Source organism: Stegostoma tigrinum, chromosome 3 (genome assembly GCF_030684315.1).
Source record: "Stegostoma tigrinum isolate sSteTig4 chromosome 3, sSteTig4.hap1, whole genome shotgun sequence".
Lineage (NCBI taxonomy): Eukaryota > Metazoa > Chordata > Chondrichthyes > Orectolobiformes > Stegostomatidae > Stegostoma > Stegostoma tigrinum.
The window spans coordinates 101,046,514-101,334,871 of NC_081356.1; the positions used below are offsets into that span (position 1 = coordinate 101,046,514).

The window sequence follows — 288,358 nt, forward strand, 5'->3', positions numbered from 1 at the left end:
CTTCTAGGAGATAAAATGGAGAAGAATATACCTTTCTGACATAATGAAAGGAATTAAGCAACTATAAATCTGGAAAACTCTTGAAAAATAATTTCGCCAAAGGAGCTCAGGGTATGTTCACACTACTGTTTTTATTTGTCATGACAAGTATTACTGGCAAAGTTAATGTTCAATGTTATCCTTTTTAGCCTGAGGTGATAGCAATGAGCCAAAGTCCATGGTAGGTTCAGTCACAGTGCTGTTGTGGCGGATGTTCTAGGACTTTGACCTAGTGACAGCGAAGGAATGTCAATGTATATTTCAATGTCAGGGTGATGCATGACTTGGAGTGAAACTTGCAGGTGGTGATATTCCATGAGCCTAGTGTTTTTAGTAGAGGTCACAGGTTAGACACTGTCAAAGGATGCTTAATGAGTTGCTCTAGTGCACCTTGAAGATGGTACCCAATGCTGTCATGATGTAATGTTAATAGGTGGGGTGCCAATCAAGAATGCACTTTTGCCCTGTAATGGTGTAGAGCATCCTTTTGGTGTGTTGGAACAACACTCCTGAAGAGAAGCTCTGGGGAATCAGGAAGCAAGATACCACAGCAGAGCCTCCAGTTCCAACCTGCTCTTTTAGTCTCTATTAAGTTTCCAGTCAGTGGCGGTCTTCAGGAGGTTGATCATGGCATTGTCATTTACGGTCAAGTGGAGATGGTTCAATTCTCTCTTAGTGGAGACAATTATGAATTGGTGGATGTAACCACAGACACAGTTTCTTATCTTGTTTTGAGGACAGCTATAATTGTACTACTAGTAAGCAATGCCACTGGGGATCAGCTGATCTATTTTTAAAAGTTCACTTCAGAACTCAATTATACCATGGAATAGTTTGGAAAATAAGGTCTTCCTGCAAGCAAAGTTCCCTCTAAGCAGCATGGTTGCAGCCACTCTAATGTTCTATGCACGGTTATGGGCTTCAGCATGCCAATTGTGGCACTGATTTATCAATTTTGGAAGGTGATGCCATGCATGAGCCTTGGAAGTCAACTCAGCTGCTAAGAAAATTAGAGGGAATGCTGACTGTGAAATGACAGATCACCAAAAATTGTTTTTAAACATAATAAACATCATAGTGGTTGTACCTCTTAAAATCCAACTTGATTCCCTTGTCTGATTGCCGTACTTCACTCAGCCAATTATACAATGTGTTGTCACTGTCAGTTTCAGGAGGATGTGCCATGATTGGCTCTCCTCTATGCGATCCATGGCTCCCAATAAGAATATCGGCTTCAATCATATGTGCACCACCTGGGTGTCAATTAAAAAACATACTTATCTTAATAATGGATGCCCAGAAGAAAATTTTACTCACTACGTTTAAGCTCGAGTCAGCCTTGGACACCACTATAACCATCAAGGTGTTACAAAAAAACTCCTGATTTTTTTTCATTATTCTGTTTGGAGCAATAAATATCAAGAATACCAGACTTCATGTCTGAAATTTACTTTAATGACATATAAGGTGCTTACTGAAAGATTCTGAGATTTAAGACCACAGTTACCTAATATAGGCAAGTGCTTATTAGCAAAGAACTTTTAGATAACTTAGGCTTGTTAAGAAGCAGCAGGTTTTACATGATACCTTAGTTAATTACACACAAAAAAAGGTTCGTTGATCTCTGAGGATGAACTGGCAGTTCCACGACATGTATCAATTTCATTACAGTTGTGAAGGCAGCATCCTGCTCTCCAGTTGCAGTGTTAGGGAAATCTTCCCTTGGGCTTACTTCTCCTATTTTGGACCATCTCATGTTTGAAGGAGACGGCTGCCTGGCAGGCACTGCGTCTTGACTCGGGCTACTGGTTGACATGACTTATTTCAGAAGGTAGGTAATTTACTGTGTCAGTCACGTAGTTGAAATGTCTTGCAAATGGACATGGGATAACTATTCATTATATCAGAAGAGCTCAAGATCAGCTTACATTATGGAAGAGCTGAGCCTTCTGTTTTTCCTAAAGAAATACTGGGCATCACTGGCCTGGGAATCTTTGTAACTATCACCTTTAATCTGCCTTTAGTCCTCGTTTGTTCGAGATTGGGTATCGCTGCCTAAGCAGCGCTAATTACTCATCTCTAAATATTCTGAAGGTGATGGCAAGCTTGAACTAATGCAGTCTTTGGGACGTAGGGACAGCTATTGTGTTGGGAGTTCTAGAATTTTAGTCCAGTGACAGCGAAGACAGTGATTACAGATTTAAGTCAGGGTGGCAAGTGACTTGAAGGGAACTTGTAGATGGTAGTGTTCCATGAAGAGTGCAGGAGGGTTTGCCAGTAGCAGCACCAGGCATACCTAAAATGAGTTGTCAAGTTCAGGAAGCTATCACACAGGACTACATGCATGCCAGAAAGCAAGTAATAGACAGAGCTAAACTATCCCATAGCTAGTAGATCAGATCTAAGCTCTGTTGTTGGAGCTGCACTCATCCAGGTAAGTCGGAGATAGGTGAGTTGCTCATTACAGAATTCCCAGCCTTTGTCTTACACTTGTAGCCACTGTATTTATATATTCGGTTCAATTTAGTTTCCCGTCAATGGTAATCCCAACAATGTTGATAGTTGAAGGTTCAGCAATAATAGTGCCATTAAATGTTAAAGGGTGTTGGTTAGAATGTCAGATCAATTGCATTTATCCAAAAAAAGCAAGACAGCGCAAGATATTGCAATTGTAGCTTGCTATCAATGACTCCAAACACAGGGAAGTGTGTTTCTCAATTATAACAGACTAAAAATAGCATTGAATTGTGACTCTAGGACAAAAATATTTTGTTCATTTTATCACTGACACTATAACAAGAAATTCACCTCCGAAAGGTAAGAGTTCCCTAATGCTATTGCATTAAACAGCAAAATTGAAGCCAAGACAGACTGTCAATTCAATGTGAATATTAAAATTTTACCTTTTCATTCATATTTTTATTTTAGTTTTATTCATACATAGCTGAAAGTCATGGAGTCAATCTAAGTTACCACACAATCTCTTGGTCAAAGGCTTTTGGCATCAATGCTGCTCACCAAGTCTAACTCGCCAAACTATGCACCCCAAATAGTACCTTTACCTTCTGCAACACACTGATTACTTTATACACTGCAAATGTCTTTTCTCTGTATCTCTGATATTATCTTACTTTTCAGTGCCTCTTCCATTTGTGCCTTTCTGTTGGCGGCATGATACCAGATGATTTCCAATGCATCATGAGAGGAGATTCTTCCTTGTTTGCGAAAGTACTCTACTGCATTTTCTCCACCACCATCTGGTCAACAAAATAACTCTACTTCACCACATGACAGTGTAATTAGGAAGAAAGTAAAATTTGCATGTTTCTTTCACATCCCCATGTCATAAACACTGAGCTTTCCAAGATTATGTTCTAAAATACAACTTTAACTCAAAAGTAAAACAGTTCTATAAAATGGGGTGAAATCCTGTAAATACCTTACTTTGGAGTCATGCCATGAGACTTGAGAGGAGTGAAGGAATGGAAAGTCAAACTGAAATCCATTGAGATGTTGGGTTGTGGTTTTCTATCTTTTACAGAGGATCACAGCTCAGAAAACAATAGTTGTCACTGTACGGAAGTACGAAAAAAATCTTACATTAAAGATGAACAGGGATGTTTTTAAGGATTCTGTTTCTGTTTAAAAGGACAGAACAGACATGATTCTTGATGATTAGGGGCAAGTGGTTCATTAGGGTGTGCCCTGTTGTGATGAATATCTGGAAAACTAAGTGGGAGTCGAAAGTTTGGCAAGAGACACTGGAAGATTCAATCTGGCATGGCAATGAGTAATCAAGCCTAGCTGAAAAGATGAATGATGATTTTGTACTGTCCTCTGATATTACATGGGAGCACAAAACACAGCAAAAATTTAACAAAACATGCCTTTCTTGGAGGCTGGCAAATAGGATGAAAGTAAATAGCTATAGGTACAAAGAATGAAAGATTTGTAATTATAAAACACTTTGCACAACAACAGGACATCCCCAACACATTATTCTGACAAAGTGAAGTCTCTGGGCAGCAACCAATTTGTACACAATGAAGTCTTACAAATGACAATGTGATAATGAACAGTTATTCACTTTGCAATGCTGATTGAGGCCACCAGAAACAACTTTTCTTATATCCTAGAAATAGTGTTGTGGCATCTTTTATAACTAACTGACAGTGGTTCTGCTGAAAGGTCAGCCTGAAACATCAACTCTGTTGCTATCTCTAAAGATGTTACCAAACTTGTGTATTACCAGCATTTTCTGTACTTAATTTAGTGCAGATGATGTTGGAGTTGGCATTTCATCCAAAAGTTGGCACATCCTATGTGCAACATTCCCTCAGTACTCCAATGAAGTATCAATCTCAAATTTGGAGTGGTTCATGAAATTATAGCAGTTTTTGGTTCAGAACCAAACATGCTACAGTTACAAACATGCCATCTGATATTGCTGGTTTAAGAAAAACATTAAAACACTTTTTCTGAAAAAGGGTCTGGGCCCAAAACATCAACCTTCTTGCTCTTCTATGCTGCTTGGCCTGCTGTGTTCATCCAGCTCTACAGTTTGTTATCTCAGATTCTCCAGCATCTGCAGTTTCTACTACCATTAAAAAGACACTTCTGTTTTAATAATCCATACACTGGAAATTAAGTTTAAAATAGCCTCTCCAAGATGTAAGGCCCCAGCAGGTCACACCCATTACAATGGAATGTTTCAAAGCCTGGTAAACTATGTTTCAGTCTCAAAGGGAGACTTTTACAATACAGCTAGCCTGGGATAGGTGGGAAGCTGGCTAGGACAGCATTAGAACAATGAAGTGTTAAAGCAACACAGATTAAAGATGATGGTTTCAGAAGCGGGTAAGTTAATACAGGGAGGGATCAGGCAACAATCAGGCTGTGAAAGTTGGCAATCATGGTATCAGGGCAGATATGCTGTGAGAATCTCATCTTGGAGTCAAATACTGTAACAGGAAAGTGAATATTATAGCTCAGCCTCAGACAATGACTAGTACGAGGGACGGAGTTATTGGCAGAAACTGAAGACAATAGCTTTGTTGACTTCTATATTTAACTGGAGAAAATGTCTGCTCACCCAACATTAGAAAGAATGAAAGGGATGAGAAAAGGAGGGGATGAGGTAGCTGTCATCGGTGGATGTGTAGAACTGATAATGTGTCTTAGGCAATTAAAACAGAAATTGCTAGGGAAAAAAATTAGCCCGTCTGTCAGCAGAAAGCATGTTAACGGTTCTGGTCCACTGACCCACTATGCTGCCGCAGAGCAACCCGTGGATGAGAAATTACATTAACACCAAGGACAGATGCCTGGGGGCAATATGGTGGGGCTGGGATGAAGACTCATTACAATGACTGTCTGGCTAGGAATATGGTACATGAAACTGAAACCAAGGAACGGCGCCCCATCCACATGGATGGTAACAGGCCCAGAGATGAATGGGATGGTAGGAACTGCAGATGCTGGAAAATCCGAGATAACAAGATGTAGATCTGGATGAACACAGCAGGCCAAGCAGCATCAGAGGAGCGGGAAAGCTGATGTTTCGGGCCTAGACCCTGCTTCAGGAGAACGTTCATTTCCAAAGAAGGGTCTAGGCCCGAAACGTCAGCTTTCCCGCTCCTACGGTGCTCGTTGGTCTGCTATGTTCATGCAGCTCCATACCTTGTTATCCCAGAGATAAACGGTGTGGTCTCAATCACTGTACACACATTTAGAAGTCAGTCCCCTTCAGCCCCCAGCCCCTCTCCTATACCAAAACCCTCTTTCGGACAGTTAAGCTCACGGCGGCCCCGTCAGGAAGACCACGGGATAAGGATGGACTTCTTCCTCTTTAAAGGTTCAGGGGACCCGGCTCAACCTCGACGAGTAACTATGAAACCATAGCGAGAATTACGGACCGTTTGCCGAGTACCATCTGTCCAGCAACAACACCTACTTTGCTGACGGCCTTCCATCACGACTCGGCCGCACATGCGCACTCACCTCTACCCGGGCCGGCCTCGCGCAAGCCAACGAGCGGTACGGGCCGTTTCGTGCAGTTTGCAATCTGTTGTTTAACCTGCATCGCTCAACGAACTCTCCGTCTTCTCTCCCTTAATCATACATCTGACGTTTTCGTCGTTGTTCAAATTGTCACACAGATTCGTTTCGCCCAAATTGTGCCTTCGACAACATTCTTCTGTGCAGAAACGTCTCCCTGCTCCTAATCTTTACTCTTACTTAACATGCTCCTGGATCACTTTTGCTCAAGGAATAAAGGCCAAGCAGTGTCATTGAATGGTACGTGTGCACCGTTTGAGGCTGGATAGTGTTGTGGTGGAAGTAGTTAAGAGGAGGTTCACTACATTAATTCAAGAGATTCCACTTATGAGGAAGGTCACCGGATCCGAGACGTTAACTTTTATTCCTTAACAGATGCTGCCAGACCTGCTGAGATTTTCCAGCAACTTTGTTTTTGGTTTCTGGTTTACAGCATCAGTTATTCCGGGGATTTATTTTTGTTCCAGAAATGAAGGTGTTTGTTTTATGAAGATAGATTGAGCAGATTAGCCCTAGACCCTAGGGTTTAGAAAAATGAGAGATCCTATTCGGGTACATATGATAGCAAAGGCGCAGCGGAAGACGCTTCCTCAGGTGGATTATTGTAGATGGCGCTGTAGCTCAGCGGATAGCACTGCTACCTCAGCATTAGAGGCCCAGGTTGGATTACACCTTCAAGCGAATGTGTGGAACTCTTGCACATTTTCCCGACACCTGGGTAGATCTCCTGCCACAGTCCAAAAACGTGCATTGATCATGCTAAATTGCCCATAGTGTCAAGGAATGTGCTGGCTCCGTGGATTAGCGATGGGAAATGCAGTGTTATTAGCATAGGGTGCAAGCGTGAGTGGGCTGCTCGTCGGAGGATCAGGGGGGACGCAGAGGGCTGAATTGCCTGCTTCCACACTACAGGGATTCTGTGAATCTAGGAAGAGAGGCTACAAAGCTTTTAAGAACGAGAAGCAATCTACTTATGGTAAAGGGTAATGCATTCACAGCATTCACCACCTTAATGTTTTGGTATCCACCATACTCGGAGTACATTTAAGGAAGAGATAGATTTTTAAATTGTCCGAGGTTCTTGAGATGTGTAGCTCAAGTTGTGAATGCTATGGTTCGTTCACTTACTGAGCTAGTTAGTTTGCCCATGTTTCATTACCCTGCTGGGTATCATCAGTGGTGCGGTTTCTGATGAAGTGCTATTGTGTTTGGTCACCTCTTTAAACTTCTAGCTCAGTGAACTAACCAACCAGATTTTTAATTGGTAATGGGTTAAAGGGTTACCGACAGCAGGGTGATAATACAGAATCAGAGATAACAAGAGCAGGATGCTGCTTGGCCTGCTGTGTTCATCCAACTCTACACCTTGTTATCTCTGATAAACAAAGTTGAGGCTAGGATAAGATCAACATGATTGTATTAAATAGCACAGCAGGCTGAAAGAGCTCAGTTGCCTCCACGTGCTCCTAGTTATGTTCTTATTTAGAACTGTTAAACATAGGCCAGAGGGCCCTTTGAGTCTACGCTATTAGTCATGAAGGTTATGGCTGACTGGATATGATCTCAACCCCAAAGCTTGGCACTCTCTATTAAAAAAGACTAAATTTATTTAAAGATTCAGTTTAAGTGCCAGCCTCCAATAGCGCAAGGGGAAAAGAATGCCACATTCTGATTACCCTGGGAAGGGAAAAGAAAATACACTCATTGCTTTCTGAAGAGGGAGACATCTTGCTCTTAAACTGCATCTCCGAATTTCAATGTCCGCAAAAACTGTAGGTACCCACCCAAACCTGTCCCCTCCATATCTTGATCACCTCTCATTCTTACAAACACAGCAACCCAAGCCTTTCTTCATAAGTTAAGCCGTCTATCGCAAAAAAAAGTCAGGTAAAGCTTCCCTGAACTGCTTCTGAAGCAATTTATCATTCTCCCCCTAAAATAAGGTCAAAATTCAATGCCACAGATTTGGTCTCACCACTGCCCTATATGGTAAGTGTTCCATACACTAAGAAAAAAATGCTGTCAAAGGTCTGTGCCTTGGACTTGTTAGGACTGCATGAATAGGAAGAACAAGTCATACTGCATTAAAAACAAATGTTGTTGATTGATTGGCAAGTCAACTCTGTTGGTCAAAGCATTGTTAAGGCACATGCACCAAGAATTGTCCCACACTTGTTTAATTAATAATAAAAAAAACTCTGTGGTTGGGTATGATCTGTTTACAACAGGTATTTTTAAAAAATTCTCATCTCACATTTCCACCTCTCCAGCCTGGAAATCATCACATACACCACTAGAAAAAGCTTCTCCTTATTTATTACATCAACATCCTTCATTTACTGCTGTCAAATCTGGATAACTTTTTCCATAACCTTTTCTGCTCTCAGAATAACCTCAGGTTATTTTTAAGAGAGGGGAAAAACTAAGTCCTTTCATTCCAGTATCATGATAGTACATCTCCTTTACAGTCTAGGGCTATAGCATTCTTTTTAAAGTGCAGTGCCCACGATTAGCCAAAATACTCTCAACAGGAACTTATCTAGTTTCATATTGATGTTTAGTGTAACTTTGTTGCTTTTGTATTTATAGAAAGCTAAATATCTCTGTAAACCTTTCCAACAACTTCCTTCAAAGACTTATTTAGACTCCCACTTCTCATCCTTTTAAAATTTTGTCTTTTAGTTTATGTTGCCTCTTGTGCCTCCAACTAATTCCATAAGATTACACTTTTCCATCAGATTTAATGTATATCCTCCTAAGGTCTGTCACTGTCATTCAAAATTGCACCATGATCTGTTCATCCATTCATCATGTTCACTGACTCAGGCTCCCCATGCAGTACCACAGATTTTAAAATTCACAGATGTTTTCAAAGTCTTCCTTTATTCCCCCCAGTCTGTCACCATCCTGGCTGTGGGTGTCCTAGTCCCTCAAACCTCCAAGATCTCTGTACTCACCCAATTCTGGGCTCTGGAGCACTCCTAATATAATCATGTCATGTGTGTTCAATTAATTGGCCACAACTTCCAAATTCTCTCTCAAACTATTTTTTGACCAACTACCCCATTATATCTATTTGCGGAATGCAAAATATTGTTTAATTACACATCCATGGAATTTTTTTCCCACGGTGTTGTTTCATTGGGGTTGCACTTTGGAAAGCAAGCACTGCTATTCCCAGAGTCATGACAAAAAATTAAAGATTTCATATATAGAGTATTCTCCAATTTACCTACCTTTCAGACCCAGGTTGACAGTAAACACAGACTCTGTACTCAAAACATGAATGACTATTTATTACAAACAATGACTAATTAATTATACTATTATAGACTATTGACATAAAATTACTAGCTAAAATTCTAACTGTCTAATAAACTCACCCTCTATACACATACAGGGGGAAAAAAAACAGGGATCTTTTCGGGGGGGGGGGGGGGGGGGGAGGCTTGGAAGACAGTTCTTTGATCCCTGTCCACAGGGTTTACTGGGATAATTCTGGTGATCAGAATGCTGCATTTCAATTTTTCAGATATGTTGACATATTTGTAGGGGGCATAGCAACTAGTTTACACTTCTAAAAACTTTTTATTTATAAATTAAAACTCTCAGCTCAAGCTAAGTAAACTGGCTAACTTCAGGCATGAGGTGCTTTTTAACTGCAGAGTAAAAACAGCGACTTCTGTTCAGCAGTCCGATGGTCTCCGCCAAAACATTCACAAGGTCAAAAATCAAATGACACCAGATTATAGTTCTGAAAGCTTGCATTTTCAAATAAACCGGTTGGACTATAACCTGGTGTCATGTGATTTTTGACCTTATCCACCCAGTCCAACACTGGCATCTCCACATCAAAACATTCACACCAAGCTGTTCAGCTTCCTGGCAGCCAGAGTCATTTGCAGGCAGAAGACCTTCATCATTGACAGCTGGTCATGAGTCCACTGGCCAATCTGCAACTTGTTGGCAGACAAAGCTCTGTGCACACCCCTTGACTCTCGCTCATCTGCAAACTAAGCTTCCACTACTGCTGTTTGTTCCAGCAGTACAAACAGTACTCACAATGTGTGTCAGGTTACTTGCTTTTGAGAAGTGCAGCAATCCTTCAACAATCCTTGGCTTTTAAAACAGGATTTTTTTTCCTCCATTTCAGTAAACAATCAAAATGACAAACAAAAATGTCTTTACAACTAATTTTCTTTTTACTGTGTTATATATGCTAAACCAAAGAAAGGTGTTTGGTTAAGAACCATATCATTAATGACATCATTGACTTTGATGTTTTAAAGCTTTCTGCTGTGGCAATAGCAAAAACAGCAAATCATTAGTTGATATATTTTTTAAATGCTGCATTGAGTTTGCATTCATCTACAAATTTAAATTTTGCAGCTTATTTGAAGGTGAAATCCTTCTTCTGGTTTAGATTTGTTGATAATATACAAGTTGTTGCAACAGAAAAGGCTGCCTTTTGCTGTGTACGAATGGTGATAGGAAAAAAAAGGCCATCTTTGATTCAGAGATAATGGGAACTGCAGATGCTGGAGAATCCGAAATAACAAAGTGTGGAGCTGGATGAACACAGCAGAAAGAAGTGTGGATCAGTGGCCTGTCAAATTTACCTGAAGAGAACACTTTTCTGAGAGTTTCATTACAGTTTACACAGAATATTAGTTAACTTTTTCTGTCAGGAAGTGCTTTCAGAAATAACATTTCAAATTGCATTATATTGTATATGTAGACATTTAAATATTATTTTATTAATCAGACATAATTTTGAGGTTTCAACCTTTTCATTTGAATATTGTTTTCCACTGTCCAGGAAATGTTGAATAAAAACTAGAAATACCTTTCGTAATTCATTGTAATTGGTTTCAGGATCACCAGTCAAATGAAATGAAAACCTGTCAGTGATATATTCTTTACCTTTCATTTAACTTTAGAAGCCACAAGGTGGCAGTTGATTCCTGTAAAGCACATATTCCCCAGAAACTCTAGTGACAGGAGAAATTGCACTTCCCACTTCTGATAATTTAGTGAAATAAAGCAAAGAGCCGCGGATGTTGGAGATCAGAAACAAAAACAGGAATAGCTGGTGAAGCTCAGCAGGTCTGGCAGCATCTGTTTGCAGAAAGTACAGTTAACTGTTCATGTTTGATGACTCCTTATCAGAACAATAGCAGCTGGGGCAAACTGGCATTTATGCCGAAGGTATGCGTGTCTGTGTGGGCCTGAGTGTCTGTCAGGATTTGCAATCTAGCCTGCATTTCATCTCCCCAATGTAGAGATCATCATTATGAACATTGAAATGATGTCCAGGATATCAGTTCTGATAAAGAGTCACCGACCTCAGAACATGAACTCTGCTTTCTTCCCATAGATGCTGCCGGACCTGCTGAGTTTCACTAGTAATTTGTGTTTTTATTTCTGATTTATATGGGAAGGATTTTAAAAACACAGATTGATTTGTAAAAAGACCAAATTCACCAGCACCCATCTACACACAACACATTCCAGCAGAATTCTGTCAAAACATCTCTACTTGAAAGAAATATTGCAGGTAGTGGACAATATATAATTCAAAATGGATATCTTTAAAAGGCTTAGAGCCTAACATTAGGTGACTAACAGATAAAACATATAATAGCACATACTTAACTCATATCTAACATGTTGCAACAAGTTCCAATGGATTAATACATTATTTCTATTGACTCTGCAGCAAGTAGGCAATTTTGAAGTGGATGGATGTCTGATGTTTAATCAAAACTCTTTGAATTATGCAAAAAATTAAATGCTAAAAAGAAGCATGCTACTTTAATCTTATTTTAGCAGTCTTGCAAGTTTCAAGAATAAACAGACGGTATATGTAGCTTTTATCATTACAGAGATTTAAAAAGGTGACATCAGGCAATGTCTACTCAAGAACATTAAAAAGTATGTGCACAAAACCAACAAAATAATGGAATTTAAGACAGTCTGATCCCCAAACATGTTACAGCAAACTTCCCCCAGAATAAACTGCTCATGGCAATTGGCAGTCATATAGACATTTCTCTATTTTACTTACTTTCACACATTTAAATACTGCAGAAGCTGGCAACAACTTATTTAAATCACATTAATTTTCTCGTGATTTATTTTTCATCATAAATATACATGGATACATTTAAATAAAAGTATTCAAACAACAAATGATTTACCATTTTACAAAACATAGATCGATGTGTTTAGAACTCAATATTTAAGGACACTAATTTGATTTTGTTTATACATTGAAAAAAACTGTTATGTGATGCACCTGTCACGTGGAGCACATTTTATTACTTGAACCTTTCAAGCATGTGGCATTGAAGAGATTTGAACAACAAGTGCAGACACACCTTTCTGTGCATTGGTAGTTCTTTTCAAAAAAAAGCAAAATATTGCTTGGAAAGTTCGGAATTAGTGATTTTACAGACACTTAACTGGACATGAAAGTCACTATAAAGAAATTAGACAAAGAATATACATTTTAACACTTTTCAGACAAAGGAATATAGGTTTACAAGTTTCATGGTAGGGAAATGGCACATTTCTACCTAGCAAAATACAGACTTAAAAATACAGTAACTGATCAAAAAAGGCTATTATGTCAGTATTATTTTAATTAGCTGTTCTTAAACCTCAAAAAATTAACCCGATTCAATATCCCATAAATGTTCTCAATTTGATTATATTTCATTTGAAACTAAAGTTACCCTATTTTATAAAACTAATAAAAAAGTAATAAAGGTAATTACGCTTGAAAGGCTTTCTCAATCAATTCAAATGTTCCTGAAAATTTAAGCCGCAGTTATAAAGTTACTGCATATTCCCAAATACCAGTGTAAATATTTTGTAAACAAATCTGTGAAAAAATTAAAACTGTTATAGAAAATGTTAGTAACTATACATAAAGGTTATGAACATAATTATTTTGGAGGTTTAAATCCTCACACAGGAATGTCAGATGCATGAAATATGCCAAATCAGAATGTGACTTGGTTCAGAATTCCTGTAATATCTTACTGAATGGATGCTACCCCTCCAGTGGGATCTGTCTGTCTATTTTCAAGTCATATTGGTAAGAAGATTTTTTTTTAAATACCTAAACCGTTAGAATAGTCCTCATTATTTTGTGCTTTTCTGGATTGAAGGAGGCTAAACTCTATGTGATTGCCAACATTTTTCAGATGACAATTGGTAACTTGTCCACACACACTGCTTTATTCTCATATTGAAAATGCTGCCAAGTGTAGCAGGGTTTAGCCATTTCACACATCTGAAGTGCAGTTGCAGCAAGGGGCCTTTTAAAATATGCATCATTTCCAACCAGGACAAGATATTGTGTAAAAAAGCATATACATGTCAGTGTTCCTTACCTCCAGATTTAATATACTAAGCAGCTTTGAAACATCTTTCAACCACCAAATGTCTTGGGAAATTCTGACTATTTCATATTATGATTCACAAATGTCAATGTAAAAAATAAACTGCTGTTCTTTAGCAGAAAGAACTTATTTTTCTTTCTTATTAACTTTTAGTCAGGTGGCATTTATGAACCATTCATATGGAAAAGTCTGTGCATAATGACTTAAATTCCATTTATAGCTTCATATGCTACTGCTCAGTTACAAAACTTCATAGCTTAATAATTATTTATATTTAATTTAAAAATTTTAAGTATTATTTTACCAAGTTATTTTTAAACTTACTGCTTAGCAATCTCCCAACCAGGACCTGGAACCAGATTGTGTTAAGATGACAAATATTAGCCGTATTAAATGAAAAAATATGGACTTGTGGACTTCAGAAAATTGAATTACTACCTTACGTACTTGAATTGAGGTCCAACCATTGACCCAGAATCGAGGGTATAGTCTACCAAGGGGCATCATATCCCAGACCTGTACATAACTAAGCAAGCAGATTTCATGTCTGAGATTCTGAATGAGAATGTAAATATATTCTGAATGGTACTTAACTATGTTGGCACAAAATAGAACCTAGTCTCAGAAGAGAAACAAAGTATCTTAATACAGCACCTGTGAGAAAAGATTAATTCAGAGCAGGGATCACCGAATCCTTTAGTGAAGTCAGTGAAACAGAAAAATATCTTGGAAAGCTTCGATCTGTACTATCTCATTTTTTCCATGGATGAAAGAAATTTCTGTGCTTCCGGGGGCCAAAGAATTTGCAGTTTCTTTTCCCCCCACTCCTCAAACAAGGTTTTCCAAGATGAAGAAAAATAATTCCATCTCTAGGGGACCGCTGCTAGCGTAAGAGCTCCCACTGTGGATCACTGGGATTAAAGCACTGTCCAAGTCATTCATGTAGTGTTGTGGAAGTTGTTGTCCACTTGATCCTGCTTGATATTCAACCTGCAACAGAAATAAAAGAGAATCAAATAGCCTAAAATATGTAGAAACTTGAAGTATTATTTTTAAATTTTCATAATTGATTTCTCTGGTTATTCTTAGAATATTAGGTTGTTTCAGCAAATATTTCAGAACCTCAAACTAGTTAAAACTGGACCAAGAAAATAAATTTAGTAAAATATCCAAGCCAGTCGAACTTCTGCACTCTAACTTCAAAAATCCAAAACTGCTGCCTGTATTTTCATTTGCATGAGTCCTATTGACTCACAATTCAGCAACATCTTCAACTTTAGACTCATGTGTTTGCGTTCAAGTTCCTCAAATGTGATTATCCTTCTTGTCTCAATATGTAAACATCTCCAGCTCTCTAATTCCCAAAGACTGCACTATTCCTCCAATTCTTGTTATTGGCACATCCCAGCTTTCTGACATTGGCGGCTATGTTTTCAGCTATATAGGCTGAAATTTCTATAAAATTCCCCTTCCAAACATCTCTACCTTACTTTAAGACAATTCTTAAAATCTGCCACTCAATAAAAATTTGCTACCTGTCTCTCATGTCTCCTTATGCGGCTTGGTGTCAAATCTTGTTTGATAACTTTCCTGTGAAGCACCATGGATGCCTTAGCAATATTAAAAACACTATACAAATGCAAATTGCTGTCATTGTTGAACATGAGTGATGGTGGTGATATTTAATACAGGCAAGCCTGAAGTACAAAGTACAGACAATAAAATAATTCACATCCATGAATAATTTGAAACAGCTAAGAATCAAATTGGTGCAGATGTGGGGAAATTTGGGCAGATGTAAGATCCAAGGGAGTGGCATAAAATTTGTGTTAACTATTAGAACTATCAAAATATATTGAAAAATCGAATACCCATAAAACAGAAAAAAAAACAGGTAGTGCTCCCTCATTATAACAGTTGAAAAAACTGAAAATGGTTTTACATTAATCTGGGTGGACTAGACCAAGATTTGTAAAACAGAGAAAATAGTTTCTCCCAATCTACCCTGCCAGTTTCCCTTAAATGTATTGAAAACGTGAGTCACATGACCTCTTTATCCTCTAAATTCTAAGGGTGGTGAGCTTCATTTGCTTATTCAATCCTTGTGTCTTAAATGTTTGAGTCCAGGGCAATATTCACTGAATGCAGTGACTCTGTATAGTAACCTGAATATTTCCATGCAAACTACACACATTTTGACTTTTAAGGTTACAAAGAATTACAGCTTGTCATTATATTCGTCCAAATAGCACTGGAGTAAATCTGAACTGTATTTCCTCCTCAGCCAAGGTGAGTAGACAATTCTTATGAGCTGGCATTTTATGCAATTTAATTCTTTCATATTTTACTTTTGGACCCGAATTCTACTTGGCTAAGGGACAACATTAGTCAAATCTATACAGTGGGTCAAGACTTCAATGCTTCAGTAATGGGTAATGATTTAAAATTTTGGGTTGTGAGCTTCAAGGCAGTAAGGATCTTCTCCTCCTTCCCTCACTGCTCATCTAGTGTTTGCAGCAATTTTCAATCTTTGAAGTTGAGTCACAGTGGGATAAGTTCAGGAAGTAAATGTTCTAATGGCACTTTAGGAGGACTCAAAGTAGGCACAATGGGGAAGTGGGGGAAAAAGGAAGAAAATAAGTAAAAAGGGACTAAGGGAAGACATGAATTAGATTTGCCAAGGTGCCTGAACAGTAAAAACTAAAAGAACCATGGATGCTGTAAATCAGAGACAAAAATAGAAATTACTGGAAAAGGTCAACAGGTCCAGCAGCATCTTTGGAGAGAAATCAGAGTTAACATTTTGGGCTGAACGACCCTTCCACTGAACTGTTCTGAGGAAGGGTCACTTGACTCGAAATGTTAACTCTGATTTCTCTCCATGGTTGCTGCCAGACTTGCTGAGCTTTTCCAGAAACTTCTATTTTTGTATTTGAACAGTACGTGCTGGACAAAGTATTTAATTCAATCTCTCATTTTGAAGCAATACCATTTTTTTGCTGAATAAACCTAAAATTGCATCAATAACATATGTGCATTCACAAAACAAACTGAAAGTACTTGTTAAAAACACAGCTGTGAGATGTTTTTGCCTGCCTTACCTTGTCAACTTCTAAAGAGACCCTGAGACTTAGCTTGTTTATTCCAATTTCTTTCAAGGCTTTTAGATGAGGACACAAAGCAACGCAGCAAGCACTGGCAATCTCCTCAGTCAATTCACTCTGCGCAGCTGGAATAGTAGGACTGAGAGGATCATGATTTCTTTGCAAATAGAATACCTGTAATAAAAATAACAATTTAGTTTAAGTTAATGATTATAGCTTCCATGTGCATCAAAACAGATTCTGCAGATTTTAACTTAAGTGGCACCCCAGTTTTCTAAGTACGATGCTCGTACAATATAGTAGTAAGGTGATTGAAAGTCACAGTGAATATTTGCAAATTAATGGATTTTAAAGCACTCTCATACATGAAGATGTAGTAAACAGTGAGAAAGATACTAAGATTTCAACAGGGCATAGACAGGCTTGCAATATTAGATAGAAAACTGGCTGATAGAAGTTAACACAGAAGTATTAGGTGATGCATTTCGACATGTGGGATAGGGAGTGTCATAGAGACTTCATGCTCTTAAATGTGTGTGTGTGCAGGGACACACTTACACATGGCAGAATCTTGGGCATCCATGTGCACAGATGTTTTAAGTTGACAGGGCATACTGACAGTATTGTTCACCAGGTACGTAGGATCTTGAGTTTCATAACGAGTATAAAAGTACGGAAGTTACGCTGAACCTTTATAAAATTATGGAAATTAATTATTTCTAAATGAAATTGGATGGATACAACAACCAGGCCTGCAGGGACTTAGGGGATGGGAAGCTGAGCTGACTGGCACAGGGCTGAGCACTAGCAATGAACTCAGTGGGCTAAGTGGCATCCTTCTGTACTGGAAAAAATCCATAGCTTTAACAAGTCATGTTCAAAAATAGTCTTACATAGAACTTTAATTTGTTCCAATGTGAACTTTAATGCTGTCTCAAAAAATGTACTTTAACTAACTTTTACATCCGTTTATTTCAAGATAACTGTGTTGTGTACACTTAAAACACTCATTTAAAATGAGGAACTGCTAATATTAGACAAAATGCAATTGTCATTATCCTTTTGCATTAATATCAATTCCTGTATCATCAGAGTATTAAATTTTTCACTTATTTGGACTGAAACAGTTAACTAGTTCACAACTTCTTATGCTGCACGGATAACAGTTATGCTGGTTTAATCATGGCTTACTGGTTAGCATTGTTGCCCTATGGTAGATCCTAGTCCCACTCAAGGACTTGAACACAAAATTCGAGGCTGTATTCCAGTGGGGAAGTTATGCTTGATCAGAGATGAGATATTAACTGAGGGCATCTCCGGTGGACACAAAAGATCCCATGGGACTATTTCAATGAGCAGAAAATTCACTGGTTACCTAGCTAATATTTACTCTTCTATCAGCATAACCAAAAGAGATTGTCACATTGAGACAGGATGTGTTCTTGAATGGTACTATATAAATGCAAATCTCTTCTTTTTAAAATAAAGTGCATTTGTGAAATCATTTTGAGCCTTGAAACTGATTCCACATGGTGTAGCTGCTAGTCAGATTGCAACTGAATAAAATGTCACAACAGAATGTTAGCTGTGGTAATAGTGCTTAGCACTACATATTATGTGAGCATTTGAACACAGAACATGGAACATTACAGTACAGTACAGGGCCTTCGGCCCTCGATGTTGTGCCGACCTGTCACCGATCTCAAGCCCATCTAACCTACACTATTCCATGTACGTCCATATGCTTCTCCAATGACAACTTAAATGTACCTAAAGTTGGCGAATCTACTACCGTTGCAGGCAAAACATTCCATTTCCTTACTACTCTCCGAGTAAAGAAACTACCTCTGACATCTATCCTATATCTTTCACCCCTCAATTTAAAGTTATGCCCCCTCGTGCTCGCCGTCACCATCCTAGGAAAAAGACTCTCCCTATCCACCCTATCTAACCCTCTGATTATTTTATATGTTTCAATTAAGTCACCTCTCAACCTCCTTCTCGCTAATGAAAACAGCCTCAAGTCCCTCAGCCTTTCCTCGTAAGACCTTCCCTCCATACCAGACAACATCCTAGTAAATCTCCTCTGCACCCTTTCCAAAGCTTCCACATCCTTCTTATAATGCGGTGACCAGAACTGTATGCAATACTCCAAGAGCGGCCACACCAGAGTTTTGTACAGCTTCACCATAACCTCTTGGTTCCGGAACTCGATCCCTCTAGTAATAAAAGCTAAAACACTGTATGCCTTCTTAACAGCCCTGTCAACCCGGGTGGCAACTTTCAAGGATCTGTGTACATGGACACCGAGATCTCTCTGCTCATCTACACTACTAAGAATCTTACCACTAAGCCCTGTACTTTGCCTTCTGGTTACTCCTACCAAAGTGCATCACCTCACACTTGACTGCATTAAAGTCCATTTGCCACCTCTCAGCCCAGCTCTGCAGCTTATCTATGTCTCTCTGCAACCTACAGCATCCTTCATCACTATCCACAACTCCACCTACCTTAGTGTCGTCTGCAAATTTACTAACCCATCCTTGTACGCCCTCATCCAGGTCATTTATAAAAATGACAAACAGCCTTGGACCCAACACCGACCCTTGCGGTACACCACTAGTAACTGGTCTCCAGGATGAACATTTCCCATCAACTACCACCCTCTGTCTTCTTTCAGCAAGCCAATTTCTGATCCAAACTGCTATATCTCCCACAATTCCATTCCTCCGCATTTTGTACAATAGCCTATTGTGGGGAACCTTATCGAACGCCTTGCTGAAATCCATATGCACCACATAAACCGGTTTACTCTCATTTACCTGTTTGGTCACCTTCTCAAAGAACTCAATAAGGTTTGTGAGGCACGACCTTCCCTTCACAAAACCGTGCTGACTATCCCTAATCAATTTATTCTTTTCTAGATGATTATAAATCCTATCCCTTATAACCTTTTCCAACACTTGACCAACAACTGAGGTAAGGCTCACTGGTCCATAATTACTAGGGTTGTCTCTACTCCCCTTCTTCAACAGGGGAACCACATTTGCTATCCTCCAGTCATCTGGCACTATTCCTGTAGACAATGACGAGTTAAAGATCAATGCCAAAGGCTCGGCAATCTCGTCCCTGGCTTCCCAGAGGATCCGAGGATAAATCCCATCCGGCCCAGGGGACTTATCTATCTTCACCCTCTGAAGGATTTCTAATACCTCTTCCTTCTGAACCTCAATCCCACCTAGTCCAGTAGCCTGTATCTCAGTATTCTCCTCGACAACATTGTTGTTTTCTAGAGTGAATACTGTTGAAAAATATTCATTTAGCGCTTCCCCTGTCTTATCTGACTCCACACAACTTACCACTACTATCCCTGATTGGGCCTAATCTTACTTTTGTCATTCTTTTATTCCTTAAATGCCTATCGAAAGCCTTAGGGTTTACCCTGATCCTATCCGCCAACAACTTCTCATGTCTTCTCCTGGCTCTTCTGAGCTCTCTCTTTAGGTCTTTCCTGGCTACCTTGTAGCCCTCAAGTGCCCTAACTGAGCCTTCACATCTCATCCTAACCTAAGCCTTTTTCTTCCTCTTGAAATATACAGGGAGATTCAAATTGCCCATTATTGTCGCATGTTTAACCTCCTTATTCTTTTCCCAGAACTCAAATCAGCATTCAATCTCGTACAAAACCTTTTGTGCAAAATATCTAATCAAGGAACACTGGCAGTTTCTAACGGATGTGCCTTGACCATCCCACATGGGATGATTAATATGCACCATTACGTGCAATTTTTTTTGAAAGCTAGGAATTATGTATACAAAGGCAAAAAAATTGTAGATGTAAACATGAATTACAAATTGAAAATGAAAGCAATCTAAGCAATATCTGTTCAGATAAAGAATTAACATTTGATGTCAGTGAGGTCCTCATAACTACTTGCTCATTAAAAGTTCTCCTATTGAGTTTTAAACGTCTTTCTGGATATAACCAATGCTAAACACTGTCCAAAGTATGAAATGACTCCATTGCTAGCAGTTATTCACATTTAATTTGCAACCTAGGCTATGCACAGCCACTGGTACAACACTGATTAAGCAGCCACAAAATGATACATTAAAAATTATTGTTTATCAAAAGAAATGCCATTAACTACAATCTAAAATCATTAAAAGCCTCACTTACGAGTATAGAATGGGAAAATACATGAAGGATACAATATGGAATACATGTCAAAATACAGGGATCGGGGTTCATGTTAAATGTTGCTGCTCAATCTCAGGAGAAGCTGACATCTTACAAGACTTCTCGTGAAAAACTGCTTGTGTAAAAATGCATTTTGTAGATACTTTCCACCACAAGAAATGACAGGATGCAAAAGACTGGTGGTACAGTGGGAAATAAAGAGCATTATGTAAGTATGTAAAGTTAGAAACAGCTATTTTAACTGTACATCATTGGTCAAGAACAGTATGCTCATGAGGCATTTGCCATTTTAGTGAAAAGAATTGGGAAGAGGGACAGGTTAAATGCACAACAACCAGGATAACTGAGATTCTGACTCTATCTCCCTGCAGTGGAGAAACCTAGCAAAAAGAAGACAAAGCAGAAAGGACAAGAGACAGCAAGACAGAGAAAGAGAAGAGGAGCTTGAAAACCAAAAATTTCAAGGTAAGTTATCGTGCACTCCCATCCAGTCATAATACAGAAAACACGTTACTTATAATGGATTGTAATTCACTACCAGAAACTTATTGCAACAGTTAATCTGAGGATTTAAACTTCTCCTGACTTTATTTCATGAACCCATCCTCTCAATAACTTTGTGTCAGTCTATTCCCACAGAATTATGAGTTCAAAAAGTTCTTAAAACCAGCACACAAAAAAAAAATCACAACTCAGATACATGACCATTTATCTTAGGAAAAAGGTAAACATTGCCAGAACAATTAATAATGTGATAAATGCAAAAGGGTTAGCAAACACAAACCGTCCAATCATGCATTCAAGACTTTTTCCCCCACTTAGTCCTAAACAAAAAATCCACTGACCTCTGTACACTTTACAACAATTCCATCTGTTTCAAATACATTTTCCTGGAGCATTTTGATGCTAGGAATGTCTTCCATGGATCGTCCATCAATAGGACTTAAAACACTAGAGGCAGAGTTTTAATATTATTATTTTAAAGTTTATAAGTACTATGAAAAAATGTACTTCAAGATTCATACCACAATACAAGTTTAAATAAAAAAATCTCGATGCAGTCTTCAACTACGTATTATCACCAAAGTGAAAAACCTGACTGCAGCATGATTACACCAATGAAAGCAAGTGCAGAACAGAGATCACTGCTGTAACTCTTTTGCACCCGTTAAAACAGCTCATCTTCCTGAATCAGCTCTTGGATAATTATACAACATTGTTTGTAAATTTTGCAGTTTGGGACAATAGCGCAAAGCAAACCACAAAAACTGCTTTAAAGCTCCATCTGATCATTTCTCCTTTTTGCAGCAACTGAGATGAGAAAACACAAAGCCTAAGTATTTCTATCCTCTACTAGAATGTGTAAGCACAGCAGTATTTAATGAGGACATGAAAATTTAAAATAGATTTTTGTTAAATATCCTAATTACAAGTTCTTTGAAGAAAATCAGACTATAAAATGCTTCATCAATTTCCACTGTCAAAGATTGTTTCCATATTTTAGAAGAGCACTATTTTGTGAATGAATTACACATTAAATAGGTTAACAAAATATTATTAAAAATCATACCCTTTATTTACAGGTTCATCACCATCCACCCATTGAATATTTACGAATTCTTTTGTGTCATCTGGGCCCAATTTCCCACAAATGATTTGAAAGTCTCTTTTTTCCCTCAGAGCTCCTCTTAAACCCTCCATGGTTTCTGGAGTAATTTGTACCATAAGTCCATCTGAAATCAGAATCAATCTCTTTAAGGATACTTAAAAAAAAATTTATTATCTATAGAGTAGGAAGCAAAATTTGGACTCCTAAATTTTATGAAATACGAGAGTATTGTTTAAAAAGTGCAGTGGAGAACCTTTCTGGGGAGATAAGTGCCCAGGTGACCAAACCTTTCAGAATAATTTGGATTTGCTGGAAAACCAAAATGATATCACCATGGGCAGATTGTATTAAGACTGTTTTAGCAGATATTTGTTTCCAAGGAGAGAGAAAAGATCTTAACAGCTTAACTTGAAAATTTTGCATAATATTGGGAAGAGGAACTTACCTCAAAACATCACTCATAAAAACATAATTCAGGATTTACTGGCATTCAATTACTCACCAGCAACACAATAAAGTTACACAGATAGAAAAGAATAGTCTTTACCATCGAACTCGGTGGGTTTCAAATTCAACTTCAACTATTTATTTTAAAAAATGTTCACATTGAACACAAGAATCCCAATGTTCCAACCCGAGTAAGGTGAAAGATTGTGCATTGAACATACTTGCGCAAAGTAGGACAAATCCAACCTAGTCGACAACCGCCCTTTCTGTTGACTCTGAATCTTCAACAGAGTGATGAACTGCTATTGACAGTGCTATCAAGCACAAAGGAATACCACTGTTATTAATGCTCAGTTTGGGTTCTGCCTGGGCCACTTGGTTCCTGACCTCATTACAGACTAGGTTGAAGCATGGTCAAAAGAGTTGAATTCTGGAGATGAGGAGAATACAACTGTCTCAATGTCAAGGCCACATTTGACTGAGTTTGCATCAAGGATTCCGAGCAGAATTAGAAAAATTGGTTTGGGGTAATTTCTATGCTGGCTGAAGTCATACCATATAAAAAGACTTATGGTTATTGGCTGGCAGTCACTTCAAATGGGGGTTGGGGGGTAGTGGAATTCTAACCATCTTTGAAATTTAAAGGCACAAGGAATGAATAGTCTGGGGATTACCATTGGTGGACAACTAGACCAATACTGTAGGTACGGAATGAGGTCAGAACCTAGGAATTCTGTAGCATGTAAGTTATCTGTCTTCCCAACGTCCACCATCTACAAGGCAAAAGTCAGGAGTGTGATTAGATACACTCAACTTGCCTAAGTTAGAGTACTCAACAGAACTGAAAAAGCTAGACCAAAAGCTCAAGGACAAAGTAACCCAGTTGATTTTTGTCACTACTTTCAACATTCATTGTCTTCACCACCGACACAGATGGTCTGTACTATCTACAAATGCAGTGCATTAAGCCATCAACACCACTCCAACAACACCTTGCAAACCCACAACCCTGACCATTTAGTAGGACAAGGCATATGTGTGAGAAACTATCATTTCAAAGCTATCCTCCAAGCCACACACTGTATTAACTGGGAACTATATTACTGGTGCAGGGTTAAAATCACTTTCTAACAGCGCCGTGGGTGTTCCTATTCCTCAAGCACTGCAGTGATTCAGGAAATCAGCTCAACAGCACCTTCTGCAGCCCAATTATAAATTTGCAATATAATCGCTAGCCTGGCCAGTAATGCTCACATCACATGAACAAATAACAAAAAAAAGCCTAGAGGGGGGGGAAGGAGGAGGAGGGGGGGAAGGAGGAGGGGGGGGGGGAAAGGAGGAGGGGGGGGAAAGGAGGGGGGGGGGGGAAAGGAGGGGGGGGGGAAGGAGGGGGGGGGGAAGGAGGGGGGGGGGAAGGAGGGGGGGGGGAAGGAGGGGGGGGGGAAGGAGGGGGGGGGGAAGGAGGGGGGGGGGAAGGAGGGGGGGGAAAGGAGGGGGGGGGAAAGGAGGGGGGGGGAGGAGGAGGGGGGGGAGGAGGAGGGGGGGGAGAAGGAGGGGGGGGAGAAGGAGGGGGGGGAGGGAGTCGAGGGGGGGGGAAGGAGTCGGGGAGGGCAGAAAGGGGCAAGTGGGGGGAGGGGGAAGGGAGTCGGGGAGGGCAGAAAGGGGCAAGTGGGGGGGGGGGAAGGAGGAGGGGGGGGAAGGAGGAGGGGGGGAAAGGAGGAGGGGGGGAAAGGAGGAGGGGGGGAAAGGAGGAGGGGGGGAAAGGAGGAGGGGGGGAAAGGAGGAGGGGGAGGAGAGGAGGAGGGGGAGGAGAGGAGGAGGGGGAGGAGAGGAGGAGGGGGAGGAGAGGAGGAGGGGGAGGAGAGGAGGAGGGGGGGGGAAGGAGGGGGGGGAAGGAGGGGGGGGAAGGAGGGGGGGGAAGGAGGGGGGGGGGAAGGAGGGGGGGGGGAAGGAGGGGGGGGGAAGGAGGGGGGGGGAAGGAGGGGGGGGGGAAGGAGGGGGGGGGGGAAGGAGGGGGGGGGGAAGGAGGGGGGGGGGAAGGAGGGGGGGGGAAGGAGGGGGGGGGAAGGAGGGGGGGGGAAGGAGGGGGGGGAAGGAGGGGGGGGGGAAGGAGGGGGGGGGGGAAGGAGGGGGGGGGGGAAGGAGGGGGGGGGGGAAGGAGGGGGGGGAAGGAGGGGGGGGAAGGAGGGGGGGGGGAGAAGGAGGGGGGGGGAGAAGGAGGGGGGGGGAGAAGGAGGGGGGGGAAGGAGGGGGGGGAAGGGGGGGGGGAAGGGGGGGGGAAGGAGGGGGGGGGGAGGAGGGGGGGGGGAGGAGGGGGGGGGAAGGAGGGGGGGGGAAGGAGGGGGGGGGGAAGGAGGGGGGGGGAAGGAGGGGGGGGGGAAGGAGGGGGGGGAGAAGGGGGGGGGGAGAAGGGGGGGGAGAAGGGGGGGGGAGAAGGGGGGGGGAGAAGGGGGGGGGAGAAGGGGGGGGGAGGAAGGAGGGAGGGGGGGAAAGGAGGGGGGGGGAAAGGAGGGGGGGGGAGAAGGGGGGGAAGGAGGGGGGGAAGGAGGGGGGGGGGAAGGAGGGGGGGGAAGGAGGGGCAAGGGAGTCGGGTAGGGCAGAAAGGGGCAAGTGGGGGGAGGGGGAAAGGAGGGGGGAGGGGGAAAGGAGGGGGGAGGGGGAAAGGAGGGGGGAGGGGGAAAGGAGGGGGGGGAGGAAAGGAGGGGGGGGGAGGAAAGGAGGGGGGGGGAAGGAAGGAAAGGGGGGGGAAGGAAGGAAAGGGGGGGGAAGGAAGGAAAGGGGGGGGAAGGAAGGAAAGGAGGGGGGGAAGGAAAGGAGGGGGGGGAAGGAAAGGAGGGGGGGAAGGAAAGGAGGGGGGGAAGGAAAGGAGGGGGGGGAGGAAAGGAGGGGAGGGGGAGGGGAGGGGGAGGGGAGGGGGGGGGAAGGGGGGAGGGGAGGGGGGAAGGGGGGAGGGGAGGGGGGAAGGGGGGAGGGGGGGGAGAGGGGAAGGGGGGGGAAGGGGGGGGAAGGGGGGGGAGAGGGGAAGGGGGGGGAAGGGGGGGGAAGGGGGGGGAGAGGGGAAGGGGGGGGAAGGGGGGGGAAGGAGGGGGGAAGGAGGGGGGAAGGGGGGGGGAAGGGGGGGGAAGGGGGGGGAAGGGGGGGGAAGGGGGGGAGGGGGGGAGGGGGGGGGGAAGGAGGGGAGAGAGGGGAAGGGGGGGAGAGGGGAAGGGGGGGGAGAGGGGAAGGGGGGGAGAGGGGAAGGGGGGGAGAGGGGAAGGGGGGGAGAGGGGAGGGGGGGGGAGAGGGGAGGGGGGGGGAGAGGGGAGGGGGGGGGAGAGGGGAGGGGGGGGGAGAGGGAGGGGGGGGAGAGGGGAGGGGGGGGAGTGGGGTGGGGGGAGTGGGGAGGGGGGGGGGAGTGGGGAGGGGGGGGAGGAGGGGAGGGGGGGGGGTGAGGGGAGGGGGGGGAGAGGGGAGGGGGGGGAGAGGGGTGGGGGGGAGAGGGGAGGGGGGGTGAGGGGAGGGGGGGGTGAGGGGAGGGGGGGGAGGGGGAGGGGGGGGGAGAGGGGAGGGGGGGGGAGAGGGGAGGGGGGGGGGAGGGGGTGGGAGGGGGGGGAGGGGAGGGGGGGGAGGGGAGGGGGGGGAGGGGAGGGGGGGGAAGAGGGGAGGGGAGGGGGGAGGGGAGGGGAGGAGGGAGGGGAGGGGGGGAGGGGAGGGGGGGAGGGGAGGGGGGGAGGGGAGGAGGGGAGGGGGGAGGGGGGGAGGGGGGAGGGGGGGGAGGGGGGGAGGAAGGGAGGTGGGAAGGGGGGGGAAGGGAGGGACGCAGGGAGGGAGGGGCGCATGTCATGAATAACAGTATGGAAATAAAAAAACAAATTATTAGAACATTAGTCACTTTGTTAGACAATAGTCACTTTCAGGGAAGGCATAGGTAGTGACTCAGCATGCTCAGAGGTTCATCAGTGCAGTGCAAGATAACATACTCTCAATAGTGCAGGTGCACATCTCAAAACCTAAATTTTCCAGACGATCAGTCCTTATGGAATCTGACGACCAAGGGTCGTTTCCATGATGGCAGCTCAAATTAATATAGATTAAAGCATGTTCTTATGAACAAAATAGTTTAACTGCCAAGTTAGTGAGTCACTGATGATGTTAAATTTAGTATTCATGACAGTATGCAGTTTCATTATTAATTAAATCAAACTAACAAGTTTCTAAAATAAAGATCAGTCTAAAATCTCAGTATAAACTAACAACAGTACAAGCAAAAAGAACCACAGAAATCAGTGAAAGGCTAGGATTCTAACCATCAATGAGTAGTTAGAATGAGGGATATTAATTACCTTGTATTGACTGGGATAGTGGTTGCGTAAAGACCATTAAGGGAGTGGCATTTCTAGATTGTATCCAGAGAATTTCTTGCAATACCATGTATTGGACAAGAAAGGAAACATTGTTAGACCTGGTTCTTGAGAATGAGGTGTGGTGAATAGATCAAGTGAAGTGGGAGAATAATGGAGAATAGTGATAATTGTATCACAATGTTTAGGATGATAGTTGACAATGATTGTGGACAAACTAGAGTAGGGGGAAAAAAAAAATCAGTCAGAGGACAGCAGACCTCAAAAAGGAAAGAAAGGAGCTGGGCACATGGAGCAAAAGTTGGCAGGAAGAACAATTGCTGCAAAATGGGCTAAATTCAATGAGATGGTGGCTTGGGCACAGTCGAGACATATTGCCTCAAAAGGGAAAGGCAAGGCAAATAAATCTAGAATTTCCTTGACAAAGGATTTAGAAATTAAGTTAAGGAAAATAAAGTATATTATGTGTCTCTGGTAGATAAAACAAGAGCAAGAATAGAAACATAGAAAATAGGAGGTTATTTGGCCCATCCAGCCAACTTCACCATTCAACATGATTTTGGGTGATCTCAAAGCCATGTCCAAACTCACTCCTCTTGACACCTGCAGTTTCTACAAATCTATCCATTTCCTTCTTTTAGTTATTCAGTGATTTGATTTCCCCAGCTTCCTATGGTTGAAAATCCCACAAGTGCACCACCCTCTGCCTGAACAAATTTGTCCTCATCTCAGTCCAAACAATTTATGCCATATTCTGAAACCATGATTGCTTGCTACGGAGCCAAACTCTCTTCCCCTCACAACCCTCCCCCAGGTCAGGTGAAATACTGCCTCCATCCAATCTGTCCAGTCCTGGAGGAATTTGCTGAATTTGTTGAATTTATTGAATCCCCTTTCACTCCTCTGAATCCCACTGAGTACAGATCCAGTAGACCCAATTTCTGCCAATCCCAGAATCAGTCTGGTGAACAAAGCTGAATACAGTCAGTTCAGCAGGGAGGTGGAAAAGCAAATACGAGAAGAAAAAGTGATAATACAAAAAACATACTGGCAGTTACCATAAAGGGAAATTCCTTAGTTTTTTTATAGGCATTACAATGTATAGTGAAAGGACGAGAAGACCTATTAGGGACCCAAAAGGTGGTTTATACATGGAGGCAAGAGACCTGGCAGAGAAGTTAAATGAATGCTTTGTATCCGTCTTTACCTATGAGATGCCTCTGCCTAGACCACTGTGACCAAGGAGGAAACTGTTGCTAGAAAAGTTTAAATTGATAAGCTGTTGATACTTTAAGTTGAAAAGCTCCAGGAGCAGATGAGATGCATCCAATAGTATCGAAGAAAGTGAGAATGGAAATTGCAAGGGTACTGACCATAATCTTTCAGGTCTTCCCTAGACCCAGCAAAGGTGCTAGAAGAAAACTGCAAACATTACATCCTGGTTTTAAAAAAGTTATAAGAATAAGCCCAGCAATTATAGACCAGCTTAACTGCAGTGGAGATGAGAAGTTTCTAGAAACTGTTATTCAGGATAGAAATTATAGTCATATGGAAAAATATGGGTTAACTCAGAGGAGTCAGCATGGATTTGTTAAGGGAAAATTGAGTCTAACTAACTTGCTGGATATTCTTAAGAAGTCACAGAGGCGTTAATGAGGATAAGGCTGTTGATGTGATGTACATGGACTCTCAAAAGACATTCGATACTGGGTCATACAACAGAGACTGACAGGTCATGGAATAAAAGAGACAGTAGCAAAATGGTCCCCCAAAAAAAAACAAATGACAGGGAACAGAGACTAATGGTTAATGAATATTGTTTGAGCTAAAAGGGAGGATCCGGGTACATCGGGGACAATTTTAAAGTTTTTGATGACAATAAACTTGGAAGAATTGTAAACCCTGAAGAGGTCAGTTTAAAACTCCAAAAAAATTAGTAATGTCAGTGAAGAGGCAACATAAAGTTCAATGCACAGAGGCGAAGGTTACAAAAGAAAATTCTAATCAACCTGTTCAGAGATGTTACTACACACCTCTAGGAACTTGAACCTAGGTCTCCTGGCTCAGAGATAGCACAAGTACTCCACACTTTTGTACAAAGAACATGGCAAGATAGTGTAAAATACAAGGTACAATTCAAAAGGGTGTGCAGCAACAGAGAGGCCTAGCTATCTATGAATACAAATCATTAAAAGTGGCAGGTCAAAAACACATCTTTGTTAATACATCAAAATTTCAGTGTACAGAAACTAGGAATAGGAGGACATTTGGCCTTTTAGCCTCCTCAGCATTCAACAGGATCACAGCTGATCCTTCAACTCAATGCCACATTCTCACTTTCTCCCCACACTTTGTTCCCTTTAAAATTTAGAAATTTACAGAGAGTGATAATCACAGTCATAGAAATGTATACCACGAAAATAGACTTGTCGGTCCAACTGGTCCATGCTGTTCTCCAGCTCATTCTTGAATCTATTCAGTGAATTGGTCTCCACAGAGAATTTCACAGGTTCATCTCCTTCTGAGTGAAGAAATTTTTCCTCCTTTCAGTCCGGAATAGTCTATCTACTCCCTATCCAAAGACTGTCCATCTCATTCTGGACTTCACAATCAAGGAGAGCATCATCCTTGCATCTGATATGTCCAACCCTGTTAGAATTTTGTGTTTCTCAATCAGGTCCCCTCATTATTCTCAACCCGAGTGAATGCTTCAACTGGGTGTGTAATCTCTCCACATTGGACAGTGCAGTGTACAATACTCAAGGTGCGGTCTCACCAAGGCCCTGCAATAACTGCAATAAGACATCCTCACTTCTGAACTCAAATGTAGGCCAACATATCATTTGTCTTTCTAATAGCTTGCTGCCTCTACCCATCCACTTTCATTAAATGGTGTACAAGGACATCCAGATTCTTTTCTTACATCCACGCTTCCCCATATATTACCATTTAAATAATACTCTTCCTTTTCACACAGAAATGTATCATGTCATATTTTATTAAGCTGTGCTGCATCAGTCAAGTGTTTGTCCAGTCATGCAACCTTTCTCAATGACGTTCGTTTTGCTTGTTGTCTGTATAGGGTCTTTTAAGTTCGTTAGCTGCTGTTTTAGTGTGCTGGTGGGTTTGTGGGCTACCCTGATGCCAAGAGGTCCGAGTAGTCTGGCAGTCATTTCAGAAATGTCTTTGATGTAGGGGAGAGTGGTTATGGTTTCTGGGCCCATGTTGTCTGTTTGTTTGGGAGGAAAACAACAACAAACTGCCATTCCTAGATGTCACAGTAGACCGAACAGTCAATGGGCAACTTCAAACCAGCGTCTACAGGAAAACAACACATACGGACCAAATACTGAACTACAGGAGCAACCATCCCAACACCCACAAACGAAGCTGCATTAGAACATTATTCCAACAAGCCACCACACACTGCAGCACAGAGGAACTACGAAGAGCAGAAGAAAATCACCTATACAGCGTATTCAAAAAGAATGGGTACCCAATGAACACAGTCCGTTGATTTCTCAGCAACAAACCCAAACAAACAGACAAAACGGGCTCAGAAACCATAACCACTCTCCCCTACATCAAAGACATTTCCGAAATGACTGCCAGACTACTAGACCTCTTGGCATCAGGGTAGCCCACAAACCCACCAGCTAATAAACTTAAAAGACCCTATACAGACAACAAGCAAAACGAATGTCATCTACAAAATACCTTGCAAGAACCGTGACAAACACTACATTGGACAAACTGGCAGAAAGCTAGCCACCAGGGTACATGAACATCAACTAGCCACAAAACGACATGACGCACTATCACTCGTATCCGTACATACAGATAAGGAAGGATACCACTTTGATTGACACCACTCGACACATCCATCCTAGGACAAGCCAAACAGAGACACGCATGAGAATTCCTAGAAGCATGGCATTCCAACCGGAACTCCATCAACAAACACATTGATTTGGAGCCAATCTACCAAGCTCTGAGAAAAAGAACAGGAAATGACATCACCAATGCAGGAAATGACATCACCAACCCAAGGAAACCAAAACAGATAAATAGAAAGCGGGACATAACACCAGCACTTCGTTGGAGGCTCACTGAAGATGTTACCTAGAATGGTGACAAAACGTCTGAAAACTAACCTTCCAGCTCAGCGAGCAAACTCACATCCAGAACCTCAACCTGAGCTACAAGTCTTCTCAAAACTCACTCAACCAATTCTTCATCTGTATTAATGCATAAAGATCTGTATTAATATATACCATATGCTTTAACTTTATCCACTAATCTCTTATCAGGGACCTTATTAAAAATGTTCTGAACATTCAAATACACAACATCTACTGATTCTTCCTTATCTATTCTACTAGTTATATCCTCAAAAGGCTCCAGTAAATATGCTATGCCTTCCATAAACCTATGCTGACTTTGTCGATTCCAATTAATGCTTTCTAAATGTTCTGTTATCATGCCTTTTATATTAGACTCTAGCATTTTCCCCACTATTAATGATAGGCTAACTATTCTGTAATGCTCTGCTGTTTTCTCTTCCTCCACGTTTTAAAAAAAAAAGTGGTGTTACATTTGTCACCTTCTAATCTGTTGGAATTGCTCCAGAGTCTATAGAATGTTGGAAGATGGCCAGTAATGTATCCAATATTTCCTGCACCACTTACTTTAGTACTCTGAGAATCAGATTATCAGGCCTGGTGACTTTTCAGCCTTTAACCCTAACAATTGTCCCTCGCACCATTTTCTTACAAAGGTGACTTCCTTGAATTCGATTCTGTCACTAGCCCTTGGCTTTCCTAACATTCTGCAGGATTATATGCATTCTCTGCTGAGAAGACAGAACCAAAGCATATGCTCAATTTTTCTATCATTTCTCTATTCCCCATTATAAATGCCTCCAGTTCTAACTTTTTGTCTTCACATATTTACAGAAGCTTTTATAGGTAGTTTCCATATCCCGGTCAGTGAGCTCTCACACTTTATTCTACCTCTTGATCAAATGTTTTTCTTTCTTCTGCTCAATTCTAAAATACACCCAAAATCATTAGGCTTTGTTTTTTCTGGCAATTTTACATGCCTCTTCTTTGGCTCTAACAATATCCCTAATTTATATTTTCAAGGCATGATTGAGCTATCTTTCATCTTTTATTTTTGCATTTAACAGGGATGAACATTTGTCATTAAATCATACACACTTTCTTTAAATATGAACCATTGCCTATCCACTGTCAAAACCTTTCATAAAGGTTCCCAAATTGAACATAACCAATTACTGCTTCATACCCTCAAGTTGCTTTATTTAGTTTCAGGACCCTAATTTTAGATTTGACTACTTTACTCTGCATCTTAATGGAGAATTGTATCATTTTATGGTCACTCGTCCCCAAAGGGCCCCAAACAAAAAGATAGTTAATTAACCTTGTCTCATTGCACAGTACCCAGTCTACACTGGCTTGTTCTTTGGCTTATTCCTCAAGCATTGATTAACAAGCCATTGCATATACACTCCAAGAAATCTTCCCACAATACCATGCAAGCTCGATTTGTCTAATCTACATGCAAATTAAAATTATCAATGATCACAGTTGTACCCTTACTCTTGCATCTCTGATTTCTTGTTTAATGCCTTTATTTAAATCTGCCATTTGGGGGCATATGTACAACACCAAACAATGCTTCATGCCCCTTAGTATTTCTTATCTCCACCCAAATAGATTCCACATCATGATTTTCTGAGCTAATATCATCAGGAAAGTATTTTTCTCTTTTACAAATGATGCTACCCCATCGCCTTACCATTCTTTGATATCCTTCCTAAATAATTAATACTCTGGATGTTCAGTTCATATCCTTGTTAATCCCGCAGCTAAGTTTCTGTAATCACAACTATATCATAACCATTTATATCTAATTGTGCTGCTAATTCATTTACCTGAGTGCAACTGCTCCACACATCAAGACACAAAGTCTTTAGACTTCTTTTTTCATCCTTGTAAGTCATCTTATCTTTAATTCAGGAAGGGAAACAGGCACTGACTGCAGGGGCAGACAACTTATGCTGAACTTATATTGAGCCTTGGCAGATCTCAGCCAACTACTATGTACTTTGGGATGCCATATTTGAAGATGTGAATGAAGAGCGCAGAAGAGGTTTACAAGAATGGTTCCAGGGATAAGAAATAATCAGAGAAGTTGGGACTGTTTTCTTGCAGAAAAAAGGTCGACGGGAGTTATGATAAACGTTTCAAAATCGTGAGGTGTTTAGATACAGTAGAAAGAGACAGACTGTTGCTGTTTGTGAAAGGATCAACAATTAGAAGGCACAAATTGAAAGTGCGTTGCAAAACAGTCAAACACAATGGAAGAAAATTCTTCTTCACCGAGTGAGTAGCTCAGGTCTGGAACAGTGTTTTGCAGCGTGTTGGTGAAATTCAGTTGGGGCATACAAAAGGCCATTGGATGACAATTTAACTACAAATGATGCATGGGGTAATGGGGGAAAGACAGGTTGTTTGGAGAAAGTCAAACCACTCAGTGAGCCAATGTAGACATGGTAGGCCAAATTGCTGCCTCCTACACTGTAACAATTTTGAGATATCATGATCAATCAAGTAGCTAGAGCATACAAGATGATCATGTACTCCTTCATGTTTACTTGTTCTCTGCAAGAATCACCTAAAACTAATCGCATAACTATATCTTTTCTTAACACTTTTGAAAAAGAAAACACATTCTTCTCAATAAATGGTACAGACAAATGTTAGGTCATTCAAAAACCGATTAGACAGAAAGGATTAAACATACAAAGGCTGCGAGAAGCAACAATCCAATAATTTCCTAATTGGACTTTTCTTACATCTTGAACTAGACACTAGCTTTCTATCAAACTGTATACTTTCTTACCTTCCACTATGCTGGATTTAGCGGTAAACCCTGATGTTGTTTTAAGAGCTCCATTAAACACCACAAAAGAGGCTCCTGTAACTACAGCACATTGAAAAACAAGTTACTTAACATTGATCTTTATAGTATTCCCCAATTTCCACTAAAGCAGGAATGCAAAATGCAAGCTACCTTTCCTGGACTTCCCAGCAATAGTGTTTGCCTGTGTTTGATGACTTTTATCATCATTCTGTACGCAGACCAGGTGGGAGTCAGCATGCAAACTAAAACATGCTCCCATGGTAATAACATGTTCATTGGAAGACGTCACTACCTTCATGACCTGTGAAACAGGAAGAGGCAATCTTTGAAAGACAAGTATTCTTGGCAAGGCATAAATTACCACCAGCAGTGCACACACTAATCCACACAATTTTCTCCTCTGCAAGTATGTACCACTCTGACAGAGTTCAGTTTGATTCTTATTACCTACCTCATTGTACCTTCGCTTAGGTATTTTAACAGTACTTTGCCCCATCTCAACAAGAAGTACTAATCCCTCGATTGTGGGCAGAGTATATTGGTAATTTCGAAGATCCTGCAAAGGAGTGTAAAATGTGAATATGAATGACAAAAATTCAGCTAAGAAGCACTTAGACAAAGTTTTGACCATAAATACTTAGCAATAAAATCAACAAAAAATCTTGAGACCAAGTTGCTTGATCAGCAGTACATGGTTATGATGCTCGACTGAGTAACCTAGAAGTTGAAATTCCATAATAACATGAAATTGGAAGTGACTTGGTCTGTACCAGTAAAATAACCACAAACACTTATTCAGTCAAGGTGCTCATGGAATATCTTTCATATCCCAGGTTGATGTAGAGCTCTTCTCCCACAGTACACGATAACCTCAATGTCCTTTGAAGTTCACAAGTCACTCAAATGTAACAGAATGAATAAATTGGTAAAGCCCATCAACAAACAGGACAATGCACACAGGTATGCTCAGGTGACTTTAAGGTATTTTAAATCAACCTATCCAAAATTTTATGATATACCATTGGAGTAGGTGGAACTCAAAACCAGGTCCACCAGCTCAGATATATGTGGACAATGCCGCTGTGCCTCCAGTGACCTTAAGTCTTCCACGTTGACTGAACTGCATCATATTAATCAAGCAAAAAACCAGCTGTTGTAGTCTCAAAATCATGCCAACCAAGCACATGCCATATTTGTTGTCGGTATGTCCCATTACATCAGGATAAACCAATAAGAGACGAGATGAAGGCACGATACAACTGGATGAGATTGTCCCGAAATCTTTAAACATTTGTCTGCAATTCCTAAGCTCAGATCAAAGCCAAATACTTTTCATCAAAACCCTTCACAATTCTGAACGCCTTGATAAACTTTCCTAACCTGATTTAATAACTTTACAACTAAAACCTAGCAAGACTCAGCGCATTTCAGTAAATGTCTCCACTGTCTGTCCATTCTAATAACACATAACACTCTGAAGTTACTTGTAATACTCAAAAGTACTGTATACATCCTGATCAGTGTACTTGATAACATACTCCTAATTATCTCTAAAGCAACATATACAATGCTGTCTAATCCTTGGAAGGGATGCACCATTAGTTAGAGAAATAAACAAACAGTCCGAGAACATTTATACAACAGAACTGCATGTCGGCTAAAAAGTTTCTTACCCAGGTTACTGCCCTTCATTAAAATATCAAAATACCAGCAAAAATTGTCTTATGCAGCTTGGTTTGCAAATGCACAATCACAACATCCACTGCATTTCCTTGATGAAGATCCCAATTTCCTCAAAAACCACAATTCAACTTTTTGGAAGGTCTTCCTTTTTACACATCCATCCCAACTACCATTATCTTTCTAAAGCAAATGTTCAATTTTATTCCAAGACGTTTTCCACAAATTTATCCATTATCACATTATGCTAGTGTGGTTCTGGAAAGGTAATAGATTTATACATCACTCTGCAATGTGATCATTCAAGAGTTATACTGGATTACTACATTACAATCTATAACAATGCTGTAGAAATTGTGCTGTTTATTTCACATCTGTCAGGAGATTACTTTCAAAGGCAAAGGTATGAGCATTCCATTTCAGTTAATCCTCACAGTCTTGAGTGGGTCGATCCATTAGTGTTGATTTTGCACAATTTGCATTTTGGAATGCAAAAAGTCAGAAACAGGACTGATGCATTTTACTTTATTTTATAAATGGTTATGTACAAAAGCAAGGGAGGGAGTGGCAAACAAGTACAGAAACTAAGATATAAAGCAAAACACTTACTGCTAGCAAATTCATGATGGTATGACCTGTTTCTCCAAACAGTTCTTTACGGAATCGAACACTCATTAAAGGACAAGGATAAACTATAAATGAAATATGCACCAATTAATAACAACTTTGTGGCAGAAACATTAGAATAATTATTGGAAATAATTATAGATAGGTCTATTATCTGTGCCATTGCTGTCAGATATCTGAAATTTGAATACAGTTTTGAATGCTTTTCATGAACTTCTGGAGACTTAAAGAAAACACAATCGCCTGATCAGTGTCGTAATATTTACACACATCATGACCAACACAAAATAGAACTATTACACATTACATATACTGAAAAAGGACAATTAGTTCAAAGTGGAAGAAATTCTGTTCGCTTGTGAAAATGGGTGAATTTTTGCACCACCCCCCCCACCCACCTCAGGAGTAGTCAGTCAGCCCATCAGATCATAGCTCGTCTAATAATGCTCAACACCACTTTCCTGCCTTTCCCCCCCTAACTCTTGATTCCCTGACTAACAACTTCTTTCTCAACCTTGAATATACATATTGACCCAACCATCTGCAGTGAAAAATTCCACAAACTCACTATCATCTGAGAGATGAAATTCCTTTTCTTCTCTGTCCTAGCTGGACAACTCCTTAGTGAAATTATGCCCTTTGGTTCTAAATCCTCCCACCAGGGGAAACAATCTTTTGTTACCTAGCCTGTCAAACCTTTAACGTATCTTGTATGTTTCAATAAGGATCCTCTCATTCTTCTAAACTGCAATTAGTACAGGCCTAACTGATTTAACTTTTCCTTAAAAGAAAGATCCCTCTGTTGTCTGTTGGACTTAAAGAAGCAAACATGGCAGCCAACTGAAGAAAGCAAGGAGGGTGAGGAAGAAATAAAATCTAATAGAACAGATTTTATCTTGCAAATTTGTGGCTGGATTACAGAAGTTCATATATATAAAACATGGTACCGAAACATTCCTACAATGATTATCATGTTAAAAATAGTCATATTTACATTTTAAATTAACAGTGAGATATTGTAATATTGATTACTGGCATTGCATATGACAGACAATGTAACAATGACCGGTCAAATTCACTAACACCATAAGATGTTACTTTAAACCACAAATCATGAACACAGTTTTCCCATGTTACCTGAAGCCAGATGTTTAGCTCCTTTCATTAAATCAACTTTCTGTTTTCTTTTTCCAATGAACTAAAATTCAAACCAAATCTTTCAATCTTACCCAAGTCATAAACAAGTATAAGCAGAAAAAAGCACAACCTGAATCAATCTACGGAAAAAAAGTCATAAAGACAGCGCACTGCATTCACAAACTATCACTTCAAATAAGATCTAGCCACATTCATAGATACAGAAATAGTTCTAATGTTATGTCCAAACACATGAAAACTTACCATTGTATTCTGCACCCAATCTCAGCATGAGTCGAATAGGGAAGACTTTTGCCCAAGGTACTTCCAGTTTCTGAATGAGGATTCCAAACAAAAATGGACTACTTGGAAGGAGTAAATCTGTCAGTGGCTGGAATGTGGGTGTGACAAATAAGAATCCTCCATGATCTTTACTGCCTAGAAAATTTTCAGTGAAGGTGATGTTTCCTAAATTTCCAACAGTTTTCCCTGTTTGATAAAAAGTGGAATAAATAGCAAGGTATGTTCACAGGAACAAAAGGTAAGCATTATTTAAAACAACCTGTATTTCTGCAGCTTCTAGTTAGAAAATAATAGTCTCACAAGATGTTTTCAAAAGTAAAATATGACTGAACCACATGAACTATTAGGTCTGATGACCCAAAGCTTGATCAAAGAAGTGCTTGTTTAGCAGTTTTTCAAAAGGAAACAAGCAAAGTAATCAGGTAGACAAGTGTAGAGGGGAATTCCAATTTGAGTTTTAGATAACCAAAGGTTCAGTCACCAAATAATATGACAATTAAATTGGGAAACTTAAGGAGGTCAAAATTAGATAAGTGTAAATATTTAAGCACTATGGGTTGGAGAAATTTAGACAGATTGGGGAGTGCAGGGGTAGAAGGGTCAATGGAGGAATTTGAAAACAATCTTGAGAATTTTAAAATCAACATATTGCTAGAACAGGAGTCAATATCAGTCAGCAAATGCAGTTATGGCAGAATGAGACTTGAGCAACAAGTTATGGATGGCCTCAAGTTTGAGGAAGGCAAAATGCAAGAGACTGGCCAGCAATGTTTCAGCATAGTCAAATCTAGAGGTAACGAAGGCACACATGAGGATTTCAGCAGATGAGCAGAGACAGGAGTGAATTTGAACAATGTCACTGAAATGGAAGTAGTTGTCCTTATTGATGATGTAACTGAGCGTTTGTAAGGTTTTCTCAGACTCCCATACAAGAACAAAGTTGTAAACATACTGGTGCAGTCTCAAACTGTAGCAGGGAGAGATGGTGTCAGCAGCTTGGACCCAAACTTCGAAGAGACATCCAGTAAAAATGGCTTAACTCTTTCCAATACCTAGAGGAAACTTTTGTTCATCCAGTATTACATGCTAGATGAACAGTCTGTTAAGGCAGTAACAGTGGAGAAACCAGAAGAGATGGATGACGGTTGTTAAATGATGGTCGCTGAACAGCAGCATGCAGTAGCAGTTGTCTATAAATAAGAATGAAATCAAATGCAAGTAGTTTCAACCAGCTGGATAACAGGGGTTAGCTCTTGTGGCACAGTGGTGTCCCCCCTACCCCTGAACTGGAACACCCAGGTTCAAGTCCCCCATGCTCCAGGGATGTGTTGGAACATCTCTGAACTGGTTGACTAGAAAAACAATACTTTAAAGGGATGCAGCTGAGGGCACAATTCATCATTTAGGTCCTCTGTTGTACACTACTAGTGGTCCTACTCCTTGGACTGAGACAGTCAGGTTCAAGTCCCACCTGCTTCAGAGGTGTGTGCTAACATCTCTGAACAGGCTGATTAGCAAAATAGGTTAAATTAAAATTTAACAGGAGTTCAGCTGCTGAAGGAAATTGGTATGGTCAACTGTGTCAAAGTCTCCAGACAGGTCAAGGCGGCTTAGGAGGGATAGCTACCTTTGTCACAATCAGATTGTATGTTAATTTGAAGTTTAGTTAAGAATGCAGTTTGGAGCCAGGGCAGAAACCTGCTTGGAGAGAAAAGACAGTGGGTCTTAAACCAACAAAAAAATCCTAACCTCTCCTTGAATCTTTCTACCAATTACCTCAAATCTATGCTTTCCTGTTTTTTTTATCCCACAAAATTAAACAGTGGAGTTGGCAGTGGAGGCCAACTCTCTGGATACTTTCAAGAAAGAGATGGATAGAGCTCTTAAAGATAGTGGAATCAAGGGTTATGGGGATAAGGCAGGACCAGGATACTGATTGTGGATGATCAGCCATGATCATAATGAATGGTGGCGCTGGCTGACAGGGCCGAATGGCCTACTCCAGCACCTACTGTCTATTATCTAAACAGACCACCCTTATTTACTCTACCGAGGTTCCTGAATTTTATACACCCAAATTAATTCACCCCTCAAACTACTCTATGCAGAGGACCCCATCCAACCTGACCTTTCCTCCAAAGTTGAATTTTCAACTCCTGACAACTTTATAAGACCGTAAGACATAGGAGTAGAAGTAAGGCCATTCGACCAAAGTCTATCTAATTCTCCTCCACATTCTCCCCTGTGCAATGACAGCATTCTTGTAACATGCTGACCAGAATTCCATACAGCACTCAACCTATGGTCCAACAAGTGTTCCGTTCAGTTCCTGTAAAAACAATGCTGTTCTTATAATCTTTGCCTCAGTTAACAAAGGAAGCATGTCATATGGCTTCTTATTAACTTTATAAACCTATCTGCCACTGTTAATGATTGGAGACATTCATTCCAAGCTCACTCTGTTCCTCCACATGACTCAATATCAACATTCTCTCTAAACTGGGCAGGTGCACAGCTGCTCTAGGATTCCACACTAACTACAGCATTGACTTCTGCTTTCGGAGGTCAACGTTGCATATGGACTTCAGAATCCAGATACAGAAACAAAAAAGAATGAGGGGGAATACTGTGCAGTACCCTCCCCACATGTTCTATTTCCTCGTCTTGATGCAATTCTCAAAATGTATGCATTCATTTTTCTGGATTAGTCCCATTTATATTTTTCTGTTTAATTACCAAGATCATGGATATCTTCTTTAAGTTCTTCCTCTTCACTGTCACCCTCATAGCCATTTTATGTATCATCTGAAAATATCTTTGTCATATTTTCTGCATTTGATTTTGTGGGAGTCAGTTAGCTGGGTGGATGGTGTACGATGCAGATTGATGCCAATTCCCATACAGGCTGAAGTTACTATGAAGGTCTCACCTTTTCACCGTTGACCCTGGCTGAAGGAAGGGTGTGTAACCCTCAGGTTGAAGCACCACCATTCACCTCTCTCCAATGACAGAGCAACCTTACGGTCCTCTTTGACTATAGCAACCTTATCTTTACCTTACCTTTGAGTTTGAATCATTGATATAACTTATTATTGGATGTGAGGGCAGAGGAGTCAGCAAAAAGGAATCTAAGGACTTAGGGGGAGAAAAGAATCCAGGACTTATCCTTACATTTTAGAATGTTCCTAGAATAATTAGCAATTGAGCTTGGATAGCTAAACCAGTTACCTGCCATGTCTTTTCAAATCTTGTATTTAAAGAAATAGATGACAGCCAAATCAACAGCACAAACAGGGTAAGGGGGAAAACAAAAGTATGATTGAAAAGAAGAGACAGTAGGAACTGCAGATACTGGAGAATCTGGAGATAACAAGGTATAGAGCTGGATGAACACAACAGGCCAAGCTGCAGAGGAACAGAAAAGCTGCTCTATCTCTGATAGCTCTCTCTCCTTCTTGGACCCCTCTGTTACCATCTCTGGCAACCGATATCCGTTTCAAGCCCACCGAATCCCACAGCTACCTAGAATACACCTCCTCCCATATATTTGAGACATATAAAATAATCAGAGGGTTAAATAGGGTGGATAGGGAGAGCCTTTTTCCTTGGATGGTGACAGCGAGCATGAGGGGGCATAGCTTTAAATTGAGGGGTGAAAGATGTGGGACAGATGTCAGAGGTAGTTTCTTTACTCAGAGTAGTAAGGGAATGGAACGCTTTGCCTGCAATGGTAGTAGATTCACTAACTTTAGGTACATCTAAGTCATCATTGGATAAGCACATGGACGTACATGAAATAGCGTACGTTAGATGGGCTTGAGATCGGTATGACAGGTCGGCACAACATGGAGGGCCGAAGGGCCTGTACTGTGCTGTAATGTTCTATGTTCACATTCCTGCAAAAAAATGCCATCCCCTATTCCCAATTCCTTCGCCTCCATCGCATCCGCTCCCAGGATGAAGCATTCCACTCCCAAACATCTCAGATGTCCTCATTTTTCAAGGACCGCAACTTCCCCCCCTTCAATGATTGACAATGCCCTTGACCGTGTCTCCTGCAACTCATCCCTCACACCCCCTCCCTGCAATAACCGAAACAGAATTCCCCTTGTCCTCAACCAACACCCCACCAACCTCCGGATGCAAAGCATCACCCTCCAACACTTCCACCATCTGCAATCCGACCCCACCACTTTTTTTCCCTCCATGCCCTTATCTGCTTTCTGGAAGAAACACTCTTTCTGGGACTCCCTTGTCCGCTCCACACTCCCCTCCAGCCCCACCACACCTGGCACTTTTCCCTGCAACCGCAGGAAGTGCTACACCTGCCCCTAGACCTACCTCCTCACCCCTATCCCAGGCCCCAAGACGACTTTCCACATCAAGCAGATGTTCACCTGCACATCTGCCGATGTGGTATACTGTATCCGCTGTTCCCATTGTGGCCTCCTCTACATTGGGAAAACCAAGTGGAGGCTTGGAGACTGCTTTGCAGAATGTCTATGCTTGGTTTGTACTAAACAACTGCAACTCCCAGTCGTGAACCATTTCAACTCCCCATCCCATTCCTCAGATAACATGTCCATCCTGGTCCTCCTGCAGTGCCACAATGATGCACCCATAGGTTGCAGGAGCAGTACCTTATATTCTGCTTGGGAACCCTCCAGCCCAATGGAATCAATGTGGACCTCGTAAGCTTCAAAATCTCCCCTCCCCCTACTGCATACCAAAGCCACCTCCCGCCGCCCACCTCCCTAACCTGTCCTTCCTCCCACCTATCCCCTCCACCCACCTCCTACCTACTAGCTTCATCCTGACACTTGGATCTGTCCATCCTCCCCGGACTGATCTATCCCCTCCGCACCTACACTCATCTTTACTGGCTCCATCCCCGCCTCTATGATCTGTCTGTCTCCTCTCCACTTACCTTCTCCTCTATCATTCTTCTATCTGCCTCCCCCATCTCCCTATTTATTTCAGAATCCTCTTACCCTCTCCCATTTCTGAAGAAGGGACTAGGCCCGAAACGTCAGATTTCCTGCTCGGCCTGCTGTATACATTCAGCTCTACATCTTGTTATCCATGACTGAAAAGAACATGTTTCTTCAAAAGATTTTAACCTGCAACTTTGGGCAGAGTACAATGGTTCACTTACAACAAATTGAATATCTTATTCCTTGAACTAAATTGCTCAATTTAACTTGTCCACACTTGGCAATGCAATTTCAATAAATAATTACATTTTACAAATTAGCTAGAAATATCACTTGTAAAATCCAACAACTAGATTGGAAAAGAGATCAGTTTTATACATTGTAGTTTGGTGCAAGAATTTATGTTATGATTAATTGCATAATGGGGCATTGCAGGCATACCTTTAGTTGCATCCTGATAAAGTGCAATAAAAACATTAAAGATGTCTTTGGGAATTGTATTTTCATTAGGCATACGAAACAACAGAATGACAACTTCTGCCTGGCCCAAACCATGTAATCCATTGGATACAAAGCACCAACATTTATTTGCAGCATCTAGGTATCAGAGATGAGAAGGAAAAATGTAAATGTTTCTGAAAAAAAAAAGTGTTATTAATCAACTAGTAGTCCATTTTTGGTAAACAAATATAAATATATTGCCAATGAAGCAACGTTAAGCCTTAGAAAAATTACTGATGTTGAACAATCTTTACTAAAGCATCTCACTAAGCGATCACATTGAGATCAGACAGAAGCACTGGGAGAAAACTGAGGCAAGGCAAACTACGTCACAGCAGCAGGAAGTGACTCGTGATTACTAGTAATTTTGTTCATTCAGTTGTGAATCAATGATCTGAAATAGGTGGATATAAATTTTCCAAGTTAATTGACAGCAAAACAGAAAAAGAAAATGCAATCAAATGATGAATAATTAGGGATGCAAAGTAATGTTGATTTATTTCTTAGTAAAAAAAAATTTGAATGCAGACAATGCTGGCATTATGGTAATGCACAGTTGTAAATGATTATGCGAGCACAAAAGAAGAGGGGCTGGATTTGGGCAGAGATTAACTCATGTGTGGTCATCTGCAGGGTCAAGAGATGGCAAGATTAGGACTGTGGCCATGCCCATGGAATAAGACAGATAAAGCGAAGATGTTTAGGCAATACTGAGGGACAGACATTTCAGTGCAATTTGCTCATTTGAAAAATCAACACCACTCCAGGCTGTTTAGGTCATATGCCCCGTTTCTGAACTTTATATTTTATATACCTCTACAGAAAAGGAGACTGACGTTACAAGAAAAGCAATTGTTCCATGCAGAAGTTGAGCAAAGCAATGTGTGAAGATATCTTGGGAGAACCTTGAAACACCACTCAACCAATTCACAAGGATCAGCAAAAGTGCTGGAATAATGTAATAAAATGCTCAAAGGAGTCATTCAACGGATTACAAATCGACCTTGGTCTTGTATACACTTAGCAACCCAAGCTCTATAGTCCTCTGGAGTAAACAATTCAAGATATTGACTGCCTCAAAATAAATTTCTTCTTGCCTCTGTCCTAACTGGGTGATCTTTCAGTCGGATTACGTCCTTTGGTCCAAGGCACTTCCACAAGGGCAATCAATCGCTCAGCATTCAACCCGTCAAACCCCTAAGAGTTTTTTTATTTCACTAAGGTCGTCTCTCAATTCTCTAAACGTAAATGAATTAGGTCTCAAATTACTCAGCTTCTCTTCATATGACAATCCCTTCATACCCAGGATCAATGTGGTGAACCTACTCCGGACTGCCTACAAATGTCAATGTATCTTTTATTACATAAGGGAATCTAAACTGTTTACAGTATTCTAGTTTGGTCTAATCAATGCCTTGCATAGTTATAGCAAGATTTCCTATTTTTATTCTCCATTCCCTTTGAAATAAAGACTGTTATTCTATTTGTCTTTCGAGTTACACCGAACTTGTATTTATGCACACGGCTTCCCACATCCCTCTGAAACATAATCTCTCACATATTATATTCCATCTGCCAAGCCTTTACCCACTCACTTAACCTGTCTCCATCCCTCTGCACTGTTATCCTCATTACTTGCCTTCATACCCATTTTTGCGTTATCTGTGAACTCGGCTAATGAAATCACTTTCCTCATCCAAGTAATTAATAACTTGTTAAAATAATTGTGGCCCTAACACTGATCCTGTGGCAATCTGCTAGTTATAAACTGCCATCCCATAAATACGCTTCTTATCCCAACACTCTGGCTAACTAATGGAAGACAATCTATTCAGGCAATAAAGCACCCTAGAACGGAGAAATAAAAGATGGCATGAGGAAAAGATGCCTGATGGGAGTGGGTTTACAAAAACAAAGTAATAGCTTAGGATTCAGACACCTCTACTCAACATACAACTTTCTAAAATGGAGAGCGTACTTACAGTTCACAAGTTTCACATTTACTAGAAGATTGGCATTTAACACAAACGTCAAGGGATTTGACCCTCCATCCTCCAGGAGCAGGATTGCCTGGTTCTGAGATGGATGTTCCTCCACCACCACTGGGCATCCTCAGCAAGTAGAAAGTTAAAAAAATTACAACTGAATGAAGATGATCCTTTGTCCACTTGATTACACCCTTCTGGAATACAGTCTTCCAATGTAAAGCTTTAGCGTTCACAAATTCAGAGAAAGTAGAAATCTGCTACAATATACATCTCAACACCAAGTACAAACTAACACTGAAAAATGTTCAATATTATTCACATATTTCAGTCTAGATTGTGACCCAAAGTTTTCCTCACAATCTTCAGACTCATATGATTTCGATCAGCTAAGCTAAGCAATCAAGTTTAGTTTTACCACATTCAAGACAAATCCTCAAGTTTAGCACTGTCTGCAATGTTATTAAAAAGTCACATGACAGCTACAACCGAAATAGAATATTAACAACTTACAATGTGACAATTTGCAGTGGTTGTGGAAAATTATTTATCTGAATATCAAAAATAAAGACTTCTCAAAATATCAGAGGATGAGGCCCAGGTCAAATTCAAACTGACTGCTATTTTTTGCTTTATTCAGATAATTTCTCAAATCAAGTACAACAATTTATAGTTGAAATCTGTAACAAATTTTAAAATTCAAAAAATCATTTTGATTTATATGGCAAACTCAGACTCGACCAAAGACCAGTCAATAAGTTAACTGGCTATGTACTTCATTACAATTTGTCTGATCTTGCTGTACACATGACTACCACAACCACCTCCATGTCAGTATCTGATCCTTCATTATTGATAAAGCACATTTGGATCTTTGAGAGATGTGACAGGCAAGGTTTTTTAAAAGCTGTCATTTTACAGAGAGGCAAATACATCTACATACAATTTTCATTTCATTTTAAATATGTACAACAAAACTTGATAAAAACTTTGAAGTATCAGTATGAAATACCTTTATCTTTTATTGCCACAATAAGGGGAGGGAGATCATGTGCATTATCTGGAACGAGGCTAATGGCTTTTGCGACAGACTTTCCAATAGTTGCCAGTGCTCTATAGTCTGCTCGATAAGTATCCTTAGGTGTAATGCCCTCTTCAAGACTTGCTAAAACAGTTTTTGTTGAAGTTGAATCAGTCCTCCACGCATCAACTTGACTTACAGCTTCAGAATGTATATTATCTCCTGCATTACAAGACGAAGGCTACAAAGTGGAGAAAGGACTTAAAAGTAACTGAAGATTTTAAAAACATTTTAAAATCCCGCTATATAAATGCTTGTTTGAATGTTTTATCTGAAAAAGTGAGAGGAAAATACAAATTAACCGTGCTTTAAATCAAGCGGTGTCTGCCACTAAACAGCTGAATTTGCTGCAGACTAGGAATTAATTTGATATTTACCCACGCTACTTTTGATTCTTGTGTGATGTGACTTATTTGGTACACATCATCTGGCATTTGCTTGCCTACGCCGACTGTTGAATTTCCTGTCATTCTTGTTGAGTCTGCCATTTCTCCATTTGGCAGGATACCATCTGCAAACCAGACCCTTCTGTGTTCTCTAGAACAGATGCCTGTGTAAGAAATGATGTCCTTTAAAATTAATACGTATCAATAAAATCACAAACATGTCAAGAAAACTGCACTATTTCTATTTTCTTCCACATCACAATTTAAAGGGTTGAAAATTTTAATGCAAGAAACATGCTTTCAAATATCTTATGTAACGAATGATTCCAAACCTAATATAACAATACATAAAAATGTCTTATTCTCAACTGTAAAGTCAGGAAAGACATTCACATATATGTTGACACAAACAAATTGAACAATTTATGGATCAAAAGAGTACTAATATGTACCAACAATTTATTTATTGCCAATTAAGTTATGGTGATTGGTGTCTGATTAGTGGTTTGGCCACTAAGTATTTTGCAGAATTCGGGTCATGATTTTATACAAAGGATCCAGAGATAGAGATGAATTCAATGTTCACATACAAGATAATTCAAAGATTTCCTAAGTGGTCTACTGGGTGAAAACCTATATAATTAATAGTAATGTAGCAAGTATGTAGTACTAAGCAACACAGAAATTTGATTCCCAATCTGCACTGTTTTGCTCTGTAGTTCTGAACCAGTAATCACACTCAAAACATGAACTTTGGTTCTCTCTCCACAGATGCTGAGCTTCTCCAGCATCTTACGCTTTTATTTCAGATTTCAAGCGTCCACAATATTTTGCTTTGTTCTAATTGGGGGTTCCATGTCTTTGGGTAGGGATAAAAGGAACATGCAAGTTAGGGCTCATAGAATTCCTACTATACGGAAGCAGGCCATTCAGCCCATACCAACCTTCCGAAGAGCATCCCAACGAAACAACCCCCTACCCAGTTCACAAAACCCTGCATTTCCTACAGCTAACGGACCTAACCGACAACCATGGACACGATGGGGAAATTTTCGCATCGCCAATTCACCTAACCAGCACATCACTATGGGAAGAAACCAGAGGACCTGGAGGAAAGCCATGCAAACACAGTGAGAATGTGCAAACTCCACACAGACAGTGGCCAGAGTGTGGGATCAATCTCAGGTCCCTGGCGCAGAGGCTAACCTGTGCTAACCAGGGTGTGCTGACCACTTAACCACCGTGCTGCTTGTTCTTCTGAGCTCTGCTCAGTGGCCCTCAAAATGCACATGTAGATATCATGGGGAGACAAATCCTCAACTGACTCAAAGACAACAAAAGACTATTCAACTGTGATATTATCCATCACTTGCCTGTGTCTCATGGATGTTGTAACAGAGGTTTGGAAGGGATGCTTCAACTGTATATTCAATTATGCACTCAAATCAGAACAGTTACACTGGCCTCGGAAGAGACTGGCCAGAATTAAACTATGATTAAAAGAGCTAAATTAAAGGCCAGTAGCATAAAAATAATCTATATTTGCATCAATTTATAAGTCTTGCGGAGGGCTCTTGTGGTGCAATGATAGTGTCTACCTTTGGGCCAGAGGACCAAGTTCAGATCCTACCATCTCCAGAAGTGTATCACAACACATCTGAACAGATGTATTTAAAAAAAATACAAGTTTATGGGGGTGCACTAATCAAATAAGAAATCTCTTGGAGATATTGTGTTTTCACTTAATTTAGCTTAACTTAAAATAGATCATCTAAATATGCTCAAATTAAATCAGTACAACTGAAAGTTAATTAACAAATCTGATAAATAAGGTTAGACTGACATTGGCAGGTGGGAGCTCATGGAGAGTATTTATGCTCCTGTACAACTATAAAATGCCATCATTTTCTGCAACTAATGGAATATCAAGCACTGTTGTTGAGCTGGAATCGGAGCTGTAGGCATATTGGGGCATTAGGGAGTGGGGCAGTTACCTGAACATTTCAGGAGGCAGTCTGTCATATCCGTAGGAGGAGGAAGCAGAAAATATTTCTTCAATTATATTGCAACGTTTGTCAAAGATCAGAAGCTGATAAGAATTTGTGTTTTTTAAAAGGACAACTTTTTATCTCAACACTTTACACATGATTACTTTCAAGTTTGTTTACAAACAGAAAAATTAATTGTTACTTCAGTGCAGTACTGAGGAATTTGGAGGTACTGACTTTTATAAGAATGGTGGTTCTAGCTGCCCTATTATGAAGGCAGTAAAAATGAACTAACAATCCTCTCAAAGGGAGCAAGGGAAGTTATCTTTTGGTGTCGCGGCCAGTGTTTCTCCCTCAATCAATAACACAAAACAAATAAAGATGCTGCTTGGCCTGCTGTGTTCATCCAGCCCCACACTTCGTTATCTCGGAGTTTTAATTATCACTGTTGAACGTTGTTCATCTGTATACAATATTGTCAGCTGCATTTCTCAGGTTAAAACAGTCCTCATCAACTTTCATGTACTTTGGGAGGTCCTGAAGTCACAAAATACAGTGCTTTATCTATAGAGTACAAATTAATAATGTTCATGTACAAGGTAGGCAGCCAAGATGCTCACAACAAGATTCCATAATTAACAATGAATTTTTTGGTGGTGAAAGAACGCACCACTGGTCAGGATAACACAAACTGCCTCTATCAGTTCAAATAGTGCACCAGGACATTGAATGTTCACTTCAAAAGGGAGTTCATTCAACAATCATTGGTTTAATGTTTCATTTAGATCATCACACTTTACAATGCAGTAGTTCCTCAGCAATTCATTGTTAATTTATGTCATCCACTCATGTTTACTTTAATTCTGGCCTCATTTAGCACTGACAAGACATTCAATAAGAACATCAATATAGCCAAATAACACGCGCTTTGGAAGGAGGTACAATGCCCAAAGATGAAGGACCAAAATCAATAATATCAGAACACAGCTCTTGAAAGTGAAGTTAAGAAAAATCATGAACTGATAAAATTCAGAATATTGATTGGACCCTGTTGAAAACGGCCATTTTATTCAAAAGAAAGTACTTATACTGGCACCTTCTCAAGGGCAAAGAGGGATGAGAAATAAACACTTGTCCAGCCAGAGATGTTTATATCCCAGGAATGAATTTTCAAAACAAAAATTCCTTGTTCAATGTCAGTCTGTTCTAAAATGGTACTCCATACACAGATGAACTGTTTATTTTAAAAATAATTTCAGAAGTTAAAGACTAACATTTTATATTAAATTTAAATTCTAATGCTGATTAGTAACTGAAGCATAGTACAGGGGATGTAGATTTCTGCAAGTATTTGAGTACACTTTCAAAGAACATCTGATATCTTATGTTCTTATTTTTACAATACTCTACTAAATGAACTAGGCATTTTAATTTGCAAGAAACTAAGTCACAAGGTTGAACAAAGTCACTCATAAGAAGCAACTCAGTCAGTGTAGAGATGACACGGCGTAGAGCTGGATGAACACAGCAGGCCAAGCAGTATCAGAGGAGCAGGAAAGCTGATATTTCAGGCCTTATCCTGCCTCCCGGACCTGTCCATCCTCCCTGGACTGACCTATCCCCTCCCTAACTCCCCACCTACACTCACCTTTACTGGCTCCACCCTCGCCTGTCTGACCTGTCTGTCTCCTCTCCACCTATCTTCTCCTTTATCCATCTTCTATCTACCTTCCCCTCTCTCCCCATTTATTTCAGAATCCCCTTTCCCTCTCCCATTTCTGAAGAAGGGCCTAGACCTGAAACTTCAGCTTTCCTGCTCCTCTGATATTGCTTGGCCTGTTGTGTTTATCCAACTCTACACCTTGTCGTCTCAGATTCTCCAGTATTGGCAGTTCCTACTATCACCTAAATATTACTTTAAAAATTAGAGTGCAGTAATGCAGGTACACAAGTTATAAAAAGGGACATCACATGGATATGACAGAAATTCAATTTAATAAAAATAATTTACAAACTTCCAACTATTTCATCAATGTCCTACAGTGGAAAAACCTGGCACTGATACACAGTGTGATCTGCCCATAACTCCAGTACTACACAAGACAAAGGGCTCTCCATTACTCTCTCAGGATTTCTAGTTACCCAGAAAACTGAACTGGACAGCCATATACATGCTGTAATTAGAGTCGTGGGTCAGAGACCAGGAATTCTGCAGTAACTCACCTCTTGCCTGTTATGCTTGTTGCGTGTCCAACATCCACTAGGCACACATCAGCAGTGAGATAGAATACTCCACACTTGCCTGGATGGTGCAACTCCAACAATGCTCAGGATGATAACACCATCCACGACAAAGCAGCCAGCCTGATTGTCATCACATCCACTACCTTGAATATGCACTGTTTCAAATGACTGACAGTGACAGTAATGTACAAGATGCCCTGCAGCAACTCACCAAAGGTCCTTTAATCGCATTTTTCAAACCCACAATCGCTACCACCTAGAAGGACAAGGACAGCAGATACTTGAGAACACCACCACCTGCAAGATCCCCTCCAAGGCACACATTATCCAGACTTGTAAATATAGTGCCGTTTCATCAATGTCACTGATTTGAAGTCCAAGAACAACTTCCCTCATAGTCCCTACAGATGCTTCTACACCCCTACTTTCAAGGAGGCAGCTCAACACCATCTTAAATCAGAGTAATGAAGCAGCATAAATGAGGCAATAAATGCTGGCATAGCCAGGAAGCCCACATTCCCAGGAACAAATGAAAAAAGAGTTATTCAATAAAATCAGACTTTTGCTGATGTTGCCCACACCTAGAATTCAAAAAAATAACTCAAAAAAGGATCTTGAAAGTTTGTTCATGAAGGGTCAACCCTCTGCTCAACTTGAACGTGCATTTACCGGGATCACAACATTTTATAATTCCCTGTTAGATTTAAGCTTCATTTTTATGCTCATTAATCAATAATATGAAATTCAGTTGTGGTACAACACACCTTGGATCACTTCCAAACGGACTCATACCTCTGGTGGGGAACGTTATGCACCAGTTTTACTGTGATTTGGTGATCTGCAGCAGAAATATAATCATGCAGCACGATCAACTGAAAGAAAGGGTATTACATCTCCTAATATATGCACCAACTGCAGTACAACTGTGTAATGTGATTCTTGTGAACAAGCAATGTGTACACATTGTTTGCAATCGGCAGAAAATAAAGTACATTGCATCTTTGTCAGCAGAAAAATTCAAAAAGTTGCTGTAAACTTATATTCAGAGACAGAATAGTCCTATCAAAGTCAATTCAGACATTTGAAACCAGACATTGAGCACAGACACATAGTTGTACTGTATGAAACGTGCATAAAGTACCTCTGCTTTCCTAGAAAAGACAGCAGCACAATCTGTTCTGAGCTCAAATGCTCTTCAGAGTCCTCTTTCCTCCTTTTAACCCACCATTTTTAAATAAGTTTTTAGTGTTCAGTCTTAAAATTGTGGCCCAATTGTAAATTTTGCTTGATAACAGAATATATTATCACTGTAATGTACCTAACATTTTGCTACATTGAGGTGCTACATAAATTTGTTCTTGTTTTCTTTCTTCACCAGGTGTTACAGGCTGTTCACTCCCTCCCTCTTCATTATCCAAGGCCCCAACATATCTTCCAGGTGAAGCAGCACTTAACCTGCACTTCACTCAATCTTGTGTTCTGTATTCACTGCTTACAATGTGGTCTCCCTACATTGGAGAAACAAAGTGCAGACTAGGCATTCACTTTGCAGAACACCTCTGTTCTGTCTGCAAAAAGGACCCTGAGCTTCCAGTTGCCTGCCACTTCAACACGCCACCATGATCACTGGTCAACATCTGTCTCAGGCTTGCTGAAGTGCTCCAGCAAAGCTCAGCTCAAACTGGAAGAACATCTCTCATTTTCCACTTGGAGACTCTACAGCCTTCTGGACCTAATACTGAGTTCAGTAGTTTTATGGCCTAAGGCACCTTCTCCCACATTCTTACACTGGGCCTTGTCACCACATACGCTGCTACCACACACAATTTATTGTCAGCCTCTAACAATCCCCATTTAGCAGCTATTCATTCTCCCAAACTGGCCTTTCACCGCTCCTTTTCCTGTGGAACTGTTTTTCTCTCTTTGGGTTCTATCTCTACCTATCCTTCACTCTTTCACCCTTTCCCATTATCTGTGTAAGTAACAACCTTACCCTAGCTACCATCAGTTCTGAAGGAGGGTCACTGGCTCAAACATTGACTATTGTTCTCTGTCTGCAGATGCTGCTAGACCTGCTGACCTTTTCCAGCAACTTCTGTTTTTGTTTCTCATTTCCAGTATCCACCAGTTCTTTTGTTATTTCATTTAAGTAAAAATTAAACACTGGTGCAACAGAGGCACTTGTGAGATACTTCAGAAGAGGTATTAACAAACAACTGACTGTGGTCCCTGATTAGAAGACAAAAGTGATAGCAAAGGTGTTTTATTGGCCAGCAATCCTCACTTCACTGATTGTCAAAGCTTTTAAAAATACATGAACAGCACCATGTTAATGTGGGTGACTTGAAAATGAATTAATATTGGCTTAGATTTGAGACAATAAAACAGTATTTTGTGGAGAGAGCAGTTACTTCCTCCTTTGTATAATGATGGGTGAACTGGATTTAAGACAACTTGATACAATGCCTGAAATGCCACTTGGCCTCCTGGACGGTGTTCCAACTTGTAATTATAAGCACTTAGTATTGGAGTACTAAATTTGGCTTGACCTATGCGTGACACTGCCTTGTATTCTTTAAGTAGACCTAACAGAGATTTGTGGTTTGTTATTATTACAAGGTATTTGTTGAACTTCCTTTCTCCAAATGTGACAGCAAAACCTTACTTCTTTATCTGGGCATTTTTACATTCTGCATTAGCCAGAGTTCTTGATGCACATGCTATTGGGCATTCCTCACCGTTGTGCCATCTATGAGCTAATACTACCCCAATGCTACAGGGATAATCACATGATTCTACCAGATCTCACTTGGGATCACAGGGTGCCATCACCTTCGAGGATAACAGCTGGTTCATCACTTCCCTGAAAGCTATTGCTTGGCTATGCTGCAGACTGACTTACAGTCCCTTTGCTCAGGATACATTGTGAGAGTGAGACTGTATAATTGTATTCACTCAAGTGATGTTCCCCAAACTCAAATGGACTAGCAAGGGTGTCCACTTCCACTGGAATACCCTGTAACTCATATGCTCCACTTGTTGCATTTTCCAATGTTAAAACAAATTGTTGATCTTGTTTGAAAACCAGCTGGGTTTCAGAAAGTTGGTTCTTTTGCATGGTTAACCATCAACTCTTGTCGCCATTGGAATAACTCAAGAGAGGCTGATATCCCTTCACCAATTCACCCTTTATTTGCACGTGGAGAGTCCTTAACACTAAACCAGCTCCCCCAATGCCAGCTGTCAGGATGAACTGGATATCTGATACTGCCATTCTTATCTGTTAGCCAGGGCTCCCTGATTGGTTGAGATTAATAGCCCTAATCAGGGAACTTATTCTACGATGTGCATTTGGCTGACCTCATTATAATCACAATAATGCCTGTATAGACTTTGTAAGTTGATTCAGATGAATGAACTTTCTGACACAATTTTGAAAGCTAACCAATTGTGTAATATGTAGTAGCAAATTGGGAAATATAATTCAAATCCGAAGCAAAGTTTTAAATCTTCATTTTCATCTCATTATTCACATCATTGTTTGTAATGGATAACAGCCGATCAAAGTCTCTAACGCAAAGAGAAAATTGCAAGAGGAAACAAATTGCCCAATTTTTACATTTTCCTCACAACAGCCTCGAGGCACTTTTATGGCTAACTTACGCAAAGCCAGAATTTATTTTTGGGAGATGATGGTAAAGAACACAGGCAATGTGGATACATCTTGCGTTGTTTTGTGACATAACGCAGTAACGAAATCAACTAGATGTAACACCATCCTTCCATGAAAAAAAATGGCGATGCACTCTCTGGATCTAAAGGCAGAATAACTGGTTACGTAGTCAGTCAGTAAGAACATGCCTTTTAAAACAGGGAGCTCCAATGGAACACCATGATTTCTTCTCACAACTCCTTGAACTTTAGTTGACTTCATTCAGATGAAGTTTTCACCTCTTGTTGCTGATTGCAACAATTCTCCACCAGTCATAAATTGAACTGTCTCAACCTAAATAAAACCTTATGAATCTGAACAGAATGGTCACCATAAATTAACAAATAGGTAATGGCTGGTGTATAACATGTATGAATTCATACCACAAGTCAAGAAAATCTTTTGAGGTAGGAATTAAATTAATGTTAGAAAATCAGTGAATTTTTTACTCTGTACTTGCCCTGATTTGTAGTACTTTAACTTGACAGTGATGCAAACAGAAAGAGAAAAGGTGCTTCATACTTAAGCAGTAATAGGCTATGCCCCTCCCAAAGAAAAAATAAAGTTCTTGCAATGAAATGAAAAGTACTCTCAACAGCAAATGAAATGAAAACCAAACATAATTTTTTCACATTATCTGTTTCTACGAGACAAAAGAAGTGAAATCTAATAAAAACTAAAACAAATCAACAAATACCTGTGCTTGCGTTTCTTGGGTGTTTTAGTACTGAGACTGGTACCATGACAGTGGGGGGAGGGGAGTTGAGGGTGCCAGATGCCTGAGCTTGCTGCAGAGGTGGAACTGTGGAACAATATTCTGATGGGATATTAGGGTTAGGGCTTGGACCAGTTGGACTCATCATAGTCTTAAATGCTTGAGCTGCAAAAGACCAAATAAAATGTGCTAGTTTATGAACAGTTGACCTGAAACTATCCAACAGCTCCCAAAAATCACCAAAATGTTTCCAGCAGTCATTCATATTAATACATAGAATCAACAGTAAAGCTGAGGTTTAACTCATTCAACTGATGTTGAATTCAGAACATATACAAAATCAAAAATGATACACATTTAGGTTCCAATGGTAACTTGACTTGCTATACTTGAATAGTACCAAAATCTAACTAAGACTGAAAAAAAACGAAGTGGTCAGCAAAGCAGAAATAAGCTAAAAAGGGTATAAAAGATGCTAGTTGAAAAAGCTCACTTAACATGTTACATAGGCTTCAGCATGTTTCATTCAGCACTTTAGCACCACACTACCATATTTTGGTTACAATGTAGTCATATTATTCGTAATTTACTTTGTACAAGTTAATCCTTTTTATAGTACAGAACTGGACTACTGTTGGAAGGAGATATTTTGTCAAGGCTTTTCATTTTGGACTCATCAGAACATTAACAAGAATGGCAATGTACAAGAACAGCATTTCATACTGCATGAGAAGAAAGTGCTCATCAGTTGGCAAGTGGATTTACAGTCATGCAGCATGGAAACAGACCCTTCAGTTCAACTCTTCCAATACAATCATCTTGGCTAAACTAAACTAGTTCCATTTGCCAGCATTTAGCTCATATCCTTCCAAACCTTTCCTACTGGATTTGATTGGTAGGCAGGTAGGCTAATGGCAGAGATGTTGTCAAGTAAAATGTACCAGCTCATGGTGACTAACAGCTAAATGTCAAGATATATTTAAATTTAAACTCACAACACTGACTTAATTGATCAAGGCACTGCATTGAAAATGAACTAGAGGACGACTATAGCCTATTTTGTTCGGTCAAAACAATACTATGTCCAGTTCTGGTCACCCTGCAAACAGAAGGATATTATTAAACTGTAGCGGGTTCAGAAAAGATTTACCACGATATTGCCAGCACTGGAAGGTGAATTATAAGGAGAGGCTGGATGGGCTGGGACTTTTTCACAGGAGTGTAAGAGGTAGAGGAGAGATCTTCTAGAGGTTTGTAAAATAATGAGGGGCATAAGACCATAAGACATAGGAGTGGAAGTGCGGCCATTCGGCCCATCGATGGATAAGGTGAATCGCAAAGATCCTTTGCTTAGGAAGGGTGGAGTTCAAAACTAGAGGGCATATTTTAAGGTGAGAGTAGAAAGATTTATAAAAAAGGACATGTTAGGCAACTTTTTCACACAGAGGGTGCTTGGATATGGTATGAACTGCCAGACAAAGTGATAAATACAGGTACAGTTACAACATTGGAAAGATATTTGGTTAGGCAGATGAATAGAGAAGGTTTAGAGGGATATGGGCCAAGTATGACTAGTTTAGTTTGGGAAACATGGTCAGCATGGACTTGTTGGATCAAAACAGTCTGTTTCCGTGCTGTATGTCTCTATGACTATATTCTGTACCATAACCTCTCACCCAGTAAAGTGCCTAGTCTGCTACAGAATGCTCTGGAAGAATAACTTGTTCAAACATTTGAGCAACAGGCAAAGCTAGCTATTTCATGTTGCTAATATGCAGTCGCAACATAGCAGCGTTCACCACTAAACAACTGCTGTCAAATCATAAATCCAATCACACAAGCGAATAATGTTGTACATGAATTTCAGAAGAGCACTGATGCTAATAAATGTATGCCTTATGCCCCAAAGAGAGACAGATCATATCAGTTTGGCCCTTCGGCTGTTCGTAACAGGCAAGGCACTGATTATACCCAACCAGCTGTTGCTTGCAAACTTAAAAGGGTGTTCAACACTCGATTTGATTGCACGGCTGGAGAACATTTGCTGAATAATCCTGAGTGTACAAGGATTTAAACAGTCAAACTGATTTTGGATCATCAGCTAGAGTTGCAATGTCATGTACTGGAAGAGACAGAGGTCCCCTGCTCTTTGCAGACATAAAGAACATGTAAACACATTGCACCTGTTCCAATTTAAAATAGGTGACAGTCATTCTCCCACAGGGCAATGCCTTCACCAATCACAAATCATCCTGTCTGGCTGAAATTAAACAAAACCTGGTAGTTGTCTGCTGCTATTTACAAATAGGTGAATTCTCCATGGAAATGTCTCTTCCAATTACATTCCACATGCCAATCAACGCAGTCTCCTTATCTAGTGTAATATGTTGCTCCTCTTTACATTGGTATTCTTGTGAATGTCCTGATAAGTGCAAGACAAAAAGCTTGAATAAAATCTGTCTTTTCTCAGGAACACTTTATAGTATTTTTTGACTAATTGGCAGTGGATTAGTTGAACTAATAAAACATGAACTTGTGAATGATACATGCAACAGAACAGAAACATTTTCAAATTTTTTTTCTCAACTCAATGATTACAAAATGAAAAGCAAAACCTACATACGTACCAACAGGGACAATAAGTATGAGCTCCAACTTTGTCCCAGCTTTTCAGAATTCAGGAAATTTGTGACCATCTGCAGACAATTGAATTTTCTTTGCCACATTTCCTCAATTTCTTCTATCTTCTCAGGAAGGTGACACCTCAGGTCACTTCAGTTTCAACGAGTAAGAATCTATCAGTTGACAGACTACTCAACTGTAGAAGCACTGCAGTAATTAGTTACCATTACCCAGCAACCATGTTGCTGGGCTCTGAAAAAGGTTACCGATCTTAAACATTTACCCCTTTACCACCTCCTTCTACAAATGCTGTTGATCAGTACATTCTTGACATTTTCTGTTTATCATTCATTATGCAAGTCACCAATTACACCAATAATAGAATCATAACTAATTATTTCCTTTGCTTTATGGCAAAACATAATCGGCACTAACGTCATTACTGTCCCATCTGAGATTAGCAAGCAGCAGAGATCCAGGATATATCCATAACATTCCTACAGTGTGGAAACAGGCCCCTTGGCGCAAAAAGTCCACAGCGACCCTGAGCATCCCACCCAGACCCAGACCGTTGTAACCAAATCATCTACACATCCCTAAATACAATAGACAATTTAAGCATGGCCAATCCACCTCGTTGGCACATCTTTGGACTGCGGGACGAAACCCAAGCAGCCGGAGGAAACCTACAGCGACACGGGGTGAATGTCTATGTGGAGTTTGCACAGTCACCTGGGGTTTGGAGGGGGGTGTAAACAGAACCCAGGCCTCCGGTGCTGTGAGACAGCAGTGCTAACCACTGAGCTGCCATACTGCTCAATGAGACATTCCTGGGTCTACCAAAATACTCCGTCAGGTAGTATATTCACCCAGAATCCTCATTAGAGCTTACTTCAAGAAAAATCTTAACACTTCTTCAGGTTTCTGAAAAATAATTAGAAACCCCAACACACTCTCTCATACATACATAAAGACAATATGAAGCATAATTTCCAATCATGGAGGGTATCATAAAGAAATGCAACTTTGATATTCCTTTCTTGCAAGCCTTGATGGACTAACTAGAAAAAGTTTCATTTTTACAGGAGGCTGCAAATATTGAATTAAAAAGTGAAATACTGTTCATGCTAGAAGTCTGAAATAAACACTGAAAATGCTGGGAAAACTCATCAGGTCTGGCAACATGTGAGGAGACAAAGAGTCAATGTTGAGTCTGACATGTCTTCTTCAGAACAGACTGAGGCTTTTGTCTCAAAATTCACTGAAATTCCACTTTCCTGTGACTGGTACCAGCATTTCTAAGCTGAACATCATTTAATCACAAACAATTGTGGCAACTGCTTCAATAATGTGAATTCAAAATAAAAAAAAAACTTATATCTAGGTAGGCCCACTAAGACTAACGTGAAGCATTAAAAATTACTAACTCGTTTACGCTTCCCCTCCCCCACCTCCATTTCCATGGGATCCTAGCAAGGCCAGCATTGAATGTCTGCCCCTAAGTGACCTTTCAGCACCATTTCAGAGGGTAATTAATTAGATTTAGCTACATTTTTATTGGTCTGGAGTCACATATGGAGTAGACCAGACTTTCTTTCCCTATGTTAATGGGCCAGAGGAGTTTTTTTTTAAAAATCAACAATTGATGATCTTGAGGCTAATACTGATTCCAGATTGATTAAATTCATTTAAATTCTACCAGCTGCCATGGTGGAATTTGAACACAATTCCACAGAACACTGACCTGACCTCTGGATTATTCATCCAGTGACATTACACCACACCATTATTTTCCTCATTGTTAAAAATTTGATTCTCACATTAACATTTAAAAAGATTCTCTCCATTTGTTGATTGGCCATGCTGAATTGCCCACTGTATTCAGGGGTACACGGTCTCGGAGGATTAGGCATTGAAAATGCAGAATTACTGGAATAGGGTAAGGTGGTGAGTCTGGGTAGAATGCTATTTAGAAGTTTGGTGTGAACCTGATGGGCTGAGTGGCCTGCTTCCACACTGCAGAGATTCTATGATTCAATGTTCTTTTTCCAAAACTTAATGGTCCAATTTTCACTCTTTATTGTTACTGTTTTTGAAGAAAATTTATTCTGTCATTAGAATACTGATGAACCTCAGCCAAAAATTCTGAAGTTTCAAAGAGGAGTCATACTAGACTCAAAGCAATCACCCTGTTTCTCTTTCCATAGATGCTACCAGACCTGCTGAGTTTTACCAGCACTTCCTTTTTATTTTATATCTTCAATATCCACAGCACTCGCATTAATGTATATTGTGAATAGCCGGGGTTCTAGTAACAATCCCTGCCATGCCCCTACTTGTTAGGGCCTCCCATTCAGGAAAAAAAAAGCACAATTTATTTCTGGTCTTTGTTTCCTATTTGCTAACAAATGTTATATCCATCTCAATACACTGCTCCCAATTCCACGTGCTTTAACTTTACATGTCAATCTTTTATGTTGCGACCACTTATCCCCAAGGGATCTCTCAGAACAATATTACCAATTATACTTTTCTTGGTGCAGAGCAAGATGGGAGTTGCTTGATTGATTAAGGAAAATGCTGTAGTTTCACGAAGAGAGGATATCTTGAAGGGTTCATCCAATGAGGTCAATATAGATAAAATTCTGGAATAAGAAAGGTGCAATTACGATGGAGTTATCCTGTTGGTCTCCAAATAGCCAGTGGGAGATAGTGGAACAGATTATGTAACAATGTAAAAATAACAGGGTTTGTTGAAGCGAGTACTTCCCAACATTGACTAGGACTCCCTTCCAGCTTAGATGGGCCAAAATTTGTTAGGAGCATCCAGGAAGTTTTCTTTAAACAATACATGAATAGTCCAACTGAAGAAGGGTCCATACTAGACTTTGTATTAGGAAATGTGCCTGGCCAGGAGGCTGAAATTTCAGTGGGGAATCGTTTGGAGAACAGGGATCATAGTCTGCAAGTTATCAAGTGTTATGAAAAAGGATAAGACTGGTCCTTGGGTGTAAGTGCTAAATGGGAGGAAGGCGAATTACAAAAGTATTAAGCAAGCTCTGGAGAAATTAAATTGGGAGCAGCTGTTTGAGGGTAAACTCACATCTGACATGACAGTCTTTTAAAGGCCAGTAGATTGGAATTCAGAACCAGTATGTTCCTGTGAGGATGAAAGACAAGGACGGCAAGATTCATGAACCCAGGATGACAAGACCTTGAAGGCTTAGTCAAAAAGAAGGAAGCATATGTAAGGTTTAAGAAACTGAAATCAGAGAAGTCCCTTGAGGAATATAAAGAAAGCAGGAAAGAACTTAAACAAGGAATTAGGAGGGCTAAAAGGAGCCATGTCCTTGGCAAGTAGCAGTAAGAATCCCAAGGCATTTTATACATATATTAGGAGGAAGATAGCTGGGAAATGGTAGATCCACTCAAGGACAAAGGAAGGAATTCACGCATGGAGCCAGACAAAGTGAGTGAGGTCCTTAATGAGCACATTGCATCATTATTCTCCAAGGAAAAGGACATGGATGTTGGTAATATCAGGGAGGAGTATGTTGATATTCTAAGGGATTTCAATATTAAGAAGATGGTGGAGTTGGGTATCTTGAAAAATAGTGAAATAGATGAGTATGTAGGGCCTGATGGAATCCATCCCAGGATACCAAGACAAGCAAGAAAGGAAATTGCTGGGGGCTTGCCAGAGATCTTTGTGCCTTCTTTAGCCTCAGGCAAACATCTAGAAACTGGGCAATAACCAACATTTGTTTAACAACAGCAATAAGGATAATTCAGAAAATCATAGACCTGTGAATCTTACATCAGTGGCAGGGAAATTACAGGAATAGATTCTTAGGGACAGGATTTATTTGTATTTGAAAAAGAATGGACTTATGATGAATTGTCAGCATGGCTGCGTGCACATGCGCGCGCAGTGTGTGTGTGTGTGTGTGGGGGGGGTGCCTTACAAATTTGATTCCATTTTTTTGAGGAAATGATAATGATTGATTTGGATAGGGCCATAGATGTTGTCCAGATGGACTTTACCAAAGCATTTGAAAAAAGGTGCTTCATGGTAGGTTGGTCCACAAGGTTAAAGGACATGGGCTCCATGGTAAGCTGGTACATGTTGGATTTATCTTTTTTTTTAAAAAAATCGGCTTAGTCACAGAATTAGCTGTGGAGAGGTGTTTTACTGGTGATCTGTGACCAGTTGCGTTCTGCAAGGATCAGTGCTGGGACCTCTGTTGTTTGTAATATATGTAAATGACTTGGATGCAAAACTAAGTGGTCTGATCAGTACGTTTGCAGTTGAGAAAATTGGTGGATTTATGGATACTGGGGAAGATTGTCCAAAGGATACAGCACAATACATAGTTGGGAAAGTTGGGTGTAAAAATGGCAGGTGGAGTTTAATCCAGTCAAGTGTGAGGTGATGCATTTTTGGAGGTCATATGCAAGAGGGAAGTACACAGTAAATGCCCTTAGGGGCACTGACACACAGAAGAATCTTGAGTGCAAGTCCAATGCACCCCGAAAGGGTGGTAAAAGGCGGCATACGGTACGCTTGCCTTCACTGCCTCAAAGGATTGGCTATAAACATTGGCAAGTCGTTATGCAGTTAGATAAAACTTTAGTTAGGCCTCTTTTGAAGGATTGTGTACAGTCCTCGTTGTCACACTGCATGAAGGATGTGGGGGCTTTGGCAAAGGTGCAAAAGAGGTTTACCAGAATGTTGCCTGGATTGGAGTATATTAGCTACAAGGAGCCGTTGGACAAACTTGGACAGTTTTCACTCCAGTGTCAGTGGTTGAGGGCTGATCTGATTGAAGGATATAAGATTATGACAGGCGTGCAAAGGGCAAATAGTTGGAGTTTCTTGACCAAAGTGGAAATGTCAAATACTTGGGGGCATAAGTACATGATCAAAGGGGAAAAGTTTAAAGCCCAGAGCATTGGAGGTTGAGGCATGAACTTACAGGTTTATAAAATCATGACAAGCATGGATAGGATGAATACCTAAGGTCTTGTTCCAAGGGTAATGGAGTCCACCACCAGACATTTAAAGATGAGAAGGGGAAAGGTTCAAAAAGGACCCGAGGGGTAACTTCTTCACGCAGTGGGTGGTGTGTGTATGGATGCTCTATTAGGGCAGGTGGTAGAATCAGATATGATAGCAATGTTTTAAGAGGCATCTTAACAGACATATGAAGGTAAGAGGGGGATTAGACCAACTGCAGGCAGATAGGATTAGTTTAGAATGGCACCATGGTTGACACAGACGTGGTGGGCCAAAGATCCTGTTCCTGTGTTGTACTGCTTTACGTTCTAATGCATAATACCCTGTTCTCAAGTTGGTTCCTCAATGTATTCGTCCAGAAAGCCATCCTGAATACACTCTAGGAATCCTTCTATATGGACTGTGACTAATTTTCTTCAAAATTGAGTTTATCTTTGAATGGTAATGCAACTCCACCAGCTGTTCCTTTTAGTCTGCCCCTCCTAAATACTGAATATCGCTGGATGTTTAATTCGCATCTCTGATCACACTGCAGCCGTGTCTCCATTATCTCAACTATATCATATCCATTTAGATCAATTTATGAGATTAATTCATCAACTTCATTTGAATATTCTGTGCATTCAGACAAAACCCTAAGACTTTTCTTTTAGGTTCCTTGCCCCAGTTCCACTATATTTTACAATGGCCTTGTTTGATTCTGGCCTTTGATTTCTGTGCCTATCACTTCTCTTATTCACCTTTCTGTCCTTTGTTCTTGGTTCCCCTTCCTCAGACTCCTTGCAGAGGTTCCCATCCCTCTGCCAATTTAGTTTAAACACTACCCAACCATTCCAGCAAACTCTGTCAACAGTGCCTAAGTCCTGCCCAGGTGTAACTTGTCCAATTTGTAATGATCCTACCTCCCATAGAACTGGTTCCAATACGTCAAGAATTTGAAACTCTTCCCCCTAGCCCCTCCCTCTCTCTTTAGCCACGTCATCTGATACATATTTCTACTCTGACCAGCACATGGCAGTACCCACTGGCTTTTCACCCTCCCACTTCAGGATATCCTGTCACCATTCAGACACCCTTAAGCCTAAAACAAAGGAGACACCATACCATCCGAGAATCTTTCACGCTCACAGAAATTCCGATGCATTTCCCTTACTCGCTCAAAACTCGCTAGCGTTTCCCTTACAATTGAGTCCCCTATGACTTTTGCGTTTCCACACTTTTTGCTCCTCCCCTGTGCAGCAGAGCCAACTACTGTGACATGAATTTGGCTGTTGTTCTTGAGAGACCATTCCCCTGATGAGAAGACAAAGCGGTATATCTGTTTTGCAGGGGAATGGCCAAAAGGGGATTCTTGCTGTGCCTGCCTGAACCTCTTACTTTGCCTGGTGGAGCCTTTGCCTGCGGTGAGACACACCTCTAAGTGTGCTACCTGCCATTTTCTTTGCTCCAGTGTCCAGAGCCACTGCTCCAGCTCTGAAACCTAGGCTTAGAGTAGCTGCAAGTGGAGACACTTCTTGTACACATGCTGGCCTTGGACACTGAAAACGTTTCCAGCTTCCCACATGGAGCAGGAACACAGTGCAGCTGTGATGTCTCCTGTCATGGCCTAAATTTAAACATTTTAATATATGCTTAATATCAATTATCATGGAGCCCTTTGTTCCTGTTCCTTGTTAGTACCTTGTTCAAGAAATTATAGAAAACAAGTTCTTAGACCTTAGAAACTTAAAAACACTAAAAAGACCTTACAGCTATAAAGTCAAGCAAATATTTACCTACATTTTACTAATCAGCTCTCTCTCATTGCCACTACGCCTGTAGCAGAGCAAGATCATTCTGGTTTTCCTGTGTTGTTAACTCTGTTTCTTCTCAAAAAGCAGGACACCCTTCCCAGATTGTTTCATCTTGGCATCAACTGCAAAGACACTCTTGCCCGACTGCTTCGCTGTGATGCCAAGTCAGAGGTCACCTTCCCAAACTTATGGTATACTTTGTATGATTCCAAGGCATGTAAATGACACTGCTCTTGGGTTCTGCTGGAACAGGCATAAGCTGCAGGCAGCCACTGGGAATTATAATTTACATACCTGGCATCACATTGACATGGAAACGCAACACAATACTCATTTATGGTAGGTATAATAGTGCTTGCTTTGTTTAACTTTTATATACAAAAACGTTTGTTTTCATTAAAAAACAAAATTAAAATTTTGTCATTATTTCTATCATTTTGTTGCTGAATGTTTGGATTTCCTTTGCATGTTAACAAACCATAACAGGGCTTCTCAGTATCAGTTTCCTTTTAAGGAGAACTCATGAAGTAAAACAAAGTAGCTACTTTTCTCAGCTTAGTCAAGTAATACTGTGAAATTCAGGCAAGAATCTTTAGAAAATGAAAATAAAACTGTTTCAAGAATCAAGCCATAGTTTAAGTGATTAACATTCCCACATTCAATATTTTCAATATTCCCTTCAAACCCGAAGAGAGTAACGTGTGCTTAGAATCATTACATATTATGAGAAATTCAAGTGCTTTATCCAAACGAGGATAATATGTCGAACTAAAAGGAGACATTCCTCAGGGGAATCACCTGTGGTCGGCATCATAGCTGAACTTTCTAAGTGCCAACATATACAGCTCTAAGAACTGATGCTGGATAACAATCAGGAGGAAACTGCCATGACAATGAATCAGATCCCAGATGCACCATCAACATGGTTAACTTTTAACTCCAATATGAGAGAAAGTCTGCTACAGTCAAAAATTACCTCCAGGTGCAAATTGTCTGACAAAGCCCTGAGAGAGACATATGAAATGTCACAGATATGAGCATCAAGAAAACTTCAAAGAACATAACAGAAACAGACAACAACAGGAATGACTATCTCCCCTCTCTCAGAACAAACCCACCCCTTGGCGATGTATGTTTTAGCCTTCTTGGAATGTACAAAACTTGACTATAACTCTTGTTACTGTGTTAGTGGCCTGATATCCTCTGTGTATTTATGAGCTCAGGGTTACAGCTCTGAGAACAAACAGTCAAACACATCCACGGCAGGTGAAGTGGAAAGATAACTGCATCACCGATTACTACTGCATCAGAAATTAAGGCCAAATAGGTTCAAATCAACCTATAAAGCCAAGAGTCTCAAAACAGACTGTTCAATGACCAACGTCAATACTGTTCATAAAATCCACTCCAATGGCCACAACATTCAACTGTGTCTTCACAACAAGTAAGAAACTTAACTGTATATCTTTTTTATCGGTTATCTTTTGGACTCACCTCCTATTTCTCACCTGTTTATGTATTTTGCATTATTTCTTCTTCTTACGTTTAGCAATGAATATTGCACATGTTTTGTTAAAATCAAGAAATCTTGGTTAAATTGGCCAGTTTGAAACTACAGTTGATTCAGACCTTGGAGAAAGATATCCCTAAGGGAACAGATTCTTTTCAAAAATAATTTTACTATGACTAAACAAGCAAACAGGTGCAAGGCCTATTCAGTTCACCCTCCTCACTTGGGAATAGTCACCAATAAGAAAGATGAAGAAAAACAAAAATCACTTCTTGCAAAGGGTCATGCATCTGAGAAATTTGCTTAGTCCACAGTGGGGTTGATACCAGGATATGGAATAAATTTCAGAAGATAGACAGATTTAAAATTTGCCACTGGCTGAAGGCTATGAGAAGTGTGCAGAAGCTTAGTCTTAATCGTATTGTTATAGGCCAGTCCAAACCCCCTCAAAACATATCAAAGAGATAGTCTAGTCCCTAACTTTTTCTTATTTTCAAGCCAAATGTTGTTCTGAATGGAATTTGATTGGTCAAACTATCAGGCTTGAAGCAAAATACACTTGATTCATAAACCACAGTTCAAATACAGACAATTTTTTAAAAAATTGCTTAAAAAATTTAAAGTAAAAAAGATTAAATTAAAGAAAAACTTAAAGTAATAAACTACTCATAACTGTTCCGATACAGTGACATCCTATAAGCACACCCTTTCGCAAAATTCAGTAAAATAAATTGTCTTACATGCAATTCTAACAGCAGGAAAAGAGCCCCAGCTTTTAGCTACAACAGAGAGAAATAAGAACATCCCTATCCAGCTTCAAGGCACCAGCAACTGATGATAAAAGCTAAACTAAAAATCCTGGTTTTGTGGGAGCTTGAGGCCACGCGTTCTGGCTGCTTCTAACATTCCAACATTAAAAAGAAAAACCCAAGGCCTCACAAGTTATTTACTTTGTTGGCTTTGGAGAAGACCATTCTGCACCTCTATTAATTTCTCTTCATAAAACAAAGGGCAAAATACACCTCAAAGCCAGAGGATCATCGTAGTGTTGAATGGGTTAGAGGGGTGGACTGCCTATTCCTAGTGCTGGGTCTTTTGTTTTTTACGGTCTTATGATGAATCAGACTCCTCTACATCGTGCTTCTGCCAAGTGATGCTCAGAGGGTGGCAAAAGGTGCAGAGTGTATTTTAGTGGGGTCTTCAATATCCACCACCAACAGTGGTTTGGCAACACAACTCCTGACCAAGCTGGTACAGTCAAAAACGACACAGCTCTTAGACTGTTTCTGTGGCAGGTGAAGGGATGAATAAGACGGAAAAACAGACTTGGCTTCATTCTCACTGATCAGCCTGGTGACTAAGGAGACTAAGTCCCTTCTTCACATTAAAAATACCCTTCATTACATTGTGTGGCACCACTGACATGCTGAAATGTAAGATTTCAAACAGATCTAGCATTTCAAGGCAGGACATAGCCCCTATATCTCATGTATCAGCTGTAGAAGAGTTGAGCTCCAACACAATGGGCAACCTCACGGCCTGGTACATCACTCACAATCTACCACTACCATCCACTAATGGATCAACCCTGGTTCAAATAACTTTGCAGGAGGGCACACCTAGAGCAGCATGAAACATGCTTAAAAATGTAAGCCTGGTGAAGCTACAACACAGGACTACTTGCATGCAAAGCATACTAAAACAGCAAAGTGCATACAGGGCTAAAAGATTCCACAAAGAACAGAGCACATCCAGCTGCAAACACTGATGGACAACAACTCAACGGAGGTGGCTTTGCTCAATGGAAAACATCCCAATCTTCAACAGTAGGGACTCAACACATCAGTATGCAAGAAAAGACTCAAGTGTTTGCAATAATATACTGCCAGAAATGTCAAAGGATTGACCCTTTGGAGCATTGTACATGCTTGTCTTCAGTCAATTCAATTCACTGATATGGCTGATGGCAAAGACTAGGTGTCCTAATAATATTCTTACATTTGAACCAGAAGCCCCTGCTCCAGAGCTTCTCACAGCTCCAAGTCAAGGTGTTCCAGTAAAGTTACAACACTGGCATCAACCTGGCAAAGTGGAACACTGCCCAGATATGTCCTCCACAAAAAGAAGGCCAGACAATTACCAGCAATCTACTCTCAATTGTCAATAAATACCATAAGACACTGGAGCAGAGTTAGGCCATTCAGCCAAACGAGTCCGTTCTACCATTTGATCATGACCTGATAAGTTTTTCAATCCCATCCTCACACCTCTTGGAATGGGTCATCAACATGCTTTCAATCAGCACTTGGTTAGCAATTACCTGCTCAATGACACCTAGTCTGGGTTCTACCAGGACCACTCAGCTTTTGACCTCGTTACATCCTTGTTACACAATAATGCAGATGGACTGCAGAGGGGAGGCAAGACGAACTACCTTTGACATCAAGGCTGTGTAACAACAAACAGCCCAGCAGAACTAGATTGAACCTTCCACAGGGCGGAGTCATATTTAGCAAAATGGAAGATGGTTGTGGTTTTAGGACATCAACCAAATTAACTCCAGAGCAGAAGCTCCTCAGAGTAGTTTCCCAAATTCAACCATCTTCAACTGCTTTATCAATGACCTTCCCTCAGTTATAAGGCCAGAAATGAGGATGTAAGCCAATGATTGCAAAATACTCAGCATCAATCTGACCCCTCAGACACTGATGCAGTCCATATCCATATGCACAACACTTACATAACTTGGGGAGGCAATGCCCTAAGTAGTATTATCACTAGCCTATTAATACACAAACTCAATTAATGTTCAGGGGACCCGGGTTTGAATCCTGCCACAGCAGATGGTGAATTTGAATTAAATTTAAAAAGTTCTGAAATTAAAAAAACTACTAAAGATTGTGAGGTCATTGATGATTGTCAGGAAAAGCCTACCTCCCTCAAGTGTCCTCCAGGGAAGAAAACTGGCTATCCACACCTGGTCTGCTCTACATGCAATTCCAGTCCCATATAAATGTGGCTGACACTCAAATGCCCTCTGAAACAGTTTAGCAAGCCACTCAATTCAATTCAAATGCTGACCAGGCAGTGACACCCACGTCCCATAAGTGAATAAAAACATTTGTGCCACACAAGTGGCCAATGACCATCTGCAAAAGAGATAATCTAACCATCAACTTTTGACATTCAATATCACTTAATCACCACCGTCCAGAGTTTACCAGATTACCAAAAATGGAACTGGACCCACCATTTCAATACTGTGGCTACAATGATAGGCCAGAGGATGGGCAAGAAACTCACCTCCAGACTCGTCAAAATCTGCCCACAATCTACAAGGCACAAGTCAGGAGTGTGATGGTGTACTCTTCACTTGCTTGGAGTAAAGCAGCTCCAGCAACACTCAAGAAGATTGACACCATCTAGGGCAAAGCAGCCTGCTTCACTGGCACCACAATCAAAAACACATGCATTCCTCCATCATTGATGCACAAACGCAGCAGCATAGCACGTGCAAGATACACTGCAGAAATTCACCGAAGCTCCTTAGACAGCATCTTCCAAATCCATGATCTCGACAAGACAGAAAGGCAAAAGCAGCAGACACATGAGAATCTCCTGCACATTTCTCTCCAGGCACTGAGTACCTGAACCTACCTTAGCATTACGGGGTCAAAAACCTGGAGTTTCTTCCCTAACAGCATTGTAGCTGTGCCTACGCCAAATGGAGTAGTGGTTTAAGGAAATAGATCACTACCACTTTCTCAAGTGCAATCTGAGATACAGTTCCTGGCCCAATTACAGAAGTCCACATCCCATTAATAAAGCTAGAAAACACCAAAATCATACAGTGCAATTTGGATGCAAGAGTGTTGGAATTGATAACAGGAGTGGGGGAGGATGCAGGGCAAGCAGACAAACTAAAGTAATTCTATTAGCTTATAAAAATCAATTTAGTCTCCATTCATTTCAGTTTTGCTCCAAGTCACTTCATTAAAGCTAGAGATTATTTTAAAATAAAGGACATTGAATTTTTAAAAATGATTAATCAGGGTGTGAAATGCAAAGTAATTTATATTGATCATGACAAAGCCTATAAAACACAATTTAGGAAGATTTGAAAATAACTTTTCTAATTCTATTCCATTGTTATTCTCGATCACAAGACATCATCATGATCATGAGTCAAGTGATCACAGTTAATGAAGTGTTAGTTCAGAGTTGTTCAGTAATTCCCAAGGCTTACCAAAAAACAAAATACACTTAATAAATATGATTGACAGAGTACAGTTTTACACTAGGCAGTATAATTGAGTCGGGCCAAAACGACCAAGCTTTTGGGAAGGGTGGGGGGAGAGGAGGAGAGAAAGAGTCCCATATAGAATAATGTGCGTGAATTAAAGAAAATCTCTTATAAGGAAATGGAATAAAAAAAAGAAAAAAATTCCTTACGTTTAAAATTTATTTGTTATGATAATCATTCAATGCATTAACTAAATGGACAGATAGAGGAAGAAACTCAAGAGATGACGTTGTAATAATTAAATTCAAATGTTGTTATGTCAAGCAGATGTTATGAAATCCTATATAAAGAGGTAGGGGATAGATCAGTCTGGGGAAGACGGACAGGTCAAGGAGGCAGGGTGAGGTTAGTAGGTAGGAAATGGAGGTGCAGCTTGAGGTGGGAGGAAGGGATGGGTGAGAGGAAGAACAGGTTAGGGAGGCGGAGACAGGCTGGGCTGGTTTTGGGATGCAGTCGGGGGAGGGGACAAGCTGGGCTGGTTTTGTGATGCGGTGCGGTTGGCCGGGGGGGGGGGGGCAGATTTTGAAGCTTGTGAATTCCACATTGATACCATTGGGCTGCAGGGTTCCCAAGCAGAATGAGTTGCTGTTCCTGCTTGAGACCACTGCAGCCCAATGGTATCAATGTGTAGTTCACAGGCTTCAAAATCTCTCCTCCCCCCACTGCATCCCAAAGCCAGCCCAGCTTGCCCCCTCCCCCCTTACCCAAATGCTACACTAGCTAAGATCAAGTCACTTAGTATAAAACAGTGACTGAAGTCTGGACTGTGGTACAGTTCAGTAACACACTATCTTTATTAACTTAATCAGGACCCATTACCTTAATACCATTTACAACTGACAATTGAAGTTCAAGCGGCTTCAACATGAAGTACAATGCACAATAGCCAGTTTATTCTCTAAATCTGTATTGTGGGTATCCAGTGGTGGCTTCAAGCTTCAAAGGAAACAAGGTGCCTGCAAAAGAAGCCAGCAGAAGGTATAAAGCACACCCAAAGGTTAGTGCACGATGTCTCTCTTTGGGCATGGAGCTGCAAAGAACAGGTTAGGGAGGCGGGGACGACCTGAGCTGGTCAAATGCCCATGACATTTAATATCTTACCAGCATCAAATCTATGCTTAGCACAGAAACAGCAAAAACATGGGTGCCTTCAAATCAAAGTAGAGTCACTGTACTAATTAAATCATGCTTGTTGTTTAAAAATACAATCTCATGACACTGCTCCTACAGTACTGTGATATCATCCCCTTTCAAGAGTGCTTTTTAAACAAAACCACAGTTGGTATGGGGAGGAAGACTTTGGAAATATTACTTCTCTTATCAAAGTGATCTCCCCTGTAAAAGGAAATAGTTATTTGATGCAATAAAATAATTCTTCTAACTCATGAACAATGTTGAATATTGATGGCAAGATCTTAAAGTGAGACCAAGTTTATACCCTCTAAAATTACTTACCTTTCTGGATGGTGTCATAGCAGACAACACAAACGCGAGCTTCCTTGTTAACCAAATATTGCAGCTTACATTTTTGGTTACAACAGGCAGCACAGAAAACCTAGAAAAGTGACTGCATCAGCATCCAATAGTTTAAAACAAATAGCATAGTAATAAAATCACATTTGTTGTAGAGCACTTAATACATACAACATTAACAATATTAGTGGACTAACACAATAAAGTCCATTGTTACACTCAATACCAATATTCAGCTCCTGGTTATTACAGAAAATGTAGAGAAGGAAAAGTGGGAGAGAAGGGAGGATAAAAAGGCAAAAAGCATGAAAGAACGAACTCTTAAAGTTTCACGATCTTACAAATCTCCCGAAAAAAATAGAAATAGTAAAAACCAGGAGTTCTAGGGAAGGGTCACCGGACCTGAAATGTTAACTTTGATTTTTCTTCAAAGATGCTGCCAGACCTGCTGAGCTTTTCCAGCAACTTATGTTTTTTGTTCCATTGAATGCATATCCTGCATCATGTGAGAACTCCAGACTGCTTCTAGTGTCCTGGGTGAAGGACGTTTGGTCAGCTGGAAATTTCAGGTTTTTGGTTTTGGAGTTTGTACAATGTGAGGTAGAGTGCTCTGTGATTAACACATTGCAGGAGGCAGTCACCCTGCTGCAGGTTATCTAGGCAGAGATGGGTGACCAGCAGACAAGGAAAAGTGGGTCAGGTAAGTAGGACAGGACTCAAGGTTGTTATTGAATCACTGCAAAACCTTTCGGCGGAGTAGGATGACAGCCAAAGATGATAATTGTTTTTATTACTAAAGCAAAGGTAGAAGTGGGATGGTGTTCTACAAGCATTGTTTAGGGAGCAAGGAGAGAATTAAAAGTCAAGGCCTGAATGGCATTAACCTCCAGATTATTCCCAATGCTACATTTTAGGTGTATAGAAAAAAGAAGAGATAGATTGTGCAGGTAACAAGGTGTAGAGGTGGATGAACACAGCAGGCCAAGCAGCATCAGAACAGCAGGAAGGCTGACGTTTCAGGCCTAGATCCTTCATCAGAAAAGGGGGAGGGGAAGGGGGTTCTGAAATAAATAGGGATAGAGGGGGAGGCGTATCAAAGAAGGGAGTCAGTAAAGGTGAGTGTAGGGAGGAGACAGGTCTGTCCAGGGAGGAGGAGGAGAGAGTTGCAGTGGGAGACAGATTCCCTGAGGTTTGTCCAGAAGGAGGGGGGTAGCTTCTTCAGACATGCCCAATTTTAACCCCACTGCGAAGCCTGTTCTAAGGATGCCTACCCTGAAGAAGTTACCCTCCTCCCTCCAGACAAACCTCAGGAGGGAGGCCTCTCTCCCACTGCAACTCTCTTGTCCTCCCTGGACTGGTCTATCTCCTCCCTACCTCCACTCACCTTGACTGGCTCCAACCCCGCCTCTTTGACTTGTCTGTCTCCTCTCCACCAAACTTCTCCTATATCCATCTGTGATCCGGTTCCCCCTCTCTCCCTATTTATTTCAGAACCCCCCTACCCCTCCCCCATTTCTGATGAAGGGTCTAAGCCCGAAACGTCAGCCTTCCTGCTCCTATGATGCTGCTTGGCCTGATGTGTTCATCCAGCTCTACACCTTGTTATCTTGGATTCTCCAGCATCTGCAGTTCCTGTTATCTTAGATTGTACAGATGACTGATTAACTACTAAGACAGTGAAAGAGGGGCAACTTGGGAGATTCAAGAATGGTCCAAGGATAAGTCAGAAACTATACTGGTTGGATAGTTTGCACCTCAACTTGACCAGGACCAATACTATGGCAGGGAAATTTATTAGCATTGTTGAAAAAGAGTTTATACTGGCCTTACAGAGAGAGGTAAATCTAACAATAGATAAGAAGAGATAGAATCAAACTTGAAGTTGGATGACAGAAATTTATAGGAAAGTATAGAATGTAGATGAAACAATACCTACAATGTTCAATAATCATAATCATTAGGGTGGCATGGTGGCTCAGTGGTTAGCACTGCAGCCTCATGGGGACCTAGGTTCAATTCCAACCTTGGGTAACTGTCTGTATGGAGTTTGCACATTCTGCCGAGTCTGCGTGGATTTTCTCCGGGTGCTCCGGTTTCCTCCCACAGTCCAAAGATGTGCAGGCTAGGTGGATTGGCCATGCTAAGTTGCCCATAGTGTTCAGGGGCGTGTGGGTTATAGGGGAATGGGTCTGGGTGGGATGCTCCAAGGGGCGGTGTGAACTTGTTGGGCTGAAGGGCCTGTTTCCACACTGTAGGGTATCTAAGCTAATCTAAAAAAAACACCATTATCCCATAGAAGTCAGTTGTGCAGCCTAGCAAATTCATTCTGGTTTGCTGTAAAAGAATCCAGTCCATCTCATTCCCCTGCAACCTGCAAACTTGTCTGAAAACAAAATGCAATAAAAGGTTTCTGCTTCTGAGTGTATATCCAAGCATCTTTTTTTGAAATAAAGTTCTGCAACCTATAAGGTTATGGGTGAGAATCTGGAAAGAAGGATTAGGCTGCCAAGTTTTGACTTTCAAGGGATGAGAGCATCGCTAGCCTGGCCAGCATTTATTGCCCATCACTAATTTCAGAGTCAACCACTTTGCTGTGGGTCTGGATTCACATGTAGGCCAGGCAAGGTAAGAATGGCGTCTCCTTCCCTGAAGGGCATTAGTGAATCAGGCAGATTTCCCCCCCAACAATCAACAATGGATTCATTGTCATAGCTAACAAAGTGTGTAGCTGGATGAACACAGCAGGCCAAGCAGCATCTCAGGAACACAAAAGCTGACGTTTTGGGCCGACACCCCAGAGCTCTCTGATGAAGGGTCTAGGCCCAAAATGTCAGCTTTTGTGCTCCTGAGATGCTGCTTGGCCTGCTGTGTTCATCCAGTTACACACTTTGTTATCTTGGATTCTCCAGCATCTGCAACTCTCATTATCTCTGATTCACTGTCATCATTAGGTTCTTAGTTCCACATATTTTATTGACTTCAAATTCCAACATCTGCTGTGCTGGGATTCGAACTCGGGTCCTCAGAACGTTACCTGCATCTCTGGATTAACAGTCCAACAACAATACCACTGAGCTACTGCCTCCCCATTTCCCAAAGCAAGAATGATAGGACAAATCATCTCCTTCTGTACAGTTAAAATTATGTGTTTTTGTGACAGGTATGGAGGATGTGAGTTATAAAAAATATGCTGAATAGGCTGGGACGTTTCTCACCTGAGTGTACAAGGTTGAGGGGTGACCTTAAAAAGGTGTATAAAACCACAAGGGGCATCGATAAGGTGAAAAGCAACGGTGTGGGCCGAGTCCTGGAATTGAATTGCGGCCAGAGCGGGAGCAGAGCAAGCACGGGCCAAGTCCTGGAAGTCAGACATGGCTGGAGTGGAAGCACAGCAAGTGTAAAGTGAATCTTGGAAGTGAGTCGCGGGCTAGAGCAGGAGCAAAGTGAGCGCAGGCATGGTCCCAGAGGCGCATCATAGCTGGAGTCAGAGCACAACAACCATGTGCCAAATTCCAGATGCCAGTCGCGGCTGGAGCCTGCAGTAGCAGAGTGCGCACAGGCCGGGTCCTGGAAGCAAGTTGCAACCAGAGAGTGAGAGCACAGTGAGCTGGGAGTCGAGTTGCGACCGGCACATAGAGCAGGACCAAAGCGAGCGAGGCCTGCTGGAAGCCGAATCATGGCCACAGACTGGGGCAAGAACAGGGCAAACCCAAGCTAGCGTTGGAGGGGTGAGGAACACAAGTCCTGGAGGCGAGTCCAGGACAGAGGCCAACGCAGCGAGGCTTCACGTTCTGAAGCCCAGCAGGCATGGGCTCACTAATAAATGGGCCATAACTTGAGTACTTTAAAAGACACTTGGTTCTCATTCTGGAATTTTAAACTCTGTACTCTTACGTTTGTCTTTATTTCAATTCTGTAGCAACACTTAAAGTATATATCATGTACCTAAAATGGCACCAAGAAGCAACATTACAAACTTTTCATTGCGCTCATTCATGTGCACACGACAGTAAAGGCTATTTTATAAAGGCTATTCTTTTCCCCCAGGTGGGGGAGTTGAAAACTAGAGTGCATATTTTTAAGGTGAAAGGAGAATGTTTTACGAGGACATGAAGGGCAATTTCTTTACGCAGAGTGTGGTTTGTGCGTGGAATGAACTGCCAGAGGAAGTGGTGGATTGGTACAGTTACATTCAAAAAGACATTTGGATAAGTGCATGAATTAGAAAAGTTTGGAAAGATATCAGCCAAAGCACACAAATGGGACTCATTTAGTTTGGGAACATAGTCAGCTTGAGCTAGTTGAACCAAAGGGTCTGTTTCTGTGCTGTATAACTCTGTGACCAATGTGCAACCAACTAAATCTGACAAAACTTAAATGTAGCATTTCAGAAAACCCCTATCAACTGACACTATATCAAATTTTCAGGCGAAAATCAAAGTTACTCGAAGTAAGTCATTTTGAATTCTAAGAAATTAAATGACATCATGAGAAATTAAATGACAAACTAAGAAACAAAATAACAACATGAGCTGATTCTACCCCCAAAAACCATGGCTGATCTGCCTCTGCTCCGTTTTCTCCTATGTTCCCCACCCAGATTCCCTGCGAGACACTGCTGCCCATCTCTGCCACAAATATCTTCAAACAATTCTGTCAGAATCTTGAACACATTCACGCTCTTCTCATCTAAGTGTATAGGTGTAATTCACTCAGTTGATCATGTGGAATAGGGATTGGGCAATCTCGTGAAACTTCATTTATCATCTGTAATATAACCCATTCTTAGATACGGAGACCAAAACTCCACATTTGTAGAGTGGTCTGAATAAACCCCTAAACAATTTCAGTAAGGCTTTCTTTTTCTTGTATCCAGGACCCTTACACTTCCTAGCTGAGTATGTTCCAGCATGTTAATACTGTGTCCCTTATAGGATTACATCCAAGTTCTTCTAAACAACAATTGAAAGTTTTCTCAGTCTTAAAATAATATTCTGCTCTTCTATTCTGACTAACCAAAGCCTTAAACGTCCCCAATTTTCTGCCTTGTGTCCTTCTGTCAGCCACTTAATCACTGTATGCATCTCCAAGCAGCTTCTTTGCGCCTTTGTCCCAGTTTAAATTCCTACTTAGCATTATATCAGCACATTTGGATGCGCTACCTTCAAGAAAAGCAGGAACAAATTTTCTACTTAATAAACTGACACTTGGGATGCTTACCTTGCCACACGCTCTGCAGTGATGTCTCCTTTTTGTGAAAGTAAATCTAGCCTGACATTTGGCACACTTTGGTGCTTCAGAATCTGGTATCCATTGTGGTTGGTTCTGTCCCAGTATAGCAGCTTCTTTGATATATTGTTCAGCGAGATCATTATCTGCAGCTGCAACATCTACATCACCATGTGTGATGGAATCATATGATGGTCCAAACACTTCTGTCACATCTTCAGTACCAATACCATGTTGAGGGCTGGAGCTCAAAACGGATGGGCTATTGACTGTTTCAGAAACTGCATCCTTTTTATCAATATATACTGTACATAGAATCACACTGTCAGTGGCATCTTTAGGATTATCATTAACTGGATCATTCAAATCTCTATTTGGAGAAAGTCTGGCTTGAGAATTAAGGATTTTGGGTCTAGCACCTCCAAAGCTAATCTGATTGAGAGTGCAATTAGCTTTTGGTTCAGTGTCAGTTGGGGATAGAGACCGACTATTTTTGGTTTTGTCTGGTTTGTGCGTTATCGCAAACAGTGCTTCGTTTACAGCAGAGTTCATGGAACCATTTTCTGCTGGGGACGAAGAGTCCCCAGTATTTGATGTAAATTCACCATCTTCACATTCAGCTGGTTTACCAGTTTCTTTCCTGTAAGGATCACAATTTGTACCAACAACTCCACCATCTTCAGAAAGATCGAGCGAACCTTCCAGTTTGGGAAAATCAGTAGGCTCTGAAAAATCTTCAATTGAATGGCCAATCATAGATCCTTGCGAACTCTTCTCGGTCTGATCCGTTAAGAATGCATCAAGCTCAGAATCACTAACCAACACATCATTGACATCATATCCGTCCTGATTAATGTCATAAACAAAAGAAAACTCAGCTTTAAATTCTCGATAAGTTGATGCTGTTTCCACGTCACTAATATTGTTCAGTACCTCTTCAAGTGGCTTAGATAAAATTTTTGGAAGAGTATCTGAAGGTACCAGAGTTCTTTCCTGTTGCATCCACTCAGTGCCCAGACATTTGTCTCCAGTCTTCTCTTCATGTTCAAAACATGTAGGTTCCTTTGGCGTGATATCACCATTATGTTCCAAATTCTGATTTTCATCGTCTACAAGAGGTAGATCTTGATCACATGGTTTTGAGTTCAACTCAACAGGACTTCCAACTATGCACATGGCTGAGCAAGAGTCTAAAGCTCGACTATGTTCTTCCTGACAATGGTTCACCTGAGAATTCTGCTCTGGATTCGTTGAGGTTATTGTGGAGTCTGCTATTTCAACTTCTGGGAGCAAAGAATTATTAGGTGTTGTAAAATTGCTCAAATAACCCACTTTATTTACATATTTTGTTAAACCACCATTACATGTGTATCTTACTTTTAAAAATTCCTTTTCAACTTCTAAATTAGTTTCAACATCCTCTGATTCACAAGGCGCAACAGTGGTTATATTGCTTGAATTTACACATACAGGCAACTGCACACTGCAAGGACACTCTACTTGTTCGTTGGTGCAATCATTATATGCAATAGTTTCTTTAAATACAGGACTGATTTCTTTGGTTTGCTTTGAAACAACTGACAACTCTTCACTTTGTTCAGACTGAGACGATTTTTCTCGATGTTCCTCTACCTTTGGAGGTTCATCATCTTTGATTTCATTAGGACTCTTGCACTCGATTGGATATTCCTGGTTACTTATTTCTGCATTAAAATGTCCTGACTGCTGTGGTTCAAGTGCTGTGCTATTATGAAAAGATATATCCAACTCCAACAGGTTTTTAATTCCTAAACTCTCTCCTCCTGAACATTCCAATTCTCCAATATGAACTGGCGGAGAAGGGTGATTGAAGTCTATCAGCAACGAGCCACTGGCCTGGTCCTCAATGGATTTAATTTCAGCTTCATTATCAACGTCATGACCATTTGTTTCATGCGTCACACTTTCAGTGTCACTAATTAAGTCACAGATAGGTCCACTGCCTCTGCTGTGATTGAACTGCTCAGAATCACCTGATACTCTGCTATCCACAGTTGACAACAAGTCCAACTCTGTTAGAGTTTTTTGTGATGGCGGTAATGTTAAAAGGTCTTTAGGATGAGCATCACAAGGCAATGTTGAATCTGATCCAAGCTGACTACCAGATGCATCAAATGAGTGTGTGTTGAATGTAGTCTGTACAGTGGATGCAGGCAATTCTGATAAGTATTTGGAGTTTGCATGAAGTGATGAACAGTCCGAACGTATGGGTTCTCCTACAGTCTGGCAAAAGTCTTTGTCATCTTTAAAACAAAAATCAGAATAAAACTGCCGTTAAATACACAGTATTTATGAAGTTCAAAATTAACAACAGGGAAATTTACAAAACATGTAAACACAGCAAGTAACATTTGTATCAGTCAGAATGAGAACTGCAGATGCTGGAGAATCCAAGATAACAAAGTGTGGAGCTGGATGAACACAGCAGGCCAAGCAGCATCTCAGGAGCACAAAAGCTGACGTTTTGGGCCTAGACCCTTCATCAGAGAGGGGGATGGGGAGAGGGAACTGGAATAAATAGAGAGAGAGGGGGAGGCGGACCGAAGATGGAGAGAAAACAAGGAGAGGAGAGTATAGGTGAGGAGGTAGGGAGGGGATAGGTCAGTCCAGGGAAGATGGACAGGTCAAGGAGGCAGGTTGAGGTGGTAGGTAGGAAATGGAGGTGCAGCTTGAGGTGGGAGGAAGGGATGGGTGAGAAGAACAACAGGCAAGGGAAGTGAAGACAGGCTGGGCTGGTTTTGGGATGCAGCGGGGCGGGGGGGGGGGGGGGATGAGCTGGGCTGGCTTTGTGATGCAGTAGGGGGAGGGGAAAAACTGGGCTGGTTTTGGGATGCAGTGGGGGAAGGGGAGATTTTGAAGCTTGTGAAGTCCACATTGATACCATTGGGCTGCAGGGTTCCCAAGGAATACATTTGGATCCCAGAAATGCCAAGGTGCACTATCTCAAACAAGAGGGAACCTGACCATGACCCACTGACATTCAACAATATAAGTAGTTCTGCTATAATGTGTGTTTTGTTAATGCAAATTGGCTGTAACGTGATTTATTAATAGTGGATGCTGTCTGGATAACCTGAACTTTTTGCTGTACAGGTACAGTGATTTTCTACAATGACATCCCTATAATGCGATTTTCTTTAATATGAGATCACAAAGAATGAAACTATCGCATTATAGGAGAATTACCTGCTAAAATCTCCCACTGCCAAAAATGTGGGAGTTAACATCGATCCAAAGCTGAAACAGACCCAGCCACCTAAATACTGTGGCTGCAAGACCAGATCAGAGGTGAAGAATTCTGCTGTGGCTAACTCACCTCCTGGCCCAAAGCCTGCCTAATACCCACAACGCACAAATCAAGAGTGTTATGGAATACTGTCCATTTGCCTGTATGAGTGCAGCTCCAACACCACTCTACAAACACCAGCACAAGACACCCAGTTTGAAAGACATCCTTTAATACCTAACATTCACTTTCTCCACCACCACGACATAATGGCAGTGTGTACCATTTAGAGGATGCAATTAGGCAATTCCATAGCTCCTTCAACAGCTATGACTACTACCATATGACAGGACAAATGTAATAGTTTTATGAAAACACTACCATCTGCAAGTTCCCCTCCAAGACACAGCCATTCTAAGCTGGGAATACATTGCTGTCCCTGCACTGTGGGTGGGTCAAAAGCTGAAAAATCCCTTCCACTATTGATGTATTCACACCACATGGACTCCAGTGGTTCAAGGAGGCAGCTTCTCAACTGAATAAATGCAGACCTAGCCAGCAACACCATCCAATGAATGTATAAAAATATATGTGAAGGACTGTACAAAATGAAACCTGAACGGCACTTGGGTCCACATGAATTAGGAACTGGAGTCGGCTATTCAGTTTTTGAGTCTGGTCTATTGTTCAGCAAGATCATGACTGAAATTTGCACCCCTTTGCTCAACAAGAATCTATCTACCTCTGCCTTAAAATTATTTAAGGTCAATGCTTCCACCTGCTTTTCAGAACAAGAGTTCTAAAAATTTACAATTCTCAAAGATAAAACAAAACTTTGCTTCACCTACTTTAAGTGGGTGATCCCTGATTTTTAAACAGTGATCATCCTTCCCGATTCTTCTGGAAGAAGAAACATCTTCTCCACATGTATCAAGACTTCAGGATCTTGTAATTTCAAGCAAGTCACTGCAAACCCTTCTAAACTGTAATACTACAAGGTTAACTGCCTAACATTCCGTCTAAGACAAACCCAAATCACAAGTCTTAGTCCAGAAAATGTTCCATGAACTGCCTCCAGAGCATTTACATTCTCCCTTAAATAAGGTGACCAACATTGTGTCTGGAGAACTATGCACAATCTCACTAATGTTGTTGGTAACTGATGCAGAAGTTCCCTACTTTTGCAATACAGAAGAAAATTGCAATCATTTGTAAAAGTACCTGCCAAATGCTACAAAGTTTTTTGAAGCAAGTTTAATTTTTAGCAAATAAAAGACACCACAGATTAGGTAAAAGAACAAATGGCAAGTGGGAGGCTTTCAAAAGTGAGACAAAGTTCAGAGGCAGTATGTTCCTGTTGGAGTGAATGGTAAGGCTGGTAGGAGTAGGGAACATTGGATGAAGAGAGATATTGTGGCTCAGGTCAAAATTAAGGAGGCATATGTCAGGCACAGACAACTGAGATCAAGTGAATCTCTTGAAGGATTATGAGGAAAGGGGAATTCTTAAGAGGGAAATCAGGAGGGCAAAAAGGAAATATTAGATACCCTTGGCAGATAAGGTTAAGGATAATCCAACAAGATTCTTCAAGAGCATGAAGAACAGTAAGTGGAGAGAGAATAGAGCCCTTGAAAGGTCAACGTGATTGTCAATGTGTGGAACCACAGGAGATGAGACAGATACTGAACAGATATTTTGCATCAATATTTACTGTGAGAAAGACATAGCTAGGAAGCTTGGGTAAATAAATATCCAATGTCTTGAAAACATCCAGAACACAGAGGTGGTGGTACTGGAGATGTTAAAAAATTTAAAGGTGAATAAATCTCCAGGACCTGATCAAGCGTATCCCAGAACACTGTGGGAATCTCAGTTAAAAAAACTGCAAGCCCCTAGCAGAGATATTTGTATCAGCTACAGCTATGGGTGAGGTGGCAGAGGAGGACTGGAAGGTGGCTAATATTGCAGCTTTCTTTAAGGAAGGCTGAAAGGAGAAGCCTGGAAACGATAGACTGGTGTGTCCAATGTCAGCTGTGGGCAAGATGTTGGAGGAGATTCTAAGAGATAGGATTTACACATATTTGGAAAGGCAAGAACTGAGTAGAGATAGTTAACATGGCTTCATGTGTGAGAAACCGTGTCTCAGAAACTTGATTGAATTTTGAGGATCTGACCAAGAAGGCAGATGACGGCAAAGCAGTAGACTTTGTCAACATGGAGAGTTGAATGGTTAAGCGTTGTTGGAAATTGATTGGACTTGCCAACAATTACATTAGATGAAGGGACAAATTAGAAATTGTACGAAGTTTTTCACCTTACCAAGTCTCCTTCGAAAACATGTATCAAACCTGCAACTCTACCTCCTAGATGGTCAAGGGCAACAGATGCATTGAGACACCGCCATCTTCACATTCCCACCAAAACACATAGCAACCTAACTTGGAACTATATTACCATTCCTTCACTGTCACTGAAAGTCCAATGAAATCCTGAAATTCCCTTCTTAACATTTTTGTGGTTGTCTCTAACCCCTAAAAACTGCAGTTGAAGGCAACAGCTCATTACAATTTCTTCCTGGGAAATAAGGAATAAGCAATAAACGCTAACCTAATCAGTGATGCCCACACACACGAACAAATTTTAAAATCTCGAAGGAAATTTTGACTGAAAAAGTACTCAAAGACTGACGAGATCACTGAGCAGACATCTTGTTGATCAGTTGATAAGTAGTTTGGTTCAGGCTGAGCATTTGCTTACAAGTGGGCATTAAGAAAAAAGGAAGCTTCCAACTTCAGTCTTCACAGCCAATCATTCAGCTTTACACACTCTTTAGCCAAGACTCACGAGACACTGGCAAATGTTTCTTGAGCTACATTATGTCTAAGGAATGCCAGGTTGAGTCCATTAAATAACAGAGTGGATGTAGTCAATTTGATGACGAAGATTCCAAACTGAAATGACAGCAGTATTCTCCGTTATACCTATTCTGGGAATATTTAATCTATAAACAGGACTAAAACATCACAAAATCCATCCCTCAGCACACTTGTTCTACAAAGTTGGAGGCAACTTTACAGAAGATAAACTCTAACAGTCAGCACAATAGTTTATTCATACCATCCAAGTTAAACTCCTGCATCAGAACAGTAAGCAAGCATCAAAACAGATGTCGAGCTCTAATAGGGGAGATAGAAAAAGAAAACTTCAATATTATATCTCTGCAGCACTCTTGTGTAATTGCAAGCATTAGAGAAATGGCATTCCAAGGCAGCCTGCATTCCAAGGTACTAAAACTGAAAACGATAGAGGTAATCAATTCAAGATGTCTGAAAGAAAAAAACACAACAAACCTGGATTTTGCTCAAATTCATCAAGTAATTTGTCCAGATCACAAACTGCTGACTTAAAATAGTTGTCCATCCTGGGTACTTATTTTTCAAGTATTGAGCTTTCGTGCTCCTGAAAGAAAAAACAGAATTGATTTTTTAAATTCGAAAAAATAAATCAATTCTTTTGTTTGACAATGGTTAAAGTGGGAAGTTATTATATATTACATTCCTGACATAACAATAAACAGTATGAGGGGAGGTAGTAGTGTAGTGGTAATGTCAATCGACTAGTAATCCAGAACACCAGGCTAACGCTCCGAGGACATGGACTCAAACTGTACCAAGATCGATGGTGAAAAGTAAATTCAACAAATATCTGGAATTTAAAAACGACCACAAAGAGAAATATGCTATCACTGCCAATAGTTGCAAAAATCCACATGATTCACAGATGTCTTTGAGGAAGGCTACCATCCTCACCTTGTCTAACCAACATGTGGCTTCAAATCCATTGCAACGAGGTTGATTCTTAAATGACCTCTGGTAATTAAAAACAGGCAATAACTGAATGAACACTCATTCCATGCGCAAACAAAATCAAATTTGAACAACACTTTCCAGCAAAAAAAAATGCAAATGCTGTAGCTGCGAAACAAAAACAGAAATTATGGAGAAACTGAGCAGGTCAGGCTGTCTCTGAGGTGAGAAAACAGAGTTAATGTTTCAAATCCAGTCACTCATCAGAACTGATTCATTAACTCAAAATGTTAACTCTTGTCTCCCCACAGAGGTTGCCAGACCTGTTGAATAATATTTTATTGGTTATAAGGTAGTTTAGGATAACCAGAGATGTCGAAAGGTACTACACAAATGGAAATCTGCTTTTTCAGCGCTCATATGGTCCTCCCAAAAGAACAATTGAGCATAACATAGATAAAGTGTGAAGCTGGAAGAACATAGCAGGCCAAGCAGCATCTCAGGAGCACAAAAGCTGACGTTTCGGGCCTAGACCCTTCATCAGACAGGGGGATGGGGTGAGTGTTCTGGAATAAATGGGGACAGAAGGGGCGGCGGACCAAAGATGGAGAGAAAAGAAGATAGGTGGAGAGGAGAGTATAGGTGGTGAGGTAGGGAGGGGATAGGTCAGTCCAGGGAAGACGGACAGGTCAAGGAGGTGGGATGAGGTAGTAGGTAGGAAATGGAGGTGCAGCTTGAGGTGGGAGGAAGGGATGGGTGAGAGGAAGAACAGGTTAGGGAAGTGGAGACAGGCTGGGCTGGTTTTGGGATGCAGTGGGGGGAGGGGAAATTTTGAAGCTTGTGAGGGCTGTAGGGTTCCCAAGCGGAATATGAGTTGCTGTTCTTGCAACCTTCAGGCGGCATCATTGTGGCACTGCAGGAGGCCCATGATGGACATGTCGTCTGAGGAAGGGGAGGGGGAGTTGAAATGGTTCGCGACTGGGAGGTGCAGTTGTTTATTGCGAACTGAGCGGAGGTGTTCTGCAAAGCGGTCCCCAAGCCTCCGCTTGGTTTCCCCAGTGTAGAGGCAGCCACACCGGGTACAATGGATACAGTATACCACATTGGCAGATGTGCAGGTGAACATGTGCTTAATGTGGGAGGTCATCTTGGGTCTGGGATGGGGGTGAGGGAGGTGGTGTGGGGGCAAGTGTAGCACTTCCTGCAGTTGCAGGGGGAGGTGCTGGGTGTGGTGGGGTTGGAGGAGTGTGGGGAGCGGACAAGGGAGTCACGGAGAGAGTGGTCTCTCCGGAAGGCAGACAAGGGTGGGGATGGAAAAATGGCTTGGGTGGTGGGGTCGGTTTGCAGATGGCGGAAGTGTCGGAGGATGATGTGTTGTATCCAGAGGTTGGTAGGGTGGTGTGTCAGAACGAGGGGGATCCTCCTGGGGCAGTTGTGGTGGGGGCAGGGTGAGAGGGATGTGTTGCGGGGAATGCGGGAGACACGGTCAAGGGCGTTCTCGACGACTGCGGGGGAGTGCTGTGGGAGTCAGTGGGCTTGAAATGGACATCAGTTTCTAGCTGGTTACCTGGAAGCTACAGGAAGTTACCTGGTTACCTACAGCTATCTAGAATACACCTCCTCCCACCTACCCTCCTGCAAAAATTCCATTCCCTATTCCCAATTCCTCCGCCTCCACCGCATCTGCTCCCACGATGAAGCATTCCACTCCCGCACATCCCAGATGTCCACGTTCTTCAGGAACAGCAACTTTGCCCCTGCAGTGGTCGAGAACACCCTTGACTGCGTCTCCCGTGTTTCCCACAACACATCCCTCACACCCCGCCCCCACCACAACTGCCCCAGGAGGATCTCCCTCGTTCTGACACACCACCCCACCAACCTCTGGGTACAACGCATCATCCTCCGACACTTCCGCCATCTACAATCCAACCCCACCACCCAAGCCATTTTTCCATCCCCACCCTTGTCTGCCTTCTGGAGAGACCACTCTCTCCGTGACTTCCTTGCCCGCTCCACACTCTCCTCCAACCCCACCACACCCAGCACCTCCCCCTGCAACTGCAGGAAGTGCTACACTTGTCCCCACACCTCCTTCCTCACCCCCATCCCAGGCCCCAGGATGACTTTCCACATTAAGCACATGTTCACCTGCACATCTGCCAATGTGGTATACTGTATCCATTGTACCCGGTGTGGCTCCCTGTACATTGGGGAAACCAAGCGGAGACTTGGGGACCGCTTTGCAGAACACCTCTGCTCGGTTCGCAATAAACAACTGCACCTCCCAGTCGCGAACCATTTTAACTCCCCCTCCCATTCCTCAGACGACATGTCCATCATGGGCCTCCTGCAGTGCCACAATGATGCCACCCGAAGGTTGCAAGAACAGCAACTCATACTCGGCTTGGGAACCCTACAGCCCAATGCTATCAATGTGGACTTCACAAGCTTCAAAATCTTCCCTTCCACCACTGCATCCCAAAACCAGCCCAGTTCTTCCCCTCCCCCCACTGTATCCCAAAACCAGCCCAGCCTGTCTCCACTTCCCTTACCTGTTGTTCCTCTCTCCCATCCCTTCCTCCTACCTCAAGTCGCACCTCCATTTCCTACCTACTACCTCATCCCGCCTCCTTGACCTGTCCGTCTTCCCCGACTGACCTATCCCCTCCCTACCTCCCCACCTGTACTCTCCTCATCTTCTTTTCTCTCCATCTTCGGTCCACCTCCCCCTCTCTCCCTATTTATTCCAGAACCCTGTCCCCATCCCCCTCTCTGATGAAGGGTCTAGGCCTGAAACATCAGCTTTTGTGCTCTTGAGTTGCTGCTTGGCCTGCTGTGTTCATCCAGCTCCACACTTTGCTATCTTGGATTCCCCAGCATCTGCAGTTCCCATTATCAATTGAGCATAACATGGCTGATTATAGAATCATAGAATCCCTACAATACAGACAAAGACATTTGGCTCATCAAGTCTGCATCAAACAGCATCCCACCCAAACCCACACTATCCCCATAATTTTGCATTTAATACAGCTAATCCACCCAGCCTGCTCATTACTGGACACTTTTGGGCCATTTACGACAGCCAATTCACCATGTATGCCTATCTTTGGACTATGAGAACGAACCTAAGCTACCAGCAGAAACACACACAGACACAGGGAGAACGAACAAACTCCACGCAGACAGTCACCTAAGGTTGGAATTGAACCGGGGCTCTTGGTGCTGAGGCAGCAGTACTAACCACTGCACCACTCCATCTGCAAACTGCCACATTCATCATATTAACAGACTCACAAATAAAGTTCATCAATTAATCCCAAAAAATAAAGTAAAGTAGAGGTGTAGGAAGATAGCTCAAGAACAAGATATTTAGAAATGTGGCTGGAAGTAAATTTGGCAGCATACAAGAAATCTATCATTTTGTAATAGTACCAAAGGGAAGGATGAAAAAGGCACTTGCAAAAAATGCTTAATCAAACCCAGGTAAAAATCTGTGATCATTCAAATAACATATCACTAACTAATCAGCAACTGAATATTACAGAATGGTAAATTCAAGGAAGAACAATTAGTAAAACTAAAAGAAGCAACTGCAAATTGCCTTGCAAAAATTAAGTGAAGTGAAGAGTAAGAATTCTTAATTCTCCCAAAGCAAAACATGGCATGAGCAAAGCTACCAACCTACATAGATGTTAGTACAATAAATTGATGAAATGCAAGCAGAATGCCATTGACAACATCCTGTTAAAGGTACAACAGTTTTTTTCCAGAAAAATTGGTTTCAGAGAGGATGAGAAGTGGTATATTTTAAACATTTTAACATGTTGATTAGACAGATTATGTAACATACATCCAGTAATATTCGCAATATAAGTATTACGCACGAAGGTACTTCCCAAATTTACAGAAACAAAACAATATTAAAACAGTACAGTTAAAAAGGTTAAAGAATGATAATCCAGGCTTGCTCTCGTGAAATGACACATAGTAGCTACTATGTCTCACGTAACGAAGTCAGGAGAATTTCGGTGCAAGTTAACATAACCAAGGCAAAGAATAAATACAGCGGCATTCTTCAATTTCACTAGCAAGAGAACTTAACAGCACAGTGCTCAGCTCTCTGTTCCTAAAACCAGAACCATTCTAACATATTCACTGGGAGCAATGAACTGCAGGGTTACCAGCGGTCAAATAGAAACTATTATGAAGTCCTTGGATAAAGTCTGGAAGGAGAGCGAAGGCCTTCGCTGTCGTCCCCGGTCCCTACTTGAGATCTGGAGACACGGGACGAGTATGTGCCAGCAGCAGGACCGTAATTAACCAGGGGTGGGGGTGGGGGCTTCAGCTATCGGGACGAGATCCGCTTAAGTCCTTCGAGGTGGAGGAAAAAGGGAGGCAGTTATCTCGACCCTGGGGTTGTGGCAGGGGATGCGAGGGAACAGGGCGGTGGAAGGGGCGGTCAGGCCGTCAAGCCCGGATAATTTTGTTTTTGTTTACGCCCCACTGCGTCGACGGTTAAACAAAACCGAATGAGTTCGACCATGATCACTCACCATAGCTGAGTTACGGCTTCCTCTCCCGGGGTTTTCTGTGTGTGTATTGGGGGAGGGGAAAGGCCAGACACAGCGCATGCGCGGCGCTGGGTGACCTGGCGCGGGGCAGGGGGTCAGCGGTCACCACAGGAACCGGGGCGGGGCCTAAGGCTCCAACGGTCACTGCCGAGCCCAGTGTCTACGCTCCGCTAAAACAAAGTAAAGAACTGCGGAGCTGCGGAATCTAAAACAAATAAGAACAGCGATTGCCGAAGGAAACTGTGACAGCAACCTGTGAAGGGAAAAACAAGAGTTAACGTTTCGAGTCCGGTGACCCTTCCTTCACAAACACAAACGAAGTTGCTGGAGAAGCTCAGCAGATCTGGCAGCATCTGTGAAGGTAAAAACAAGAATTAACGTTTCGGGTCCGGTGATCCTTCCTTCAGAACTGTGCTCCGAAACATTACCTCTGTTTCTCTCTTCACGAATGCTGCCGGACCTGCCGAGTTTCCCCAGCCTTTTCTTTTTATATGTCACCGCTGCCGCATTCGTCCGGCTTCACCCTGAAGCGGCGATGCTCAGACGAATGAGCTGAGCATCCCTTACCAGCCAAAACACACCACAGAGAACAAAACCAAAGTTGCTGGAAAAGCTCAGCAGGTGTGGCAGCGTCTGTGAAGGAAAAAAATCAGAATTAACGTTTCGAGTCCGGTGACCCTTCCTCGGAACTGAGGACCACGGAGAATCATCCCGTCGCGTAAAGACTGCCCAATCAAAAAGGTGAGGAACTGAGGTTAAAAAATACCCCCGAGAGAACTGTGGATGCTGTAAATCAGAAACAAAAACAGAAATTGCTGGAAAAGCTCGACAGGTCTGGCAGTCGGAAACGGAGTTAATGTTTCCGGTCCAATTCTGAAGAAGAGTCACCGAATTGGAAACTTTCACTCTTGTTCTTTTCTCTGCACAGATGTTGCCAGACCTGCTGAGCTCCTCCACCAATTTCTGTTTGTTTCAGATCTCTGGCATTCGCAGTATTCTGGTTTTAGAGGATTCACATTGCTATCTTTCCAGAATTGACTGCAAAATTTCCAGCAAAATGAAGATTTATCTCGGGCTGCCAGCAATCCTTGGAGAAAAGTGATAGGGGTGTGAACTTGTATTTTCATTTTTTTGGAATTCTTTGGTTACGACAGCATCAGACATGGGATTTTTTTATTCATTCCTGGAGGAGGTCATTGTTGTATGGGCCAGCATTTATTTCCCATCTTTTCTTGTCCTTGTGATTCTCTGATTATATCGTACCATGGTGGTGAGCTGCCTTGAACTATTGCAGTCCATGCGCTGTGGTTAGACTGTCACTGCCCTGAGGGAGGGAATTCCAGAATCTTGATCCAGTGACTGTGAAAGAATGGTGATATATTTCCAAGTCGGGTTGGTGAGAGAATAGGAGAAGAATTTGCAGATACTGGTGTTCCCATGTACCTGCTGCCTTTGTCCTTTTCGAAATAGTTGTGGGTTTGGAATGTGTTTTCTGAGGATCTTTGGTGAATTTCTGCTGTGCATCTTGTTGAAAATACTGCTCCTGCTGCTGAACATCAGTGGTGGAGGAAGTGGATGTAGTGCCAGTCAAGCAGGCTGCTATGTCTTGGATTTTGTCAAGCTTCTTGAGTGTTTTGGAGCTGCACTCATCCAGATGGTATTGTTCTCATGTATCTGCTACCTTTGTCCTTCCAGATTAGAGGTTTTCAACCAGTATGTGGTGGGACATTGGTGTGCTCCAACACAATGAGAAGTGTATCATGAAATTCTCTGAAAGCAATGCCACTTAGTGTAGCCTTCTGAGTCAGCACGTGTGGAGATTTGGTCACACACAAGTACAGGAGAAGGGAGATCTGCTGGTTATGTTGCCTGCTTGCGTGTGCACAGGATCAAACATTCAGTATGAGCATGCATAATGATCAAGGATCATATCCCCGAGATGAGAAGAAACTGCACATGTGCAGTAAAGAGCACAGTTGAAACCACTGTTCATGTTGCCTGCCTGATTGGACAAATTTTCATACGAGCACACATTATAAAGTTAATACTTCGTGGCTTCTTTTCAGTTATGCCTTGAACTTAATCTTAGAATTGAATAAGTTTCTTATCTAAAGAGGAAATTCCTCTGCTCATTCAATTGATTAACTATCTGAACCTAAAGAAAATAAAGCAAAGAACTGTTCAAAAACAGCATAATGAGAGGATTCTGGGATTTGGATTTTCATGAACAGGAAATGCCACTTGTTCCTACTCTAAATGTCTCTTCTGTGGAGAGAAATTGGCAAACACTGCATCAATCCAAGTAAGTTAAGACAGCATGAAAAACATCCATGATCACGCTGATTTTCCAAATGTATCTGTGCTCACAGTTGAATATGGCATACTTTTCCTGGTGGATTTGAATCATTAATGCTTTTGATCCTTCTTTAGCTTACTGTCTGCACTATGTTGCAAATCTCTCCAGCAAAGCAGTAACCATAATAAATAATAATAATAATAAATAACCATAATAAGCAATCAATTCAATTGAAAGAAGTGTGTGCATCGTGGAACTGCCTGTGTGATTAAAGTGTGCTTAATACTGAAATGGGTGGGAACCATTGTTTTAGACAGTGGTCGTGAGTTTCGAAGGTACTGTCAAAGGAACCTTGATGAATTTCTGCAGTGTATCTTGTAGATGGTGCACACTGCTGCTACTGAATGTCAGTGGTGGAAGAAGGCAGTGCTTATGGGGATGTGATGCCAATCAAGCAGGCTCCTTTGTCCGAGATGGTAGATAGAACATAGAACAGTACAGGACGGTACAGGCCCTTCAGCCCACAATGTTGTGCCGACCTATTATTCCACTAAAATCAATCTACCCTGCATACCCTACATTTTACTATCCTCCATGTGCCTATCCAAGAGTCACTTAAAAGTCTCAAAAGTATCCAACTCCACTACCACAGCTGGCAGCACATTCCACATGCCCACCACTCTCTGAAGAACCTACCTCTGACATCTCCCCCATACATTCCTCCAATCACCTTAAAATTATGCCCCCTCATAATAGTCATTTCCACCCTGGGGAAAAAGTCTCTGACTATCCACTCTATTTATGCCTCTCATCATCTTGTACACCTCTATCAAGTTACCTTTCATTCGATGAAAAAAGCTCAGAGTTTTATTGAGCTGCGACATAACCTCATGGCTCTGAAACTCAATTTCCCTGCCAATGAAAACCAATACACCAAACACCTTCTTTACAATCCTATCAACTTGTGTAGCAACTTAGCGCGATCTGTGGACATGGACCCCGAGATCCTTCTGTTTCTCCAGACTGCAGAGAATCCTGCCATTAACTCTGTATTCTGCATTCAAATTTGACCTTCCAAAATGAATCAAGCTTCATGAATGTTGTTGGTGTTATAATCATTCGGGCAACTGGCAAGTGTTCTATCACACACCTGACTTGTAGATGATTGACAGGCTTTAGGGAGTCAGGAAGTTGGTTACTCACTACAGTATTCCCAGTCTCTGATCTGCTGTTATAGCTGTGATGTTTATTTGGCAAATCCAGTTGGGTTTCTGGTCAATGATAATACCCGAGATATCAATAGTTGTGGATTCAGTGATGATAACACCATTGAATGCCAAGAGGCAGAGGTTGGATTGTTTCTTATTGACATATGTGTGTTGCAAGTATTATTTACCAGTTATCAGCACAAGCCTGGATATTGTTTAGGTCTTCTTGCATTTGGACATGGACTGCGTCAGTATCTGAAAAATCATCAATCGTTCTGAACATTGTGCTGTCATCAGCAAATATCGTCACTTCTGACCTCATGTTGGAGGACGGTCATTGATGAAGCAGCTGAAGATAGTTAGGCCAAGGACACAACCTGAAGAACTCCAGCATAGATGTTCTGGAGCTGAAATGCTACACAACACAATATAAAGTATTCTCAGTATGAAAGCAAGACATCATCTCCACAAGGACTATGCAGTGGTCACTCTAACCAATACTGCCCTGGATGCATCTGCAGATTGAAGCATAGTCTGTTTTCCCCAGTTGTTGGTTTCCTCACCATCTGCCACAGACTCAATGTCGCAGTCATGTTCAGTGACATAGCCAACTCAAACAAGTATGCTGTAGCCAAGCCACCCTTGGTAGCGGACATTGAAATTCCCCCAGTCAGGTTATATTGTTGACCCTTGTTATCCTAATGCTTCTTCCAGTTGTGGGTCAGCATTGAGTTATCAGCCAAAGGAGGACAGTCTGTACAAATCTGCAGGATTGCTCCTGTTTGAGTCTTCATTGCATCCAGAGTCAATGCTGACTATACCTTATCCTCACTAGTCTGACTGCCGCAGATGCATCTGTCCATGACAGTATTGGTATGAGTGACCACTGCATTGCCCTTATGAAGACAAAGTCCTGCTTTCACACTGAGGACTCCCAGTGCAAATCCCTCCTGACTGTATATCACAATGTTGCCACCTCTACTGGGCCTTTCCTGCTGATGGGAAAGGACATATATGGGAAAGAATGATGGTGGTGGTGTCTGGAACATTGTCTATAAGGTGTGATTCCATGAGTATAACTATGTCAGGTTGTTGCTTGATTAATCTGTGAGACAGTTCTCCCAATTTGGCACTAGCATCTAAGTGCTAGTAAGAATGGCTTTGTAGGGTCGACAGGGCCACTGTTTTCAGTACCTAGGTCAATACCAGGTGGTACATCCAATTTCATTTCTTTTTTGAAACTGAGGGTTGCAAGGCCATTTCAGAGGGCAGTTAATAGTCAACAAAATTGCTGCGAGTCTGGAGTCACATGTAGGCCAGACCAGTTGAGGATGGCTGTTTTCCTTCCTGAAAGGACATTAGTGAACCAGTTGGGATTTTTCAACAATCAGCAGTGGTTTTGTGGACATGATTAGACTCTTAGTTCCAATATTTATTTATTTAATTCAAATTCATCACCTGCCATGCCAGGATTTGAACCTGGGTCCCCATACATTACCTTAGTTTCTGAATTAGTAATTTGGTGATAATAACACAAGGCTATTACCTCTCCTAACAGTCAAGAATTGAATAATGGGCTGTGTATTTCCCCACACTGCAGTTTCCAATTGATGTGAAAATTCGTGGTGCACGACATGAGGACGCACATGGCAGCCATGCAAAGGTGGGAGTGTATTGGTATGACGTGCTTGGTCATCTGATCAAAAGTCTCGGATTGCAGGCCACCTGGTAGACACTAGTTGCTGGTAATTTCCCGCTCACAAATGACTCCAAAAGTTTAATTTGTAGTAAATCAGTCCTTGAAGCAATAGCAGGAAACTATTCATCCCATAGGGAGATACGAGGGCAAGAAACATGAACCCAGCGATTCATTCTACAGACAGTTAATAATGATTTTCATTGAGGTGGTCTAGTGGTGTACCGCAAGGGTTGGTGTTGGGTCCACTGCTGTTTGTCATTTTTATAAATGACCTGGATGAGGGCGTAGAAGGATGGGTTAGTAAATTTGTAGACGACACTAAGGTCAGTGGAGTTGTGGATAGTGACGAAGGATGCTGTAGGTTGCAGAGAGACATAGATAAGCTGCGGAGCTGGGCTGAGAGGTGGCAAATGGAGTTTAATGCGGACAAGTGTGAGGTGATGCACTTTGGTAGGAGTAACTGGAAGGCAAAGTACAGGGCTAATGGTAAGATTCTTAGTAGTGTAGATGAGCAGAGAGATCTCGGTGTCTATGTACACAGATCCTTGAAAGTTGTCACCCAGGTTGACAGGGCTGTTAAGAAGGCATACAGTGTTTTAGCTTTTATTACTAGAGGGATCGAGTTCCGGAACCAAGAGGTTATGGTGAAGCTGTACAAAACTCTGGTGCGGCCGCACTTGGAGTATTGCATGCAGTTCTGGTCACCGCATTATAAGAAGGATGTGGAAGCTTTGGAAAGGGTGCAGAGGAGATTTACTAGGATGCTGCCTGGTATGGAGGGAAGGTCTTACGAGGAAAGCTGAGGGTCTTGAGGCTGTTTTCATTAGAGAGAAGGTTGAGAGGTGACTTAATTGAAACATATAAAATAATCAGAGGGTTAGATAGGGTGGATAGGGAGAGCCTTTTTCCTAGGATGGTGACGGCAAGCACGAGGGGGCACAGCTTTAAATTGAGGGGTGAAAGATATAGGACAGATGTCAGAGGTGGTTTCTTCACTCAGAGAGTAGTAAGAGAATGGAACGCTTTGCCTGCAACGGTAGTAGATTCGCCAACATTAGGTACATTTAAGTCGTCATTGGATAAGCACATGGACACACATGGAATAGTGTAGGTTAGATGGGCTTGAGATCGGTATGACAGGTCAGCACAACATCGAGGGCTGAGGGGCCTGTACTGTGCTGTAATGTTCTATGTTCGATGTTCTATGGTCAATTTGCATGCAGGGACTCCACAAACTGCACTGTGACAAAGATCTGTTGGTTGATAGGTAAATGCATGAGCCAGGACATTACAGAAAAATACCCTGTTCTCTTTGAAGAGTTCAATGGATTCCTTTTTAACCACTTGATTTAGGAAAGGAATTCCACACTACAGGGCTAAGACTCCCAAATGCAAGTCCACCAAAAGCAAGTTAAAAGAAGCAACAGAAAAGGTGATCAGAGATGATGGGAACTGCAGATGCTGGAGAATCCGAGATTAAAGTGTGGAGCTGGATCAACACAGCAGGACAAGCAGCATCTTAGGAGCACAAAAGCTGACGTTTCGGTCCTAGACCCTTCAGCAGAAAAAAGGTGAGTCTAAAATGTGGAAAACATGTAGAGATTGAAGAATTTAAGGAGACTTAAATATGATGTTTTATATTTGAGGCTTTGGTGGGTTAGGGTTAGGTCACCAAGGACAGACCTGAATGGACACAACCTTGAGAGATACAGAATAAGAGTACCAGTGTTTAGTTAAGCTGAAGTTATGCAATGTTGTGAATGGGAGACGGGTGAAATGAAAAATCGAACAATCAAGTCCCGAGATTGCAAAATCAGAAATGAGGATTTCTGCAGTAATTCCACTGAGGTAGAGATGGTGGCAGTGATGTTATTAGAAGTTAGAATCAGGAGGGGGCTATTCAGCCTATCAAGCCAGAGGAGTTATTTGAAAGAGCTTGTAGGACTGCAAAACTTTTCTTTCCTTTTCAGTGTTATTGTTGAGTTTGTTTTCACCTTTCTTTTGTTCATTCAGGAGATGTTAAGTTCACTGGCTGTGTCAGCATTTAACTATCTTCCCTAATTTCCCTTGAGAAGGTGGTGGTGAGAAGCTGCCTTCTTCAATCACTGCAACCCACATCTTATAGATTAGGGAAGGATTTTCAGAATGAAGAAACAATGATATATTTCCAGATCAAGACGGTAAATGACTTGAAGGGCAACATTTCTTCCATTATCCTTTGGATACTAATCCTCCTGCCACGAGAAACTATTTATTCCATCAAAACCCTGATATAATATCAATTGTAAGTTTTTCTACTGAAATAAATCAGTCCAGTCATTCCTCAGATGGTGGAGAAGTGATAGTGTTTCTGTTTGAGTAATCCAGACACCAAGCTATTAGTTTAGGGATAATGGGAACTGCAAATGCTGGAGAATCTGAGATAACAAATTGTGTAGCTGGATGAACACAGCAGGCCAAGCAGCATCTCAGGAGCACAAAAGCTGACGTTTCGGGCCTAGACCCTGAAACGTCAGCTTTTGTGCTCCTGAAATGCTGCTTGGCCTGCTGTGTTCATCCAGCTACACACTTTCTTCACTTCTACTGTCTGCTTTCTGCTCCTTAGCCAATGCATTCTGTTGTTCTATTGGACTGGATATTGTTAAATCTATCACATGGCCATGAACAAATTAAGAAAAACTCTTCTCCTTCAATAAAAGGCCAAGAAGAAAATTGATAATAGTTATTCATGAGAGGGCTAAACAGAGTAGACAGGGATAAATTGTTCTTATTCATAATCAAATTAAGATTGAGAGGGCACAGATTCAAAGTGATTCACAAAAGAAGCAAATATGATTGAGCAAAAAGTTATTTTGAATGAGTGGTTCAAGTTTTAAGTGCATTATCTGGAAGTGTGACAGAAGCAGTTTCAATTGAGGCATTCAAGGTGGCATTTGTTTCTATTCAAATAGTCATCTATGCGTATGGGTACAGGGAAATGGAATGAACTGTGCAAAGTCTCATGATACTTGTTCAGAGAACTGGTATGAACCTGATCAGCCAAATACTGCACTCTTGTGCCCTAACATTTCTGCAATTCTGTAAAGTTTATCAAACATGATCTTTGGCAAATCCGCATTAATTGCTCATGATAACTTAAATATTATGTCAATTCATGGTTAACTTTACTAATACTGTTTGCAAAACTTTCCCCACTATTGGTGAAGGGGTGATTAATCTGTTGTTATTGGATTCAGCTTGAGAAGGAAATCTGCCTATGTGTGTCAGAGAGGCAGGTTTATTTGAAACATTCAAAAAAGAATTAGATGGTAACCTGTAAATGGAAGAATGTGCAGAGTTACAGGAAACAAGAAAGACACACTCAGCAAATTCTTATTTAGAAACTTGGGGCAGACATGATAGGCCAAGGTGGGCTCCTGCACAATGATGTGTTTGAAGTTCAGCCCAAGGTCAATTACATAATACCAAGTTTGGAACTAGAAATAACCACGTTCCTCCCTAGTGCTGAAGGGTCCAGACCCGAAACGTTGACTTTCTTGTTCCTCCGATGCTGTCTGACCTCCTGTGCTCCTCCAGTTTCACATTTTATCCAGTTTGATTTCCAGCATCTGCGGTCCTTAATACCTCCTCGTCACTGAAAACCACATTGTGAAGCCTCTCCCAAGGCTGCCTACCTTGAAGAAGTTTTCCTCCTCTCTCCAAAGAGATCACAGTGGTTCTCTCTCTCCCACTGCAACCCCTTGGTTATCTCCTCTGCCCTGACGCTCTTCATAACCACCAACTTCCACCTCCATCCTTCTATTTACTTCTGAGCTCTGTTCCCCCTCCCCAGACCCAAAATGTTGACTTTCCTGCTCCTCCGATGCTGTCTGACCTGCTGTGCTTCTCGAGCTCCACATTTTAATCAACCTTGATTAACATGTTGTTTTACATTCTTCCTCAAATAGACACATTTAAATAGGATAGAGAACATCACCCTAAGTAGTAATAACGACATATGTTCAAACATTTTATTCTTATTCATTTGTTGAAAAGACGACTTATAGTTTCTGTTAAAGGCAGTTGACTCCTTCTTGGATACAATTTATCAGGCCTCTTTCGAAAGAAAACATTTTTCTCATGGCACATTGAACATGTCATGACATAATATTCCTACAAGTATGTTTTGGAGCATAGGTCACGAATTGGGTCAATCAAATTCACAGGTATTGCTAAAGTGGGGACAAGAGTTTGAGTTGAATTGAGACAGCTGAGGAGTTACAGAAAAATGGATGTCAAAATAAGTCAAATTTTAAAAAAAAGCAACAGGAGCAGATAGAGCAGAGGTGAACAATAATCTAAGTGTGATGCAAAGTGGCAGAAAATACAAGGGTGCAGTAAAACTTAGAATAAGTTACAATGGTTAAAAAGTCCAAATCTAAGCCTCTATCTGCATGCATGCAGCATTTCCAACAAGGTAAATAAGTTGATAGCAACTATGCAAATATGGTGGTACGATGACCTGCACCAACAACTCAATATTCAGGGTATTCATGATAATTTAATATTCAGTTCTGAGGAAGGGACACCTGACCCAAAACATTAATTCTGTTTTACCTTCACAGATGCTGCTAGACCTGCTGAACTTTTCCAGCAACTTTGTTTTTGTTACTCAATATTCAGGGTTATTTGGTATTCTGGAAAAATGGGCAAAATGTAAAGGGGCATAAAAGCCAGTATCTGTACTGTGCTGTGGTGACATAGGCACAATAGATCGTGATCTGGAATTGGTTCGGGTGGAAATAAAGAGTAGCAAGGCAAAGAAGCTATGGGTGGGAATCATTTATTGGCAAGAAAGGTTACCAACCCTGAAGGACAAAGTTTAAATCAGGAAATAATGGAGGCATGCAACAATGCACTGCTATTGTGATGAGTGACTTTAATCTGTACATTTGACAGGACCAATCAAATGGGCAAAGATAACAAGGAAGATAAATTTGCAGAGTACATTGGGATTGTTTCATTGTGCAGTGTACTGCTCTATCTACCTGGAAATAGGCTACTTTAGATTGATTAAGTAATGGGTATTTAGATAAGTTTAATCAGAGATCTGTAGTTATAGACCATCTACTAGCTATGAATACCATTATGGCAGAATTTCAATTTAAGTTTGAGGGGGAGTAACTGGAGTCTCAAACCAGTGTCTTCAAAATAAATGAAGGCAGTTAGAGAGGTAAGAAAAGGAGTTGTCTAGAAATAGACAAAGGGCATGGTCTGAAGTGGGAGACATTTAAACAGGTATAACATAGGCTCAGCAAAAAATGTATTCCAGTCAAAAAGGGCCTAATGAGAAGGATGAACTACCCATGGTTGACAAAGACAGTCAAGGAGAGCATCGAATCAAACACCAAGGCCTATGAAAGTAAATATAAAAACAGGAGGTGATAGCCTTGAGGTATTTCACAAGACAATTAATCCAGAAACTCAGCTAATTTTCTGGGGTCCTGGTGTCTTGGTTCTAGTCAGACAGTGGAATGTGAATTCAAAACTAATCTGGAATTAAGAATCTACCAATGATCACAAAACTAATGTCCATTGTCAGAAAATATCCAACTGATTCACTAATGTCCTTTAAAGGAAGAAATCTGTCATCCTTACCCTGTCTGACCTACCTGTGATTCCAGACCCACAGCAATGTGGTTGACTCTCAACTGACCTCTGAAATGGCGTAGTAAGCCACTTAGTTCAAAGGCAACTATGGATGGGCAATAAATGCTCGCTAGCCAGTGACACCCACACCCGATGTCCCACAAGCGAATAAAACAAAAACAAACAGTAAGAGCTTCTATGGGTATATGAAGAGAGCATCTAAACTAATATGTTGAGGGTGTAACAAGAAAACTGAATGGAAACAAGAAAATAGTGGGTGACAAACCAAAAGTTTGCATCAGTCTTCACAGTCTAGGGCATTATAAACATCCCAAAAGAAAATCAGATAAAACAAGATGCTAATGGGACAAAAGATCTTGTAACAAGGAAAAAAAGTATTGGACTGTTACACCTCACTGGCATATTGCATAGGAAAGCATGCTGTTATTATTCCCAGTGTAGCCACAAAATTCAAGATTTTATAACAAGTCCACAAAATTCTCCAGTTGTCTTTTAGAATCAGATTAACAGAAAGCACACAGCAGATTTCTGTACTTAACAAGAATGACTATTTTATAACAAATAAATATAGATTCTAGCTATAGAATCCCCAAAGTGCAGAAATAAGCCATTCAGCCCAACCAAAGAGCATCCCTATAACATCACATTCACCAAGGCCAATCCACTAACCAGTGCATCTTTGGATTCTGGGAGGAAACTGAGCACCTGGAGAAATCTCAAGCACTGGAGGAATCTCAGATAGAGTTTGCACATTGTTTATGAAGTCACTCAAGGTATCGCTCCAAGTATAGGAGGTAATGCATTAGCATGGATTGAGGATTGGTTAACACACATGGCTGAATGAGGATCAAGGAGTCTTTCATGGAAAGCGCCACAAATATCAGTCCTAGCCTTCAAGATGGATGCTGAGAATGTTTTTCTAGTCTTGTCTTCACTGCTCAGACCATTGATTAGAAGTTGGGGCATCATGTTGTGATTGTATGGGATGTCGGTGAGGCCACTTTTGGAGTGCTATGTACAGTTCTGGTGGCCTTGCTAAAGGAATGGTATTATTAAATTGGAGAGGGTGCAGAAAAGATTTGCAAGGATATAACCCAGACAGGAGGATTTGCGTTACAAGGAGAGGCCGAATAAGCTGGCACCTTTTCAGTGAAGCATAGGAGATTGAGGTTTATAAAATCATTAGGGGCATAGATAGGGTGAATAATAAGGGTCTTTCCTCTAATGTAGGGAATTTCAAAACAAGATGGCATATTTTTAAGGTGAGAGGAGAAAGATGTAAAAGGGACCAGAGGGGCAACCTTCTCACACAGGATGGTTGGTATGTGGAATGAACTTCCAAATTAAGTAGTTGATATAGGTTCAGTTACAACATTTAAGAGACATTCGGACAAGTACATGAATAGGAAAGGTTTAGAGGGATATGGTCCAAATGCTGGCACATGGGACTAGTTTAGTTTTGGAAATTTGGTCAGCATGAACGAATTGGACCAAAAGGATCTGTTTCTGGACTATATGACTACGACATATCTAGAGAATAAAGGGGGCACCTGATTAAAAACTGAGATGAGAGATTCTCATGAATGAATACTTTTTTAAAAAAATTGACTACCTTTATTTAATTAGTGACAGCCAAATAAATTTTTAACGATTTGAACTTACGTAGACAAAGTCAAAACCACTATTCTCATGAATTGCATTAGTGATCCCTATGATATAATTGCAATTTGTCTAATTTTGTCCAAATGCAACATGACAACATAAACTTAGCTCCTCTCCAAAAGGTCGGTCGCATTTTCTCAAATCAACATTTGGCAAATAAGATAATGTCAGAAAGACTTAAAATGGACAAGAGGATGTCCTGGCTCAACGGAAGCAAAACAAGGAAAATTCTCCTCAAAACATATCCTTCATCCAATTCGAGTAAAAAAAATGGACTGACTGGTCATTTATTCATTTGCTGTTTACAGGCAGCTGGTGTATACAAACTGCTGTGTTGGCTGCATCATTTTTGTGTCTAATCTACTTGCTTACTTACCAGGACTCTTTTTGGAACTAATAACAAGATGCTGTTTACCATGAAAACTGGTTTATTACCGTTGAAACGCAAGTTACAGCCATATAATTCTATGAAACCCATCTTTCCCTGTGTATTTCCTGAGTAACCTTGCAGTTCTTAAAATTACCATTTTCTCTCACATTTTTATAATGTGCTTTGAACATGCAAGATGGTAAAGAAGTTTATAAACTACCCCAGTTACAGCTGGCCAAGTTGAGGTTGAGGCTGTTCTTCTTGCTCCCAAGGTTCCGGCTTCTTCTGTCACATAGTCTCCAGAGTATCAGCTGCTTGGATTCGAGTGGCCCCTTTAAACATAGTTTTCCTGTTCAGCCCCATGTACAATGACTGACTATCGTTTACTATGTCAGCATGACAACCAACATTCAGATATCTCCGATGTATTTACAACAGTTTGATACAGCAATGTAATCAACATAATTCAGTTCTAAGTTTCTGACCCAGGGAAAAAAAGGTATAACAAAAAAGGTAGTTCTGGATACTGAATTTCCCAACTGAGAGAGTCTGGTTCCAAGTTGGCTATCTTCCAAGACAGTTCTACTGAAACTCCGAGCTGCTGTTCCATCTAAAACTTTGCAGCATTGTCTCACAACACCTATTCTATATAGTCAATCAAGATAGAGGGCTTGCATACTTGACTGGCCTAATCCAATTGGATAGTGAATTCTGCAAGCTTCCTGGCTTATTACCTTCGTTCCCTTCCTGGCATGCCATTCAATTGGCCTGTGTTTTAGTGTCCCAAAGGAGCTGTTACTTAAAAGGGGCATTCAACTACCTACATTGCTTAAATAATACTCAACATACTGAAAAAATTAATTAATTACAAACCACTTTTGGATATAGTATGCTAAGTGCTGTGAAAATGCAAACTACTTATTTCACAGTATGAAAAAGTCCTTTTAATATCAATCCTAAATTTGCTGTTCACCTGTATCATTCACTTGCAATTTAATCTGAAATAATTTTCCAAATGTCTTTTATAAAAAGTACAGTTTTGCAGAAATGTTCTTTCCAAATACCATCTTGCAAGGTTCCAGAGCGTTTTCTCATGACTTTCAAAAGTCAAAATCATCGATTATTTTCATTATCACCTTGGTTGTCTGAATGATCAGAACTGAAGCAGTACTTGACAGTCAATCTGCCACTTTGTTTAGTTTGACCTGTATTCATTATTTAATACATGACCACAATGTATTAATGTTATTTAACAGTCAAGAAATATTTAATTGCTAAGTTGCAATCATAAATATTTGTATCTTAAGTATATTATACAAATATTATTAGATTTGGCAAGTCACACACTAATTTTAAGGCAAATTGAACTGTGTAAACAAATTAGGTTCCAAATAATTGCTTGCTAGTATGGAACTAAAAAGAGTGAGTCTTGGACTCGTCAGGATTAGGATGCAAGAAACAAAACCGTTAAAAAAAAAGGCCAATTTATACAGTTTCAGAGGAAGAATGACCAGTGTTGACTGGTCTGAGAACTGAGATGGGTGGTTAACTGTTCCAACTGTATCACCATGCCAATCATTCAACATCCTTTTCCTCAGCTCTTTAGTGTCCCTTGTCAAATCTCTATCTTGTGTCCCAATCCTGATAAGTGCAAGATGAAAAGCTTTGCCTTTTTGTCTCATTTACTCTGCCATTCCTAATTTGATTACCAAGGAAATCAGATTAGGAATGGCAGAGTGGACTCAATGGGTCGAATGGCCTTACTTCCACTCCTATGTCTTATGGATGTTGCCAGAAACAGGTTGTGTGTTCTAAGAGGAGGCTGGAGTTTTTTTCTCCCACTGGAAGGTAGGAGGCTGAGGGCTGACTTTATAAAACTTTCGAACATGATGAGGCATAGAAAAGGTGAAAGACAATGGTCTTGGTGGGGGGGGGGGGGGGGATGGTGTTCAAAACTAGGGGACATACTTCAAAATGTGACAACATAAAGTTTTAAAAAAGGACATGAGAAGCACTTTTTTAAAAAATAAAAACTGGTTCATGCATGGAATGAGCTGCCAGAGGAAGCAGTGGATGCAGGTACAGTTACATTCAAAAGATATTTGGATAAGTGCATGAATAGAAAAGGTTTGGGAGGGATATGGGTCAAATGCAGGCGGTTTCGTTTGGAAATATGGATGGCATTGACTAATTGGACCAAAGGTCCTGTTTCCATGCTCCATAATACGACTCCATAAATAACTTGAACAATGAAAATTTTTTTAATTTAATGAGTTAATTTTTAAAAAAGTTATCACGTCCATTCTAAAAGAATGCATTCTTGACACATATGAACAAACATGGAATTTCTTAGCTTCAGTAATAATGCTTGTTCCATCAAAGTCTTGCCACACATTGTGTTTTAATGAATTCTCCTGAATTTTCAACTGCCCATGAAGTAACCTGCAGGGGAAGAGTTCGTCCGCAGAACTGTTCTGTGTTCACTTCGGTTTCGATCAGTTGATACAAAAGAATCATGCCATCTTTTTTGACAATGATCATCTTTAGAAATTTCAGTAGCAGGAGTATCCTTCCTCAGGTAATTTTGTTCTAGTTCCTCAACACGTCGGGCCAACATATAGCTAACCTTCCGCTGATGTGCCAGAGCTTCCTCTTTATCATTTAACTAAGAATGGAAAGAAACAAACACATTTAGAATCTTTACAGAGATAGTAGGAACTGCCGATGCTGGAGAATCTGAGATAACATGGTGTGAAGCTAGATGAACACAGCAGGCCAAGCAGCATCAGGGGAGCAGGAAAGCTTGATGTTTCGGGTTGGGACCCTTCTTCAGAGATTCCTCCTGCCATGTTCATCCAACTTCACACATATAGAATCTTAGTTATGGTTAATATAATAAGTGAGCAAATGTCCAATGAATACTTTAAGTCAGTTGGAATAAATTTATGGCAACACATTTCATAACTCAATTATAAACAAGACAGGACATTCATCTTACACGAGATAGAGTTGATACATCCAGAATGACCCTAATGGACACCAAATGACTCTCAATAATACCAGAGTTTTCTGTTCTCTTACGGTACCCAAGAATCCATTTTAATGCACTGAGTTACGTGATCAATTCATGCTCTTCTAGTGGTTTCAGCATAGGTTAATGGTTCAATGCAAGAATAAGGAACCCATGTTTCTTTACTACATTACCAGAACTGGAACTTTTAAAATATTGGGAGCATCCACTATTCTTTGCATTGTCCGCGTGTGTCTCATTTAATCAGAATTGGGCAGTGCTCACGGTGTGATAAGATGAGAATACTATCCAGTTGGACTTACTCTACATTGTATTTTACAGTAGAGAATGTACAGTGCAAAACTTTAAGAAAAATGCAAAGATCCTTGAAAGGTGCAGAGGAGATTTACCAGAATTTTTCCAGAAATGGGGGTTATTAGCTCCAAGGTTAAACTGGAGGATCTGTGCTCCAAGGTGTATAATAAGTATTTTGATAAAGGCTGACAAGGTTACAAAATTGTGGTATAAAAAGGTAGACAAGAAAAAAAAATGATTCCCATTCACAAATGGGAAAAAGAACAGTGGACACAGATTTAGAGTTTTGGGCTGGACATCCAAGTGAGGAAGAAGATTGTTAACACACCAGGTGATAGTGACCTGGAGTACATAACTTCTGAAGCTAGCAGAAGCAAAGATGACCATTAACTTCAAAACTGATGGGTACTTGAAAGAAATAAACTTGCAGGGCTAGCAAGAGAGAGTCAGGAAAATAAAGCTGACTGGATCGCTTCACCAAGAGCCAAAGCAACTCGATAGGTCTGAATGACCTCCTATTAAGCCATGAATGACTAAGTCACTCTCATTACTTTGTTGATCACTGTTTTGCTTTGTCGGATATTGAGCAACAAACCAATAAACGATCCTCGGTCTTTTTAAAAACTTCATTCATTTTACATTCTGATAGATAACACTCAAGACTTATCTTTGTTAAACTTCATTTGTAATTTTTCTCATCACTTTATTGCTACGTAGATAATTTCAGTACAAGAGTGAGCTTCTTGTTATCATATGAATTAATATTATAATAAATCTCTGATGCCAAGTTAAAATCATTGCAGACAAGAATTCTGCTCAAAATAACCATAGCGAAAAGTTAATACTGATTTGTATTTTGTGATTAGAAACATATGATTAGAGAATAGATTTTCTAAAAATATCTTAAGATGGCCCAGTTCCATTTAGTTATGACAGAAAGAAATGAACACTGCAAGTGAGTTATTATTAGGAAACATGTACCGAAGAAAGAAACCAGCATATGATGTCTCTTATTGCTTTGCTTTCTCTTGCATCACCTGTGTAAGTTGCATCAGTTATTTTTAATTACTGTCTGGTAGTATAAACCTTGAGTAGTGAAGAAAAGAAAGATCTTGTCACAGCTTTTTGTCTTAGATTCATCGGGACGATATGTAAGAAATAACAATGTAAAAGGGAAAATAAGATTTATAGTCTATGAGCATATGCTGATTGGTTGGTAAGGACACCTAACTGGTAGGGGCATTGTCTACTTGGTTCATTTTTGGTGGCAATGACTGATACTAACTACAAGCTTTGCTTAAGCAGATTGTCTCTCATTGAGTCAATTCTCAAGGATGTGCCTTGACCGAAGAATGGCTGTCTCCTATTTCATTGAGTTAAACAGGCAGTGTGCACACACCAATGCCTCAACCAACAAGAGTTCATAAGCTAACCAAATCAGCCCTCTCATCTCTCACAATGACTGTTTTTTACTTTACATTGGTACTTCTTGTAAATTGTCCCAATGAGTGCTGATGAAATGCTTTAAAAGACTTGTTTCTCCCCCAGGAGCACAAATTCATTTTATCAGTGATCCTGTATTGGAGTCCTGGTATTTCCTTTCAAATATTGATTAAACAAAATATGTCATTTCACGAACACCAATATGGAACATCAAAGTTTGTTGCAATACTCCACAGAATCCCACCCTCACCACAAAAATTACACAGTATGGAGTTTAAAAACACCACAGACCAAGTCTATAAGTATCTTCAACACTTCCTGCATGTCCTCCAAGACCTCCAAATTCTTTTGGTCTGCTGAAGAATTGAACAGACCCTTCAACTTTTGACCAAGTGGTGTATGAATCACTTTTGTTCTCCGAACAGGATCTGGAATGTTGTATAAAACATAAAAAAAAAAATCAACTTACATTAAACAAAAAGGTATTAATGCCAAATCAGTGCAGTGTTGGGAACAGACTGATCTCATGAAATGCTTAGTGATCATTGATTTTGAACAGATTTATGTCCGAACTCAAAATACACATTTATGCACACTTGAGTTAATATATAAAACAGATGCACAATTTGAGAGAAGTCAAAATTTTAACATCATACATTTGTAAATGATAGTGGTGGTAAATTATAAAAGTACCTGTATAGAATAAATGCGCTTACTGAAAACAAAATTATAATATATTTCTCTTAGATCTGTAGATATAGTACTTAAATACAAAGTACTATCGTACTCAGAAGATGAAAAACAACAGTTGGTAAAGCTACATGACTGTAACAATGCCCTGCATAATGTCCCCAAACATTTGTTTAAACAAAGACATTAATAATGTTTTAAGTGTTAACTGCAATATAATAGTGGCAAGACCAAGACTTATAAAGTGACCATTTACGATTTTACATCCCTAGGATTTACCTTCTTTCATCCGATTCCAAACAAGCCCTTTCTTAGAGCCTTTTCTATGCAGTTTTTCCATTTCACTAATTCGAAGAGTTTGATCATTTGTTCTTTTCAACTGATGTTCAAAAGCAATTCTAAATGCGTCAGCCATTACGTAGGCCTCTTCCTCTCGCTTTCTCTGAAGATCAAACTAATGATTCAAAATTACACAAGGGAAAAAAAATACACCTGACAAGTACTTGTGCTAATTACAAAGGTTACAACACAAAAACAATGTGAAAAACAGTTCAGGTATAGACATGCCATTTAGTTTGTAACTTTCCTATAATTGAAGTATATAGGAAATTTTGGATCTAAAAACACATCCAGCTTCCAGATGGCACTTTTAAGATGTTGTTATCAGAGATAATGGGAACTGCAGATGCTGTACTTTGTGCATCATTAATTTACAGGCACCTGTGTTCCACTTGTAAAATAACACCAGCCAATTTCAAATATGCCAGACATTGTGATGTCAGGACATTCAAGTCCAAAACTGTTGATTTACTGATCACCAACTGTTGAGTGAGCTGCAATGTAATTGTCATTAGAAAAGAAACATGCTGGAAATATGGAGCAACAATACTAGAACTCTTGTTCTGTCACAAATCTACCTCTCAGCTTTGTCCTGAATATTGCATAGAGTCAGAAAGAAACTTGACTGTTGTATCCATGCCAATAGCTATAAACAGTTAACTAATAACATTTGGATACATACCAGTCAAACTGAATTGGGTATTTTCAGATGTTAAACAGAGATACGTGCCTCAAGTGGGGAAAAAACAATTTTTTGGAATTCAGCATGAATACAATTATATTTGGCAAGGTTCCAGGTGCTATCTCCTCAAATCAATCATGTTAAGCCTTAAGTATGTGCAATACACAATGCTTGTTTATGCAACCTTCATAAAGCTGATCATCATCCCTTCTACAGTTCATTGGGTCATATGCCAACTCAGTACCACAGAACTTTAGGATTCCTTTTCAAAAAAGGCAAAAAACCTGCGATATTGATTTATTAAAACCACCTCTTTAATCTGTTACGTTTAAGTTAAAAAGAGTTGAATAAAAGACCACGAATTAACAAATATCCAAATAAAGGACAACGCTATGCCACTCGGTAATTTGATCCTGCTCCAGCATTCAGTAAGATCATGGCTGATCTAATTGGAAACTCAACTCTACATTTTGGCACATTCCCGACAATCTTTCATACTCATGAAAATCACTTGTTTCAAAAACTAAATAGCTCTTCTATGCACTCATTACAGACATAATTTATCCATCTTAGACCAATAGTAACCGAAGGGTGAAATGAAGATTTGCCTTGCTGCCAGCACTTACTTGGCAATGGCTCACTGGTCTCGAGCTATGATTCTCACTTTGGGGATCGTACAGCGTGGAAGTGAGAGAAGTCCCGTGTTTAGATCCCAGATGAACCTAAATTAGGCGTTAGGATGGCACGATGGCTCAATGGTTAGCACTGCTGCTTCACAGCACCAGCAAGCCAGGTTCGATCCCACCCTTGGGCAACTGTTTGTGCAAACTCTACACATTCTCCCCATGTCTGCACAGCTTTTGTCCAGATGCTGCGGTTTCCTCCCTCAGTCCAAAGATGTACAGGTTGGGTGGATTGGCCATGCTAAATTGCTCATAACGTTCAGGGACGTGTAGATTAGGTGGGTTACAGGGGTACGTTTCTGGGTGGGATGCTCCAAGGTTCGGTGTGGACTTATTGGGCCCAATGGCCTGCTTCCACACTGGGATTCGATGATCTATGATGATATTAATTGGATGAAATTCCTCAGGGGCTTGTGCTACTGTAACTTTGCAGAAACCTTGTTTATATCTTTTAAATTTTCAGAGATGAACTTAGCTTCTAAAAGGTATAACAGCACAGTAAGAATGCCAAGGAGATCATTTGCAGATACGTCTTTGTTTACAGAAGATCTGACTCCAACAAGCACTTTATTATAATGTGAAGGATTCTGAATATTTTTAGATTCACGGCCCAACATAGTGAATTCATTACGAATCTGAAGTACTAGTGTCAGAAAGCATTAATTTTAATTGATACATGATGGTCATATTTATCACGTTTTAGGTTATTTAATCCTAGTAATGAAGTTAAAAAGAATGTACCTCTTGCTTCTGTTGCAGCAGCTGTTTCCGTGTGGCAGCTGCTATCCTGGCACAAGTACAGGGCCCTCCTCCAGTACCAGTACAGTGACATGCTCCAAGCACTCCCAGCTGAACAACAATAGAAATCTTGATTAATAGAAACGTTTAGTCAGCTGAAATATATAGACTAGATGTTAATCAACAAAATTCCTCCCGTATTTCTGTAATACTGTATAAACTTCATGACCTAATGCAAGGCTCCCAAATGTGAACAAGATAACAAAGTGTGGAGCTCGATGAACACAGCAGGCCAAGCAGCATCTCAGGAGCACAAAAGCTGACGTTTCGGGCCTAGACCCTTCATCAGAGAGGGGGATAGGGAGAGGGAACTGGAATAAATAGGGAGAGAGGGGGAGGCGGACCGAAGATGGAGAGAAAACAAGGTAGGTAGAGAGGAGAGTAGAGAGGAGGAGGTAGGGAGGGGATAGGTCAGTCCAGGGAAGACGGACAGGTCAAGGAGGCGGGATGAGGTGGTAGATGGGAAATGGAGGTGCGGCTTGAGGTGGGAGGAAGGGATGGGTGAGAGGAAGAACAGGTTAGGGAAGCAGAGACAGGCTGGGCTGGTTTTGGGATGCAATGAGGGGAAGAACTGGGCTGGTTTTGGGATACAGTGCGGGAAGGGGAGATTTTGAAGCTTGTGAAGTCCACATTGATGCCATTGGGCTGCAGGGTTCCCAAGCGGAATATGAGTTGCTGTTCCTACAACCTTCGAGTGGCATCATTGTGGCACTGCAGGAGGCCCATGATGGACATGTCATCTAAGGAATGGGAGGGAGAGTTCACAAGCTTCAAAATCTCCCCTTCCCCCACTGCATCCCAAAATCAGCCCAGTTCTTCCCCTCCTCCCCCCACTGCATCACAAAACAAGCCCAGCTCGTCCCCTCCCCCCACTACATCCCAAAACCAGCCCAGCCTGTCTCTGCTTCCCTAACCTGTTCTTCCTCTCACCCATCTCTTCCTCCCACCTCAAGCCGCACCTCCATTTCCCACCTAATCCCGCCTCCTTGACCTGGCCATCTTCCCTGGACTGACCTATCCCCTCCCTACCTCACCTATACTCTCCTCTCTACCTATCTTGTTTTCTCTCCATCTTCGGTCCGCCTCCCCCTCTCTCCCTATTTATTCCAGTTCCCTCTCCCCATCGCCCCCTCTGATGAAGGGTCAAGGCCCAAAATGTCAGCTTTTGTGCTCCTGAGATGCTGCTTGGCCTGCTGTGTTCATCCAGCTCCACACTTTGTTATCTTGGATTCTCCAGCATCTGCAGTTCCCATTATCTTATCCCAAATGTGAACAGTTTGTTTACTGTGTCAGAACTATTCCCTAGATATTCTAATAATTACTTTTCCAGGTGTATCAGTTTGACTTATCAAGTAATTGATAGCACTCACCCGAGTGAAAAGTTTGTGGATTCAAGCCCCACTGCAGAATATGCACATAATCTAGGCTGCCACAAGGGAGTGAACTATGTCCTGAAACTCTTTCAATATGATACCATTGTGCTGGTGTGATATGCCCAAGTTCATACAGGCTGCAAAATCAGCTGGGCCAAACCACATCATACAAATTCTAACTTGGACTTTCAATGTAGCCATTTCAAAGACCTCGTAAGAAAAAGTTAACAGTTGACTTCTAAGAAAAGTATGATGGTCTCTAAGCCTTTTGCTTTTGGTTCAGTATTACCATAGTAATTACGTTCTGTGGTACTGAAAGACTTCAAGAATCATTTAGGACCTTTCACTTGAAAAGAATGATCAAATCAGGCGGCATTTTATATTCACATGTGAAACATCACTTTTCTAAGGTCTATTACTCCACTGCTTCACGTCTGGAGCTTCCTCCTTCGACACAACCTGGAGATCAGCTTTGCAAAGGAGCCCATTATTGGGCCTATTCTGAGCCTGTGAAGTTATACCCAAATATGTTCCCAAATGCATTCAAGTATGCTTGAACCTTAAAAAGGTGTAAAGTAGCATAAACACTCAGAGCCCAAAGGAAAGCACCAAAGCCAAATAATACTTAAGTATGAAAAATAAATTATTAAAATGATTTGAAAAGTTATGCAGATTCAGCAACTTTCAATTGGAGAAGCCATAAGAATCTATTCAAGGAAATAGAAAGTTCAGATGAGGTACAAACGCAGTTAAGCTCCAGAAGAATATGTGGTTGCAATGGACTGAACTTGATTTGGAGGTACAATCTATTTTGTGGATGAAAATTCATTAGTGTGAAGAGATTGATAAATGTATGTAAAAGTTCACTGAAACTTGTGCTTATTGTGGCCATGTGGCTTAATTTTCAGCAGTTTTCAAACTGCTGTAATTGGGTTGTGACCAAGACACAAAGGACATAAAGGCCAAGGGTTCTCCAGAATCAGAATTTGCCCTTTCAACAAATTTTAACTTTGTCCTTCAACTGATCAATTTTTACACATCACATTTCAGGATTTCTGTGGTACTGATAGACTTTAAAGCATGGCAGAAGTAACAATAAAGGGAAACATTGCCATATTTAAGGGTGGGGGAGGAGGTGAAGTGAAACTGCAAACTTTAATTCAGTGTTTTGTCTGCTGCTACCTGTAAAAAAAAATTTTAAAATTTAAGAAAAGGTTATCAAGAAAACTGACAGTCTTCTCAGGCTGTTTATCATGAAGACTGGTGGAGATAAACCAGGCAAATATTTCAGTTGAAATGGTCCCGATGACAATCAACACATTGAAGGACATCTTGTCCAGAATAGAGTTGTCATTAGACTCCTTTCAACATTAATGGGAGGATAGATTAAAAATGAAATAGAATGCACCTTTTCCATGCACAAGGCATGGAAATTGGGATTATTCCTCTCATTTAAATAATAGTAATTACAAGGAAATGAGCAAGCTGGAGTGGACTGAGGAAGGATTTTATCAGCAATGGTGGTTGAGGAATTATGGCAGACTTTTCTTAAAAAATTAGGTCATGGCTCACAGTAAAGACATATTCCAGTGAAGGAGTTTTCTAGGAATGGGATAAATCAACTATGGTTAATCAGGGAGGTTAAGGATCGCATCAGACGGAAAGAAAATATGAAATATAATACTATTAGAAATAACATACTGTACTACACAGCAATGTTGGAAATATTAGTGGTAAAAAAGAAGATTGGGACACTTCTAAAAACCAAAAGATGACCAACTCAATAAAGAGGAAGAAGATTACTTGCAGGTTCACTGTCAAAGTTGTGTTAAAAGCTGCTTTAAATATATGAATTCTGTCTTCCTTTTCAAAGTGAACATAGGCACCTTTAAGAATGAAGCTGCACTATATAAAAAGGAGACCCAGGAAATGGCAGAGGAGTTGAATAAATATGTTGAATCAGTCTTCACAGTGGAAGACGTTACTAGCAACACAAAATTACTAAATATTCAAGAGGCAAAAGGAGAGTGAATAGACAAGAACTATCACTAGAGAAAAAAGTGCTAGGCAAACTAGGCCCTTAGATCTGATGGGACATATCTTAGGAGATTAAATGATCTTTTGGGGTAGTATAGAACAAGAGGTCATAATTTTGGAATAAGGGGTAACAGGTGAGGATAAATTACTTCTCTGAAGTGTTATGTATCTGTGGCACTCCCTATCCCAGTGTGGTGGATATGGCGACATTGAGTAAGTTTAAAGGACGATAAAGACAGAGTTTTAGTGATGTGTTGAAGGGCAACGGACAGTGCGCAGTAGAGTGGAATTGAGGCGGAGGTGAGATCAGCCATGATTGTATTAAATGGTGGAGCAGACCCCACAGGCTGAATTGCCCACTTCTACTTCAAGTTCTTGCAGCCCTATGTTCCAGCCGCAGAGACAGTGGATGCACTGGAAGTAGTCTTCTGTTAATCCTTAGATTCTGGAAAAGCTACAAAAGGATTGGAAGACTGCCAATGGAACATATTTATTCAAAGTCATGTCTTTTTGCGCTACTGGTTGCTAAGAGTATATATGGAGACAAAGTTTCCTCTTGTTGAAAAATCACATTTAGATAAGAGCCTCAGTATAAGAAAGTCACCAAGAAATCCAAAAGCAAATTCAGATAGTAGATAGCAGGTTTCTTTAACAGCACCTGCCAAGCTAAGTTGTTGTGGCTCAGTGGTTAGCACTGCAGCCTCACAGCGCTAGGGGCCAAGGTTCGATTCCAACCTCAGGCGACTGTCTGTGTGGAGTTTGCACATTCTCCCCGTGTCTGCGTGGGTTTCCTCCCACAGTCCAAAGATGTGCAGGGTAGGTGGACTGTCCATACTAAATTGCCCGTAGTGTTCAGGGGGTAGGTTATAGGGGGATGGGAATGGGTCTGGGTGGGATGCTTCAAGGGACGGTGTGGACTTGTTGGGCCGAAGGGCCTGTTTCCACACTGTAGGGAATCTAATATAATAATGTTGGCAGTACACATTCAACACCATTGTGCTTTTAATCTGATTGCTGTCTTTTTGATGTGAATCATGCAAGGATAACTTTGCAAGTCAAATTAGATTTGTTTCTACGTCCTTGTGAAGATGCTCCAGTGCAGATAATTTTGGAGCAAGTAATACAGGTTGGAATCCCATAACACAGTAAGATGGCAAATTGTTTGTTACAGCAGCAGGGCAGTCCACTCCTCACCACTTCATTTGTTGCTTGATTTGGTGGGGTAAGACTTGAAGGGGAGTTTGTGAAATAAATCCTCAAAAGAGAAAGCAACTTATAAATATCTAGTTATAGTAGGTGGCACGGTGGCTCAGTAGTTAGCAGTGCTGTCCCACGGCACCAGGGTCTTGGGTTTGCTTCTAGCTCAGGCAACTGTGTGGAGTTTGCACATTCTTCCCATGTCTGCAGGGGTTTCCTCCCACTATCCAAAGAAGCGCAGGTTAGGTGGCCATGGTAAATTGCCCAGTGTCCAAGGATATTCAGGCAAGGTTGGTGCGCCATGGAGAATTCAGGGTTATAGGGATAGGGTAGGGAGGGGTGGGTGGCATGCTGTTTGGAAGGTTGTGGTGGACTTAATGGGCTGAACGGTCTGCTTCCACACTGTAGAGATTCTCTGATTGTGTAGCATCTTTAATATAATAAGATGCCCTAAAGCACTTTATTTGAGCTTTATAGTCAGACACTGAGGCACAGAAGGTGCCATTGGGGTAAACGGCTAAAAGCCTGTTCAAAGTTGTGGTCACAAGTAAGCAGGCTGGGGGTAAATGTCTGCTCAGCCAGGACTGAAAGTTGGGGAAATCCTCAGACAGTTTCCCAACAGTGGTGGAATTAAGAGAGGTGGTGGCGAGGTCAGGTCGTGGTGAAAACCTACACGATTTTGGATTATTCCAAAATAATTTCAACCAGCTTCAATGCTTTGAAGCACTCCTGATCAAAGGCTTTGCTGTACCACTCGAACGTCTCTTTTTAAACTGGTAGAGTCTGTTGCCCAGACCATGTAATTAATTAAATTCACATGAATGTTCTGGTAATTATGATAATTTCGCATTCCTTTGTACATATGAATGGAAATCCCATGAATTTGGTGTCTAAGCAACAAGCAGCTATTGTAAAAGAATTAAATGTTTAAAAGCACTTGGGAAGTGGGTTAGAGAAAAATGCTGCAGAGCCGAGAATGTCATGGTGTGCAATATGGCAAAAAACACAGGAAGGTTAAATAAAAAGCATTTTAAAAAAGCACCATTTTTTATAACAGCAATAATGACTAAAGAAAGCAAATGAACTGTAACAGTGGTCACCATGTTGTTGATAAGACTGTGATTAGCCATGAAAAGCTGAAACGTCAAATCCATTTTCAGAGCAGCAGGTTTGAAAAACTAAATCCTTATGGCTTAATGTGGCTATTCAAGCCTGTGCTGAAAGCCAGAGCTCGTAGCTAACCCAAAACTGGGTCTCTGACCTCAATTCAGCAAGAGTAATAAGCTGCAACATATCACCTCTGGAGGCAGCTTGTCCGACACCGAATCAGACTTTGGCCTTCGGCCATTGCTGTCAAGTCTTGGAAGGTTGGTGACGGTAAATGCTGAAGGACTGGGAACAATTTTATGCCCCAGCTCTTTGACCACAGTTCCATCTGAAGCATTGCGCAATCTCTTCAAAAAGCTGCAGTAGAACAGTTCTGCACTAGGCCTCGGCATGACCAACTTGATAGAGATGGTGTACCATCAGCATGGAGTGGTGTGGGGTGTTCTGAAAATTAACTTCAAACCCCATGAAATACTAGAACATCAATACAAACATGGGCAACGTAACATCTGTGGTCTCTTGATGGATGATTCAGTAGTTCTCCATGTTAAACATCACTTGGAAGATGCACTGAAGATACCTCTGGCATAGAATGGAGTCTGGGTGGAGGATTACATTTGTCACTGAGAATGGTATAGCTGTAACACCGTTGACCAAGCTGGCTAACATCTGTAGGCACAGCTGAAAAAGGTCCTTCACAAGAATGTCGCAAAACAAAATATCACACCAAACCACAAAGACATATTAGATCAGACCACTAGCTACGATAGATTTCACACAGTCTGAGAAGCGAAAATTGAGATAGAGAAGAGACAAGGGTTATACAGAAAAAGTCGGAGCTTAAGCTTTTGGCAACTGAAGTTCACCAGTGGTGGAGCAATTAAAATCAGGAATGTGCAAAAGACCAGAATGCGATTAAGAGAACAGCTGTGAGAATGAAGGGATTACATAAATAGTTGTGAGCAAAACCATGAAGTGATTTGAAAAGAAGAATGAGAATTTTAAAATCCAAAATACTGCTTGACTGGGAGCCACCACAGACCATTTAGGCAAGTATCTGGAATACAGGGAGAACTAGCGATTTGGATACAGAACTATTTTGAAAGTAAAAGACAGAAGATGGTGGTGGAGGGTTGCTTTTCAGACTGGAGGTCAATGACCAGTGGCGTGTCACAAAGCTCGGCGCTAACTCCACTGCTTTTTGTCATTTACATAAATGATTGTGGATGCGAACATAGGAGGTATAGTTAGTAAGTGTGCAGATGACACCAAAATTGGAAGTGTAGTGGACAATGAAGGAGGTTACCTCAGAATACAACAGGACTTGATCAGATGGGCCGATGGGCCAATGGGCCGAGGAGTGGCAGATGGAGTTTAATTTAGATAAATGTGAGGTGCTGCATTTTGGAAGGATAATTCAAAGGACTTAAAACATTTCATGATAAGGTCCTGGGCAGCTGAACAAAGAGACTTTGGAGTGCAGGTTCATAATTCCTTCAAGCTGATGTCCTAGGTAGACAAGATAGTGAAGAAGGCATTTGGATTGCTTGCTTCAGTGGTCAGTGCATCGAGTATAAGAGTTGGGAGGTCATATTGCAGCTCTGCAGGACATTGAATGCAGTATTCCAAAAGTGGCCTAATTAATTCTCGTCTCCGTGTTATAGGGAGGATATTGCGAAACTTGGAAGGGTTCAGAAAAGATTTACAAAGGTTGTTGCCAGCATTGGAGGATTTGAGCTATAGGGAGAGGCTGAATAGTCTAGACTATTTTCCCCTGGGGCATTGAAGGCTGAGGGGTGACTTTGCAGAGATTTATAAAATCATAAGAGACATGGGTAGGGTGAAGAGCCAAGGTCTTTTCTCCAGGTTGGGATAATCCAGAACTGGAGAATGTAGGTTTAAAGGTGAGAAGGAAACAATTTAAAAAGGGATCAAAGAGGCAACTTTTTCAAGCAGAGGGTGATGAGTGTATGGAATGAGCTGCTCGAGGAGACTGGTATAATTATAACATTTGAATAGGAAAGGTTTAAGAGGGATATGGACCAAATGCTGGCAAATGGGGCGAGATTAATTTAGGATATCTGGTTGGTGTGGGCAAGTTGGACCAAAGGGGTCTGTTTCTATGCTGTACAGCTCTATTATCCTATTGTCATATTTTTCAGATAAAGTGGTAAATCAAAGCTTTGTCTGCCTGAATGTACTCAAAAGATTCTACAGCATTTTACAGGACAACAGGAAATATTCCTGATGTGAAAATCTGACAGTCCTCGCAAATTATGTTTTTTTAAAATTAGATTCCCTACAGTGTGGGAACAGGCCCTTTGACCCAACAAGCGCACACTGGCCCTTGAAGCATCCCACCCAGACCAATCCCCCTATAATCCACACACCCCTGAACACTATGGGCAATTTAGCATGGCCAATCCACCTAGCCTGCACATCTTTGGACTGTGGGAGGTAACCAGAGCACTCAGAGGAAATCCACGGAGACACGGGGAGAACGTGCAAACTCCACACAGACAGTCGCCCAAGGCTGGAATCGAACCCAGGTCCCTGGTGCTGTGAGACTGCACTGCTAACCACTGAGCCACCGTGTCACCCCACTTATAGCCTCATCCACCTCAGACTGCCAGATTGGGTCCAAAATCTCAGCTAGTGCTGCAGTTAGCACTCCCATTGATTAGTGTTTCAAGAGAACAATTTTGCCTTTGCACTCATTCCTAAATGGCATATCCAAAATTGTGACTGAACCACAAGGAATAAATGGAAGGTTCTTCCAAAACCAGCTCAAGCATCAAGAAATCTGTTTAATGTCTAATTTTTAAAAATGCAATATACTGATCAACCAGAATCTTTTACGATGTAAACGCAGAGTGGAAACAGAGTGTAAACTGTCAGTATGGGGTATTTTAGCATTTTTACCTCCAATGTTGTAATTTCAGTGAAGTCTTTCTTATTTACTGGTAACGTTCTTTCGAAAGTCTGCTGATCCTTTGCATCAAGCATTGCAAGTAGTTCTGAACACTGCTGGTTCAAAACTGGAATGAAAAAACATAAATATAATGGGCCATATCTAACAATTATGTCTGTATCTGAAGTGTCACAGCAAACATGTCAAAACGCGAAAAGATGCCACAGATCAACATTCAAGGTTTGCAAATCCAACCACTGAGACGGACCTTCAGACAGGATTTAATAACTTATAAAACAGTTAGATTATGAACTGAATATAACACAATATTTACATTTCTATTGATATGATTTTAAAGGCACCATTCCAAATAACTAAGTGTGGAGCTGGATGAACACAGCAGGCAAAGCAGCATCTCAGGAGCACAAAAGCTGACGTTTCGGGCCTAGACCCTTCAGAGAGGGGGATGGGGACAGGGTTCTGGACTAAATAGGGAGAGAGGGGTAGGTGGACTGAAGATGGAGAGAAAAGAAGATAGGTAGAGAGGAGAGTATAGGTGAGGAGGTAGGGAGGGGATAGGTCAGTCCAGGGAAGACGGACAGGTCAAGGAGGCGGGATGAGGCAGTAGGTAGGAAATGGAGGTGCGGCTTGAGGTGGGAGGAAGGGATGGCTGAGAAGAAGAATAGGTTAGGGAAGCGGAGACAGGCTGGGCTCGTTTTGGGATGCAGTGGTGGAAGGGGAGATTTTGAAGCTTGTGAAGTCCACATTGATATCATTGGGCTGCAGGGTTCCCAAGCGGAATATGAGTTGCTGTTCTTGCAACCTTCCAGGTAGCATCATTGTGGCACTGCAGGAGGCCCACGATGGACATGTCATCTGAGGAATGGGAGGGGGAGTTAAAATGGTTCGCGACTGGGAAGTGCAGTTGTTTGTTGCAGAACACCTCTGCTCGGTTTGCAAAGTGGTCCCCAAGCCTCCGCTTGGTTTCCCCAACGTAGAGGAAGCCACACCGGGTACAATGGATACATTATGCCACATTGGCAGATGTGCAGGTGAACATCTGCTTAATACGGAAGGTCATCTTGGGGCCTGGGATGGGGGTGAGGGAGGTGGTGTGCGGTTGCAGGGGAAGGTGCTGGGTGTGGTGGGGTTGGAGGGGAGTGTTGAGTGGACAACAGAGTCGCGAAGAGAGTGGTCTCTCCGGAAGGCAAACAAGGGTGGGGATAGAAAAATGGCTTGGGTGGTGAGGTCGGATTGTAGATGGCGGAAGTGTCGGAGGATGATGCATTGTATCCGGAGGTTGGTGGGGTGGTATGTGAGAACGAGGGGGATCCTCTGGGGGCGGTTGTGGCGGGGGCGGGGTGTGAGGGATGTGTTGCGGGAAACGTGGGAGACGCAGTCAAGGGTGTTCTCGACCACTGTGGGGGGAAGTTGCGGACCTGGAAAAACGTGGACATCTGGGATGTGCGGGAGTGGAATGCCTCATCCTGGCAGCAGATGCCGTGGAGGCAGAGGAATTGGGAATAGGGGATGGAATTTGTGCAGGAGGGTGGGTGGGAGGACATGTATTCTAGGTAGCTTTGGGAGTTGGTGGGCTTGAAATGGACATCAGTTTCTAGCTGGTTACCTGAGCTGGAGACTGAGAGGTCCAGCAAGGTGAGGGATGCGTTGGAGATGGCCCAGGTGAACTGAAGGTTGGGGTGGAAGGTGTTGGTGAAGTGGATGAACTGTTCGAGCTCCTCTGGGGAGCAAGAGGCGGCGCCGATACAGTCATCAATGTAATGGAGGAAGAGGTGGGGTTTGGGGCCTGTGTAGGTGCGGAAGAGGCACTGTTCCACGTAATCTACAAAGAGGCAGCCTCCACAGCCGGCAACCCCAGAGAAGACAACCACACTGAGCCCTGTCGCATCTTCACCATCCCCCCAGACCTCCCACTGACTGAGGACGAATGGTCAGTCCTAAGCAAGGGGCTCACCTTTGTCCCCCTCCACCCACACATCAACGAATACCAGTCACGTTTGGACATCGAGCAGTTTTTCCCTTCGCCTCCATGCTTACTTCTTTAACCGGGAGCCTAACCCTCCCTCCACTGACCCCTTCACCCGCCTCCAACACAAGTCCTCTTCCTGGACACCACCCCCAGGCCTCCTACCCTCCCTTGACCTCTTCATCTCCAACTGCCGTCGAGACATCAACTGCCTCAACCTCTCCACCCCTCTCACCCACACCAACCTCTCCCCCGCAGAACAGGCAGCCCTCTGCTCCAACCCCAACCTCACCATCAAACCTGCAGACAAGGGTGGAGCAGTGGTAGTGTGGCACACTGAACTCTACATCGGCAATGCCAAACGCCAACTCTCCGACACCTCCTCCTACTGCCCCCTTGATCATGACCCATCCCCGAGCACCAAACCATCATCTCCAACACCATCCATGACCTCATCACCTCAGGGGACCTCCCATCCACCGCCTCCAACCTCATTGTTCCCCAACCCCGCACAGCCCGTTTCTATCTCCTTCCCAAAATCCACAAACCTGCCTGCCCTGGTTGACCCATTGTCTCAGCCTGTTCCTGCCCCACTGAACTCATCTCCACCTATCTGGACTCCATTTTCTCCCCTTTAGTCCAGGAACTCCCTACCTATGTCTGTGACACGACCCACGCCCTCCACCTCCTCCAGGACTTGCAATTCCCTGGCCCCAACACCACATTTTCACCATGGACATCTAGTCCCTATACACCTGCATTCCTCATGCAGATGGCCTCAAGGCCCTCCGCTTCTTCCTGTCCCGCAGGCCCGACCAATCCCCCTCCACCGACACCCTCATCCACCGAGCCAAACTTGTCCTCACCCTCAACAACTTTTCTTTTGCTCTTCCCACTTCCCACAGACAAAGGGGGTGGCCATGGGTACCCGCATGGGCCCCAGCTATGCCTGCCTCTTTGTAGGTTACGTGGAACAGTCCCTCTTCCGCACCTACACAGGCCCCAAAACCCACCTCTTCCTCCGTTACATTGATGACTGTATCAGCGCCGCCTCTTGCTCCCCAGAGGAGCTCAAACAGTTCATCCATTTCACCAACACCTTCCAACCCAACCTCAAGTTCACCTGGGCCATCTCCAACACATCCCTCACCTTGCTGGACCTCTCAGTCTCCAGCTCAGGTAACCAGCGAGAAACTGATGTCCATTTCAAGCCCACCGACTCCCACAGCTACCTAGAATACACGTCCTCCCACCCACCCTCCTGCAAAAATTCCATCCCCTATTCCCAATTCCTCCGCCTCCGCCGCATCTGCTCCCAGGATGAGGCATTCCACTCCCGCACATCCCAGATGTCCACGTTCTTCCAAGACCGCAACCTTCCCCCAGCGTTGGTCAAGAACGCCCTTGACTGTGTCGCCCGCATTTCCCGCAACACATCCCTCACACCCTGCCCGCCCCTGCCACAACTGCCCCCAGAGGATCCCCCTCGTTCTCACATACCACCCCACCAACCTCTGGATCCAACGCATCATCCTCCAACACTTCCGCCATCTACAATCCGACCCCACCACCCAAGCCATTTTTCCATCCCTACCCTTGTCTGCTTTCCGGAGAGACCACTCTCTCCGCAACTCCCTTGTCCGCTCCACACTCCCCTCCAACCCCACCACACCTGGCACCTTCCCCTGCAACCGCAGGAAGTGCTACACTTGCCCCCACACCTCCTCCCTCACCCCTATCTCAGACCCCAAGATGACCTTCCATATCAAGCAGATGTTCACCTGCACATCTGCCAACGTGGTATATTGTATCCATTGTACCCGGTGTGGCTTCCTCTACATTGGGGAAACCAAGCGGAGGCTTGGGGACCGCTTTGCAGAACACTTCCGCTCCGTTTGCGACAAACAACTGCACTTCCCAGTCGAGAACCATTTTAACTCCTCAGATGATATGTCCATCAATGGCGCTACCGGGAAGGTTGCAAGAACAGCAACTCATATTCCGCTTGGGAACCTGCAGCCCAAATGGTATCAATGTGGATTTCACGAGCTTCAAAATCTCCCCTCCCCCCGACACTGTATCCAAAGCCAGTCCAGTTCTTCCCCTCCCCCCACTGCATCACAAAACCAGCCCAGCCTGTCTCTGCTTCCCTAACCTGTTCTTCCTCTCACCTCAAGCCGCACCTCAATTTCCTACCTACCACCTCATCCCGCCTCCTTGACCTGTCCGTCTTCCCTGGACTGACTTATTCCCTCCCTACCTCCTCACATATACTCTCCTCTCCACCTATCTTCTTTTCTCTCCATCTTCGGTCCACCTCCCCCTCTCTCCCTATTTATTCCAGTTCCCTCTCCCCGTTCCCCTCTCTGATGAAGGGCCTAGGCCCAAAACGTCAGCTTTTGTGCTCCTGAGATGCTGATTGGCCTGCTGTGTTCATCCAGCTCCACTCTGTTATCTTGGATTCTCCAGCATCTGCAGTTCCCATTATCACTGATTCCAAATAACTAATTGACCAGAATGCCATTCTTTAAAATTATAAAGCTGCCATTACCCAATTATTTCCAATGAAAGTAGAAAAGTCAAAAGATTGCTCTGCTAATTCCCAAATCTGATTGGAATAAAATGCTATTGGTTCACTGTGGAATGGTAATCATTGATGCAACATAGCAGCAGTCATGGTACATAAAATCGTTGTTACCTTGAGCTACAGCGTATTGGTTCAAAAAGGAATAGGAAATTTAGAACAAGTGCAGCAAAGTTCGATCTAAGTTTTAAACCTGATCCTTTCTCTGGTGAATTAGATGATTCACCTGAGAATACTGGTGGGGATCAGGAACACGCTTTGCTGGAATACACTACTCAACATCAAGATACAGCAGATCAACCAGGCCAGCCTAATTTCACTACAGCACTGTCGGTGGTTGGGATTCAGTCCAAATGGGCAGAAGAAATTAGAGGAAACTAAGAGAAATACCAAAACAATTGAGAACTATTGTATCAATAATTAGTTAAATAACCATTTCTTTTTCCAAGAATTTTACCTGAATCTATGCCAGACCGATGGTGGGATGAAGAGATATTTTATCTCATCACAGTTCAATAATGCTCTGAAAACTTACTTGTATTTTCTGATTGGAGATCCCGAATCTCACGATCTCTTGCCTCCAAAGCTTTTGAAAGCTGACCATTTTCAATACACATCCTGTAAAGAAATGAAACCTGAAGGATTTTTTTTATGCAAGCACTTGCAAAAATACACTTGAAAACAAGCTGCCTTTAAAAATCATTTATAACTATTTGACACCTGAAAAAGAAAATAACTTATTGAACTAGTGATATTAGTACTGTGATACAATGATTTAGATGACGGAACTAAATGTAATATCTTCAAGCTTGCAGACGACAAAACTGGGTGAGAGGGTGAACTGCAAGGTAGATGCAGAGATGCTTCAGTATGATATGGATAAGTTGACTGAGTGGTCAGTGCATTGCAGATGAAGTATAACATGAATAAATGAGGCTATTCACTTTGGTCGCAAAACCAGGAAGGCAGATTATCTGAATCGCAATAGATTGGGAAAGGGGGTTCTTCAACAAGACCAAGGTGTCCTTATACATCAGGTCACTGAAGGCAAGGACTCAGCAGGTTGTGATAGAGGCAACAAACAATAGGTGCAGGAGTAGGCCATTCGGCCCTTTGAACCAGCACCACCATTCATTATGATCATGGTTGATCATACACAATCAGTATCCTGTTCCTGCCTTACCCCCCAAATAGACAATAAACAATAGGGTATAGAGGCAAATGGTATGTTGGCCTTCATAGCAAGAGGATTTGAGCACAGCAGCATGGATGTCTTGTTGCAATTGTACAGGACCTTGATAAGGCGAAACCTGGAGAATTGTGCATAGTTTTCGTCTCCTTATCCAAGGATGATGTTCTGGCTGTGGAGGGAATGCTTTGCTTTATAAGACTGCTTCCTGGGGAGGACAGGTCTGACAATGGCCTCAACTACTTTCTGTGATGAAGAATGCCAGAGGCTCACCATTCTCTGGGTGAAAAAAAAAAATTGTGTTATCTCGGATTCTCCAGCATCGGCAGTTCCTACTGTCTTCATCTCATCCTAAATGGCCTACCATAAAGTGTGACCCCTGGTTCTAGACTCCCCCATCATTAGGAACATCCTTTTGTGTTTATCCTGACAATTCCTATTAGAATTTCATAGGTTTGAGATCCGACCAGGATATATGAACTGAGACACATTCAGAACTATTCAGGCAGTTACACTTCATATGACTCAGTTGAAAGCACAAGTAATAAAAACCCTCTGACATGAAATTGAAAGTAGCAGAGCAAAACTCAGTGAATGGTTCCTGGTAGTAATAAAAGAGCAAGAATTCAAATTCAGAAAAGCTAAGACAACTCTGCATATTCAGATAAGTTACTTACTATAAGAAGAGTTTAGTAAAATCCATAGATGACTAGATAATCAGGAAAATTATAATATGGTTCTTTGGCATTCCTGGATGTCTTGGGTGTGGTTGGAGATGGCGGGGGGGCGAGGGGGGGGGGGGGTGCGGTGGTGCCGTGGAGTTAACTAAAGCTGATATTTTTCATCAGGAACATCCTCAGATCTTTTTTGTCTTAGACTCAGACCTGACAGGACCCATTCAACACTCATCCACATGCATGCACACTTGTGACATCGAGAAGTTTTGCCAGTGAATGCACAATTTCCAGACAACAGATGCAACTGTTGAGCTGAGGTGAGCGCTTCCACTGACACAAATTTCTCCATTTTTTCAGACCCATCCCTGAACTCCACTGAAAGTGCAAGGCCACTGACAGACCATGCTGTCTATTCAAAATTGGCAATACCAGTACAGAATGATGATCCTCCTAGATTGACAATTCTAGCAGACAGCACCCATTACCCTCTAAGATCTCAGATGCAACCTTATTCTCCCTAAATTGGAAAAACATACCTAGAAATACACCTGCACTATGAATGGAAATCTAGCCATCATCCACACAACAATACCAGCCAGAAGTTAAGAAAAGGAAGGCAAACCTCCAAATGATCCAACCTCAAATCCTCCAAAAATACTGAAGTGCTGGTGGGCTCAAAACAGAATTTGTCATAAAAGGAAAGGGTTGACAATGCAAAGATACTCTTAATACTATACTCAATGAGTGATCAAATCCTGACTCAGCAGAAAGTCAACGGATAGCAAGATACAAGGAAGAGAAAGGGATGCTCAGAACGGAAGCAGCAAAGAGAACTCATTGCTCAACTCAGGAAATGTCATAGAATACTGCAAGTCAAGTGATCGGGATAGCGAGGACCAAAGGTGGTAATTAATCCGCAAGAGAAGATTTAAATCGGCTAGGTCACAACCCAATGTCCGCGAGCAAAGGAACTTAATACACAAAAAAATCCATTCCAGTGGACTTTATAATCATTGCACACCTGACTTAAGGACAATGTTTGTTTCAAAAATACACACAAAATCTGCATGCTTTTATCCGTGGGGAAAGTAAGTATATGCAAAGCTGTAAGACAAATGATAATTGCAAGGATTTTCTAACTCCAATGGACACCTGAAGAATCCGATTTTATGCAATCTTCAGCCAGCTAGTGAGTCAGTTCAAACTTTGGGTTAGACCCACACTGTCTTTATGACGCTACACTACAAGGAATTCACTGTATAGCGTGTCTAACAAGAACTCCAGAGAAATAAGGATTCAAATTAGTGGGAAGAAACCAAACTCAACATTAGGAAGAATGAATGTTCATGGGATTAAATGAATAGAAGCATGGAAAGATCATAGCAGTCAAGAACTCAAAACATCAAATAAGTTGCTTTAAATTTAACCCCCAACCTGTACTTATTGTTTCCATGGGAACCATTTTAATGTGGCAATGTATTCCTCCCAAAAACACTGTACAGTCAGGATACACCAGATAACTAAGCATTATTAACAGTCATAAGGGAAACCAAGACTAGCTGGTTTTAAATTAAAAAAAAGACTGTGTTCCTCAAAAGAAAGATTTTATTACATTGTCCAAAAATGTGCTCAGGTTGATTGGCCATACTAATTTCTCCTTTAGTATCCAGGGATATGCAGGTTAGGTGCACCAACTATGGTAAATGTGGGGTGCCAGGGATAGAGTGGGATGCTCTTCAGCAGGTTAGTGAGACTCCATGGCCTCTATCTGCACTGAGATGATTCAAATGTTGCAGAATACAATAAACTAGCACTGCAAACGTTGTATTTATAATTAATCCACTAACCGATCATATCTTCCAATCCAGAGCTGTTCCAAATTCTTAAATTTATCCTGTTTCAAATCATTTTCCCACTGTAATATATTCACTTCCTGTAAAAAAGGTGAACAATACATCACAAACATTTTCTACTCTCATTGAAAGATAAATTGTGAAAGGCATCTGAAATCTCTTTCAGAATGGTCTAAAGAGATTGACCATATTATTTTACTTTACTGGTTAAAGCCAGTCAAGTACTGATAATAGAAGTTGGGAAAAGATTAGAAAATTTTAAAAATTTCACTGTCAAAGGACAGTATGAATTGTTCTGGCTTAGATTTGCTCTTTTTGCTTTAAAAAAATTACAGACATATTCCCCAACTCTCTCCAACGTGCAAATCTCTCTCCCCTCCCCATCAATAGTTTATTCAACCACCTGTTGAATATTATGACTGAATCTGCGTCCAACACTCAACCAGGCAGCACATTCCAGATCACAACAGATCTCTGTATACAACAATATGCCCTTCACTGGTTCTTTTGCCAATCACCTTAAATCTATTTCTTGTATTTATCAACCATTTGCCAGGCAGAACATTATCCACATACCTGAATCAGCATTCCAGCATTTACATATTCAAAAATCATACACACTTATGATTTAGAACACCTCTATCAAATCTTCCCTAAACTTACTCTGCTCCAAGGAAAGCAGCCCATTTGACTCTGCAGGCCAGACCAGGTAAGGGTGGCAGTTTCCTTCCCTAACGGACATTAGTTAACCAGAGATAATGCGAACTGCAGATGCTGGAGAATCCAAGATAATAAAATGTGAGCCTGGATGAACACAGCAGGCCAAGCAGCATCTCAGGAGCACAAAAGCTGACGTTTCGGGCCTAGACCCTTCATCAGAGAGGGGGATGGGGTGAGGGTTCTGGAATAAATAGGGAGAGAGGGGGAGGCGGACCGAAGATGGAGAGAAAAGAAGATAGGTGGAGAGGAGAGTATAGGTGGGGAGGGGATAGGTCAGTCCAGGGAAGACGGACAGGTCAAGGAGGAGGTGGGATGAGGTTAGTAGGTAGGAGATGGGGGTGCGGCTTGGGGTGGGAGGAAGGGATGGGTGAGAGGAAGAACAAGTTAGGGAGGCAGAGACAGGTTGGACTGGTTTTTGGATGCAGTGGGTGGAGGGGAAGAGCTGGGCTGGTTGTGTGGTGCAGTGGGGGGAGGGGACGAACTGGGCTGGTTTAGGGATGTGGTGGGGGAAGGGGAGATTTTGAAGCTCGAGAAGTCCACATTGATACCATTAGGCTGCAGGGTTCCCAAGCGGAATATGGAGTTGCTGTTCCTGCAACCTTCGGGTGGCATCATTGTGGCACTGCAGGAGGCCCATGATGGACATGTCATCTAAAGAATGGGAGGGGGAGTGGAAATGGTTTGCGACTGGGAGGTGAGTTGTTTGTTGCGAACTGAGCAGAGGTGTTCTGCAAAGCGGTCCCCAAGCCTCCGCTTGGTTTCCCCAATCTAGAGGAAACCACACCGCCTCAACCTCTCCGCCCCTCTCACCCACTCCAACCTCTCCCCTGCAGAACGGGCAGCCCTCCGCTCCCACCTCCACCTCACCATCAAACCCGCAGACAAGGGTGGCGCAGTGGTAGTATGGCGCACTGAGGCCAGACGCCAACTCTCGGACACCACCTCCTACCGCCCCCTCCATCATGACCCCACACCCGAGCACCAAACCATCATCTCCAACACCATTCATGACCTCATCACCTCAGGGGACCTCCCACCCACAGCCTGCAACCTCATTGTTCCCCAACCCCGCACGGCCCGTTTCTATCTCCTTCCCAAAATCCACAAACCTGCCTGCCCTGGTCGACCCATCGTCTCAGCGTGCTCCTGCCCCACCGAACTCATCTCCACCTATCTGGACTCCATTTTCTCCCCTTTGGTCCAGGAACTCCCTACCTACGTCCGTGACACCACCCACGCCCTCCACCTCCTCCAGGACTTCCAATTCCCTGGCCCCCAACACCTCATTTTCACCATGGACGTCCAGTCCCTATACACCTGCATTTCGCATGCAGATGGCCTCAAGGCCCTCCGCTTCTTCCTGTCCCGCAGGCCCGACCAGTCCCCCTCCACCGACACCCTCATCCGCCGAGCCGAACTTGTCCTCACCCTCAACAACTTCTCTTTCGACTCCTCCCACTTCCTACAGACCAAGGGGGTGGCCATGGGCACCCGCATGGGCCCCAACTATGCCTGCCTCTTTGTAGGTTACGTGGAACAGTCCCTCTTCCGCACCTACACAGGCCCCAAACCCCACCTCTTCCTCCGTTACATTGATGACTGTATCGGCACCGCCTCTTGCTCCCCAGAGGAGCTCGAACAGTTCATCCACTTCAACACGTTCCACCCCAATCTTCAGTTCACCTGGGCCATCTCCAGCACATCCCTCACCTTCCCGGATCTCTCAGTCTCCATCTCAGGCAACCAGCTTGTAACTGATGTCCATTTCAAGCCCACCAACTCCCACAGCTACCTAGGATACACCTCCTCCCACCCACCCTCCTGCAAAAATTCCATCCCCTATTCCCAATTCCTCCGTCTCCGCCGCATCTGCTCCCACGATAAGACATTCCACTCCCGCACATCCCAGATGTCCAAGTTCTTCAAGGACCGCAACTTCCCCCCACAGTGATCGAGAACGCCCTTGACCGCGTCTCCCGCAACACATCCCTCACACCCCGCCCCCGCCACAACCGCCCAAAGAGGATCCCCTCGTTCTCACACACCACCCCACCAACCTCCGGATACAACGCATCATCCTCCAACACTTCCGCCATCTACAATCCGACCCCACCACCCCAGACATTTTTCCATCCCTATCCCTGTCAGCTTTCACGGAGTCTCTCCGTGACTCCCTTGTTTGCTCCACACTGCCCTCCAACCCCACCACACCCGGCACCTTCCCCTGCAACCGCAGGAAATGCTACACCTGCCCCCACACCTCCTCCCTCACCCCTATCCCAGGCCCCAAGATGACATTCCACATTAAGCAGAGGTTCACCTGCACATCTGCCAATGTGGTATACTGCATCCACTGTACCCGGTGTGGCTTCCTCTACATTGTGGAAACCAAGCGGAGGCTTGGGGACCGCTTTGCAGAACACTTCCGCTCAGTTCGCAATAAACAACTGCACCTCCCAGTCGCAAACCATTTCCACTCCCCATCCCATTCTTTAGATGACATGTCCATCATGGGCCTCCTGCACTGCCACAATGATGCCACCCGAAAGTTGCAGGAACAGCAACTCCATATTCCGCTTGGGAACCCTGCGGCCTAATGGTATCAATGTGGACTTCTCAAGCTTCAAAATCTCCTCTTCCCCCACCGCATCCCTAAACCAGCCCAGTTCGTCCCGTTCCCCCCACTGCACCACACAACCAGCCCAGCTCTTCCCCTCCACCCACTGCATCCCAAAACCAGTCCAACCTGTCTCTGCCTCCCTAACCTGTTCTTCCTCTCACCCATCCCTTCCTCCCACCCCAAGCCGCACCCCCAGCTACCTACTAACCTCATCCCACCTCCTTGACCTGTCCGTCTTCCCTGGACTGACCTATCCCCTCCCCACCTATACTCTCCTCTCCACCTATCTTCTTTTCTCTCCATCTTCGGTCCGCCTCTCCCTATTTATTCCAGAACCCTCACCCCATCCCCCTCTCTGATGAAGGGTCTAGGCCCGAAACGTCAGCTTTTGTGCTCCTGAGATGCTGCTTGGCCTGCTGTGTTCATCCAGCCTCACATTTTATTAGTTAACCAGATGTGTTTTTTCCAACAATCAACAATGGATTCACAGTCATCGTTAGACTCTTAATTCCAGATTTTTAAAAATTAAATTCAAATTCCACCGTCTGCTGCAGGATTCGAATCCAGGTTCCCAGAACATTATCTGGATCTCTGGACTAACAATTCAGCGATAATAAACTAAGCCATTGCGTTCCCATGTTACTCGTGTCCTCTTACCTTCAAAGCCTTGTACAAATACATGCTCGAAGTCTTGTTACTACTCTCCACAAAACATTCGAGTCCTGTATCATCTCAAAACTTTAAAACTGCAGGCTGCTTAACCAAGTCTGAATCACATTTATTATAAAAAGCAGCAGTACCAACGTCTGCCACTCAATGGCATCACGGCATACTTCCCTCCAGTTTAAAACACAAATCTCAGAGATAGTAGGAACTGCCATTGCTGGAATCTGAGATAACAAGGTGTAGAGCTGGATAAACATAGCAGGCTAAGCAACATCAGGAGGAGCAGGAAAGCTGACGTTTTGGGTCTGGAGTGTTCAATATTGCTCCTTGGTTTTTGACCGTTAGCTAATTTTGTACGTAAGGTGTTACTTTCCTTTTGATTCCAAGGGTTCAATATACATATCAACCTCACAAGCCTCATCAAGCCACTCCAATAAATCAAGGAACTTAACTAAATTCATCAAATGCAATTTGACTTTCATAAAAATCTCTGCTGTTTTTCATTTATTAAGCAATTTTACAAAATGCCAATTAATTTCTCACCGTGTCTGCGTGGGTTTCCTTCGGTTTCCTCCCACAGTCCAAAGGTGTGCAGGCTAGGTGGATTGGCCATGCTAAATTGCCCGTAGTGTTCAGGGGCGTGTGAGTTATAGGGGGATGGGTCTTGGTGGGATATATCAAGGGCCGGTGTGGACTTGTTGGGCCAAAGGGCCTGTTTCCACACTGTAGGGAATCTAAAAGAAAAAATTCATCTTGTACTACTATCTCAAAGTTTCTGTACCACTGAGGTTAGGCTGACTCTCATACAGTTACGAGCACTTTTCCCTTTAGCGAGATGGGAATACAACAAGGAGGTTTGGAAAATTGTAGCCAGAAACTTTCAATATCCTAAAACCAAGATCGCATCTTATGTAGATTTTTGCTTTGATCATTACCAATACTTTTTGACACCTTTTCTTCACTTAGATCTAATTTCTCTGATACCTTGTAATTATTTCTGAGACACTGGCTGCACCCTCTCGTGAAGTCAAATGCAATGTAAACTTATTCAGTAACTCAGCCATGCCCTTTGTGTCTACAGATGAAACTCCTGTTCATAATTGGTCCTACCCTTCTTTCGATTTTCTTCTGGAAATCTGATTTTGTACTTGTTTGTAAATGTACAACGACAACACACTCAGGTCATTTTGATGTTGCTCCCCTAATCAAACTACAATGAAAAAATGCCCTTAATAACTCACATGAGAAAAGGAAGGAAGATTCCAAACAGTTATCCAACTTAGATAAAATTTAGCTGAAACACAGTTTAGAGATGACATTTGGGCTGTTGTGATACTGTCAACAGTCACTAACGTAAATATTATCACGGTGGATAAGTGAAAAAGTGGTTGGGTTACACCAAGTCGAATACATACAGAATGACATACATTAAACATTGTTATATTAATAAATGTATGCACAAGTTGTTATAATTTCAAAAATAATCAGTTGTATATGAAAAAAGAGAGAATTGCAGTGTATATTTTGTTTGCAATCTGTCAAAGTTTCCTTTGTCTAACATGATCAAGTTAGGTACTTTTTAGGACCACTTTACAAAGATTTAAAATTGGAATCTAACTGTTTTGAAATAATTAAGAATAATTGGTGAAAAAATAATGTTTGAATTTACCTTCTCTAAAATCTTGTTTCGTTCACCTGTTTTTTGAAGTAATGTCTTTGTGTGTGCAGTAGCTTTATCAAATACAGCCTGATAAACATTGAATGGTAGAATTGTAAGTACATATAAACAATGTACTGCATCACCAGAGCATCATTATTTACTATAATTGTTAAAACAAAAGCTCATTTTTTTAAAAAAAACTGTCAAATGAACAACATACAACTATATACAAAAGAAATTTTGTCCCTTTAGTTTGTTAAGTTTTTCAACAGTTTGACTCACTTGGCCAGCTGTGGCTCTGGTACACAATTTTGTAATTCCAAAATTTGTCTTCTGAACAGCTGACTCAGATAACTGAGCAATATACATGCTCGGGGCAAAACCTTAAATCTTTATCACCTCATTAAGATTACCTTTCTAGAGCATGGCCATCATTTCATTTCAATGATTTAATCTTCACAACTGGATGGGTGTAGCTTCATCAACACAAAGTGGTTCAAGAACCTTCAAGGCAGAGACTTTTACCCTTGAATTCAACCTGAATGCTGTTGTCACAGCGTAGACAACCTGCAGGGTGCTCTACAAATTTGATTTCAACATACGCTAATTTCTCTACCACGAAAGGAGGGAAGAAATATCATGGGAATACCACATCCAAATAACCATTGCAAGTGACACCATGCCCATTTGGATATATCTTGCCATTCCATCACTGTTGCTTGATCAATATATGTGCATAATCAGGAGCTTCCAAGCACCTGTGAAAAGCAGTCAGTTAGGAGCTCAAGACAGTCCCTGTTGAAGCTTCAATACTCTACTTTAAATCCGTCACTATTTCTTAGGTCTGCCTACACAAGCATTGTTGAAGTTCCTGTACCGCACAAACTACTGTGGTTCAAAGAAGGCAACTCACTACCACCTTCTCAAGGAACGGACAATAAATACTGGTCTGGCTACTGATGCCCACATAATGTTAAAGAAAAAAAAACAATTTACAGCTATCTTCAATGGCATAGCTTTCCTTTGATGCGCAAATTTTGGAATCAGCTATTCAATTAAACAGATACTTTAAAAAGGCTTCCAACGAAATGTAACAAAAGTATTCACTTGAGTGAAAGCTGAATTCGTGCTAATGCTGAATTATCAGTTACGGGTTGAGGACGGCTACACGGATACATCAAGCTTTCCTTTCTACTGCATGCATACTGACTAAGCTGTACTAGTCCATAAAAAGCATTTGACTATGGCATTTGTTTGAAAGTCGTAACATCAGCATGCATCTCACCATACTCTGTAATATCTTTAATGCTTCATATTTTCCCTGAAGTTGCTGTTGTGTTATTTCAAGCTCACATCGTAGAAATTCTGCTTCCTACATAAAAACAAAACTCAAAAGTAATCACCAAGTTACAGTTCCTTGACTAAACTACCAAAATTTTAAAATCAAATTATCAATGCTAGATTGATGGTTAACACTTTGACGCATAATAATCATTCTGCGTACATTCAACCACTAAGCAAAGTTACATGCACTACTACTCTCTCATTCTACAATAGAATGTAAACATTTCATCATGATGTACATCTGAACTTACACTTCAATCAGAATTACAAAATCATTACTGCAACATAATAACCAGCTTATCACTCCCATGTAATGATTCATAAGATACCCATCAGTGGAAAAATATTTTTCTTAAAATTGTCAATTCTAAAGCATTAGTATCGATTTCTGCCCATATTTAAACTAAGAAATAACAACAGTATGAACTAAGTTCAGCAGGATTATCTTCACTCCATCAAATATTAAAAATGCTAATCCGGCCTCAAAGCAGCTTTACAATGTAAATAATTTTAGAACAGATTTTCACGAACTTAGAAAACTTCTAATGAAGTTTCAAATGCAGAGTTGATTTTTCTAATCTAATTTTTGAATTTGCTAAATTTAAATAGAATAAATAAAATACAGCAAGTTACTTTTTTAAAAACTGACTCAAAATGTCAAGTGTTTGTACTTAATCTCATTTTTAGTCTCTCCTCTTCCATACGTTTTACAAGATTGCCTTTATACCTAAGAGATAGTAACAACTTTGGATGCTGGGGTCAGAGATAACACCATGGGGAACTAGAGGAATACAGCAGGCCAGGCAGCAGAGGAGCAGGCAAGTTAACATTTCGGGTCAGGACCCTTCTTCAGAAATTTACAGGTAGAAAGGTCCCCACCCAAAATGTTAACTTGCCTGCTCCTCTGATAATGGGAACTGCAGATGCTGGAGAATCCAAGATAATGAGAGGCTGGATGAACACAGCAGGCCCAAAAGCATCTCAGGAGCACAAAAGCTGACGTTTCGGACCTGATGAAGGGTCCAGGCCCGAAACGTCAGCTTTTGTGGTCCTGAGATGCTGCTGGGCCTGCTGTGTTCATCCAGCCTCACATTTTATTATCTCTGCTCCTCTGATGCTGCCTGGCCTGCTGTGTTCCTCCAGCTCCATATGGTGTTATCTCGGCCATCATACTTAGTTTGTTTGCTACAAAACTCCATAAGTTTTAGAATAAAGAAAAAAAATCTATTCAAAATACAATCAATCAATCATTCCCAACTGAAAAAAAAAGTTACCTTCATAACTTCCTCAAGCTTTACTTTTAACTCTTCATTTGAGATTTCAGCTTGTGAGCCTGCAAGAAAACATAGTACATTGGACTATTTAAGGCAACATATTTCAGATGAAGTTGAGCTTGTCATTTGCTTTCTAACTTTGTCTAGAGGTCAAATGAAACCATGTTATTCAGTGTACTTTCTAAGTTGTTAATTAAGCATCCGTTTTTGCTACTTTGATTCAAGTGCAATTTTGATTGTTTATTCCATAAGTTGTATTTTTGTGAACAACAATGCCTTCCCAATACCTAACTTATTTTTGGGAGTCAGAGAAGCTGTGGGAAAATACAGCAGCACCGCAGGAGCCACCAGCAGTAGCGATGAGGTAGAGTTTGGTGTTGTCAAGATTTCATGGGAGAACACTGTGCTTTTACACACTATTACTTAAAGACACCAGGTAAATCAGAAATAGGAGCTGGTCATCATGTTGGGTAAAATGATGCCAACCGTGGACAGTTCAATCCATGTTCCAGCTGAAGTAGACTTGGGGCCCATCTTCTTAATCTGCCCACTGTTCAGAATCAAGGATGCTACCTGAATAAGGAAGAGGACCGAGCCACAACTGATCATTTGAAACATAATAATTAAAAATGCAGGAGCAGGAACATAAGTTATGCAAGTGATTTTCCAGATCTAATAATAGATATAAGACTTAAACAAGGCAAGAAGAAACCCACACAGACAGACAACAGAAGTGAGGTAGCAGAGGACGATAATGTATTGAATCATGTCAAAGGCTGCGGATATCTGACGTAACTTGTCATTATTCCAAATGTCTCCTTGGGCGAATTATGTTTAATAATGCTGTGGTGAATTTTGAATGCAAGCAGTCTTAATGCTAGTAATGTTAGTGGAGGCTTCCCATTATTTGATAATGTAGTAGTGTCACATTATTCCAAACAATTTTCTGAGACAAAAGGTTGGCAAAGGTGGTGCAACAACACAGGATTGCAAGTGAAACTAAATCAGCCTCACAATTACTGGATTTGCAAGTCAAAGAAACTAAAATATTCAATGACCCTCAAGACTGCCCAATGACTTCCTATCAGACTTGACAAACAACAGGTCACAGACACCAAGTTGGTAATTTCAACAAAAAATTATTTATATTAAGAATGTAAATTCTAGCGGAATCACAAATGAACAAGGCAGCAATCTAATTAAAAGCTACAAAATTGAAACCCATATTTCCTCACCCATAACTCCATTGCCAAACAGGCAGGCACAGTTAAGGCATAAATTAAAAAGAAAAAAATCAAAGAACTATAATTTGACAGTTAAATTAAAGTTTCAAATGATGAATACCAGATCTTCATGAAATCCTTGGACAATGAGTTGTGCGCAGGCAGGCAGAACTGTGTATCTTGTTCAAATTCTGAAGTCATATGTTAATGCAAATAATTACAGCATACTCAGGAATATTTACAGATTTCTTACTGTCTAAGATTCTTTCCTCATAACATTCAACAATTCATAACTGGAGAGAGACCAGAGAATGCAAAACAGAGCAGCTAGTCTGGAAGCTTCTTAAAATCACTCTGTCTCCTGCAATAAAACCCAGTTACTCCTCTCCACCTATCTTCTTTTCTCTCCATCTTCGGTCTGCCTCCCCCTCTCTCCCTATTTATTCCAGAACCCAACACCATCCCCCTCTGTGATGAAGGGTCTAGCCCCGAAACGTCAGCTTTTGTGCTCCTGAGATGCTGCTTGGCCCGCTGTGTTCATCCAGCTTCACACTTGGTTATCTTAGAACTGGCTCTCTCTTCTTCCCTCTTTTTAAAATCAACGTTGCCCCTGTAGTTGGCTGGCTAACATTAGCATCAGTCCCTTGACAGACTAATTCAAGATCCACACAGCTGCCAGCCGAGTACAGAAACAGCTCAGTGCCAATCTGTCTAGTGTCCTTAGTACAGTAATTAATTTGCATTACTTTCCAGACCAGTTCCCAACAGATAACAACAACATTTTCTTTTGTTCTCTTCATTCAAGCAAGTAGCTGTTCAAAGTTCAATTCTTAATCTAAATTAAGCGCCAGTGCTTTAAAAACAAAACAAAAGTAGTGATAGTCCCAAAAGAACATTGTTTGTTCTTCATTCAGTGTGGAATAAAGGAGATCCAAAATCTTAAAAATGTTACTCGAAGGGAAGACAAATATTGCATTTTTTTTTAAAAAATGCAATATTTAAGAGTGTTATGCTCAAGAAAACCCTTAGGTAGGTGAGATGAAGGCAAGTCATGCTCAGGGATATTTAAGAATAAGGTACTTAGCTCCAAGAGTCAAGGCTTTTCATTAAAAAGATTAGTTTTATCCAGTTCTTATCATATCCTTCAATCTCAACACACTCCATTACACCAAATGACTCAAAACACGTAAAAATTTCTGTCTCAACAGCTCATGAATATTATCTTTTTCTGAAAAAGATTTTAATTTCTATCTGACCCCTAAATTTTCACCTAAGGCTGTCATGAACAATTGGATAATCATAAATTTCCTTGAAAATTCTTCAGGAAAAGAATCTTAATTTGTATTCTAACATCTGTTAATTTAAATTGCTTTTCTTTCTGAAGGAAAGAACTATATTGTTTCATAGATCACCTTTATCCTCTTTCTTTCAAAATCAGCAGATCAATTCTATGTGTGTATATAAATGATTTTTTCATCCTTTCATAGTCCATTATCCATTCCCAAGACAGGAGATTTTTACTTGGATCTTTTAGACAAATGACATGTTTTGAGATGTTCAGGAAGTTGAACTTTTCCCCTTAAACAGTACAAATAACTACCAGCCAGAGTTTTAAACCGAAAGAAGTTTAAAAACATTACAAATCACTATATACAAATTAATAAGATGTCACTCAAAAACAGATTTGAAAAAGAGAGACATATTAGATTTGCAGTTTATCAAACCTGATCTTTTATAGTTACGCATAAATTGTTAATGATTACCATTGCTGCTCGACCGCCTGCTCCTACTAGTCCGATCAAAAGTTGTTAGTTTATGAAATGAATTGTACAGGTTGCTGTACTTGGTCCAGTGGGAAAATGTAACGGCATTCTTCTCATCCTCAGTTACACTTCTACTGAAAACAGAGTCGTCAGCATCTGATCCATGTCTTGAACTTCTGGTCTCAGCAGTTGAATTTGGTGCCTGTTCATAAATTCCACCAGGTTTCCTGCAAAGGCCATCACCCAGGTCTCCACAGGACATATCATCCTCCTCTTCTGCTTTCATCTGCGATTCGTGTCTTTCAGACATTAGACGTTTTACACCATTAGCTTCCAAACTAACTGCAGAAAAGAAAAATCTGGAACATGGAGAAAACAAATACATTGTAAAATAATGCAATTTACGAAAATGTTACTTGATATTGTGTTCAGCTGACAATCTGCCTTCAGAGATTCAACAACTCTAACTCCAAAGTAGTAATAAAAGCAAAGTACTACGGGCGCTAGACAACAGAAATAAAAGCAGAAAGCACTGAAACTCAGTGTAGAAACAGAGGTAATGTTTCAATGTCCCCCTCTCAGTAATATTTTAGTCAATCTTAGCTGTTTTTAATATTGTCTCCAATCTCTGCTGCCTGCCATCTGTTTTTGCACAATTATTAGCTCAATAAGAGTTACAGGTGAATGCGAACAATTTTATCATACACCTTTCCATCAAGATGATGTGGATTTGACTTTTCAATGCATTTTTAAATAGAATACTGCAATACACTTGGAATTTAATTCACAATATTTGTATTAAATCAACTTAAGTCTGTATCTGTAACTCCAATTTAGCAGTTAATTAAGATACAAACAAGGTGAGACAAATGGAAAAAGCTTCAAATTAAGCAAAGATTTAAATTAACTATGCTTCCAACACACTCATTTTTACCATGATGAAATTCTACTGTCCCCTTTTATCACTGCCCTCCTCTGACCCTGCTTCACATTCATCTGATCTCAAATCCATGTGTCTTGGATTCAAGTTGACAGTTTCATGGCTCCCCTGCTCAACCAAAACTCTGCTGCCTATATTCTAGTCTTCACAAATCACACATGTCCCTGAGCACGCTGACTGACATCAGTTTCTGATTACTTCATGCTTTTTTACTGCACTTATTTTTTAGTAAATTGTTGGATTTGGATGACAGCAATGTAAAAACTATCCTTCTGCCTTTTAACAGGGGACTGTCAATGATCTAAATAAATTTTTACAAGACAATTCTACTTCACTCGTTCTTTCCAACTCCAACAATGTTCGTCACCAGCTAATATCTAAAAGGTACTAAACTACTGATAACTGCAAGTGATTTTAAAAGCATAGGTGGGGTGAGGAAATAAAGTGGTGTCTTTAACGGAATTATCACCAGTCAACCAGTGAAAATAAAATGAGAATTTTGATTGGCTCAGATACACAACAAAATTCCAGTTTCCGTTGAAATGAGAATCAATACTCTGCTGATGGTCAGGTTTCAAAATAATTGTCAAGTTTGAGTATCACAGCACTTTTGCAAGTTCAAAACCCTTTGAAAATGAAACAAACATTCTGTGTCTACATGCCATCAGTAACAGTACATAACATGTTAAACTCAACTGTTGTATGATTTTATCCATTTCCACGAGTTTGAGAGAAGGCAATGGTCAAGAACTATCATGCATAAACTTCTAAGTGTTTATTACAAACTAAGACTAAATGCTAGATTGTATTCAGAGACATACTAGGCTTGAGTCTTATTGCTGAAAGACTATTCCACAAACTTTTCCACCTAAAGCCTAATCAGTCTAGTCCACATGCTTCTACCATTCACATTATTCAACTTCAGGCTTCTGCTTTATTCTTTATGCTTCTCTTCCTGCCAAACTCAGTGCAAAATGTGCTCTTCATGTTCAGTAAGGACTGCTATTTCACCATCACAAGGTTGCTCCAGGGTCTTCAAGGCCTTGCACAAGAAACCTACTTTTGCATATGATGCAATGCACTAGCAGAATTCATTTGCATGTATTCTCTTGCAAACAGAGGATAACTAGCAAAAATAAACATAATGGCAGCCTTCAAAAGAGAAACATAAAGAACAAAATATTGCCAAAATCTTCCCAACAAGAAAAGCAATGAAAGGAGTTTTGGCTTTCCAATGGAGGTCTAACATATTCCATTATCTTAAGGTCAAGCATTTTTTGAGAAGATTTGTAGCTCAGGTTGTGGATGAGTTTGTAAACTTGCTTGCTGAGCCAGCTCGTTTGATTGCAGATGTTTCATCACCCAGCTAGGTAACATCGTCTATGCACCTCCAGTGAAGTGCTGGTGTTCTGTCCCGCTTGTTATTTACGTGTCTCAGTTTGCTGGGGTTGTTGGCATCACTTCCCAGTTCCATCACTTCAGTTTGGTCTATCAGGTCCAGTTCAACATGTTTGTTGATGAAGTTTCAGTTGAAATGCCAGGCCTCCAGGAATTCCAATGGCATGTCTCTGTTTGGCTTGTGCTATTATGGATGTGTCGTCCCAGTCAAATGTGTGTCCTTCTTTGGCCGTGTGTATTGAGACCAGTGAGAATTGGTCATGTCTCTTGCTGGTGGGGTGGTGTTCGTATTTCCTTCTTGTCAGTTTTCTTCCAGTTTGGCCTGTTATGTTCTTCCACAGTCCTCACATGATATTTTGTATATTACATTAGTGTTATAGATTGTGGGAGTGGGATCCTTTGCATTGATCAATAGCTGGCCATGTTGTGTCATGTCCCGGAGGTAACAGTTGATTGTGTTTTAGAAGTTTTTCAAAAGGAATGGATACCCAAAAGGCACAATCCACTGTTACCTCTGCGACAGACCGCAAAGAGAATACGCAACATGGCCAGATATACCAGACACCCAACTGTACCTCAGAGATACAATAATCTACACACTAAAGAGACTCAAACAGACCAGACAAATCTACAAAATGGACAATCTAAAAGTGAAACCAGAAGGAACAAACACTCCCTAAGTCTACAGTCTCCCAGAAGTACCCCTTAAAACCTACAGTCTCCCCTCCAGGCATACCAACACATAGGTTAGGCAAGGAGTTACAACGAAGACTAAAGCACCTCGTCAGTAGGTCACCCAACTTCATCCACTCAGCCCAGGTGTTCCTCAAAGCCCTCAAGGACATAAGAATAGACAATGTCGAGATCATAGTGTCATTTGACGTTACCACCCTATTCACACTGATTGACATACACAATACACAATGAGCAACAACACAATTTTGCAACCCGGAATGACACCAAAAAGAAGCGTACCTCCACCAAGTATTTGAGGACAATGAATACCCAAACAACTGGATTTGACGATGCCTATCAAACGAACAACAATAGGAAGATACTGCACGCCCTAACACACATCATGCTACCATACGTCAAGAGTATATCCAACTGACCACAAGACTCCTACAACCATTGGGCATTAGAGTAGCACACAAATCCACGTCAACCCTACACCAACTGCTAACTCGAACCAAAGACACTTTACCCACTATGGACAGAACCAACGTAATATACAAAATTCCATACAAGGACTGCGACAAACAGTACATTGGACAGACAGGAAGAAAATTGGCCACAAGAGTTCATGAACAAAAAGACATGACCAATATTCAATCATCTCCATTCACACGCACAATTAAAGGAGAGTCACCAGTTCAATTGGGACAACACCAGGATCCTAGGACAAGACAAACAGAGACAAGATAACAAAGTGTGAAGCTGGATGAACACAGCAGGCCAAGCAGCATCTCAGGAGCACAAAAGCTGACGTTTCGGGCCTAGACCCTTCATCAGAAAAGACCCTTCTGATGAAGGGTCTAGGCCTGAAACGTCAGCTTTTGTGCTCCTAAGATGCTGCTTGGCCTGCTGTGTTCATCCAGTCCCACACTTTGTTATCTTGGATTCTCCAGCATCTGCAGTTCCCATTATCACTGATCACAAATAGAGACAAGCACTGGAATTCCTAGAGGCCTGGTTGTCTGCCAAGAAGGCCATCAACAACTAGACCCTCGATATACACCAGTGTGAAGTAAAACCAGAAATGAGGTAATCAAATCCAACAGATGCCAGAATTTAAATACCAGGCAGGAAAACACAACATTGCTACCCAGCAGGGTAATGAAATGTCTGCAAACTAACAAACCAGCTCAGCAAGAGAACCAACCACAGCAGGCTACAGACAAATAGGAAGCATGATCACATCATGATTTGAGAACAGATTGTTTTAAATAGGAAGTACGTGGGAATCGTAAGCAAGATCAATAAATTAGATATATAATTCTGCATGAACACACTATTTTCCCTCAACACCATGGCTATCTTCTCATTAGAGACTATGTTCCTGTTTCTCTGTGTCCAAGTGAAATAAGAATTATAATAAACTGAAGTTTCACAATGCATTTAATGTGGGAAAAACAATCACAATATACTTATAATTTTTAAAGATGTAGGTTAAGGTTAGCAGATTTTTGGATTTCCCAAATTTTAGACTATAATTAGACAAGAATTAGAATCAAGGTGACAGAATAAAATTTTCAGCAGCAGCTAAAGCTTTAATGGGGATGGGTGATTGCACAAGTTTGGAATTAGACAGTCAAAGTATGAAATTAGAAGGACGGTTGGACACCAAAGTTGTAAATATTACTACAAGTATAGTAGCCAGTTCTTTCTCATAGAAATAGGGCGGGGGAAGAGCAGGAATCTGACAATTCCTAGTTTCAGTTGAGGTTTTTTCCTTTGCTTTCGTCCTAAACTTCTTCGAATATACTTCCTTTATACTCGAGTTCTTTCCTGTTGCAGACTTAGAAATATCTTTCATCAGATAATAATGACAAATTACATTTGTGTTATCAACTGTTACATAGAAGTCCACCTAATTTTCCATTTGGGTACAAACAGCACATTTTAAGTTATCCTAGTTGTAAAATAGATGTTATGAAGCTAAATTGAAAACTTCTTTCAGGGGTAGGAATACCAAGCTAAAAATTCCCTGTGATTAGTTAAATATAAGGTCAAAGTAATTTACATTCTTTTTATCGGTCCAGACAAAGTAGAAAATAGCACTTGCTTTATATATTTGATAACACAAAATGAAGCATCAGATCTCAGAGTCTGCCACTGGAACTACATAAAACAATGTCAGGAGAACATTTAAAACAAAAGCAGTTAATCAGCCCTTCCCAAGCCAACATCACCAACAAAGAACATGACTAATCTACGCCGAGCCTCAACTCTTTCGTGCCAACTCATTACCCTCAACTCCCCGAAACATAAACGGCTGAGCAATTGACAAGTGCGAAGCTGGAGGAACACAGCAGGCCAGACTGCGTCAGAGCAGCAGGAAGGCTGACGTTGCGGGTGGGGACCCTTCTTCGGGGAGAAAAACAAACATCCAGCACTGACAGGATCTTTCTGTCTGAAAGGCCGAGCGATTTACTTGACGATCACAAATCTCACTCCAAACAGTCAGTAACAATTTGGTTACATTACATCATCGACCAATCTGTCTCCATGCCAGAAGTACAGAAATCCGACAGGTCACTTCAAAAATGAGTACTGTAAACTGTGCACGTAGGTATATGATAACAACTGCCTGATTGGACGAATAAAACTTTGTATCTTTGGTGTAACAGGCCGGTGGGGAGAAATGAAGAACCAAGTTGTTGAGCAGTCTACTTACTCCAGACACTTGTGCACATACAGAAACATTACTCCACCGGATCGGAGACTCCCTCAATAAAAACCGCCTGGTATATATATTAAAAAGGAAACAGCTCCCTTCCCTTTGCCGAAATCTCATTGCCGATCGCTCCCTTCTCACCTGCACGACCTGTCAGATTTTTCACCCTCTTCTCCTGAAACACAAATGGCGGAGACCACGTGATCCGGCCCCGCCCCGCCCCATTCGTGATGTTCCACCTGGTAAGTCCCAGACAGCAAGAGCAGTCTCAACAAACACCTTAACTTTCAGCTTCACAATTATTAACAAGTCGGAAATCCACACAACGCGTTACAAAACAACAACTCCCTCTTCACCAATAAGCAACATAGAGTCAGGTTTCTTTTAGATGAGATTCCCAACAGTGTGGGAACAGATCCTTCGGCCCAAGAAATCCACACCGCCACTTGGAGGATCCCACCCAGACCCCTATTCCCCTATAACCCACACACCCCTGAATACTACGGGCAATTTAGCATAGCCAATCCACCTAGCCTGCACATCTTTGGACTGTGGGAGGGAACCCACGCAGACACAGGGAGAACGTGCCAACTCCACACAGCTGCCCGAGGCTGGAATTGAACCCGGGTCACTGTTGCTGTGAGGCTGCAGTGCTAACCACTGAGCTACTGTGCCGCCCCTTTTCCTGTAACAAACTGGAAATGAACTCCAATAATTACCTAAATTCTGCCCCTCCCAGACTATTTCTATTAACAACACTATTTCTGTTAAACTACACAAATTTAGCAATGCGTGTGACGTCCAGTTGGAGTTTCCAAAGCGACGTATACTTTTTTTAAACTAAGAGTCTGGTTGGGCACAGCTCAAACCAAATTCATCCTCACCGAAAATCCCAAACACACTTTGCAGGCAACTTCGCTAACCACTTCTTGGTCCTTCACTCAGCAGCTGAAATTGACTGGTAGGAAGACTATTGTTTTCAGGCTTTCTGAAACTGATTTCACAATCTGCATCGGTGGGATTTGGATTCAAAATTTTTAGTCTACGCCTTGGGATTAGTACATGCAGTAACATAACCGTGGCATTACTGGTACGAAGGTATGAAATCTTAACAAATTGATGGCCTTAGCGACCTTCTAGTCTGACCGAAAGTAACAAAGGGAAACAAATTCTTCTGCATTGGGAAAAAGAATGCTGCCTATAAACTGTCGCTTTTATCTTCCTTTGCAGCTCAGCTAATTGAAGCAATTCACACACTAACCTGATACCTGAAGAGGATCACACCCGAAACAGAGAAGAATATGGGGACCGGGGGGGGGGGGAAAGAGGCTTTTTTTAAAAAAAATCATGCCTGTTGTAATTTTTCTATTGGACATTTTGTTCTGGAAATATCAGTCAGTTTGATATCACTATTCTAAACTTTTAGCTTGACAAGTTTACATTTCTGCTAAATAGAAAATGTCTTTTTGTGTTTTGCATTTCTGTACAATAAGAAATGATAATTGACATTTAAATTTATTTTCAGGAGTCACAATGAAAAGAAATTGGAGGACAATAGACAGTGTTGAAATAGATCAAACTAAACCTATTGAATTAATTCATCAGAACATTCCTTCTGGTTAATGGAAAAACAGTAAAGGAAAAGCCAAATAACACAGTAATATACACTATTGAGGGGTCATGACCAATACTTTTTATTGGAGTTGATAAATTAGAACAGAGAAAATAGAATGAACACTTTATGCATAGAGTACTATTTTGATTTTAATTTAAAATCTAACACCAAGTGAGTAAATTAAAACATATTAAATTTGAGTGAACGGTCACATCCGCTTTGAACAAATATTCAGTCACCTTTTCACGTTGGTGCAGTATTGTATCAAGCTTTCCTGTTCAATTTAAAACCTCAACATTCTTAATTAATCTTGCCTTTCTCCTTTCTAAAGGGAAACACAGAATATGTGAGTTGAATACATCTAGAACTTATTTGTAAGTACAAACATAAATTTGCCAAATTTGGCCAACCAATAATTTACACCACAGGAGAAAAAATTCTGATTTGTTGGCAAGTTTACTCTGGTTAGTCGAGGCACTGCCACGAAGGAAGCATTGGGAATACAATTGGTGTAAATTTTGCTTTCTTGCATTTGTCCTCATGAAAAGCTTCTGCAGCTTGTATCTGTTCTCAAATGCGCAATATTTTATGCATTGATCATTTTTTAAAGCCTTATTTACACAAGTAGTTCATTTAGAATAGGCACTGGATTTATAAATGAAAAAACAGTCTTTGTCTTCATAAATGTTAATCCATAAGCAAAATATATACAATGTGCACCACGGAATTTTGAATGTAAATATCTGATAATTAATTAAATCTCTATATAACCTACAAGTCCTTTGTTTTTTTGCTGCTGAAAATACCACAGTAAAGACAGCTCAAAGAAAACCTGCAATTTTGTCAGATTACATTTGGCATTTATACACAAGTCCATTTTGTTAGCATGTATATTTATTTAATAATTTCCAACATTCAATTGTTATCTTTCATCCACTGTTCAATCCATTGTATGATCTGATCCAAATTTCTTTCCAGGTCCTCAGGTATATTACTTGGTAACTGATGGACAATCTCCTCCCGATACGACTCCATAGCCTCTTCATATATAGTCTGGAAAATCTCACACTGTATATTGTCCTCAAGTTTCTTTCCACTGTAACTCCTGAAAGTAAATTCAAATGTCAATTGTCATTTCCTGCAGTACAAAAATTAAGCCACTGTGTCCAACCTTGCCAATTATCGTCTCAGATTTGATCGAAAGGCTGTGTTGTATTACCTAATTTAAGACAAAAGGAGCAGAAATACTACAATGCAAATCAAAATACCTGACATTGAAAAAAGATGAAAAAGTAACGTCAAGACAGCTTGCATTTATGTGGCCCATTTCACACAGTAAAACATCCCAAACCACATGAAAGGAGCAGTATGAAACAAAATTTGCCAGTCACATTAGGAAATATTAGGATAGACGAACTAAAACTTGGTCAAAGAGTTAGGTTTTATGGAACATGTTAAAAGGTAGGAAGGGGGGTTCAGAAGGGATTTCTACTGTTTATGACCTCAATAGCTGAAAGCATGGCTGCCAATAGTGCAGTGATTAAATTTGGAAATACTTGAAAAACTAGAAGTGGAGGAGTACAACAATTATCTAGGACAATGCTAAAGGAAGTTACAGATACATAGAGGGATAAAGCCATGGTTGATTTGAAAACAAGGATGGAAATTCCAAAATTTAAGAGTTGCTTAAAGAAAGCCAATGAACTTCGGTGAGCTAAAGGTGACAGGACATCAATCATTCTTAGTACAAGTTAAGACACTGATACCAGAGTTTTAGGAGATCTGAAGTTTAAGGAGGGTAGAGCATAAGAAGCCAGCCAGTAAAGCATTGGAACAGACAGGTGTAGATCTAATATAGGTGGACCTGAGGGTTTCAGCAGGTAACCGGAGATAGGACCTAGATCTGGCAAAAGTATGGAGGTGAAAATCTGTGGTCTTGGTGATTGATGTGGTCACAAGTTTATCTCAGGGTCAAATACGGCAGGAAGGCTGCCAGGGAGAGGGTTGGGAATAATTGGTTAGCAGATGGTGGAGAGGGCTGCAGACAATGGCTTCATCATTCTGAATAATTTATCTGGAGGAAATTTCTATTAATCCAGAACTGGATATCAAGTAGTCAGACATTTTAGAGTCAGTGCAGGAATCTAAAGATGTGGCACTGAGGAAGAACCAGGTTTTGTCAGCATATGAATGAGAAACAGGACAGGAACCAATGATATTTTGTTGGTACAAAACTGGGAGTAATGAAGGAGCAGGACGAGAAGCCATTTCAAGTGTTTATGATTAGATGATTAAGAAAGCGAATCAAGAAAGCACACTCCCACCCAGCTTGATAATAACCAAGAGGTATTGGTGAGGTTGGTGCAGTCAACTGTGTCAACCGAAGAAGATAGGTTGAGAAGGGCGAAGACAGTCCCTTCTCCTGACTGGTATCCAGCGCAGCAGAGTCTCCCAAACATGTTTGTGTGAAAACTAGGTTTAAAAACAAGACTGAGCTCAACTGAATTTACTATAGAGTTCATATAGCCTGTTGACCTGCAGGACAAGACCTGAAAAATTATTAGCCACTTGAACAAGGTACAGGAAGATAGCCAATGTCTGGGAAACAATATTATTTACCATTACATACAACTATCTGTTCCATGGCCTCAAGAAAAATACTGAGTCCGTAGGATGATTTTTTTTGTATGCGGCTAAAGAGGAAAAGACCGAGTAAACTGAATTTTAAATGAACATAAATATCATGTTAAATATTTAGTACCTGTTTTCCAATCGGTCGTATAAAATTGAATTATCTGTACGAAGTACAAACACAATGTGGAACCAGCGCTCCGGAAAGAAGTCACAACCATGGTAATCCACAATTATCCCACCTTCACTCATCTTATCATCAAGCTCATCAACTACCTGAAAATCAGATTATTCTAGAAGTTAAAAAGTTGTATGAGTCTTCTATGATAGATTACAAACACAAGCAGGTGCATATACATGTGCAAATTTTTAGATACAGAGATTTTGGCTCAAAATGAAAACAGTAGAATTATCATTGTGCTGTAAAACATGTGTGTCTGGGTGAAACTCAGCTTGTAACAGTATTCACAAAAAAATCCTTCAATGAGTAGAAAAATATTTCACTTCGCAACGTCAACAGGCTCACAAGAACCAGGAGCAGGACTGGGCCATCTGGCCCCTTAAGCCTGCCCTGCCATTTAATAAGGTCATGGCTGATCTTTAAGACTCAGCTCCACTTACTCACCCACTTACCATAACCTTCAATTTCTTTATTGTTCAAAAATTTATCTCGCCTTGCCTTAAAAAGAATCAGGGAGGTAGCTTCAACCGCTTCACTGGGCAGGGAATTCCACAGATGCACAACCCATTGGGTGAAGAAGTTCCTCCTGACCTCAGTCCTACATCTGCTTCCCTTGATTTTGAGGTGATGTCCTCTAGTCCTAGTTTCACCTGCCAGTGGAAACAACCTCCCTTTCTCCACCCTATCTACTCCCTTCATAATCTTATCTGTTTCTCTAAGATCTCCCTTCATTCTTCTGAATTCCAACGAGTATAATCCCAGTCTATTCCACATCTGCACTGAGTTCTGAACACGATGTGGTGTTGAAATTAATCTTAATGTCTTCATGTTTGGTCGATGGGGTGGAACGAGGCAAATTTCTGATCATATTAATGGGTCCTTTTCAAACTGGCAAGCAGTAACTACTGGGGTGCCACAGGGATCGGTGCTGGAACCCCAGCTATCCACAATGTATATTAATGATTTGAATGAAGGAACAAAATGTAACATCTCCACGTTTGCAGATGATACCAAGTCGGGCGGGAGGGTGAATTGTGACAAGGACGCAGAGATCCTTCAGCAGGATTTCGAGAGGATGTGTGAGTGGGTAAATCAATGAGGTTATTCACTTTGGGAGCAAAACCAAGGAGGCACCTGATAGCTGTAAACTGAGAGAGGGGAGTGTGCAGCGGTACCTGGGTGTCCTTGTGCACAAGTTGCTGAAGGTAAGCATGCAGGCGCAGCAGGTGGTATGTTGGCAAACGGTATGTTGGCCTTCATTGTGAGAGGTTTTGAATACAGGAGCAGGGATGTGTTGTTGCAGTTGTACAGGGCCATGGTAAGACCACATCTATAATATTGGGTGCAGTTTTGGTCTCCTTTTCTAAGGAAGGATGCTTTTGTTCTCAAGGAAGTGCAGCAAAGGTTTACCAGGCTGATTCCAGGGGTCTGACATGAGGACAGATTGACTAGGTTGGGATTGTTTTTGCTAGCGTTCAAGCGAACGAGGGAGGATTTCATAGAGACTGACAAAAAATTTTTAACAGAACTGGACACGGTTGATGTTCCTGATGGAGGGTGCATCCAGAACGATGGGTCACAGTCTGAGGATTCAGGATAGATGATTTAGGATGGAGATAAGGAGACATTTCATCACCCAACGAGTGGTAAGCCTGTGGAATTCATTACCACAGGAAGTAGTTGATGCCAAAACATTGAATATATTCAACGGGTGACTGGAGGTAGCATTTGGGGAAAATGGGATCAAAGGTTATGGGGAGAAAGCAGACTTAGGCTACTGAGTTGGACAATCAGCCATGATTGTGAAGAATGGCAGAGCAGGCTTAAAGGGCTGAATGGCCTCTTCCTGCTATCTTCTACATTTCTATGACCACTATCCAGTTACTTGCGCTGTTTGGATATTCAAAGGCACTGAATAGCTTTACTTCAGATGGATAGACCCTGCCAAACTAGCACACAGATGACACAAAATGGCCACTTGGAAGATACACTGAAGTGCTGCTAAAGCCTGTGAAGCCATAGCTGACAAGCAGAAGCACAAACAAAAATAAAATGGGAGAGAGAACAAAAAAAAACAACATACAGACTTGGGGGCCACTACACTAATAAATCATGCAAGGGTTTTTTTTTAAACCAGTAATTCATTTGACTTACTGGTGCATGATCTAAAAATAAACAGGTCAAAAAGTGATCGCAAGACAAGAATATGTTAGGAATTTACTTATTCTTGTGAAAGATTTAAATTTTAACAGCCGACATCATGAGCTGAAATATATTAAAATATGTATTTGGTTGAGGAGGGCAAAAAAGAAAATTTTAGGAATAAGAGTAGATGATTTAGCCCCTTGAGTCTGTTCCGCTATTCAATGAGATCCTGGCTGATCTGTGACCTGGCTCCATAAGCCAAACTTTGTCCCACAGATTTCTATTAAATCGAAGACATTGAATGACATCAATCTCAGAAAAAAAAATTTTAAAACTGACTCAGCTTCAACTGACACTTACGGAGCAGAGGCTAAAACATCTACTACCCTTTACATATAGAGACATTTCCTGACTTTGCTCCTGCAAAGGCCTGACTCTCGTTTTTAGGCTGTCTTTAGATTTCCCAACCAGCAGAAATAGTTTGTCTGTCTCTACTATGTATGTTCCCTGCAATATCTTGAAAGCTTCAATCAAGTCACATCAAAGCCTTCCAAGGAATACATCCCTAATTTGTGCAAAACTTCTTGTTGGAATTTTTTTATAATTCTGGTAATTATACATTATACTAAATCTGAGGCCTGTACACCCGTCACAAGATGTGGTATCCAAACTGAACACCATATTCCAAGTGTAAATGAATGAAGGAAAATAATTTAAATTCCAAATTGAACTTAAGTTGACTCCTATATTTTTAAATATAGTCATAAACCAAGAGACACTCATTAAATATTTAAATATTGAGCTAAGATCAGGTTTAAAAAAAAGTCTGCTTAGGCATTAAGAAGTTCATTTCGCCCCACTCAAACTATTTACAAATAAGAAAAAGGTCGTTAGAAGTTTGTATAGCTGTCTAGACTCTATGAACCCGATCAATTTAATCAGAAACCAAAATTTCAAGGAGATACTATAAAATTAGCAGCAACTACACATCTAATCAACATTTAAACAAAAGCATGGACATGGAAAAATTACTTTGTTCAAATTGATTTTGCATTACAGTATATCGCAACCTCACCCTGTCTTCATCCAGAATGGGACATGAGTATTCCTCATCATAGCCTTCATAAAGATTACCTTTACAAGAACATTAGAAATGCAGCACAGTTTACATCATATTTTCAAGCAGATGAATTACATCAACACACACTTTGCAAATGTTGCGGCAGAAAATATTTAACTGCAGCAGTATGAAAAAATATATAAAACCCTGAAAAAAATGACAGGACTGAGCAGTGATTATTACTTTTCATTGTTTTGCCGAATGCAAAATGTCTATTGATTTACTTGTACAACTACATTGTGTTCAAGTCTTGATAAAAGAAATTTTTATTGATTCATGGGATGAGGGCTTCACTGGCTAGACCAGCATTTATTGCCCATCTCTCAAGGCTATGAGGACACTTAAGAGTCAACCACATTACTGTGGGTCTGCAGTCACAAAGGCTTAACCTGGCAAGGACGGCAGTTTGCTTCCTAAAGGACATTAGTGAACCAGGTGGGTTTTTCTAACAATCAACAATGGATTCATGGTGATCATTAGACTCTTAATTCCAGATTGTTTTTATTGAATTTAAATTTCATCATCTGCCAGGGCTGGATTTGAATCAGGGTCCCAGAACATCAGGATTAATAGTCCAATGATAATACCACTAGGCAGTTGCATTGATCAGATAAACTGATGCAGAGGTGTGAGAATTGCTATGAAAATAGTATCAGCTATGTCCTGTATTATCCAACACAATTTTTTATTTTTAAAAATCACCCTGTGCTTTTACTAATATTTTGCATGCTGGAATGGCACATCTAAAAAAAATCTCTACGCAAACATAAGACCTTTATTAACTCCTACATGTTTTGAAAATGAACAAATGCATTTCTTTTGATAATACTAAGGCAAGAAGAATTCACTTGAATTATGAAAATCCCTTCTGCAACTCTCAAATTCAGTACTGGGTTAACATCTTTTTGGATTCAAAAAGCTCAATCACCTACTGATAAAGAATATTCCACTGTACCTTAATGTGTGGAAAATTGTCTTTTAATTTCTGGACTAGTCATGTTAATCAAGATTAACAGTATATACTATTGAGCAGTATTATCGAGTCCAGCTCTCCAGAATTACCAATCTTTGTTCATGAACAACTAGATTTGTATAAGATCTGACAGCAGGCTATTCCAGTAGCCAAATGAAGTTGAAGAGTAAACTGGTTAGATTATATGATAACTCATTTCATCCAGAAATTACCATATTAATATTTTGAAACAGTTCTTTTTTCCATTCATGTTCACCTTCTTTTGCAAGTTCTCCCACATTAATGTATGTAAATCCAGTTCTTCCAGCTAATTCTTTACCAAGGGTAGTCTTTCCAACACCTGGAGTACCTGTCAAAATAATAAATGTGAACAATATTATGATGTACCATTAAAACTGCAGTGTGAAGATTCAGTACCTGCAATCCAGGCTAAATCTTAAGCAAAATGACTCATGATATTAATGGAACTAACTGTATGGTGATGTCTTCATCTTCTGGGCAAAATGTTAGGCTATAAGAAACAAAACTATTGAATATGGAAGCTCACACTTCTTGAAACTTATATTCCACCATCTCCATCTTTGATGGTCACGTCCTCAGTCCTTACTCTCTCTCACTCCATTATTCGTCCTAACCACATTCCTCAAATTCAACAGGTGCAGACTTCAGCATTAGCTAGTGTTCAAATTGAACTAATTATTCAAAAAAATAGGTCAAGCAGAACCATATCAAATGCTACTAGGCTTCAAACCCATCTGCAAAATCTGCTCACTATTTCAGGATTACTTTGGAGAGCAAAGTTAATAGCCAACCTTTCTCTACCATTATCTCCTGAAACACCTTGTCCTTACGTGAGCAGCTTATCAATTACTTTGTCTAACTGCTCAGCTGCATCTGCTACGTCAGTCAGCCTGTCAAGTCAAACTCCCTTCCTCTACCTCAACCCCAAACCTCCGTCTTGGACACTAGACTTCTAACCTATCTTCTTTGTCCATGAAGCACACCTTCTACTCCCTTGATGACATTCCAATAAACTGTTGACCATCCAAATTCCCTCAATCACCCTATGAGCGGTCATTGCTAATTATATTTGCCTTTCCTCAAGTACTGCTCCCCTTCTTCAACTTCAAGTTCCTGTCCAAAGTCCTTCAAGGTGTTTTTACATCCAAAGCTAGATTAGATTCCCTACAGTGTGGAAACAGGCCCTTCGGCCCAACAAGTCCACAGCGCCCCTTGAAGCAGCCCACCCAGACCCATGCCCCTATAACCCACACACCCCTGAACACTACTGGCAATTTACCATGGCCGATCCACCTAGCCTGCACATCTTTGAACTGTGGGAGGAAACTGGAGCACCCAGAGGAAACCCACGCAGACATGGGGAGATTATGCAAACTCCACACAGACAGTCACCGGAGGCTGGAATCAAACCCGGGTCCCTGGCGCTGTGAGGCTGCAGTGCTAACCACTGAGCCATCGTGCCGCCCATTGATGCAGTTGACCAAACAATTCTTTAACACTTCTCCTCCACTAAAACAAAACTGATCTGATTTGGTTCCACTCTTATCCTCAGAATGGAGCCACAGGATTGCAAGCAAAGACTTCCCCCTCCACTAATACCATTGAAACTTAATGAATTATCCTGAAGCTATTCTCCCTTATTTCTACATGCTCTGATTCATGATAACAAAATTGAGTCAACTTTTACATGTATGCTGATAGCATCCAGACTGATTTCTCCACTCTTCCATGTTCTATTTCCTATGTTCAAAGAGTACAATTCAGTCATAGCTGAATTACAATTCTCTCCAGTTTAAGTTTCCTTCTTGGCCAGTCCCTCAGGGCCAAGGGTGACTTGATTCCTCACGAGGGGAGGTGGGGTGGTTCTGCAGTTGCTGAATTCTCCAATCCAAGGGCTGCAGACTCTGGCACAGATAGGGCAGGTGGTGTTGGAGAATGTGGTTCATGGGACAAACTGGTTCTCTGCACCCTATCCACTGTTTGAGCAGTGTCTTCACGGGCTCCATTCAATGATGCTCGAAGGCATTGGTGCCTTCGCAGATGCTTCTTCTCCAGTATCTGCAATCCAGGCTAAATCTTAAGCAAGATGACTCATGATATTTATGGAACTAACTGTATGGTGATGTCTTAATCTCCTGGGCAAAATGTTAGGCTATAAGAAACAAAACTATTGAATATGGATGCTCACACTTCTTGAAACTTATACGCCACCATCTTGGGCAAGCAAGTCCCATGTGTTAGTGAGGTTAATGCATTTGTTTAAAGAGGTTTTCAGGATGTCCTTGTAGCATTTCTTCTGACCTCCTAGTGATCGCTTACCATTAGAGATCTTGGATTAGGCCACTTATTCAGGGAGCCCTGTGTTGGACATACGGACAAGGTGGTCTACAGCTGGTGGTACATGTCCAGTACCTCAATACTGGGGATATTGGCCTGGGAGAGAGCATTCTTGTTTGTATGTTTCTCCTGCCAGTGGATCTGTAGGATTTTGCAAAGGCAACGCTGCTGACAACTCTCGATGGACTTGAGGTGTTTTCAGTACACAGTCTATGTTTCTGATGATAATCTCCTATTAACACAAGAGCCATTATCATCCAGCCTTCCAACAAACTCCACACCAATGTCACCCTCTTCTGCTTACTATATCAGGCTGAGCAAGATTTAAGGACCCAGGACTTGAGAGCAAAAGCAGGCCTTTCACTCCTTCAAGCTTTTTGCATGATTGAATAAGATCACTGTTAACCTGGTCGTGGTCGCAATTCCAGTTTCTTGCCTGATCCTCCCCCAATTTTTGACTTCCTTTTCTTTTTAACATTTATCTAACTCTGCCCTGTATAAATCCAATAGCCCAGTGTCAACAGCATCTTGGTGAAAATAATTCTACATTTCACAGACCAGCAAAAGAAAACTGTTCTAATCTCAGGGAACAGAATATGATACTACTAGAGTTAGATGAGGAATGATGGACAGCAGGATACAAACATGAACATGGAAACAGTTGAACAGTGATAGTAGGAACTGCCGATACTGGAGAATCTGAGATAACAAGGTGTGAAACTGGATTAACACAGCAGGCCCAGCAGCATCAGAGGAGCAGGAAAGCTGACGTTTCAGGTCAAGACCCTTCTTCAGAATGGTTTGTTTCTGTGCTGTAAATGCTATGCATTCGTGCAAGTTCAGCCTTGTCATGTGTTGTACATGACTAAATCACTGTGTTCAATGAATGAATGAGTTCCCAATACCTCCCTGTTTACAATCCTGATCACATTCAAATTCTGATGAATCTAATTCTCACCATCACAGTGAACTCTCCTAGTCCGAAGACATTCCAAGAAATTTGCATTCCTTAAAATCCAGGCTTACAAACCTTTGCACATCTTAGAAGATGTCCCTTAAAATTTTTCTTTTTGGCCAGGTGTTTGATCACTTGCGTTCAGGCCATCTTCTTGAACTCTGTCAACTTTTGAGTGATAAGCTCCTGGAGTGCAGTTAGTTGCAAATGGGAATTTGTTTTATATTAAAGGTTCTAAAAAAAATTGCAAACATTTTAGAAAAATGCTACACATGGTTTATTAGGAATAACTGACTTTGTAGATCAAAATCTCATTTAAACAGTTTTCATTTTAGGAAAAACTTATTCCATTTGAATGCATTGTGGGAATTAATTGAACTGCATAGAAATGCTGAAAATAAGAGCAGGAGTAGGCTATTCAGACCTTTGAGCATCCTCCACCATTAAATATGGTCATGGCTGATGATCCAACTCACTATCCTGTTGCTATTTTATCTCCATTTCATCTTATCACTTTAGATCTTAAGACTACACACAATTCTTTTTTGAAACAATTCGAAGCTTTGGTCTCAATCACTTTCTGCGGCAGAGCTCTCCACTGGCTCACGACTCTCTGGACATAGAATCCCTACAGCGTGGAAACAGGCCACTCAGTCCAAAAAGTCCACGCCGCCCCTCCCAACAGCATCCCAACCAAACCCATTCCCCTACCCCTGAATTTTACCATGTCTAATCCACATACCCTAAACATCCCTGGGCACTATAGGCGATTTAGCATGGCCAATCCTTTGGACTGTGGGAGGAAACTGGAAAACTCAGAGGAAACCCACACAGACACAGGGAGAATGTGCAAATTCCACGCAGACAGTTGCCTGAGAGTGGAATTGAATCCGGGTCCCTGGTGCTGTAAGGCAGCAGTGCTAACCACTAAGGCACCATGCCTTACCACTTTACATTTTCTGCCATCCGATCACAGCATCACAATGATAAAGACTAGAGTAACACATTACCACCCGTAAATATTTCACTATTTCAGCAAATTGGCTAACCTCACAGAGTAGGTAGTTGAGGCAGTCAGAAAAATTTGCATTTTACAAAAAACGCTGGAAGTGGGTTGGGAGAAGTAAGTCATGATGATAAATAATTATAGAAGATATTGTAAAGTAACGCTGTACAGATATGACGTGTGTCATTCTTTGAAGGAGTAGCATATGCTGTGAATAAAGGTGAGGCTGTAGAAGTACTCAGGTTGATTTCTAGAAGGTATTAACATGAAGCCACATGAATGCTATTGCAGAAAATAAAGCCTTATGGTGTAAATGGTAACACATGAACAAAGATTGGAGATTGGCTAGCTGGCAGAAAACGGGGACTATGTCACTGGATTTTTGTCTGATTTGCAGATGTGATGAGTGCAATCCCACTTGAGCTTGGGGCCTTAATCTTTTACAATTTACATTAATGACTTTGATAAGGGGAGTGAAGCCATGAATGCACAGGTAACACAATGGTAGTTATAAAAGTATGTTGTGAAGATGGTATCTGGAAGCTGCAGATGGATATGAATAAGCTGAGTGAGTGAGCAAAAGTCTGCTAGATGTAGTATAATGTGGGAAATGTGAAATGGCCTATGCTGTATCTTTAAACCGTGACCTCTTTCTGGACTCCCTAGTGATCAGGAACATTCTTTCTGTGCATGCCCTGTCTAGTCCTTTCAAAGTGTTATAGGTTTCTATGATATTTTATCACCTCTCATTCTTCTGAACTCCAAATGAGTATAGTCCTAACTGATCCAGCTCTCTTCATATGTCAATCCTGCCATTCCAGGAATCAATATTGATAAAGAGTAAGAATAAACAGATAAGTCACTAGCTACCACTCAGAAAATTGAGAGATATTACAGGATTCAGTGTTTGGACTCCAACAATTCACAATATAATGATTTGGGCAAGGTAACTAAATGTAATATTTCCAAGTCTGCAGATACACAAAGCTAGGTGGAAAAGTGAACTGTGAGGAGGATGAATAGGTGCTTTAGTGTGATTTGGACAAGTTGAGTGCGCAGGCAAATGTATATCAGGTGACGTATATGTGGATAAATATGAGGTTATTCACTTTAACGGCACTCTCTTGATAGCAAGAAATTAGATAAGGACATCAAAACTGCACAAAGTACTCCAGATGTGGTCACGCCAAGGCCCTATACAATTGCAACAACACAGCCTTACTCCTGTGTTCAAATCTTCTCATTATGAAGGCCAAGATAGAATGTGACTACTTTCTGTTGCATCTGTGTTAACTTTCACGAACTGGAGTACAAGGACGCCGAGGTCTTGTTTTACCTCCTCCTTCCCCAATCTATTCCCATCAAATAATATTTTGCCTTCCTGTTTCTGTTAAAGTGGATAACCTCATATTTATCCACATTATACGTCACCTGATATACATTTGCCTGCTCACTCAACTTGTCCAAATCACACTAAAGCACCTATTCATCCTCCTCACAGTTCACTTTTCCACCTAGCTTTGTGTATCTGCAGACTTGGAAATATTACATTTAGTTACCTTGCCCAAATCATTATATTGTGAATTGTTGGAGTCCAAACACTGAATCCTGTAATATCTCACAATTTTCTGAGTGGTAGCTAGTGACTTATCTGTTTATTCTTACTCTTTAGACCATAAGACTTAAGAGCAGAAGTAGGCCATTCAGCCCATTAAAACTGCTCCACAATTCAATGAGATCACCGCTGATCCGATAATCCTCAACTCACTTTCCTGCCTTTTCCCCATTACTCTTGATTCCCTCACCTGATTAAAAATCTACTCCTCTCAATCTCTGAATATATTTAACGACACAGCCCTCTTCACTAAAAAGAGAGCCACAGATTCACACCTTCTGGGAAATGAAACTGCTCATCTGTTTTAAAAATCTGACACTGTATTCTGAGATTATGTCCTCTGGTCCTGGAAGAGGAAACAATCCTTCCATATCTAAGCTGTCAAGTCATCTAAGAACCTTACATGTTTCAATAAGGGCATCTCTCATTCTTCTGTGTCCCAATGAAAACAAGCCCAATCTACTCAACCTGTCCTCATAAAAAACAGTTTCTCTATACTTGATATCAGCCTTGTCCAGACTGCCTCCAATGTGAGTACTTGTTTTTTCAGGTAAGGGGTCCAAAACTATTCACAGTATTCAAAACGTGGTCTGATGAGTGCTTTGGATAGTTTTAGTAAAACCTTTGTTTCCTGTGTGCCAACCAGTTGGCACATCAGTACACTACACCCAATACCATACAGTTTCACTTTACATAATAATCTCTTCTTATTTGGGACCTTATCAAAAGCCTTCTGAATGTCCAAGTAAACCACATCCACTGGCTCCCCCTTATCAATTCTACTGGTTACATATTTTAAAAAATTCCAGTGGATTTGTCAAGTCATGTTGATTCTGTCTGATCTTGTCACCTGTTTTCCAAGTGCTCTGTTACTACTTCTTTTATAATTGACTCTACCTTACTATAAATATCAGGCGAACTGGCCTATACCTGTTTTTCTCTACCTTCTTTTTTCAAATAGTTGGGTTTCGTTAGCTTACTGTTCAAACTATTCTAACCTGTTCCAGAGTTTTAAAAAATCTTGAACGATGACCACCAATGCATTCCGTTTTTCCTCAGGCCACTTCCTTAGGTACTCTGATGTAGATATTGAGGCCCTGGAGATTTATGGACCTTTAGTCCCATAAATTTCCCTGATATTATTTCCCTACTAGCACATTTCCTTCGATTCCACCCTCTCAGTAGGAGGTTACTGAGTTCTCCTTTATAACACAGAACAAAAATACACATTTAACTGGTTTGTCATTACTCTGTCCACAATTATAACTTACCCTGTTTCTGACTGTAATGGACCAATATTTGTCTCCACCAATCTGTTTCACTTCACATCACAATAAAAGCTTTTACAATCAGTTTGTACATGCCCTTATCTTGTGCTATACTGATAAGAAATAGGAGCCAGGAATTTGCCATTTGGCCCATCAAGCCTGCTCTGCCATTCAATAAGATCCTAACTGATCTTTTTGTGAACTCAGCTCCGCTTACCCATCCACGCCCCATAACCCTTAATTCCTTTGCTGTTCAAAAATCTATTTTTAAAACATTCCACGAACCTGCCCAAACTGCTTCACTAAGCAGGAAATTCCACAGATTCACAACCCTTTGGGTGAAGAAGTTCCTCCTCAACTCAGTCCAAAATCTGCTCCCCCTTATTTTGAGGTTCTAGTTTCTAATTTCACCTGCCAGTGGAAACAACCTGCCCGCTTCTACCTTATCTATTCCCTTCATAATTGTGTGTGTTTGGTAAGATTTCCCCCCCCACCAATTCTTTTAAATTCCTTTGAGCATAGTCCCAGGCTACCAAATCTCTTCATAAGCCAACCCTCAGAATCAACCAAGTGAAATCTCCTCTGCACCACCTCCAGTGCCAACACATCTTTTCTCAAGTAAGGAGACCAAACTGTACACAGTACTCCAGGTGTGACCTTACCAGTACCCTACACAGCTGTTACTTAATCTCCCTGTTTTTAAAGTCCATCTCTTTAGCAAGGAAGGAAAATATTCCATTTCCCTTCTTATTTAACTGGTGCAGCTGTAAACCAACTTTTTGTGATTCAAGCTCAATGACGCTAGGGTCCTTCTGAACAGCAACTTGCTGCAATTTTTCACCATTTAAGTAATAATCCATTTATATAATAATGGTATAATAATACATTTATTTTTGAGGTAAATAGATGACCTCATATTTACAAAAAATATACTCCACCTGCCAGACCCTTGTCCACTCACTTAACCTATCTATATCCCTCTGCAGATTTCCAGTGTCTTGTGCACTTAGCTCTACTACTCATCTTACTGCCATCAGCAAACTTTGACACTCTCCCCCCCGCCCCCCGCCACCGCGTTAAACAACCCCTTTGTGTATATATAGACTGCTCCCAGTCCTCAGGTCTGAGATTTTCAGACAACTTCTGTGCAGTTCCCATGATAACAAAGTGTGAAGCTGGATGAACATAGCAGGCCAAGCAGCATCCCAGGAGCACAAAAGCTGACGTTTCGGGCCTAGACCCTTCATCAGACAGGGGGTTGGGGAGAGGGTTCTAGAATAAATTCCAGCTCCACACTTTATTATCTTGGATTCTCCAGCATCTACAGTTCCCATTATCACTTCTCTGCAGTTCTCTTGGGTCCAATACTATCCCCTTTTTCCCTTACTAGCCATGGTCGGGTCACCTTTCCTTTTTTGTTTGGGTGCCATAACTGGAAACAATAAAAATGGCAAAGAAAACTACTTCGCATGGTATGAAAAAAACATAACTTGTTGGGGAGGTTTGAATTACTCAACCTCCTACCTGTCAGCAAAATGTTGGGTCTCATCTCCATATTCCAATCGCGTGTGATCAGATTCCTGGGGACTTTACCTTGGCCGCGACCTTCTCTATTTACGTCATGGCCTGTCCTTTCTACAACCACCTGAACTGATTCAAGAAATTAAATACGAACGGATTTAATCCGGGCCGATTTGCAATTTATCTGAGGGGAAAACAACGATCCAATATTCCGTCGGTCTGACACTGAAAGAACAACAGGCGCCTCTGAAGAGAGCTAAAAATCTGCGCCGGTGGCAGGAAGGCCCCCGGAGGGCAGTTGGTGTCTTTTAAACAGGACAGAGGGAAGTGAGAGTTGATGGTTTTGCGGTGAAAATTTTGACTTGTTCGGCAGGTATGTGTGGACGGCTGATTTCAGTCCGATAATGCTGTGTCCTGGCGGGTGCACTAACACCCTGTACCGCTTAAAGAGCTTCGATTTTTGTCTCGGCCTCGGGATCATTGTCCGGGAAGTAGCCGGGGTCTGCGCTGCAAGCCTGGGAACTACATTCTAGCTCCGCTCTTCGTTCCTGCTGCTTCAGTAAATTCGGAATCTTGTCAAAACAGTAGGTATTCCCTTCACTATGATTATGGGCAGGACAAACCTTGGCAGAAGCCAAGAATTTCCCACCTGTCTTCCGCGCAGGTCGAATCAGGTTGTGATGTTCTCTTTGCGATGTTTCTGTCTCTTTCCAATTTGCATTTTTATAAAACTCTTTCCCCTGTCGCGCCACTGTTTGTACGCTGAAGGTATTAAAATCCCAAATCACATCTCAGGAATTTATTGCTCAAAGGTTCTGTGCGTCTGATCTATTTTTCACCTTGTCGAACTCCTTCGGTTCGGAATTCTAATGTCTATCGTGTTCCGCATCCGTCCCTTTCATCCCCTGTGCTCCCCCCAAAAAATCTGTTTATCGAACGGAAGCCTTATTTTCAAAACATCGTATTCGACTCTACTAAATTTTCAAATGTTTATGTCCCCAAGAAAAGCGTCACTCCAAACTGTTAGCAATGTAATTGAGTAATAACTCTTTTCTCCATACAATTAAGAATTGGTAACAGATACCGTTCCTGCTAGTGTCAGAGATAATGGGAACTGCAGATGCTGGAGAATCCAAGACAACAAAATGTGAGGCTAGATGAACACAGCAGGCCAAGCAGCATCTCAGGAGCACAAAAGCTGGCCTTTCGGGCCTAGACCCTTCATCAGATGAAGGGTCTAGGCCCGAAACGCCAGTTTTTGTGCTCCTGAGATGCTGCTTGGCCTGCTGTGTTCATCCAGCCTCACATTTTGTTGTCCCCGTTCCTGCTAGTGATGTCCATGTCTTTGAAGAAAATAAAATAAAGATATGGAATCCTTAAAATCTTTACCTGTATCTCCCATCAGTTTCCTTGCTCAATCTTGCTTTGTTGGTTTTTGGTTCCGCAATTTGTATGGGTTTGAGTTCCTGTATAATGGTTTAGCACCACCTGCCAAGTGTTACTCTATAAATATTTGTTTATGCTTAATATTAATGGAGATAACTCAGGCCATTTGTAGTGGTACCATGTGCAAATCAGTTATGAGCCAAATAACAGTACATCATTCCATCGATTCCACTGAGAACAACAAGTAATGTGCATGATGAAGCACCAATATTTTTTGAGTCTTAAGTGTGATTCTGTCTAATCTATGAGATTTAAAAGATACGACATGTGTATGAATAAAAACAGAAATTGTTGGAAAAATTGAGCAAGTCTGGAAGGGTCTCTGGAATTAAATGTTATTTCTGCTTTCTTTCCACAGATTTTGCCAGACCTGCAGAGATTTTCCAGCAATTTCTGTTTTTGTTCCTGATTTCCAGCAGTGTCTAGTTTTTTTTATGTAATGTGTTAATGCACATTACCAATCCATATTCAGGGATAAGAGATTTTCTTTTGGTTGATTTTCAAACGATTTGTTTATAGAATCCTGCCATTTGAAATATTTTGCTGACCTCTCCTTCTCCCTCTCCAGTGTTTTTCCTTGATTTGCATGTACATAATCAGCTCAGATTGATATTACCAAGATGAAAATCTAGTTTTAGGATTTTAAACGAGCAACATTAACTTGCCTATCTGAAAGGGATGTGAATTAGTTGTTTATCCCACCAGCTGCATGTTAATAGTTTTAAAGGGCAAGTCACCTTCAAACTTGGTGTCTCCACCTCTCTTGCTGTAATTTTGACCCTTCTGAAGACTTACCTTTGACCAAGTTCTTAGTCACTTGCTTTAACATTTCTTGTTCTGCATTAGTGTTGATTTTTCTCTGACTATTTTCTATGAAGGCTTTTTTTTTCTGTGTTAAAAGCCCAGATACAAGTTGCTGAACAGTGGTTCAGTGGTCAGCACTGCTATCTTTTACAGTGCCAGGGACTCTGACTCAAATCCAGCCTTCGGTGTCTGTGTGGAGTTTGAACATTCTCCCTCTGTCTGCGTGGGTTTCCTCCAGGTGCTCAGCTTCCTCCCATTGCCCACAGATGTGTCGGTCAGGTAGACTGGCCATGCTGAATTGCCTGAGGTGTTCATGGATATGTTGGTTAGGTGGGTTAGCCATGGGAAATGTGGGGCTATAGGGTAGGGGAGTCGGTTTGAGTGGGATGCTCTTCAGAGAGGTGGTGTGGACTCACCTGCTTCTGTGTTGTAGGGATTCTATGATAAAATAGATTTGAGTCACTTCTTTTGTATTTAGGATCTGACTATATGAAAAATCCAAGCAGTCAGTCAGTGCTGTACAGTGCACTAAATATGTCAATTTTTTGAAATTATGTTCAAGTATTAATATTTAATTCATCCTGTATTACATACACTAGCTGCATGAAATACTGAGGTTGTCTTGCTAAATTTTGTCCAAATGCATTGGTCCACTGCATTGGCAGTGATAAATAAGCAAAGGAAAAACCAATGTCTCCAGCCATTTTGAAATCAATTAATTCCGCAATTTGAATTGGCCTAGAAGCATTGTCATTGACTGCAGATTGTTTAAAAAGTACTACAACTACACAATTCATTCCATGTCAGAAGGTTTCTCTGGTACTTCACGTATGGCATCACAAAGTGATTATCTAGGACATGATGGCACCATCAGTAGTGCCCAAATGTCTTACGATGTATTTCTGCAAGTTTTTAATTAAATTAATTTTCACATGATAGTGTTTCTTGCATTCTGATATAATTTTGCTGAAACGCTTCAGTCAAACCTCAGTTTTCAACTTTGTAACAAGTGGTCACCTTGGAGTGCTTAGTGTGGCCCCCTCATAGTTTTGTGTAGTTGATTGGGTTTGAGTTGCCTCAGTTGTTTGAAACTGAACATTGCAAAATGCAAATTGTAAGCTTTTCTTTAATCATGGTTTGCAATTTTTCTTTATGCATTGTTTTTCTTAAGTAAGGTGTGGGAATCCAAAATAAATCCTTCTGTGTCACATGCAGAATTGCCTTGCCTTTCTCCTGGTACACTCTCTATTGACAAGGAATTCGTTAGTAATTAAAGGAGGACAATGTAGAGAAGTAACTAGCAATATCATGCCATCTCAGTCTGTCATTCTTTTAATGCCTCCTGCCTGCTGATTATTCAGTACCTAGAAATGATCTGATCAAAAACTTCTGTGTGGATATTTTTGTTTATTATTTTATATCAAGAAAACTTCTCAAGGCCTAAAATTTAGGCTTTAGTCTCACTCTGATCTATGTAAGATGCACTACCTTCTGACTAATATTCTAGTTTTTAAGCTGTTTCTCCTTTCTTGTAGCAATGACGTGCTGTGGTACAATTTAATGGGCAAACCTACCCTCTGCTCACAATAAAGAAACATACAATTACTGACTTCAGTATTTCTGAGTTAGGAATGGACTGATGAAAGCATGATGATAGCGTGTTCTGTCTTCACGTGATCGTGGATAGTAATTATTAACCATTCGTTTGTAGATGACCAGGTATGTTCTCACCTACATTCCTTAAACAAGGATAACTGGCTTGTGATCAAGTTCAAAGTGATGGCTGATTTTGCAACCACCACCACCACCACCCCCACCCCCCCACCCAAATTTCCCTTTTCCACCCCCCCCCCCAACCCAAATTTCCCTTTTCCACCTAAAGGATATTGAGGTCAATTGTGTTGTTCCCAATTGTGAAAATCTGTGAATAAATTATAGTTTTCGATTCAATAGTAGACAGTGGGATTGTATTTGTTCTATTTCCGTCTGCTTTACCCAAATTTGCACCCATTTTGATTTTCCTGAGTTTCTGCTCTAATTCGTAACCAAATGCAAAGTCTGCTTATGAACCAGCACAGCTGAACAGTGTCAAAATAAAGAGATAGTGGGATAGAATATTTTTTGAAGAAGGGCCTAGGCCCGAAACATCAGCCTTCCTGCTCCTCTGCTGCTTGGCCTGCTGTGTTCATCCAGCTCTAAACCTTGTTATCTTGTCAAAATAAAGCTTTTTTGAAAAATAACTTTTGTATGGTAGTAAAGATAATAAAATGTGAGGCTGGATGAACACAGCAGGCCAAGCAGCATGGTAGTAGAGTTTTATTGATACACAGATAATAAGGGTCAAATCATTTTAAAAAAAATATTTAAATCCGCGTCGGTAATCTGATCCTATATGACTGAAAGTACTTTTGAAAAACATTCAATATTAGACTATTAGTTAAATTAGGGCACATTGTATCATTCCTTAGTATATTTCAAAGTAAAACTTGCCAAATATACCCAGTACCCAAAAGATCTAGTTTAATTTTTGCAGCTGCCTCAAAAACCTTTGATTGAGTGCAAATACAGAAACCCTCAATAGTGCTTACATTGCAGGGACGAATGTCGCTTTTGTTTATGCACTTCACACATTGAGATTTTTTGCACCACTCTCAAGATCAATTTGAATCATGCAGAGCACCATATCCCCTTAAAGTTCCACAATCCTTTGTATTTATCCTCATAATTTCAGAAATTTACCCAAATAATCCAGTACATTTGAGCAGAAGCTCCATGTCTGAGTTTGCACATTCAGTTTTACCAATGACTTGCAATCAGTTGACAATTTATATTTTGTGTTAATTCTGAGTACTCAGTGAGCATAAACAAAGGTAAATGATTCAAGTTAAAACTTGGTATTTTCTTTTTTTTCCTGAAGCTGAACTTGTGAGGTGACTTTATTATTGATGGTGCAGAACATAGCCAGCTTATGAATAACACCCAAGTTGATGATGTCAAAATCCTCTATCAGCAGAAAGGTTGTTTCTGCTAAGGTAAATGTATTTTGTAACCAATATTTTGGGATTATAACTTGTACATATTCACAGTTACAGTACCTGGATGATAAAATAAACTGTTCCCTTGTTTCTATTTACAATAGTCATGCAACTTCTGTTTCAAACAAATCTAAGCTGCGTTAATGTTGTAAATCATAAATTATTCACATTTAGAGGAGGTACTTTTACTTTTGATGCTCAGAATGCTGCATTTTTGAATATGCTGTTCAAGACATGAACTTCTGCAATTGCTAATGCACAGGAATGTTTGAGACAAATAGCATAGTTTGACAAGTACAAGGAGACCGACAGTTTTCGTAGAGTTAGATGAACTGAAGTGAGAGGACGCTTGTGTGGAAGATTTCAGCTGAATGGCTGGTTTTTGTACAGTGTCTTCAATGCAACTTTAATTAGTTCAGTGATTAAGTAAAGCATTGCAATGTGAGTCAGAAGAGTATGGGATGACCCAAGTTCACTTACTACTCCACGTTATTCTTAGCAAAGCAACAGAAAGTGCCTTAAGATCCTTGAGGTTGAGAGGGGGACGAAATTAGCCACCCTGTTTCTGACTGCTGTCCAGTGACCACTCCTGGAAAAACTGAGATACCCCAGCGCAATCGATGAAATCAAAAGTCAATTTAACAGACTTTTTATGCCCCTAATAAGCCAGAAAATAAATCAAAGAAACATCCAATTAAATAATAATTCTCCAAAGCAAACAACAGCCAGTGCAGGAGAAAATTAGCAGGTCTGCCAGCATCTCTGGACAGAGAAACAGAATTAACAGTTTGAGTTGTGTGTGACTCTCCTTGAAACTCAGTTGTTATAAATGATGATACAACCCCTTCATTGCTCCCTTGTCCCAAAATCCTCAACAGCAGTAATAGACACCAGTTACTCTGCCAGGGACACATGAATGTGGATGTTGCCATGGAGGAGAAGTAGGCATCAGAAACAAATAATACCATTGCTGTGTTTATCCTGCAGCTCTTGACTGCCAAACTCAGGAACAGACCACAAGACAATGCCATGCTTGTCAGACACCCTGTATTTGAGGTGACAAAGAACTAGAAATTGAGATACAGCTGCTCAAATAATTCCTCATTTATAAGTGTCGACAGAGAAAATTTCATTTGTGAGATGTATCAGAGGTACTAAAATATACGCCAGTACAACCAAAATATTTTTCGCAACATGGGGTAAATTGGAAAACAAAGGAAAAAGCTCCAAGTAATGTTTTGTAAATATTGGACTTTGTATTTTTTACTTTTAAAAGAATGTTGTTGTTATTTGTCACCTTGAGGTCCAGGACATTTCAATTTAATCTGAATAAGCTTTCAACATATAAACAATGTTTGTTTATATGAACACCATTTTTGCAGATTGAGTCATGAACAATAGGCTGTATTATTTAACATTATTACCAACTAGTGCATTGCATTGCTCTGAAATACTGTTCTTGGTTCAGGTTGAAATGTCTATTTTTCTGCACCAAGCCTTCCTAAAATGTAATATTGACATTTATTTAAAATAAGTTGTAAAATTGCATATTATTCTTAAATACACATATTGATTCTGCATTTTTCCCTGCAATATTTAATTCTGTTGTTGAAAATCAAGTAGAAATAAATATGACAGCTCCTAAATATCTTGGGTTTTAAGACTACTCCTTTATCTCCTCCTAAGCTAGATGATTTCCTTTTGGAAACGTATTTACACTGTAGTTTTACAATAGTCACTACCTCACGTAACATGTATTTATGTGAACTCAGCATAACTAACGGGTTAAAAAAAAACTTTGTCTTGAAGATATAAAGAAAGCTGCTAGGTTGATGAGGGCTAAATGATATAAGTGACATTGAGGGATGAAAATTGGCTAAGATGTGAGAAACGATTAACATCATTAAGAGAACAAATTACCTGGTCCTCTTATTCTTTCTCGATGTGCATATTCTCTGCCATGTTTTTAGTAGTGTCTTCAAATATACTGTAATGAATTTTGACATGACCTCCAGTCATGAAAGGCATTTTATAACTGAGTCTTTCTTGTCCAACATTTGCTATTTTAGGTGACGTACTGGGTGAATCCGTCTTTTGATGGTATAAGCAACTCTAGCTTACCAATAACCTTGGACAGAAAACCATCTAGCAATTCGGAGTCCACTGCTGGAGTTCAGAAAATTCTTCAGAGAGAGCAAAGCAAAACATTGCAGTCCTCTGTCTTAAATATCACAAAGAGCCGAAAAAGGACAAAGGCATCTGATGCAGAGCAGATCTTAAACTGTTGTAGACCGAATTCAGTTTCAAATTCTGATGAAGCCTGGGTGGATGAATATAAACCTCAAAATCAGGTATGTGCGTCATTTTACAGTAAAACCCTTGAAGTTCAGGCATATATATTTTAAAATCTATTTCAGTTATTGCTCTCAAAGCTTGCCTTTTCTAGTAGTATAATATGCTTATCCATGCAGCTTTGCATATATAATTAATATGGTGTTGCAGCTTTAAGCAGTTTCAGATTCTTATGTTGGATTCATGACGCCAATTTGTGAAGTCACGATGTGAACGTCTAATTGCATATGTATTCACTCATCAAATGTGGGGGTTGCAGGCTGGGCCTAGCTGCCATGAAGAAGATAATGGTAAGCTGCCGCCTTGATCTGCTGCAGGTAGACAAACGCCATTAGTGAGTTAATGACACTGAATGAAAAGTGGTATGTTTCCAAATTAGGATGGTGCATCTCCAGGACGGGAGCTTGGAGGTGGTGGTGTTAACGTGTAGCTAACTGCTGTAGTTGTTCTAGGTGTTACTGGATTTAGATGTTGCCTAAGGAGCCTTAGTGAATTTCTGTAGTGCATCTACCACATTGTACACACTGCTGCTACTGGATGTTTATGGATGTGGTGCCAGTTAAGTGGGCTGCTTTGCCCTGTGTGGTGTCAAGCTCCTTAGGTGTTATTGGAAATACATTCAATCAGGCAGGTGAGGAGCATTCCATCACTGCAGACGTGTGGCTTTGGCAAGTCAGGAGGTGAGTTACTCGCCAATATGAATTTAATGACGTACACGCATGCCTTTCCTTGTATTTGTCAAATTTTATTTGACACTGCTCCTGTGATGCACCTTGTTTTAGTTTGACTTTTGATACTTTCATAAAATGGAAGTTATTTCCATTTTGCAATTAATTCACACACAATTGAACAAGTTCAGTTATAAATCATTACACAGACTCACACCTCAAATAGGAAATGTGATACTTGGGCCCTTTTGGCATACTAATAATCATTATTGTCTTACCCTGGCCCAGTCTTTCTGACTTTAAGTAGCTTTGGCACCTTTTTGGCCAATTCACAGACTTGGTGGAAGTTGACTTTGCCAGTAGTTTTTCAAAAACCATCCTTTTTGTACATGAGCCCTCCATGTTATCACCCATGATTCCTCGCGGCCACTGATTTTATCCTATGATCTTGCAGTTCTTCTTGCTGGTCAAAGACTAGGAGGGATACAGTGTAGCCAGTTAATGCATTCATGTGTCCGTCCTTCCTTCCATCTCTGTACCTTTTCACTTCTTGATGTTGAAGTAACAACTGAAAGACAATTTTTGCTGATAATTTGTAAGTGGACTAGTTTTATTTGCAAGCAATTAGAATTAAGCTACAATTCCTGTTCTTGCCCATGAACTTCGTTCGTTTTACATAGAAGATGTGCTTCTAAATTCAGGATGCATACACTTGGAGGTCAGAAGTATAAATTTGATGACAACCATCGGCAAAAATTGAAAGGTATGTCTTTTTTCCCACAGTCAAAAATATAGAAAATAGACTCCCAAGTCAAGTATAGTTTTAAGACCACAAGATATAGGAGCAAATTTAGGCCTTACGGCCCAATCCAGTCTGCACCACCATTTGATCATAGTTGATATTTCTCAACCCATTCTCTTGCCTTCTGCCCATATCCCTTGATCCTCTTAGTAATCAAGAGACTCTGTCTTAAGTACAGTCAATAACTTAGCCTCCACAGCCCTCTCTGTCGAATGAGTACCAGAGATTCACCACCATTCGGCTGAAGAAATTTTTCCATTTCTGTTCTTAGAGGGGGTCCCTTCACTTGGAGACTGTAGCCTCAGGTCCTACTCCGTCCTACGAATGGAGACCTCTTCACATCAATCAATTCAGACCTCTGTTCTCTATGTTTCCACCCCTTCTACACTCCAAGTACAGACCCAGAGTTCTCAACTGCTCCTCAAATGACAAGCCTTTCATTCCAATAATTATTCTTTTAAACCTCCCGTGGACCCCCTCCAAAAGTGTGGAAGCCAAAACTGCTTAGAATATTCCAAATGTGGTCTGACCAGAGTCCCATACAGCCTCAGCAGTACATCACTGCTGTTGTATTCCAGCCTTCTTGTAATGAATGCCAACATTGCATTTGCATTTTCCTTCCTGCCAATTGAACCTGCATGTTAATCTTAAGAGAAACCTGAACTAGGATTCTCAAGTCCCTTTTGAGTTGGAAGTGGCTGCACTTGACATCAAGGCAGTATTTGACTGAGTGTGGCATAAAGGAGGTCAAATTCCTTTCAACTCAATAGAAATCAGGGAAATAATAGTTCTCTGGCTGGAATCATAGACAATGAAAATAGTTGATGGAAGCCAATCATCTCAGCCCAAAGACATTGCTGAAAGGGTTACTGAAGATAGGGCCCTCTGCCCAAATATCTTTAGCTGCTTCATCACTGATGTTCCATCCAACAGAATGTTAAATCTAGGGTTGTTTGCTTATGATTAAACAGTCTTCAGTTCAATTTGCAATTCATCAGCATCTAAAGCAGTCTGTGCTGAAATCTAACATGATCAGGATAACATGCAGGCTTGGATTGACTATGGCAAATAACATTCGCGACTTGCAAATGCCAGGCAATGACAGATTCTTGCTTGCTGGAGACAAACTATCTTCTCTTGACATTTAAATAGCATTTTGTCACTGTCCTGAGGTTTGCTGTTGACGAGAAGAATTTCTGGACAGCCCATAACCAGATAATCTGCCTAGAGATGGGCCAATGCTAGTCCTAATTGTAGGAAATGAAACTGGTCATGTGATTGAAGATTTCATGATTAAGCATTTTGAGGGCAGTGACCATATATCTGTTAATTTAAAAGTGATAAGTTTTTAGTGCAGAAATTAAGTGCTTAAATTGAGGTAAGGCTGATTTGTTTTTGTTCTTTTATTATTATCACTAGACATGATCTGGTAAACATAGGCTTAGATGCAAGTAGCTATTCCCAGACAATGTTTAGAAAATGGGAAATAAAAACTGAGAGAACTGTGGATGCTGTAAATCAGGAACAAAAACAGAAGTTGCTGGAAGCTCAGCAGGTCTGGCAGCATCTGTGAAGAAAAAGCCAGCGCCAGCGTTTCGGGTCTGGTGACCCTTCCTCAGAACTCGCTGAGGAAGGGTCACCTGACCTGAAATGCTGACGCTGATTTTTTTTTTCTACAGATGCTTCCACCAACTTCTGTGTTTTGTTTAGAAAATAGGGTTTTGTTTATTTTTAGAAATAGTATGGTGAGAATTCAAGGCCAGTGTATTCCTCCAAAGAGTCAAGGGCAAGGGCAGCAAGTCCAGTGAACCCTCAATATCAAGGGATATTGAAAGTTTTTGATGAAGCAAAAAGCATATGTCAGGTATAGCGCACATAAAAGCAAGAGAGGCCCTTGAGGAATATGGAGTGTGTAGGGTTTTATTTTTTTAAAAAAAGGAATTGAGGGGAAAGAAGGGCCACAAAATGTCTTTGGCACATAGGAATAAGGAAAATCCTAGGCATTTTATAACTATATTAAGAGTAAAAGGATCACCAAGGAAAAAGTGTAGCCTGTTAGAGACCGAAGGGCCAATGTATACATGGACCCAGTGCACACAATCAAGAAGGGCAGCAGGGTTAGGCCAGGTGCTTACATATTTGTTGTTTCGATGTCAGTGATCAAGAAATTTATTGGATCAAAGTTTGAGGGACAGGATCGATCAATACCCAGAAAGGCAGGGATTGTTCAGGGATCGTCAGCACAGATTTCTTAGAGGAAAATCCTATCTGACTAATTTAATTTTGTGATATTACTGTGGCTTTCAGAGGTTATTTTGTCCCCTTTTTTTTGACAGGTTTTAAACCAGAGGTTACGAGCAGTCGACCAGAGCTGCTAGAGTAAACAGTTTGTGAGGCCTTGGGTTTTTTTTTGGAAAATTGCAACAATAGAAGCAGGCTGAAATAGGTGTGGTCAAGCTCCCATAGAATCAGGATTTTTAGTTTTAGACGTCAAAATCTTGAAGCGAAAGCTGTTTTCGTTCCCTCTCTTACTATTAAAAGCTACTAGTCTCTTCCTGCTACTGGTGTTGCATATGAGACAATCTGTTGTATGAATTTGCCTTTTGCCAACGCTGTGTTTATAGAATACTACTATATTGGAACAGTTAATCAGCAATAGTTACTATACTTATTATTCTGTTAAGATTTCCAATAGAGCTATGTTATTCCAATTCCTCCTTTGCTTTGTTATATTTTAACTATAGTGGATGAATAAAGTGTGTTTTGCTTTAAATTCGGTAGTTTGATCAATCGAATTGCATCTTGAATTCAACACCTTACGTTTACTTTTTAATATAAGAGAAGGTTAGGGTCTAAACTATCTCCTTAATATTTTGAGGAGTTTTGGTCTGGTCCATACATTTCTTTCTTTCTTTTTGAAGAAGTGACCAAATATCATGATGAGGGTCATGCAGTTACGCAGATTTCATTTAAGCCCTTTAACAAGTTCCACGTAAAAGGCTGGCCCAAATGTTAAGAGCCCATGGGATCCAAGGCAAGTTGGCAGACTGGATCCAAAATTGGCTTACAAGTAGGAGGCAAAGGCTGATGGAGGGATTTTATTTTTTTAAATTAGAAACTTCTGACCAACTGTGTACCACAGATTGATCCTGGGACCCTTTGCTGTTAATTATGTGCATTAAGAATTTGCATGTGAAGAGAGAACATATAATAAGTAAGCTTGCAGATGTTACAGATTGGTGTTGATGGTGAGGGTGTTGGTCTCTGGTGACAATCGGATATTGGGCAGTGCAGTGGCTGATGGAATTTATTCCTTATATGCAAGATGATGCGTTTTGGGAGATCTGATAAGGTAGGTATACACTTAATGAATGGTACGTCCCTGTGGAGTGCTGGGAAAGAGGAACCCATAGATCCTTGAAGGTGTCAGCAGAGACACGGGGATGAAGAAGGCATGCTTGCCTTCATTAGCCAGGTACAGCATATAGGAACAAGGAAGTCTTAGAACATAGAACATAGAACAGTACAGCACAGAACAGGCCCTTCAGCCCACAATGTTGTGCCGACCATTGATCCTCATGTATGCACCCTCAAATTTCTGTGACCATATGCATGTCCAGCAGTCTCTTAAATGACCCCAATGACCTTGCTTCCACAACTACTGCTGGCAACGCATTCCATGCTCTCACAACTCTCTGTGTAAAGAACCCGCCTCTGACATCCCCTCTATACTTTCCTCCAACCAGCTTAAAACTATGACCCCTCGTGCTAGCCATTTCTGCCCTGGGAAATAGTCTCTGGCTATCAACTCTATCTATGCCTCTCGTTATCTTGTATACCTCAATTAGGTCCCCTCTCCTCCTCCTTTTCTCCAATGAAAAAAGACCGAGCTCAGTCAACCTCTCTTCATAAGATAAGCCCTCCAGTCCAGGCAGCATCCTGGTAAACCTCCTCTGAACCCTCTCCAAAGCATCCACATCTTTCCTATAATAGGGTGACCAGAACTGGACGCAGTATTCCGAGTGCGGTCTAACCAAAGTTTTATAGAGCTGCAACAAGATCTCACGACTCTTAAACTCAATCCCCCTGTTAATGAAAGCCAAAACACCATATGCTTTCTTAACAACCCTGTCCACTTGGGTGGCCATTTTAAGGGATCTTTGTATCTGCACACCAAGATCCCTCTGTTCCTCCACACTGCCAAGAATCCTATCCTTAATCCTGTACTCAGCTTTCGTCTTGTTACACCTTCACAAAACAAAGACCACAGGTGGGATACAGTTTACAGTTCTTGTCTGGTTGCCACATTATTGGAAGGATGTGATTCCAATGGAGAGGATGCAGAGGTGATTCACCAGGATGTGGCCATGGATGAAAAGTCTCCATTATGAGGAGAAATGGGATAGGCTGGGTTTGTTTTCCTTGGAGCAGGGGAGACTGAGGGGCGATCTGATTGAGATTTACAATATTACGGGAGACATAGACAGGATAGATCATAAGAATGTTTTTCCCAAGGCTCATGTCTAAGATTAAAGAGCATAAGTTTGTAGGGTAAAAAGTATGTGATTTAGATCAGATCTGGGGGCGAAGTAAAATTACCCAGGCATTGATGGAAATATGCGGTATTCTGCCTGAGTGGGTGTTGAAGACAAGTACTTTCTTAATATTTAAAAAGCAGTTTGATGAGCACTTAAAATGCCAGGGCATAGTAGACTATAGACCAAATGCAGGTACATGGAATTAGTGTAGTACATTGTTTGTTGGTCAGCATAGACATGGTAGGCTGAAGGGCCTGTTTCTCTGCTGTATAACTCTGATTCTGAAATACTGTGGGTACGAGGGCAGATTAAAGTCGGTTTATTCTTCAATATGTGACTTGTCTCCTGATTCCTTAAAGCCTGTCCACCATCTACAAAGTGCAAGTCAGAGTGTGATGGAATACTCTTTATATGCATGAATGTGGATCAGCACTATGAAATACCAAGCAGCAATCCATCCATTACAGATAATCACTTACTACAGTACTGGTGCACCATATTTGTAGTGTGTACTAACAACAAAATGCACTGCTGTAACTCACTCTCGTTTCTGTAGCAGCAAGTTCCAAGCTTCTGACCTCTCCTACCTCAGGAAAGGACATTAGGTGCATTGGAATGTTACCATCTTCAAGCCATACACTATCTTGTTTTGCAAGTCTGTTTGCTGTTCCTTGAGCTCCTTACCTAACAGAAGCATGGACAACCTTCGCCTCCCACTCCATTATAGATAGCTAAGAGGGTGGATTACTACCATTTCTCAAAGGCATTGAGGAATGGGCAATGCATGTAAGCCTTGTCCTGACATTTGGTGAATGTAATAGTAAGGTTACTACAGATAGAAATATGAATTATGATGTTTCTAGAACTACAGAGTGTGAAAATAACATGGTACCTGGTATAAGATCAAAAATTAGATAGGAAAGTATTCTGGAACTTTGATTTGCTTCACTTCAGAAGTAATAGGAGGCTTTTGGCACTCTGAGAAGCATAAGCAGTTTTGTTGAAAGAACTGCAGGTGATCTGTAGAAAGAAGCTGTTCATTTTGGCCAATGACTTTTTTTCACTTCTGGTATAAATGGTGGCTTGGATTCTGCTGCTCTTTTCTGACTACTTTCTATCTGAAGGGGCAGATTGAGTCTTGCATCACTGCCAAAAGGCGGCTCTTCTGACTTTGCAAGCATCCAAAGTACTGAACTGGAGAGTCAACTGACTCAATTTTGTTTTCAGTTTTGTGGATTAGGACTTGAACCTAAAACATTCTGACTGAGCTATTAGAGTACAAAGCTGTTGGCTATTTGTTTTTGTGTGTGTGTTAATTCTCAAAACAATCCATTGGATTCTTGTTTATATTATTAACAATTGTTAACAACTTAGTACTTATTTCGTACTTGAAATGTTCTTTATGGTTTTGGCATTTTCTCAATCAGAGCTCCTCCACACTAGATAACCTATTCTGAAAATATTGCTTATATTCAATTTGACACCCAATGCTAAGATTTTGATCATAGCAGAAACTTCCTAAACTTAAGCTTACTTTTTGTAAGCCCTATATTACCCTAGAAATTATGATATTACAAGATCTCAAAACTTAAACAGAAATAATCAAATCTGTTAACTGAATATTTGGAATCCAAATGGATTTATAAGTTTGTTTTTTTTGGCCCTAATTTCTTGTTACAACCAATTTTACAACTGGTTTTACATTTAGATCGTATTTTGATTGTAGCTCCAATGCTCTTTCTCATAATGGTGTCATTTAATTTCATTTTCTATTTCAGAGTGAACTTGCAGTTCATAAGAAGAAAATTGAAGAGGTTGAAAGTTGGCTAAAAGCCCACACAATCGAGAGATTTCCCCATCAGGTGACACAGTACATTTGTTTTGCTTTTTTTTGTCTTGTGATCTTCAATGGAATTTGAATTATCCCCCAGAATAATGTCAAAATATAACTTTGATTTCTCTCCTCTGCTGCTCAGAGGAGTTGACTGATGTTAGTGATTGCTTCTGTGAAATTAGAGTGTAAAAGGCCATTTCTAGATCAAATTGTGCTCCCAGAAATCCAGATCAGAATATGGCTGAATGGAACCCACCCTCTGGCTTCAAGTGTCACTTTAGCTCACAGTGGAACAGGTCATGGTTTCATTCCTCATTCAGGCATTTGAGCATAATCTTGGCTAAAACACCAGTCCATTGGTGAAGGAGCGCTTGTAATTGTATTTGAAGAATAAGAGGACAGCTCTGGTGTATCGGACAGTATTTATCTTCCAACTGGCATGACTCACATACTTATCTGGTCATTAATTTAGTTGCTGGGTTTTGGCCCTTGCTTGGTAAGAATTAACTGTCATCTTTGCCTATAAAATGAGAAACCATACCTCAAAAATTAATTGAATGTGAAATGCTTTGGGATGCTTTGAAGCACAATAATATGCTTCAGATCTGCAATTGACATGATCCTCTTAGTCAGGCAGTTCCAAGAGAAATGTGAATAACCGAGGAAACTGCGATATTTTGCATCAGTAAGGTTGAGGAAGATACTCAGCCACCTGATCAGAGACTGGATCCCTGGATCCCACCTCCTTGACCTGTCCGTCTTCCCTGGACTGACCTATCCCCTCCCTACCTCCCCACCTATACTCTCTCCACCTATCTTCTTTTCTCTCCATCTTCGGTCCGCCTCCCCCTCTCTCCCTATTTATTCCAGTTCCCTCCCCCCATCCCCCTCTCTGATGAAGGGTCTAGGCCCGAAACGTCAGCTTTTGTGCTCCTGAGATGCTGCTTGGCCTGCTGTGTTCATCCAGCCTCACATTTTATTATCTTGGATTCTCCAGCATCTGCAGTTCCTATTATCTCTGATCAGAGACTGTCTGTTTTTACTGCTGTAGAAAACTGGCTATTCACTGAAGCTGCTCACGGTGACCTCCTTTCTATGACAACATGTTGGATAAGGTTTCATTATCTTGGATTCTCCAGCATCTGCAGTTCCCATTATCACATGTTGGATAAGGTCATGTGTGATGGGGCAATATGGAACACTGAGATCTGCAGGAGGTTATTTTCTTGCATAACAGTCTTTGGTACATTCTTCTTTTTGCTGTTGCCTTGTGCCTACAGGTCATCAGGAAAGGGTGTCGGTTTACATTCCAGCACAGAGCTGCTGAGCCTTGCTTGCATAACTGCCAAGAAAAAGTGAGAGTTGCTGTACGCTGATGATAGAATACTGGCAATCTGTAATGAGAAAGCTCTCCAGAACAAATGAACAAGCTCTCTTGCCTGTCAAGAGTTTATTTGACCAGCATTAGGAAGACAAATGTCATGGTTCTGCACTTTGCCATACAATTATCTAATAGTGTTGATAGCTTTAAATATCTAAGCTGTGAAATTACTACCAGTCTGTCACTGGATGCTGAAATCAACATACGATTGTTATGTCCAAGCTGAGTAGGCAAGTGTAGAACAATGGCAACCTGACTTGAGGGCACCAAACCCAGAGTCTACCAAACTTTGTGTCCATGATACAAACCTCTGAAGTGGTAGGACTGTGCTCCTTCCGAATGGAAATTTGTTTACGTTAGCCTCCAGAGTGATAACTGATGGCTTTGATCCCTGGAATCACTCTTTTAAAAAAAATCTTGTCTGCATTCACTCTCTGAAGTCTTCACATCCATCCTAAAGTGTCCAGAATTGAACATTCTTGTAAGTTGAGAATGAATCAGTGTCTTACGCAGATTGAGTTGCATAGAACAGAAACAGACCCTGAAGTCCAACTTGTCCAAGTCAATCAGATATTCTAAACTAGTCCTATTTGGTCCATATCCTTTTTTTTTAAACCCTTCCTATTCAAAAACCCGCCAGATGCCTGTTAAATGTTGTAATTGTTACCTGCCTCCTCCACTTCCTCTGGTAGCTCGTTCCATACATGCACCACTCTCTGCATGAAACAGTTGCCCTGTCAGTCCTTTTTTTAAATCTTACCTCTCTCACCTCAAACCTGCTTGCCTTTGTTATGGTCTGCTCCACCCTAGGGAAACGACCTTGGCTATTCACCCCAGCCATGCCCCCATGATTTTATAAACTTCTTCCAGGTCACCCCTCCGTCTCCACGCTCCAGAGTAAAAAGCCCCAGCCTATTCAGCCTCTCCCTGTAACTCAAACCCTCCAGTCCTGTCAATATTCTCGTAAAACATTTCTGCACCTTAAGTTGAATTTTTTGCACTCTATATGAAACATAATTGAGATGCTTTCTCAACCTTATCTGTCACCTTCATCAAATTGTGAACATACATCCTGAGGCGCCTCTGTTCCTGAAACTCCTTGACTATTGATGACTGAAATTCACATGGGTATTGTAATTCTGTGTGCAGTGAATGAAAGGAATTTCTGACTGTTATGATCTCAGCTGATGTTATTACAAGGCAAGTAAGATACTAGACTGAAATTTGGCATGATAGATCATTTTTGGTTTTAACAAGATAGCTTCTAATCGACACACATCTAACCATGTAGCACATGTGGTTTTTACAATAAAACAGAAATGTGTTGCTCAAAAGAAATGAAGATAAAATAGAATAGATGAAACTATTCACATATAACAGGCTTAAGTATTTTGAAGCACATGGTAAAAATATAATCTCATTAATCTCAACAGCATCCCATTACAGTATTCAAATGCCAGAAACTATTTATTTCTTTTTCCCGTGTAAGCTTTTACTCAGCTTTGACTTAAATTACCAATCATGAGAATCTGATGGCCTCTGATCCATCATATGTCTAGGATTAGACTTTCTCAGATTTACATAATCCCTTTGGGGTTTTAACCAAACATTTCTGCATTGGAACTATTTAAACTAAACTCCTTCAGACTGAGGTAATCTCATTTTTAAGTCTTGAATACCTCCCTTTCTCAAGTGTTTCTGCACATTTAGTTCAGCCAAGACTTCTGTAAAACTGCCAAACTGAAACCAAAAGGTATTTTTTACAAGCTATGCGTGTGTGTCCCTTCATCCAAACGGGCGAAAAAAACTCTGACCTTCTAAGCAAAAAGAATGATGCTGCTTGGCCTGCTGCGTTCATTAGCTCGACACCTTGTTATCTCAGATTCTCCAGCATTTGCAGTCCCTACTATCTCTGAACTAATTTACCACCACTTACTGTGCTCCTTCCGAATGGAAATTTGTTTATGTTAGCCTCCAGAGCAATGGTTTTTTTTAAAGAAAGACGAATTATGGCTGCAAAAGTACTTGCAAGTTAGTCACTTAACCCTGTTCAGGCACAGAAAATCCATATGCCATTATTTCAAAATTCCAAAATCCAAAACAAATTAAAGACCACATATAAATCATGCAATTGGCATAACATTTCTATAACTTTGCTTGTCCAATCCATTGCAAGCCAATTCCCACGACGTTTTCAACATTTGCTCCTTCAAAGCAGTGCTTACAAAAGTGCGAAGTGATATATTTTTTTCTTTAATCAGTTTTAATTACTTTATTAATAATTTCTTGTGTTACTTTCAAAAGAAGCCAATTAGAGTCTTTATCACCATCCAGCTGAAATCTGCCAGGTCTGCACAACCACACCATCCTGGGACCTGCTGGTCTTTGTGGTGGATGAACTCGCTTCCAAGCCTGTTCAGCCTTTGGGGAGCTGCGGACTAATCACAAATATTTAATATTTATTAAATAAGTGTCAGCCAATCCTTATTACAATGCAGTATGTTGTTTTCTTGCTTCCTTATTTGGAGTATCAAATTTAATAGCTGTAACGTATTGAAAATTTCTCTGACATATGATTGTTTCTCAAGTGTGCATTTTTTTTTGCTATTAAAGGGTGTTTCCATCTTATTACTAACGGGTGCTGCTGGCACTGGCAAGACTGCTACAATACAAGTTCTTGTAAAGGAGCTGGGAATCCACCTGTTGGAATGGACAAATCCTTTATCAGAAAACCAATTTAAAAGCCATGATGAATTTAAAGGCTGCTCTAATACTGGTACGAGCAGATTTCGGCCATTTTGGTGTTCAAGTGCATTGTTCCAAATGATCCAGTTTTTGCAGCAGTGCACGTACTTTCTGTCATCTAAGTTGAGACACAGAATTAAAACTTGTTTCTGTTTGAACTATATAACACAATTATTCTATAAGAAAATTTTATTTTTGAACGAACAAACCTTCAGAAAGCTTTTTGTGATTAGTTACATGGCAAATGGCATCTGTGTAGGGTAAGGATTCATTGTTTCATAGACAACACACTGCCATTTTTTATATTGCACCATATCACTGCTGATTTTTAGATTAGCTAATTTGATCATGCGTACTGTTTTCCTGTGTTCGTGGCGTGTTATGGAAACAGATGTTAAAATAGAAGATTCTGACAACTGGAAGTGCTAAAATGCACTAAGAAACTGTCGACTGTTTCAAGTTAATAATTGGATAAAATTACAATGTTATTTGGAAAAAGTTATTTGTTTCCCAACAGTTCTGATTAGACAATTGATGGGATCTTTTGAACTTTCAGAGATCATGAGTGTGTGATGTATTTGAACAAAGAAATGTTACTCAGTCACCACTTTTTGAGTAAGGTTGTGCTACTTGCTTCCTAAAAAGCAGGATGAAAATAAATAATTGTCATAATTTTAGAACTAACTTTGGTCCTAGTTGCAGCATTTAAACAGAATCCTAAATAGTTTGCTTTTGTCTGGAATGGAGTAGTTTTTAGTTTCTCATTTATTCTTTTTCACTTATGCAAACAAAAGAAATGGTGATAAGTAGTGTTTTCAATTTTGATGGAAGTGAACAAACAGTGGGTGATGGGGTGGGAGTCTTGAAATTTTTTTTTAAAGGGCAGTATTTTTGCTGCTCCTTTTTTTTTCCTTCTTTTGGCTTCCTCTTGAAGACTTGCTAACCTGGTCTCGGAGCTGAAAAGGAGCCCTTCAATTGATCATGCCATTAAGTTATTGATAATTTAGAAACTTGGTGTTGCCATTCATGTTTTGCTGCCTAATCATTCAGCCAAAGTAAAAATCTCTTGTGCAATTCTCCGTACAACACTTCCTTTTTATGTCTATATACCAATTTTACTTCCTGAATTGAATATGAACAGGTTTCTCCAGCCTATTTAAGTTTTAAAAAACATGGTTTTTGATTTTCCTCAGAAGCAGGTCTTCGGATAAATATCAGCAAGTCACAGTCTGTTCTATTTGAAGAATTTTTATTGAGAGCCAACAAGTACAAAAAGCTTCAGATGCTGGGCGATAGAGTGGAGACGGACAAAAAACTGATTCTTGTGGAAGTGAGTATGATCTTTCTGAATTCTTTGTTCACTGTGAAGAATCTTTCCGTAATCAACCTGTTTAATGAAGGGGTGTTAATCTTTTGACTATTATGGTAAGGTAATCGTCAAAACTTCAGGAAATAGTGCATCTTAAATTTTTTGATCATTCCACTCATTTGTGCTTTTCAAATATTGATTTTTGAAATATACAAGATTTTTTAAAGTTGAAAAGTATGTTCTGTGCTCATCAGAAAATAAGAATTCTACAATGGATACAGCAATCACCTTGTATTCTAGAATATCAAAGTATTGATCATTCACAATCATTGAATATATTTGCACTTTTCAAAATATCAGACCTCCCTGTTCACTTAAGAGAAACTAAGTATGTACAGCTTTTGATAACTCTTATTTCTTGATTCACAGGATATTCCGAATCGGTTTTATAGAGAACCTTCCTGTATGCATGATATTTTGAGGTAAGTTTTCAGAAGTATACATGTCAGTGAAAATTACTACTGTTTGTACTACAAACATTTGCAGTTTTCCGATAAACTGTTTTTAAAATTACTAAAGCAGTAGGTGTAGAACTGCCATTGAGCCAACGTTTAATATGTAGAAATTATGAAGACAAGAATAATTTTCTTACTTAACTATCACTTTACCATGAGTACTAATTCCAAAAAGTCAAACATTTCTTCCAAACTGAATATCAATAGAGATTCTTCAATACATGTTAATTTTTTTAGCTTTTTAAAAGCTACTTTGAAGCTTTTTAAGACTTTGTTTTAAGTCAAGTCAATTACTCTTGAGTTCTAATTGTCTAAAATCACTCACATAAACCTAAGCTAGTATCATATTTTTTTTTAAATGCAGCTAGTGTACTATTAAGCACAAAATTCTTCACTGGGGTCACTTCTGTCTGCAAGCAGCTCTGTGAAGGTTGTTTTTTTCTAATTCATGTCTTTGTTCACCAGTTTTCTTTAGGCCTTTACACAAATCACGTCTTTCAATAGAATTATCATTCTTTTTCCCCGGGATCTCGCTCTTGATGGTCACTTCCATCCAGCTGTTCATTTGGTTGAAATATCCATCTAAATTCCCCCAACATTAAAAGCTCTGTGTCCTTTTCTTTGAGATTATGTCTGGTAGTGTCAACGTTTTGTTTTAACTTTTTAAAGATCTCCTGCGGACACAAACTAAGTTTCCCCAACAGGCAATAGTCTGGTCCCTTCTGTGGATGAAAGTCAGGTGATGGGTGTGGGTTTGACAAATTGAGCAATGACAATATCTGGAACTGACTGAGTCGCCAAAGTTGAGATGATGGTTTACAGCATATTCGTTCACCATTCACTCACTGGTCCCTTCCAAACGAGGATGACTCTCTTCCACTCAGTTGAGGTTGGTTGGCTCACCGAGCTGGTTTGTTAATTCGCAGACGGTTCATTACCATGCTTGGTAACATCCTCAGTGCGGCTTCCAATGAAGCGTCGGTGTGTTTTCCTGCCTGGCTTTTAAACTCTGGGGTCCATTGAGACGGATTGCCTCACTTCTGGTTTTCCTTCGTAGTGGAATGTATATGGGGTTGGGTTCAATGTGTTTATTAATAGCCTGAGAGTAGAAGGTCAAGAGAGAGTTAGAGCATATAAGAGTTGTGTTGACTGCAGTTTTGGTGGCTTTGTTGTGCTATGCTGTGAATGGGGATGATTAATTTGCATAATTGGTCATGAGAATGCATGAAACAAAACAGAAACTGCTGAGTTTCTCCAGCGAGTCTGGAAATGTCTGTGGAGAGAAAGCGACATTCATGTTTCAAGTCCAGTGAACCCTCTTCATGTGCTTGCATGACTTTTTCCTTGCTCAAGGAATTAGCCTAAAATGGGGACAGGTGAATTTGACATGGTAAGTTCATATTCTGGCTGAATTAAAACAGATAGAACTGTTTTGACTGTAAATGGCCTTTAATAGGGTTTTTAAAAAACCCTATGTGGTTGTAAACGTGGAGAACAATCAGTGAAGATGCATGCCATGCATAAATGAAAGAGACCCTCTATCAAAGGTGTTTTTAAAAAAAAAAACTGCTGGGTAAGGGACAAAGCAGTGCCGCACTCTACAAACACTCCATAACTGATGAAGTGGTACACCTGCTGCATCAGGTCACAATATTGTCCTTTTATCGTATTCAAGAATATCTCTCCCATTGGACGACACTGCATCATACCTGCCAGGTGTTGTACTGGATAGTATGACAAATTCTGTTATGATCCCTGCTGATGTTACTGCTGGACAGGTCTGATCCCAGATTGAGTTAACATTTCTCTTATGTTTTTTGAACTAGTCCCTTCCTCAAGGAAGAACTATTGTTATATCTGACCCCAGCCAGTCTTCAGTGACCTGCACCTAAAGGATTTCCATAATTGAAGCTATCCTGAAGCAGAAATCAATTCTTGATTTCATGTAAACCAAAAGCAAGCTAATAACTGTCCACATTTTTGCTCCCTGATCATGATATTCTCAGAATATCAAGAAATTCCAATTTCACTCCAGGAGGGCCCCAATTTCTGTTACATACAGGTTTAAAATCATGGCTTGAGAAATGCTGACATTAATTATTTAAGCTTGTTATACACACAGACTAAAACCCACATTACCCCAGACTCTGAAATAGATGATGAAATACATAAATCACACGTATTACACCACAATACATATTACACCACAATACATTATTTATAAGTTCTGTGAACAGATGCAATAAGTAAAATTTATTGATTTGATAGTTCAGATTATTGACAACACTTTGCTTTAAGTTTACTACTTGCCTACACTAAGCCTATAAACAAACTTACATTCCTGTATCAGAGATAATGGGAACTGCAGATGCTGGAGAATTCCAAGATAATAAAATGTGAGGCTGGATGAACACAGCAGGCCAAGCAGCATCTCAGGAGCACAAAAGCTGACGTTTCGGGCCTAGACCCTTCATCAGAGAGCCGGTTGGTCCGGAGGGAGGAGGGTAACTTCTTCAGGTTAGGAAGAGGCTTCGCAGTGAGGTTAAAATAGTATCAGAGATAATGGGAACTGCAGATGCTGGAGAATACCAAGATAATAAAATGTGAGGCTGGATGAACACAGCAGGCCAAGCAGCATCTCAGGAGCACAAAAGTTGACGTTTCGGGCCTAGACCCTTCATCAGAGAGCCTCTCTGATGAAGGGTCTAGGCCTGAAATGTCAGCTTTTGTGCTCCTGAGATGCTGCTTGGCCTGCTGTGTTCATCCAGCCTCACATTTTATTATCTTACATTCCTGTATATCATCTTGTGCACATTCATAGACCAGCATGGCATAAATTCAAGAGAAAATGTACAAGTATCGCACAAGTCCCAAAGTGATTATTCCTCAAATATTTCATTCTGCCATTTAGCTGAATGAGTTGTAATCACTTTTGACCCGTAGTTGGATACGTGCCTGTGATTGTCCTCTCGCTTCATACTGAAAGTCATTTTCACTTAGTTTTCACTGAACCAATAAGATTACACATAATCCAAAGGTACACAACTGACTGGAAAAGTCTACCTATTGAACTATTGTTGGTGAAAGCAAAATTGTAAATGGCCAATTTACAAGCAAATTACTGCAGATACTGGAATTTGTCTGAAAACCACAAATGCTGGAGATCACAGTGGGTCATACAGCATCCACTGAGAGCAAACTAACATTTCAAGTCTAGATGACTCTTCAGAGCTGACACCAATTTACATCTGATGCATTCATGGTTTTGGTTAAGTATATTTCACAATCTTCATTTACAAGTCTTGTTTATAAGGGCAGTAGTTAGCATTGCTGCCTCACTCTCCCAGGGACTTGGGTTCGATTCCACTCTCGGGCGATTGTCTGTGTGGAATTTGTGCATTCTGCCAGTGTCTGTGTAGGTTTCCTCCAGGTGCTCCAGTTTCCACAGTCCAAAGATGTGCAGGTTAGGTTGAATTTTTTTTTAAAAAATGAAAGAAACCAAAACAGAAGTAGCTGGAAAAGCTCAGTAGGTCTGGCAGCATCAATGAAGAGAAGTCAAGTCAACGTTAACATTCTGCCTGCAAAAAAGACCCTAAGCTTCCAGTTGCCTGTCACTTTCATACACCACCCTGTTCCCTGGCCAACATCTGTCTCAGCCTTGTTGCTGTGCTTCAGGACAAGCTAGAAGAACAACGCCTCATTTTTCACTTGGGGACTCTGCAACCTTCTGGATACAATGTTGAGTTACATAGTTTCAGGGCCTGAACTCCCCCCTGTCCTGGCCCCCTACCGTATACACCAGACCGTGTTGTCCCATAGTCTGTCATTGCACACTGGCTTTTATTAGTCACTAGTAGTCTCCATTAGCAGCTATTCACCCTCCCAGCCAGATAGTTATGAACTCCTTTGTCCAACAATTTTCCTCTTTGGGTTCTATCCCTATCTATTGTTTACTCCTTACCTCTTCTCTCCCCCCCACCCTCCTCCCCATCTGCTGCGTATAAACCAACATTTTTCGAACTACCATCAGTTCTGAGGAAGGGCCACCAGATGCAAAATGTTAACTCCATGTTTTCTCCTCGGATACTGCCGAGCTTTTCCAGCAACTTCTGTTTTTGTTGCAGGTTAGGTTGATTGGCCATGCTAAATTGCCCATCGTCTCCAGCATTGTGCAGGTTAGTGGATTAGCCATGGGAAATGCAAGTTTACAGGGATAGGTTCAGCGGGGTGTGAGAGTCTGGTAGCATGCTGTTTGGAAGGTCAGTGTGGACACAATGGGCCAAATGGCCTACTTCCACACTGTAGAGTTTCTGTGAATCTATGCCTTTGACTTAAAATAAAATCAATGTTCTTAAAGGTCTTTAAATTATTCTTTGTGTATAAACTATATAAAATGACTACAGAAGCTTAAAGTAGCACAGCACAGAATAAGATGACTTAAAACATTGTGCTAGCATACTCAACAAACCTGTATTATAAGAATCTTTGGTAATTACAAATACTCCAATGGAAGAAGAGTATTTAAAATCTGTTGTTAGAACATGAAATCTGAGCACAGAAGGAAATATTAAATGCTCTGTTCTTTTAATAGGAGGTTTGTGCAAGTGGCAAGGTGTCCATTGGTGTTTATAATTTCTGATAGTGTTAGTCAAGACAGTGGTCATCGGTTACTCTTCCCTAAAGACATCCAAGAGGAATTGGGTATTGCGAACATAAGGCAAGTACTAACTGTACTGTTAATGACAAATCTATGTTTAGGTGGTGGAGTATGCCTTTTAAACAGGTTCTCCTGATCCTCTTGTTTAGTTTACATAATAAAGCAGTATGATCTGGAATTAAATTATTTCCTGGATTTTTCAAAATGTTATAAATTGCAGTGTTTTTATTGGAAAAGTGAGTAAGTTTTAAGTTTTTTTTTCTTATATTCTATCATGTGTTGTGGGCATCACTGGCTAGGCTAGCATTCATTTCTCTTCCTTAATTAACATTGTGAAATGTGGTGATCAGCTACTTCCTTAAGCTGCTACATTCATTGGCAATAGCAATTCTGTTTGCAAAGGAGTTCTGGGATTATGACCCAGTGACAGTGAAGGAACGCTAATACTGTTCCAAGCCAGGATAGTCCATGGCTTGCAAGGTGTTGTTGCTCCTGTGCATCTGCTATCCTTGTCCTTCTAGGCATTAGAGGGCATGGATTTGGAAGGTACTGTTGGAGAGCCATGGTAAATTGCTGCAGTGCATGCTAGAATGTTCACAAGTAGTAGCAAATTAATGGTAATAAAGTCTGAAGCATTGTGATTATAGGTAACAGGAGTTGATTAGCTCAGTTGGCTGAACGGCTGGTTTTGTAATGTAGAGTTAAGCCAACAGTGTGTTCAATTTCTGCACCAGTTGAGGTTACCATGAAGGACTTTGCTTCTCAGTCTCTTCCCTCACCTGATGCATGCTGACCTCCAGTTAAACCATCAGTTCTCTCAAACGAAAAAACAGCCCTGTGGTCTGCTAAAACAATAGAGACTTTTTTTAAACCTTTTTTTATGGCAGTAACTTTTTCCAGTCCTGATCACAACTGTTTAGATCGTGTCTCATTTTTGCCAGCAGTCTTCCAAGTGCATTTCCCACATATCAATTCTTCTTTTGTGGCCAATACTGCGGGTGTTAATCAATATGAAAAGAGTTACTACCAAGCAAAACCTACTGAGAGATAGGGACAAAAGTAGGTCACACAGCCCTTTGGGCCTGCTCTGCCTTTCAGTATGGTCATGGCTGATCATGTGTCTCTACTCCACTTTTCACCCTTTTCCTTTATCCCTGAATTTACTGAGAGTCTGAAATTTGTAGATTTTCAGCCTTGAGTAAACATCCATAATACTTTCTGGATAGAGAATTCCAACAATTTGCAAGTCTTTGAGTAAAAATAATTTCATCTCTGGTATCTGAAATGACTAACCCTTTTACTGAGTCAGGGCCCCTGTGTTCTAGTTTCCCCAAGTCAGACAGAACAATCTTGTTGTCTGTCTTTCTTTTGAGAAACTTGTATTTCAATGTCATTCCCACTCATTCTTCTAAACTCTAGAGAATATAGATCTAATTTATTCAATCTCTCCTGAATGGACCGTCTTATTGGAACCAGTGTAGTAAACCTGCCTCCATTGTAACTAAATCTTTCCTGAGATATGGTAGCTAAAATTGCAAACGGTACTCCAGGAATGATTTAATCAAGTCAAATACGATTGTAATGAGACTTTTTTTTATTCCTGTATTCCAATCCTCTTGTAATTAAGGCCAGCACCTAATTTTTTTTCTTCCTGATTTGCTCTCTGTACCTGCAAGCTAACTTTCTGTTTGCTTTGTATAAATACATGCAATCTAAGTTGTTAACTTCTTGCTTGTCACATTACATTCCATCTGCCATGTTTTTGCCAATTCACTTTATCTAAATCTCAAGTTTCTCAAGAGCCAACACTTGCTACTGATATGATTGCTTGGGTACACTGGCTTCCATCAGCTCCTACATACTACAACTGCGAAACGTTGGCTGTCCAGTCATTTGTCTTTTGATTTTAATTAAGTAAATTGGATGTTTAATATTTTTAAGGTGAATTTCTAAACTGTACTCTGTAACTATAATAGTTTCCTTTTTTTTAAGCAACTTCACCATTCAAAACAGATACTGAAGGAATACCTACCAATCCCATACCTGTTTTCCTGTGGTATTATTCTTCAGCACTGACAAGTAGAAATAAGCTGAAGGGGCTTGCTGCTGCCAGTTTTTAATCTCCTGCTGTCTTTGTTGCACAGGTCACGCTCCCTGTCTGTTTCATAGTGCTGACTTGCTGCACATTCCTCCCCTGAAAATTATTCAGGACAATATTTATTCAAAGGAAGAGACTTAGAATATTGCAAAGATTTGTAATAGGCCTGAGAATCAAGGGAGATTAGAGATCACCAGAAAGCAACCAAAAATTTGATAAAAAGGGGTAAAATATTATACAAGAAAACACTAGCCAAGTGTTTAAAATAAATTTAGAGTTTATAAAAAGTTAATCCAAGACTATCCTTATTTCCTTAATGAGCTATTTTCCTCTTAGGAGGTTTCATTTTTTAAAAATTAAAATATTTTTGAAATATTACAACATTTTTAGTGCTTTCCATTGTTCACTTACTTATTTGTAAATGCAAGTAGCTAAGGACCCAGTGCTGATCTTTCCAGCACCTCACTAATTAACAGCTAACTTGAAAATACCCTGTTGCAACTCTCTGCTTCTGGCTCATTAATCAATTCTTCATCCATGCCAATGTATTACCCCAACTTCACAAGCACCTACCTTTGCATATTAACCTTTTTAGTACCATCTTATTCAAATGCCTTTTGGAAAGTTATGTACACTACATATTTTAGCTCCTCTTTGTCTACCTGTTGGAATCATGTACAACAAAACAAATTTGTTAAGCTTGACTTTTTTTCTAAATCTTGTTTGCTTTGATTGTACTACAACTTCATTTTTCTAAGAGCTTTGTTGAGACTTCTTTAATAAATTACAGCATTTTCCTAATTAACTAGTATCATATTAATTGACCTGTCGTAACCTGTTTTCTTTTTTGTCTTTCTTCCTTCCAACATTCGCAAATGTTACATTTGCGAACTTACAATCTGAGGTACCATTCCAGGATCTAGGAAAGTCTGTAAAATTATAACCATTACATTCTTCATCTCTACAACTTCCTCTTTTTTAAAATCCTGAATACGGGCCATCGTGCTCTGGTGATTTGTCAGCTTTTAACCCTTCAGTTTCTCCCAAATTTATCTCCGCTGGTATTGAATGCTTTAAGTTACTTGCTCTTCATTGCCCCCTTGTGACTTCTACTGTGAAGACAGAGGAACTGTAGTTTTCAGTGTCTCTGACATTTCCTCACTTCTCTTAGCTTATTCTGTCTCTACCTCTACAGCACTAACATTTACACTAGCTTCTGTACTTTGTTTGTACAAGCTTTTACAAAGAATATAATCTGTTTCTATTCATGGCTAGCTTACTTGATTTTCATAATCTAAGAAAGGCAAAAGTAGATTAACTTTTTGGTCCCATTTTACTGATTTCTAAAACTTCCCCAATCCTCAGGCTAACTTTGTTCTTCAAAACTTTATAAAGTCGTCTTTTACTGAGAGCATAGACGCAAGAGTATGACACTCACCTATTGAGCCTGCTAACCCATTCATCAGATCATTACTGATTATCTACCTCCAAGCCATTTCTGCACTATTCCCATATTCCTGATGTCATTAGTGTTCAGAAATCTATTGATCTCTGTCTTGAACATGCTTAATAATTGAGTTTCTACAGCTTTCCAGTTAGAAAATTCTAAAGATTCATCACCCTCTGAGTAAAGAAATTCCTTTGTCTCATTTTTAAGTGGCTTATCCCTTATCCCGAGACTCTGCTCTGGTTCTTAACTCACCAGCCAGAGGAAACGTCTTACCTGCATTGACTCTTTCATACCCCGTAAGATATTAATATCCAGTACTTGTTCTTCACAAGCCATTAGTGAATCTTTGTCACTAATTTTTGCCTTAAAAGAATATAGTTTTGTTGAAAATTGTGAATAACTTCTTTACTTGTTTCCCATAGTTTAGTTTATTTACTGCTATAACTTCTATTTACCCAAGCAACCATAACTAGCTCTTCCTGCAAGTTTGATCCTGTCCCCATCCGATATATGCATTTTTTTTTAGCAGGGCTAGACATCACAAGTAACAAATTATGGTTTTTTTTGTTATCCTTCTACCTAGTTTGAAATTTGCTGAATTCCATTCTATCATCTCATTCATTCCTGGCTAAAATGAGATTATTTTGGTTTTACCAAAGATTGAACCTTGAATATGCTGGTCTATGCGGTTCAAATCACAGCTAATAAAAGCTATTGTGAGGGCTCATCACGTGTTAATTATTGCATTCCTGATGAATTCTAAATCAAGATTTTCCATTTCTGCCATGTTCCATTATATTGAATATGTTCCCCTGTTTTTTGGCAGTTTTAATCCTGTGGCTCACACAAGCATGTTGAGAGTTTTAAATAGAATAGCTTCTCAAGAGGCTAGTAAGGTAAGTTTTTAACAGTGTTAACTTTTTCCGTATTCACCCCGACTTCATTGAAAGGGTTTGTTTTGGAATTTACTTTAAGTGTCAGTAGCTCCCTGCTGATTTGCTGAATTTATAGTGATGCAATCTGACCTCACTTGAGAGTACTACATTTGATTCTGGGCACTATACCTTGGGTATATACAGAGAAGAACAATGAAGCTGATTCCAAATTTAATGGAGATGACCTTTTAAGAGAAAAGATTATACATGTTTACTTCTATATTATGCTAGTTAAGATACCTCTGCATCTCAGTCCAGAGCTCCTTCAGTAATTACAGGCTGTACCTTCATGTTCAACAGTATCCGGATTGGACTTTTGCAGAGCAGAGAATTTTCCAGACCACAGGAGTCTATATGTCCTGTACAGTCCAGGCTCGTGGCCTGTGCCACACTTGACACACTGAGACCAAAACTCAGTTTGTGGCTTGTGTGGCTGTTCTTTCTGGCCATCTTTACCTTAGCTGTCACTTGTCTTGAGGAAAATGAGGTTGGAGCTGAATTACAAATTTGAGGAGGTACTTCAGATCACCAGCACCTCCTAGTGGAGTTATGAGAGTTACAGGGAGGAAGGAATCTAACCAGCAGTGAAATAGTCAACTCATTCTGTAAGTCAAAACTTGACTTCTTAGAATGAATCTTAAAATTGTAGTGGAGGGAATGAGACAGGTGCTGACTTAAAACTGAAGTATTGTGCGTGCTGGCCCATAATTTACTGGACCAGCGAATATCAGATAACTGAGGTACAAACTGTACTTGAATATTCTTCTTGAATACCTTTTTGTAAATATGTTGTTAGAATTATGTTTTCCATACCCTTTCCAGCTTTGCCTTTATAACCACACTCATATTTGCTAAGTTAATTGTTTTTAAAAATGGATGTCTTGTGCTCAATTAATTGTTGATTTGTGACTGTTATGTTCAGATTGTCTTGCTTGCGGTGAATAATATCAATCAGTTGGGTAGTGAAGTTGATGTTTTTATCCAAATAAAAATCACAGATGAAATAATTTTCTTAATATCCTGCAATGCAGAAGGATGAGAAGATTACTGTTCCTGACACAACTGTACTAGAGTTACTCTGCAGAGGCAGCGCAGGAGATATCAGAAGTGCAATAAACAACCTCCAGTTTACTTCAGTCAAAGGTACCTATTTAAAAGGATAAATTGAAAATAAGTTAACTTCGTAAATAGTTTTAACAATACAGAATTAGCGATTATTTTAAGTTAGTAAAGTAATACTTCAAAATTAAACAACTGAAAACTTGAAAGATGTTTTTTTAAAACCTAGCATGTTGTAGCATTTAAGGGCTGGAATCTCAGAGCACCGTAGTCCTCATCCTCTTGCCAAAAGGTTAGGGTGAGGAGCTGTGCCAAGGAAGGAAACAGCTGCCATGTGGCCAATTAATGATCCATTTGTCATTAATAAACTGGAGGTAGGACTTCCTCCCTTCAGACTGGAAGTCCTGACTCCACTCCTGGCCAGTCTCAGGCCAGCAATCTTCAGCACTGGCAGCAACTATGAGAGTGCTGGCAATTGCTGGTCTGCACTCGGTACTTGAGTTGTGCTGAATCGAGTTCTGCAAGTGGGTAAATGTTAGGGTGGCAGGGGGCAACATTTTGAGGAGATCATGAATGGAGGGGAATTTAGGGGGCACGTGCCTTGACAGGGTGGAGTACCCTCCAAAAGGCCATTCTTAGCTCTAGAAGGAAACTATTCCCTCACCCCTGCCACTAGGTAAGCCTAGGATGGGGCCCCTTGTGATGATTAATTGTCCACCAAAAGACATCAATTTGATCTGCAGTGTGTCAGCCACTTGTGCCACCCCAGCAGTAATAACAATGCAGTGGGAATGGGGAGGGAGAATTGGGTGGTGGACAGATCAACTGATTTTATTTCTCTGCTCCCACCTTCAAAGCCAATGGTATGAAATCGTAAGTGCTAAGTACTCCAGAGTGAACCTGTAAGTTTTAACTGGAGAATGTAAATAAAATAGATACTTTTTGAGTTTTCTCATGGGAATTGCTACCAAATGTATCCTTCAGCTGATGGAGGGTTAGAGAGGAATGTAACCAAGCTGCAGATCACAAGCTTGTTTGATCCTCACTTTAAAGTTGTGCATTCTTTATTTTGCAATGTGCCTCAAGTTTTGCTATTTAGCTATAAACATTGTATGGTTATGAAATGTTGTATGAAAAGAGAAGTAGAATTTTTGGAGCAGAGGTACAAGAGAGTTGGAAGATCTAGAAGATGCAGAAATGAGGCACCACACCACTAAAAGCAAGAGTTGCAATTAAAATATGACCTTTTTTTGTATGGGAATCTTAAATGGGAATTTATGAAGGAAAGACTTACAACTACCCATGTGCACAGACAGATACCACGGCCGACGCCGACGGAACCCCGCCCACGGCCGACCTCATTGCTCCGCCCACAACCTCCACAGCCAGCAACCCCAGAGGAGACAGCCACACTGAGCCCTGCCGCATCTTCACCATCCCCCCAGACCTCCCACTGACTGAGGACGAACGGTCAGTCCTGAGTAAGGGGCTCACCTTTGTCCCCCTACAACCACACATCAACGAATACCAGTCACAATTGGACATAGATCAGTTTTTCCGTCGTCTTCACCTCCATGCCTACTTCTTCAACCAGGAACCTAACCCTCCCTCCACTGACCCCTTCACCCGCTTCCAACACAAGTCCTCCTCCTGGACACCACCCCCAGGCCTCCTACCCTCCCTCGACCTCTTCATCTCCAACTGCCGTCGCGACATTAACCGCCTCAACCTCTCACCCACTCCAACCTCTCCCCTACAGAACGGGAAGCCCTCCGCTCCAACCCCAACCTCACCGTCAAACCCGCAGACAAGGGTGGCGCAGTGGTAGTATGGCGCACTGACCTCTACATCACCGAGGCCAGACGACAACTCTCCGACACCACCTCCTACCGCCCCCTTGATCATGACCCCACACCCGAGCACCAAACCATCATCTCTAACACCATTCATGACCTCATCATCTCAGGGGACCTCCTACCCACAGCCTCCAACCTCATTGTTCCGCAATCCCGCACGGCTCGTTTCTATCTCCTTCCCAAAATCCACAAACCTGTCTGCCCTGGTCGACCCATCGTCTCAACCTGCTCCTGCCCCACCGAACTCATCTCCACCTATCTGGACTCCATTTTCTCCCCTTTGGTCCAGGAACTCCCTACCTACGTCCGTGACACCACCCACGCCCTCCACCTCCTCCAGGACTTCCAATTCCCTGGCCCCCAACACCTCATCTTCACCATGGACGTCCAGTCCCTATACACCTGCATTCCGCATGCAGATGGCCTCAGGGCCCTCCGCTTCTTCCTGTCCCGCAGGCCCGACCAGTCCCCCTCCACCGACACCCTCATCCGCCTAGCCGAACTCGTCCTCACCCTCAACAACTTCTCTTTTGACTCCTCCCACTTCCTACAGACTAAAGGGGTGGCCATGGGCACCCGCATGGGCCCCAGCTAGGCCTGCCTCTTTGTAGGTTACGTGGAACAGTCCCTCTTCCGCACCTACACAGGCCCCAAACCCCACCTCTTCCTCCAGTACATTGATGACTGTATCGGCGCCGCCTCTTGCTCCCCAGAGGAGCTCGAACAGTTCATCCACTTCACCAACACCTTCCACCCCAACCTTCAGTTCCCCTGGGCCATCTCCAGCACATCCCTCACCTTCCTGGACCTCTTAGTCTCCATCTCAGGCAACCAGCTTGTAACTGATGTCCATTTCAGCCCACCGACTCCCACAGCTACCTAGAATACACCTCCCACCCACCCTCCTGCAAAAATTCCATCCCCTATTCCCAATTCCTCCGCCTCCGCTGCATCAGCTCCCACGATAAGACATTCCACTCACGCACATCCCAGATGTCCAAGTTCTTCAAGGACTGCAACTTTCCCCCCACAGTGATCGAGAACGCCCTTGACCGCGTCTCCCGTATTTCCCGCAACACATCCCTCACGCCCTGCCCCCGCCACAACCGCCCTAAGAGGATCCCCCTCGTTCTCACACACCACCCTACCAACCTCCGGATACAACGCATCATCCTCCGACACTTCTGCCATCTACAATCCGACCCCACCACCCAAGACGTTTTTCCATCCCCATCCCTGTCTGCTTTCCGGAGAGACCACTCTCTCCGTGACTCCCTTGTTTGCTCCACACTGCCCTCCAACCCCACCACACCCGGCACCTTCCCCTGCAACCGCAGGAAATGCTACACCTGCCCCCACACCTCCCCCCTCACCCCTATCCCAGGCCCCAAGATGACATTCCACATTAAGCAGAGGTTCACCTACACATCTGCCAATGTGGAATACTGCATCCACTGTACCCGGTGTGGCTTCCTCTACATTGGGGAAACCAAGCGGAGGCTTGGGGACCGCTTTGCAGAACACCTCCGCTCAGTTCGCAACAAACAACTGCACCTCCCAGTCGCAAACCATTTCCACTCCCCCTCCCATTCTTTAGATGACATGTCCAACATGGGCCTCCTGCAGTGCCACAATGATGCCACCCAAAGGTTGCAGGAACAGCAACTCATATTCCGCCTGGGAACCCTGCAGCCTAATGGTACCAATGTGGACTTCACCAGTTTCAAAATCTCCCCTTCCCCCACCGCATCCCACAACCAGCCCAGCTTTTCCCCTCCACCCACTGCATCCCAAAACCAGTCCAACCTGTCTCTGCCTCCCTAACCTGTTCTTCCTCTCACCCATCCCTTCGTCCCACCCCAAGCTGCACCTCCATCTCCTACCTACTAACCTCATCCCACCTCCTTAACCTGTCCGTCTTCCCTGGACTGACCTATCCCCTCCCTACCTCCCCACCTGTACTCTCTCCACCTATCTTCTTTTCTCTCCATCTTCGGTCCGCCTCCCCCTCTCTCCCTATTTATTCCTGAACCCTCACCCCATCCCCCTCTCTGATGAAGGGTCTAGGCCCGAAACGTCAGCTTTTGTGCTCCTGAGATGCTGCTTGGCCTGCTGTGTTCATCCAGCCTCACATTTTATTATCTTGTATTCTCCAGCATCTGCAGTTCCCACTATCTCTGATACCATATTTGAACAGATTGGTTGGGCGAACGTCCATACTTTGTAGGGACGTTCGACGTTCTAGTTAGTTCTCTGCTAGCAAGTGATATAAATAGCAGGTAAATTTGTTTATTCTTTGTTGAACTTGAAAGCATAAGAATAAAACAGCTTTGCTTCTGATTAGTTAACAGTGGCACTTGCAGCAAAGGAATCTGGGAATTGTATGGAAACAGAATCACAATGAGCTACAGTTGCTTCCACAGTAAAAACAGCCTGCCACTGTGAATTGCCTAAGTTAAACTTTGAAAATTAGTGACTTTTTCAGGGCACCGTGGGCTTTTGGTTCTTGTGAAACCATTTTCCAGTATGAACCTCTACTTTAACAGGAAGGAAGAACAAATTAAACTTCTATGCAAGACCTCAATGAACAATGATGTAGTAGTGTCAGTTGTTGTATTTTTGTAATGAGTCATTCCCGTGACGAGCTCACTGAAACTGGTGCTACTCTAAATTGTCCTTGTGCAGTAATCCTAAAATGTAGAATATGCTAAAGGTAATCAACTTTAAAATGATATTCCGTAATTTAACCAATTAGCTTCTACACGCTGGTTTATTCAGATTTCTACTGCAACATATTTCATAATTGCAGTACTTCATCTGCATGTATATCTGCCTGCACATAAACATGGTAATCTTCTGACAACTCAGGCTGCCCATTGGAACTGAATTCAGCACAGAACCATAAAGGAAAAACTTTAGTAAAAGCAGGCATGTCTTCAAGAGGAAAACAGAAAGAAAAATCTTCAAAGGCAAATGAAAAGGGAGGTGGCCTGCACACCATTGGAAGCAAGGACCAATCTCTCTTCCTGTTTCGAGCTCTGGGAAAAATAATTTATTGTAAACGTAAGTAGAACAAATCTTTTGACAGCTTCTTCCAAATCTGTTTGAATTTGTCAATTTGTGCAGGATTCACTGCGTTTGTATATGAGCAGGGCAGTTATCCTATTTTACACAATATATTAATTGCCCAAATTAAATAGGTTTACATTATTTTAAGGCCTCAACATTAATTGATCCAAGTAGACATATCCTGAAGTAAAGTATGACTAACTGGTTTCTTCTTGAATAGGATCAACTAAAGAATATTTTACACTTGTAATGCTACAAAGTATGATGTCAGGTGGTAGGAGATAGAAGGACAAGTATTACAACTTCTGCAGTTGCATGGGAGGTGCCATGGGGGGGAAGAATGAAGTAGTGTTATGAGTGTGGAGGAGAGCACCAGGATGTTAGGGACAGAATGGACACCGCAGAATGCCGACAAGGGAGAGGACGGTGAGAGGTTGCAGAAATAGTGAGGATGATCTTTGAATACAGAGGCTAGTGTGATGTAAAGTGAGAACAAGAGAATGCCTGTTGTTGTTCTGAGAGCAATGGTAAGGGATGAGGCACAAGTGATGGAAATGTCAGAAATGGTTGAAGACATATGTGGGAAATGGGTCAGACAAGGCTGAAGACCCTGTCACTCGGTGGTTGTTGTCCTTGGTTAAGAAAAGAGATGTCAGAAGCACCCCTGTGGCAGGTGGCATTATTGCAGCAGATAATCAAAGAAACTGGTAGAATCGAATGGAACCTTTACAGAAAGAAATTCATGATGATACTTAGTCAAGGTAACTGCGAGTCAGTCGGTTTGTAATGGATATTGGTCCTGCCTCCAGAAATGGAAACAGATCGGTTCTCGTTTCTGGGGTTAGATGAAAATGAGAGAAGAATCAGACTTCGCAAAATTGATACATCTTCCAATTTTGGAGGAGAGGAGGAAGCACCAGCAATGTTATTGTCAGTGATCCTGAGAAAAGTGTTTGGAGGGTAGTGGGCAGAAGGACTGGAGCAAGATCTGCCCTGTATTAACAATTATTTTTAACACATGATCGATTTATTTCCACATAATCTACTACTTAAATCTATTTTAAATGAGATTAAGTGCCTTTTTTTAGGAGGAGGAATGTTTTAATGGCATACCTGAAATGTTCTTGTGTGGTTTTCCTCAACAAGTCATTTTTTTATGACATCATCGATTTATCCTGCATTCATCAGAAGGAAGACTTGACGACATTAATGGGATTCATCACAATGTCTCCTTTTATCTTAGAAAATCGTCATCATAGATGACTAATACTGAACTTTTTTTCTATATCAAGTATGCCCTAATAAACTTAACTTCCCTAATAAAAAATGCTTTCCTGACTGCAGCCAGGAACATCAAAACAAAGTTAAACAGGTTATGCAATTTTGCTTTGCGTTATTTCATTGGCTACAAAATAGAGCAGTGGCTGTACTTCTGAAGTAACTAAACAGAGGTGAAAAGGTTTGAAATGATATGTTATACTAAGTACAATGCAGATCTTCCTCCCTTCCTTCCTCCCTCTCACCTCAAGCCCCACCCTATCTCCTACTGACTGACCTCATCCCACCCCCTTGACCTGTCCATACTCGCTGGACTGACCTATCTACTCCCTACCTCCCCACCTGCACTCACCTTTACTGGCTACATCCCCGCCTCTTTGACTGGTCTATCTCGTCTCCACTTATCTTCTCCTCTATCCATCTCCTATCTGCCTTCCCCTCTCTCCCTATTTATTTCAGAACACCCCTCCCCTCCCCCCACTACTGAAGAAGGGCCTGGACCCGAAACTTCAGCTTTCCTGCTCCTCTGATGCTGCTTGGCCTGCTGTGTTCATACAGCCCTACACCTGAGTGCAAAAAGTTGACGTTGGCAGTCAAGTGAAATTCAGATTGAGTGCTGCACTCTCAAGACACCATCTTTCATTTGAGACATTAAACCGAGGCTTCCGTGTTCAGTTGGCTGCATATAAATGATCTCATGGCACTATTTTGACAGGCTGAGTTATTCCAGTGTCCTGGACAGTTGTTATTGCTCAATCAACATCACACCAGATATTCTAGTCAATATTGTATTGCTGTTTGAAAGGTTTTTTAATGTGCTTCCTACCTTATAACAATGACTATACATCATTTGATTGCAAAGTTCTAGGAGATATTGATCATAAAAAGCACGATCGAAATGCAAGTGTCTTTTTTTAATCAACTCTATAAAACAGGACAGTACAGGCCCTTCGGCCCTCGATGTTGCGTCGATCTGTGAAACCAATCTGAAGCCCATCTAACCTACACTGTTCCATTATTATCCATGTTTATCAGATGACCATTTAAATACCTTAAACTTGGCAAGTCTGCTACTGTTGCAGGCAGGGCATTCCACGCCCTTACTACTCTCTGAGTAAAGAACCTACCTCTGACATCTGTCCTATATCTATCACCCCTCAATTTAAAGCTATGTCCCCTCGTGCTAGCCAACGCCATCTGAGGAAAAAAGCTCTCACTGTCCACCCTATCTAATCCTCTGATCATCTTGTATGTCTCTGTTAGGTCACCTTAACCTTCTTCTCTCTCACGAAAACAGCCTCACATCCCTCAGCCTTTCCTCACAAGATCTTCCCTCCATACCAGGCAACATCCTGGTCAATCTCCTCTGCACCCTTTCCAATGCTTCCACATCCTTCCTATAATGCGGCAACCAGAACTGCACGCAATACTTCTCGTGTGGCCGCACCAGAGTTTTGTACAGTTGCAACATGACCTCGTGGCTCCACAACTCAATCCCTCTACCAATAAAACCTAACACACTGTACGCCTCCTTAACAACCCTATCAACCTGGGTGGCAACTTTCAGGGATCTATGGACGTGGACACTGAATCTCACTGCTCATCCACACTACCAAGAATCTTACCATTGTACTCTTTGTACTCTTTGAATACTTTGTATTCCTGTTACTCCTTCCAAAGTGAATCACCTCACACTTTTCCGCATTAAACTCCATTTGCCACCTCTCAGCCCAGCTCTGCAGCTTATCAATGTCCCTCTGTAACCTGCAATATCCTTCTGCACTATCCACAACTCCACTGACTTTAGTGTCATCTGCAAATTTACCAAAACATTCTTTATTGCCCTCATCCAGGTCATTTATAAAAATGTTCATTTTAAGTACTGTGCTTTTTTTTTGATTTGCTGGTTTAGGTTAAAATATGGTCTAAATTTGAATATTTACACTGTTTGAATTTTAAGCACCAGCTGCTGTGTTGATTTGCTAAACTGGATCAGAAAGTCTTGATTTTAGAGTTCCTTTATTGTGGTAAATCGAGATTTGACCTGTAGAATGAGTCCTGTTTGGTTTCAGTTTATACATTAACTTATTTTATTTTTCCATGTAATTAGCATGAGATGGTAGTGTTTGAGATCAATTGCACATAACTTTTCAATAACAGCATGTGTTAATTTAGTAGAAATGCCTTAAGACACAGAAAGAGACTGTTCAGCGAATCAAGTCTGCTTGGCCGTTCAGTGGTATCATGGCTGACTGCAGCACTCTGTAAAGAATTTCACAGATTCACTAGTCTTAAGGAAAATAAATTATCCTTTGTTTCTGTTTTAAATAGATGATCACTTACTCTGCAATTTATGCCCTCTACTCCTAGACTATCCCATAAGGGGAAGCAAATTCTCCGCATCTACACTATAAATTCCCCTAAGAGCCTTAACTATTTCAACAAGGTCAGCTTTCATTCTTATAAATGGCAATTTCTGCAGACCTAAATCTACTTTAACCTTTCCTGACAAGAAAATTCTAACCAGGATCACTGGTTACTTCACAGTATTGTAAATAGAAATAGAAACTGAACCAAAGAAACAAATACCAAGAGGGGTTGTGAAAGTTTGAACAACGTTTTTTGTTTTTTATTTAAGAAGCCAGGTGAGCTAGAAGCCCGGTGAGAAAATGGGAATGGACAAGACGTTAGAGTTGAAGGATCATTATCAAGACTGTGTTAGTTTTTTTTTAAATTGTGGATTGAAATGGGAAAATGACTGATTTGAAAAGCGAAGATTGTGGAAAGTATAACAGTACTTTTTAAAACCTGTTAGCTAACACACATTTGTAGGATGTAAGTGCTGGTTGTTTGATGGGCTGGAGACAGCAGTTACGTAAGGAGATAATTACATAAGGAATGAGATTTGTCCAACTACATGTTCGTGATGGTTTGTGAAGTGGTGCTCAGTTGTTCAAAACTAAGGCCTTCTGCATGCCCACAACAGTGTTGTTGCCAGGTAGCTGAACAGCTTGTGGTTATGAATGTTTTTGCAAAAGCCATCAGACCTCAAAGAAGCAAAAAGTTTGCCATTCTCTCCTGTAAAAATGACATGTTTTTTTTCTTTTATTCGCTCATTGGATGTGGGTGTCACTGGGGAACCACAAAAGAATCACTTGACCTGCAATGTTAACTCTGATTTCTCTCCACAGATGCTGCCAGACCTGCTGAGCTTTACCAGCAAATTCTGTTTTCATTAACTTTGTTGCAATTTATTCCAAATATACTTCTGTTCAGAAATCCAGCTTTTGAAATAGTTATCTCTCAAATTTGTCTATTTATTTATACTTGGCCAGTTTTCTTTTAATGAACAATTTTATTTTTAAGGAGAGCTGCCGAATGACTTGAATTTGAATCCATTACCAATCCATTTATCTGAGCATGAAAGGGATCCACTTCTGATCAATCCTGAGGTAAGATGAATCCTAGGCAGAAACACTGAAGGTGGGAGTGGGTGGGCCATGTCAAATATTCACATGCTTTGCATTGTTTCTATGTTTGTCAATTCAAATTTTCAGCTTTGCCCAAACTTCCATTTCAGTTTTGTTTTGGGCATTCAGGACAAGATACTATCAAAGGAGACTTGGAATTGTTTGCCAGTTAACAAAATAAATTCCTGGAAGGGCATAGACTTAAAGAATAAATTGTTAAAATTATTAAAATTTATAGCGTCACTTTACATCAGTTTTTAAGCATGTTTTTATGTGATCCATATTTCAGGAGGTGATTGAAAATTCACACATGTCTGAGGAGCTATTCAATCTTTATCTTCACCAAAATTACCTTGATTTCTTCAGCGACATAGAAGACGTTGTACGGGCTAGTGAATATCTTAGTGATGCAGATTTCTTAACGGTAGATTGGAATGTAAGTAACTGATGCATAGCAACACCGTGGTAATTTTCTTAAATCCAATAATTATGTTTGAAATATAAGGGAAGGACTGGATCTCCTCCTGTGTTTTGCTTTTGAGCTAGTTAGTGTACATTGCTTATTAATTTGTTGCCACTAATGATGGAAATAAGTTTGAAATTTCAGAAGGTATGTGTACTAGGGCTGTATACTACCACTTTTTTTTGATTTTCATTTAATAAAAGCTAACAATCTTTTAAAATATTGTGTGATGTTTTCAAACTTTGGGGAAACTGCTTAAATCACAGGCATTGATGCTATAACTCTGGTGCTTTTCAAAAAACGTTTACTTTTTGAGTACGCTTGCTTTAAAAAAACAATTTTATTTAATGGATGTGAATTAAGGAAGCCAAGCAGTGGCCTTTTCTCATAGTATGCCATGTAGCCTGTAATCCTTCATAATGTGCAGCATTATTTGTGTCCCCTCACAAGTGAATAATGGATTTGCACTGAGCAGTGACAGTTGACTGCATGGAGGCCTTGACTGTCCTGAACCTGTTTAACAAGGTTAATTATTAAATTGTAGTTCAAAATCTGCAATTTGATAGATTGGGTTTGTCACAAGGAATTTATTAGTGACTTTCCTTGCTTCTGATTGCTTGATCCAAAAGACTGTGGATTTTGCTCAGGAATCTTGTGCAGGAATAGGCCTTCAACCTTCATGTCTAATCACCATTTTATAATCACTCTAGTTAATAGCCTGTCCCTGCTTTTGACCCATATTCTTTAATCCCTTCAGCCCGAGTGCTGTATTCAACTCCTTCTTGAAATCACACCATGTTTTGGCCTCGAATGCTATCTGTGGTAGCAAATTCCATAGGTGCAGCACTCTCTAGATGAAGAAACTTCTCCTTATCTCAATCCTTTGCCAGTGACCCCTGGTTCTGAACTCTCCCATCATTGGCAATTTTTCTTTTTGCACCAATCCTGTCCAATCCTGTTCGAACTTTATTGTTTTGTAAGAGGTCCCCCTTTCATTCTTTTGAACTCCAGTGAACATAATATCCTAACCAATTTGAACTTCTCATGAAACATCAGTCCTGCCATCGTAGACTGGCAGTGAGGCAATTTCAGAAGCTTGTGGCTTTCATCAGTCAGTGGATATGAGGGGGAATGTTGTTTTGTGAGGAATCAGCAGAGTGAAATTTCTGGTGCACATTGCTGTATTCAATTAAGTGTCAACAAAGTTTGTGAATGGGGCTATGTGTATTTGTGTATGCATGTGTGATTATTAGATTTGTAACAGCAGTGCCCCATGTAAACCCAGTAGTTACCAAGGATCGCTACTGAAAACTGCAAAGTTCTAACCAGAGTCAGTCAGCCATGTTGGGTTGCAGTTGTGCCTTAATCTTTAGCCATCCATATAGAAATGCAATTTTTTTTTGAAACTAGCATTGTGGAGCTGGAATTTACAGGATATGGTTTCAGAGGCTTTGAGAAAACATGATTTTGTGAACTTTTCGAATAAAATTAACAAAAATCCTACAGAAAAATATTAAAAAACACATCACTTTTTGATTGTAAATAAATATCAGACTGGGGTTGAAAAGTGGCCAAAAGAAGCCCTTCCCACAACCATAATACACTCCTGGGCAGGCTTCCCTGTTTTTATACTCTTGATGACACATCAATATTCCTGACAAAGGTATTAGTCCTATGTTGTCCAAACGATCAGACTTAAATTTAATAGGTTTTTGGTATCCAAGTACCTGGTTCAAATTGATTGGCTAAATTCAACAACCTGTTGACTGGGTGAAATCTGCTGCTTGGCCTCCTAACTGATAACTTGGCCTTTTGATACAAATGTTTCAAATGTGGGTGTTGTCTGTGTACTGGCAAACTTTCAAGCTGCTGCTCACAGACATTCTTGTTCAAATTTCCACCACAGAGAAAGCACATAATCTTTTAAAGGGATCCACAATGCTTCTCCCACCCCTCCCGCCCTAGCATTTTAAAACACCAAATTCTGACTTCCTGGCTCACATTCCACATGTACACTCCCAACTTGGCAACGTTTAAAGCTTGGACAGTGTAATATTCCCATTAATTGGCTTTGTAACAAATTCATTTGAGTGTCAACTATTTATTTCACACTCAGTTGGGTAGAATGCTGATGAGCTGGTCACCCCTTGTATTTTACTTGCTCCTGTGCTAGGCAATGGGTCTATAAAATCCAGCCCACTAAATGTGTCTTTTCAACAGAATTTATACATGACTCCTCTCTCCCCAAAAATGTTTTGTTGTTTTCACTTTTCCTAACCAGCTTTCATCATTCTGTCTGCATAACTATCTCCACTTCAAATCTGTTCTTTCAGATGCACTTGGGGAATTACAATTCAGACTTGATTTATCTGTATAAAAACCGAAAGAACTGCGGATGCTGTAAATCAGGAACAAAAACAAAGTTGCCGGAAAAGCTCAGCAGGCCTGGCATCATCTGTGAAGGAGAAAAGAGTTAACATTTCAGGTCCGGTGACCCTTCCTCAGAACTCCCGTTTTCTCCTCCACAGATGCTGTCAGGCCTGCTGAGCTTTTCCGGCAACTTTGTTTTTGTTCCTGATTATTTCTACGTTCGACTTTTTTTTTTGTTCCATGTTTTGTTCACATTAGTTTATTGTGTAATCTGTAGTCTTTATTTATCTGCAGACAGCTTCTGTTGCTTCAGTGATGTTGCTAACAAAGGCATATTTCTAAGGAAATTGGAAGGCAGATGAAGTGTTATGTTCATATTCTTATTCAAATTCTTTGTAAGTGGGAAGAACATTTTTAAAGTAAGGCGGCAAGAACTGTGATTAAAGGCTGTTCGTACACAAGTTTTCAACTCTAGCAGGATAGATGTATTTGTTTTTAATTAACCTAGTTTTGTGTATTGTGATACACCTCTGTTGCCGTAATTCTGAGGTAGGGCGTGAACCCAGACTTTCTGACCCAGAGTCAACACTAGTTTGGCCCTGTCTTGGGTCCAATTCTTGGCACCACAACTTTGGAAATATGTGAAGTCTTTGGCGAAGGTGCAGAGAAATTTACTAAAACGGTTCCAGGAATGAAGTAATAGAGCCACAAAGATTGCCTAAACAAGTTGTCCTCGTACTTTGAAGATAGAAGTCTCAAAGGAGATTTGATAAGTTTAAAGCTGGGATTCTTGTGATTCACAGTGACACAGTGGTAGTTTGCTTATCTCTGAGCCAGGAGAGCTGGGTTCAAGTCCCTTCTACTCCAAAGCTGTGTAATAATATCTCTGAACAAGTTATTTCGAGAATGTTAAAATCAAGAAAAGTTTTTAATTGGAAAAAATGGAGCGTCTCCTGTAATTGGCCGAAGGGCCATTAACCAGTGGACATAAATTCTGAGTGCTTTGCAAAAGGGCCAGAAATAAGAGAAGGAAAAGCATTTGTACATATCAGGCGGTTACAGTTTGGAAAGCAATAACTGAGTATCCACCACCCTTTCATTTGTAGCCTTCACAGGGAAATTGGATAAATTCTTAAATAAAGAGAAAAATCGTTGGACTGTGGAAGGGGGAGTGAAGCAACTTGATTTTGAAAGCGTTGACCAGCCTACTTTATGATTCTACATAACTGGAAAGCAGATATATATTTTGCATTGTATCCTAATTTACAGACAAATTAAACTCTGAGAATTGGTCATGTTTATGGTCCTATCTCGCACCAAATTTTAATATACCTATTTCTCTGTACATTCAATACAACTTCCTTAGAATCGTTCAACTATGCAGAAATATAGTACGTCTGTGGCCGCACGAGGGTTGATTCATGCTAACAAAGCTAGAGCTCGAGCTAATTGTAGAGGAGGAGCTGGCTTCAAACCTTTACACAAACCACAGTGGCTCTCAATAAGTAGAAAGGTATGTACAGAACTTATTTGGCTGATAAATTCTGGTAGTGACTTATCCAGGTGCTGTTCAATCAGATGGGTTAATTCTCTGGAATGTGAATGGTGCAATCCAGCAGCAATGTACTTGTTGCAACAACTCTCATTAATGAATTACTTGGTTATGTTACTTCATGTTAGATTACAATCACAGTTTTTTTTAAAATTAATACTTGTCTTCCTGTTCTTTCAGTATAAAGAAAACTGTCTTGCAGCCCAAGGATTTTTTTCAAATTTCTGTTTGGCCCCCTATTGCCTTCAGACCCAGCTATTACCATATCTTGCTCTGTTAACGAACCCCATGAGAAACCAAGGTAAGCAGTTTAATATTAATAGAATAGCAAAAATTTGTTTTCAGTAACGTATAATTTGATGTAAAGGTAGTACCAACAAGGTATAACAGTTGTTGCATGTGTACTTTTGGGGAAAGTTATCTAATTATTATGTTAATTTTCATTTTATAACTTCCAAGGCAAAATTCTCAGAAGCAAGAGGATGCATGTGTATTTTTGATTCTTGCTTTTGTTGGCTTGGAGACTAAGTGTGGAGATGGGCCTGAGTACAGAAGGCATTTCCACTCAGGCAGGTTGGGGTTTCTCCCAGGATTATGTTCTTGGCACAGCACGTTTTCATGCCTGGGTGAAACACCACATTTTATGGGCAAGAAATTTTGCCCCCTTTCTGGGACCTTCCAAGCACCATATTTGAATGTACCCTTACTCCAACTCTCTCATTATTTGGTCCATCCTTTGTACATGCTAATATACTACTTCCAACACCCATGAGCTTGTTAAGTAGCCTAATATGTGGTACCTTATCAGTGCATTCTAGAAATACAAATATATTGTACCCGCTGCTTTATCTACCCTACTTGTTACTTCAAAGAATTCTAATAAATTTGACAGGCATGATTTCCAGTTTGTGACTGTGCTAACTATTCTTGATCATATGATACCTTTTCAAATGTTTTAGTGAAGAAATGTTAAGCTGAAATCCTATAGTTAGCTGTTTTGTGTTTCCTTTCCATTTTAAATAAAGTGTTACATTTGCGGTTTTCCAATCCTTGGTGACTTTTCCAGAATCTAAGGATTATTGAAATATTACTATCAGTGCTTTCGCTATCTCTGTAGCTAGTTTGTTTCATGTACGAGGAGGAATCCCATTAGACCCAGTGGTTTTATCAGTTCTTGACCTCATTGTGGCTATCCTAATCTACATGAAGATTAAAGTTACCCATGATTAATCTATGTCATTTTTATATGCCCCCATTACCTTCTGATTTATTCCCAGTCCTACTAAATAGCTACTGACCGGGGGCCTCTTGACTACAGCTGCCAGTGTCGTCTTTCCCTTTTTCCACTTCTTACATCCACCTATTTGGTACTGCATCTTCTGACACCAAATCATTTCTTGCTGCAGTATTTATTTCTTTCCGTACACTCAAATGTTAACTCCCTCCTCCATCCTTTCCTTCCTGCCTGTCTTTTCAAAAGTCACTTACCCTTGAATATTTATTCATAGTTTTGATCTCCTACTTACCATGTTCTTGTTGTTTTTGTTTTGGCTATAAGATTATATCCATTTACCTGTAATTATGATCATTCGTTTATTTTGTTTCAAATACTTTGTGCATTCAGAGCCATTAATTTTGACTTTTTAAGCATGTTTCCCTCTAACCCCATTTACTGCTGTTTTACAGTTTGCACACTCTGTCCCTTCCTGATCCACTCAGGGTTTCATTATCCAAATACCTGCCCTGTAGTGCTGCTAAGTCCTCTAGCTTCAAAAGCCGGTACTTCTAAACTCCCCAAATTCCACCCCCAACCCCGTTTGACTAATTATTCAATTTGCTAGGACACTGGTCCCAGCATGGTTCAAGTGAAGACAATCCTATTGGACCAGCTCCCTTCTACCCCAGTACTGGTGCCAGTATCCATCAACTGAAAGACTTTTCTCCCCCACTACAATCTCTTTTTAGCCATGTGTTTAGCAACTAGACTTCATTTACCCCTGCATGTGACTTCGGTAGTAATTCTGAGATTATTACCTTTTGGAAGCTCTGGCTCCTGATTTTAGCTCCTAACTATTGAAAATATTTCAGCAGAACCTCATTTCTAGTCCTACCAATGTTGAGGTACCAACTATGTGATGACAATTGGATCCCTCTCCTTCTCTCTTTTCAAGGGTATAGTTCCCTGCAAGTACACCTGCAGCAATTGCTGCCTGTGATCAGAAATGAACTGACCCCTGAGGGAGTGAAATCCGTTCCTGTTCAGGAATCTAGCTGGATTAATGCCAGAGAGGTTCAGTTGCTGCAGGTGTGTAGTCAATTGTGCCTTGTCCCTGATGAACCTAGCAATGTCTGCATATCTGTCCACTTGGTCATCTTGGTGCCCTGGGTCCACAATGAATTGGAATAACTATATCGCTTGCCTGTAAAAGGCATTGGGGAACCACAATGCCCTTCTGGGCTGCCAATTAGAAAATGTCAAGACGTGTCCCCAGTTGAGGTTTGAAAGGAGCTACTGGTTAGGAAATTCAATACTGCTGTCACCTTCAGCACTGCAGGTGTAGCACATCCTCCCAAGCCACACAGCTGCAGATCTTTCTGCAGAAAGTGGAAGATGTACGTGATTGAATTCCTAGTCATTGCCAGGACACGTCTCGTACTGCCTTTTCCTTACTTGCAAGGAGCTGCAAAGCCTTTATTACATTCTAGCTTGGTACAGCACTTGACATTGAAGGTCCTTATTTCCCTCTTCTTGCCTGCATATTCATGTGCAACTATAGGCCCTTGAGCCCCATGTCTCTGTTCCACTGGGTTGTTCGTTACCCCTCCTCTTCCTCCTTTTGATTTGATTTATTATTGTGACGTGTCTATAGGCACAGTGAGACGGTTTTTTTTGTTGGGCATGCAGTACTGGCGCATCATACCATACAAAGTGCATTAGGGTAATAAAACATAGTGAAGAATACAATGTAATGGCTGCAGAGAAGCTGCACGAAGAGTGAGATCAACATTTAAATTTAAAATTTGAAAGATACATTCAGGTGTTCAATTAACAGTATGAAAGAAGCTGTTCTGCAATCTTTTGGTACATTTAAGTTTGTGTCTTCTCTGCCCAACAGAAGAGGTTGGAAGAGATTATAACTGGGGTAGGAGTGGTCTTTGATTATGTTGTCCGCCTTTCCGAGGCAGAGAGAAGTCTAGATGGAGTCAATGGATGGAATGTTAGCTTGCATGATGGATTGGGCTGTGTTCACAACTCTATAGTTTATGGTCCTGGGTAGAGCAGTTGCCATCCAAAGCCAAGATGCATCTGGATAGATTGCTTTCTATAGTACATCTGTAAAAATTGGTAAGCATCTTTACCAACATGCTGAATTTCCTTTTAGCCTCCTGAGGAATTACATGAGTTGTTGTGCTTTCTTGCCCATAACATCAATGTGGGTGGAACAGTACAGGTAATCATCACTCTCAGGAACTTGATGTTCTTGACAATCTCCACCACAGCACCATTGATGTAATTAGGCGTCTGCCCTCCATTCTGCTTCCTGAAGTCAATAACCAGCTTTTTCGTTTTAGTGACATTGAGGGAGGGATTTTTTTTATCTCTTCCCCTTCCTCTCTCAGCCACATAATAACCATAATTCAGCTGTTTTGGTTTGGAAGTACTGATCTGTAAAGTCATTGCAGATTTATGTTTTCCATTTGAGATCTTGACAAAATCATTATACCCTTATCAAGCTGCTTTTTTTAAAAAATAAAAGCCTATCATACAGCTACCTGCACAAAATCAAGTGCATCCTCCATGACTGGTTTTTCCCTTTCTCATTCGGCCATGTCAGATGTTTGTTGTCTGAACCTTTACATTGCACTGTTTGCCACGTGCGTGTGGAACAATCTGACTCTTGGTGGGATGTTGATGTGTTATGCTATAAGCGTTTATATCACTAGATATAGCCATCTCTGGTGAGGGCAGCATTTATTGCCCATCCCTCATTGCCTAGAGGGCAGTTAAAAATCAACCACATTGCTGTTGTTCTGGTGTCACATGTGGGCCAGACCAGGCTAGGATGACAGATCTCCTTCCCGAAAGGAGAACTCAATGGTGTTTTTTTTTTTATACAATGGTTTCATGGTTATTGTTAGAACCTTAATTCAAGATTCTTTGTGGAATTAAAATTCTACCTTGACAGGATTTGAATGCGTGTTCACAGAATATTAGCTGAGTTTCGGGATTGACATTGAGTGACAATACCACCAGGTGCCACCCTCACCCAGGGTACATTCTCTGTTAATGTCATGCTCTAGTGCTGCCTCCAAATAATGTTCGACATAGAGTACTGAAATCATCAGCCAAGGGGTGATAGTAGGCAGCTAACAGCAGAGAGCTTTTTTGCCTGTGTTTGAACTGTTACTGTACATTGAGTCTTAAGTATTCCCAGAAGAATAACTTCCTGACTGTTACCATTTCTGGTCAGTCTCCCTTGCCAGTGGGATAGGATATAATCCAATGATGATGATGTCCGAGACATAGCTATACTCCGAATCATACGTTTAGAATGTTAAGCTTGACTAATCTGTGGGACAACTCTCCCAATTTTGGTACAAGCCTCAGGTGTTAGTGAGGAACACTTTATACCTTGGGTGATGCCACATAGTCCTATAAAAGTTTTTTTTATTTCTTTCTTTTGACTTTTGTAGCAGTCTCATATCACTGGAACATAGAAACTAAGAGTACGAGTCTGCTATTTGGCCCTTTACTCCTATTCCACCATTCAATATGATTCATGAATGATCCTCTGACTATGGTCTTAATATAATCCCATTTTCTCAATTTCTCCCCCATACACATTGATGTCTTTCATATCTAAACATTTTATCAGTCTCTCTCTTAAATTTATTTCGTGACTTGGCCTTTGGAGCCTTCTACGATAGGCAGTTCCACAGATTTACTACCTTTTGAGCAATCACACTTTTCCTCATTGTCAGTCCTAAATGGTTTACCCCATATCCTGAAACTCTCCCCTGGTTTTAGACTTCCTAAAAAGTGTTCTGAAAATCTAAATACAGCATATCCACAGGTTCTCCCCATCCATACTTTTTACAAAAAAACTCCAGTTGATTTGTTAAACAGATTTCCTTTACGTAAACCTACGATGGCTTTGCCCAATCCTGTTAATGCTTTTCAAGTGTTCTGTTATCATAGCTTTTACATTAGACTCTAGCTTTTTCCTGAGTGGCTTAACTAGTCTCTCAAATGGCCTGGTAAGATTCAACTATGTTGTTGTGGGTCTGGATGATATATGTAGACCAGATCACGACAGCAGATTTCCTTCCCTGAAATATATTCATGAACCCAGTAGATTTTTTTGAAATGACAGTGGTTACATTGTCACCATGTAAAGCTAGGTTTTGATAATTCCAAGTTTTATTAAATTTAGTTTCACAGTCTACCATTTAAATCCCATGTCCCCAGGACATTTAAAGCAAAGTACTATGGATGCAGGAAGTCTGAAATAAAACCAGAAAGTGCTGGAAAATCTTATTTGAGACTGGCAGCATCAGTGAAAAGAGAAACAAAGTTTCCTCTGTTCTGAAGACAACTGTTAGACTCAACACATTTTCTTTGTTTCTCTCTCCACAAATGCTGCCAGAGCTACTAGGTTTCTCCATCATTTTCTGTTTTTATCCCTAAATTCCCTCTGAATTAGTCCAGAGACATTACAGCCAAGCCAATTACATCTAATTAAAATCCCCTGCCCACTTTTCTAGGCCAGTATTTGACAATGACCTACAACTAATTAATTGAGTAGTACATTTCTCCGAGATAGTGGGAACTGCAGATGCTGGAGAATCCAAGATAACAAAGTGTGAGGCTGGATGAACACAGCAAGCCAAGCAGCATCTCCGGAGCACAAAAGCTGATGTTTCGGGCTTCGACCCTTCTTCAGAAAAGCCGTGTTGGTTTAAGCCTCCAAACTCAACTGTCTACCACATCATATCTTGAGACTAATTTGGAATCAGTGCACAAATGGTGAATATTCACCGTTTGGGCAGTGCTTAAGAGAATACAACAGAAATTGGAAACAACTTCTGATAAATTGCAATAAAACAGCAAGATCACTTCACACAATGATGACTGCAGTTTTATAATGTTACACTTTTTTACATCTGTATTAAATTTACAAAATTGTTTTCTATTTTCTGGACAGCCCAAATTAGTTTTATCCATGATGTGGGAAAGTTTCCTTTCAAGAGATATTCTACTAGGTATGTAGAAAGTTCTCTCCAAATATGTGACAAGTCCTGAAACGTTGCAAGTTGTTGCATGTTGTTCTGTATTTATCCAGGATGGGGGTGAGGCGGAGGGGTGGGGAGTAAAATTGTATTATACAATTTTTATTGCTTGAACCAAATTGAGGGGGGAGTGGAGAGGAGAAGGGTGGAATGTAGTTACTTGTAATTTTGTTTTAATTGCTGGTGAATAAGAACTTAAATTAGAATTCTGAAGATTATCTTGGACCGGCCTGAAATTCCAATTTGTGCCTCCTTAGCAAATTTTGGTTTAAAATGTACTTAAGTTTGAAATTACAACAGCACTGCAGAAAGGACAAATAAAGGAAGTGTTTAACTGCTCTTATTACTAAATGTTTACACACTTATTACATTTAGATTTTGACAACATCAATATTTCTAATTCCAGGAATATCATGTTCTGTGCTTTGCTGTAATATAAAACAATTTTAGCTAAAAACTCAAAGAATTGCAATTAATTTTCAACGCCTTGGATATAAATTTTTAAATAATATTCCATGAACATTTTCCCGAAGTACAGAATAGATTTGACAATACTTTTTCCTTGACAATTGTGTAAGTTTTTTTTTCAAAACGTTTGCAAGTCTCTTAAATGATTCAAGTGCCTCTGCCTTGACTGCCAGTTGAAGGCCACAACTGGTATAGGAGGCTGCTCCACATGAAACGCGACAGCACAGCAGCTAATAAGTGAAATCAATAATGGATCTTCCAACGTGACTGGGATACCTTTAATCCATACTATGGAGATCTTTGTGCTGAAGAAACAACTTGGCTGCATAACTGGGGGGAATAATTAGAAAACTGTCCTTAATTATCACTCTAGAAATTGAAGAGACAGGTGATCCTCACATTAAAAATACATGTTAATATATATACACATTTTAATCTATCCATATATCGTACATCTAACCTTTAAAAATGGTATGTTAACACTGCAGAGAACAAAATACTTTCATATCATACTTTGTATGTGAGGGCTAACATGTCTCTAGTTGCTAAATGGAACTTCCCACAAAACTGGTTTGTCAGGTTTTGATAGCTCAGGGTTCTGATCTACATCATGACCTGTAGCAGTCTTAGCATTAATTTCAAAAATGCAGGAAAACTATACTTTGTGATCTGAAATCTAATCTAAATTGCAACTTCAGTGAGTTGATGTTGCATCATCTGAGTCCCTTCTTTTCAAATAAGGCATTCAAACTGGAAATTTGGTTGCCAGTTCATGTAAATGAAGAGATCTTGGTACACTATTTGAGAAGCATCAAATTAATTCTTTGATAACTGGATTGAAACTTAGCTGTTTTGTAGTGAATTTGCATAACAAAGGAATCAAACTAGTCAGTGAGAACAGAAGTTCCCAGGCAATAGAAAATGCTAGAATCTGCTTCTCTGCAGCTTCTTCATTCATGTCAACAGCCATAACCTTTTCTGTTTTTAAAAAAAAAAGTGAGCAGACTCTGACTAATAGTTATTGATAGTCTAAACAGCAATTAAAATCTGATCTCCATTTTTTTTCTTCTCCCAGTTCGAAGTCCTGGAGTTGAGTAATACCAGTTCAAATTAGCAGAATAAAACATTCTGTAATACCTCTATTCTTTATAAAACAGTTTGTCCTCTAATTAATTTGGCATAAATAGTCCTGTCGGCAAACTTCTTGCATTGTTTTGAAAACATGAATGTGAGGTGCATTTTCTCCCTCACACCCTGGATTTCAGCCCGACAAGATGGAAAACACTTTTTTTTAAATACAAAAAAGCCAGTAATTTTAACGTAGACAGACAAGAGGCTGAAAGAACACATAAGGCCAGGCAGCATCTGGAGGAAAGGAGCAGTCAACGTTTCAGATATTGCCCATCTTCGGAACATTGACTGCTCCTTTCCCCAAGATGCTGGCTGGCATGCTGCGTTCTGCCGTCCTCCTGTTTGTCTACCTTCATTTCCAGCATCTGCAGTTTTTTTTTTGTCTCTCACCAGTAAATTTTAATCCTGGGTCCATCTGACTTGGAACAGATCATTAAAGTTTCCTCACCATGCAACATTTCTGAGATCTGAATGAGCAAAAGATTTGATGCAACATGCAAAAGAAGCTTTCTTTTTCTAAAATGGAAGCCAATAATTCTGTACACATCCAATCTGAACTTTTCACAAAACTATTAAACTCTGATGCAGAAAATAACATTAAACCGTCATCAACTAGAAGTTTTTTTTCAACATAAAAAGTTATTTGATGCTACTTGCCTCCAATCTGGAGCCACTCCAAAATGCAATTGACCTCCAATCTGCGTCTCTTTACCAGTAAATAGACTTGGCCTGAAAAATACAGTTTTGTTTTAGCTGCAGAACATGTGCAGTTTTTGACGACACACTCTCCTGTCCTTGTGAAAACGGCTTCAGTCAGATTACTGCAAAGAATGCCACGGGAAATTGAATGTGAGTTTGCTCGCTGAGCTGGAAGGTTAGTTTTCAGACGTTTCGTCAACATTCTAGGTAACATCAGTGAGCCTCCAGTGAAGCACTGGTGTTATGTCCCGCTTTCTATTTGTCTGTTTAGGTTTCCTTGGGCTGGTGATGTCATTTCCTGTTCTTTTTCTCAGAGGATGATAGATTGATTTGGAGCCAATGTGTTTGTTGATGGAGTTCCGGTTGGAATGCCATGCTTCTAGAAATTCTCATGCGTGTCTGTTTGGCTTGTCCTAGGATGGATGTGTTGTCCCAATCAAAGTGGTGTACTTCCTCATCTGTATGTAAGGATACTAGTGATAGTGGAGGTCATGTCGTTTTGTGGCTAGTTGATGTTCGTGTATCCTGGTGGCTAGCTTTCTGCCTGTTTGTCCAATGTAGTGTTTGTCACAGTTCTTGCAACGTATTTTGTAGATGACGTTTGTTTTGCTTGTTGTCTGTATAGGGTCTTTTAAGTTCATTAGCTGCTGTTTCAGTGTGCTGGTGGGTTTGTGAGCTACCATGATGCCAAGAGGTCCGAGTAGTCCGGCAGTCATTTCGGAAATATCTTTGTAGGGGAGAGTGGTTATGGTTTCTGGGCCCGTTTTGTCTGTTTGTTTGGGTTTGTTGCTGCGAAATCGGCGGACTGTGTTCATTGGGTACCCGTTCTTTTTGAATACGCTGTATAGGTGATTTTCTTCTGCTCTTCGCAGTTCCTCTGTGCTGCAGTGTGTGTGTGTCATTAACAAAGCTGCATTAGAACATTATTCCAACGAGCCACCACACACTGCAGCACAGAGGAACTACGAAGAGCAGAAGAAAATCACCTATACAGCGTATTCAAAAAGAACGGGTACCCAATGAACACAGTCCGCCGATTTCTCAACAACAAACCCAAACAAACAGACAAAACGGGCCCAGATACCATAACCACTCTCCCCTACATCAAAGACATTTCCGAAATGACTGCCGGACTACTCGGACCTCTTGGCATCATGGTAGCTCACAAACCCACCAGCACACTAAAACAGCAGCTAATGAACTTAAAAGACCCTATACAGACAACAAGCAAAACAAACGTCATCTACAAAATACGTTGCAAGAACTGTGACAAACACTGCATTGGACAAACAGGCAGAAAGCTAGCCACCAGGATACACGAACATCAACTAGCCACAAAACGACATGACCCACTATCACTAGTATCCTTACATACAGATGAGGAAGGACGCCACTTTGATTGGGACAAGACATCCATCCTAGGACAAGCTAAACAGACACGCACGAGAATTTGTAGAAGCATGGCATTCCAACCGGAACTCCATCAACAAACACATTGGCTCCAAATCAATCTACCATCCTCTGAGAAAAAGAACAGGAAATGACATCACCAACCCAACGAAACCTAACCAGATAAATAGAAAGCGGGACATAACACTAGCACTTCACCGGAGGCTCACTGATGACGCGACCTAGAATGTTGACAAAACGACTGAAAACTAACCTTCCAGCTCAGCAAGCAATCTCACATCCAGAAACTCAACCTGAGCTACAAATCTCAAAATTCACTAACAGGAATTTGATCTAGTTTCAAAAGTGGGAATTGAAGATGATAAAATTACTTGGATTCAGATCTTGGAAGGTCTGTCTTAAGTGAAAGAGCATTGTATTTGTATTGTGAAACTGGACTGCTTCGGCCTAAAGGAATGGTAGATTTAATCGTATGAAGCTGACAGTGAGGCACTAGAAATCAGCTGGGGACAGTTTTATTTTGATGCTTCATGGCAATGAGATCAATGCTGAACAAATATTTTCATTGGGTGTAATCTACCAGTTAGACTTTGTTAGTTACTCTGTCAGGATTGTAATCTCTTACCAAATTTACGACTTGAGCTTTGTACTGCTAAGAGGTCACCTTATATTTGTGTTAGTCTTCACAACACTTACAATGTGTGTATTGTTTATATGGTTGCAACAGTTATGAGATGCTGCCACTTAACATTTTTGATTTTGGGATTTTTCAGGTTAACGTTGGAAACTTTAACAGATAAGGATCCAGGTATTCTGGAATTAGATAATGAAGATGACTGTGCCCAGTCTCAGTCATTAACACATGATCAGGCAACAGCAACATCATTGTGTTCAACGAGCAACACAAGTCATTCTGGCGCAGGAGACTTACCAAGTAGCCAATCACAACTGACCATAACCCAATCCTTCCAAGAAGAAGAGGAAGAATTAATGATAGAGGAATATGATAGTGACTAAGATAGTTATTTTGGTCTAAGTTGAGTCTATAAATATTTATTAGATATATTCAATCTGGTTAAGTATTGGATCTGAACATAATTCATTGAAAGTGTTTCTGGAACCACAGTAACTATGAGCATTTTTGAAAATTGTGTAAGTGACAATAATGTTTGCCTGACCACATCCACAGTTGTGGAATCATTGGAAAATATTCCATATCTCCACTGACTAGCACACTAAGTTTAATAAGACATGCATGTTTTCAGAAAACTTAATGGAACCATTTACTTCCATTATTGTACCAAAGGATTCTATTTGTTATGGAAACTGTGTACAAAAATTGATTTCAACCATAACACTTTGCTAAAAATTCAAACATATGTAAGACTTTATCTCTTAGTTTCATCTTCAGTAATGTTATACATAAATCTTTGGCCTTCATTTTACTGAGCCTGTTTACCAACAGTGCTTTGTATCAAAATTTTAATCAACTTTTTTTTGGAAGAAGTCTAGAAGTGAGGATGATGTTCCTGAATCTAAATATAAATAAATATTTATATTTATACTTGCCAAAGTTTTTGATAAACAAGAGGCCGTAAACTCCTTGTACAGCAATCTGAGCCCAATAACACTGAATTATTTATGTTGAAATATGATGTATCCTTCACCTTTTTTTGGTTGCAGAATTTACAACTTTCGAGTTTCATGGTCCATGGCTTTGCTCCCATTTTATTAATACATTAAACCTTTTATTGAACACGGCAGTATTTGGTTCACAATATTTTCAGTTGTTTATCATAAACAATTCCAAATGCCTTGTTATCAATCTCATGTTGTAATTAAGTCCGATTATTGTTTGTATTCTACAATGGAATTGTTAGCAAATTCTAACTTCATTCATCTTTCTTATATTTTTATGGTCACAAAGTGAGCTACATGACAATGAACATTACTAATGTGAACCTTCACTTGTATTGATTTGACATTGCTAAGTTCATTTACTTGAACAGCCCATCAGGAATCAATATCGGAGTGCACCTATTTTACGATTATCAAAATGATGTAAATCTTGTACCAAGGAATGAATTTACTCTGCTGAAGAACTAAAATATCATGTGAGACATGGTTAAACATTCATGAGTTCAGAGGAAGAAGGTAAAATGAAAATCTTTCATGCATAGTGTAATGATTGTTTTTATTGAGGTCGACAGCGTAAATACGTTCTTGGTATAATCAGTTGCTTCCCAGAGAACACTGCTTTATAATCATTAAGTTGATAATGGGTAGTCTTTTATTTCATATCTTCCTCCCAACTTTGGTTTCTCCATGCGGCCCAGGTTACAGGCATTTAAGATCTCATAATTATCTAGAATTTCTGGAAAATAAACATGTAATTTTGAATATTAAACAACAGAAAGAAGTTGTTCGGTTTGTCCACTGCATCAACAAGTTTTAAAAACCTAACCGAATACTTCCACTTCCTTGCCTTTTTGTTATAATACAGCAATTTTCTTCGCCTCGGGTATTTATTCACTTCCTTTTTTGAAAGTCACAATTGAATCTGCTTCCTCCACCCTTTTGTGGACTGTATTCCAAATCATCATGTCACTACTCTTAAAAGGAAATTCCCACTTAACTTTAAACCTGTGTGACAGTGACCTATCAGACCTCTGCCATTGAAACAGTTTATCCTTACTTATTGTTTCAATTTTGAACACCTATCGAATCTCCTCTTAAATGTCAAGAGACCAATCTTTGTTTGACTAGTCTGTCCACATAGTCGAAGTTCCTTATCTCCCACCACTATTCTAGTAAATTTTTCTGCATCCTTGACGTCCAAATATTTGTACCCAGAACTGCACAAAGTACTCCTGCTTGGGCCTGACCAGTGGCTTTTCAAGGTCTAGCATAATCTCTCTATTTTTGTACAGGTGCCTGCATTTATAAGGCAAGATTCCATATGATTTTTAAACATTTTACAAACTTGCCCTGCTGCCTATCTAGTCTATGTGCAATTCCCTAGGTCACACCATTCCTGAGCCCCTTGAAAATTTTGCCACTTAATTTGTTTCCTCATTCTTCATAAAATGATACAGTTTGCTAACACTTATTGCATTAAATTTCATGTGCCATGAATCTGAGCATTTTAGTGATATGTCCATCTCCTGCTGAAATGTAATTATCCTCCTTACTGTTTACTATTTTCTTCATTCATGTCATCTACATAATTTGAAATTATGCTACTTGGTTAGTTTGTGTGAGCTTAGCAACTGAGGTGCTCACTTAAAAAATAACAAGTTTAAAAAAAAATTTGAAGACTGTCAATTTAAGATCGTTAGGACTGAAATAGCTTTTCTAGCTAGTTTTAATTTTTAATCGCTGATATTTCCAATATTTGACTATGTAATTCTGGACATATTTATGATTTGGTTTTTATTGTCACATACCAAAATACAGTGAAAAGCTTGCTTACGAGCAGTTCAAGTAGATCACAGCAAGCAAAGGATGTACAGATCAAGAAGACTTAGAGGCATACAGATGAAATTGCAGCTTACATTATTTGATGCTAGAATCCCTTCAACAGTCTGATAATAGCCAGGAAGGAGGTGTTCCTGAACCTGCCTGTGCCTGTGTTCAGGCTTCTGTATCCTCTGCCTGACAGAAGAGATTGTAGGAGGTCATCACAAGAGTGCAATGGGTCTTTGATATTGGCCATCCTTCCGCAGCAGCGAGACATATAAATAGAGAGTCCACAGATGCAAGGTTGGCTTCCATGATGGTCTGGGCTTTGCACACAACCTTCTGTAGTTTCTTATTGACCTGGGCAGAGCAGTTGCTATGCCACGCTGTTATGTACCTGCACAGGATGCTTTCAATTGTGCGTCTGTAGAAGTTGGTGAAGATCCTTATGGGCATGCCAAAGTTCCTGAGCCGCTGGAGGAGGAGAAGTGTTGCTTTGCCTTCTTGACTGTCGCAACTGGAGTTGTCGTCACTCTGAGGAACTTGATGCTTTTCACTCTCTTAACTTCAGTTCTGTTGTTGTACACGGGGGCATGTTCTCCTCCTCTATGAATGACATACATTGATACTTTCATATTCAAAATGACAGGCAGGAAAAGATTTCTTGGACCATTCTAGCCTGTTCCATACAGTTATGGTCGCTTCCCACCCAGTCATAAACTATGCATGTAATCTCTTCTGATCAAGTTAAAAATGATATTTCTGAGAGATTCCAGTGCCTGAGTTGCTCCTAATGGCATTGTTTATGAATACATGATTCATCTCTATGATGTCTAAATCTCATTCTTTCACTGATTCAGTTGGGTTCTTTTCCCAGAAGTGTCTAACATAATATGCATTTTTCCAGGTTGTATGAGAACACCATCACCTGCAAGATCCCCTCCAAATTGCACATCATCGTGATTTGCAACTGTTTTGCCTTTTCACTGTTGCTGTACCATAATCGTGGACCTTCCTTTCTAATAGCACTATGTGATATCTACACCCTGAAGGACTGCAGTCATTCAAGAAGACCAGTCATCACCATCTCAAGTGCAATAAATGCTGGCCCACGTGTCATATAGTTATAATTTAGAAAAAGATGTCACCCAGTATCTGGTCCAGTTTACCCCGACTGCATCAAATCTGCTTGTGATTGTTAAGCATTGTCTGGAATCCTGATTTCTCCCACGTTAGTTGGTACTATTACCTATGGTCCTCAGCTGTACCTAGTCTGCCTCAAGTTATGCTGGAAGAGGAAGGTGTCTCAAAAACATCAACAGTGAGTGAAACTGGCAGTCACATATTCCTGCAATGCAGTGAATCCATTTAGTGATTTATTTCACTAACAGGATGCTACCATTTACCTGTGAGGAATGTAATATGAATTTTTAAAGTTTAAGAGAAATTTTGTAGCTTGAGTTGTGGATGTTATGGTTGGTTGACTCGCCGAGCTGGTTCATTGTTCCACAGATGTTTCATTACCCTGTTGGCTAACATCATCAGTGCAGCATCTGATGAAGCGCTTCATTGAACGCTGCACTGATGATATTATCCAGCAGGGTAATGAAACGTCTGCAGAACAAAGAACCAGCTTGACCAGCCAACCAACCACAATATAAATTTTAATGCCCGATACATAGGCCAAACATCCAACAACTGGCTGATTGTATCAAACTTGTCCCAGTGACCTTTCATGGCAAGCAACATGCTGATACTGCACAACCAGTCTGTGCTTGGAAAAGTATATCCACCATTTTGATGTGATTCTGCTATTGAATATCATTTATTATTAAATAAGCCCAACTGTACTACGATTAACAATCTGGTTTACAGTGTGAATATCCTAGAAGGGTGAGACAAGTAGAATGCAATGGATTCTGCACGTTCTGCATTTGGTCTCCATGTGCTCCACTCAATGATGCTGGGTATGGCTAGCACCTTCACTGATGCTGCGTCTCTATTTTGTACATTCTAGATCAAGCAATTTCCACATGTCAGTGGGGATGTTGCATTTGTTTCGGGAGGCTTTTGGGGTGTCCTTGTACCATTTCCTCTGCCCTACTAGGGATTGTGTACCATTGCAGAAGTCAGAGTAGACCATTTGTTTAGGAAATCATGTGACTGGCATGTGGACAATGTGGCTTGCCCATTACAGCTGGTCATGTCTGACCTGAACCTTGTTATTAAGGATATTAAGCTGTGCATAGAACACTCACGTCGGGATGCTTATGCTGTCAGTGGATTTGCAGTACTTAGCGAATGTCGGAGGGATTTGAGATGTCGGCTGTGTATGGTCCATGTTTCTATAAATGCAAGTCAGGAACAGCAAAACTGAACTCTTCCCACTAGAAGGCAAGATAGTTCTTTTCCTGATTTAGTTAATCTCAGACAGAACTTTGTTAGAAGCACTGCGGTTTATTTTGGTGGCCACAGGCTATAAAGCCAGAACGCAGTGTTGCTCAATACTATTTAGTCATCCCTGTTGACAAACTCGTGAGCAGATTTAAAAATTGAATTAGTTTCAGCTGTGACTCAACTCTTACCCTATTATCTACTATAATTTACAATTTTTGCTGCTGGATGAGGACTGCCAGCATGTAGTAATAGGCCAGTATTAGTCACTACTCTCAGACAAAATATAAGCCATGATTGCATAATGTGGGGTTGAGAATACGAGTACTCAAGTTTGCATCTTGTTAGCTCTTTCAATAGATGTGCATATTTGACAAATCTTTAGCCATTTTTTGTTCAGACACAGTAAAAATAAGATGCTAATGTTGTGTTCTATGAGCAGTGTTACAAACATTCTTTCCCCACCTCACCCCCACCCCCACTTCCAAACTGTCATGGAAAAGCGACCTGAAATGTTGCTCTACCCCTTTTCCTGAAAGAAACATCAGCTTACATGATTTAGAACTAGTCAAAAACTGTCATGATACACAAAAGACAGATTTAGTTTTTAAGTTTGAGGCACTGGGATTATTACAGCAAACGTGTTTTATTGAAATAATCAGGAACAGGAAATCTGTAAATATGAAATGTTGAAAAAAATCATACACTCAAAATTCTGATGTTTAAAATAATTACACTCACTCTGTTTCAGTGATCTGAATGGAGAGCAATAACATTTTGGTAATTAAAGCAGTGCCTGATTTGGAGATAGTAGGAACTGCAGATGCTGGAGAATCTGAGATAACAAGGTGTAGGGCTGGATGAACACAGCAGGCTAAGCAACATCAGAGGAGCAAGAAGGCTGACGTTTCGGGCCTAGACCCTTTTTCAGAAATTGATTTTCTGAAGAAGGGTCTAGGCCCGAAATGTCAGCCTCCCTGATCCTCTGAAGCTGCTTTGCCTACTGTGTTCATCCAGCTCTACACTTTTTATTATCAGTCCCTGATTTGACCTGCATCCTCATGCAAAATTAAAACCTGAATTACAAAATAATATTTTTCTTGTTGAGAATGTTCATTCTTAAATTCTATTTGAATTTGAAGAAGACACATTTCCAAATTGAGCTATCTAGAAATCTTGTGCCTAGTAGAGACATCTAGCAACTTTTTGAGAGTAGTGTTGATTGTGTGTCTCTGGTAGACTACCCCCATGTGAAAATGAGCAGCTGGATTCAATTTTTGGACTGATGCCAAGAATTTATTTGTAATATTGGTAATGTAGACTAATATGAATGGAATTAATAAATTGGGGAAATTGTGAGAATTTAAGTATTTGTTTATATGTTGCAGCGTCAATATGAAAACAACCAGTCTAAAGATTTTTTTAGTGATAATGGGAACTGCAGATGCTGGAGAATCCAAGATAATAAAATGTGAGGCTGGATGAACACAGCAGGCCCAGCATCTCTGATGAAGGGTCTAGGCCCGAAACGTCAGCTTTTGTGCTCCTGAGATGCTGCTGGGCCTGCTGTGTTCATCCAGCGTCACATTTTATTACTAAAGATTTTTTAGTTTTTTTTAAATTAGAGCCATTGACTCTTTGGCTGAGGAGATGAAAATAGGAACAGAAGTGGGTGATTTGATCTTTTTTCAGCTTGTTTCACCTTTCATTGAATTCTGGTCTATGATCAGCATTAATCTTCCTACATTATTCCTATATTCTCTGATTCCTTTAGTATCGTTTAAAATAAAAACTAAGAGAACTGCAGATGCTGGAAATCAAAAACAAAATCAAGTTTGGGAATGTTTCTTTCATGTAGCAAAAGCTATAATAGATATTTCAATCTTTATTCCATTTTAGCAGAGTTCTCTGGTCTGACTGTTTAATTCGAGGTAGGTCTGCCTGGAGAATGTAAGGGCAAAGGTTGGTGGATGGGGTTGGCATGAAGTTGAAATGGGCGCTATCAGGATCATTGGGAATAGTTTGCTGGTATGTATAGGCCATAGGAATAGTGGGAGTGGTGGAGTTAGGGCCAAAGGTTATAATCTTTAAAACAACTTGGAATAAGTCTCAAGGAAGGTTACATTTGAAAATTCAAGTTCATTAGTTGAGATTACTATCTAGAACATTGCAGATGCCTTCTGGTGCCCTGGTTGTAGGGAGTTACCATTTTGTTCTGGGTTAATCTGAGTGATTTTGTTTTTTCACAGAGAATGTGCAGTTTGTGTCTGGAACTGAAACAACTTGGAAATGAGGGGGGAGAGAGAGAGAGCTGCATGAGGCACAGACCAATGAGTAAATATAATAAAGCCCACGCTTGAGCTGGGAAATCCAGTTGAGACACTTCAAAAGAACTTCAGGGTCACCTGGCTAAACACCAGTGAAAGGAGCCAAAGAATACCTATACCATGGAGAACTGTTGAACATGAGGGAGAATCAAAATTTATAAGAGCTGTGGAACATCCTCATTTTGTTCCAGGAGGAGAAAGGAAACACCCAAGATGCTGGAAAATATAGGAAACGAGTGAAAATATAAATAGAACAGTGAGTGACTGGGATTTCTTGGTCTTAAATATCTTCATAAAAGTGTTAAATGAGTATAGTTAAGTGGGACTGGCACAGTGGCTCAGCAGTAAGCACTGCTGTCTCTCAGCACCAGCAACCCAGGTTCAATTCCAGTCTTGGGCGACTGTGTGTGTTGAGTTTGTACATTCTCCCCTTATCTTAGTGAGTTTCCTTCAGTTTGCTCCCACAATTCAAGGATGTGTCAATTAGGTGGATTGGCCATCTTAAATTGTTCATAGTGTCCAGGGATATACAGACTTGGTAGGTTAACCATGGTAAATGTTAGGTTATAGGGTAGGGAATTAATGTTGGAAGTTAAAATTGATATATGCTCATTTGAGAAAGAAATCTATTTAATGATATCCTCCTTGCGGTGAACAGATATTTTCACACTCATCTGTCAGGGAATTTGGATTAGGTACCAGAAGTAACTTCAGTGAATCATTCTCGGGCAAAGCATTAATGTCTGTGAAGAGTCAGTCAGCAAACTGATACATACATGAGGATCAATGGTCGGCACAACATTGTGGGCTGAAGGGCCTGTTCTGTGCTGTACTGTTCTATGTTCTATGTTCTATGTTCTATAACTTTTATCTCCTAATTTTGAAATCAATTTCTTTTTAATGTCCTAGATTTTCACATTTACTTAATTAGCCTGAAGCTTATCTACAGTAACTGAATATCAAATACTGTGATTTGCTAAAAGAAAATATCAAACTACTAATCCTGTTCACCTGATTATTTGACAATCTAAGTTATACTGTCCTACAGTAGAGGCCCTTTGGCCCATCAAGTCTGCACCAATTAAATAAAACCCATCACCTTTCTACACAAATCCCACGTCCAGCACTTGGCCCACAGCCATCAATGTATGACAAAGTACTGATCCATGTATATTTTAAAGGCTGAGAGGTTTCCCATCTCTACTGCCCTCCCGGATTTCCACCAACATCAGGGTGAATAGAAATTTTCTCAAATCCTCTCTCAATCTCCTGCCTTTCACCTTAAAATCATGCCCCTCATTACTGACCCTTCAACTAAGGAGAATAGCTGCTTCCTGTCCACTTTTTCCATGACCTTCACAATCTTAATACACCTCAAACAGGTCCCCCTTCTCCCTCCTCTGCTCTAAAGAAAACAACCCGAGTCTATCCAGCCTCTCTTCAATAGCGACAAAAACAAAGTTTCTGGAAAAGCTGAGCAGGTCCAGCAGCATCTGTGATGAAAAAGAACCAGAGTTTTTCTGGTCCGGTGACCCTTCAATTGCTTCAACCTAGGCAACAAACTAGAGGAGCTCCTCTGCATACACGTCAATGCAATCAATTGATCCATTCCTGGAGTCTGGTATCTAAATGGTAAGCTGGGTTTCTGGGGGCAGTCTTATGATGGGTAATCTGGACATTCAAGTGTGAGGATAGGAGGCAGCATGCCAGGGTGCAAGGGAACAATCACACTGAAGTGGGTGCAACTCTACAAGGGGTGGAAGACAACGTAGCATGGGAATACAGTGGGTACTTTGGGAGGGGGCTAGTCGTTGACAGTCATTACCACCTTGGCTTTAAGGGGAAGCAATGCCTTATAATGCATTTGTTGAAAAAATAGGCTTTGGTGAAAACATGGGAGGCTCAAACCAGATGGAGTTGACATGGACTTCAATGCAGAAAAAAGCATGAACTTTGAGAAAGTACCATCCAGCATAATGGATGCAGCCTGCAATTCTATCTGGAATGTGATCTGTAAAGCTTTCCATCTCCATCTGATTCTCAGTTGTGCAATGAAAATGAAAAATAATTACCACACTGGATAGGTAAGTTTGTTTTGTCTACAGGAGTGGAATATACTTGTTGGTCACCTGAAGCGTCTCAAGAGGCAATTGCATGAATCAGACACTTATATTAAAGACCAAAAAATCATCAAAATTCTGCATGTACATCTCATGCATTGGTAAACTCTGTACAAATACAAAACCTGGCCACAAGCAATCTTTGCCATGTCATTGATGTGGATGTGAGTTTGCTCGCTGAGCTGGAAGGTTAGTTTTCAGACGTTTCGTCACCATTCTAGGTAACATCATCAGTGAGCCTCCGACGAAGCGCTGGTGTTATGTCCTGCTTTCTATTTATCTGGTTAGGTTTCCTTGATGGAGTTCCAGTTGGAATGCCATGCTTCACCAACCCAAGGAAACCTAACCAGATAAATAGAAAGCAGGACATAACACCAGCGCTTCGTCGGAGGCTCACTGATGATGTTACCTAGAATGGTGACGAAACGTCTGAAAACTAACCTTCCAGCTCAGCGAGCAAACTCACATACAGAACCTCAACCTGAGCTGCAAATCTTCTCAAAATGTCATTGATCATTACAAATTAACCTCTGTGAAGCATAAGTGATCATAGGCAACCATTAAAGTGTCACCCACAGTCAACAATACCCAAACACATTCCAAGGTCTCACTGCTTGTACAATGGTGTTCTCTTGTTTCCTCTCACATTGAATTGTATGTCATAACTTACAAGAAATGCCACAGTTCTTGGATGATATGATTGTTGGGGGTTGATGACAAAGTTTCAGTAAGTTTATTGGACATACAATCTCCTACTGCTTTTACACAACGTGGCTTGTGCTGCATGTATCTGAATAAGGTCTACACTATCACCAGTCCATGTACAGACATCCCATGGTTCTCCCTGTTGGTCCATATTGACCTCTATCAATGACAATGGTAACTTCTCATTTGTGCATACTGCAACTGCTGACTGGTGATATTACAAAGGAGCTGTTTTGTTTCTTATTTTCTCTCTGTAAAGGAACTGTCCTCAATGGATCCAGCCACAACAGGTGTTATCGTCTTAACAGCCTCCGCAGGAAGAGGACACAGCAGAAGATCCCTCATGATACGGAGCAAGGACAGGAGGCCCAGGGTCTATTGTCTCTGATGTCATTTTCTCAAGACGAGTGAAGTGCAGTACTACCACCCCTGCAGTCCGAGGCCACCACCATGGAACAGCCTCATCAACTCGAGCAGGACTTGTGATTTAAAGGGTTGAGTGGCCATTCGATCCCAGTGACCATCACAGTGACTGCAGTGTCTAATTTTAATGCATCTGGCTGCTTCCAAGGATCTAATGTGAGATTCTCCACCTACAAACGCATCATGGCTGTTCATGATATAATTTGCACAAAATCACACAGCTACAGTTTGTTTCCCCATGACAAGGTCAGTGCCAAAGTGTGGCAAGCAGGCTTACTCCAGGTGTAGGGTGCAGTAGCTTCTACGTAAGCCCAGAAACTAATGTTGCCTTTTTGTTTGTCCTTTCTTTGCTTTTCCTGTTCTTTAATAAAAGTTAATCTTATCAACTGTTTGAGAGCTTTTCGCCCTGTGATGTTTCCATATTTAATGTTGACAAGATGCTGTACTACAATGAGCACTAGAAAAAAAGAAGCACTCCTTCAGAACATTGAATGGTGTTAAAGAAGGGTAGTTTCTCAAGCTTCATTTTTGTAGCTACAGCTGAAATGACGGATAATGATTTAAAATGCCACATTATTAACATACCTTATTTTCTATCTACAGTGATATGTCACCTGTGTCAACTTGAGCCCTCAGTTTTCTTTCTTGCCCTTCTTCTACGTCTGTTTGCAGTTCAGGAGTCTGCAGCTGGAGTGGAGTCTATTAGTCTTGTAGGTTGGACAGACAAGGTTATTTGTGTCGAGAGAATCCAGATATGCTGGGAGTGCCATTCCTGAATGCAGGCTCACTCTCCTCAGCTTCACAGGGTTAAGGGTGAACCAGCCTCACCCTTTGTGTCCTAAAAGGGAAATGCTGAAGGACCTACTTATGGTTTCTGGGTTCCTCCGGGCACCACTGCCTCTTTGAGAGAAATGAGCACTGTGGTCATTGGGGTCGAGGTCCCTTGTTCCCATACTACCCTGCTGTTGATACTGACCACTAGTGGCTAGATCAAGGCATTTCTGGCAGCCACTGAGCACTCTGCCAGACCTGGCTCTCCATTTCAGCCATTAACTTGTCCAAGGAGGCAGCTAGGCTTGTGCCCGTCAAACCTAGCACAATACTGCTAACATTGGACTCCTCCACCCTTTGATCCAGCTTACTGAATAACTCTGACAAACCTTTCTGTTGCTACTGTGTCTGTTTGTGCATTTTCACAATATTATTAATACTGCATATGTGACTAGCACCTGGTGTGGATCTGAGAGTGACATAGGTATGTGGCATTCAGCAAAATATCCAACCATTTGACTGATGATTACTGACAATGAAGATAAGTTGCCTTGCTTGAAGTTTCTACTAAACTTCAAGGCAAAGAAGATGTATTGTGAGCAGCTGAAGGAGCAAAGGATAAAACTGTAAGGAAAGGCAAGGCAATGAAGAAATGCTATGAGCATCCAGGCAGGTGTGTAATGAATGAGTGCTAAGAGGGCAAGTAAGCAGCCCTGAGATGCAGCCTGTGAGCTGGGTGCCTGTCCCTGAGTGCAAAGTGTTTTTGCAGGAGCCGTCCAATGAGAAGTCTGGTGCACTGCAAAGTACATCATTAAAATGCAGAAATGTCCTGAAAAAGGATCACAGATGTGTCATGATGAAGCAGAAAGGCTGGTACATGTCAGATGTTACTGCCGATAAACATGGGTCCAATGTGGTCACTACCCGCAGACCATGTCCTGAGATATTGGTGCCAGGTGTCCAAGGTGGAGATGTAGACGAGCAAGCAGCAAACGAGAATAAACAGGTACCCACTCTGACATTCATGTTGGGAATTCTCAGTGCATAGTGTCTATTTAATGATTGAGAGAATTAGGGAGGGTGTATTCGTGAGATGAGATTAGGTACTGATGACAGTGGTAATGAGTGATAATCCTCATTAATAGGCCTCTTGCTGATCACAAGTGAGAACCTTGTCTTGACTCACTCAATATAAGTATTCTTGGTCATTTCTGTGATTGGTATCATTGTGATGTCATGAATGCTCACAATATTGAGGTCCTCGCATGCTTCTAATCCTCTATTAATGGTCCACTCATGTCCGCCAGGTAGAATACTTGCCATTAGCTGTACTTGTTTCAAGGAATGGTGTTCTATTGTATGCCCTTAATTCTTCTGTATCGTAGACTTGTAATGTATACCTTCCAAGGTACATACCTTTCAAGATTGTGATTGCTAGGATGTTTACAGTGGCTCTGGTGTCAATTCTTACCTTGGGTGTGTGCTTGCATTATTTTCTTCAGGCACATGACGCTAATCGTGGTAAATGCTTCCAACTATTTAAGAACCAAAACAACTGCGGATGAATAAATCAGGAACAAAAACAAAGTTGCTGGAAAAGCTCAGCAGGTCTGGCAGCACCTGTGGAGGAGAAAAATGTTAACTGTTTTCTCCTCCACAGATGCTGCCAGACCAGCTAAGCTTTTCCAGTAACATTGCTTCCAACTGTTTAACTTCTCCTTACAATGTGTCATATTCACAATGTTAAAAGCCTGTTTGCCTTCTAGTTTGATTACTGATCTACTCTGAAATTTTACGCTGGTTAGTATTGCTGCTAATCACATGTGTGTGCTTGTGCTTATGCAGGTCTCTAGCATACTCTCTTGTTGCCAGCACACTGCTTATGTTCCGGTGCATCCTGTTGTAGACTCGTTATATCTTTAGAACCAGATTTCTTCCATAGGTAAGTCTAATGTCCTTTTGCATTAAATTATTTGCTAACATTTTGGAACATACAACAGCTTTGTGGTGGATACAACAGACCTCACTTCTCACACAGCTTACTCTATTTGTGTGTTTGTCTAGAACACAGAACACAGAACACAGAACACAGAACACAGAACACAGAACACAGAACACAGAACACAGAACACAGAACACAGAACACAGAACACAGAACACAGAACACAGAACACGCCCTTCAGCCCACAATGTTGTGCCGACCATTGATCCTCATGTATGCACCCTCAAATTTCTGTCACCATATACATGTCCAGCAGTCTCTTAAATGACCCCAATGACCTTGCTTCCACAACTGCTGCTGGCAACACATTCCATGCTCTCACAACTCTCTGCGTAAAGAACTTGCCTCTGACATCCCCTCTATACTTTCCACCAACCAGCTTAAAACTATGACCCCTCGTGCTAGCCATTTCTGCCCTGGGAAATAGTCTCTGGCTATCAACTCTATCTATGCCTCTCATTATCTTGTATACCTCAATTAGGTCCCCTCTCCTCCTCCTTTTCTCCAATGAAAAGAGACCGAGCTCAGTCAACCTCTCTTCATAAGATAAGCCCTCCAGTCCAGGCAGCATCCTGGTAAACCTCCTCTGAACCCTCTCCAAAGCATCCACATCTTTCCTATAATAGGGCGCCCAGAACTGGACGCAGTATTCCAAGTGCAGTCTAACCAAAGTTTTATAGAGCTGCAACAAGATCTCACGACTCTTAAACTCAATCCCCCTGTTAATGAAAGCCAAAACACCATATGCTTTCTTAACAACCCTGTCCACTTGGGTGGCCATTTTAAGGGATCTATGTATCTGCACACCAAGATCCCTCTGTTTCTCCACGCTGCCAAGAATCCTATCCTTAATCCTGTACTCAGCTTTCAAATTCGACCTTCCAAAATGCATCACATCGCATTTATCCAGGTTGAACTCCATCTGCCACCTCTCAGCCCATCTCTGCATCCTGTCAATGTCCCGCTGCAGCCTACAACAGCCCTCTACACTGTCAACGACACCTCCGACCTTTGTGTCGTCTGCAAACTTGCTGACCCATCCTTCAATTCCCTCGTCCAAGTCATTAATAAAAATTACAAACAGTAGAGGCCCAAGGACAGAGCCCTGTGGAACTCCACTCACCACTGACTTCCAGGCAGAATATTTTCCTTCTACTACCACTCGCTGTCTTCTGTTGGCCAGCCAATTCTGTATCCAAGCAGCTAAGTTCCCCTGTATCCCATTCCTCCTGACCTTCTGAATGAGCCTACCATGGGGAACCTTATCAAATGCCTTACTGAAGTCCATATACACCACATCCACAGCTCGACCCTCATCAACTTTTCTAGTCACATCCTCAAAAAACTCGATAAGGTTTGTAAGGCATGACCTACCCCTCACAAAGCCGTGTTGACTGTATTTGATCAAGCCATGCTCTTCCAGATGGTCATAAATCTTATCCCTCAGAATCCTTTCTAACACCTTGCAGACGACAGACGTGAGACTTACCGGTCTATAATTGCCGGGGATTTCCCTATTTCCTTTCTTGAAGAGAGGAATTACATTTGCCTCTCTCCAGTCCTCAGGTACGACTCCAGTGGAGAGCGAGGATGCAAAGATCTTCGCAAGTGGCGAAGCAATTGCATTTCTCGCTTCCCAAAGCAGCCGAGGACAAATCTGATCCGGGCCTGGCGACTTGTCAATCTTAATGTTTGACAAAATTTTCAGCACATCAGCTTCCTCTATCTCTATCCATTCCAGCATGCACACCTGCTCTTCAAAGGTTTCATTCACTACAAAGTTGGTTTCTTTCGTAAAGACAGAAGCAAAAAACTCATTTAGGGCTTCCCCTACCTCCTCAGGCTCCACACACAAGTTCCCTATGCTATCCCTGATCGGCCCTACTCTTTCTTTGACCATTCTCTTATTCCTCACGTAAGTGTAAAATGCCTTTGTGTTTTCCCGGATTCCTTCTGCCAAGCCTTTCTCGTGCCCCCTCCTGGCTCTCCTCAGACCATTTTTGAGCTCCTTCCTTGCCTGCATGTAATCCTCTCTAGCTGAACTTGACCCTAGCTTCCTCCACCTTATGTAAGCTACTGTGGTTTGTTTCAGTAACTTTCAGATATCATTATCTGGCTATTATTTCTGCCACTGTGTAGCAGTATATTGATGACATTAACTTTCTTTTTCTTCAAGAGAAATCTTGAAAAACTTCAATAGGCACTGAAGCTGTAACTAGCTCCAGTATCCACTCAAACGTGTCATTCTTTTGAAATATCACAGTCTTCATCTTTGTCATAGCATCTACTGACAAACTAATCAATTAATTCTTGTGGCTGTTGCGTATATGACATAAACTCTAACTCTAAAACATGAATTCTAATGTTTGGTTTCTCACAAAGCTAATTTTCCAATATTTCCAATAGCATAGCAGGATCATTCTGGTCCTCAAGAGGCCTGAATTGTCAACACTGTGCAAACTCCATTCCATTGGCCACCTTTATTTTCAGAGCTTGATTATCTGGTTGCAAACAGTCACTGGACTTGAAACTCTGTTTCTCTCTCCTGAGATGCTGGCAGAACTGCTGAGCTTCTCCAGGATTTTCAGTTGTTGTTTTCAGATTTCGAGCATCCACTTACTATTTTGGTTTCTTTTTACCCTGCCCAGTGATATTTCTAGCTGCAGCTTCAACATTTTTGTTCCAAATCAAACATTGTAGTTGTAGTTACAGTTATTTCCTTCTTTCTGAGGTCCCTGTGAAGATGTGTCTTTTGCATAGGTTTCTCGTTTTCTGCCTTTCTCTTTGATTAAAATCACCATGTGCTGTCTTGTGTTTTCTTGTTATTAGTGCCGTAGATTGAATTGCTTTTATTTGCCATCTATTTCAGTTTTTTGAACATGGTTGCAAAATGAATAATTTTATCGTTATTGATAAATACTAAATTATAGGACTTGAGAAAAAGAGATAAAATGTAGAATATAACATAAAAATACATACTATTGCAATGGTCAAATAGTTATAAAATACAGTTCAATGTAGAGAAATGTAAAGCAGTACTTTTTACAATTACTGCACTTTTAATGAAGAAACAGAGATCAACAGACATTAATCTTTAAAGATGAGAATGCAGATAAAAAAGGTCACAAATGCAATGGCTTCGAGTTCCCTCGCTCTGTAACCTCCAGCCTAAGAACCCTCCAAGAAATGTGCATTCTTCAAATGTTAATCCTGGTAGCCATGTCTTCAGCTTTCGAGGCTATCAGCTCTGGAATTTCCTCCCCGGATCTCTTTCACACTCCTCCATTGATACAAACTTTGAATCAATCATGATCGTGGAGAAGCAGGCTCACAAGCCATATGTTCTACTCCTACTCCCATTTCCCTTGTTCTTACGTTACAACCTATATCTTTCACCAAGCTTCAGGTAATCTGATCTTGTACATCATTATAAAGCTCTATATTTTTGTCAGATAATGTTCCTGTGAAGCTTCTTGTGAGGTTTCACTTAGGGACAGATGCTCTATAAATGTAAGTTGGTCTTAATGTAGGTAATGAATTCCAAAAATGAGTGGTGATAAATTTCAATAGTCATAGAATGATACAGGGATGTCTCCCCGACAGTATTCTTTAAGTAACAAATGAGGACCATAGTCATGCATTTAAACAAATGAGGGAATGATACAGTTGTTTGGCTGGCTAAGATTTTGGTCACCTTGGATGATCCAAGCTATGAAAAAGAATGGCAATCAGCCATTAGAGGCTAGACTAAATGTGTCACAAACTGATCGTAAAGGAGAATGAAAGGTCATATTAAAGTCACATGTGAAGAGTTGTTGTCAGCAAATTCCAGGAAGGTTTAGGTAGTGTCAGGTTTTGTGAACACTTGTATTTTAAGCTGTTTATTTTGTTTCAAGATGCAATGAAGCTGGGACTTTAAAGGATAATTAATTAGCATTTCAAACTGGATACAAGGACTCTGTGATTCACTTAAAATGCATAATGGTAAATAAATCCCCAGGACCTAATGAAATGTATTCCAGGTCTTTGTGGGAGGCTATGGAGGAAATTGTGGGGCCCCTAGCAGAGATATTTATATCATCAGCAGCCACTGTAGAAGATAGAGGGTGTGGGAAAGGGTTGTTTTTCAGACAACGTGCCTGTGACCAACAGTATGTCACAGGGATTGGTGCTGGGTCCCCTGTTGTTTGTCATTTATATAAATGATTTGAACGAGAATTTCAGAGGAATGGTTAGTTAGTTCACCAATGACACCAAGATTGGTGGTATACTGGACAGTGAAGCAAGTTATCTAGGAATGCAGCGAGATCCTGAACAGCTAGGCCAGTGGGCTGAGGAACAGCAGGTGGAGTTTAATTTAGATAAATTCAAGGTGTTGCATTTTCATAAGGCAAACCAAGGCAAGACTTACACAGTCAATGTTAGGGCCTTGAGGAGTGTTTAGAACAGAGTGATCTAGGGGTACAGGTCCATAGGTCCTTGAAAATGGAGTGACAGGTCAACAGGGCGGTGAAGAATACTTTCAGCATGCTTGCTTTCATTGGTCAGAGTATTGAGTATAGTAGTTGGGATGTCTTGTTGCAGCAGTTGCAGGCCACATTTGGAGTACTGCATGCAGTTTTGCTACCCTACAAAAGAAAGGATATTATTAAACTAGAAAGAGTACAGTCAAGATTTACTAGGTGGCTACCGAGACTGGCAAGTTTGAGTTATAAGGGAAGGTTGGATAGGCTGGGACTTTTTTCCCCTGGAGCATAGGAGACTGAGGGGTGACCTCATAGACATTTATAAAATCACGAGAGGCATAGGTAAGGTAGATGGCCGACAGCTTTTCTCCATGGTAGGGGAGTCTAAAACTTGAGGATATAGTGTCCAGAGGGGCAATCTTCTTCACACAGAGGGTGGTGAGTGTCTGGAACAGGCTGTTAGGTGCAGTGGTGGAGGTGAGTACAATTTCGTCATTTAAGAAGCATTTAAACAGGTATGTGGACGGGATGGGCATGGAGGCATATGGACTAAATGCAGGCAAATGGCACTATTTTAAATTCTGAAAACTGGGTGGCATGGGTAAATTGGGCCGAAGGGCCTGTTTCCATGCTGTAGAAGTCTGTGACTCTGCTGCCCTGGAGATGGCTGTGAGAAGGCGAAAGTCCATTGAGGGCTTTATAGTATTGCTTTACAAGGTATTCTCTTAAAATATGATTGAACCTCACAGTGATTATCAGTCTGCAAAGCTCTGACTGTCAGGGAAATGAGATTCAGAATATTTACCTTCACTTGGTATATGGGTTCTGGTACAGGACTAATGGGAAGAATATGCTCAGAAAGCAGATTTTGAACTGTTGATGACTGTCAACATTAAATATACTTAATCCTACAATAACTTCCACATGATTCTAGCCTAACTGGTTTCAAACAATAGACTTTATGCATAGATGAGTAACAATACTGTTGCATTGAAATTGTACTGAAGGTTACATTAAATGACAAGCAATTAATACAACCTGACTCCTCAGCCCATAGTGAGCTGAACTGAACTCTGGGCCATCTCCAGTACCCAATATCCCTTGTCACCAGGCAACAACCTATCTCATCTTAGAACCCAGAATCCCCCATCACTGAATAACAGCATCTCTGCACTAGGACCTAGCAAACCTCTCTCTGCCTGGAGCCCAACACTCCCACACTCTGCCCACGACCCAACAATCCCTCTCCCCCCAGTACCCAACAAGCCCTCTACCCCTGGGACACAACAACACCCTCTATCACCGGATCTGACAACTCATGTAACCCCAAGACCCTAAAACAGACCCTGCCACTGGACACTATATGATGTCCCCACTCCTGGGATCTGACACAACCCTCCTCCACTGGAATCTAACAATCTACTTCTCTTCCTTGGACCCAGTGACCCCAGTTACTGCTTGGAATACAGCCTTTACCTTGCCCAGTGGACCCAGCATTCCAAACTCCTGAAACCGACATCACCTTCACAGACCTACAATCCCCACTTATCTGCAGCTGTACCAATAAACCTGACCGACCTCCAGATCGAGTGCTCCCAAGAGACCCAGTACCTTCCCTCCTAGAGCGCAGCAGGTGTCTTCCACCCATCCTGGCCTACCCTAAACACTCCAATACTTGCCTGACCTCCTTTTTATCTTGCATCCTGGCACCCTGCCCACCTGCTAACCCACCAAGCTGCCACCATACCTACGTGGTACACTACCTGCTAACCACACGGCATCCTCTGCATCTATCACCCTACCTTCTTTTTGCCCTAAACCATACTTAGCTTGTGTATTTATAATTTCACAGGAGCTGTCAAGAGTGGCTGTCTGTGGTGCTGAACATTTAAATAAAAATAATATGGCAAGCGACTACTGTAAGAAAGGGCACACCTTTTGCCCTCCCCTGACTATCTTAGACCACAAGAAACCCGACGGATTTAAATGATGCTCCAAATTTCTAAAGGAACACAGACTGAAGTCTCCTGTCAGAAATGTGGAGTCTGTCTTCATGTTTTTAAAAAAAGACAGCAGAGTCGTATTCCATGGAAAATTTCTGTTTTGAAAAGGACGTAACATTTGCAGTTCTTCACCTCTGTGATGCCACTAATAGAAGTAAGAAGTACTGAATGATTATTGCTTGGGCTTTTGAAGTTTCCACTGTTATTGTCCTCAGTATTTTGTACTAATGGACATGTTTATTTCAGGTTGTACTGGGACCCAGCAAGATAAATTATGGGACCTCAAGACTTGCTAGAGACTTCTGGAACTTGTGTTTTTTTTAAGCTTGAGAGAAATGCTCATAGTTTAAAGGGATGTTGGGTTTCAGTTTTTACTACAGGTGGAGGCCTCCTATGGAGTCCTTGGAATAAATTGCCATCTACATCTGTACTCCTGGGGAGGGAAGGATATACAGTGAATTAGATTATCTTAGGATGAGAAGTTAGTGTTAGTTCATGACCAGAAGTATTGGGATAAAGCCCTGAAGCAGTTACTTAAAGCAGAATACAGTGAAGCTTAGGTGGGTGATAGCTCTCGGAACAAGCTATCAACTGTTCCAATCTAAAAATTGAAGTCATAAGTGACTTAAACCTAATAGCACTGTATAGTTTGTGTTTTGGGTAATATACATAAGCTGTTGTTCTTTATTTTAATTTTCAAAGAAGTGTTTGGAATTAATAGAATTACATTTTTATTCTGCATTTAAAAATCCAACTTTTGTTATAAGTCAATGGTTTGACATATTCTATTTTATCTTGTTTTAAACAAACTACTGTTTTGTTGTTAAAGCAAAATCTGCAGCACTGCATTTACTATTTATCAAGAGATCACTTTGTTAAAACCAAACCAAATCTGTCTGGTATCTGATTTGTCCAGTAATATCATCAGCTGTTAACATGGCAGTATTCACATAAATACATTTGTAAACCTAATTCAGACCATATTACATGCCATCTTATTCAACCCAGCAACTTCTCCCCTTTGGCTAAGCAGCCTTATTGACCGACCAGCTTGATCTGAAGCTTGGTGTTACATGAAATTCCTTGCAGACCATGCTTTGTGTCTGAGTTGCATTGTATTTTGGCTCACCAGGTAGAGGGTCAGTCCTTGTTCTAATCACAATAAACTAGGAGCATACCACATCTTTGCGTGAGTTGGTGATATCACAGTAATCTCCAGTGGAATGTAGATGACTGTGGAATTTCCATCTTCCACAACTACCATCGTTGCTCTTCAACTACATCAAAGGACCTTGAAAAGGACAGCTGTCAATTCTGAATATGCCTCCCTTTACCCCAATTCATTCTTCAAGTATTTCATCTCACCAGATAAATTTTCTGAGGATCTTTTTGCCTCATTTTCTTGTAGTTATTTAATTCACCCATGGTTCTTCAGATTCATCTGAGACAAGCACCATCTACAGGCAGTTTTGCTATGATGCGTGTTTTGTTAATGCAAATTGGCTATAATGCAATTGATTAAGTGGACACTGGATAATGTGAACTTAATGCTGTACAGATTTAGCAATTTCCCTAATAACATGATCTTCCATGGTGATTTTCTTGAGCACAAGATCACAGCAGAAGAACATAATTATTGTGTTATAGAAGAACTACTTGTATCTTTAAAAAAGTCTCCATATTGCTGCTGCAATATTTATAGCATTGTAATGTGGGTTCTGAGGTCTTCATTCACGCTCATACTAAATTTATTGTTATATTAAACAATGATTTTAAATAGATCACAAACACCCAGCTGTATGGGCTCCACCTTTTCAGCACAACATTAACACGACAATGGGGATTAGTGATATTGCATCTTATCTCAGATGATCAACTACATATTTATTTAACTCAATCTGTACACCTATCTCCTTTACTCTGGGTTTGTAAGTATTTTGCAATTCGCATTTTTATTTTTCCTCAGTTCTAACGTAAGATTACCGACCTGAAGCATTAACGCTGAGCAGGAGCCGACACGGGACTGGTGAGTGAGTGAGGTAATATATTTGTGTGGTTGCGTTACCCGAAACACTACCCGGGTAGTGTCTCCCACCCATCCTCCTCCTCTAACCAAAAAAAAGGTTCTGTATGCCTGATTGGTAAGGTAACAAGTTTATTTTTTATTCTTTATTTTTTAAGTCTTGGGAATTTAGAATAATGGGAACGGAGGTCAGGGCAGTTGAATGTTCCTCCTGCAGAATGTGGGAGGTAAGGGTCGCCACTAGTGTCCCTGCTGACTACATCTGCGGGAAGCGCACCCAACTCCAGCTCCTCGAAAACCGCGTTAGGGAACTGGAGCTGGATGAACTTGGGATCATTCGGGAGGCAGAGGGGGTTATTGAGAGGAGTTACAGGGAGTTAGTCACTCCTGAAGTACAGGAAAAAGGCAGATGGGTTACGGTCAGGGGACGGAAAGGGAACTGGCAGGTAGTGCAGGGATCCCCTGTGGCCATTCCCCTCAACAATAAGTATACCGTTTTGGATACTGTTGGGGGGGACGACTTATCAGGGGAAAGCAGTGGGGCACAGGTCTCTGGCACAGATTCTGTCCCTGCTGCTCAGAAGGGAAGGGGGAAGAGGAGCAGAGCATTAGTCATTGGGGACTCCATAGTTATGGGGACAGATAGGAGGTTCTGTGGGGACGAGAGAGACTCACGGTTGGTGTGTTGCCTCCCATGTGCCAGGGTGCGTGATGTCTCTGATCGTGTTTTTGGGATCCTTAAGGGGGAGGGGGAACAGCCCCAAGTCGTGGTCCACATTGGCACCAACGACATAGGTAGGAAGAGAGACGGGGATTTAAGGCAGAAATTCAGGGAGCTAGGATGGAAGCTGAGAGCTAGGACGAACAGAGTTGTTGTCTCTGGTTTGTTGCCCGTGCCACATGCTAGTGAGGCGAGGAATAGGGAGAGAGAGGAGTTGAACACATGGCTACAGGGATGGTGCAGGAGGGAGGGTTTTGGATTCTTGGATAATTGGGGCTCTTTCTGGGGTAGGTGGGACCTCTACAAGCAAGATGGTCTTCACCTGAACCAGAGGGGTACCGATATCCTTGGGAGGAAATTTGCTTAGGCTATTCGGGTGGGTTTAAACTAATTCAGCAGGGGGATGGGCACCAAAATTGTAGTTCGACTATAGAAAAGGTTGAGAGTAGGGTGGTCCGAAATAAAGTTTCAGGGAAGCAAGATGGCACCAGCAAGCAAGACGTTGGTTTGAAGTGTGTCTACTTCAATGCCAGGAGCGTCCGGAATAAGGTGGGTGAACTTGCAGCATGGGCTGATACCTGGAACTTCGATGTTGTGGCCATTTCGGAGACATGGATAGAGCAGCAACAGGAATGGTTGTTGCAGGTTCCGGGATTTAGATGTTTCAGGAAGAACAGAGAAGATGGTAAAAGGGGCGGCGGTGTGGCATTGTTGGTCAAGGACAGTATTACAGTTGCAGAAAGGATGTTTGGGGACTCAACAGCTGAGGTTAGAAACAGGAAATTAGAGGTCACCCTGTTGGGAGTTTTCTTTAGGCCTCTGAATAGCTCCAGAGATGTAGAGGAAAGGATAGCAAAGATGATTCTCGATAGGAGTGAGAGAGACAGGGTAGTTGTCTTGGGGGACTTCAACTTTCCAAATATTGACTGGGAACACTATAGTTCGAGTACTATAGATGGGTCAGTTTTTGTCCAATGTGTGCAGGAGGGCTTCCTGACATAGTATGTAGATAGGCCAACAAGGGGCAAAGCCACATTAGATTTGGTACTGGGTAATGAGCCTGGCCAGGTGTTAGATTTGGAAGTAAGTGAGCACTTTGGTGATAGCGATCACAATTCTGTTATGTTTACTTTAGTGATGGAAAGAGATAGTTGTATACCACTGGGCAAGAGTTATAGCTGGGGGAAAGGCAATTACGATGAGATGAGGCAAGATTTAGGGAGCATAGGATGGGGAAGGAAACTGCAGGGGATGGGCACATAGAAATGTGGAGCTTATTCAAGGAAAAGCTCCTGTGTGTCCTAGATAAATATGTACCTGTCAGGCAGGGAGGAAGCTGTAGAGTGCGGGAGCCGTGGTTTACGCAGGAGGTGGAATCTCTGGTCAAGAGGAAGAAGAAGGCTTATGTTAAGATGAGATGTGAAGGCTCAGTTAGGGCATTTGAGGGCTACGAGGTAGCCAGGAAAGACCTAAAGAGAGAGCTCAGAAGAGCCAGGAGGAGACATGAGAAGTTGCTAGCAGATAGGATCAGGGTAAACCCTAAGGCTTTCTACAGGTATTTAAGTAATAAAAGAATGACGAAAGTAAGATTAGGCCCAATCAAGGATAGTAGTGGTAAGTTGTGTGTGGAGTCAGATGAGTTAGGGGAAGCGCTAAATGAATACTTTTCAACAGTATTCACTCTAGAAAACGACCATGTTGTCAAGGAGAATACTGAGATACAGGCTACTGGATTAGGTGAGATTGAGGTTCAGAAGGAAGAGGTATTAGCAATCCTTCAGAGGGTGAAGATAGATAAGTCCCCGGGCCGGATGGGATTTATCCTCGGATCCTCTGGGAAGCCAGGGAGGAGATTGCCGAGCCTTTGGCATTGATCTTTAACTTGTCTGTCTACAGGAATAGTGCCAGATGACTGGAGGATAGCAAATGTGGTTCCCCTGTTCAAGAAGGGGAGTAGAGACAACCCTGGTAATTATAGACCAGTGAGCCTTACCTCAGTTGTTGGTAAAGTGTTGGAAAAGGTTATAAGGGATAGGATTTATAATCATCTAGAAAAGAATAAATTGATTAGGGATAGTCAGCACGGTTTTGTGAAGGGAAGGTCGTGCCTCACAAACATTATTGAGTTCTTTGAGAAGGTGACCAAACAGGTAGATGAGAGTAAACCAGTTGATGTGGTGTATATGGATTTCAGCAAGGCATTCGATAAGGTTCCCCACAGTCAGCTATTGTACAAAATGCAGAGGAATCGAATTGTGGGAGATATAGCAGTTTGGGTCGGAAATTGGCTTGCTGAAAGAAGACAGAGGGTGGTAGTTCATGGGAAATGTTCATCCTGGAGACCAGTTACTAGTGGTGTACCGCAAGGGTCGGTGTTGGGTCCACTGCTGTTTGTCATTTTTATAAATGACCTGGATGAGGGCGTAGAAGTATGGGTTAGTAAATTTGCAGACGACACTAAGGTCGGCGGAGTTGTGGATCGTGACGAAGGATGCTGTAGGTTGCAGAGAGACATAGATAAGCTGCGGAGCTGGACTGAGAGGTGGCAAATGGAGTTTAATGCAGACAAGTCTGAGGTGATGCACTTTGGTCGGAGTAACCAGAAGGCAAAGTCCAGGGCTAATGGTGAGATTCTTAGTAGTGTAGATGAGCAGAGAGATCTCGGTGTCCATGTACACACAGATCCTTGAAAGTTGCCACCCAGGTTGACAGGGCTGTTAAGAAGGCATACAGTGTTTTAGCTTTTATTAATAGGGGGATCGAGTTCTGGAACCAAGAGGTTATGGTAAAGCTGTACAAAACTCTGGTGCGGCTGCACTTGGAGTATTGTGTACAGTTCTGGTCACCGCATTATAAGCAGGATGTGGAAGCTTTGGAAAGGGTGCAGAGGAGATTTACTAGGATGCTGCATGGTATGGAGGGAAGGTCTTACGAGGAAAGGCTGAGGGACTTGAGGCTGTTTTCATTAGAGAAGAAGGTTGAGAGGTGACTTAATTGAAACATATAAAATAATCAGAGGGTTAGATAGGGTGAATAGGGAGAGCCTTTTTCCTAGGATGGTGACGGCGAGCACGAGGGAGCATAGCTTTAAATTGGGTGGTGAAAAGATATAGACAGATGTCAGGGGTAGTTTCTTTACTCAGAGTAGTAAGGGAATGGAATGCTTTGCCTGCAATGGTAGTAGATTCGCCAACTTTAGGTACATTTAAGTCGCCATTGGATAAGCATATGGACGTATATGGAATAGTGTAGGTTAGATGGGCTTCAGATCGGTATGACAGGTTGGCACAACATCGAGGGCCGAAGGGCCTGTACTGTGCTGTTATGTTCTATGTTCTAATCGTGTCTCTCTCTCCCTCCCTCCACAGAAACTGCCAGATCTGCATTTTCTCTTGGACTCCACGATTACAGTTTCATCTGATGAAGGGTCCAGACCCCAAACGTCAGCTCTTGTGCTCCTTAGATGCTGATTGGCCTGCTGTGTTTATCCAAATCCACACTTTGTTATCACAGTTTTTACTTCTGTGCATTTTGGGGACCTATCTAATGGAGTAGCGATATACTGTAATTTCACACCTGTTTGAATTTGACGGTCTTTCAAAGCGAAATCCAGTAACCATTTTCAGGAGATGGGCTCGTCGAGTCGGAGTGGGGAACTCTGCGCGGGACTGGGCCACCGATATGAGCATACTCGCAGGTGCGGCGGGTCGGTGCGCTTGCGCTCAGCGGGAGGACGCCCACCTGCGGACACCTGGAGCAAGGCCGACGTGACGTCACTGGGATGGGTCATGTGACCGTGTCCCTGGCATTTCCGCCATTTCTCCCGGGGACGGTGGAGAACTTTCTGCTCTGATCCGGAGGCGCCAGGTGGGGAATGCTTTCTGTTTTTACCCCTCCCCCTATAACTTTACCCCACGTCAACTGCTGAGGGCGAGGACGGTATTTTGTTTCTTTCACTGTGGCCAGAGCCCACAGGGAGTGGAGGGTTTTGATCTGGATGGCCCGGTTTGGGATGGGGATGGAGAGTGTTGCTGCTACTTCCCGAGAACTGAGCCACGCCTTTATCTGGGGCTGGGTTTCCCCACGTCCGGCGATGAATTCGATTGTAATTTTTTTTAATCATTTCCATAACTTCGGATGAAAGAAAATGCAACATGGTTTCAAATCTCCGCTGGGAAGCTTTTTCATCGCCGGTTCGGTAACGGTGATTATTTCTCCTTACGGTGCTTGTAATGAGAGAGGCATTGCTTCTTGTAATGCTTTGCGCTCAATGTTTTGATTTTGAAGTTTTATATTGTGCATTGTCTCGTTGATCGCTTTGAATTCTGTAACTAATCTTGGAACCTAAAAACGAATTATTTTTCATTTGTGAGAAACTTATAAAAAAGGTCTCTCTTTTCTGATACACCAACAACTGAAATCTCTCGATCCTTGCGAAGCGCGTTTCTAGAATATATTTGCCCGAGCTACCGATGGCTGCGTACGTATGGCTTCGATAACAGCATAGTAGCCGGGTTTTTGTTTTGCATCTTCCTTTTTGTAAAGGATAGGCGAGGGTGGGATGAAGATCTACCAGAAGAAGAAATGGGTGCTGATGTAGACTGTGAATAAAACCAAATTGCCAGAAATTTGTAAAATAAAATGTTGGAAATACTCGGATCCAGCAACAATTGTAAAAGGGGAGAGACAGACACAGTCATGAATATTTCAAGCTGATAGGCTTTGCTAATTCTGGCAAAAGATTAAATAAATTCGTTGGTTAGAAAGAACAAAACGAAAGATTGAAACAAAATTCAAATCTGGAGTGATTAATTAGCTAAGCGATGATGGCCTAAGTTGGGTCCAGAGGAGATCCTACTTCTTTTGAGTTTCCTGTTCAAAGGCACATCCAACCCATGTTGTGATCTTCGTTATGAGTAGAGGAAAGAGGTAGATCATTAATCAATCATAGCTAGAATGGATATCAAACTCTGTACTGTAGGTGCTGATCTGATCCACAACATTTGTCTAGCTTAACCAACCCTAGAGGGAGTTTCTGTGGTAGCATACGCATTTACAGTTATGGATAATGATGGTAGAGACTCCAATTTTGTTCCATAGGCTGGATGCCCACTGATATTTCCACCCTTAATGTCTGCCTTTGTATGGTAGAAGGAATTACAAGTTAGAAATGAATCTCTTTGACTATTATGAGCACACTTAATTTCAAAGTGTGTTCCTTCATAAATCTTTATATGGAACGTCACTAGAGCAGTTCAGTTTTATACTTTTTTTTACATGTATAGAACAAACACAAACTACTTCTAACTTGGAAACATTTGGGAGGGCCCAAACTGAATGGACACCTGTTAACCATCAGTGGACCTTGGTGGTAGCTGCCCACAGCTTTAGTGCATCCCTCAGCATGTGCTCCCGGACTTAGGAATGTGTCAATCTGCATCTGTGGCATGAGGTCAGTTCCTTGCTGTGGAAAACGAACATGTTTCAAGCAAATCAAAGAGCATCTTTCACTGAGCTGATGGTCCTCCAGGCACAGTCAGTGCTTGTCTCAATGTAAATCCTGGGGAACAGACCATAGAGCACAGTCCAATGTCATGGAGCTTCTTCGGATGAATCTATTATGAGCACACCTTTCCTGGCCATCAGGATGTGGAATGGAATCTCCATCTCGAGCTGTGTGGTGAGAGGTGGGGGCAATAGTCAAAGACCTCCTTTAGAGGAGTTATAACTGGCAACAAAGCAACCGCTATGGTGGAAAAGATGGGAGTAAAAGTAATGAGATTGTTGAATCTGGAAGGTTATAAAGGGTCATGTGCTCCTGTTGCACTGATTCTTGTCGGGATTTCTAGTAGTCTGTGGTTGTGGTTGGGGATGGCAATAGGACACTGGCTGAGGCACTCCTGATCACTTGATATATTGTTGGCCCTTTCAGAAGCAGGTGACTGTTTGGACTTTGAGGAAGAAATAGTAAAATAATCAGAAAGGGTTTTTTCCGGATTGATACTACATAGGTTATCTTAATGCAAATTGTATTTTTTATTATGTCCTTTTTATTTGAAAATATTTGGAGGATCTTTAACCCTTCCTGTAGCATTTCAAAGGCTTACTCAGACATAACGTTTTTGTCGATGTTCTCTGCTCCTGTCCTATGTTCCTCCAACTGCACACTGTATGACTCTGACTCCAGCGTCTGCAGTTCTTGCTATCTTCTAGTGATTTAAGTCTGGGAATCTGTAAATTTAGGAGGAGGGAGACAGAGCTACTGTAAGCCTGCAAAGATGTGTGGTAGATGAGCAGAACTTGATAAAGGATATGGTTGGCATTCTTTTAGATCAGTTGAACTTCCTTGTGTACAACACGAGACAGGCCAGGTTATTGGAAATGGTCAAGTCTGCATTATATGGGTGCTCTGAGTATTTCAGCAGCAGATGGCTTGTGAGAGAACCAAAAACAAATCGGAACAGGAGTAGATTGGCCGCCACTCGAGAATCATGGCTGGTCCAATATTCCTCGAGTCCACTTTTCTGTGTTCTCCCTATGACACTTGATGCCCCTTATGATCAAGAATCTATCTAACCTGTGGACTCTGCCACTTCTACTCTCTGTAGCAAAGAGTTCCAAAGCGCAAGAACCCTCTGGGAGAAGACATTCCTTCTCATCTCGGTCTCAAATTTGAAACAGTCCCTTAAGAATCTTAATATATTACAATGAGATCACCTCTCATTCTTCTAAAATCCAGTGAGTAGAGCTCCATTTTTGTTTTGTCTTTGCTCCTGAGACAATCACTGGGATCATACTTGTGAACCTTCTTTGAACCGCCTTCATAAAATGAAATCTTTCCTTACGTAGGACCAGAATTTCTAACAGTACTGCAGATCTGGTCTCGCTGGCACCTGATACAGTTGCAGTAAGACTTCCCGACTCTTATACTCTGACCCTGTTGAAATAAGGGCCAACATTCAATTAGCTTTCCTGATAACCTGCTGCACCTATGTACAACTTTGTGTGTTGTGCACAAGTAATATTCAGTCCCTTTTGTGTTGTACTTGGTCTCCATTTAAATAATACTTTGTTCTACCTTCCAAGCTGAAAACTGTCACGTTTTCTCATGCTGTACTCCATTTGGTAACTTTTTGCCCATCTACTTAACATATGAGTTTCCTTAACAAAACTTGTCTTTTCACCTATTTGGCCACAGTACATTTGATTCCTTTCTCCCAAGTCATGAATAGCTGTTGTAAACAGTTGCTATCCCTGCTCTGATCCCTGTGAAAACTCACTGGTTACATGTCGCTAACCTTTTTTTTTCAAAAAAAGTCTCTCATTCCCCATTGGGTTTCCTGCTCTTTGGCCAATTTTCTATTGACGCCAATATACGACCTACAACACTAGGCTGTTTGTTAATGACTTAAACTTCTGTGAGGTACCTTGCGTTCTGGAAGTCCAAATTCAACATGCCTCTGGGTATCCCCTCTATCAACTCTGGTTGAGACTTCACTGACAAGCTCTAATAAATTTGTCAAATATGATTTCCTTTTCATGAATCCATGGTGACTCTGCTTGATTTAGGTTGCGATTTTCCAAATGTGCTTCCTTAACATTCCAACATTTTTCCAACAATAGATGTTAGGTATTCGGCTTATAGTTGCCTGCTTTTTACCAGCCTTTTTGAAGAAGGAAATCACATTGGCAGTTTTCTCAATCTCCAGTACTTGTCCAGAATCCAAGGACTTTTGGAAAATTACAGCCAATGTATTCACTATCGCTGTAGCTACTTCTTTCAGCATCCTGGGATGCAAGTCATGAGAACTAGGGGCTTATCTGCCTTCAGCCTCAATAGTTTGAATAGTATTACTTCCCTATTCTTGACACTTAAATCTTTGGTTTTGATAGAATGTTCGAAGTATCTCCACTATAAAGACTGATTTTAAAAAAGCAGTTTAACTTCTCTACCATTTCCTTGTTCCATGTAACTATCTCCCCAGATTTATTTCCTGAGGGGCCTATGTTCACTTCGATCTCATTCTGTTTATATGTTTAAAGAAGTTATTGTCAGTTTTCTTTTATATTCCTCTCAAGTTTGCTCCCATCATTTATTTTCACTTTTTGCCATGTTTTTTTTAGTCCTCCTTTGCTAGATTCTAACTTTATCGTAGACTTTTGTTTCCATGTTTGCTGTTTCTTTCAAATTGTACTCTCTGAACTTCCTTGCTTAGTTATGGCTGAGAATTGTTCCTCCTTTATAGGGTTCTTTTTGTTGTTGAGTATCATAGACAACCTCCTTTTAAATGTCTGCTGTTTCTTGCTTATTGTGTTTTCTGTCTATCTAGTCCACTTTTTAGCTAACTATTTTCGTTTCATTGTGATACCCGTTACTTAAGTTCAACATGGATGTTTCTGACCCAAGTTTCTCTCTCTCAAGCTGAATAGAGAATTGTACTGTCTTATGAACCTACTTCCTAGGGATCTTTTACTGTGAGTTCATTTGTTTAAATATGCCACTTTACCAATTAACAGGTCCAAGAAAGCCCGTTCTCTGGTTGGCTATGTGACATTTTGCTCTCGGAAACTATCCCTAACTCTCTGAATTGTTGTCATAGCTACCCTTTCCAACTTGATTGACCCAATCACTATGAATATTTAAATCTTCATAGTTATTGTTACCAATTGCATTCAATGTAGTATAGAGGATATGCAGTCAGAAGCTGAGCTTGGGTTGGCACTGGAAGTCAACCTTGAAATAGAGAGAAGGAAGGGAACAGACCTCACTGATGGAACCATACATGAAGGAAGGTACTTGTGGTGATGGTTGTAGGTCAGACATCTCTGCAGGAGTTTTGAGTAGATATTTTCTTACCAACCCATTCAGTTGTTATGACATATCTCTGGAGAAGGTGGCAATTGAACTTGGGCCTCCTGACTCGGAGGTAGCTGGGCCATGCAAAATATCCCAGGGCAACAATCCTCAGCTGCTGCATCAATGGTCATATTCCCATCACAAAACTAAAAGTATGGATTCTCACTCTGCCAGTTTCAACACCACTCTGACATCTCAGGTACTGAAGCAGCCCATGTCCAAATGCAGCAAACCTGAACAATATTCCAGTTTGGGCTGATAAGTGGCAAGTAATATTTGCATCACACAAGGCCAAATAATGTCTGTCTGCAACAACAAAATTTCACAAAGCCCTTTGATCCTCAGTGGCGATGCTGTTACTGAATCTCCCCACTGTTAACATTATGGGCTTTTCTTTTGGAAAGATACTGAAGCATTGTCAATACTGTGGCTATGACAGTAGTTCAGAAGGTAGGAATCCTGCAGTGAGGAATTTGCCTCTGGACTCCCCAAACCCCATCAGTCATTGCAAGGCATAAGTCAGCAGTTTAATGGAATTCTGTGCACCTTCCTGGATGAGTGCAGGTCCAACAATAATCAAGAAACCTGATGGCATTCAGTTCAAAATGGCCTACTTGCTCATGACTGTGTTCACCCCTCCGTCACCGGACATTCAGTAGCAACCATGTGTACTATCCACAAGATGCACTGCAGAAATTCACAAAGACTTCTTAGATAACACTTAAATTGACAACCTCTACCGTCTAGAAGGACAAACAGATACATGGAAACACGCACTGACTGCAAGTTCCATTTTCAGTCAATTCCCCTCCTTACTTGGAAATGTGTTATTTCTTCTGTGTTGCTGGTTTAATTTCCTAGCAACTGTATGCACCCCCCCCCCCTCCCTCTGGCATCGTGGGGTTACCTACACTAAATGAACTATAGCTCACCACCTAAGGGCACGTAGAAATGCTCAACAAAACTTACCTCCCAGCATTAAAGATCGCTCCGTTATTGTGCTTTCAATATGGTGTGGGTTCTTTTGCCAGTTTGGATGAGTATTGCAGTGTTTGGTATCTTTTGTGTCACCACTTGATCATTTCTGCCTTTCTAATTAATGACAGCTCAACTGAAAGGGATTGAACTTTCTGGCATGCTGCCTAGTCCGTATTTTGCTTGTGTAGAGTAGAGAAAGACAGACTTCTAAGTAGGCAGACTTGCTTCTTTGCCTTCCTAAGCTGCTGTTCAAGGGCTGCCAATGGCTAAACCTGAAGGGATTGATGATTTTAAAAGCTAGTGCCTAACAGTCCCTGAGGAACAGAAATAATTTTTGTTTACTCTATTTCTGCCAGAGTATATGGCTTCTTTTCCTAAAATCTATTTTATTCCAGTGCACCCTGCTTATCTTCTCCCATTCGCAGAAGGATGTGGGAAAAAATTGCTGCAATGGTACATGAAGGTGACAGTTTGTAGCATGTTAGACAGCAGGGGGTTTTGGTTTTGGTCCAAGGGCAAATCTGAAAAATTCTTCTAAGCTTCTTCTGGTATTTTGGTTTGACCGTAGGTTATCAAAATTCATTATTTCCTGGAAATGTAAATATTTGTGATTTAGGCTTTATTAATGACTAGAAAACAAAATCAGGCAAATAAATTGAATTTGTTTTTAATCTTGCAGGGGTAAGCATTACCAATGTCCTCAGGAGCATCTTCAGGTCAAAGATCAAGAGTGTCTCATGACACTCACAGGAATCGTGAAAGAATATCTCAATATGATGAGGTCCCTCGAGAAGGACAGCATTCGCATCTGTCTCAGCAGGAGAACTCTCTCCCTGTATCAGGTTCTAAATGTCTTCAGGACTGTAATTTAGCAGACAGTGCAGACCCACTGCCACCACCGCCTTTGCCTCTGCAACCACCTGTAGGTCCTGAATTTTATTTAGCTGAAAGTGATGACCCTGTGACTTCTCTAGAGTTGAAACCAGTAAGACGTTTCATCCCAGATTCTGTGAAAAACTTTTTCAAAAATAAAAGCGATGATCAACAGTGGAATACGGCACCTCCAACCAATTACATTAGTGAGGGAGTGGAATGCTCGCCACCTGCCTCTCCCGCTCCTTCTTCAAAAGAACAATCCAGAGTAGATGAACAGAAATCGGCTAGTTCTTACAGGGACCCATATGGAGGTTCTGGAGGGAGCTATAACTCTCGGAAAGAAACTGAAGTCATGTTGCCTCGTGATCCCTATGATTCGTTGGATCGTCATACCCGCACCGTACAGAGCTACAGTGAGAAGGTGCAGGTGTACCACATGAAATACTCCTACATGAAGTCATGGGCTGGTTTATTGAGAATCTTGGGTGTAGTTCAGTTACTGTCTGGAGCAGCTGTCTTTGCCTGTGTCTGTGCTTACATTCACAAGGACAATGAATGGTACAATATGTTTGGTTACTCACGTCCATATAGTCATGTTGCCAACAGTCTGCAAGGAGGATACTATTATGATGGACCAAAAACTCCTTTTGTCATTGTCGTTGCAGGCTTGGCATGGGTTGTCACCATTATTTTACTCGTACTGGGCATGTCCATGTATTATCGGACTATTTTACTGGATTCCAACTGGTGGCCACTGACTGAGTTTGCCATTAATATTGTCCTGTTTATTCTCTTCCTGGCTGCTGCTATAGTGTATTTAAATGACATGAATCGTGGTGGGCTTTGTTATTATCCTCTCTTCAACACTCCAATAAATTCTACGTTTTGCCGTATAGAAGGAGGACAAATTGCTGCAGTCATCTTCCTGTTTGCCACAATGTTTCTTTATCTCATCAGTTCAATTGTGTGCCTAAAGCTTTGGAGGCATGAGGCAAAAAGGAAACAAAAAGAATATGCAGAATATGAGGTAATTCTTTTTAAACAGAATAAACCCAAACACATTACCATCCCCTGCTTCATGCTCAAGAGTAAGCAAAAATACTTTCACTATATCTGCTTTAGTTATTCAACTGTGTTTTTGTTTTGCATATGTCAAATTACTCCCAACAAAGACCAATGCACTGTTGTTGTGAAAATGAAAAATTGTTGTTGAATCTTTGATTATGTACTGCCCAACTGAAGGGATGAATGTCATCTTGGTTTAGCAGAGAGTTGAAGTGGTTTTCATGGAAGAAAGCGGAATACTTCAGCTTGTATGTTGAGCTGTTTTGCCTACCATTGAAAACATTCCAAGCCAATCCTCGTTGTTACTGAGCTTTGTTTATGCCAATTTGGTGATCACTATTTGACACTTTTTTTACCTTTACTGCATTCTGACCCACTGTGAACACAACTTGTACACAAGTTAGAAAATTGAAACTAAATCTTGTAATTTGGTAAACAGCAGAGAATTCATTCTGTGGAACCCAAACAGAACAGGTTTCTGAGAGAAGTAGGCATAGTGAGCTCTATGGTACAATAGGTTCACTTTCTATTCTTTTTGAGATTTTAATTCTGAAATGTCACAATGAACAAGGTCTAATACAAGGAGTCAAAATGTAATAACCCACAGATGACTGGATAAAATGGAATGATTTCCCAAATTATCGTTATAGAGTCATAATCATACAGCACAGAAGCAGATCCTTTGGTCCAACTCGCCCATGCCAACCAAGTTTCCCAAACTAAACTAGTCCCACTGGACTATGTTTGGCCTATATTCCTCTAAATGTTTCCTATTCATGTATCTGTACAAATATCTTTTAACTGTACCTACATCTACTCTTCCTCTAGCAGTTCATCCTACACACAAAGCACTGTCTGTGTGAAAAAGGTTGTCCCTCAGGTCCCTTTTTAAATCTTTCCGTCCTCACCTTTAAACCTATGACCTCAAGTTTTGAATTCGCCCACCCTGGGGAAAAGACCTAAAAAAAAAAGTTTATTTCAAGTTTCTGGTTTGCAATTTCAAGTGTTTTTTTGTATCCTGAACGATTGTTTAAACAAATCAGCATTGCTGACCGATTTTTAAATAAAACTTGCAACAATCAAGACATGTTGATGTGAAACAAAACAGAAATTGCTAGCAAAACATAGCAAGTCTCGCAGCATCTATGGGAAGAAAGCAAAGTTAATGTTTTGAGTCTGATGACGACTCTTCAGAACTGTTAGCTCGGAAAAATGGTATTTCTGCTGAAGACAAGGTTGGGGGAGGAGGGGCATTTGGAAAGGGGAGACTTGAGTAGGTAGGTAGAGAAGGAGCCCAGAGTGAAAAATATGAAAGGGGTAGGTAAACTGGAAGATTAAAGACAGCCATCCAGGATAGAATAAAAACTTAAGTGATAAAAGTGGACAACAGAGGTTCTGGTGCTAGGGCGCTGCAACCCCTCTAATGATCAACACCTTTGGAATGAATTGAAGGACTTGAATTAAGTTGGTGAAGAAATTCAGAATCATGTGCTTAGCCCAGGGCTTGTATTACTTCTATAAACAAAAAAAACGTCATTTCTCAGCCAATTCATTTTGCCAATTTAACAAAATTCTCAAGGAGTTCCAAGTTATAGGTTGCAATTCAATGTATTCAGTGTTTGTGTTTTAGGTTTGAAAACATACTTTTGACATTTTTCAATTGCACATCTTTCCTAGATGAGAAGTACAGAGGCTGGTACATCACTGGAACCGGTAAGAATGCAAATCCATTGTCAACAATTCCGCACTGTTTCCTAATTTGATTTCTTTTCAAAAGACGTTTATTCATCTGCACTAACTTGCTTGCTGAGTTCCATTATGAAATTATTTGCTATAACTGTTAAGGCACAAGTATTATTACCGCAGACTATTTAATGGAGGATTGGATTAAATTAAATTACAGCAAAGTTTTAAATTCATAAGACCATCAGATAAAGGATCACAATTAGACCATTCGACCCATTTATTCGGGTCCATCATTCAATCATGGCTGATATGTTTCCCAAACACTGTCTTCTGGTTCTCCGTAATCTTTGATCACCTCGCTTAAGAACCTATTTATTTCTGTCTGAAATAGATTAAATTACTCGGCCTCCACGATCGTCTGCAGCAGTGAGTACCATAGATTCACCATTCTCTGGCTGAGAAATTCCTTGTTATCTGTTCTGAAGTATTGCCCCTTCACTCATAAGCCTGTGCCCTCTAGTGCAGGTCCCTCCTACTAGTGAAACATTTTTTCCACATCAACTGTAACCCGACCTTTCAGTATTCTTTAAGTTTCAGTGAGAGTTCCTCCTTCTCCTCCCCCACCCTCCAACCTTCTAAATTCCATCAGGGTGCTGAAACATTCCCCATGTCACAAGCCCTTCATCCCTGGGATCATTCTTGTACACCACCTTTGGACCCTTTCCAATGCTATCACATCCTCCTTTCCATATGGGGTTCAAAACTGCTCTCAGTATTCCAGTGCAGTCTGACCAGAGCCTTGTACAGCCTCAGCAGTGCATCTCTGCTTTTGTATTCTAATCTTTTGAAATGAAAGTTGTCATTGTATTTGCCTTCTTAACTGCCAGCTGAACCTGCAAGTTAACCTTAGCAGTTCTAGTTCAGAATTCTTCTTAGTCCCTTTGTGCTTCAGATTTCTGAAGCCTTTCCCAGTTTAGAAGTAGTCTACACTTCAATTCTTCCAACCAAAGTGCGTGACCTCAACTTTCCCAAATCGCATTTCATTTGCCACTTCTTTGCTGACTCTCCTAGCCTGTTCAAGTCCTTCTGTAGCCTCCCTGCTTCCTCAAAACTAGCCGTCCCTCCACCTATCTTTTGTGTCATCCATAAGCGTAGCAACAATGTCCTCAGTTCCTTCGTCCATATTGTTAATGCATAACATGAATTGTTGTGGTTCCAACACTGACCCCTACAGAACTCCACTCAGCTGCCATTCTGAAAAAGACCCCTTTATTGCTACTGTCTGCATTCTGCCAGTCAGCCAATCCTCTATCCATGCCAGTCCATTGCCCCTAACAATGGGCTGTTATCTTATTTAGTAGTCTGCTGTGTGGTACCTCATCAAAAGTCTCCTGGAAGTCCAAATAGATAACATTGACTGGCTCTAACTTTGACTGACTTGCTTGTTACTCCTTAAAAATTTGTAACAGATTTGTCAGGTATGACCTCCATTTGACGAGGCCGAGCTCAGTCCTATTTTACCATGCACTTCTAAGTACTCAGCAATTTCATCCTTATTAATGGCCTCTCAGATATAATCAATGCAGAGGTCAAGCAAACTGGCTTATCTTCTGCCTCCTTGCTTTCTTAAATGTGAATATTGCATGAGCCATTTTACAATTCTCTGAGACTCTCCCTGGCTCCAGTGATTCCTGAAAGATTGCCACCAAGGCCTCCATGATCTCCACAACTATCTCCTTCAGAACTCTGTGGTGGAATCTGTCCAGTCTTGATGATTTATCCACCTTCAAATGTTTCAACTTACCCAGCATCTTCTCCTTAGTGGTGACCGCTACAGTCACATCGAGCTCCAACTCTCTTGAAGTTCAGGTATATTACTAGTGTCTTCCACCAGTTTTTAAAGGCTTCCCACTATTCTTTACCATACTTGTATGTTTTTTTTGCTTTTGCTTTTTTTGCTGTCCTGACTTTCCTTGTTAGCCATGGTTGACTTGTCTTCTCCTTAATATGCTGCTTCTTTCTTAACCTGAGTTTCTGCTGTGCCTCCTGAACTACCCCAGAAACTCCTGCCATTGCTGCTCTGCCATTTTCCCTGCTGGGCTCCCCTTCCAATCAATTCTGATCAGCTCCTTTTTTCTGTCTTTTGTCATTTCCTTTGAATCATTTGCAGTGATATTACAACTGAGTGAACTTCTTGCTCTCCACGTGCAGGGTGACATTATTATGGTCACTAGACCCTATGGGTTCCTTTGCCTTCAGCTTCACAATCAAGTTTGCCTCATTTCACATCACCAAAATTAAAATTGCCTGTTCCCTAGTGGGCTCTGCCACAGCTGCTCCAAAAGAATCATCTCCCAGCATTCCACATGTTCTGTTTTCTTGGGATCACTGTCAGTCTGCTTTTTTTTCCAGCCCACCTGCATATTGAAGCCTGCAATGTTAATTCTGTCAGTGTCTTTCTTACCTTCCCTGTCTATCTCCTGATTTTATTTTCTGTCTCACATCCTGACTATTGCTAGGAGACCTGTACGTAACTCCCATCAAGGTCTATTCTTTGCAGTTCCTCAACTCTACCCACAGATTTCACACTTTCTGACTTGGTCACCTGTTGTTATTCATTTAATTTCATTTACTAGCCAGGCAACCCCATTTCCCCTCTGTCCACAAGCCTAGTTACGTGATTCATCCAGATTCTGGCCCCAGCATGATTCGGGTAGAGCCATTGAAGCAACTTCTTCCTTCCCCAGTACTGGGGTCATTGTTCCACGAATTCTAACCCATTTCTCCCATGCCAACCTTTAGAGCCATGCGTTTATCCTTCTCATCTCATTTACCCTATGCCAATTTAACTCATGGCTCAGTGGTCATGTGGAGATGATTACTGTTTTGGTTCTGCTTTCTAATTTAGCTCGTAGCTGCTCATTCCCTTTCCTTTTTCTACGTATTTCATTGGTACCTACATGGACCACAACAACTGGATCTTCCCCCTCCTGCTCCAAGTTTCTCTGTGACCCAGATGAGATTTCCTGAATCCAGGCATCAGGCAAGCAACACAACCTTTGGTACTAGAGATAATGGGAACTGCAGATGCAGGAGATTCCAAGATAATAAAATGTGAGGCTGGACGAACACAGCAGGCCAAGCAGCATCTCAGGAGCACAAAAGCTGACGTTTCGGGCCTAGACCCTTCATCAGAGAGGGGGATGGGGGGAGGGAACTGGAATAAATAGGGAGAGAGGGGGAGGCGGACCGAAGATGGAGAGTAAAGAAGATAGGTGGAGAGAGTGTAGGTGGGGAGGGGATAGGTCAGTCCAGGGAAGACGGACAGGTCAAGGAGGTGGGATGAGGTTAGTAGGTAGCGGGGGGTGCGGCTTGGGGTGGGAGGAAGGGATGGGTGAGAGGAAGAACCGGTTAGGGAGGCAGAGACAGGTTGGACTGGTTTTGGGATGCAGTGGGTGGTGGGGGGGGAAGAGCTGGGCTGGTTGTGTGGTGCAGTGGGGGGAGGGGACGAACTGGGCTGGTTGAGGGATGCAGTAGGGGAAGGGGAGATTTTGAAACTGGTGAAGTCCACATTGATACCATATGGCTGCAGGGTTCCCAGGCGGAATATGAGTTGCTGTTCCTGCAACCTTCGGGTGGCATCATTGTGGCAGTGCAGGAGGCCCATGATGGACATGTCATCAAGAGAATGGGAGGGGGAGTTGCCTCTTGCCACAGAACTGTGGATTTGATTTATTATTGTCGCATTTATGAAGATATAGTGAAACATATTGTTTTGCATGCTAACCAACAATTCATACCTTTAAATAATTACATTAGGGTATTAGAACAGAATGCAGAATATGGTGTTGCAGACAGAAGGTGCAGAGGAAGTGTCTATTCTCCTGATTGTTAACCTCAATTACAACTACATTTCTCTTTTTCTCCCCACTCTTGAATGGCTCCCTGTCCCATGGTGCTATGGTCAGTTTACGCATCCTCCCTACAGCCCCCTCTCTCATCCTCACAGGACACAAGGGTCTCAAACCGGTTAAATATGCTCAAGGCTGAGACTCCTGCAGCACCACTTCTTAGATCTCTCTGTCTGCCTCACTTGTGGTCACACCCTCCTGTCCTGACTGCTGACCAAATTTAAGGTGTTTAATCTGAGAACGAGAAGAAACATATTGAGTCAGTTACTTTCAAACTCATAAAAATGATTTGTTGGCAAATGGTATAATTTTGCGTTGATCCATACAAATCCACAAGATTTTTATTTTGGTTCCTGGTTTATTTAGTTTCTCTTACGAGGCAAATATCAGCTGTCTGATATTAGCTTCAACATCAACTGTGCAGGGTAAGTTCAGTTGACCACTTCTGGTTGTTATCCAGTAGCTGCTTATAAAATGTCAGTTCTTTCCAGGTATTTGAGGACAAGAGGAATTTAAGGGATCAGGTATACTATATTTACATAGCTCACTCAAATAACCAGATAGAGGTGTTCAAAATGCAAAGTTTTCATTGTCTAAGTAGAGTGACAACGCTAACTACTAGCAAGGTTGGCGGCCGAAGGACAAGGATTTGTGGTAATTGATGAGCGAGAAGAACTGAATTTTTTGTTTGTCGAGTTATGATTTGGAACACAATGCCCCTGAATAGTAGCAACATTCAAGAGGAATTGGATTAATATTTGGAAAGGAGAATAAAAGTGCTATTAAAGCAACAGAAGGCGGCAGTGGAATTACTTGGATGGATTTTTCAAAAGTGCAAGTGTGTAATGAGCTGAATAACCTCCTTAACTGTATTATTCCTTTTGAGTTTTATTCAAGCTCACTTCGCCAAAATCAGAATCAAACCCAAGACTGCTCAGTCTCCATATTGACAAGTTTCATTAACTAGATACTGAGAAACAAGGTTTTCTTTTTGTTGAAAATTATTTCAAAATAACTTTAATAACTTTAATTGAGCACAATTAAAGTTAATAAAAATGTGGCTGTCTTGAACTGTAAAAACTCAATCAGTGACGGATGGTAATTATAATATATTGAGTGAGATTATAGGGTGTGAGGTGCTGCTTTCTTTTTGAAGATATTTCATGCACTGCTATTGAATTGATTGAAAACTGCCAAATAAAAGCAAAATGTTACGGATTCTGGAAATCTGAAACAAACATGGAAAATGCCAGAGAAACTCAGCAGGTCTGGCAGCATCTGTGCAGAGACAGAGCATTTCAAGATAATGCCTTTCTTCAAGATATTTGGCAATTATGCACAAAATGCTATTGGTTCTGGAACTTAAAGCAATTTCTCAGTGTAGCAAAGTACTTGTGAGAGGAGTAGATATGGGATGGAGTACGGATTCCCAATTAGTAGGAACACCACTATTTAGAATCTAAGTAACTCAATGCCATTTGGTGAAATTTGCAGTGAGCCAAACCTAGACATATCATGGCACAAGAGTGATAATTTAGAAACAATAGAATGAGTTGCAAGGCAGATGTAAGAAGAATGCTGGCAGACTAAATTCAAAATAGGTTATTCTCCAAGGAAGAAAACATTCATTACAGATCTTGAATGGTATTGATACAAATTCATGCGGTGTAAGATGTTGGTAGTCATAGGCATTATGTGCCCAAAGGTCACAAAGCAATGATCTATAAAACAAGTAGGATGCTGAATTACATTATCAGAAATGCAGAGTACAAGTCTAGAAGTTATGCTGCAACTTGGCAAGCTCTGGTCACCCTTAATATGATCCCTACAGCAAAGGGACCTAGTATTGAAAACAGGATGAGAGTTAAAACAGCTGCTCCAATTTTAAAGATTTTACGTGTAGGGAAGGCTGGAGAAGCTTGGGTTTTTCATCCTCAAATGATGCCCAAGGGTTAATTTAATCAAAGTTGATAAAATATTAAATAGTGTTATAAAGGTTAATATAGAAAATAACTGAAGAGTGAGAAGATATCTGTTCAAACTTGTAAAAACAAAATTATTGCTATCTGGACTTTCCTCCCAAGCATTTCAATACAATGAACTTTCCCTTCATTAGTTAAAGCAAAGACCCTAGAATTATGTAAATGTCTGCAATGAATTCCTGAAATGCACTGTTTGGCCTTTCTCACCTGTGCTTTGAGGTGGTGAGCATGCATTAAAGACATGATATTCAAGTCATTCGATATACTTTTCAAACAGGCTAGAGTAGTCAGCTCTGGGATCGTGTAATCTCAATAAAGATAATTTGTGCAGTTGAAACTCTTGACCATGTTCTTGGACAGCAAACTTTTTATTCACTGGTATGTATGAAACATATTACCTTTGTATCTAAAAACATTTATCGGGAAGTCATTTGATACTTGGTTCCTATCCTTTTCCTTGTAACTGTGCACCATCAAATGAGAAATCCCCCCCTGCCCTGTCCTCTATGTGTAATTCACAAATTGGAGACAGAAACTTAATAGAACATAGAACAGCACAGAACAGGCCCTTCAGCCCACAATGTTGTGCCGATCATTGATCCCCATGTATGCACCCTCAAATTTCTGTGACCATATGCATGTCCAGCAGTCTCTTAAATGACCCCAATGACCTTGCTTCCACAACTACTGCTGGCAACGCATTCCATGCTCTCTCAACTCTGTGTAAAGAACCCGCCTCTGACATCCCCTCTATACTTTCCACCAACCAGCTTAAAACTATAACCCCTCGTGCTAGCCATTTCTGCCCTGGGAAATAGTCTCTGGCTATCAACTCTATCTATGCCTCTCATTATCTTGTATACCTCAATTAGGTCCCGCCTCCTCCTCCTCCTTTTCTCCAATGAAAAGAGACCGAGCTCAGTCAACCTCTCTTCATAAGATAAGCCCTCCAGTCCAGGCAGCATCCTGGTATACCTCCTCTGAACCCTCTCCAAAGCATCCACATCTTTCCCATAATAGGGCAACCAGAACTAGACGCAGTATTCCAAGTGCGGTCTAACCAAAGTTTTATAGAGCTGCAACAAGATCTCACGACTCTTAAACTCAATCCCCCTGTTAATGAAAGCCAAAACACCATACGCTTTCTTAACAACCCTGTCCACTTGGGTGGCCATTTTAAGGGATCTATGTATCTGCACACCAAGATCCCTCTGTTCCTCCACACTGCCAAGAATCCTATCCTTAGTCCTGTACTCAGCTTTCAAATTCGACCTTCCAAAATGCATCACCTTGCATTTATCCAGGTTGAACTCCATCTGCCACCTCTCAGCCCATCTCTGCATCCTGTCAATATCCTGCTGCAGCCTACAACAGCCCTCTATACTGTCAACGACACCTCCAACCTTTGTGTCGTCTGCAAACTTGCTGACCCATCCTTCAATCCCCTCATCCCAGTCATGAATAAAAATTACAAACAGTAGAGGCGCAAGGACAGAGCCCTGTGGAACCCCACTCACCACTGACTTCCAGGCAGAATATTTTCCTTCTACTACCACTCGCTGTCTTCTGTTGACCAGCTAATTCTGTATCCAGGCAGCTAAGTTCCCCTGTATCCCGTTCCTCCTGACTTCTGAATGAGCCTACCATGGGGAACCTTATCAAATGCTTTACTGAAGTCCATATACACCACATCCACAGCTCGACCCTCATCAACTTTTCTAGTCACGTCCTCAAAAAACTCTAAGGTTTGTAAGGCATGACCTACCCCTCACAAAGCCGTGTTGACTGTATTTGATCAAGCCATGCTCTTCCAGATGGTCATAAATCCTATCCCTCCCCTTAACTTACTCAATCAACTGAGCTGAAACACCATAATTTAAATGAAGACCTTCAAAAACAAACATCATACAAATTTGCACCTAAATTACCAACTGAGTCAGCTAGGATGGAAAACTTCAGTCCTAGAATGCATTTTCAGTTCGTGGCATCTTTCAGAATAATCAAAATCCAAAGAACAATGAGACAAATATGAACATATTTAACATAATCCTGGATTCTGGAAGAGAAAATACATTACAAGCGATGGTTGCTACGATGTAGGAAACAAATCTTTTCAGTAGATTTTTTTTAAAACTCACGTGTGAAATGTTGGTATTGCTAGCTAGGCTAGCATTTATTGTCTCTACCCAGTTGCCATTGAGAAGGTGATGGTGAGGAGCTACACTTAGGTGTGTTATCAGTAGACTCACAATATTAGCAAGGGAATTCCAGGATGTTGACTTGGTGACTGTGAAGGAATAGCATATCTTTCATCCAAGTTAGGTTGGTGAATAGCTTAGAAGGGAACCTGTTGGTGGTGGTGTTCCCATCTGCTGCCTTGTCCTTGTAGATGGAAGTGGTTGTGGGTTTGGGAGGTGCTTTATCAGGATGTTTGAATTTATTTGTAGGATATTGGGGCTTTAGAATGTCCTCAATAATGATTGTGTATTCTTGGAAAAGTCAGCCGCACCTTTATGCGATCGTTCTCACTCCTAAGTTCCATAAAAGTAGAACTCCAGTTTGTGTTCACTTTTAATTATAGAGTGCGTTGGGAGTTAATGGTGATAGATCTGTAGCTGTTGATACAAACCGGAAAGAATTGCGACCAGGTGAAATGAAACCTACGGTACTAAGTGGATATATTCCTGCAGGGCATATTCCGAAACCACTTGTGATGGCTGACTACATTGCGTGAGTATAAGTTTACAAATTTAAATTTTTGAACCCTGGATCCTGTCTGAATGGTGTTGACAGGTGGGGCTGCATACTGTATGTAATAAATAAAACTGAGACAGGTCAGGGGAGCTTTCTTTCTTTTGCACAGTTTCAGCTCTTTAACTGGGAGTGGGCAGGATGTGTTTGAATCTCAACGTGGCAGAATGTAAATTTGAATTTTTTTAAAAAAGTATTTGCCATTTAAAAAGGTAATCATTTTGAAAACCCACCTGGTTTACTAATGTCCTTTTTTTGTAGGGAAGGAAATTTCTCCATCCTTACCTGGTCTTGCCCACCTGTGACTTCAGACCCATAGTAATTTGGTTGATTCTGAATGCTGTAGTGAGCCACTTGTTGGATCAAAAGCGAGAAGTAGAGGAACAAGAAAGGAATCCTTTGAACCTGCTGTACCATTTGTTAGAGATAGTGGGAACTGCAGATGCTGGAGAATCCAAGATAATAAAATGTGAGGCTGGATGAACACAGCAGGCCAAGCAGCATCTCAGGAGCACAAAAGCTGACGTTTCGGGCCTAGACCCTCCTTCAGAGAGGGGGATGGGGTGAGGGTTCTGGAATAAATAGGGAGAGAGGGGGAGGCAGACTGAAGATGGAGAGAAAAGAAGATAGGTGGGGAGGTTGGGAGGGGATAGGTCAGTCCAGGGAAGACGGACAGGTCAAAGAGGTGGGATGAGGTTAGTAGGTAGGTAGATGGGGGTGCGGCTTGGGGTGGGAGGAAGGGATGGGTGAGAGGAAGAACAGGTTGGGGAGGCAGAGACAGGTTGGACTGGTTTTGGGATGCAGTGGGTGGAGGGGAAGAGCTGGGCTGGTTGTGTGGTGCAGTGGGGGGAGGGGACGAACTGGGCTGGTTTAGGGATGCGTTGAGGGAAGGGGAAATTTTGAAACTGGTGAAGTCCACATTGGTACCATTAGGCTGCAGGGTTCCCAGGCGGAATATGAGTTGCTGTTCCTGCAACCTTCGGGTGGCATCATTGTGGCACTGCAGGAGGCCCATGATGGACATGTCATCTAAAGAATGGGAGGGGGAGTGGAAATGGTTTTTTGTTATGGTCATGGCTGAAATTCCAACTCCGTAGTCTGTTCCTGATTTTTTTCCCATACGGTTTGATCCCTTTTGCCTGAAGTGTTATATCCAACTCCTCTTGAAATCAGACAATGTTTTCTGTGTTACTAATTTTACAGGCGCACCACTCTCTGGGTGAGGAAATGTCGTCTCATTCCAATATTAAATACTGCAGCCTATATTGTTAGACTGTAACTCTTGGTTCTGGATTCACTGGCCACAATATCCTTACTGCATCTAGCTTGTCTAGGTTTCTGTGCGATTCTATTCCCCCAGCCCTCAATTCTTCTGGTCTCCACTACATACAACCCTAACCAATTCTGTCTGTACCCATTGGTCAGACCTGCCATCCCAGGTAAACCTTTGGCGCTCCGTTTACAGCGAGAACATCCTTCCTTAAATAAGGAGACAAAAACTGCACTCAATATTTCAAGTGTTATCTCATCAAGGCTCTGTATAATTGCAGCAAAGCGTCCCTGTTCCTGTACACTCATCCTCTTGCTGTGAAGGCCAACGTGCTATTTGGTAACTTAACCATGCAGATCCATGGGCTGTTACCTCACATGACAACCAGTTTATGAGGATACCCAGGTCCTGTTGCATGTTCTCCTCTCTCCATTTATAACCATTCCACTAATAAGCCGCAAAAAGAGAGTTGCTGGAAAAGCTGAGCAGGTCTAGCAGCATCTGTGAAGGAGAAAACAGTTAACATTTTGGGTCTGGTGACCCTTCCTCAGAACCTTCTTCAGCTAATCAGCCTCCCTGTTTTTGCTACCCTAAGTAGATAGTTGCATATTTATCCACATTATAATGCATCTGTCACGCATTTACTTGTCCAAATCACACTGAAGCGTCTCTGCATCCTCCTCACAGGTCACTCTACCAACTAGCTTTGTATCATCTGCAAACTTCGAAGATCATACTTGTGATTTCCTTGCCTAATCATTAATAAATATTGGGAATAGCTGGGACCATAGCACTGATCCCTGTGCCATCCCACTCGTTGCTGCCTGCCACTCCAAGATTTATTTCTCCACTTTTGTTTTCTGTCTGCCAAACAGGTTTCTGTCCATCTCAATACACTATCCCAAATCCATGTGTTTTAAATTTACTCACACTTTGAAAGCCTTCCAGCAATCTAAATAGACCACATCCACTAGCTCCTGTCCTTCAACTCTTACTCATTATATACTCGAAGAATTCTAGTAGATTTGTCACGCATGATTTCCCTTTCATAAATCCATGCTGACTCTGTCCAGTCCTGCCACTGCTTTCCAGATGCTCAACTAATAATCTACTCTACAGTTTGGCCCTCTACCGACATCAGGCTGACAAGTCTATAATTCCTTGATTTATCTCTGCTTCTTTTCTTAAGTAGAGGGTTTATATTAGGTACGTGGACTATCAGCATTGACCCGGCATTGTTGACCCTGCAAAGTTCTCCTTAGCAACATCTAGGCACTTGCACCAAAATTTGGAACGCTGTCCCACAGGTTAGACAAGCAACGGTCTGATGTTACAAAAACAGAAATTGTTGGAAAACTCATTTCTGGCAGCACTTGTGGAGAGAAATCAGAGTTAATATTTTGGGTCCACTGATCCTCCTTCACAACTCCAGTTTTTCCAGCCATTTTAGTTTTTGTTTCTGATTTCCAGCATCTGTAGTTTTCAGGTTTTTTTTAAACAGTCTGACATCTGATTCTAAGTGTAACACTAAATCCAAGACATCACTATCACCATCCCTTGGTATGACCTGTTCTGTGAGCAGGATGGACCCAGTGGAAATGTCAGTTCAGTGGAATACAATCAGAAGGTAGTTGTCTGTTCAGTCCTCAACATGCATTTTATTTTCCATGGCATCAGGTCAAGTGTGAACAAGGAAACCACCTGCAGATTACTACCCACTTTGTCATCCAACCGTCCCAGTCTCCCTAACTAATGAATCAGTACTGCTCCACTTGAAACACCAGAATAACACTTGGACAAAGCACTGAAGGTGCCAAGGGGGCAGCCTGTACTCTGGATTGGGGACTTTAATGTTCATCACCAAGAGTGACTTAACAGTGCCATGACTTGCAGAGCCTGCAAGGGCATTGCCACTGGATTAAGTCTGTAGCAGGCAATCAGGGAAACAATAAGGAAATAACCAACTTAATCTCTTATTGCCAAAAAATTGTTGCAAATGTATCTGTCTGTCACAGCATTGATAAGTGATCAACGCACAGTAATTGTGAAGGCATGGTGTAAGCAATTGCTTTTTTATCACATCAAATTTTAGATAAATCCGATCTTATCATTAGCAGTCTCTATATTTCAAAACCAAATTTGAAAGAATACCGATTAAATTACAAGGAAATACCCCAAATTATGTTCTAAACTTGGCAAGAACGAGAAAGGAGTCCCCAAAAATCAAAATTAATGTAGTTTTCTTTTATTAATAGCCCTTGGGAATTGAGTTTTATTATTTTGGAAGCCCCTCCAAGATCCACATAGCTTGTGTGGATGAGAGCAGGGACTACATAATGTATGGGCAAATCAACCATAGTGCAGAGAGGGAGTGAAAAGGAATGTAGTTTTAGCGGTCAGTATCACTGGGGGAATAGACACTCTTGTGATCAAAGATGCGTCCCAATGACTGGGGCCAATATGAGGGAAATCTTGGGACAAGGTGTGATGAACTTGGAGCAGGAGGGGAAATGTTGTATCCACAGCCCAGCTAGAATTTATTTTAAAAAATTGCTGAAGGAGTAAGAGTTTTCTAAAATGAAAAGAAGAACCACAAAGTTGGTGAAATTTGGATTTCTACTTGATCCCTGAGCAAATCGACATGGGATAAATAGATAGTTGAGCTGAACCATGCATTCAGAGATTGTGAGAAATTGGTTTTGATTGATGGAGCACTGGCACTTGGGGGTGTGGCGGGGGAGGGTGGAGACGTTCTTTTGATCATATACTGTAAGGAACAGTGTCCTGGCAAATTGAATGACAAGGACTGTAAAAGGGGAGTGAGCAGAGATCAAGACATTTTGTTAGCGAGGTTCAAACCCACATCCTCTGAATATTAGCCAGGAGTTACTGGATTATAGTTCATTGACATTACCACTACATCACTGCCTCCTGTTTCTGACAGAGTAAGAAAAGATATCTGTAAAGTAAGAAGTCACATAGTTCAGATGAAGGGATTGTAGGAACTGCAGATGCTGGAGAATCTGAGATAACAAGGTGTATAGCTGGATGAACACAGCAGGCCAAGCAGCAGAGGAGCAGGAAGGCTGACGTTTTGTGCCTAGACCCTTCCTCACAAAATGATTTTCTTGTTATCTTAGTTCAGGTTGGTTTAAAAGACCAGGATAAAAGCTTGTCCATTTATTTAAGTTCTGATCCACTCAACTTATCTGACTACGGTACAAGCAGGAAATGGCTTAAAAAATGACTATCTGAATGCATGGAGCAAAGCAGTAAAATAGATGAACAAGTGGCAGAAATACATGTAAATGATTCAGGCCTGATTCTGATTACAGAACTGCTGTTGCAAGATTGCCAATGTTAGAAAATGTGTTCCAGGATGCAAAGCATCCTGAATGACAAAAGAGAAAGGGCAACACTCAGTAGATAGCTGATTTAAGGGCATGAGTGAGAAATGGACTTTCCAAGTTGAATCATTGTGGGTGGCAATGAAGAACAGCAAGAACCAACACTGCTGGTAGTGGTTTATTAGCCCGAAATCAACAATCGAGTACAGCATTAAACACCTAATGAAGGGAACCTTTAACTTTCATAAAGACTTGACCCATAAAAATTGCAATTGTTTCCCAGAATAAAGCTTGTAGAATGATTTTACAATAGTTTCCTAAAAGAATGTTGTAAACTCAATTAGGGATAAAGCTCAGATTTAGTATTGTTCAGAGTTAATAATGTCATAGTAAAGTACTGGAAATAGTAATAATGATTAAGTTAAACAAAAGTTTGAAAATAACACTCCCAGTAATCTTAACCGGTTGCATAGGCATGAGGTATTATTGGATAAATAGACTAAAATATACAATGGGAGACATTGATCAAACTATTCAATATGTTCATTTAAAATCTAATCCTAGATCCATTCAAAGCTTATATTAAAGTAAGCATTAGATTAAAAGAGACAGTGTGGGGAGGTGCTGGCCTCGTGGTATTGTCACTAGATTATTAACCTTGACATAATATTCTGGGGACCCAGATTCGAATCCCGCCACAGCAGATGGTGGAATTTGAATTCAATACATATCTGGAATGACCATGAATTCAGTGTTGATTGTCAGGAAAAACCCATCTGGTTCACTGATGTCCTTTTGATTCTAGACCCACAGCAATGTGGTTGACTCTTAACTGCCCTGTAGGGAATTACCAGTGGGCTATAAATGGCCAGCAATGCCCTCTTCCCATGAATGAATAAAAGGGGGGAAAAGTCTGAGTCTTATAAACAAGCAAAGGGCTACTGAAATGCTGATAAGGGAGAAATGGCCTTGAATGAGGTTTTTAAAGAGTTTTTACAATTATAAGGAAATTTTATAATTATAAGGAGAAAGGAAGTAGCTACTTTGTTCCTTAAAACAGAGATAGGAATGAGGAAATGTTAGACATCGAAAAGTTGTTTTGCATCTCCTCACATCAGAAGTCACAAATTGAATATCGGCAAGTGGGTAACCTCAGTGCTCTGAGCCAGGAAATTAAAATGCTAGAGAAACTAAAATGCACTAAGTCTCCAGAACCTGATAACCTACGCTCCAGAGTTAATGGACGTCCTAACCAATTTTTCACAATTCCCTACATTATGAATGGTTCCAGACAATTAGAAGTTAATAAATATATCACTGCTTTCAAGAATGGAGGGGGAAATAAAGTCACATCCCACCAGTTAGAGAATTCAAATCCAGTTTTAAACATTGCAGTCAAAATAATGCCAGTGATTTTTGTACAAGGTCAACTGGTTTGGCAATGGAAGGAAATCAGTCTTTGGCACCAGAGTCACATTTCATCCATATCCAGCAATATTCTTGAATCTTAACTTGCTGGATTACGTCCGAGAGAAGTACTTGTTGTATCAGAACCATTTAATTAAATAGGCTGGCCACTTCGCACCTTGCGACATCGAGGTTGTCAAATGCATGTTGTCCTTGGCTACCCAAGTGTCCAACATACTGAGAATTAAAAGCATGTTAATATGGTTCTTAATCTGAAATTGATTTGTGGTGGTATTCAATGAATAACTGCACCTAACTTCAGAGATGATTTAATCAGCATCTCTTCCCCACTTTAATGTATCCTGTTAGGAAGATTAAATACTTTATACAACAAATGAAACTGACATTTACAACTTACTTATGCTCATTCAGAATATCAAAATTATCTGTTAGTTGCTGACATGAGTTTGCCATTCACAGCGCTTTAAAAGGATGTGGTGGTGAATTTTTGAGTTTTCTCTTTTGTTTTAGTAAATATCCTTCTATTCGAACCCCTGAAGAACGTGAACGTTACAAAGCTGTATTTAATGACCAGCATGCAGAGTACAAAGAGCTTCATGCAGAAGTACAAACTGTTCTGAAAAAGTTCAGTGAAATGGATGCTATGATGAGCAGACTTCCTCAACATGCAGAGACCCAACAGGTTAGTGCACCGAGTCTGGTGAAATCTGACAAAATGTCTGATTTAATATCTTGGAAGATATTTAAGCTGAAGTGGGACCATGTGTCAGAAAATCTAAAGTGTTTGGTAGCTCTACAAGTGCAACTTTGTAGAGGTAACTGCAGCTTTGCCTTGTGAATTTGATTGAAATATTGGCTGCTACTGGAGGACATCGGTGACTGTGGGAAAGCAATGACCTAAAGGAATTAGACTGGACTGCCACTAGATTCTAGTAATATGCTGGGAACCCTGGTTCAAATCCTACAATGTCAAATGACAGAATTTGACTTTCAATATATAAAAACGAAACCTGGAATTAACAAGTAAGATGATGACCATTGTTGATCATCAGAAAAACCCATCTAATTCACTAATGACCTCCTAAGGAAGGAAACTATAGTCTTTGTAGGTCTGGATTCACGTTTAGGCCAGACCAGGTGATGTGTTTTGAGTTTTGACTTGCCATCTGGGTAATTAGGGATGAGCAATAGATATTTGCCTACCCAGCAGTGCCTTGATCTAGAAAGTGAGTAAACATGTGTTGCTGTTCCTCATAAATTTGGAGTTGCAATAACTTGTGCAAGGTCTGGCTTTCAGGTAAAGAACTAAATGGCTGCCTGGTTTGCAGATCCATATGACTATGAAAAGTTTGGTATTATTAGAATGACCGTTAACTCCTTGACCCAGATATCTCAAACATATTAATCATAATTTTTCTGTTGCTGGTTGAGATTTTGCACTGCTCAAGTTATCTGCGAAGAGTTGAAAATTATTAAAATCATTAGCCTTCAAGCAGTGTGACTATTTCAAATATTATTTGTTGGTTCTGAAACATCCTGAGGATCTGAAAAGTGTTGCATAAATTGCCTTCTTTCAAGATCATCAAAATGTAGACACGCATATATACTATATATCCCTTTTAAGTCCAAAACACGTAATTGCATATTCATCCAGTAGAGGGACCATATTTCTGGAGGTAATGCTGACCAAATTTACTTAGCTCCTGGTTGGGATGTATTAAAAAGTGGAAAAAGTTTTATATATTTTATTTAAAGAAAATAACAGATCCAATGATCATCTTTAAACAAACATCCTAAAACCTATATGATTATCAATATATGTGAGGATTTTTGTAAGAATTCAGAAATATATATTTCTGACAGCATGGTGGCACAGTGGTTAGCACTGCTGCTTCACAGCGCCAGAGATCCAGGTTCGATTCCTCTCTTGGGCATCTGTCTTGTGCAGTTTGCACATTCTCCCCATGTCTGCATGGGTTTCCTCCGGGTGCTCTGGATTCCCCCCTCAGTCTGAAGATGCGCAGGCTCAGTGGATTGCCATGCTGAATTTCCCGTAGTGTTCAGGGATGGGTCTGGGTGGGATGCTCTGAGGATCGTTGTAGACTTGTTGGGCTGAAGGGCCTGTTTCCACACTGTAGGGATTCTGAGTGTAAGTGATGTGAGTTAGTTCATTGTTCACTTAAAAAAAAATTCATGTGACACATGATGGAAGGAGTGAGAAGAGGAAAACAGTGCTGATTCAGTACTTCATTGTTTATGACAATTCAAAAGCTAAATTCTTAACTTCTACATTGCTTTAGTCGAGTGTTTTATTATGCACATTCTCTTCTTTGTTCTTGAATGTGGCTAGTAAGTCCAGCATTTGCTACTCATCCTTAATTGCCCTTTTAAGGTGGTGGAGAGCTTCCTTTTGGAACTGCTGTGGTCTTTGTGTTATCAATGTGCCCATAGTGCTGTTAGGTGGGAACTTTCTAGGATTTAATGACTCAGTGACATTAAAACAACTGTGTCATTTCAAGTCCGGATAGTGTGGTTTTGAGAAAACGTTGCAATGGAAATGTTCATATACGTACCTACTAGCCAAGTTCTGTATGGTGGAGGTTGTAGATTTGGAACGTCCTGTCAAGGAAGTTGTAGCTTTTCATGATGAAACTTAAAAAATTTTACTTGAAAATTCAGAAATCAGAAGGAATCATTTTTGGACTCTTATTGCTTAACTTTTCTTTATCTCTGCTAAATTACTTGATTCAAACAAAGGCAACTTGTTGATATAATAATTGACCTCTCTGCATGAATGAGGGAGGGAGCAAAATCAAGTGTGGTCCATACCACATTCCATTCTGTCTTGCTAGGAATTGTGCATGTTGTTTGTTTACTGGGGATAGAATTGATTTTGGCCCAGCCTCATGTTCTTGCTGGCTGCACTGACTCAAGAGGACCGTACATTGGCAAAATGCACACTTTGCACAATTCTAAGAATCTTATGTAATCAAAACAGTCTGAGTTATTTATTGCAATAAACCAGCAATCCTCATCTTGTGTAGTGCATGTTTGAACTTGACTGCAAATCTGGAATTCTAGGTCGTTTATGGTTTTGATTTAGCAAGATTTATTTTTGTTACTCTATTTGTGTACCAGCTTGCCCAACCGAGAAGTAACATTGAAGACCAACTGGAAGAATGTGCATATTAAAAAACTAGATAAAAACAATGGAGGAGTTAGCATTTGAATTGCCATACACAATTAAACACTGAAACAGCGTTGCTTTCCTCTTTTCACTCCTCCTTCCATCATCAGTTACTTTTTTTTTATTAAAAGATCAAATTGAAACTCAAAAGTGCCTTGGAGCTTACAAGTTTTAAGTGAACCAAATGTTGCCAATACTGAACAACAGTATTAAATCCAACTTGTCATTTCTATACAAGTAAGAAAAAAAACTAAAACTGCAATTTGCAAAAAAGGCCTTTGTATTATTTGAGAAAAATCTGCACATTTCCCTCTTGACTATTTTGAGAGTGAGTTTTCATTAGATCCAATTTCTTCCACAGTTGCTAGGATCGTTCTGGTACTTTTATCAAGAGGCCATTGAGTATAGTACCAGTCGAGCTCTAATTCAGCCACTGCACAGAGTGGGAGAGCATCCTTGGAGTGGCTTAATTTCACTGTCCATCCCTAAACCAAACCACCATTTGTATAAACTTTATAGGTTTTTTTTAAATGGAGGACTTCAGATCTGCAAACTTAAGGTTTTACAATTTTATTACTTCAAATGTGTTTAGAGGCAGAGAAGAATGTTTCTGTTTGCTAAAGAAAGCCTTTACAATGTGTAAATGTTCTATCATTGGGAATAAGCTTGAGTTTCATGTTTAATTGGGCACTTGGACATTCTGGATTAAGGTGTTATTAAGTATTTACATGTTTTCTAACTTTAGGAGTATGACAGGATCACAAAAGTTTTCCATGAATATCAGAAGAAAAAAAATGTAAGTAAAGAAGAAACATTTTTTCAGGAAGCTTGTCTGTTGTGAAATTGCATTTGATCTCACCTTGATGAGAACTGTGAATTTAGTGATGGTGATTGGAAATCCGTATATTGTAACTAAAATGTTCCATATCCTGGTGACTTGCTCCAGTGATGTCAGCAACATTCTGTTGCAAGGCATTTCTATCTATTTGAAAACAATTTATCATGCTGTTACCTCAATGTTAGGCATCATTGAATTTCCAGAAACAATCTTCATTTTGAATGATTTGAGTCTTTCTATACTTAAGTTTTGAAGGCTTGTGCAACTTTTACAAGCCCCATGTGTCCATCTGATTCAGTTAATCTGCTTCATTAGTGGTCAAAACCTTCATATTAGATGATGTAATACCTTGGCTGCCTGAATGTGGAGGTGATCATTGGTGAAAAATAAGTGAAAAACCAGCTCAGAGATAGTAAGAACTGTAGATGTTGGAGTCAGAGATAAGAGTGGAGCTGGAGGAACACACTAGGCCAGGCAGCATCTGAGGAGCAAGAAAAGTTGATGTTTCAGGTCGGGACCCTTCTTCAAAAAAAACATTTTCTGAAGAAGGGTCCCGACCCAAAACGTCAACTTTTCTTGCTCCACTGATGCTGCCTAGCCTGCTGTGTTCCTCCAGCTCCACACTGTGTTATCTATGAAATACCAATTCATACATGTTTAAGGGGTCAGTTAGTTCAGTTGGCTGCATGACTTTTGCAATGCAGAGTGGCTGAGGTTATTGTGAAAGTACCACCTTCTTGACATCAACATTGAACTGAGACATTGTGACCCTTCTACTGTCATCAGTCGTCTCTGTGAGCACTGAACTGTGGTCCTCTGGGACTGTGACAACTTCACCTATTACCTGATGCAAGTATGGTCAGTTTAGAATTCTGGACCATCTAATACCTATTGTATCAGAGGTAATTGGAACTGCAGGTGCTGGGTCGGATTGTCGACCGCACATCTGCCAATGTGGTATACTGTATCCATTGTACCCGGTGTGGCTTCCTCTACATTGGGGAAACCAAGCGCAGGCTTGGGGACTGCTTTGCAGAACGCCTCCGCTCGGTTCGCAATAAACAACTGCACCTCCCAATCGCGAACCATTTTAACTACCCCCTCCCATTCTTTAGATGACATGTCCATCATGGGCCTCCTGCAGTGCCACAACGATGCCACCTGAAGGTTGCAGGAACAGCAACTCGTATTCCGCTTGGGAACTCTGCAGCCTAATGGTATCAATGTGGACTTCACCAGCTTCAAAATCTCCCTGTCCCCCGCCACATCCCAAAACCGGCCCAGCTCATCCCCACCCCCCACTGCATCCCAAAACCAGCCCAGCCTGTCTCTGCCTCCCTAACCTGTTCTTCCTCTCACCCATCCCTTCGTCCCACCTCAAGCCGCACCTCCATTTCCTACCTACTAACCTCATCCCGCCTCCTTGACCTGTCCGTCTTCCCTGGACTGACCTATCCCCTCCCTACCTCCCCATCTATACTCTCCACTCCACCTGTCTTCTCCTCTATCCATCTTCAGTCCACCTCCCCCTCTCTCCCTATTTATTTCAGAACCCTCTCCTCATCCCCCCTCTGATGAAGGGTCTAGGCCCGAAAAGTCAGCTTTTGTGCTCCTGAGATGCTGCTTGGCCTGCTGTGTTCATCCAGCTCCACACTATGTCATCTAATACCTAAGCGGTTTGAAGAGGAATTTACCCTTTTTAAATTTTTGCCATTTTCATAAGATTACATGCATACTGGTTGTTGGATGTTGCCTATGCATAATGCTTCATACATCATAAGAATGCTGACTAAGCAGGGTTGATCTGATATTTTCCCACTCACCAAATTTTGTGTGTTTACAATTCTAAATTTGAAAGAACTGGAAAACTAAACTGTTATGAAAAAAATTATTTTTCTTCTGGAATGTTCTATTCTCAACTGTGGAATTCTGTGTTGAAGAAGCTGACTCCGGTAGAAAATGGTTATATCCAAACAATATATTTGTGTACAATGGTAACTTTTCTGTCTTTTGAAATGGATCACCATTATGCATGTTGAATTCAATTTGAGAAAACCCAGAATTCATAATATACTTCAAAATGTGCAATGCTCACTCTATAGCTTGGGTTTTTTAAAATTTAGTACATTAAGATTATAAACACAGCATCAGCACTGGATAATGTAATGCTTCCCATTTTTGCAGGATCCTACATTCCTGGAGAAAAAAGAACGCTGTGAATATTTGAAAAACAAACTCTCTCATATCAAACAGAGGATTCAAGAATACGACAAAGTCATGAATTGGAATGCTAACATGTAAAAGGTTTTGCAAAACCCCTCTACTGCAGGTTTTCTTCATAACTAAATGACAAAACTTGATTTATTTTGCTGTCTATTATTAATTAGAAAAACCCCCTCTGTTATTTTAAACTTTTCTCGAGGCTTGAAATTGGACTAAGTGGAACAAGGAACCAAATTTGGTTTCCTTTGCTCCCAATTTGGATTAGCCTTGCCTTGACACATATATATTTGTTCGAAATAGTAAATGTTTGTGCAAATTTTTGATATTTATCTTGTATACTAGTTAGAAATATTTTTATACGAACTATTTTGCATACCGTGTAAAGTTAACGAACCTTTTCATTCAATGCCTTATTTAGCCTACTGAATTCATTGAGTTCTGGAATTTGGATTCAGCTGGTATATATTAAATGCTGCAACTAAGTCTCCTCAGAAAAAATAGTACTTGTAACTGACTAGAAGAAAACGAATAAGCTTTGTGCAGATTTCCAGCTCACATGTAGCTTCATTTTAAAAGAATGAAACAGAATATGTTTCACTGAGGTGAGGTCAGATATGGTACAAAAATCTACTTTGTATAGCTGTCTTTTCACTCTGATCTAATATTACCAAACATAAGCCGTAAATATTCAGGCTCTGGAGATTTTGTAGGGAATAGCCATGAGGTTGATTCTTAAAATCAGAAGCTTTTAGTTAAAATTTGATGAATAGCAATAGAAATAAAAGATCTTGTAGAGATATATAGATGAATTGAAGAGTGAAGGCTAATCTAGACATGCTGCATGGGATACTAAAAAATGTTAAATAGGCTGAAATTGCAGAAGGAAACGTTTGAGCACAAGTCTGAGGTTGGCCTTTGAGCAATGCCCATTAATGCCTGTAATGAAAATTGTGGATTCATGAAGCAACAAGCCTTGGACTCTTTCAAGAGTCAGTTAGGTTACATGATTAAGGGTTAGATGGCCTGTCTCACCTGTATCTTGTGATCTGTTTTTAAAGTTGATTTCTTTTGTTACAACGCAATTTTCATATTCTACTTCTTAAGGTAACTTGTCCAGCACTTGAAATTTTATATCCGAGCCTATTTGAAAGCGTTGAAACTATAAAATTCATTTCTACTGACTTGAACCACATCATTGCAATTTATACACTATATTTTTAACAGTTGATTTAAGATAAAGGGATTTTTGTATTTTAGTGATGTTTTGTTCATGCAAGTTGAACATTATGTTTCTGATTTTTTGTATCTAGTTTGTAAAGCTGTGCCTCAGACTTCTTTTGCCTTTTCAACAAAATGTTCCTTCTAATACATTGGGGTTAAAAATCTACTGGTAACCATTTTATGCTATTCATGCCAAACTAACTATGGTTAACTAAAGCACATGTTTCCACAATAAACTTGAAAAATTTAAGAATTGTACTGTGACAAAATTTTGTAAATGGAATATTTTTAAATAATTGTGCAACATTGTAAATAAATTTTACATCAAGAATCTTTTGTTTTCTGATCACTGGTTATATCAACCTTTTGTGTATCTAGTCACATCTAATTTTTATGCTGTAGTCATTGTGCACGTGAAAATTTATCTTGTTAAGAAGTTCTGCTTTGTGCAAGAACTATGTGGATTTGTTCCTGTACAACAGTGTCATCTTCCAAACTTCACATTATCAAGTCATTATTATCCAACTCAAATTTAAGTCTGGACTTTCCTCCTAATTATCTCCTCTTTATTTCCAATTAACCTTTTTTTGTGTTCAGTTTCTGAAGTACATTTGTTTTGGCTGCCACTATAGACCAAAGCTGATCCCTATTTTCAGTTTAACTCTTTTGTTTTTAAACTTGTCTCCCCTCTGATATTCTGCTGTCCCAATTCCCTACCTCCAATCTCTCAGTATTCAACCATGATGCAACTTACCACAGGGCTCTTTGAGACACTTTTCGTACAAGCAACAAACCAAATTGCCCAATTCTGTGCTCTTGCTGACCACATGCTGTGTGTCTGCTAACATTGCTTTCCTTTTTAAACTCTCCCTTCCCACTGCTGATACTGTGGACTCTGCACTCCGGTTAGTTTTCATCATCTCATAAAGTATCTCCTTCTGGAATATCCTACATTTGTCAACTGAGTCATTACCACCTGGGAAAATATAGTGATGATTTTTAAATTTGTTCATGGGATGTGGATATCACTGGCTAAGCCAACATTTATTCCTGATTCCTAATTACATTTAAGAGTTAACTGATTTTTTTTTTATAAAACTGTAGGCATAAGACTGCAGATCCAGGTAAAGATGGCAGATTCCCATTGCTGAAGAGACATTAGTGAACCCAGCAGAAATAACAGTTAAGTAGTTATGTGGTCACCAATAGACTGGTTCTAATCCTTATTTTCAGTGAATTCAAATTTTCACCATTTACTACACTGATTGGATTGCTTGTTTCAACATTATTTTAGGGTTCTGGGTTACTAGTCCAGTGAGATTGCTACTATTCTGCCACCTCTTCAATTGCATTGACATCATGGCCTAATAGAAACCTGGCCTGGAGACGAATGACACTTTCTCCCCAAATGAAACCTTTTGATCTGGCTGTATTTTCTGTTGAAATTGTTGCAGTGGTGCTGTGACCTTTTATCACCTAGATTGCACTTTTGGTTTGAGTTCTTATTCCTCTGACATACTCTTCTCAGGCATCTTGCCTTATTTCCCTTGGTTACTACTGTAACTCAAAAATATTTTGGTTGAGGTATCCTCACTGCTTTTCCCTCCTTCAACCTCCATGAAAACTGCTTCTCATCCTCAGTAAATACAACTTCCTTTCATTTCTGTCTCCCCATTTAACCTCAAAGTAATCTGCCCTTCTAATTCCCTGAGCTAACCTGTTTGTACTTCTTGAGTGCAGGAATTACTGCCATCAGCTCCCCCATACACATGGGAATGGCTGGGACTTGGTTGCACATTGACTGAACCCTTGAAAAGGCCTGCATAATGTGCTTAGTGATTGTAGACACCCATTCCAAGGGACCATGAGTCAAACTGTGGGATGATGATGTAAAAATTGCACATATCTTTTGCAATACTCAGTCCTGGAAGCATCGGTCACAGATAAGAGGCCAACATTTACCAACAGAGAATTTGGTTATTTCAAGTTAAATGGAATTTGACGTATTAGGACAGCTCGCTATCACCCATCAACCAATGGCCTGGCAGAAGTAGTCCAACTTTGAAGGCTGTCTTGAGAAAACGGCCTGAGCTGTCACTGGTTTTGGATTAGAGGACCACCCTACATGCAACTGCAGGGATAGCAGTGGCAGAGTTGCTAATGACAGACTACACACCAGGTTAAGTCTGATCTTCCTTGACCTGGTAGGGGGTGAGGGTGAAATGGCATCAGGAGCTCCAATGTTGGCCCAAGACTCTGCCAAAAGAGAGACGGTTTTATACAAGGGACGAAGTTTGGTGTAAGAATCATGGCAATGGACTAACATGAGTAAGAGGGATGATAATATGAGGTTGAAACCAGTGACACATAAAGTTTGGGTAGGTGTGCCAGTCCTGAACAAGCAATGGGCTATGTGAAAGCCATGAATTGTCAAATAATGCCAGAGTAAAGCCTGCCCTGTCCCATGGAGCCGTTGGGAAATGCTGCCAGAACGCACAGATTTATCCTGTCAGTCAAATATTGTCAAGTCTTCTGAGTGGGCATGGACAAAACAAAAGCAGCTGCCTCAGCACCTTTTCTGCCAGAGAAGAGAGTGAGATGCTGCTTGGCCTGCTGTGTTCATCCAGCTTCACATATTATTATCTGAGATTCTACTGAGGTACTTCTCAAGCAAGAGGCAAGCTCCTGTCCATTAAACACTATCGGAGACTGAGTCAGAGGAACCTGACCTAGTGCTAAAATGCCCCACAAGGCTCCTATGTCCTTGGACTCAGAGGGGGAAGATTGTAGTCATTGTGACAAGGTCAGCCAGCTGGACCTCTGAGAATGACTTCCCTGATTGTTAATTTGGTTTACATATTAAAAGGGAGAGTGTCAGAGATGCTGACACTCTGGTACCTGATTCCTGTATGAAGTAGTACTAAAGTCAAGGACTATTCATGTGTAAATAAAGGGTGATTAATGACAGGATATCAGCTTCTCGAGTTGCTAGTTTATCTTGAATTTGTAACACAGTTCATCATACCTTCCTCCAATGTGCTGCTTGTCAGCCGGTTATGTGGGACAAAGTTACCCCCCTCACTCCGGACCAACCTCAGGGAATCTCTCTCCCACTGCAACTCTCTTGTCTGCCTCCCCCTCTCTCCCTATTTATTCCAGTTCCCTCTCCCCATCCCCCTCTCTGATGAAGGGTCTAGGCCCGAAATGTCAGCTTTTGTGCTCCTGAGATGCTGCTTGGCCTGCTGTGTTCATCCAGCTCCACACTTTGTTATCATACCTGGTTCTGTTTCCTATATAATTGTTATCAGACTATCATTTGTCATGGTTTTTCTTTCAGTTTGACACCATTATAATTTAGCAACGATGGAGGGGTAAAATGCTTAATGATGAAGTAGAGCTGGATATGGCAAACATGTAAAAACTGAAAGGGAATGTTGTTGCTGAGGGGCAGCATGCAGATGCAAAGTAGAATGGGATAATAATTTTTTTCTGAAGGTGGGTCTCGACCCGAAACGTCAGCTTTCCTGCTCCTCTGATGCTGCTTGGCCTGCTGTGTTCATCCAGCTTCACATTGTTTTATCTGGGATAATAATGCAAGAGAGAGGGGCTGCTCCAGAGGTAATAGTACTGGATAAAGAAGAGATATTCACAGAGGTGGTTTGGATTTCAACAGGTAGATGAGATTTGAACCTCATAGGAACATTCTCATCCATCCGGTGTCAATGAAGAAGGAGCATAGTGCGGTCAATCATGTCAAAGACTGCAGACAGAACAAGGAGCATTAGATTGCCTTTGTTGTTGTCACGGGGATTTCATTTAGCATTTGCTTCATGTCCATTGCAGGGGAAGAAATGTGAGGGGAAGGACTAATATAGAGTTCTGAGAAAGGTAGATGTCAATTTGGTAGGTGATAACATGTTTAAGGACTGCAGGGGGAAGGGAAGATAAACTTCGGGTCACAGCTTGAAAGAGCAAATCAGTTTTTTTTAGAAATGGGCAATGATTGCACCTGACTGGAAAGACCATTACTAATGTTAGTGAATGCATAGGCTAGTGGTAAAAGTTGTATGGTCATCTGTTTGGTGGGAATACGATTGTGGGTGTATGGGAATTAAACAAAATAGAATGAGTGTTTAGGGTAAGGTTAGTGGTTGAGGCTGGAAACTTTCAAGGAACTTTGGCCTGATGAGTAATGGACTGAGAAGGAAATGCACATTCACGTGATAAGTTGTTTTGGCATTGTGGGAGAAATCAGATTGGATTTGGAGATTTCTGAAATGGGAGTTGTAGGCACATGTTCATGGACTTTAGACAGAAAAGAATGGTTAGAAATGGGATAGTTTTTGCCACGACAATGGGGTTTAAGGCTTTTTATTTGAGAAGAGTGATTAAGAAATGGCACAAGAATAATACCTGAAGAGAAAACATGAATAATAAAAGCTGCTAATGTGGGACCAAGTGGTGAAGTTGGATGGTAAGCAGTTTAGTGGGGACAGAAGTTGCATATTGTGGAAATCTGGCAGGACGTGGAGAAACTAGAGAAAAATGAGGTTTTTTTTGGCAGGGGTTATCATTTTAGGGAAGTTACTCCATTGAGGTGGTAGATGGAAGTGATGCAGGAGAGCTCATGAATTTCTTGACCTCATTGAGAAGCTCTTGTCAGCTTTGTCATACTTTATTATGAAGAATAAGGAACAGAATAAGACCATTCAGCTCATCGAATTTACTCTGTCATTCAGACAGATCATGGCTGATCTGTTTGTGTTTTGAATTCCACAGTCCCGTCTACACCCAATAACTTTCAATCACCAGGTTTCACAATATTCTGTTTATTTCTGTCTTAAAAATATTTAGTGACCTTGTCTCCTGAGACAGAGTTCTAAAGTTACACAACTGTCAGGAGATATTTCAACTCATCTCTGTCCTAAAAAGGCAATCCTAATATTTTAAATAGGGTGTCCGAGCTCTGGAACAAATGGAATGCTGGAGAAACTCAGCAGGCATGGCAGCAACAAAGATGCGTTTTGAGTCTGCAGCATTTTGCTTTAAACCCTAGTTCTGGATTGGCCCACAAGTGGAAATATCTTTTCCATGTTCACCTTGTCAGGATATTGTATGCTTTAATCATGCCACTGTTCTAAATTCTTGTGGAAACAGATTTAGCCTGTTTAACCTATCGTTAATACATAATTCACTTATTCCAGGCATCAAGTTGGTAAACCTCCTTAGAACTGCCTCGATTACATTTACATCCTTTCTTAACCAGGAAGAGTGAAACTCGCTCTCCCTCCCTTTCCATTTCTACCTATTGTTTGTTGCTTCCCTTCTCGACTCTCCCACCCCTTCTCTAGCATAAATATCAATTTTTTCATGACTGCAATCAATTCTGCAAAAAGGTTGATGGACCCAAAAGTTAACTCTGGTTTCTCTCCACAGATGCTGCCAGATCTGCTTAGTTTTTCCAGCAATTTGATTGTGTTCCTAGTTCTTCCCACATTGTTGGTTCTATACGACCACAACATCCACTGTAAGTTTATTTTCAGCACTGAGCAGATGTCCAGAATCCTGGCAATGCCAACCAACACAACCATTTAGATTCTGGCTCTTTGCCACAGAGAAGTGTCCAGCCCCCTTGCTATATTATCCCTTACTACTCTTTATTGTTAGACGTGTGTGCAGGAGATGAAGATTTTAGGAAGATGACCTGTAATTGGAAAGAGTAAACTGCATTCTCATTGGCAGTAGATGGCTAAAACATCTGCCATATCATTTCAAGTCTGCATCCTTGAACAGAAGAGCAGAGATGAGGTGTGTATTAGGGATCAGCCAAGATAAAAGATAATTTGGGATTTATTAGAGGCTAATGCATGAAAAGTAGAGGTAAAGGTGTGCTTACACCTCAGCGGCAAGAAGAGTTCCAAAGTCCAGGCATTTTGGATGTAGAAAGTGCAACTGCAAGCAATAATTACAATGGGTGAAAACACAAGTTTGTTTTGGGTGTACAAAGAGGATATGGGTAGAATGTGGGCACAGAGAGTTGTCATAGATATTTTTGGGAGAATGATACATTACAAAGATATGAATTAGCAGCTGGACTATACTGCTTGACCCTTTTAGGCTTGCCCAATCATTCAATGAAATCATAGCCAATCTGAGTGCTGCTGATCCCTGCCCACCCATGTTAAATTACCCCAGTCCCAGGCAGTTGCACATCAAGAATCTATCTACTCAAGTCTTTTAATATTTTTTAAAGATCCTATTTCCACCACCTTTTAGGGAAGAGAGTTCCAACGAGAGACAACCTACTGAGAGATGATTATTTTCCGTGTCTTTGCCCTGTGTAAGATTTTTATGTTTTTAAATTGTGACCCTAGATTTGGGTCTTAGAATACTGAAATAGATGCATTCTATTTGTGAAATGCGTACATTTATTAATATCACGATCAGTGAAGAAAATAGCTTTAACTTGGGAATAAGCCATTTGCCGCAACCAGTATATACGCCAAAATAGACATTTATCTTTCATCTGGTTCATCGCGTGAACTTCCTGGCCAGGGTCTTATGAAGCAGTGTAGAGAAATCCAGTAACAGAAGTAAAAGGTATGGTTTCCAACAGTAAGAGCAATGGGACGTGAGGACACAGGTTTTTTAGGAAAGGATACACGTTGAAACCAGCACTGCCATGATGGGATTGTCTAGTCCTGCAGGATTGCTGGTGGCTCAGAAGGTCTGTCAGCTCCAAGGGGGTCAGGTTAATCAGGATTGTTGGGTTTGTATGGAGATGTTGGGTCCGGGGTTGGATTCAGATCGGTAGGGGGTGTTGTTGGGTCTTGGGTCAATGATAAGTCGGGGGATTCAGTCTAACAATTACCAAGGAGTTAGCATGGGTTTCCAATCCTCTTAACTTAAGTGAGTTAGAACTTTTCGAAGTCTCCAACTCTAACTTGGATTTGGGAACTTTTTCAGCGCGCTTCAAAGGCCAGGTAATTGCCCTAAAGAAATTTAAAATGTTATAGAGAGTGTACACTGCTGCTACTGAGCATTGGTGGTGGAGTGAGTGAATGTTTGTGGATGTGATGCCAATCAAGTGGACTGTTTTGTCCTGGATGATGTGAAGCTTGTTAGTGTTGTTGGAGCTGCATCCACTTCAACTAGTGGGGAGTATTTCGTTGCACTCCTATCTGGTGCCTTACAGATGGTGACCAAGCTTTGGGGAGTAAGGAGGTGAGTTACTTGCTGCAGTATTCTGAGCCTCTGACCTGCTGTTGTAGTTACTGTATTTACATGGTGAGTCCCATTTGAGTTTCTCGTCAACAGTAACCCACAGGATGTTGATTGCAGGGGTTCAGTGATGGTAACATCATTAAATGGTTAGAATGCCTCTTATTGGAGCTCGTCATTTCCTTGTGTTTGTGTGAATGTTACCTTCCATTTATCAGCTTAAGTCTGGATATTGTCCAGATCTTGTTGATTTTGAACATGGACTAATTCAGTATCTGAGGATTTGTGAATGCTGCTGACATTATGTAATCATCAGTGACCATGTGCACTTCTGATTTTATGATAGAGGGAAGGTCATTGATGAAGCAGCTGAATGTTGTCATCATCCTGAAGAACTCTTACAGAAGTGTCCTGGAGATGACTGACCTCCAAGAACCATGACCATCTTCTTACATGCCAGATATGCCTCCAGCCACTGGGGACTTTTCCCCCGGTACCCATTTATGCCAATTTTGCTCGGGCTTCCTTGATGCACACTTGGTCAAATGTGCCATTGATATCAAGGACACTCACTCGTGTCTCACGTCTGGAATTCAGCTCTTTTGTTCATGTTTGAACCAAGAGCAGGTGCTGCTTGATAGCACTGTTGAATACACCTTCCATCACTTTACTGATGACTGACATCAGTATTTGGCGGTAATTGGCTGGGTTGAATTTGTCCTGCCTTTTGTGTGCAGGATGTACTTGGGCAATTTTCCACATTGTCAGGTAGATACCAGTGTTGTAACTGTACTGGAACAGCTTGGTTAGGGGAGTGGCAAGTTCTAGAGCATGTCTTCAGTACTACTGTTGCCGGAATGTTGTCAGGGCCGGTAGCCCTTGCAGTATCCAGTGTCTCCAACTGTTTGTTGATATCATGTGGAGTGAATCGAATTGGTTGAAGACAGGTATGTGTAATGCTGGGGACCACTGAAAGAGGCCGAGATGGATCACCACTCAGCACTTCTGGCTGAAGATTGCTGTGAAAACTTCAGCCTTTTGTTTTACACTTGTGTTGGGTTCTTCAATCATTGAGGGTGGGGATATTTGTGGAGCCTCCTCCTTCAGTGAGTTGTTTAGTTGTCCATCACCATTCATGACTGGATGTGCCAGGACTGAAGAGCTTAGATCTGAACTGTTGGCTGTGGGGTCACTTAGCTCTCTCTATCACTTGCTGCTTATGCTGTTTGGTGTGCAAGTAGTCCTGTTTGGTGGCTTCATCAGGTTGACAACTCATCTTCAGGTATGCTGGTGCTGCTCCTGGCATGCCCTCCTGCACACACCATTGAACCAGGGTTGATCCTCTGGCTTGATGGCAATAGTTGAGTGGGGAATATGCTGGGCCACGACGTTACAGATTGTCCTGGAGTACAATTCTGCTGCTGTTGATAGCCCACAGCACCTGATGGATGCCCAGCCTTGAGTTGCTTGATCTGTGTGAAGTCTGTCCCATTTAGCACGGTGATAGTGTCACCAACATGATGGAGGGTACTTTAAATGTGAAGGCGGGACTTCATTTCTGCAAGGACAATGCAGTGGTCACTCTTACTGACAATGTCATGGACAGATGCATCTGCAGCTGGCAGATTGGTAAAGATGAAGTCAAGTATGTTTCTCCCTCTGGTTGGTTCCCTCATCACCTGCTGCAGACCCAGTCAGCAGCTATGTCCCCTGAGTAGCTTGACCAGCAGTGCTGGTGCCGAGCCACTCTTCGCGGGGATCATTGAAATCCTCCCTCCAGAGTACAGTTTGCACCCTTGTCACCCTCAGTGCTTCTGCCAAATGTTGTTCAACATGGAGGAGTACTAATTCATCAATCGAGGGAGGATTGTACATGGTCATCAGCAGGAGGTTTCATTGCCCATGTTTAATCTGAAACCATGAGACTTCATGGGGTCTGGAATAACTGTTGAGGACTCTGAGGGCAACTTCCTCCTGACGTATACCACTGCGCCGCCACCTCTGCTGGGTCTGTCCTGCCAGTGGGACCGAACATATCCAGGGATGGTGATGGTGCTCTCTGGGACATTGTCTGTAAGGTATAATTCCATGATTATGACTATGTCAGGCTGTCGCTTGACTAGTATGTGAGGCAGTTCTCCCAATGTTGGCAGTAACCCCCAGATGTTAGTAAGGAGGACTTTGTAAGATTGACAGGGCACTTTCTGCCATTGTCATTTCTAGTGCCTTTGTCAATGCCAGGTGGTCTGTTTACTTTCATTAATTTGTTGATATTTTATTGTGATTGATACAACTGAGTGGCTTGCTAGGCCATTTCAGAGGTAACCACATTACTGTTGGTCTGGAGCCACATGTAGGCCAGACCATGTGAGGATGTTAGATTTCTTTCTCTGTAGAACATTAGTGAACCAGATGGTTACAAGGTGATCAAGACTGGGACCTCAATATTCAAGGGGATTTGACATTTTAAAAGAAAAGGCAGAAAGAAACTGAGGTGAGCTACCTTTGTTAAAAAAAAGGTATCGTTGCAGTGGTGAGTAGTGATGTAGGTGCAGTGGAGCATGATGCAGTGTCAATTTTGATAGAATTCAGGAATAACAATGGAAAAAATGTCATTTGTAAGAGTTGTCAATTGGTCCCTGAGAGTAGTCTCACTGTAGGACAAAGTATAAATTGTGAAATAACGGAGGCATGTAAGAAGGGTTACAACAGTTATGGGTGATTATAATCTGCATATTAACGATAAATCAGACAGGCAAGGGTAACATAGAGAATAAATTTAGAGAGTGCATCGGGGATTGTTTCTTAGGTCAGTATGTTGCACAACCCATATGGGAACAAGATAACAAAGTGTCAAGATGATCTCTGATCTCTGATGAAGGGTCTAGGCCCGAAACGTCAGCTTTTGTGCTCCTGAGATGCTGCTTGGCCTGCTGTGTTCATCCAGCTCCACACTTTGTTATCTTGGATTCTCCAGCATCTGCAGTTCCCATTATCTCCCATATGGGAACAAGTTATTTTAAATACAGTAATGTGAAACAAGGTAGAATTTATAAGTGATCTTGCAACTAAGGATCCTTGAGAGAGTAGCAATCACAATATGGTCGAATTTCAAATTCAGTTTGAACCAGAGCAACTCAGGTTTCAAACCAGAGTCTTCATTTTAAGTAAGATTAATTACTGAGATAAGAAGAAAGAGTTGTCAAAAATGGCTAGAAAAGACGACTAAGGGGAAAGTCAGAGATTGAACAGTGCTAAACATTTAAAGAGAAATTTCATAGTGCTCAGCAAAAATTTTTTTAGCTTACAAAGAACTATTTGATGAAACAAAAAGAAATATGACGGTTAACAAAGGTGGCCGAGGAGTGTATCCAAACAAAAATAAAGGCATACAAAGCAGGTAGGCCAGAGGAGTGGAAATATTTTAGGAACCATCAGTGAATGACTGAAAATCTAATTAAAAAATTGATTATGAGAGCAAATTTGCAAGAAATATAAAAACAAACTGCAAGAGATTCTATAGGTCTATAAAAACAGATTATCTAAATTGTGGGACTCTTGGAGGATGTAACTCGGAAATGAATGAAGGGGACCAGGAAGGGATGCTAATTTAAACCAATATCTTTTACTGGTCTTTTTTAAATTTTCATTTATTCATGGGACATGTGCATCACTGGCTGGCGAGCATTTCTTGCCCATTCCTAGCTACCCTTGAGAAGGTGGTGGTGAGCTGCCTTCTTGAACCACTGCAGACCCACAATGCCTTAGGGAGGGAATTCAAGGTTTTTGACCTTGCAACAGTGAAAGAATGGAAATGTATTTCCAAGTGAGGGTGGTGAGTGGCTTGATCTATTGTAAAAATCTTCACAACCCAGCTAAATGCACTTGAGACAACTTTGGGAGCAGTGCCTGCAACTGTGAGGTTCCATAACATTACACCTGTCTTCAGGTTCTTCTGGAAGTCAGTTTTAAGGTCAGAAGTGAGTGACAGTACATGATCATGAGCTGCGACCAGAAACTTGGTCAACATTGAGGATTTTCTCTGCTTCCTGAGATATGCCTTGTCGGAGAACATGCTCAAAGATCTTTAAGCTTCAGAAAGTTGTAAAATTCCTTGATAACTGATGCATCTTTACCTTCTCCAGGTTTAGAAATGGCAAGCCAAATGCCATATATTCATGACTGAGTATGAACTGATCATTCTTGTATAAAACTAAGCCAGTCTAGTGCTAATAGAGGCAGATTGTTTCAGCAATTCTGGTGTAATATTGTCATATCCCCACTGATTTGTCACATTTCAAGCTATTTAAGTGTTTTCTCCTGTTGTCATCTTGAACCGGTCAGGACTCTTGTGCTCTAATGCTTCTGTTCAGTAAGATGGGGTCAAAAATATTCACCTGACCTATGTAGGTTCAGCTCTCTTGATGGTCATTGTTAACCAGTCCAGTGCCTAGTCCTGAATGACTGCTTCCTTAGACAATGCTGGCCATTGTTGATTCACATTGGCCTTTCCCTTTTGGTCATAAATACCGCAAGGAAGTCTTAACAGAACTTCACCAAAACGTATGTTGGCCAAAATACAGCAAGATCTTAAAACACATAATTGTGAATACGTCTATTCATAATATATCTGTGTGAAAAACATGTACTGAGTTTGTGGACTATTTATAAAATTGTTTGTACAAACACCCCTTAAGGCTCTGACACATCTATATCCCATGCTTTGATGCAGCAATCTACAGGAGTATGAATAATCTGGTGAATATGATATAGCAGACTATTTTATCAAATCACCAACACTGCACCAAATAGGAAGCAATGATATCAGGTCTAATTTCACTCATTCCAGCTGGATATACTGGTGCCTGCTTTGCTATCTTGAGGTAGCTCAAAAATCATCAAAAGTAAGACCAACTTGCCAGCCAATTATTGCAAACAAAGGCACCACCGAGAAAGAAAACACACATCACTTATAATGTGAAAGAGTATCTTGCTTTGGGAAATTAGTATAGTATTTGAATAAATTTTCTGCCCATGATGAATACCATAATAGCCAAATCTATTTAGGTTTAAATAAGTTAGTTTGCAACTTATGATCTGCCAGGGATGTTTGTATCAGACAATGGTCCATGGCTACTTGAGGAGAGGTTGAAATATTTGGGTAATAATGGAGTAAACACATCAATATCACCATATCATTCAGCATTGAAAGATGTTGTTGAAA

At 41.0% G+C, this 288,358-nt stretch overlaps 5 protein-coding genes and 1 long non-coding RNA gene across 28 annotated transcripts in view; 3 read left to right on the forward strand and 3 right to left on the reverse strand.

The window, feature by feature from the left end:
• Positions 1-6,375, reverse strand: part of fam151b (family with sequence similarity 151 member B) — a 76,526-nt gene extending 70,151 nt beyond the window's left edge. For 3 of the 11 annotated variants that reach the window (XR_009445593.1, XM_048526808.2, XM_048526809.2), the window contains exons 1-3: positions 6,040-6,374; positions 3,171-3,296; positions 1,127-1,292 (exon numbers count right to left, since the gene is read on the reverse strand). Coding sequence is in view for 7 of the 11 variants with exons in the window: in XM_048526808.2 (XP_048382765.1) it covers positions 1,127-1,292; positions 3,171-3,296; positions 6,040-6,121 (374 nt within the window). In the remaining 4 variants the exon portion in view is untranslated. The other 8 variants (XR_009445592.1, XR_009445591.1, XR_007247138.2 and 5 more) reach the window with 6 other exon arrangements.
• Positions 6,376-10,433: 4,058 nt separating this feature from the next.
• On the reverse strand, positions 10,434-89,105 carry LOC125450797 (zinc finger FYVE domain-containing protein 16-like). 4 transcript variants are annotated; one of them, XM_059644783.1, is made up of 18 exons: positions 84,469-84,560; positions 84,010-84,118; positions 77,386-79,676; positions 72,148-72,247; positions 55,430-55,612; positions 46,780-46,952; positions 46,334-46,583; positions 45,319-45,438; positions 43,277-43,432; positions 37,863-38,087; positions 36,444-36,526; positions 34,606-34,710; positions 34,305-34,455; positions 34,134-34,214; positions 22,381-22,543; positions 21,656-21,761; positions 16,607-16,783; positions 10,434-14,495 (listed from the first exon to the last, which is right to left on the reverse strand). In XM_059644783.1, the coding sequence occupies exons 2-18, from the start codon at positions 84,077-84,079 to the stop codon at positions 14,334-14,336; spliced, it is 4,596 nt and encodes a 1,531-aa protein (XP_059500766.1). In that variant the 5' UTR covers positions 84,080-84,118; positions 84,469-84,560; the 3' UTR covers positions 10,434-14,333. The 4 variants fall into 4 exon arrangements, with proteins under 4 accessions (XP_059500766.1, XP_048382940.2, XP_059500765.1 ...); XM_048526983.2 differs by lacking the exon at positions 84,469-84,560 and adding an exon at positions 89,025-89,105 and having other exon boundaries at positions 10,435-14,495; positions 45,319-45,447; XM_059644782.1 differs by having other exon boundaries at positions 10,435-14,495; positions 45,319-45,447.
• Positions 89,106-89,409: 304 nt separating this feature from the next.
• Positions 89,410-152,810, forward strand: LOC132209492 (uncharacterized). 2 transcript variants are annotated; one of them, XR_009445595.1, is made up of 3 exons: positions 89,410-89,783; positions 95,599-95,816; positions 145,037-152,810. It is a non-coding gene; the product is annotated as an uncharacterized LOC132209492 (long non-coding RNA). The 2 variants fall into 2 exon arrangements; XR_009445596.1 differs by lacking the exon at positions 145,037-152,810 and adding an exon at positions 138,195-139,806.
• ccdc125 (coiled-coil domain containing 125) lies at positions 104,043-144,270 on the reverse strand. 3 transcript variants are annotated; one of them, XM_048527260.2, is made up of 12 exons: positions 143,807-143,930; positions 138,072-138,430; positions 135,086-135,144; positions 133,753-133,839; positions 132,477-132,554; positions 126,796-126,881; positions 123,618-123,700; positions 118,523-118,638; positions 109,830-109,937; positions 107,664-107,838; positions 106,986-107,122; positions 104,044-104,591 (listed from the first exon to the last, which is right to left on the reverse strand). In XM_048527260.2, exons 1-12 carry the CDS (start codon positions 143,833-143,835, stop codon positions 104,349-104,351), a joined length of 1,560 nt encoding a protein of 519 aa, XP_048383217.1. In that variant the 5' UTR covers positions 143,836-143,930; the 3' UTR covers positions 104,044-104,348. The 3 variants fall into 3 exon arrangements, with proteins under 3 accessions (XP_048383218.1, XP_048383217.1, XP_048383219.1); XM_048527262.2 differs by lacking the exon at positions 143,807-143,930 and adding an exon at positions 143,948-144,270 and having other exon boundaries at positions 104,045-104,591; XM_048527261.2 differs by lacking the exon at positions 132,477-132,554 and having other exon boundaries at positions 104,043-104,591.
• Positions 152,811-161,447: 8,637 nt separating the features above from the next.
• rad17 (RAD17 checkpoint clamp loader component) lies at positions 161,448-221,013 on the forward strand. 7 transcript variants are annotated; one of them, XR_009445594.1, is made up of 19 exons: positions 161,453-161,778; positions 164,980-165,163; positions 166,362-166,476; positions 168,549-168,830; positions 176,618-176,701; positions 180,668-180,830; positions 181,993-182,129; positions 182,538-182,590; positions 187,215-187,340; positions 191,655-191,724; positions 192,795-192,906; positions 197,547-197,741; positions 202,392-202,477; positions 202,785-202,931; positions 206,695-206,841; positions 207,061-207,181; positions 213,087-213,144; positions 217,653-219,033; positions 220,336-221,013. XR_009445594.1 is itself a non-coding variant. In XM_048525686.2 (18 exons), exons 3-18 carry the CDS (start codon positions 166,432-166,434, stop codon positions 217,894-217,896), a joined length of 2,070 nt encoding a protein of 689 aa, XP_048381643.1. In that variant the 5' UTR covers positions 161,449-161,567; positions 164,980-165,163; positions 166,362-166,431; the 3' UTR covers positions 217,897-220,057. The 7 variants fall into 7 exon arrangements, 6 of the variants coding, with proteins under 6 accessions (XP_048381659.1, XP_048381643.1, XP_059500769.1 ...); XM_048525686.2 differs by lacking the exon at positions 220,336-221,013 and having other exon boundaries at positions 161,449-161,567; positions 217,653-220,057; XM_059644786.1 differs by lacking the exon at positions 220,336-221,013 and having other exon boundaries at positions 181,999-182,129; positions 217,653-220,058.
• Positions 221,014-244,106: 23,093 nt separating this feature from the next.
• Positions 244,107-276,208, forward strand: marveld2b (MARVEL domain containing 2b). The gene is made up of 7 exons (XM_059644787.1): positions 244,107-244,160; positions 250,808-252,031; positions 253,747-253,782; positions 262,230-262,378; positions 268,955-269,126; positions 272,377-272,427; positions 274,654-276,208. The coding sequence occupies exons 2-7, from the start codon at positions 250,823-250,825 to the stop codon at positions 274,768-274,770; spliced, it is 1,734 nt and encodes a 577-aa protein (XP_059500770.1). The 5' UTR covers positions 244,107-244,160; positions 250,808-250,822; the 3' UTR covers positions 274,771-276,208.
• The last annotated feature ends 12,150 nt before the right edge of the window (positions 276,209-288,358 follow it).

Excerpts from the sequence above, each read along its gene's own strand:
- LOC125450797 (XM_048526983.2), bottom strand. The coding sequence starts at position 84,079 with ATGGACAACTATTTTAAGTCAGCAGTTTGTGATCTGGACAAATTACTT. Across the intron at positions 79,677-84,009 it reads TGAATTTGAGCAAAATCCAG|ATGACAAAGACTTTTGCCAG; the intron begins GTTTGTTGTGTT and ends TTTGTTTTAAAG. Across the intron at positions 36,527-37,862 it reads ATTGGGTGCAGAATACAATG|TTTATCCTTGTCCTTTAATG; the intron begins GTAAGTTTTCAT and ends TTTCATTTATAG.
- ccdc125 (XM_048527260.2), bottom strand. The coding sequence starts at position 143,835 with ATGTTTCTGTATGTGCACAAGTGTCTGGA. Across the intron at positions 126,882-132,476 it reads GAAACAAGATTTTAGAGAAG|GAAGTGAATATATTACAGTG; the intron begins GTAAATTCAAAC and ends CCTTTTTTACAG. Across the intron at positions 123,701-126,795 it reads TGGATTGGAAGATATGATCG|GATGTGTATTGAAAATGGTC; the intron begins GTTAGTGGATTA and ends ATTTCTTTACAG.
- rad17 (XM_048525702.2), top strand. The coding sequence starts at position 166,432 with ATGATGTCAAAATCCTCTATCAGCAGAAAGGTTGTTTCTGCTAAG. Across the intron at positions 176,702-180,667 it reads TCGAGAGATTTCCCCATCAG|GGTGTTTCCATCTTATTACT; the intron begins GTGACACAGTAC and ends TTGCTATTAAAG. Across the intron at positions 207,182-213,086 it reads GAACCCCATGAGAAACCAAG|CCCAAATTAGTTTTATCCAT; the intron begins GTAAGCAGTTTA and ends TTTTCTGGACAG.
- marveld2b (XM_059644787.1), top strand. The coding sequence starts at position 250,823 with ATGTCCTCAGGAGCATCTTCAGGTCAAAGATCAAGAGTGTCTCATGAC. Across the intron at positions 252,032-253,746 it reads AAGAATATGCAGAATATGAG|ATGAGAAGTACAGAGGCTGG; the intron begins GTAATTCTTTTT and ends CATCTTTCCTAG. Across the intron at positions 272,428-274,653 it reads AATATCAGAAGAAAAAAAAT|GATCCTACATTCCTGGAGAA; the intron begins GTAAGTAAAGAA and ends CCATTTTTGCAG.